Below are 246,202 nucleotides of genomic sequence, written 5' to 3'. Positions count from 1 at the left end.
CCCCCCAAACACACAGGCGGGAAAAACAGGAAAGTATAGGCAATTGTGTCCCCTCCATGTTTTCAGAGGTGGGGGATGGTCCCCTCCCCCCCCCATTCCAAGCTTTGTAAGATATTGGGTCCTGTCCTATATTATGTTGTCCAGCATGATGTCCGGTGGTTTTTAAATAAGTGGTACAGGCCTGCACTAGTTGACTCATTCTAATGGTAACCGCCCGTAGTAGAAGCATCCACGTTGTGGGGCTGGAAACTGGAAGAATCCTGAGCTAATTACCGTCCACAGGGCCCACGGCTGAAGCCTCTGAAGCTTCGCGCATGTGTGAGTGTGCGCACGCGACTGCCAAGAAATTGTGTCCCCCGGTCTCCCCATGTTTTGATAACGATTCCATGCCTGCAACAGAGGATGTACTTCCTGCGGCAGCTGAGGAATCTGCCACAGGTAATGATGGTCCAATTGCAATCTGCCACCGGCAATGATGGTCCAATTCTATACGGCCATCGTAGAGTCTGTCCTCACCTTCTCCATCATGGTCTGGTTTGGCTTAGCCACCAAGCACGACACCTGGAGGCTGCAGCGAATCGTCCGATCAGCTGAGAAGGTTATTGGCTGCAATCTGCCCTCCATTGACGAACTGTACACTGCAAGGGCCAGGAAGCGAGCGGGTAAGATCATCTCTGACTCCCTCTCACCCTGGCCACAAACTCTTTGAATCACTTCCCTCTGGAAGGTGACTCCGGACTGTCAAAGCTGCCACAGCCAGACATAAAAACAGCTTTTTTCCCACGAGTAGTAGCTCTACTCAATAACCAAATATCTGTAGCCTCATTTTGCTCTGGTATTTTATTTAATTCACATGTTTAATTGATAATGTTTTATTATTAATGTTTAATGTTTTATGTGTCATTCCTAACTGTCACTGTATGTCATGTTGTCACTTGTGGGTGGAGCACCAAGGCAAATTCCTTGTATGTGAATACTTGGCCAATAAACTTATTCATTCATTCATTTATTCATTCATTTATTCAACAGAGTTTTATGAAAGTTTCATGTTTCATAAACTCGCTGGAATTCTTTGAGGTTGTAACAAGCAGAGTCCATGAATGGAAACTTGTAAATGTAGTGTATTTGGGTTTCTGGAAGACTTTCAATAAGCTACCACATATATGAAGCATAAGAGCTCATGGTAATAAGGAAAGTGCATGAAGATAATTATCACATAGAAGGCTGATAGTTGGAATAAATGGAAGGTACACAAAATTGCTGGAGGAACTCAGCGGGTGCAGCAGCATCTATGGAGCGAAGGAAATAGGCGACGTTTCGGGCCGAAACCCTTCTTCAGACTGGAATAAATGGTTCTATTCAACAGGCTGGAAGGATATAACTAACAGTGCCACAAGGATCTGTTCTTGGCCTTTGATTATTTATTGTCTATACAGTAAACCCTGTTTTAACGGACATGTTTATAACGGATTTTGGTTGTAGCGGTCTTACCTGTTGACAGCTGCCCATGCCATCCCAAGCTTGTACCGCCTCCCCGGCCACTTGTAGCACCAGTAATATCCATGCCACCCTGGCAACCTGCCCACCCACAGCTTGTGCCACCTGCCTGGCTGCTTGTAGCGCCGAATGCCCCATACCACCCTGGCCCGCCCTCCCAGCTGGACCTACAGCCGGCCAACACTGCTTACCTGGGATGAGAGGGTTGCCCTATCATGAAGTTAAAAAATGTAGCTCTTTATTCTTTGGAGTTTAGAAGAATGAGGGTTGATTTTACTAAAACAGATCAGATGCTAAGGGGGGCGCAGCAGGATATATGTTGAGATGTTTCCGCTGGTGAGTGAGTCTCAAATGACAAGACACGGTTACAAAAAAGGGTGTGGTTATTTCAAACTTAGGCCTGTAGGAATTACTTCTGCAAAAGATGGTGAATCTCCTCCAGATGTTTGTGGAAGCTAGATCACTTGAGTTCAGTTTAGTTTATTGTCACGTGAACTCGGGGACAGTGAAAAGCTTTTGTTGTGTGCTATCGAGTCAGCAAAAGCCAATACATGATTACAATTGAGCCATACAGTGTACAGTGTATTACAGTACATTTACAGTACAGTACAAGGATATTTGAAGTCTTTACAGAAAAGAAAGATAAATTTTTGAAAGACGGGAGAATTGAGGGGTATTTGGAACTAACACAGAAGTGGAACTGTGACCTACAACAGATTTTATTAAATGGTGGGATACGCTTGAGAGGGCATGTGACCTATTCCTATTCCTATTGTTTTAATGATCTTTTCGTGCATTCCAGGGTTTTCGTCATCTGGTACAGTCCTGACAAAATTGGGAAGTGAATTGAGGCATTCTGGGAGCAATGGCCAATTTTAGCAACATGTAAATTGAAGTAAGTTTTTTTTACCTCATATGGTTCTCTCACTGCCTGGCAGAGAACCAGTCTGGTTCTCTGAATCCAAATCTATGCCATTTAGTACTCAGACAACTCCATGTGTGGCGGGTCTCTTGCTAGTGACCGTGGCAATTAGTCATACAGAATATAAACTGTGATCAAGCTGCCCTGAATGCTTCTTCCTGGTCGTGTTTGACATGAAGAATGATAAACTAAACTTGTGACAGTGCTGGTGTAACAAACTGTAAGTTTTCTTGTCTGTGTTTAACCTGGTAGCATGGGACCTGGAAATGGTGTTGAAGGCTTCCAGGCCTGTTCCTTAATGACTGCATGTGGCAATGCTGCCACCTCATGATGTACCCAGGTAGAGTTGCTAGTCAAGAACTTAAATACTTGTCTAAATGGTGGTGACCTCCCAATTTAGACAAGTATTTAAATTCCTGAACAGCGCTTTGCAAGGTTGTTTGGCCTCAAAGTCACTTTTTAGGTCCATGTCTATTGCTGAATAGTCCATCAGGTTTTTATTCTTAATTTATTTGAATGTAGATATTTTGATTGTGTTGTTTACAATGTCATTTCTGAGGAGAGTAAAGAGCTAACTACATTGTTTGGTTCGGAAGTGACATACAGTATATGTCAGCGAAATGTTATCTTTCCATATTTTAACAATGTGAATGTAATAAATGTGGCTATGTAAATCAGTTATACTTCTTTCCAGAGCTATGACTCAAATTAATGTTTTCTTTCCCACAGGCCAACCCCACCCGGAGCGCACTAGTTCTTTTTCTTTTTTTAATATATTTTTTTATTAAAGGTAATCAATTACAATGCTTCAAACAACTTTATATCAAATTAATTCAATTTGCATTAAGTAAAACACTAGTAATACTTATCTACTATTTTTTTAGAAATAATGATAGAGAAAGAATAGAACAGTTATAAATCATTAAGAGAGTGATTAAATAATAATTTGATTATATATAAGAAAGAAAAGAGAAACGAAAAAAAAATAAAAAAAAATTTGAGTAACCACAATATGTATTATTAATAACACTACTACAAGTGATAGTATCAATAAAGACATATATGTTAATTCCAATATAAAAATGAATTATTCTCACCAAATCCCGCAGGGTGCACGCCGAGCTGTGTTGCCAAGAACAGCTACTTCTCTAAATACTGTATATATGGAGACCATATCTGTTCAAAAGAATTATACTTGTCCAATAGGACAAATCTAATTCTTTCCAGATGTAACGTCTCCATCATCTCTGTTGCCCACATTTTGGTTGTGGGGGATAATGTACCCTTCCAAAATTTCAATATGATTTTTTTCCCAATTATCAAACAGTAATCAAAGAAATTTCTTTGATTTACTGTAAGTGATAGATGTAAATCCGGAATTCCCAATATTATTAGCTTTGGGTTAGGGTCCAATTTAACTTTGATGACTTCAGAAATAACTTTAAAAATTTCTGTCCAGTAATAATTCAATTTAGGACATGTAACGAAACTATGTATTAAATTTGCCTCTGCTTTCTTGCACTTATCACAAATAGCGGAGAGATTCGGAAAAATACTATTTAATTTAGTTTTCGAATAATGTAACCTATATAATACTTTAAATTGTATCAGTATATGTCTGGCGTTTAATGAACGCCAGACATATACTGTGTATTCGTTGTAGACTTTCTTCCCAGTTTTCTTTTGTTATAGCCAATCCCATTTCATTTTCCCATGCTTGACGATATATCTACTTTCTAACTCTAATGAGCATCTTGCGTTACTTTGCTGTAGTGCATCCACTCAATTGTTTGAAGTACAGGAGTACCAAGATGGTTCTGATTGTGTGCATTTTCATATGGGTATTTTTGGGCTTATTGGCCAGTCCTATACTAAAGGATGACAGTATCACCAAGGAAAATAATACAACATGTTATCCCGAGGATAACGATAATATTAAAATATACAACATGAATTTAATTTCACTGACAATGGGTTGTATTATACCCTTCTTTATTATCACCATCTGCTACATTTTTGTTGTTAAAACTTTGCTAACCTCAAAGACAGAGCATGAAAAGCAAAATAATTCCCGCAGAAAGGCTATTATAATGATTATCATCGTCATGGTCATATTTCTGGCTAATTTTTTACCCTATCATATTTTGCGGACTGTCCACATTCACATTAGGACCCCGCACAACAAAAACACAACCCATGATAATTGTTTAATTCAGAAAACTGTGGTGGTTACTCTATGTGGTGTAGCAATCAATACCTGTTTGGATCCCCTTTTATATTACTTTGGAGCAGAGTCCTTCAGGAATAAACTTAGAAACCCGAGTACACTGAATAGGCAAATCTGATTTTCTCCTATAATTAATTAATTGAAAGTCTGACATAGTGTGTGGGATTTCTCCTTATTCTACCATAGAAAGCCAAGGATCAATTTCATTGTACTCTGTTACTGACTTGAAACAATTTATTTTAATGTACAGTCATGGTAGTTCTGTAGTCAATGTACAGTCATGGTAACTTATCATTGAATCTCATTCCGGCAATATAATTCCAGACTAACAGGTTACTTAAGTTATTTTTAACTTTTGAAAATAGAAAGCTACAAAGTTTTTATGTAATAACACTTGTAGAATAAGTTGTTTTATATTTTTCCTTTGTAAAAAAAAAACGATCAGACCACGACTTGTGTTTAGGTGGCATTCGCTCCTCCCCATGGACCTCCTCTCCTGATCCAGAGCCATCTCAAGGCCTTCTCCGGGGGTATATCAAGAATGAAGAACTAACGGAAATACAGACTGGTTAAAAAAAAGTACGAGAACTTGGTGAGACTAAAAGCTGACAAAGGCCAAAGACCTAATGATCTACAACTCAGAGTTTTAAAGAGGTGTATTCACAGATTGTGAATGCCTTGGTTATCATCTTCCAAATTTATATAGATTTTGGAATTGTCCCAGTGGGTTGGAATGTAGCAAATTAGAGAGATTGCATAATGTTGGTGCTCAAAAAGACATATGTATCCTTGAGCACTAATCACTGTTAGGTGGAACGAGTGATTAAGAAAACAAATGGTATGTTTCCCTTTAGTTTGGGATGATTTGAACACAGGAGCAATGCAAGGTCTCACAGTCTCTCTGCAATTATAATTCTCTACCCTGGGGCTCTGTTGGCTCAGTTATTGAGTTCATTTGAAACAAAGTTCGATAGATTTCTAGATCGTAAAAGAATGCGGGGAAAGGACAGGAAAATGATGCTGAGGATGATCAACCTTGATCTTGATGAGTAGCAAAGCAGACTCAGAGGGCAAAATGTTCTATTCCTGTTTGTTATCAAACCTTATTTGAACGCACCCAATTTTAATTACCTCACCACTGATGGTCATGCTTCCAGTTGTCAAGATCCTAAACTCTAGAATTTCTTCCTAAAACTTATCTGCCTCTCTACTTTCTGCTTCCTCAGAGCTTACTTGTGAAACAAAGTTTTAGTCAAGCCTCTTAACATGAGTATATCTGGCTCAGTTTGTAACACTACTTTGAAATGTTCTAATTGTTATAAATAAAAGATGTTGCCACTGTTACTGACAATAAAATATTTGGAAAATTTACAATTCTAACATTAAATAATATCTCATCATTCCTTCAGGCTTAGTTATCTATTTTTGAAACTCAGATTTTTGATTTTAATCAGTTCATCTGGTCTTGTAGGTTACAAAAGTCCATATTGCTGACAGACCTAACTAACATATCAGCAGAACTAAAGTACATCCTGCCACCTCCAACGTGATCCCACCACTTGCCACATTTTCCCATCTCCTCCTTTGTCTGTTTTCCGCAGAGACCGCTCCCTCCATCTCCCTGGTCAATTCGTCCCTTCCCACTCAAACCACCCCCTCTCCGGGCACTTTCCCTTGCAACCACAGGAAATGCTAAGTGCTACACTTGTCGCTTAAGGCCCTGTCCCACTTACGTGTCCTTGGCACGCAGATTACGCGACCTAGTCGTCATGTTGAGGTGCAGGGGCATCGTGTGGCCGCGCGGGGCCGGTCCCACTGAGAAGCGCGGAGAGGCACGGAGTTGTGCGCGGTATCGCGCGGTGCTCCGGGATTTTGTACCGAACTAAATCTTCGCGCGCCACCGGCCTGTCGCGTAACTGACGGCCAAAGTGGGACAAGCCCAAGACCCTGGCGCGACGCAACGTCTCACCTCCAACAGCAGCAGAAGCAGGCAAACGATCGTCGAACTCAGCCTGGGGCTCACGGCCGTTGCGGATCCGGTTCCGCCCCCACTTCTACTCCCAGAGCGGGGCCAAGAAAATTAAAGATAGACACGAAATGCAGGAGTAACTCAGCGGGACTGGCAGCATCTCTGGAGAGAAGGAATGGATGACTTTTCGGGTCTAGACCCTTCTTTCAGACTGAAGAAGGGTCTCGACCCGAAACATCACCCATTCCAGAAATTACAGATAGTTGTGAATATAACCCAGCCAATCACACAAACGACCATTGATCACCCATTCATACTAGTTCTATGTCATCCCACTTTCTTGTCCACTCCCTACACGCTAGGAGCAATTTACAAATGCCAATTAACCCATAATCCCGTATGTCTTTGGGATACGGGAGGAACCAGAGCACCAAACCCCACGCAGTCATGGGTCGAATGTGCAAACTCCACACATATAGCACCCAAGGTAAGAATCAAACCTGGGTCTCTGGCACTGTAAAGGGCCTGTCCCATTGTACGAGGTAATTCAAGAGCTCTCCCGAGTTTAAAAAAAAGGGTTAAGCACGTAGAATGTACGTAGCGGGTACGTCGGAGCTCGGGATGTCTCTTAGCGGCTCGTTACGCTAACAGCAGGTACTCGGGAAACGCGGTAAACTTGTGAAGACTCGTGATGATTTTTCAACGTTGAAAAATGCCCACAAGAGCCCCGAGTGCCTACGAGCGGCTATTACCGTAAATCAGGGGAAACTCGGGAGAACTTGAATTAGCTCGTACAGTGGGACAGGCCCATGAGGCAGCAACTCTACCAGCTGTGTCACTATATCGCCCCAGGGTTGGTTAGTGGTGAAGCTAATGAAATCAATGAGTTCTGCATGGGTGCAGGAGGTAACCCCAATGCAATCATTGATGAAGCAGTGAGAGTTGGGGGATAGTACCAGTGTAGACCTAGAACAAGGATTGTTCGATGTCACTGAAAAAGACAGGCATGGATGGGACTATACGAGTGCTCATACTTACATCTTTAACTTGGAGAAAGTGAGAGGAGTCAAAAGAGGGTGAGGCTGCTGAGGCCAAGGATAAATTTGACTGGGCGGAGGAGAGTGTAAGTGGAGGGAAATTGTTTGAGGAAGAATTGAAGGACCTTGAGACCTTCCTGGTGGAGGATGGAGGCGTAAAGGGACTGGTCGTCCATGGTAAAGATGAGGCAATGAGGGCCTAGAATTTGAAAGTTATTGAAGAGTTACAGGCTTGTGAGATGTCGCAGATGTAAGTGGGAAGGGATTGGACAAAGGGGGATAAGATGGAAGATGGAGATGAGTTCTGTGGGGTAGGAGCAGGCAGAGACAACGGGTCTTCTAGTGCAGTCCAGTTTGTGGATTTTGGAAAGGAGATAGAAGTGTGGGAGCGATAAGGTTGGAGACTGTGGAGGGGAGATCACTAGAGGAGATGAGATAAGAAACAGTCTGGGAGATGATGACCAGGTCAAGGGATAGATGCAAGGATGTATCCAAAAGCTTGCTCCTGGTCTCAACACGGTAGTGGTCAGCCTGCAAGACTACAATGGCATCTCTCTTGTTGACGGGTTTAATGACAATGTTGCAGAGTGAGAGGATGGCTGTGCAAAGGGGGTGAGATTGGAATGGGTAAGGTAGAGAAGTCAAGATGTTTGATGTTGTACCAGCAGTTGGAAACAGTTGTAAAGGTCCAGAGAGTGTAGAAAGCTGGCCTGACGAGTCCATGAACAGGGAGTATGTTGGAGACAAGAGAAGGGGTTGTCACTGTATGGTGAGGACCCCTTCCCATAGAAATGGCCAAGTAAGGAGGCAACGGAAAAAGAGTTGTACACAATGCCAGGCCCAGAACTCCTTGAGTTGTGGGCACAGGGGCACAAAGGTAAGGCCTCTGATGAGGACTGACCATTCTGCATCCAAAACTGGGAGGTCAGGAGGGATGGGTGCGGGCTGGGGTCAGAGGGGAGCAGTGGGTTGGAGGGAGGCTCAGGTGAGGTACTGTGGGTATATGATTGGGGCCTGAGAGAGGAGGGGGTTTTGCAGGGTTGTGTAAGGGTGGTAGGAGGAGTAGCATGGTTGGAAAAGGGAGAAAGGCAGCATGATGCGGTGGTGTCATTATTGAGGATTCCTATTGGAAGATAAGAGCAGTAGGACCCAGCAGAGTCAGTAGGGAAGCCAGTCCACATGGTGCTTTTGGAGGTGGCAGTGTGGAGGCCCCCGGAACTGAGCCAAGATTGAATACCTCACAAACTCCAAGATTGATTACCTCACATTTGATCAATGTTCATGGAGAGGATGGTATGACAGTAGAGGAGACATATAGTGGAATCTAGGGAGCAGCTCCAGATGATCATCAGCACTCATTCTTCTCTAGTATCAGGTACAAAATTCTTGCTTTCCATTTGAACGTAGAGCTTGCAGGAAGAATGTGCAAACTGTCCATACTCCATTATACAAGGTGGGATTTGTGCATTCAAGTGGAACAAGGAAAGAGAAATATAGTGATTACTAGACTAAGTGGGTCCCGTTGGGTCCCAGCTTCACACAGGAGGGTTGGTCCCCCGCAATATTCCACCTCTCCATCAATTCCAATATTGCTGGCCAGTGGGGGGGGGGGGGGGGGGGGACTGGAGCACTAGCACGGTGTTGTGGGCCGAAGGGACTGGTTTCCTGAGGGCTAGTATGGACATTGTGGGCAGAATGGATTCTTGGGCTGGCAGCTCAGTCACTGAGACCACTCTTACACACTCACTCACTCACTCACTCACTCACTCACTCACTCACTCACTCACTCACTCACTCACTCACTCACACACACACTCACACTCACACACACATACACTCTCACATACACATACACTCACAAACACACACACACACACACCCATACACTCACAAACACATACACACGCATACACACACACACACACACACACACACACACACACACACACACACACACACACACACACACACACACACACACACACACACACACACACATGCACACGCACACGCACACGCACTCACACTCACACTCACACTCACACACACACACACACACACACTGAGCGCGGCCTCTCCACTTTGAGGCTTCCGCAGTCAGCGACACTTCCGCAATCAGCTCTGCAGTTACCAGAAATTATGCAATCAGCGCGACCTCTGCACACAGCGGAAATTATGCAATCAGTGCAACCTGTCCACTAAGCGGAAGTCATGAAATGAGCGGGACTTTTGAACCAACACAGTCGGACCTAATAAAACATTTATTCCTTCCAAACACAGTCAGACCTAACAAAGCATTGCAGTTTCAAGCACAGGCAGGGAAGCAGGCTAAACAACTCATGGCATTGTCATTAAGGGCTAACAAATCATTTATTGCAAGTACATTGCAGACTCACAGTTCAGTTGATTCACAGCTTAGAATGAGAGTCGTGGCCTCTCCCTCACAATCTTGCAGAGTGACTGAGTCACGTCCAGGCATCCTGGGTTTTATAGTGCTGTCTTAGGCTTTTCCCGGTGGGTCATTTCTGATCTTGAAGAAGGCACGGCTATCTCAGGCTTGCACCTGCAGTTCACTCTTGCCTCAAAAGGATATGATGGCGATCTCTGGCTTGTCCTGGCAGCTCATTCTTGACCGTGAAGGAGATACTGGCAGTCTCGGGCTTCCCCTGGTAGCTCAGCCTTGGCCACGAAAAGGAGGAGGCACAGTCCATACAGTTCACTCTTTGCACTCTGCGTACGGGCAGAGTCCCTCATCTTCAGGGGAGAGGTGAAGAGGCTCTGGCGTTCTGGGGTTTTCCCCAGCCGCTCAGTCTTGGCCTCAAAGGGGGATTCTTAGCTGTCTAAGGCTTGACCTGGCAGCTCAGTCCTGACCTCGAAGAAGAAGCACTGGTTGTCTCAAGTTTGTCCCGGCAGCTCAGTCTGCCTCCAAGCCTGCAAAAGGGGAACACAGCGAGGTGGAAGGTGACCCACTTTCTCTTCTTTCCTTTTTTTCCTCTTTTCTCTCTTTCTTCCTATTTCTTCCTTTCACTTGGTTCCCCTTTCTCCTGCTCCCCCTTTCTCTTCTGCTTTGCATTTCTCACCACTTTCCTTTTCCTCCTCTGGCTGGAACAGGCTTGGTTTTTTAGAAGGATTCTGACGAGGTGCAGGCAGATCAATCCAGTAGTAGCTAATTGGACACAGTTGTAGCTCCTTTGGCTCAGCTCAATCCAGAGCTCTGTCCAAGGTGCTGGTGTTTTCCGGCAGCCAGTCACTGATCGTGTGCTTATCCTGGATTGTCTGCTGCTGGAGATGGGGATCAGAGCAACAAACAAGGGAAAAGGCACTGTCAGAGGGCATAGATTTAAAGGCTGCAATTTGTTTTTACATAAGGGGGTAAATATGTAGAATGTGGTTCCATGGGAAGTGGTTGAAACAGATACCATAGCAGTGTCTAAACAGGCATTTGAGGGAAATAGATCATGTGCAAGCAGATGGGATTAGTTTCAAGGTTGGCACAGACATGGTGAGCTAAAGGCACTGTTCCTCCGCTATATGATTCTATGTTTGATTTTTTAACTTTTTACTTATTCTGAATTCACTTGCTGCCATCCAGTTTTGCTAATATTTTCTGCCGTTTCATATGATACTTTGATTTTTATTCTCCCCTGCATTATCCCATGCCACTGCCTCCTCATTTATTTTTAATTTATTGAACTTATTATCACGAGAACCATCCCGTCAATTCAGTTTAAAGGTCTATCTGTAATCCTACTTATGTGATTAATTAGGTCACTGTGCCAGCACAATTCAAAGGAAGCCCATCCATATCCTCATGGCCGAGTTGTGTGCCCAGTGCCAGGGTTATGAACATCTTATCTTGGCTACAGAAAAACCGTGAGTGGGAGGGATGGAAACAGTTGTGGTCCAAGTAGGCACTATTGACAAATCAGAGTACCGGGGGATTATGAGCTGTTTGAGAATAAATTGAACAGCAGAATTGATTGAAAGAAACAGCATGGAAACTGTCCCTTCAGCCCACAGAGTCCACGCTGACCATCGATCACCCGTTCACACTAGTTCTATGTTATTCCACTTTGTCATCTACTCCCTACACACTGGTGCCAATTTACATGTGGCCAATTAACCTACAAATCCGCATGTCTTTGGGAAGTGGGAGGAAATGTGGTCATAGTGAAAACACGCAAATTCCACACAGACAGCACCCGAGGTCAGGATTGAATTCAGGTCTCTGGCTGTATGAGACGGAAGCTCTACCATCTGATAATCTCCAAGTTATTATCTGAGCTATGTGGAAATTAACAGCGGGTAAATACAATTTAAAAAGTATACTTGTGGCTTAAAGGGAGAGGGGCAAATGAGTTCCTATTCATGCGGCACTGGTATTAGCAATAGGGAAGAATTCGCTTTCAATAAGCGAGTTCGGTATTCTGAAATACGCAAGGAATCATGGGATTTGTCAAAACTCACAAGCGATAAAAACTCTCGGCGGCCGTGCCGTGGCATGGACACAGAGCTGCGCCTCGTCTCTAGCCAGGACGAACCCAGGTCTCCGGCACTGCAATCGCTGCCGAACCGCCAATAAACCATCCCCGTCCCCTCCCGAATATCCACCCCCCCCCATTCGGGGGCGGCCAGAGATGTCAGGAGTCAGACGGGTGCAGCGCCCCTAGGCCCACAGCCAGCGCGGAGAAGCAGCGCTAAATCCAGCTCAACTCTGCCTGTCTCGCCGGGTTAACCTACAGCCCTGCCTGGACTGACGGGATACCAGCCCGGAGCCGTGGAGTTAGCGCTGCTTCTCCGTGCTGGCTGTAAGCCTGGGCCGTCATTCCCGTAAGCCCAGGCAGGGCTGGTTGGTAACCCGGCGAGACAGGCAGAGTTGAGCTGCATTTAACGCTGCATCTCCGCACTGGCTGTGGGCCTGGGGCCGCCTCTCGTGTCTGACTCCCGACGTCTCTGGCCATCCCCTGACGGGGCGGGGGGAGGACACTAGGGAGGGGACGGGGACGGGGACGGGGATGGTCAGGGCTGGTAAACCCCATCTGTATTGACTCCAAAGCCTTCAAAACGAGCACTGCACACGATAATCCAACATGGCCTAACAAATGTTTTAAAGTGAGAGGGGATAACTAGGAACGTATTGTAACAATTTTTCTACTCAGAAAATGAAGGCTAGCAGGACCCTTAGGAGCATTGAAGGCAAGCAAGCTGATCGCCTTCTTTATCACACTATCCATTGGTGTTGTGATTTTTGGGTGATAATGAAGGTGTATGGCAAGCTTGTCTTCATAGGTCGAGGCACTGGGTAATAATAATAATGCCACACCATTTGAATTCACAGATCATTTATAACATGCTAGATCATTTAATAGTACAAACAGAAATAAATATTTGTTTAACAAATGGGTGTTACAGAGACATGGTTGCATGGTGACGTGAACTAGGAACAATGTTACAGGGTATTGAGTGTTCTAAATAGGCAAAAAGGGAAAGGAGGTGAGGTCGTTAATCCAGATAGGTATTGAGGGTGGTGATGAGTAGAAATATAAATGCAGTGGATTGTGATGTGGAATTGATTAGCGTGGAAATATCGAATAATATCGAAATATCGAGGGGGGAGAGAGGGGGAGGGAGGGAGAGGGGGAGGGAGAGATTGAGGGAGAGATTGAGGGAGAGAGAGAGAAAGAGAGGAGAGAGAGAGAGAGAGAGAGAGAGAATATCGAGAGAGAAGAGAGGTAGATGATAGAGAGGGATCGAGGCGAGGCGATAGAGAGCATGATATTGAGATCGATAGCTCTCTTCGCTCTCTATCTCTCTTCTCCTTCTCTCTCTCTCTTCGTTTCCTCTTCTTCTCGCTCTCTCTCTCTTCTCTATCTCTCTTCTTCTTTCTCTCTCTTCTTTTGTTCTCTATTTTCCTTCTATTTCTCTCCTTGAGCATTGTCATTGTTGACATCACACGATGGAACGTTCATCAACGTTCTATGGGCGAGAAGCAGTTTGATTTTTTTGAAATGTTTAATGGTTTTTACCGAAAAAGCAGTGAAAGGATGAACCGAATGTTCTAATTTTACAAACATAAGAGGAGGAGGAAAAACCCTACCGGAATATGTAAAAATTGTTTCGTTTTTGCAAATTTCGGAGGAGGAGATTCACAAACGCCTAAAACGAATATTCGCGAAATAGACCCTGGACAAACCAACATGAGAGTTTTAAATATATACTAGACCAAGTCTGTTTCCCCAACGCACATTTGCGGGGGGGGGGGGGGGTCTGCGGCCTCACACACACACTAACCACCCCCCAAACACACAGGCGGGAAAAACAGGAAAGTATAGGCCAATTGTGTCCCCTCCATGTTTTCAGAGGTGGGGGATGGTCCCTCCCCCCCCCCATTCCACGCTTTGTAACATATTGTGTCCTGTCCTATATTATGTTGTCCAGCATGATGTCCGGTGGTTTTTAAATAAGTGGTACAGGCCTGCACTAGTTGACTCATTCTAATGGTAACCGCCCGGTAGTAGAAGCATCCACGTTGTGGGGCTGGAAACTGGAAGAATCCTGAGCTAATTACCGTCCACAGGGCCCACGGCTGAAGCCTCTGAAGCTTCGCGCATGTGTGAGTGTGCGCACGCGACTGCCAAGAAATTGTGTCCCCCGGTCTCCCCATGTTTTGATAACGATTTCCATGCCTGCAACAGAGGATGTACTTCCTGCGGCAGCTGAGGAATCTGCCACAGGTAATGATGGTCCAATTGCAATCTGCCACCGGCAATGATGGTCCAATTCTATACGGCCATCGTAGAGTCTGTCCTCACCTTCTCCATCATGGTCTGGTTTGGCTTAGCCACCAAGCACGACACCTGGAGGCTGCAGCGAATCGTCCGATCAGCTGAGAAGGTTATTGGCTGCAATCTGCCCTCCATTGACGAACTGTACACTGCAAGGGCCAGGAAGCGAGCGGGTAAGATCATCTCTGACTCCTCTCACCCTGGCCACAAACTCTTTGAATCACTTCCCTCTGGAAGGTGACTCCGGACTGTCAAAGCTGCCACAGCCAGACATAAAAACAGCTTTTTCCCACGAGTAGTAGCTCTACTCAATAACCAAATATCTGTAGCCTCCTTTTGCTCTGGTATTTTATTTAATTCACATGTTTAATTGATAATGTTTTATTATTAATGTTTAATGTTTTATGTGTCATTCCTAACTGTCACTGTATGTCATGTTGTCACTTACGGGTGTTGCACCAATGCAAATTCCTTGTATGTGAATACTTGGCCAATAAACTTATTCATTCATTCATTTATTCATTCATTTATTCAACAGAGTTTTATGAAAGTTTCATGTTTCATAAACTCGCTGGAATTCTTTGAGGTTGTAACAAGCAGAGTCAATGAATGGAAACTTGTAAATGTAGTGTATTTGGGTTTCTGGAAGACTTTTAATAAGCTACCACATATATGAAGCATAAGAGCTCATGGTAATAAGGAAAGTGCATGAAGATAATTATCACATAGAAGGCTGATAGTTGGAATAAATGGTTCTCTTCAACAGGCTGGAAGGATATAACTAACAGTGCCACAGGGATCTGTTCTTGGCCTTTGATTATTTATTGTCTATACAGTAAACCCTGTTTTAACGGACATGTTTATAACGGATTTTGGTTGTAGCGGACTTACCTGTTGACAGCTGCCCATGCCATCCCAAGCTTGTACCGCCTCCCCGGCCACTTGTAGCACCAGTAATATCCATGCCACCCTGGCAACCTGCCCACCACAGCTTGTGCCACCTGCCTGGCTGCTTGTAGCGCCGAATGCCCCATACCACCCTGGCCCGCCCTCCCCAGCTGGACCTACAGCCGGCCAACACTGCTTACTGGGATGAGAGGGTTGCCCTATCATGAAGAGTTAAAAAATGTAGCACTTTATTCTTTGGAGTTTAGAAGAATGAGGGTTGATTTTACTAAAACAGATCAGATGCTAAGGGGGGCGCAGCAGGATATATGTTGAGATGTTTCCGCTGGTGAGTGAGTCTCAAATGACAAGACACGGTTACAAAAAAGGGTGTGGTTATTTCAAACTTAGGCCTGTAGGAATTACTTCTGCAAAAGATGGTGAATCGCCTCCAGATGTTTGTGGAAGCTAGATCACTTGAGTTCAGTTTAGTTTATTGTCATGTGAACTCGGGGACAGTGAAAAGCTTTTGTTGTGTGCTATTGAGTCAGCAAAAGCCAATACATGATTACAATTGAGCCATACGGTGTACAGTGTATTACAGTACATTTACAGTACAGTACAAGGATATTTGAAGTCTTTACAGAAAAGAAAGATAAATTTTTGAAAGACGGGAGAATTGAGGGGTATTTGGAACTAACACAGAAGTGGAACTGTGACCTACGACAGATTTTATTAAATGGTGGGATACGCTTGAGAGGGCATGTGACCTATTTCTATTCCTATTTTTTTTATGATCTTTTCGTGCATTCCAGGGTTTTCGTCATCTGGTACAGTCCTGACAAAATTGGGAAGTGAATTGAGGCATTCTGGGAGCAATGGCCAATTTTAGCAACATGTAAATTGAAGTAAGTTTTTTTTACCTCATATGGTTCTCTCACTGCCTGGCAGAGAACCAGTCTGGTTCTCTGAATCCAAATCTATGCCATTCAGTACTCAGACAACTCCATGTGTGGCGGATTTCTTGCTAGTGACCGTGGCAATTAGTCATACAGAATATAAACTGTGTTCAAGCTGCCCTGAATGCTTCTTCCTGGTCGTGTTTGACATGAAGAATGATAAACTAAACTTGTGACAGTGCTGGTGTAACAAACCGTAAGTTTTCTTGTCTGTGTTTAACCTGGTAGCATGGGACCTGGAAATGGTGTTGAAGGCTTCCAGGCCTGTTCCTTAATGACTGCATGTGGCAATGCTGCCACCTCATGATGTACCCAGGTAGAGTTGCTAGTCAAGAACTTAAATACTTGTCTAAATGGTGGTGACCTCCCAATTTAGACAAGTATTTAAATTCCTGAACAGCACTTTGCAAGGTTGTTTGGCCTCAAAGTAACTTTTTAGGTCCATGTCTATTGCTGAATAGTCCATCAGGTTTTTATTCTTAATTTATTTTAATGTAGATATTTTGATTGTGTTGTTTACAATGTCATTTCTGAGGAGAGTAAAGAGCTAACTACATTGTTTGGTTCGGAAGTGACATACAGTATATGCCAGCGAAATGTTATCTTTCCATATTTTAACAATGTGAATGTAATAAATGTGGCTATGTAAATCAGTTATACTTCTTTCCAGAGCTATGACTCAAATTAATGTTTTCTTTCCCACAGGCCAACCCCACCACAGGCGCACTAGTTCTTTTTCAAAGAAGATAATGAATAATACTGTAATCTTTGAGAATGACACCTGTGAAAACATTGATGACTTCAAAAAATATACCTACCTACCAGTGTACATCATCACATTTGTTTTAGGATTTTGTGAAAATGTCTTCTGTTTGTATGTATTCCTGAAGTTGTACAAGAGGAAGACTGCATTCAGCATTGTCATGGCGAACCTTGCAATTGCAGATCTACTCTTTCTTTGCACGTTGCCTTTGCGTGCCCTATATTATTACCAAGGCGGCATCTGGAACTTTCCACATTCCTTATGCACATTCATGTCTTATGCAATGTACCTCAATATGTACTGTAGCATCTACTTTCTAACTCTAATGAGCATCTTGCGTTACTTTGCTGTAGTGCATCCACTCAATTGTTTGAAGTACAGGAGTACCAAGATGGTTCTGATTGTGTGCATTTTCATATGGGTATTTTTGGGCTTATTGGCCAGTCCTATACTAAAGGATGACAGTATCACCAAGGAAAATAATACAACATGTTTCGATCCCGAGGATAACGATAATATTAAAATATACAACATGAATTTAATTTCACTGACAATGGGTTGTATTATACCCTTCTTTATTATCACCATCTGCTACATTTTTGTTGTTAAAACTTTGCTAACCTCAAAGACAGAGCATGAAAAGCAAAAAAATTCCCGCAGAAAGGCTATTATAATGATTATCATCGTCATGGTCATATTTCTGGCCAATTTTCTACCCTATCATATTTTGCGGACTGTCCACCTTCACATTAAGACCCTGCACAACAAAAACACAACCCATGATAATTGTTTAATTCAGAAAACTGTGGTGGTTACTCTATGTGGTGTAGCAATCAATACCTGTTTGGATCCCCTTTTATATTACTTTGGAGCAGAGTCCTTCAGGAATAAACTTAGAAACCCGAGTACACTGAATAGGCAAATCAGATTTTCTCCTATAATTAATTAATTGAAAGTCTGACATAGTGTGTGGGATTTCTCCTTATTCTACCATAGAAATCCAAGGATCAATTTCATTGTACTCTGTTACTGACTTGAAACAATTTATTTTAATGTACAGTCATGGTAGTTCTGTAGTCAATGTACTGTCATGGTAACTTATCATTGAATCTCATTCCGGCAATATAATTCCAGACTAACAGGTTACTTAAGTTATTTTTAACTTTTGAAAATAGAAAGCTACAAAGCTTTTATGTAATAACACTTGTAGAATAAGTTGTTTTATATTTTTCCTTTGTAAAAAAAAAACGATCAGACCACGACTTGTGTTTAGGTGGCATTCGCTCCTCCCCATGGACCTCCTCTCCTGATCCAGAGCCATCTCAAGGCCTTCTCCGGGGGTATATCAAGAATGAAGAACTAACGGAAATACAGACTGGTTAAAAAAAAGTACGAGAACTTGGTGAGACTAAAAGCTGACAAAGGCCAAAGACCTAATGATCTACAACTCAGAGTTTTAAAGAGGTGTATGTAGAGATTGTGAATGCCTTGGTTATCATCTTCCAAATTTATATAGATTTTGGAATTGTCCCAGTGGGTTGGAATGTAGCAAATGAGAGAGATTGCATAATGTTGGTGCTCAAAAAGACATATGTATCCTTGAGCACTAATCACTGTTAGGTGGAACGAGTGATTAAGAAAACAAATGGTATGTTTCCCTTTAGTTTGGGATGATTTGAACACAGGAGCAATGCAAGGTCTCACAGTCTCTCTGCAATTAGAATTCTCTACCCTGGGGCTCTGTTGGCTCAGTTATTGAGTTCATTTGAAACAAAGTTCGATAGATTTCTAGATCGTAAAAGAATGTGGGGAAAGGACAGGAAAATGATGCTGAGGATGATCAACCTTGATCTTGATGAGCAGCAAAGCAGACTCAGAGGGCAAAATGTTCTATTCCTGTTTGTTATCAAACCTTATTTGTACGCACCCAATTTTAATTACCTCACCACTGATGGTCATGCTTCCAGTTGTCAAGATCCTAAACTCTAGAATTTCTTCCTAAAACTTATCTGCCTCTCTACTTTCTGCTTCCTCAGAGCTTACTTGTGAAACAAAGTTTTAGTCAAGCCTCTTAACATGAGTATATCTGGCTCAGTTTGTAACACTACTTTGAAATGTTCTAATTGTTATAAATAAAAGTTGTTGCCACTGTTACTGACAATAAAATATTTGGAAAATTTACAATTCTAACATTAAATAATATCTCATCATTCCTTCAGGCTTAGTTATCTATTTTTGAAACTCAGATTTTTGATTTTAATCAGTTCATCTGGTCTTGTAGCTTACAAAAGTCCATATTGCTGACAGACCTAACTAACATATCAGCAGAACTAAAGTACATCCTGCCACCTCCAACGTGATCCCACCACTTGCCACATTTTCTCATCTCCTCCTTTGTCTGTTTTCCGCAGAGACCGCTCCCTCCATCTCCCTGGTCAATTCGTCCCTTCCCACTCAAACCACCCGCTCTCCTGGCACTTTCCCTTGCAACCACAGGAAATGCTAAGTGCTACACTTGTCGCTTAAGGCCCTGTCCCACTTACGTGTCCTTGGCACGCAAATTACGCGACCTAGTCGTCCTGTTGAGGTGCAGGGGCATCGTGTGGTCGCGCGGGGCCGGTCCCACTGAGAAGCGCGGAGAGGCATGGAGTTGTGCGCGGTATCGCGCGGTGCTCCGGGATTTTGTACCGAACTAAATCTTCGCGCGCCACCGGCCTGTCGCGTAACTGACGGCCAAAGTGGGACAAGCCCAAGACCCTGGCGCGACGCAACGTCTCACCTCCAACAGCAGCAGAAGCAGGCAAACGATCGTCGAACTCAGCCTGGGGCTCACGGCCGTTGCGGATCCGGATCCGCCCCCACTTCTACTCCCAGAGCGGGGCCAAGAAAATTAAAGATAGACACGAAATGCAGGAGTAACTCAGCGGGACCGGCAGCATCTCTGGAGAGAAGGAATGGATGACTTTTCGGGTCTAGACCCTTCTTTCAGACTGAAGAAGGGTCTCGACCCGAAACATCACCCATTCCAGAAATTACAGATAGTTGTGAATATAACCCCGACCATTGATCACCCATTGATACTAGTTCTATGTCATCCCACTTTCTTGTCCACTCCCTACACGCTAGGAGCAATTTACAAATGACAATTAACCCATAATCCCGTATGTCTTTGGGATACGGGAGGAACCAGAGCACCAAACCCCACGCAGTCATGGGTCGAATGTGCAAACTCCACACATATAGCACCCAAGGTAAGAATCAAACCTGGGTCTCTGGCACTGTAAAGGGCCTGTCCCACTGTACGAGGTAATTCAAGAGCTCTCCCGAGTTTAAAAAAAAGGGTTAAGCACGTAGAATGTACGTAGCGGGTACGTCGGAGCTCGGGATGTCTCTTAGCGGCTCGTTACGCTAACAGCAGGTACTCGGGAAACGCGGTAAACTCGTGAAGACTCGTGATGATTTTTCAACGTTGAAAAATGCCCACAAGAGCCCCGAGTGCCTACGAGCGGCTATTACCGTAAATCAGGGGAAACTCGGGAGAACTCTTGAATTAGCTCGTACAGTGGGACAGGCCCATGAGGCAGCAACTCTACCAGCTGTGTCACTATATCGCCCCAGGGTTGGTTAGTGGTGAAGCTAATGAAATCAATGAGTTCTGCATGGGTGCAGGAGGTAACCCCAATGCAATCATTGATGAAGCAGTGAGAGTTGGGGGATAGTACCAGTGTAGACCTAGAACAAGGATTGTTCGATGTCACTGAAAAAGACAGGCATGGATGGGACTATACGAGTGCTCATACTTACATCTTTAACTTGGAGAAAGTGAGAGGAGTCAAAAGAGGGTGAGGCTGCTGAGGCCAAGGATAAATTTGACTGGGCGGAGGAGAGTGTAAGTGGAGGGAAATTGTTTGAGGAAGAATTGAAGGACCTTGAGACCTTCCTGGTGGAGGATGGAGGCGTAAAGGGACTGGTCGTCCATGGTAAAGATGAGGCAATGAGGGCCTAGAATTTGAAAGTTATTGAAGAGTTACAGGCTTGTGAGATGTCGCAGATGTAAGTGGGAAGGGATTGGACAAAGGGGGATAAGATGGAAGATGGAGATGAGTTCTGTGGGGTAGGAGCAGGCAGAGACAACGGGTCTTCTAGTGCAGTCCAGTTTGTGGATTTTGGAAAGGAGATAGAAGTGTGGGCTGGGGAGCGATAAGGTTGGAGACTGTGGAGGGGAGATCACTAGAGGAGATGAGATAAGAAACAGTCTGGGAGATGATGACCAGGTCAAGGGATAGATGCAAGGATGTATCCAAAAGCTTGCTCCTGGCCTCAACACGGTAGTGGTCAGCCTGGAAGACTACAATGGCATCTCTCTTGTTGACGGGTTTAATGACAATGTTGCAGAGTGAGAGGATGGCTGTGCAAAGGGGGTGAGATTGGAATGGGTAAGGGAGTAGAGAAGTCAAGATGTTTGATGTTGTGCCAGCAGTTGGAAACAGTTGTAAAGGTCCAGAGAGTGTAGAAAGCTGGCCTGACGAGTCCATGAACAGGGAGTATGTTGGAGACAAGAGAAGGGGTTGTCACTGTATGGTGAGGACCCCTTCCCATAGAAATGGCCAAGTAAGGAGGCAACGGAAAAAGAGTTGTACACAATGCCAGGCCCAGAACTCCTTGAGTTGTGGGCACAGGGGCACAAAGGTAAGGCCTCTGATGAGGACTGACCATACTGCATCCAAAACTGGGAGGTCAGGAGGGATGGGTGCGGGCTGGGGTCAGAGGGGGGCAGTGGGTTGGAGGGAGGCTCAGGTGAGGTACTGTGGGTATATGATTGGGGCCTGAGAGAGGAGGGGGTTTTGCAGGGTTGTGTAAGGGTGGTAGGAGGAGTAGCATGGTTGGAAAAGGGAGAAAGGCAGCATGATGCGGTGGTGTCATTATTGAGGATTCCTATTGGAAGATAAGAGAAGTAGGACCCAGCAGAGTCAGTAGGGAAGCCAGTCCACATGGTGCTTTTGGAGCTGGCAGTGTGGAGGCCCCCGGAACTGAGCCAAGATTGATTACCTCACAAACTCCAAGATTGATTACCTCACATTTGATCAATGGTCATGGAGAGGATGGTATGACAGTAGAGGAGACATATAGTGGAATCTAGGGAGCAGCTCCAGATGATCATCAGCACTCATTCTTCTCTAGTATCAGGTACAAAATTCTTGCTTTCCATTTGAACGTAGAGCTTGCAGGGAGAATGTGCAAACTGTCCCCATAACTCCATTATACAAGGGTGGGATTTGTGGCATTCAAGTGGAACAAGGAACGCGAAACTCTAGAATTTCTTCCTAAAACTTATCTGCCTCTCTACTTTCTGCTTCCTCAGAGCTTACTTGTGAAACAAAGTTTTAGTCAAGCCTCTTAACATGAGTATATCTGGCTCAGTTTGTAACACTACTTTGAAATGTTCTAATTGTTATAATAAAAGATTGTTGCCACTGTTACTGACAATAAAATATTTGGAAAATTTACAATTCTAACATTAAATAATATCTCATCATTCCTTCAGGCTTAGTTATCTATTTTTGAAACTCAGATTTTTGATTTTAATCAGTTCATCTGGTCTTGTAGCTTACAAAAGTCCATATTGCTGACAGACCTAACTAACATATCAGCAGAACTAAAGTACATCCTGCCACCTCCAACGTGATCCCACCACTTGCCACATTTTCTCATCTCCTCCTTTGTCTGTTTTCCGCAGAGACCGCTCCCTCCATCTCCCTGGTCAATTCGTCCCTTCCCACTCAAACCACCCGCTCTCCTGGCACTTTCCCTTGCAACCACAGGAAATGCTAAGTGCTACACTTGTCGCTTAAGGCCCTGTCCCACTTACGTGTCCTTGGCACGCAAATTACGCGACCTAGTCGTCCTGTTGAGGTGCAGGGGCATCGTGTGGTCGCGCGGGGCCGGTCCCACTGAGAAGCGCGGAGAGGCACGGAGTTGTGCGCGGTATCGCGTGGCGCTCCGGGATTTTGTACCGAACTAAATTTTCGCGCGCCACCGGCCTGTCGCGTAACTGACAGCCAAAGTGGGACAAGCCCAAGACCCTGGCGCGACGCAACGTCTCACCTCCAACAGCAGCAGAAGCAGGCAAACGATCGTCGAACTCAGCCTGGGGCTCACGGCCGTTGCGGATCCGGATCCGCCCCCACTTCTACTCCCAGAGCGGGGCCAAGAAAATTAAAGATAGACACGAAATGCAGGAGTAACTCAGCGGGACCGGCAGCATCTCTGGAGAGAAGGAATGGATGACTTTTCGGGTCTAGACCCTTCTTTCAGACTGAAGAAGGGTCTCGACCCGAAACATCACCCATTCCAGAAATTACAGATAGTTGTGAATATAACCCCGACCATTGATCACCCATTGATACTAGTTCTATGTCATCCCACTTTCTTGTCCACTCCCTACACGCTAGGAGCAATTTACAAATGACAATTAACCCATAATCCCGTATGTCTTTGGGATACGGGAGGAACCAGAGCACCAAACCCCACGCAGTCATGGGTCGAATGTGCAAACTCCACACATATAGCACCCAAGGTAAGAATCAAACCTGGGTCTCTGGCACTGTAAAGGGCCTGTCCCACTGTACGAGGTAATTCAAGAGCTCTCCCGAGTTTAAAAAAAAGGGTTAAGCACGTAGAATGTACGTAGCGGGTACGTCGGAGCTCGGGATGTCTCTTAGCGGCTCGTAACGCTAACGGCAGGTACTCGGGAAATGCGGTAAGCTCGTGAAGACTCGTGATGATTTTTCAACGTTGAAAAATGCCCACGAGAGCCCCGAGTGCCTACGAGCGGCTATTACCGTAAATTTTCTCAGAGTCCGAATCAGGGGAAACTCGGGAGAACTCTTGAATTAGCTCGTACAGTGGGACAGGCCCATGAGGCAGCAACTCTACCAGCTGTGTCACTATATCGCCCCAGGGTTGGTTATTGGTGAAGCTAATGAAATCAATGAGTTCTGCATGGGTGCAGGAGGTAACCCCAATGCAATCATTGATGAAGCAGTGAGAGTTGGGGGATAGTACCAGTGTAGACCTAGAACAAGGATTGTTCGATGTCACTGAAAAAGACAGGCATGGATGGGACTATACGAGTGCTCATACTTACATCTTTAACTTGGAGAAAGTGAGAGGAGTCAAAAGAGGGTGAGGCTGCTGAGGCCAAGGATAAATTTGACTGGGCGGAGGAGAGTGTAAGTGGAGGGAAATTGTTTGAGGAAGAATTGAAGGACCTTGAGACCTTCCTGGTGGAGGATGGAGGCGTAAAGGGACTGGTCGTCCATGGTAAAGATGAGGCAATGAGGGCCTAGAATTTGAAAGTTATTGAAGAGTTACAGGCTTGTGAGATGTCGCAGATGTAAGTGGGAAGGGATTGGACAAAGGGGGATAAGATGGAAGATGGAGATGAGTTCTGTGGGGTAGGAGCAGGCAGAGACAACGGGTCTTCTAGTGCAGTCCAGTTTGTGGATTTTGGAAAGGAGATAGAAGTGTGGGCTGGGGAGCGATAAGGTTGGAGACTGTGGAGGGGAGATCACTAGAGGAGATGAGATAAGAAACAGTTTGGGAGATGATGACCAGGTCAAGGGATAGATGCAAGGATGTATCCAAAAGCTTGCTCCTGGCCTCAACACGGTAGTGGTCAGCCTGGAAGACTACAATGGCATCTCTCTTGTTGACGGGTTTAATGACAATGTTGCAGAGTGAGAGGATGGCTGTGCAAAGGGGGTGAGATTGGAATGGGTAAGGGAGTAGAGAAGTCAAGATGTTTGATGTTGTGCCAGCAGTTGGAAACAGTTGTAAAGGTCCAGAGAGTGTAGAAAGCTGGCCTGACGAGTCCATGAACAGGGAGTATGTTGGAGACAAGAGAAGGGGTTGTCACTGTATGGTGAGGACCCCTTCCCATAGAAATGGCCAAGTAAGGAGGCAACGGAAAAAGAGTTGTACACAATGCCAGGCCCAGAACTCCTTGAGTTGTGGGCACAGGGGCACAAAGGTAAGGCCTCTGATGAGGACTGACCATTCTGCATCCAAAACTGGGAGGTCAGGAGGGATGGGTGCGGGCTGGGGTCAGAGGGAGGCAGTGGGTTGGAGGGAGGCTCAGGTGAGGTACTGTGGGTATATGATTGGGGCCTGAGAGAGGAGGGGGTTTTGCAGGGTTGTGTAAGGGTGGTAGGAGGAGTAGCATGGTTGGAAAAGGGAGAAAGGCAGCATGATGCGGTGGTGTCATTATTGAGGATTCCTATTGGAAGATAAGAGAAGTAGGACCCAGCAGAGTCAGTAGGGAAGCCAGTCCACATGGTGCTTTTGGAGCTGGCAGTGTGGAGGCCCCCGGAACTGAGCCAAGATTGATTACCTCACAAACTCCAAGATTGATTACCTCACATTTGATCAATGGTCATGGAGAGGATGGTATGACAGTAGAGGAGACATATAGTGGAATCTAGGGAGCAGCTCCAGATGATCATCAGCACTCATTCTTCTCTAGTATCAGGTACAAAATTCTTGCTTTCCATTTGAACGTAGAGCTTGCAGGGAGAATGTGCAAACTATCCATACTCCATTATACAAGGTGGGATTTGTGCATTCAAGTGGAACAAGGAAAGAGAAATATAGTGATTACTAGACTAAGTGGGACCCGTTGGGTCCCAGCTTCACACAGGAGGGTTGGTCCCCCGCAATATTCCACCTCTCCATCAATTCCAATATTGCTGGCCTGTGGGGGGGGGTCTGGAGCACTAGCACGGTGTTGTGGGCCGAAGGGACTGGTTTCCAGGGCTAGTATGGACATTGTGGGCAGAATGGATTCTTGGGCTGGCAGCTCAGTCACTGAGACCACTCTCACACACACACTCACTCACTCACTCACTCACACTCATTCACTCACTCACTCACTCACTCACTCACTCACTCACTCACTCACTCACTCACTCACTCACTCACTCACTCACTCACTCACTCACTCACACTCACACACACATACACTCTCACATACACATACACTCACAAACACACACACACACACACCCATACACTCACAAACACATACACACACATACACACACACACACACACACACACACACACACACACACACACACACACACACACACACACACACACACACACACACACACACGCACACACACACACACGCACACACACACACACACACACGCACACGCACACGCACACTCACACTTACACTCACACACACTCACACACACACACACACACACACACACACTGAGCGCGGCCTCTACACTTTGAGGCTTCCGCAGTCAGCGACACTTCCGCAATCAGCTCTGCAGTTACCAGAAATTATGCAATCAGCGCGATTACAAGTACATTGCAGACTCACAGTTCAGTTGATTCACAGCTTAGAATGAGAGTCGTGGCCTCTCCCTCACAATCTTGCAGAGTGACTGAGTCACGTCCAGGCATCCTGGGTTTTATAGTGCTGTCTTAGGCTTTTCCCGGTGGGTCATTTCTGATCTTGAAGAAGGCACGGCTATCTCAGGCTTGCACCTGCAGTTCACTCTTGCCTCAAAAGGATATGATGGCGATCTCTGGCTTGTCCTGGCAGCTTATTCTTGACCGTGAAGGAGATACTGGCAGTCTCGGGCTTCCCCTGGAAGCTCAGCCTTGGCTACGAAAAGGAGGAGGCACAGTCCATACAGTTCACTCTTTGCACTCTGCGTACGGGCAGAGTCCCTCATCTTCAGGGGAGAGGTGAAGAGGCTCTGGCGCTCTGGGGTTTTCCCCAGCCGCTCAGTCTTGGCCTCAAAGGGGGATCTTAGCTGTCTAAGGCTTGACCTGGCAGCTCAGTGCTGACCACAGTTGTAGCTCCTTTGGCTCAGCTCAATCCAGAGCTCTGTCCAAGGTGCTGGTGTTTCCCGGCAGCCAGTCACTGATCGTGTGCTTATCCTGGATTGTCTGCTGCTGGAGATGGGGATCAGAGCAACAAACAAGGGAAAAGGCACTGTCAGAGGGCATAGATTTAAAGGCTGCAATTTGTTTTTACATAAGGTGGTAAATATGTGGAATGTGGTTCCATGGGAAGTGGTTGAAACAGATACCATAGCAGTGTCTAAACAGGCATTTGAGGGAAATAGATCATGTGCAAGCAGATGGGATTAGTTTCAAGGTTGGCACAGACATGGTGAGCTAAAGGCACTGTTCCTCCGCTATATGATTCTATGTTTGATTTTTTAACTTTTTACTTATTCTGAATTCACTTGCTGCCATCCAGTTTTGCTAATATTTTCTGCCGTTTCATATGATACTTTGATTTTTATTCTCCCCTGCATTATCCCATGCCACTGCCTCCTCATTTATTTTTAATTTATTGAACTTATTATCACGAGAACCATCCCGTCAATTCAGTTTAAAGGTCTATCTGTAATCCTACTTATGTGATTAATTAGGTCACTGTGCCAGCACAATTCAAAGGAAGCCCATCCATATCCTCATGGCCGAGTTGTGTGCCCAGTGCCAGGGTTATGAACATCTTATCTTGGCTACAGAAAAACCGTGAGTGGGAGGGATGGAAACAGTTGTGGTCCAAGTAGGCACTATTGACAAATCAAAGTACCGGGGGATTATGAGCTGTTTGAGAATAAATTGAACAGCAGAATTGATTGAAAGAAACAGCATGGAAACTGTCCCTTCAGTCCACAGAGTCCACGCTGACCATCGATCACCCGTTCACACTAGTTCTATGTTATTCCACTTTGTCATCTACTCCCTACACACTGGCGCAAATTTACATGTGGCCAATTAACCTACAAATCCGCATGTCTTTGGGAAGTGGGAGGAAATGTGGTCATAGTGAAAACACGCAAATTCCACACAGACAGCACCCGAGGTCAGGATTGAATTCAGGTCTCTGGCTGTATGAGACGGAAGCTCTACCATCTGATAATCTCCAAGTTATTATCTGAGCTATGTGGAAATTAACAGCGGGTAAATACAATTAAAAAAGTATACTTGTGGCTTAAAGGGAGAGGGGCAAATGAGTTCCTATTCATGCGGCACTGGTATTAGCAATAGGGAAGAATTCGCTTTCAATAAGCGAGTTCGGTATTCTGAAAAACGCAAGGAATCATGGGATTTGTCAAAGCTCACAAGCGATAAAAACTCTCGGCGGCCGTGCCGCGGCATGGACACAGACCCGCGCCTCGTCTCTAGCCAGGACCGAACCCAGGTCTCCGGCACTGCAATCGCTGCCGAACCGCCAATAAACCATCCCCGTCCCCTCCCGAGTATCCACCCCCCCCATTCGGGGGCGGCCAGAGACGTCAGGAGTCAGACGGGTGCAGCGCCCCTAGGCCCACAGCCAGCGCGGAGAAGCAGCGCTAAATCCAGCTCAACTCTGCCTGTCTCGCCGGGTTAACCTACAGCCCTGCCTGGACTGACGGGATACCAGCCCGGAGCCATGGAGTTAGCGCTGCTTCTCCGTGCTGGCTGTAAGCCTGGGCCGTCATTCCCGTAAGTCCAGGCAGGGCTGGTTGGTAACCCGGCGAGACAGGCAGAGTTCAGCTGCATTTAACGCTGCATCTCCGCACTGGCTGTGGGCCTGGGGACGCCTCTCGTGTCTGACTCCCGACGTCTCTGGCCATCCCCTGACGGGGCGGGGGGAGGACACTCGGGAGGGGACGGGGATGGTCCAGTGGCGGTTTGACAGCGATTGCGGCGTGGGAGACCAGGGATCGATCCTGGCTGCAGATGAGACACAGGTCTGTGTGCATGCCGTGGCACGGCTGCCAAGAGTGTTTTTCGCTTGTGACCTGTGACCTGGGCATGCGCAGTCGGAATACCGAACTCGCTTATTGCAGGGGTTGATTTGAACCTAACTTTTGACAATTTCTCCCTGGGAAAAAAAACCCTATGCCTCTCATAATTTTTTATACTTCTCTTAGGTCACCCATCTGCCTCTGACATGCCAGAGAAAACCATGGCTATTTGTTCAACAACATCTTATTGTAGATGCACTCTAAATCAGGCAAGATCCTGGTAAACCCCATCTGTACTGACTCCAAAGCCTTCAAAACGAGCACTGCACACGATAATCCAACATGGCCTAACAAATGTTTTAAAGTGAGAGGGGATAACTAGGAACGTATTGTAACAATTTTTCTACTCAGAAAATGAAGGCTAGCAGGACCCTTAGGAGCATTGAAGGCAAGCAAGCTGATTGCCTTCTTTATCACACTATCCATTGGTGTTGTGATTTTTGGGTGATAATGAAGGCGTATGGCAAGCTTGTCTTCATAGGTCGAGGCACTGGGTAATAATAATAATGCCACACCATTTGAATTCACAGATCATTTATAACATGCTAGATCATTTAATAGTACAAACAGAAATAAATATTTGTTAAACAAATGGGTGTTACAGAGACATGGTTGCATGGTGACGTGAACTAGGAACAATGTTACAGGGTATTGAGTGTTCTAAATAGGCAAAAAGGGAAAGGAGGTGAGGTCGTTAATCCAGATAGGTATTGAGGGTGGTGATGAGTAGAAATATAAATGCAGTGGATTGTGATGTGGAATTGATTAGCGTGGAAATATCGAATAATATCGAAATATCGAGGGGGGAGAGAGAGAGGGAGAGAAAGAGAGAGGGGCAGAAAGAGAGAGGGGAGAGGACGAGAGAGAGGGGGGGAGAGGGAGAGAAAGGGGGAGAGAGGGGGGGAGAGAAGGGGGGAGAGAGATGGGGGAAAGAGGGGTGAGGGGGGAGAGGGGGAGAGGGAGGGGGAGAGGGAGGGAGAGAGATAGAGAGAGAGGAGGGAAGAGAGAGGGAGGGAGGGGAAGAGAGAGAGGGAGGGGGTGACGGGGTGGGCATATGTAAATGGGTTCCATTGCAATTGGCCATCCGTGAGCATTGGGCATTGTGACATCACACGATGGAACGTTCATCAACGTTCTATGGGCGAGAAGCAGTTTGATTTTTTTGAAATGTTTAATGGTTTTTACCGAAGAAGTAGTGAAAGGATGAACCGAATGTTCTAATTTTACAAACATAAGAGGAGGAGGAAAAACCCTACCGGAATATGTAAAAATTGTTTCGTTTTTGCAAATTTCGGAGGAGGAGATTCACAAACGCCTAAAACGAATATTCGCGAAATAGAACCTGGACAAACCAACATGAGAGTTTTAAATATATACTAGACCAAGTCTGTTTCCCCAACGCACATTTGCGGGGGGGGGTGGGGGGCCTGCGGCCTCACACACACACTAACCACCCCCCAAACACACAGGCGGGAAAAACAGGAAAGTATAGGCCAATTGTGTCCCCTCCATGTTTTCAGAGGTGGGGGATGGTCCCTCCCCCCCCCATTCCAAGCTTTGTAAGATATTGTGTCCTGTCCTATATTATGTTGTCCAGCATGATGTCCGGTGGTTTTTAAATAAGTGGTACAGGCCTGCACTAGTTGACTCATTCTAATGGTAACCGCCCGGTAGTAGAAGCATCCACGTTGTGGGGCTGGAAACTGGAAGAATCCTGAGCTAATTACCGTCCACAGGGCCCACGGCTGAAGCCTCTGAAGCTTCGCGCATGTGTGAGTGTGCGCACGCGACTGCCAAGAAATTGTGTCCCCCGGTCTCCCCATGTTTTGATAACGATTCCATGCCTGCAACAGAGGATGTACTTCCTGCGGCAGCTGAGGAATCTGCCACAGGTAATGATGGTCCAATTGCAATCTGCCACCGGCAATGATGGTCCAATTCTATACGGCCATCGTAGAGTCTGTCCTCACCTTCTCCATCATGGTCTGGTTTGGCTTAGCCACCAAGCACGACACCTGGAGGCTGCAGCGAATCGTCCGATCAGCTGAGAAGGTTATTGGCTGCAATCTGCCCTCCATTGACGAACTGTACACTGCAAGGGCCAGGAAGCGAGCGGGTAAGATCATCTCTGACTCCTCTCACCCTGGCCACAAACTCTTTGAATCACTTCCCTCTGGAAGGTGACTCCGGACTGTCAAAGCTGCCACAGCCAGACATAAAAACAGCTTTTTCCCACGAGTAGTAGCTCTACTCAATAACCAAATATCTGTAGCCTCCTTTTGCTCTGGTATTTTATTTAATTCACATGTTTAATTGATAATGTTTTATTATTAATGTTTAATGTTTTATGTGTCATTCCTAACTGTCACTGTATGTCATGTTGTCACTTGTGGGTGGAGCACCAATGCAAATTCCTTGTATGTGAATACTTGGCCAATAAACTTATTCATTCATTCATTTATTCATTCATTTATTCAACAGAGTTTTATGAAAGTTTCATGTTTCATAAACTCGCTGGAATTCTTTGAGGTTGTAACAAGCAGAGTCCATGAATGGAAACTTGTAAATGTAGTGTATTTGGGTTTCTGGAAGACTTTCAATAAGCTACCACATATATGAAGCATAAGAGCTCATGGTAATAAGGAAAGTGCATGAAGATAATTATCACATAGAAGGCTGATAGTTGGAATAAATGGAAGGTACACAAAATTGTTGGAGGAACTCAGCGGGTGCAGCAGCATCTATGGAGCGAAGGAAATAGGCGACGTTTCGGGCCGAAACCCTTCTTCAGACTGGAATAAATGGTTCTATTCAACAGGCTGGAAGGATATAACTAACAGTGCCACAAGGATCTGTACTTGGCCTTTGATTATTTATTGTCTATACAGTAAACCCTGTTTTAACGGACATGTTTATAACGGATTTTGGTTGTAGCGGACTTACCTGTTGACAGCTGCCCATGCCATCCCAAGCTTGTACCGCCTCCCCGGCCACTTGTAGCACCAGTAATATCCATGCCACCCTGGCAACCTGCCCACCCACAGCTTGTGCCACCTGCCTGGCTGCTTGTAGCGCCGAATGCCCCATACCACCCTGGCCCGCCCTCCCCAGCTGGACCTACAGCCGGCCAACACTGCTTACTGGGATGAGAGGGTTGCCCTATCATGAAGTTAAAAAATGTAGCTCTTTATTCTTTGGAGTTTAGAAGAATGAGGGTTGATTTTACTAAAACAGATCAGATGCTAAGGGGGGCGCAGCAGGATATATGTTGAGATGTTTCCGCTGGTGAGTGAGTCTCAAATGACAAGACACGGTTACAAAAAAGGGTGTGGTTATTTCAAACTTAGGCCTGTAGGAATTACTTCTGCAAAAGATGGTGAATCTCCTCCAGATGTTTGTGGAAGCTAGATCACTTGAGTTCAGTTTAGTTTATTGTCACGTGAACTCGGGGACAGTGAAAAGCTTTTGTTGTGTGCTATCGAGTCAGCAAAAGCCAATACATGATTACAATTGAGCCATACAGTGTACAGTGTATTACAGTACATTTACAGTACAGTACAAGGATATTTGAAGTCTTTACAGAAAAGAAAGATAAATTTTTGAAAGACGGGAGAATTGAGGGGTATTTGGAACTAACACAGAAGTGGAACTGTGACCTACAACAGATTTTATTAAATGGTGGGATACGCTTGAGAGGGCATGTGACCTATTCCTATTCCTATTGTTTTAATGATCTTTTCGTGCATTCCAGGGTTTTCGTCATCTGGTACAGTCCTGACAAAATTGGGAAGTGAATTGAGGCATTCTGGGAGCAATGGCCAATTTTAGCAACATGTAAATTGAAGTAAGTTTTTTTTACCTCATATGGTTCTCTCACTGCCTGGCAGAGAACCAGTCTGGTTCTCTGAATCCAAATCTATGCCATTTAGTACTCAGACAACTCCATGTGTGGCGGGTCTCTTGCTAGTGACCGTGGCAATTAGTCATACAGAATATAAACTGTGATCAAGCTGCCCTGAATGCTTCTTCCTGGTCGTGTTTGACATGAAGAATGATAAACTAAACTTGTGACAGTGCTGGTGTAACAAACTGTAAGTTTTCTTGTCTGTGTTTAACCTGGTAGCATGGGACCTGGAAATGGTGTTGAAGGCTTCCAGGCCTGTTCCTTAATGACTGCATGTGGCAATGCTGCCACCTCATGATGTACCCAGGTAGAGTTGCTAGTCAAGAACTTAAATACTTGTCTAAATGGTGGTGACCTCCCAATTTAGACAAGTATTTAAATTCCTGAACAGCGCTTTGCAAGGTTGTTTGGCCTCAAAGTAACTTTTTAGGTCCATGTCTATTGCTGAATAGTCCATCAGGTTTTTATTCTTAATTTATTTTAATGTAGATATTTTGATTGTGTTGTTTACAATGTCATTTCTGAGGAGAGTAAAGAGCTAACTACATTGTTTGGTTCGGAAGTGACATACAGTATATGTCAGCGAAATGTTATCTTTCCATATTTTAACAATGTGAATGTAATAAATGTGGCTATGTAAATCAGTTATACTTCTTTCCAGAGCTATGACTCAAATGAATGTTTTCTTTCCCACAGGCCAACCCCACCCGGAGCGCACTAGTTCTTTTTCTTTTTTTAATATATTTTTTTATTAAAGGTAATCAATTACAATGCTTCAAACAACTTTATATCAAATTAATTCAATTTGCATTAAGTAAAACACTAGTAATACTTATCTACTATTTTTTTAGAAATAATGATAGAGAAAGAATAGAACAGTTATAAATCATTAAGAGAGTGATTAAATAATAATTTGATTATATATAAGAAAGAAAAGAGAAACGAAAAAAAAAAAAAAAAAAAAAAAATGTACCACAATATGTATTATTAATAACACTACTACAAGTGATAGTATCAATAAAGACATATATGTTAATTCCAATATAAAAATGAATTATTCTCACCAAATCCCGCAGGGTGCACGCCGAGCTGTGTTGCCAAGAACAGCTACTTCTCTAAATACTGTATATATGGAGACCATATCTGTTCAAAAGAATTATACTTGTCCAATAGGACAAATCTAATTCTTTCCAGATGTAACGTCTCCATCATCTCTGTTGCCCACATTTTGGTTGTGGGGGATAATGTACCCTTCCAAAATTTCAATATGATTTTTTTCCCAATTATCAAACAGTAATCAAAGAAATTTCTTTGATTTACTGTAAGTGATAGATGTAAATCCGGAATTCCCAATATTATTAGCTTTGGGTTAGGGTCCAATTTAACTTTGATGACTTCAGAAATAACTTTAAAAATTTCTGTCCAGTAATAATTCAATTTAGGACATGTAACGAAACTATGTATTAAATTTGCCTCTGCTTTCTTGCACTTATCACAAATAGCGGAGAGATTCGGAAAAATACTATTTAATTTAGTTTTCGAATAATGTAACCTATATAATACTTTAAATTGTATCAGTATATGTCTGGCGTTTAATGAACACCGGTGTATTCGTTGTAGACTTTCTTCCCAGTTTTCTTTTGTTATAGCCAATCCCATTTCATTTTCCCATGCTTGACGATATATCTACTTTCTAACTCTAATGAGCATCTTGCGTTACTTTGCTGTAGTGCATCCACTCAATTGTTTGAAGTACAGGAGTACCAAGATGGTTCTGATTGTGTGCATTTTCATATGGGTATTTTTGGGCTTATTGGCCAGTCCTATACTAAAGGATGACAGTATCACCAAGGAAAATAATACAACATGTTATCCCGAGGATAACGATAATATTAAAATATACAACATGAATTTAATTTCACTGACAATGGGTTGTATTATACCCTTCTTTATTATCACCATCTGCTACATTTTTGTTGTTAAAACGTTGCTAACCTCAAAGACAGAGCATGAAAAGCAAAATAATTCCCGCAGAAAGGCTATTATAATGATTATCATCGTCATGGTCATATTTCTGGCTAATTTTCTACCCTATCATATTTTGCGGACTGTCCACCTTCACTTTAAGACCCCGCACAACAAAAACACAACCCATGATAATTGTTTAATTCAGAAAACTGTGGTGGTTACTCTATGTGGTGTAGCAATCAATACCTGTTTGGATCCCCTTTTATATTACTTTGGAGCAGAGTCCTTCAGGAATAAACTTAGAAACCCGAGTACACTGAATAGGCAAATCTGATTTTCTCCTATAATTAATTAATTGAAAGTCTGACATAGTGTGTGGGATTTCTCCTTATTCTACCATAGAAAGCCAAGGATCAATTTCATTGTACTCTGTTACTGACTTGAAACAATTTATTTTAATGTACAGTCATGGTAGTTCTGTAGTCAATGTACAGTCATGGTAACTTATCATTGAATCTCATTCCGGCAATATAATTCCAGACTAACAGGTTACTTAAGTTATTTTTAACTTTTGAAAATAGAAAGCTACAAAGCTTTTATGTAATAACACTTGTAGAATAAGTTGTTTTATATTTTTCCTTTGTAAAAAAAAAACGATCAGACCACGACTTGTGTTTAGGTGGCATTCGCTCCTCCCCATGGACCTCCTCTCCTGATCCAGAGCCATCTCAAGGCCTTCTCCGGGGGTATATCAAGAATGAAGAACTAACGGAAATACAGACTGGTTAAAAAAAGTACGAGAACTTGGTGAGACTAAAAGCTGACAAAGGCCAAAGACCTAATGATCTACAACTCAGAGTTTTAAAGAGGTGTATGTAGAGATTGTGAATGCCTTGGTTATCATCTTCCAAATTTATATAGATTTTGGAATTGTCCCAGTAGGTTGGAATGTAGCAAATGAGAGAGATTGCATAATGTTGGTGCTCAAAAAGACATATGTATCCTTGAGCACTAATCACTGTTAGGTGGAACGAGTGATTAAGAAAACAAATGGTATGTTTCCCTCTAGTTTGGGATGATTTGAACGCAGGAGCAATGCAAGGTCTCACAGTCTCTCTGCAATTAGAATTCTCTACCCTGGGGCTCTGTTGGCTCAGTTATTGAGTTCATTTGAAACAAAGTTCGATAGATTTCTAGATCGTAAAAGAATGCGGGGAAAGGACAGGAAAATGATGCTGAGGATGATCAACCTTGATCTTGATGAGTAGCAAAGCAGACTCAGAGGGCAAAATGTTCTATTCCTGTTTGTTATCAAACCTTATTTGAACGCACCCATTTTTAATTACCTCACCACTGATGGTCATGCTTCCAGTTGTCAAGATCCTAAACTCTAGAATTTCTTCCTAAAACTTATCTGCCTCTCTACTTTCTGCTTCCTCAGAGCTTACTTGTGAAACAAAGTTTTAGTCAAGCCTCTTAACATGAGTATATCTGGCTCAGTTTGTAACACTACTTTGAAATGTTCTAATTGTTATAAATAAAAGTTGTTGCCACTGTTACTGACAATAAAATATTTGGAAAATTTACAATTCTAACATTAAATAATATCTCATCATTCCTTCAGGCTTAGTTATCTATTTTTGAAACTCAGATTTTTGATTTTAATCAGTTCATCTGGTCTTGTAGGTTACAAAAGTCCATATTGCTGACAGACCTAACTAACATATCAGCAGAACTAAAGTACATCCTGCCACCTCCAACGTGATCCCACCATTTGCCACATTTTCCCATCTCCTCCTTTGTCTGTTTTCCGCAGGCATGGAGTTGTGCGCGGTATCGCGCGGTGCTCCGGGATTTTGTACCGAACTAAATCTTCGCGCGCCACCGGCCTGTCACGTAACTGACGGCCAAAGTGGGACAAGCCCAAGACCCTGGCGCGACGCAACGTCTCACCTCCAACAGCAGCAGAAGCAGGCAAACGATTGTCGAACTCAGCCTGGGGCTCACGGCCGTTGCGGATCCGGATCCGCCCCCACTTCTACTCCCAGAGCGGGGCCAAGAAAATTAAAGATAGACACGAAATGCAGGAGTAACTCAGCGGGACTGGCAGCATCTCTGGAGAGAAGGAATGGATGACTTTTCGGGTCTAGACCCTTCTTTCAGACTGAAGAAGGGTCTCGACCCGAAACATCACCCATTCCAGAAATTACAGATAGTTGTGAATATAACCCAGCCAATCACACAAACGACCATTGATCACCCATTCATACTAGTTCTATGTCATCCCACTTTCTTGTCCACTCCCTACACGCTAGGAGCAATTTACAAATGACAATTAACCCATAGTCCCGTATGTCTTTGGGATACGGGAGGAACCAGAGCACCAAACCCCACGCAGTCATGGGTCGAATGTGCAAACTCCACACATATAGCACCCAAGGTAAGAATCAAACCTGGGCCTCTGGCACTGTAAAGGGCCTGTCCCACTGTACGAGGTAATTCAAGAGCTCTCCCGAGTTTTAAAAAAAGGGTTAAGCACGTAGAATGTACGTAGCGGGTACGTCGGAGCTCGGGATGTCTCTTAGCGGCTCGTTACGCTAACAGCAGGTACTCGGGAAACGCGGTAAACTCGTGAAGACTCGTGATGATTTTTCAACGTTGAAAAATGCCCACAAGAGCCCCGAGTGCCTACGAGCGGCTATTACCGTAAATCAGGGGAAACTCGGGAGAACTCTTGAATTAGCTCGTACAGTGGGACAGGCCCATGAGGCAGCAACTCTACCAGCTGTGTCACTATATCGCCCCAGGGTTGGTTAGTGGTGAAGCTAATGAAATCAATGAGTTCTGCATGGGTGCAGGAGGTAACCCCAATGCAATCATTGATGAAGCAGTGAGAGTTGGGGGATAGTACCAGTGTAGACCTAGAACAAGGATTGTTCGATGTCACTGAAAAAGACAGGCATGGATGGGACTATACGAGTGCTCATACTTACATCTTTAACTTGGAGAAAGTGAGAGGAGTCAAAAGAGGGTGAGGCTGCTGAGGCCAAGGATAAATTTGACTGGGCGGAGGAGAGTGTAAGTGGAGGGAAATTGTTTGAGGAAGAATTGAAGGACCTTGAGACCTTCCTGGTGGAGGATGGAGGCGTAAAGGGACTGGTCGTCCATGGTAAAGATGAGGCAATGAGGGCCTAGAATTTGAAAGTTATTGAAGAGTTACAGGCTTGTGAGATGTCGCAGATGTAAGTGGGAAGGGATTGGACAAAGGGGGATAAGATGGAAGATGGAGATGAGTTCTGTGGGGTAGGAGCAGGCAGAGACAACGGGTCTTCTAGTGCAGTCCAGTTTGTGGATTTTGGAAAGGAGATAGAAGTGTGGGCTGGGGAGCGATAAGGTTGGAGACTGTGGAGGGGAGATCACTAGAGGAGATGAGATAAGAAACAGTCTGGGAGATGATGGCCAGGTCAAGGGATAGATGCAAGGATGTATCCAAAAGCTTGCTCCTGGCCTCAACACGGTAGTGGTCAGCCTGGAAGACTACAATGGCATCTCTCTTGTTGACGGGTTTAATGACAATGTTGCAGAGTGAGAGGATGGCTGTGCAAAGGGGGTGAGATTGGAATGGGTAAGGGAGTAGAGAAGTCAAGATGTTTGATGTTGTACCAGCAGTTTGAAACAGTTGTAAAGGTCCAGAGAGTGTAGAAAGCTGGCCTGACGAGTCCATGAACAGGGAGTATGTTGGAGACAAGAGAAGGGGTTGTCACTGTATGGTGAGGACCCCTTCCCATAGAAATGGCCAAGTAAGGAGGCAACGGAAAAAGAGTTGTACACAATGCCAGGCCCAGAACTCCTTGAGTTGTGGGCACAGGGGCACAAAGGTAAGGCCTCTGATGAGGACTGACCATTCTGCATCCAAAACTGGGAGGTCAGGAGGGATGGGTGCGGGCTGGGGTCAGAGGGGGGCAGTGGGTTGGAGGGAGGCTCAGGTGAGGTACTGTGGGTATATGATTGGGGCCTGAGAGAGGAGGGGGTTTTGCAGGGTTGTGTAAGGGTGGTAGGAGGAGTAGCATGGTTGGAAAAGGGAGAAAGGCAGCATGATGCGGTGGTGTCATTATTGAGGATTCCTATTGGAAGATAAGAGCAGTAGGACCCAGCAGAGTCAGTAGGGAAGCCAGTCCACATGGTGCTTTTGGAGGTGGCAGTGTGGAGGCCCCCGGAACTGAGCCAAGATTGAATACCTCACAAACTCCAAGATTGATTACCTCACATTTGATCAATGTTCATGGAGAGGATGGTATGACAGTAGAGGAGACATATAGTGGAATCTAGGGAGCAGCTCCAGATGATCATCAGCACTCATTCTTCTCTAGTATCAGGTACAAAATTCTTGCTTTCCATTTGAACGTAGAGCTTGCAGGGAGAATGTGCAAACTATCCATACTCCATTATACAAGGTGGGATTTGTGCATTCAAGTGGAACAAGGAAAGAGAAATATAGTGATTACTAGACTAAGTGGGTCCCGTTGGGTCCCAGCTTCACACAGGAGGGTTGGTCCCCCGCAATATTCCACCTCTCCATCAATTCCAATATTGCTGGCCTGTGGGGGGGGGGGGGGGTCTGGAGCACTAGCACGGTGTTGTGGGCCGAAGGGACTGGTTTCCAGAGGGCTAGTATGGACATTGTGGGCAGAATGGATTCTTGGGCTGGCAGCTCAGTCACTGAGACCACTCTTACACACTCACTCACTCACTCACTCACTCACTCACTCACTCACTCACTCACACACACACTCACACTCACACACACATACACTCTCACATACACATACACTCACAAACACACACACACACACCCATACACTCACAAACACATACACACGCATACACACACACACACACACACACACACACACACACACACACACACACGCACACGCACTCACACTCACACTCACACTCACACTCACACACACACACACACACACACTGAGCGCGGCCTCTCCACTTTGAGGCTTCCGCAGTCAGCGACACTTCCGCAATCAGCTCTGCAGTTACCAGAAATTATGCAATCAGCGCGACCTCTGCACACAGCGGAAATTATGCAATCAGTGCAACCTGTCCACTAAGCGGAAGTCATGAAATGAGCGGGACTTTTGAACCAACACAGTCGGACCTAATAAAACATTTATTCCTTCCAAACACAGTCAGACCTAACAAAGCATTGCAGTTTCAAGCACAGGCAGGGAAGCAGGCTAAACAACTCATGGCATTGTCATTAAGGGCTAACAAATCATTTATTGCAAGTACATTGCAGACTCACAGTTCAGTTGATTCACAGCTTAGAATGAGAGTCGTGGCCTCTCCCTCACAATCTTGCAGAGTGACTGAGTCACGTCCAGGCATCCTGGGTTTTATAGTGCTGTCTTAGGCTTTTCCCGGTGGGTCATTTCTGATCTTGAAGAAGGCACGGCTATCTCAGGCTTGCACCTGCAGTTCACTCTTGCCTCAAAAGGATATGATGGCGATCTCTGGCTTGTCCTGGCAGCTCATTCTTGACCGTGAAGGAGATACTGGCAGTCTCGGGCTTCCCCTGGTAGCTCAGCCTTGGCCACGAAAAGGAGGAGGCACAGTCCATACAGTTCACTCTTTGCACTCTGCGTACGGGCAGAGTCCCTCATCTTCAGGGGAGAGGTGAAGAGGCTCTGGCGTTCTGGGGTTTTCCCCAGCCGCTCAGTCTTGGCCTCAAAGGGGGATTCTTAGCTGTCTAAGGCTTGACCTGGCAGCTCAGTCCTGACCTCGAAGAAGAAGCGCTGGTTGTCTCAAGTTTGTCCCGGCAGCTCAGTCTGCCTCCAAGCCTGCAAAAGGGGAACACAGCGAGGTGGAAGGTGACCCACTTTCTCTTCTTTTCTTTCTTTCCTCTTTTCTCTCTTTCTTACTATTTCTTCCTTTCACTTGGTTCCCCTTTCTCCTGCTCCCCCTTTCTCTTCTGCTTTTCATTTCTCACCACTTTCCTTTTCCTCCTCTGGCTGGAACAGGCTTGGTTTTTTAGAAGGATTCTAACGAGGTGCAGGCAGATCAATCCAGTAGTAGCTAATTGGACACAGTTGTAGCTCCTTTGGCTCAGCTCAATCCAGAGCTCTGTCCAAGGTGCTGGTGTTTTCCGGCAGCCAGTCACTGATCGTGTGCTTATCCTGGATTGTCTGCTGCTGGAGATGGGGATCAGAGCAACAAACAAGGGAAAAGGCACTGTCAGAGGGCATAGCTTTAAAGGCTGCAATTTGTTTTTACATAAGGTGGTAAATATGTAGAATGTGGTTCCATGGGAAGTGGTTGAAACAGATACCATAGCAGTGTCTAAACAGGCATTTGAGGGAAATAGATCATGTGCAAGCAGATGGGATTAGTTTCAAGGTTGGCACAGACATGGTGAGCTAAAGGCACTGTTCCTCCGCTATATGATTCTATGTTTGATTTTTTAACTTTTAACTTATTCTGAATTCACTTGCTGCCATCCAGTTTTGCTAATATTTTCTGCCGTTTCATATGATACTTTGATTTTTATTCTCCCCTGCATTATCCCATGCCACTGCCTCCTCATTTATTTTTAATTTATTGAACTTATTATCACGAGAACCATCCCGTCAATTCAGTTTAAAGGTCTATCTGTAATCCTACTTATGTGATTAATTAGGTCACTGTGCCAGCACAATTCAAAGGAAGCCCATCCATATCCTCATGGCCGAGTTGTGTGCCCAGTGCCAGGGTTATGAACATCTTATCTTGGCTACAGAAAAACCGTGAGTGGGAGGGATGGAAACAGTTGTGGTCCAAATAGGCACTATTGACAAATCAGAGTACCGGGGGATTATGAGCTGTTTGAGAATAAATTGAACAGCAGAATTGATTGAAAGAAACAGCATGGAAACTGTCCCTTCAGCCCACAGAGTCCACGCTGACCATCGATCACCCGTTCACACTAGTTCTATGTTATTCCACTTTGTCATCTACTCCCTACACACTGGTGCCAATTTACATGTGGCCAATTAACCTACAAATCCGCATGTCTTTGGGAAGTGGGAGGAAATGTGGTCATAGTGAAAACACGCAAATTCCACACAGACAGCACCCGAGGTCAGGATTGAATTCAGGTCTCTGGCTGTATGAGACGGAAGCTCTACCATCTGATAATCTCCAAGTTATTATCTGAGCTATGTGGAAATTAACAGCGGGTAAATACAATTAAAAAAGTATACTTGTGGCTTAAAGGGAGAGGGGCAAATGAGTTCCTATTCATGCGGCACTGGTATTAGCAATAGGGAAGAATTCGCTTTCAATAAGCGAGTTCGGTATTCTGAAAAACGCAAGGAATCATGGGATTTGTCAAAGCTCACAAGCGATAAAAACTCTCGGCGGCCGTGCCGCGGCATGGACACAGACCTGCGCCTCGTCTCTAGCCAGGACCGAACCCAGGTCTCCGGCACTGCAATCGCTGCCGAACCGCCAATAAACCATCCCCGTCCCCTCCCGAATATCCACCCCCCCCCCCATTCGGGGGCGGCCAGAGACGTCAGGAGTCAGACGGGTGCAGCGCCCCTAGGCCCACAGCCAGCGCGGAGAAGCAGCGCTAAATCCAGCTCAACTCTGCCTGTCTCGCCGGGTTAACCTACAGCCCTGCCTGGACTGATGGGATACCAGCCCGGAGCCGTGGAGTTAGCGCTGCTTCTCCGTGCTGGCTGTAAGCCTGGGCCGTCATTCCCGTAAGCCCAGGCAGGGCTGGTTGGTAACCCGGCGAGACAGGCAGAGTTGAGCTGCATTTAACGCTGCATCTCCGCACTGGCTGTGGGCCTGGGGCCGCCTCTCGTGTCTGACTCCCGACGTCTCTGGCCATCCCCTGACGGGGCGGGGGGAGGACACTAGGGAGGGGACGGGGACGGGGACGGGGATGGTCAGGGCTGGTAAACCCCATCTGTATTGACTCCAAAGCCTTCAAAACGAGCACTGCACACGATAATCCAACATGGCCTAACAAATGTTTTAAAGTGAGAGGGGATAACTAGGAACGTATTGTAACAATTTTTCTACTCAGAAAATGAAGGCTAGCAGGACCCTTAGGAGCATTGAAGGCAAGCAAGCTGATTGCCTTCTTTATCACACTATCCATTGGTGTTGTGATTTTTGGGTGATAATGAAGGCGTATGGCAAGCTTGTCTTCATAGGTCGAGGCACTGGGTAATAATAATAATGCCACACCATTTGAATTCACAGATCATTTATAACATGCTAGATCATTTAATAGTACAAACAGAAATAAATATTTGTTTAACAAATGGGTGTTACAGAGACATGGTTGCATGGTGACCTGAACTAGGAACAATGTTACAGGGTATTGAGTGTTCTAAATAGGCAAAAAGGGAAGGGAGGTGAGGTCGTTAATCCAGATAGGTATTGAGGGTGGTGATGAGTAGAAATATAAATGCAGTGGATTGTGATGTGGAATTGATTAGCGTGGAAATATCGAATAATATCGAAATATCGAGGGGGGAGAGAGAGAGGGAGAGAAAGAGAGGGGGCAGAAAGAGAGAGGGGAGAGGACGAGAGAGAGGGGGGGGAGAGGGAGAGAGAGAGGAGAAGAGATGGAGAGAGGGTGGTAGAATTGGGAGATGGGGTCAATATTGGTTATGAAGGTTTTTATTTCTTGCTCTTTTTTCTATTCTTTTTCTCCCTTTTTTCGCTCTTTCTTTCTCTCTTTCTTTTTCTCTCGCTCTCTCTCTCCCTCTCTCCTCTCTCTCTCCTCTCTCTGCTCTCTCTCTCTCTATCTCTCTCTCTTCTCTCCTCTCTCTTCTCTCTCTCTCCTCTCTCTCTCTCATCTCTCTCTCTCTCTCTTCGGAACTCTCGCTCTCTCATCTCGTCTGCTCTCTCCTCTGCTCTCTCTCTCTCGCGCTCTCTCTCATCTCTCTCTTCTCTCTCTCTCTCTCTCTCTCTCTCTCTCTCTCTCTCATCTCTCTCTCTCTCTCTCTGGTCTCTCTCTCTCTGCTCTCTCTCTCTCTCTCTGCTCTCTCTCTCCTCTCTCTCTCTCTGCCTCTCGCTCTCTCTTCTCCTCTGAGAGGGGGGGGGAGCATTGGGCATTGTGACATCACACGATGGAACGTTCATCAACGTTCTATGGGCGAGAAGCAGTTTGATTTTTTTTAAATGTTTAATGGTTTTTACCGAAAAAGTAGTGAAAGGATGAACCGAATGTTCTAATTTTACAAACATAAGAGGAGGAGGAAAAACCCTACCGGAATATGTAAAAATTGTTTCGTTTTTGCAAATTTCGGAGGAGGAGATTCACAAAGGCCTAAAACGAATATTCGCGAAATAGAACCTGGACAAACCAACACGAGAGTTTTAAATATATACTAGCCCATGTTTTCAGAGTTGGGGGATGGCCCCTCCCCCCCCCATTCCAAGCTTTGTAAGATATTGTGTCCTGTCCTATATTATGTTGTCCAGCATGATGTCCGGTGGTTTTTAAATAAGTGGTACAGGCCTGCACTAGTTGACTCATTCTAATGGTAACCGCCCGGTAGTAGAAGCATCCACGTTGTGGGGCTGGAAACTGGAAGAATCCTGAGCTAATTACCGTCCACAGGGCCCACGGCTGAAGCCTCTGAAGCTTCGCGCATGTGTGAGTGTGCGCACGCGACTGCCAAGAAATTGTGTCCCCCGGTCCCCCGGTCTCCCCATGTTTTGATAACGATTTCCATGCCTGCAACAGAGGATGTACTTCCTGCGGCAGCTGAGGAATCTGCCACAGGTAATGATGGTCCAATTGCAATCTGCCACCGGCAATGATGGTCCAATTCTATACGGCCATCGTAGAGTCTGTCCTCACCTTCTCCATCATGGTCTGGTTTGGCTTAGCCACCAAGCACGACACCTGGAGGCTGCAGCGAATCGTCCGATCAGCTGAGAAGGTTATTGGCTGCAATCTGCCCTCCATTGACGAACTGTACACTGCAAGGGCCAGGAAGCGAGCGGGTAAGATCATCTCTGACTCCTCTCACCCTGGCCACAAACTCTTTGAATCACTTCCCTCTGGAAGGTGACTCCGGACTGTCAAAGCTGCCACAGCCAGACATAAAAACAGCTTTTTCCCACGAGTAGTAGCTCTACTCAATAACCAAATATCTGTAGCCTCCTTTTGCTCTGGTATTTTATTTAATTCACATGTTTAATTGATAATGTTTTATTATTAATGTTTAATGTTTTATGTGTCATTCCTAACTGTCACTGTATGTCATGATGTCACTTGTGGGTGAAGCACCAATGCAAATTCCTTGTATGTGAATACTTGGCCAATAAACTTATTCATTCATTCATTTATTCATTCATTTATTCAACAGAGTTTTATGAAAGTTTCATGTTTCATAAACTCGCTGGAATTCTTTGAGGTTGTAACAAGCAGAGTCAATGAATGGAAACTTGTAAATGTAGTGTATTTGGGTTTCTGGAAGACTTTTAATAAGCTACCACATATATGAAGCATAAGAGCTCATGGTAATAAGGAAAGTGCATGAAGATAATTATCACATAGAAGGCTGATAGTTGGAATAAATGGTTCTCTTCAACAGGCTGGAAGGATATAACTAACAGTGCCACAAGGATCTGTTCTTGGCCTTTGATTATTTATTGTCTATACAGTAAACCCTGTTTTAACGGACATGTTTATAACGGATTTTGGTTGTAGTGGACTTACCTGTTGACAGCTACCCATGCCATCCCAAGCTTGTACCGCCTCCCCGGCCACTTGTAGCACCAGTAATATCCATGCCACCCTGGCAACCTGCCCACCACAGCTTGTGCCACCTGCCTGGGTGCTTGTAGCGCCGAATGCCCCATACCACCCTGGCCCGCCCTCCCCAGCTGGACCTACAGCCGGCCAACACTGCTTACTGGGATGAGAGGGTTGCCCTATCATGAAGAGTTAAAAAATGTAGCTCTTTATTCTTTGGAGTTTAGAAGAATGAGGGTTGATTTTACTAAAACAGATCAGATGCTAAGGGGGGCGCAGCAGGATATATGTTGAGATGTTTCCGCTGGTGAGTGAGTCTCAAATGACAAGACACGGTTACAAAAAAGGGTGTGGTTATTTCAAACTTAGGCCTGTAGGAATTACTTCTGCAAAAGATGGTGAATCGCCTCCAGATGTTTGTGGAAGCTAGATCACTTGAGTTTAGTTTAGTTTATTGTCACGTGAACTCGGGGACAGTGAAAAGCTTTTGTTGTGTGCTATTGAGTCAGCAAAAGCCAATACATGATTACAATTGAGCCATACAGTGTACAGTGTATTACAGTACATTTACAGTACAGTACAAGGATATTTGAAGTCTTTACAGAAAAGAAAGATAAATTTTTGAAAGACGGGAGAATTGAGGGGTATTTGGAACTAACACAGAAGTGGAACTGTGACCTACGACAGATTTTATTAAATGGTGGGATACGCTTGAGAGGGCATGTGACCTATTTCTATTCCTAATTTTTTTATGATCTTTTCGTGCATTCCAGGGTTTTCGTCATCTGGTACAGTCCTGACAAAATTGGGAAGTGAATTGAGGCATTCTGGGAGCAATGGCCAATTTTAGCAACATGTAAATTGAAGTAAGTTTTATTTACCTCATATGGTTCTCTCACTGCCTGGCAGAGAACCAGTCTGGTTCTCTGAATCCAAATCTATGCCATTCAGTACTCAGACAACTCCATGTGTGGCAGATTTCTTGCTAGTGACCGTGGCAATTAGTCATACAGAATATAAACTGTGTTCAAGCTGCCCTGAATGCTTCTTCCTGGTCGTGTTTGACATGAAGAATGATAAACTAAACTTGTGACAGTGCTGGTGTAACAAACCGTAAGTTTTCTTGTCTGTGTTTAACCTGGTAGCATGGGACCTGGAAATGGTGTTGAAGGCTTCCAGGCCTGTTCCTTAATGACTGCATGTGGCAATGCTGCCACCTCATGATGTACCCAGGTAGAGTTGCTAGTCAAGAACTTAAATACTTGTCTAAATGGTGGTGACCTCCCAATTTAGACAAGTATTTAAATTCCTGAACAGCACTTTGCAAGGTTGTTTGGCCTCAAAGTAACTTTTTAGGTCCATGTCTATTGCTGAATAGTCCATCAGGTTTTTATTCTTAATTTATTTTAATGTAGATATTTTGATTGTGTTGTTTACAATGTCATTTCTGAGGAGAGTAAAGAGCTAACTACATTGTTTGGTTCGGAAGTGACATACAGTATATGTCAGCGAAATGTTATCTTTCCATATTTTAACAATGTGAATGTAATAAATGTGGCTATGTAAATCAGTTATACTTCTTTCCAGAGCTATGACTCAAATTAATGTTTTCTTTCCCACAGGCCAACCCCACCCGGAGCGCACTAGTTCTTTTTCAAAGAAGATAATGAATAATACTGTAATCTTTGAGAATGACACCTGTGAAAACATTGATGACTTCAAAAAATATACCTACCTACCAGTGTACATCATCACATTTGTTTTAGGATTTTGTGAAAATGTCTTCTGTTTGTATGTATTCCTGAAGTTGTACAAGAGGAAGACTGCATTCAGCATTGTCATGGCGAACCTTGCAATTGCAGATCTACTCTTTCTTTGCACGTTGCCTTTGCGTGCCCTATATTATTTGCAAGGCGGCATCTGGAACCTTCCACATTCCTTATGCACATTCATGTCTTATACAATGTACCTCAATATGTACTGTAGCATCTACTTTCTAACTCTAATGAGCATCTTGCGTTACTTTGCTGTAGTGCATCCACTCAATTGTTTGAAGTACAGGAGTACCAAGATGGTTCTGATTGTGTGCATTTTCATATGGGTATTTTTGGGCATATTGGCCAGTCCTTTACTAAAGGATGACAGTATCACCAAGGAAAATAATACAACATGTTATCCCGAGGATAACGATAATATTAAAATATACAACATGAATTTAATTTCACTGACAATGGGTTGTATTATACCCTTCTTTATTATCACCATCTGCTACATTTTTGTTGTTAAAACTTTGCTAACCTCAAAGACAGAGCATGAAAAGCAAAATAATTCCCGCAGAAAGGCTATTATAATGATTATCATCGTCATGGTCATATTTCTGGCTAATTTTCTACCCTATCATATTTTGCGGACTGTCCACATTCACATTAGGACCCCGCACAACAAAAACACAACCCATGATAATTGTTTAATTCAGAAAACTGTGGTGGTTACTCTATGTGGTATAGCAATCAATACCTGTTTGGATCCCCTTTTATATTACTTTGGAGCAGAGTCCTTCAGGAATAAACTTAGAAACCCGAGTACACTGAATAGGCAAATCTGATTTTCTCCTATAATTAATTAATTGAAAGTCTGACATAGTGTGTGGGATTTCTCCTTATTCTACCATAGAAAGCCAAGGATCAATTTCATTGTACTCTGTTACTGACTTGAAACAATTTATTTTAATGTACAGTCATGGTAGTTCTGTAGTCAATGTACAGTCATGGTAACTTATCATTGAATCTCATTCCGGCAATATAATTCCAGACTAACAGGTTACTTAAGTTATTTTTAACTTTTGAAAATCGAAAGCTACAAAGCTTTTATGTAATAACACTTGTAGAATAAGTTGTTTTATATTTTTCCTTTGTAAAAAAAAAACGATCAGACCACGACTTGTGTTTAGGTGGCATTCGCTCCTCCCCATGGACCTCCTCTCCTGATCCAGAGCCATCTCAAGGCCTTCTCCGGGGGTATATCAAGAATGAAGAACTAACGGAAATACAGACTGGTTAAAAAAAAGTACGAGAACTTGGTGAGACTAAAAGCTGACAAAGGCCAAAGACCTAATGATCTACAACTCAGAGTTTTAAAGAGGTGTATGTAGAGATTGTGAATGCCTTGGTTATCATCTTCCAAATTTATATAGATTTTGGAATTGTCCCAGTAGGTTGGAATGTAGCAAATGAGAGAGATTGCATAATGTTGGTGCTCAAAAAGACATATGTATCCTTGAGCACTAATCACTGTTAGGTGGAACGAGTGATTAAGAAAACAAATGGTATGTTTCCCTCTAGTTTGGGATGATTTGAACACAGGAGCAATGCAAGGTCTCACAGTCTCTCTGCAATTAGAATTCTCTACCCTGGGGCTCTGCTGGCTCAGTTATTGAGTTCATTTGAAACAAAGTTCGATAGATTTCTAGATCGTAAAAGAATGTGGGGAAAGGACAGGAAAATGATGCTGAGGATGATCAACCTTGATCTTGATGAGTAGCAAAGCAGACTCAGAGGGCAAAATGTTCTATTCCTGTTTGTTATCAAACCTTATTTGTACGCACCCAATTTTAATTACCTCACCACTGATGGTCATGCTTCCAGTTGTCAAGATCCTAAACTCTAGAATTTCTTCCTAAAACTTATCTGCCTCTCTACTTTCTGCTTCCTCAGAGCTTACTTGTGAAACAAAGTTTTAGTCAAGCCTCTTAACATGAGTATATCTGGCTCAGTTTGTAACACTACTTTGAAATGTTCTAATTGTTATAAATATTATATAAATAAAAGTTGTTGCCACTGTTACTGACAATAAAATATTTGGAAAATTTACAATTCTAACATTAAATAATATCTCATCATTCCTTCAGGCTTAGTTATCTATTTTTGAAACTCAGATTTTTGATTTTAATCAGTTCATCTGGTCTTGTAGCTTACAAAAGTCCATATTGCTGACAGACCTAACTAACATATCAGCAGAACTAAAGTACATCCTGCCACCTCCAACGTGATTCCACCATTTGCCACATTTTCCCATCTCCTCCTTTGTCTGTTTTCCGCAGAGACCGCTCCCTCCATCTCCCTGGTCAATTCATCACTTCCCACCCAAACCACCCCCTCTCCGGGCACTTTCCCTTGCAACCACAGGAAATGCTAAGTGCTACACTTGTCGCTTAAGGCCCTGTCCCACTTATGTGTCCTTGGCACGCAAATTACGCGACCTAGTCGTCATGTTGAGGTGCAGGGGCATCGTGTGGTCGCGCGGGGCCGGTCCCACTGAGAAGCGCGGAGAGGCATGGAGTTGTGCGCGGTATCGCGTGGCGCTCCGGGATTTTGTACCGAACTAAATCTTCGCGCGCCACCGGCCTGTCGCGTAACTGACGGCCAAAGTGGGACAAGCCCAAGACCCTGGCGCGACGCAACGTCTCACCTCCAACAGCAGCAGAAGCAGGCAAACGATCGTCGAACTCAGCCTGGGGCTCACGGCCGTTGCGGATCCAGATCCGCCCCCACTTCTACTCCCAGAGCGGGGCCAAGAAAATTAAAGATAGACGCGAAATGCAGGAGTAACTCAGCGGGACCGGCAGCATCTCTGGAGAGAAGGAATGGATGACTTTTCGGGTCTAGACCCTTCTTTCAGACTGAAGAAGGGTCTCGACCCGAAACATCACCCATTCCTTCTCTCCAGAGATGCTGCCGGTCCTGCTGAGTTACTCCAGCATTTTGTGTCCATCTTCAAATGACGTCATGCGCTCCAGACAGCTGTGCGGGTGCATGAAGATGCGCGTGACCTTCACGGGACCGCCGCGCCTCAACGCGACGACAAGGTCAAGTTATTAGCGTGCCAAGGACACGTAAGTGGGACAGGGGCTTTAACCGCCCTCCTTGACTTCATTCAAGGACCCAAGCAGTCTTTCCAGGTGCGGCAGAGGTTCATCTGCACCTCCTTCAACCTCATCTATTGCAACCACTGCTCTAGATGCCAGCTGCTCTACATCGGTGAGACCAAGCTTAGGCTTGGCGATCACTTCGCCCAACACCTCCGCTTGGTTCGCACTAACCAACCTGATCTCCCAGTGGCTCAGCACTTCAACTCCCCCTCCTATTCCGAATCCGACTTTCTGTCCTGGGCCTCCTCCATGGCCAGAGTGAGGACCACCGTAAATTGGAGGAGCAACACCTCATATTTCGCTTGGGCAGTTTGCACCCCAGCAGTATGAACATTGACTTCTTTAATTTCAGGTAGTCCCTACTTTCTCCTCCCCTTCTCAGCTCTCTCGGGGGTGGAAGATTGCAACCTTCAAGTGGTCTGCCCTGTTTCGACGAATGCAATCAACCAAATCAAATCAAATGTACAATCAAATAAGATCAAATAGAACAAGTTGTCCTACAACTTTAGGCTGTGCACGCCATACGCAAGGAGAAGAAGAAGCTCTCCCTAAGCCCACTGTCTCCACCTCTTCCTTTCTTCTACATCACCTATTCCTTTTCTCCAGTGATGTTGTCTGACCTGCTGAGTTACTTCAGCTTTTTGTGTCCATTACAGATATCCTGTGGGCTCATGCTACCTGTCACAGTCAAATAACCAGCCAACATTTGACATCTCAATTCACATCGAGGAATTCGTGTTTTGGCATGCTGTTGAAACTGGTGCTGAAGGACTAGTGGCAATTGAGGTGGCCACACCTAAGATGTAATCAGCAGCTAAGTTGGTGACTGCCAAGAGAGGCATAGTGGGTAGGTAGAGAGTGCTGATTCTCTTGTGGCCATTCCTCTCAGTAACAGTAAACAATTGTGGGATCTGTAGAAAGCATTCGGATGCATCACAGCTTGGTTTGACGACAGCCCTGTCAAAGACCGTAAGAAATTACAGATAGTTGTGAATATATGTGTGCAGCCATGTCAGTAGCGCGTCAGTTTTTCCAGCTTTTTTTTATTTTTTAGTATGTTTTAAAGTGTGTATTTTGTGTTTCTTCGTGTGTTTTGTGTGGGGGGTGGAGTGGGGGGGTGAGGGGGAAACCGCTTCGGTCGCCTCCTGCATGGAGAGGCGACTTTTTCCAGGTCGCCTCCCCCGTGGCCTAACATCAAGGATCGACGCGGCCTTTCCCGGAGACGCGCCCAGGGCTTCAGCGGCGGGCGCAGCTTAGACATTCGGCGTGGAGCGGGCGACCCTCGCTGGGGCTCGCTGGAGGGGAGCGCTCCGTTTCGCTGGCCCGGGGCAGCTGGCAGCCTGAAGTCGCAGCCTGAAGCCGCGGTCTGCAGAGCTCCAGCTGGTGCGGCGTCTACAGCCCGGGATCCCTCGTGGGGGACCCGGGGGAAGAAGAAGCCATCACTGCCGGCCGCGGCCAACTTCTACCGTGGGCCCGGCGTGGACTTACCATCACCCCTGGAGGGGAGCTTCGACCGCCGGCCCTGCAGTCTACGGTGCTTCTGGCTGCGGCAGGGACTTTAAATCTCGACCGCCGGCCTGCGGCCTACAACAATCTAAAGCCGCGGTCTCCGGTGGGGAAGAGCCGATCCTGGACTGACTGGACTCTGGTCCTGTACACGGGGGGGAAATGGAGGAGGACTGGCCAAATTTTTGTGCCTTCCACCACAGTGATGAATGCTGTGGTGGATGTTTGTGTTACAGTTTTATTGTGTGTTCTTTATTATTGTACTGCTGCTGACAACCCAAATTTCCACCAACCCTGGTTGTGTGGCAATAAATTATACCTACCTACCTACCTACCAATCACACAAACGACCATTGATCACCCATTGATACTAGTTCTATATCATCCCACTTTCTTGTCCACTCCCTACACGCTAGGAGCAATTTACAAATGACAATTAACCCATAATCCCGTATGTCTTTGGGATACGGGAGGAACCAGAGCACCAAACCCCACGCAGTCATGGGTCGAATGTGCAAACTCCACACATATAGTACCCAAGGTAAGAATCAAACCTGGGTCTCTGGCACTGTGAAGGGCCTGTCCCACTGTACGAGGTAATTCAAGAGCTCTCCCGAGTTAAATAAAAAAATCAAACTCGTGGTAAGCACGTAGAATGTACGTAGCGGGTACGTCGGAGCTCGGGATGTCTCTTAGTGGCTCGTAACGCTAACGGCAGGTACTCGGGAAACGCAGTAAGCTCGTGAAGACTCGTGATGATTTTTCAACGTTGAAAAATGCCCACGAGAGCCCCGAATGCCTACGAGCGGCTATTACCGTAATTCTCCGAGTCCGAATCAGGGGAAACTCGGGAGAACTCTTGAATTAGCTCGTACAGTGGGACAGGCCCATGAGGCAGCAACTCTACCAGCTGTGTCACTATATCGCCCCAGGGTTCGTTAGTGGTGAAGCTAATGAAATCAATGAGTTCTGCATGGGTGCAGGAGGTAACCCCAATGCAATCATTGATGAAGCAGTGAGAGTTGGGGGATAGTACCAGTGTAGACCTAGAACAAGGATTGTTCGATGTCACTGAAAAAGACAGGCATGGATGGGACTATACGAGTGCTCATACTTACATCTTTAACTTATAGAAAGTGAGAGGAGTCAAAAGAGGGTGAGGCTGCTGAGGCCAAGGATAAATTTGACTGGGCGGAGGAGAGTGTAAGTGGAGGGAAATTGTTTGAGGAAGAATTGAAGGACCTTGAGACCTTCCTGGTGGAGGATGGAGGCGTAAAGGGACTGGTCGTCCATGGTAAAGATGAGGCAATGAGGGCCTAGAATTTGAAAGTTATTGAAGAGTTACAGGCTTGTGAGATGTCGCAGATGTAAGTGGGAAGGGATTGGACAAAGGGGGATAAGATGGAAGATGGAGATGAGTTCTGTGAGGTAGGAGCAGGCAGAGACAACGGGTCTTCTAGTGCAGTCCAGTCCAGTTTGTGGATTTTGGAAAGGAGATAGAAGTGTGGGCTGGGGAGCGATAAGGTTGGAGACTGTGGAGGGGAGATCACTAGAGGAGATGAGATAAGAAACAGTCTGGGAGATGATGGCCAGGTCAAGGGATAGATGCAAGGATGTATCCAAAAGCTTGCTCCTGGCCTCAACACGGTAGTGATCAGCCTGGAAGACTACAATGGCATCTCTCTTGTTGACGGGTTTAATGACAATGTTGCAGAGTGAGAGGATGGCTGTGCAAAGGGGGTGAGATTGGAATGGGTAAGGGAGTAGAGAAGTCAAGATGTTTGATGTTGTACCAGCAGTTGGAAACAGTTGTAAAGGTCCAGAGAGTGTAGAACGCTGTCCTGACGAGTCCATGAACAGGGAGTATGTTGGAGACAAGAGAAGGGGTTGTCACTGTATGGTGAGGACCCCTTCCCATAGAAATGGCCAAGTAAGGAGGCAACGGAAAAAGAGTTGTACACAATGCCAGGCCCAGAACTCCTTGAGTTGTGGGCACAGGGGCACAAAGGTAAGGCCTCTGGTGAGGACTGACCATACTGCATCCAAAACTGGGAGGTCAGGAGGGATGGGTGCGGGCTGGGGTCAGAGGGGGGCAGTGGGTTGGAGGGAGGCTCAGGTGAGGTGCTGTGGGTATATGATTGGGGCCTGAGAGAGGAGGGGGTTTTGCAGGGTTGTGTAAGGGTGGTAGGAGGAGTAGCATGGTTGGAAAAGGGAGAAAGGCAGCATGATGCGGTGGTGTCATTATTGAGGATTCCTATTGGAAGATAAGAGCAGTAGGACCCAGCAGAGTCAGTAGGGAAGCCAGTCCACATGGTGCTTTTGGAGCTGGCAGTGTGGAGGCCCCGGAACTGAGCCAGGAACAGGTACAGAGCTTAGGACATCGTGTACATTGGAAAGGCTATATTTGGAGGACTTTGCAGTTTTTATTACTGCTTTTGGAAGAATGTCACTGAACTGGAAAGGGTGCAAAATTGATTTAAAAGGATATTACTGGGCCTGGAATGTTTGAGTATCATAGAGAGGTAGAAAGGACAAGGTCTTTTTTTGCTGGTGTGTAGGAGGCTGAGGGGAGATCTTATAGAGGTATATAGAATCATGGTGGGCATAGATAAGGTGAGTAGCAACAGTCTTCTTTCCAGGTCTAAAACAAGAGGGTATAGTTTAAGTTAAGAGCGGAATAATTCAAAGGGGATCTGAGGGTAAAATTTTCACCCAGAGGGTTGTGGGTATATCGAACAAGCTGACACAGACATGGTAGAGGTGGATGCAATTAAGCGTTTAAAATACTCTTGGACAGATATATGGAGAGGAAATATTTGGAAGGATATTGGCCGGGCACAAGTATGTGGGATTGGCTGGGTTGGGCAACTTAGTCAGCATGGACGAGTTGGGCCAAAGTGTCTATGTCTGTGTTTTATTAGTCCATGATTCTTTTCCATCTTCTGTAGTCTCTTATGTCTTCAACTCTGCAATGGTATTTTTTATAACTTACCTACAATAAGAGGTCATTTCCAATAGATGTTTAACCTTCCAGCACCTTTTTAGGATGTTTGTGGAAACCAGAGGACCAAACAGAAAATCACAGTCACAAAGAAAGTGCAAACTGCATGCAGACAACCTCCATGGTACATACTGTAAGAGTCAGGGGAGAGGGAATCTGGAGGTATGAGGAGGTACAAAGAACAAAAGAATGAAAGGTATGAAAAGAACAAATCAACGGCAGCAAGGAAGATCTAGGAAAGGTAGAGTCCACAATGGTCCATTGTTGGCTGTGGAAGAGGTGATGAGGGGGTACAAACATTGAAACTAAGCAGGACGGTCACGACTGTAAAACTAATATACTGAAACTAGTACACTAGTTGACTGGTACACTGACTTCAGTCTGAAGAAGGGTCTCGAGCTGAAACGTCCATTCCTTCTCTCCAGAGATGCTGCCAGTCCCGTTGAGTTACTCCAGCATTTTGTGCCTATTTATTTGTCTTTGTTAGCTATATCCCTGCCTATTCCAACACTCTCCCTCATTATACTCTCCATATACTTGAGGACATCAAAAACGTACCATCCATTCATCACCCAAGTACATTAGCTCCTGGTTGAACAACTACTCATTGTTAAAATTCTCATCCTTGTTCCTTCATTGTTGTTTTTCAGATTGGAGGCCTGTGACTCGTGGTGTGCAACCAGGATTGGTGCTAGATCTTCTGTTGTTTGTCATTTTTATTAATGATTTAGATGAAGACATGGGCAGCATAAGGTCATACAGCACAGAAACAGACCCTTCAGCCCACTTGCCCATGCCGACGAAGGTGCCCCCTCTACACTCGTCCTATCTGCCTGTGTTTGGCCCATATCCCTCTAAATCTTTCCTATCTGTACAAATGTCCAAATGTCTTTTAAATGTTGTTATAGTTTCTGCCTCAACCACCTTTTTTTACCCTTCCAGGCAGAAAGTTACCCCTCAGATTCCTATTAAATCTTTCCCCTCTCACCTGAAACCTATGTCCTCTGGCTCTTGATTTTTCCTACTCTGGGTAAAAGACTGTGCATCTAACCTATCTAGTCCCCTCATGATACACCTCTATAAGATCACCTTCCCCTATGCTCCAAGGTATACTGTCCTAGCCTGCTCAACCTCTCCCTATCGCTCAAGGCCCTCAAGTCCTGGCAACACCCTTGTAAATCTTCTCTGCACTTTTCCAGTTTAACACCATTTTTCCTATAACAGGGTGACCAAAACTGAACACAATATTCAAAATGTGGCCTCTCCATGCTTTGTACAACTGAAAAATAACATCTCAACTTCTATACTCAAAACTCTGACTGATGAAGGCCAATGTACTAAAAGCCTTCTTAATCACCTTATCTACCTGTGATGCCGCTTTCAAGGAATGATTAGTAAGTTTATGGATGACACCAACTTTGGTGACATAGTGAACAGTGAAGAAGGTTGTACAAGAGGATGTTGTGATAATAAGATCAACAGAGAAAGTGGATATAGGTGTTAGGGAATCGTGGAGGAGTAAGGGGGGCAGATAGTGGTGCAACACAACCAGATATGGAGGGTAACAGGGATGGGTGGGGGGGGTAGATCGTTACCGAATATTGGAGAATTCAATGCTCATATCGTGGGTTGTAAACTACCCAAGCGGAATTTGAGTTTCAGTTCTTATAGTTTGTGTGTGGCCTCACTCTGGCAATGAAGGAGGTCCAGACAGAAAGATTGGTATGAGAATGGTAAAGGAATATGGGATGGGAAGGGGAATGCAAAGGTGATATGGGAAGGGGAATGGTTAACAACTGGGAGAACCAGCAGGCCTTGGTGGACTGAGTGCAAGTGCTCGGGCTTTTACCCTCTCCTCCCTGTACCCCACCCTGTTGTAACACCTCTTTCTCCCACTATCCTGTCTCTTTCCCATTCCCTTTCACGTATTTCCCTCCCTTTGGTTTCACAATTTACTCCACTCCTCATTTTGGTTTTCTTTTCACCTTTGGCTTTTATCCACCTATCTGTCAATAATCACCTGCCTCACTAATATTCACCTATCACTTACCAGACTTTGTCCCATCCCCACCACTTTTCTCACCTTTCTCCCTTCCTCTACAATTAGTCTGAATTCCCGACCAGAAGCGTCGCCTATCCATGTCGCACAGAGATGCTGCCTGACCTGCTGAGTTACTCCAGCACAAGTGTCTTTTTTTGTAAACCTTCTTCAGTTCCTTGTATCTACATTTTTTTTTTGCCCTAAATTTCTCTGCCTCTCTGAATCCCTTTCCTTGTTTAAGATGTTCCTAAGATCTTTACTCTTTAACTAAACATTTGATCATCTGCTTCCATAAACATCAAATGTTGCTGTGTATTGAATTTTGGTTGAAACCTATTTGTTTCATTATCAAAACAAGATGGATTGAATTGTAAACAATAAAATTACTCTACAAAACTACCAAACACAAAGAATTGCTGGGCTCCTCTGCCATCATACACTCATTTCGTCTGAGAGCAATCGTTTGGTGAGGGGCGAAAACAGCAATGCTGGAAATACTCAGCAGATCAGATCACAACTTAATTCTGGTGAGAGACCTTTGATATGAAATCTTGGCTCTTTCTCTTTCCACAGATGCCAATTTTTCCCAATATTTTCTGATTTATTTTAGATTTCCAGCATCACAAATTTTTTAAATCTTCACTCAAGAGCAAGGTTGGGCGCTGCATGATGGGAGGGGAAATTAGGTAGATTTTGGCAGCATTGTGATGTCTCACCTGTGTGATTTGGTGTGACTGCTAGAAGGAGTTAAGAGGCTTCCTTACTCCCCACTGACCTTTAGATTAGTCTAGATGTGCTAATAACTTTGCAATTCAGGGCCCCACCTCATGTTTATCAGCCTTTGACCATATTGTGATCAACTGTCATTGAATTCCAAAGTATTTTACAGGGTGCTCTATTTAAAAGCATATTATAAAGCCAACGCCCAGTTCCATTTCACAGGATCAGGCCTTCCATCTCCTTCAACATCAAATGAAGGCTTCCTGTTCCCAATATTTTCAGATATTGAGACTATTCTACCTTGCTGCCACCTTGATATCATCAACATTTGCATTAAACCCAAACGTAAAAATTTGCAGATCAAATATTTTAGAAAACGCTGGAAAGGCACAATAGGTTAGGCGACATCTGGAAATATAAACTGAGGTAACGGTTCATCAGAATATGTGCTATGTGCTATGTGCTATTTGACTTTTTCCAGTTTTATTGCCACTCCGATTAACGAGTCTTTAATGGCGGGAAGTCAAACTAACACGTTTCACAGGAGTATAATGTCAGAAATTTATCCCAAAGCAAAAAAGTTCAAGGGTTGAAATGAAATACCTCATGTAGGGATCTCCTTCGAAGATGCAAATGTTCTTGCTGATTCCCCCATTGGTGGTATACAACTTTCTGATTTATTTCACTCTTTGCTGTAACACTGTTCCCTGTCAGCAGGAACAGGATTGAATGATGGCAGGGACGTCTATTGGTTGCAGTGAGTACTGTAATGTGAACATATAAATCCGTACTACGAGGAAATAGATCCTTACATTATAGTCTTTTGTAATTTTATACACCTCAATTAAGTCTCCCTATGCCTCCTTTATTCCAAAGGAAACAATCTCGGACTATTCAATCTCTCCTCATAATCAGATTTTCCATCCTGGTAAATATCCTCAATCCCCTTCTCCAGTGCCATTATATCTTTCTTGTAACAGCGACCAGAACTGTACACAGTGCTTAACTAGTGTAGAAACAAGGAACTGCAGATGCTGGTTTACAAAAAAAGGACACAAAAAGTTGGAGTAACTCAGCGGCTCAGGCAGCGGCTCTGGAGATCATGGATAGGTGATGTTTGGGTCAGGATCCTTCTTTGGACTCATTGGGTAGGGGAGGGGGTAGAAAGCTGGGACAGAGGAGAGAAGTATAATGTCAGAAATTGATCCCAAAGCAAAAAGGTTCAAGGGTTGAAATGAATATCTTATGTAAGGATCTCTTGGTTGTGCCGAACTAATGCTGTTTACAGTTCCAGCTAAAGGAATGCATCCTGCATTTCCACTTAATGCCTATTAATTTGTCTTGTCTCGATGAACAGTCTCGACCCAAAAGTTTGACTGTCTATTTCCTTCCACAGTTGCCGCCTGACCTGCTGAGTTCTTCCAGCTGCTCTCCTTTCTTTGCTATAAATTCCAGCCTCTGCAGTCCCTTGTTCCTCTTTTTAACCCATTTTGTTACCTTTACAGATCAAAACATGTACGCTCCAACATCCCTCTGTTTCTCAACATCACTCAATGTCCTCTTGTTCAACCTATATCTTGTTGTGTTCTTGCACCTCCCCAAATACATTACCGTCCATTTGTCTGGATTAAATTGCACTTGTACTTTTCTGCCCAACTGGACAAACTATCTATATTCTGCTCAAGGATTCTAAAGCTGGCTCCTTATTGTAAAACATGCATCATTATCATTAACACAAACACATATGAATTAGGAGCAGTAGGCTATTCAAGCCCTTGAGCCTGCTCTGCTACTTTGTAACATCATTGCAGATCAGAATATAGCTTCCACTCCATGTTGCTGTCTACCCATGGTAACCTTTCACCTACCTCCCAGTTGCTTCTTTAAAATAATTCAAAGAATTAGACACAATCTTCCATGAATAAATCCCTGTCTACTGTCTTTGATTAATACATTCCTTTCTAAAAGAAGGCTTAAGCTGTCACTTACAATAATTTGCCCGCCACTGAAGCTAAACTAGCTGCCTTGCAATTACTAGCTTTATCCCTTGCTCCTTTATTAAACCAAGCAATCCTCCAATTCCCTGGTACCACTCCTATTACCAAGAAGGATTTAAAATTGTAATCTGAGCTTCTGCAATTTTCTCCTTTGCTTTTTTAATGGCTGGGGATGTATTTCATCTGGCCTTGCTTTTATCCACTTCTAGGATGCTAAAACACTTTCTCTTTAGTCATGTTTTTCTAATGCATTCACGCACAATCCCCTCCTTCTCTTCTCTGCATGGAATGTCATGATTTACTAACTTTTTTGAAGGGGTGATAAAAGGTCAGGTTGTGGATATTCTTTACAGGGATTTTATAAAGGCAGTTGATAAAGTCCTTCATAGTAGGCTGATGCAGAAGATTAAGATGCATGGGATCCAAGGTGACGTGATAGTTTAGATTTAAAAGTGGCTTATCCATAGGGGATAGAGTGTAGCGGTAGAAAGGTGGCACTTTGGCTGGAGGTCCTTGACACATGATGTTCTGCAGCGGTCTGTGCTAGGACCTCTGTTTTGTGACCTATATAAATGCTTTGGGTGTTAATGTAGATAGGTTGGTTAGTAAGTTTGCAGATGGCAGTAACATTGGTGGAGTTGCAGACAGTGAGAAAGGCTGTCAAAGGATGCAGAAGGATATAAATCACTTACAGGTAAGGGCAGTGAAATGACAGATGGAGTTTAATCTGAGCAAGTATGAGGTATTTCCTTTTGGGCGGTCGAATGTGAAGAGAAAATATACGGTTAATGGCAAGGCAGCATTGATATACAGAGGGTTCTTGCAGTCCAAGCCCATATTTTCTAAACGTGAAAATACAAGTACATAGAATGTACAGCAGAGGAACAGGCCCATTGGGCCACAATGTCTGGGTCGATCTTGATGCTACGTGAAACTAATTTCCTCTGCCTTGTCAGTTTTGAAGCAACGATCACATCTAAACTTTTAACTATGGGTTCCTTTATAGTCATTTTCAGATTACTATATATATTCAACATTATTGTTTAGATTTCAAACACTAGCAGTTTTGCTCAATTGGTGTAGAGCTTTTATGGTAAAAAAAATCATTCTAACTGTTAGCTGAATGGTGTGAAGGGCTGCTTGTGGCTCAACCTGCACAATCAAAATGGAAACCCAGGTGTGTTGACTCGTAAGGCCACAAAATGCTGGAGTTACTCAGCAGGTCAGTTAGCATCTCTGGAGAAGAGGAATAGGCGACGGGTTCAGGTCGAGTCAGGGGAGAGGGAAACTGGAGGTATGAGGAGGTACAAAGGACAAAAAAATGAAAGGTATGAAAAGAACAAAACAATGCCAACAAGGATGATCTAGGAAAGGTGGAGCCCACAATGATTTATTGTTGGCTGTGGAAGAGGTGATAGCGAAGGTGTCGAACAGTGAGACTCAGTAGGATACCGTGGAGCGATTACACTGAAACTAGTACACTAGTTGACTAGTACATTGACTGTACAGTTCATTGCTGGAATCACTGTACTCAGTCTCTGTGCAATTTAACTCTGCTGCAGAAGGTGACATAGAAGAGCAAGAACAGGCACTTTATATGTGGCCCTCAGTTTTACATGAGGAAGAGCTGACGTGGCAATGGTTGAGTGGGGTCACAGGCCCTATGGAAGAAAGATATGTTTTCTGCTTTATTTTAATGATGATTTAATATTCTAATATAGTTCGATTAAATCCAATATATTTTTTAATTCATTTAAATCTATTTGAACATTTTTTTTTAAATGTGGGTTCCAAATGGCCTTTGGGCCTGGAGTGTCATGGGCCTCTCGCTATTCTGTATAAGATAATTCCAACCCTCCACATCTGGAAAAAGTAAGTGTGGGAAAACAGGGGCCACAGGCAGTAAGTCTGGGCAACTAGCCCAGTCCAGGGGAATCTGCTCTGTTGTTAGTGTTCATATGTCTGTCTGAAGGTAGTGGGTTCAAGACCACTTCAGAGCCGAGTCCACAAAGTTGGCACAATGCTGCCATCATGCTGGATTTTTAGTGGGTACAATATGCTCTCTTAGATGAACAGAACACATCACTGGTGCTAATTTCTCTCCTGTAACCTGGGCAATGATTATCCCCTTCACTAAATCATTATTGCACCTATTGCCATTTGAAAGTTGACACTGTATATTGCCATGCAAAAGCAACAACACTTCAAAAAGTAATCATTGGTTAAAAAGTGGAATGAACAATCTCAGTACCATGTAGTTATTCAGATCTCTGACAAACTCCGAGGTCTGCATGATCAAATAAATCTGCACTGCAGAGGTGATACAATCTATTGTGTTTGTTTTGTTTATTGAAAATCTATCCGATGAATCCTGCCCTCATTTTGTAACCAAGTAAAATAATATGTAACCAAGTCATTTACATGTAACCAAAACATTTTTGAAAGTTGTCACTTATAATAATTTGCATGCCACTGAAGCTAAACTAGCTGCCTTGCAATTACTGGCTTTATCCCTTGCTCCAATTCCCTGGTACCACTCCTATAACCAAGAAGGATTTAAAATTGTAATCTGAGCTTCTGCAATTTTCTCCTTTGCTTTTTTAATGGCTGGGGATGTATTTCATCTGGCCTTGCTTTTATCCACTTCTAGGATGCTAAAACACTTTCTCTTTAGTCATGTTTTTCCATCTAATGCATTCACGCACAATCCCCTCCTCCTCTTCTCCGCCCCCCCCTCCCCCTTCCAGCTATCTGAAGACAGTCACAAAGTATATCAAGTATTCATTAAGCTCACCACAGATTGGTTATCTTTTAACATGAGAAGTGCTATGCAAAGTAGTTATCTGTTTTATTTTCATAATATATTCTGTAGCATTTCATGGACAGGATTTATTTGCATTTGGAAAAAAATTGGAAATGACTTATGTACGAGACTGCCATGTGGATGAGGGAAGTCTGGGCGGGATTGTAATTGTGATGGCGGAGGTGAGGTCAGGGGAGCGGGTGACACACATGGCTTCTTGGCTTCCCTCATTCATGGAATAACCCGATAAAGTGCTGTGCTGCAATCCGGCTACTGTCACTGAGGGAAACTGAGACAACTGGGCCACAGATGGCAGGATCTTTCTCTGTGCTGTTTGGGTTCAAATGGGCCGCACATTAAGGCAAATATAGGAAGCTCAATCAACATTAAATTGATGTCCTAACAGGGACATTTAAAATTATATTGCTTCCAACTATGCCTTGTTTAACAGTGTGTGAACTATGAAGTTTGTAGATCTAACTAATGTGTCAGAAACACATGTTGATGATGTCATTATGTATACTGAATTTGATGGAGAAATGAAACCAGCTTGAACGTGAATCATGACACAAAACTTTAAATGTGATGTTTACACAGAAAAACCATGCCAATGATCTTCCTCTTGATCAATATCTCGGCTTTGGATTGTGGAGCTCTGAACCCCTCTTTCTGAACATTGATGGTTTTAATGAAACATTTATCTGGAAATTTAATGAAATTTGTTACATTTTCCATCAGTCCCCAAAGTCATTATCATATTTTGAATTGGGAATGCACTTTCTCTCAGCCAATTATTACTCGACCATGCCTTCATATTAACATCCCTTCTTCATCCCTCTCCCGTCGGTAGAAGATGCAAGAGCTTGAAGCACATACCACCAGATTCAGGAATAGGTTCTTACCCGCTGATATAACGCTACTGAACAGAATTCTCGTAAGCCAATGGTGTTGTCCTGATATCCCAACTTATCTCATTGCGGCCCTTGCACTTTTTTTATCTGCACTTTTTCTTCAGCTGTAACATTATATTCTGTACTCTGGTTATTATTCTCTGCGTGCCACCTGTTGTACTTGCGTATGGCTTGATTGTACCCATGCATGGTATGATTTGACTGGATGGGATGCAAAACAGTTTTTCACTGTATGTCGGTATACACGACAATGATAATAAACCAACACTCTTTGCCTTTATAACATTATCATCCCCCTCAAACTCATCACTGAGCCCCAAGACCCAGGCCTCTGTACCTCCCTTTGCACTGAGTCCTTGACTTCCTCTTTTTATTCATTGATAAGATTTGGGCATCAGTGGCAATGCTAGCATTATTTCCCTATCCCTAACTGACCCTGAAAAGGCAGTAGTGAGCAATCTTCAATCACTGCAGCTGTGGTGAAGAATTGTTGGGTAGGGAGTTTCAGGAATTATAGCCAGACATTACATATTTCCAAATATGGTAGAAGCTGAGTAAGTGCTAATATTCAAAAAGGATTAAAATAAGTTTTAAAGGATGTATTTGCAAGTCTAAAAGGAAAGAGCCAACACAGACATAACAGGCCATGAGAGGAGTCCAGATAAAAAACCTGCTTTGTTTTCTTTCCGAATGCACAGATTCTGAGTCTATCTGTAGTGTTCATATTTAGACAAACTAACTTTGTGCTTATCATAAACTACTACCTCAAAAGGACAACCTTGATGTTTAATAAAGTTGTTGTGGCTCAATCTCAAGGTCAACTTTTTTTGGCAGTCACTGCATCATGTGTAATGAGAGGATTATTCTCATTCATCCCCCAGCACTGAAGGCTCCAAAAAAGCTAAGGCCATGTGTTTTCTAGGAAGTTTAACTGTGAAGCAAGATTATTGTCGGAAATAGGAATAGAATGATAGCTGGCTGGACATGTAACAATTTACCCAAGAGATCAGCAAGACTATATAGTCTTCCACTCTCTGACATGTGAAATGAAATATGAATAACATTGTTTATTTGGAAATAATGTCTGCAATTCCTCAATTATGTATATCTTTTTAAGCTAAATTATCTTTTTTATTCATTTATGAGATATGGACATCACTGCCAAGGTCAGTGAGTTTGCCCACCCCGAACTAGCCCTGAGAATGCAGCCATAAGCACTGCTGTAGTCATGGTTTAGTTTAGTTTAGAATTACAGCGCGGAAACAGGCCCTTCGACCCACCAAGTCCGCGCTGACCAGCAATCCCTGCATATTAACACTATCCTACACAGACTAGGGACAATTTATATTTATACCAATCCAATGAACCTACATACCTGTACGTATTTGGAGTGTGGGAGGAAACCAAAGATCTCGGAGAAAACCCACGCGGTCAAGCTCCGTACAAACAGCACCCATAGTTGGGTGTTCTAGGCTTTAGAATCAGATATATTAACGTAACAATTATATATTTCCAAGGATGGTGTGCGAAAATGAGAATCTGTATCTGCTGCCCTTGTCCTTTGTGGCACAGGAAATCATAAATTTGTGAAGTGTTGGACAGGTACATGGATAGGAAAGGTTTAGTGGGATCTGGGCTAAATGCAGACAGGTGGGACTAGTGTAGATGGGATACCTTGGTTGGCATCAGCAAGTTGGGCTGAAAGGCCTGTTTCCGTGCTGTATGACTATAATTCTGTACTGCTACGGTAGCCTAGGCTGATAAATACAGTGCATTTTGTAGAAGGCACACACCACAGCCATGGTGTATTGGTGGTGGAGGAAATATCACTTTTCACTTATCACCCCATACCTGCAGGCTGTTCAGAACTTGCAAAATGCAAGCATAAACTGCTCCATATAATGAGGTGAATCGAATTAAATATTGTGCCAACATCCACAAACATTCCTGCTTTTGCCCTCATGATTGATGAAGCAGTTGAAGATGATTGGACCAAGGTCATAATCAGGTATATAATATTATAAGAGATATACTGGTTCACAAGAGTGGAAATGTGAAATAGTAGAGGGCATAGCTTTAAGCTGAGGGGAGGGGTATTAGTGTTTAAAGGAGATTTATGAAGCGATTTTTACACAGTGAGTGGCAGATGCCTGGAAAGGGCTGCCTGGGGAGGTGATGGAAAGATATGAAAGCAACATGTTAGAGGCAGTAGGATAGGCATATCAACTGGCATTCAATGGAGGGACATGGATCATATGCAGGCAAACAGGATTGGTTTACATTGGCATCATACTTAGCACATATGTTGTGGGCCAAAGTGCCTGTTCCTTTGTTTTATGTTCGATGTGTTTTATTTTCCATGTATTTTAACAATGCACCTTGACATCATATGTGGTCAACTGCTGCTTTGATGTCAAAGGCAGCTACTCACAACTCGCCCCTGGAATTTAGATCTTTGACCCATTTTTGGGCCATGGCTACAATGAGGGCTGGAGCAGAACATAAACTGCGCAGTGGTGAGCAGGTTATTGGCAAGAAAGCGATTCTTAGTAGCACTGATGATAATAATTTCCATAATTTCATTGATGATTCAGAGTATGATTTGCAATAATTAGCTAGATTAGATTCGGCCTGCTTATTGTAGACAGGATATTTCTGAATAATTTTCACATGGTCAGGTAGATGCCAATATTATAACTGTCGACCAGACACACTGCAAATTATGGAGCTTCAGTCTTTCAGTCAGGATATTATCTAGTCCTGTTGACTTTGCTGTATTCTCATCTCTTTCTTGATATCATGCAGAGTGAATGGAGTTTGCTGAAGACTGACTTCTGTGATGGTGGAAATCTCAGGAGGAAATTGAGACGAATCATTCACTCAGCACTAAATTTTTCTGTCTGAATGTTCAGTTTAGTTTAGTGGAGAAATACTACATAGAAACAGATCCTTCGACCCAGACTGTGTGACGTTCAAAGTATTGGCAACGTACCTGAATGAATACACCACGGTTATTACTGACTTCATAAGGAGCATGTCTCCAAAAGAACTGCCGATATATAAACAGATGCCTCTGCACTGATTTATCTTCCTTTGAATTTGCAGGATTAGAAGTAGCAATGCATTAGGCCATTTGGTTCTTAACCTTTGCTTAAGATCATGGCTCACCTTTTACTGCAGAGTCACTCCTTAGTACTCAACTCACCTATTAACACATGTCGTATATACTAAGTTACTGAATCCACACAACCCTCATGGATGGGAAATTCTAAACATTCACTACTCTCTGCGTGAAGAAAGTACATCTTGTTTCTATTTTGAATGGTGACGCCTTATTTTGTATTGTGACCTTAGTTCTGGATCACTAGCCAAGGGAAACATGATCCCTGCATTTACCTTGCCAATCCACAAATAATTCTATATGTTTTCATGAGATTATCTGTCATTCCACAAATTCCAGAGCATCTAAGCCAAATCTGATTCATTTTATTTATTTGTTTTTTTTCCTCATTACTTGTTTCAAACATTCACGATTTGGTTAGCTTGATACGAGTCCCTTATTGAGAATATTTTTTTATGAGCGACTAGCAAGTATATGTTCCTTGCAATAGCTACTCTCAGGGCTTCTTTCAAGTTTTGTTCAACATTGAGGAATACCGATTTGGCCACTGAGAGAAAATAGTGGGTGATATTTAGAAGAAGGTGTTATTGCCCATGAAACTTCATGGAATCTGCAGTTAATGTTGATGATTTCCAGGACAACCATATATCACTGTATCACTGTCTCTGGTGGTACTGCCCATTGATGGGACAGTAATTGTGATGGAAGAGTCTGTCAGTTTATCTGTAAGGTATGAGTCTGTAAGTATCACTTTGAGGAGAATTTTGCAAGAATATTATTATTTCCTTCAATATTTAATACATTCCCCAATCTTGCACCACTCATTAAACAGAATCATACCCGGTATACCTAATCTATATGATTAAAAGTCTCTTGACCACTTCCTGTCTGCGCTGTATATTGATTTTAGAATAAATGCTACCATATATCGCTATGATTTTTGGCCATCTTACTCACAGTCCTCCTCCACTGAGCAGGCCGCAAGGATTTTTCCCTTCGATGATAAATAAAAAAGTAATGCGTGTTTAAAAAACCTTGAGATCCTCTCGCCTGCTCCTTCTGGGGGGTGGGCAGGACTATAAAACCCTAGATGCCTGGATGTGACTGAGCCACTCTGCAAGATCGCGAGGGAGAGGTCACAACTCTCATTCTGAGCTGTGAATCAACTGAACTGTGAGTCTGCAATGTACTTACAATAAATGATTTGTTAGCCCTTAATGACAATGCCATGAGTTGTTTGGCCTGCTGCAATGCTTTATTAGGCTGTGTTTGGAAGGAATAAATGCTTGATTAGGTCCGACTGTGTTTGCTTCAAACGTCCCGCTCATTTCATGACTTCCGCTTGGTGGACAGGTTGCGCTGATTGCGTAATTTCCAGTGAGTGCAGAAGTCGCGCTGATTGTGTAATTTTCGGTAAGTGCAGAGGTCACGCTGATTGCGGAAGCCCCGCTGACTGCGGAAGCACCAAAGTGGCGAGGCCGCCCTCAGCCGTGTGAGTATTCAAGAAAGTTTACTGCCATATATATGGTGTGTGAGTCAGTGAGTGTGTGTGTATGTGTTTGTGAGTGTATGTGAGTGTGTGTGTGTGTGTGTGTGTGTGTGTGTGTGTGTGTGTGTGTGTGTGTGTGTGTGTGTGTGTGTGTGGCTGTGTGAGTGTGTGTGCGTATGTGTCTGTGTGTGTGTGTGTATGTATGTGTTTGTGAGTGTGTGTGAGTGTGTGTGTGTGTGTATATATATATATGTGTGTGAGAGTATGTGTGTGTGTGTATGTGTGTGTGAGTATGTGTGTGTGAGTGTGTGTGTGTGTGTGTATATATATATATGTGTGTGAGAGTATGTGTGTGTGTGTATGTGTGTGTGAGTATGTGTGTGTGTGAGAGAGTGTGTGTGTGTGTGTGAGAGTGTATGTGTGTGTGAGTGTGTGTTTGTAAGTGTATGTGAGTGTGTGAGTGTCTGTGTGTGTGCGTGTGTGTGTGTGAGTCTGTGTGTGTGTGTTTGTTTGTTTGTTAGTGTATGTGTGTGAGTATGTATGTGGGTGTGCCTATGTGCGTGTGTGCATGTGTTTGTGAGTGTATGTGTGTGTGAGTGTGTGCATATGTTTGTGTGAATGTATGTGTGTGTATGTGTGTGTGAGTATATGTGTGTGTGTGTGAGTGTGTGTGTATTTGTGAGTGTGTGTGTGTGTGTGTGTGGGTGTGTATGTGTGTATATGTATATGTGTGTGTGAGTGTATGTGAGTGTAAGTGTATGTGTGTGTGTGAGTATATGTGTTTGTGTGTGAGTGTATGTGTGTGTGAGTGTGTGTGTGAGTGTGTGTGTGTGTGAGTGTGTGTGTGAGTGAGTGAGTGAGTGAGTGAGTGAGTGAGTGAGTGAGTGAGTGTGTGTGTGAGTGTGTGAGTGTGTGTGAGTGGTCTCAGTGACTGAGCTGCCAGCCCAAGAATCCATTCGGCCCGCAATGTCCACACTAGCCCTCTGGAAACCAGTCCCTTCGGTGCACAACACCATGCTAGCTCAAGAAAGCCCCCCCACTGGCCAGCAATATTGGAATTGGTGGAGAGGTGGAATATTGCGTTGGGGGACTAGCCCCCCCATGTGAAGCTGGGTCCCACTTAGTCTAGTATATATTTAAAAACTGCAGTGCTCCCAACACTAACACTAGAAGACAATCACTGCACATTTACCTTTATACTGAGATACGTGCTCATATCTCTCTGGTTTTGATCCTTAGCTGATGCTGTATACAAATGGCCACTGCTCCTTAAAGCCCACGGGCTTCAATTTTATTGATAAGTTACTGGATGGTATTTTGAATGTTCACTTACACATCACTTTATTTATTAGCCCTGTCTACTTTTTTATTGAAGAAATCAGGCAAGAAAGTCAAATAAAAATTGCCTTTAAAGATCCTGTGTTGGCTATTAACCCAGCCAACAATTTATTTTGTCTCTGCCAATTGCCTTTAAACACCATTGACATTATACTAAAAGAAAGTACTGGAGGTACTCAGCAGGACAGGCAACATCTGGGTAGGGAAATTAACAGATCACGATTTGAGTCAGGACCCTTCTTCACACTGATCTTTAGACTGACATTAGCTCGACAGGCTTGTAATTATGGATTTATTCCCTTCACTTTTTTGAACAGTGCTTGTGCATTTATAATCTTCCAGTCTGCTGGAACTACTTCCAACTTCCATTTCTGAACCAGCTGACTTTTCAACCCTTTCCCCCTCCATTCCCTTGAGGCTCGTTTCTGAGCCTTGGTCATCTTCTTCCCATATTCTCTCTGCCCCCTCATAAATTCCCTTTTACGGATCAGGCTCTTTCCACCACTGATTAATTAAGTACATATTTATTTTCAGAGAAGAGTCCAAGTAGATACTTTCCAGTTAATATAGCATTTTGCAAGCAATTATACTTGGCTGTAAATTTGCCTAGATCCATGGCCATGACGCATTCTGTGACTCACCTGTGGTCTGGAATTGTTCTATTCACATCAATCATGCTGGTGAATCAGTGACATGGCAGTTCTCTCTACTACAGTATCTTTTAAACATGAACCCCCTTCGTATGGTTTTATTTCATTAGAGAAAGTGAGCACCTTGTGCTTATACTATTTGTAGAACACATTGTTAAAATTAATGAGACTAATCAAATAAAGGTATAATTATGAGTATCTTAACGTTATTTCTGCTGTTCATTAACTGACAAAGGCGTTGCAACAAACATAAATGATCTCATGGTTTAAAAAAATAAAATGCAAAGGAACACATTACAGTTTGGGCAGCAGTATAAAGATTGCAGTATCTAATCACCTGACTTTACATATTATTCCTGCTTTGACTTCAAAGAGACGGGTTGATAACAAGGCCACATTCAAAGTTGGGCATATGATGCCATATCCTAAAGGTGAAATTACTCTCATTTTGTGATGTGTTCTGATGGGTGTATTAGTATGTCAGGAACAGTTTTACAAGAGTTTTGTTCTGAAGAGGTACATTGGTCGCTGTGAGCACAAGTTGGAGATCTGACGCGATCTGTCAGCTGTCTCGCTGTACCCTTTGCCAAGAGGGTTGTGATTTGAAAAGTAATCTTTATGTACTTTTGTCCAAAATGCTCAGTGATTGGGATGGGAGTGTGGATTGGAATTCAAGAATGTGGGTCAGGATTTAGACATCAAGGATGTCATAGGAAATTATAAAAGTTGGACACCCATGAAATAGGGAGCAGAGGGAGTCTGGGGCAAAGAATTCTGGCTCAGGAACAATGGGAAGCTTTTGTCAGAGAAGCAGAGAAGCAGGTGTAAAGGTTGGTGATTGGAAATATATTAGCATTGGATTTGGTTTTTCTAATGCGAAGTTGAGAGAAACTCTCTTTTTCTTTATTTAATAGTTATGTAAGTTATGTAAAGGGATCAGGATGAATCCTGTAGCTTTTTATATGCTGATTACTTTGACCTGGAAACACAGGAAGATTTGTGGACATTTTTTGAACTGGCTGCTGAGAATACTGGGCATTTTCAACAAGATCAAGGCTAGGATGTGGGACTGGGTAAAGGTTCAAAAAGCTATGAGAATCATACCTCCTCCTCAAATTAAAAATAGTCTTCAGTTGAACTAATTTCTTAAACATCTTTGTAAGGAAGAGGAAGCAAATTCAATTATACCTTTGAAAAGGAATTGGATTTGAAGATAAGAAAAATGAAAATAGAGTTATACGGTAATGGAGAAGAAGGATCAGTGGGACAAACTGGTTGATTCCCATCGGCTCCATGAATTTTCATTGCTGACTTTTAACCATCTTGTTTTTTTAATTTGATTTTCCTTTGCTCCTCTATTTCTCTGTTCTACCTGGAAGGAAAGCATATAAAATTGAGAATGTTTGTTGCTAATGTGTTTATTAATGAGTTCAGGTAGCTATTTTCTATTTAATATACTGTAGATTTTTGCAAGGAGGCTGTAAATAATTTATAATGTGAATATCAAGTGATTGAGAGATATGATGTCAGTGCAGGTAACAGGTCAACCATGACCTTGGTGAATGGGAAAAGGCTCAAAGAGCCAGGTGGCCCTACTCCTTGTTGTTTTCATTTATTTTCACTTGCTTCAATGCGTTAGTGGCTCTTTTCGAGCATTAAATATATTGACATTTTAATTAATAGAGCTTCAGGGAAATATACATAAAGAGACTGTTAAAAATTTGCAAGATTTTGTGCAGTTTCATGACAGGAAGAGGAATGAGAATCATACCTCCTCCTCAAATTCAGTCTTCAGTAAAACTATTTTCTTAAATGCCTTGCCTTTGATTCACAGAGCAAAGAGCAAACATTGCTGCATTACTGCTTGAAGATAAACCTTAGGTAAGTATACGTGTCATATATTTTCATCATAAGTTATCTTACTAAATTAAGATCCTTAACAGTCTGGTGAAAATTCTTCTTGTTGTTTGTTTAATCTTGATTCTTTAGTGTGCTTTGATATCTCTTATAATAGAGCTGAATATACTTAAACTGCAAGTAAATGATGCAAACAGAACATTTACATTTTAACTAGACTAAGTGGGACCCGTTGGGTCCCAGCATCACACAGGAGGGCTGGTCACCCAACGCAATATTCCACCTTTCCACCAATTCCAATATTGCTGGCCAGTGGGGGGGGGGGGGTTCTGTTGCGCTAGTATGGGTGTTGTGGGCCGAAGGTACTGGTTTCCAGAGGGCTAGTATAGACATTGTGGGCCGAATGGATGCTTGGCCTGGCAGCTCAGTCACTGAGGCCAGGCTGCTCAGTCTCTGAGGCCTGGCAGCACAGTCACTGAGGCCTGGCAGTACAGTCATTCGGCCCTGGCAGGCTGGCAGCTGAGAAACTGCCAGAAATTCTGCCCAAAACGGGTAACAGACTGTGAGAGAGAAGGGGGAGAGGGTGGACTGAATGGATTATTGGGCTGGCAGTTCAGTCACTTACAGCTGGTGGGCTGGCAGTTCACTTACTCACGGCTCGTGGGCTGGCAGTGCAGTCACTCACGCCTGGTACACTGGCAGTTCACTCAGTCACCCCTCCTCCCTTCACCCCCCGCACTCTGCTCCTTGCCATTCCCCTCCCCCCCACGCTTTCAGTGTATCTCCCCACAACCTTCCCCCATGCACTCTTAGTGGCTCTCCCACAGAGCAGCCATTTCTGCCCATTAGGTTCCCATTGTGATGAAGAACACACAGGCATCAAAATTGCAAAAAGGATTTATTAAAGTTTAAAATGTGAATGACTCTTAAAATATAAGAACAATTTAAATGTTAAAGATGAGAATTATTAAGTTCTTTCTTGTTGTGTTCTGCTGCTCACTGCCTCTTGATGACTATTTCCTGTTGATAAAAAGAGACAATTTTAATATAGAGAGATTCAGCGGTCAAATTTTAAGAAAGAAAATCTGAGAATTTATCTCAGAAGTCATCATTCAACGAAGCACGCTTTTAATGACAACATTTTTGGTTGATGTTCCATTCTTCAGGAAAACTTTGACATTTCCCGTCATCTTTCCTCGGCTAAGAGCCACATATAGTTGTCCATATACAGTGTGTAAAACGAATGATTCAAATGTTTAAAGCCCCCTGGAGAGGCTGCTGGTACTGAAGCAAAAACGTGCTTTAAATAACGTCCAATAAACACACTCACCAGAGACAGAACAGTCAGCTCTCCTGAATTATTCAACGGCGTCTGCACTCGGCGCCATCTTGACGTCACCCTCTCGCTTCTTGCCACGAACCGGAAATAACGCACTCAGCGCCAGCATGCCGTCATCGGCGCCATCTTGCAACTAAGCGAAAATCACAGAATGAGCACCAATTTTGGAATTTAATTGAATTGAATTGAATTTCTTTTATTGTCATTCAGACCTTTCAATCTGAACGAAAATTCGTGCCTGCAGTCATACATACAATAATACAATAATAGACAACAGAACAGACAGTAAACACAAATTAACATCCACCACAGTGAGTCCACCAAGCACCTCCTCACTGTGATGGAGGCAAAAATCTTAGGGCTGCAGTCTCTTCCCTCCTCTTCGCTGAGGCGATACCCCACCGAGCGATGGTAAGTCAGTCCCGTGGCTCACCCAAGCTCCGCGAACGGGCCGGTTCAAACACCGCGGCCCGGGGTGGTCGAAGCTGCCGCCCTCCAGTCCAGCGGACGCAGCTGTTGACGACGTCGTCCACTGGCCCGCCGCCGCCAGAACGCCATCTCAGCCACCGGAGCACCGTTCCAGCCCCGAGCCGGGTCACCCTCACGTGAGTGTCTCAGCCCCGCGCCAGGCCGCCCTCACGGGAGCGCCATTACCCTCGAGCTGGGCCGCCCCGACGGGAGCGCCGTTACCCTCGGGCTGGGCCGCCCTCACGGGAGTGCCGTTTCCCTCGGGCTGGGCCACCCTCACGGGAGCGCCGTTCCACCCTCGAGCTGGGCCGCCCCGATGGGAGCGCCGTTCCACCCTCAAGCTGGGCCGCCCCGACGGGAGCGCCGTTCCACCTTCGAGCTGGGCCACCCACAAGGGAGCGCCGTTACCCTCGGGCTGGGCCGCCCACACGGGAGCGCCGTTACCCTCGGGCTGGGCCGCCCACACGGGAGCGTCTCAGCCCCTCGCCAGGCCGCCCTCACGGGAGCGTCACAGACCCTCACGGGAGCACCGTTCCAGCCCCGAGCTGGGCCGCCCTCACCGGAGCGAGCCCAGGGTGAGTCCTGACAGGCTGCCTCCGGAGCCTCGAGGTCGCCAGCTCCGCCATTAGGCCTCAGCGCAGACGGAGGCAGAGAAAGGGGATACGACAAGAAAGTCGCATTCCCCCGAAGGGAGAGACAGCAAGCCCTGTTTCAACCCCCCACCTCCCCCACACTTAAACACAACCTAAAAAAACAAAAAAGTTAGCTAGACAAAACGAAAAAACCAACACAAAAAAGTAAAAACAAACGGACTGCAGGCGAGCTGCAGCCGTTCACCAGCGCCTCCACTTCCGAATAAAACACAGTCATGATCTAATAAAATGTTATTCACGCTTTATCCATCCGAAAAATGTTGCAAGCAAGCCCTTTAAAAGCCAAGCCAATTGGGCAAACACTTTGCAAGCCAACAAAACACATGTTCTGAAAGCCCTTTAATAGTCAAGCGGGCAAACACTTTGCAAGCCAACAAAACACATTTTCTGAGAGCCCTTTAAAAAGCTGAAAAGCCAATTGGGCAAACACTTTGCAAGCCAACAAAACACATTTTCTGAAAGCCCTTTAAAAAGCCAAAAAGCCAATTGGGCAAACACTTTGCAAGCCAACAAAACACATTTTCTGAAAGCCCTTTAATAGCCAAGCGGGCAAACACTTTGCAAGCCAACAAAACACATTTTCTGAGAGCCCTTTAAAAAGCCAAAAAGCCAATTGGGCAAACACTTTGCAAGCCAACAAAACACATTTTCTGAAAGCCCTTTAATAGCCAAGCGGGCAAACACTTTGCAAGCCAACAAAACACATTTTCTGAGAGCCCTTTAAAAAGCCTAAAAGCCAATTGGGCAAACACTTTGCAAGCCAACAAAACACATTTTCTGAAAGCCCTTTAAAAAGCCAAAAAGCCAATTGGGCAAACACTTTGCAAGCCAACAAAACACATTTTCTGAAAGCCCTTTAAAAAGCCAAAAAGCCAATTTGGCAAACACTTTGCAAGCCAACAAAACATGTTTTCTGAGAGCCCTTTAAAAAGCCAAAAAGCCAATTGGGCAAACACTTTGCAAGCCAACAAAACACTTTTTCTGCGAGCCCTTTAATAGCCAAGCCAATTGGTCAAACACTTTGCAAGTCAACAAAACACATTTTCTGAAAGCCCTTTAAAAAGCCAAAAAGCCAATTGGGCAAACATTTTACAAGCCAACAAACCACATTTTCTGAAAGCCCTTTAAAAAGCCAAAAAGCCAAACACATTTTCTGAAAACCACTTCCCGGGGACTCACCGTGGAGTTAATGTGCGTTCAGTGTTATTCGCAGCTCAGAGATCCTCTCGCTTCCTCTGTCTGGCAGAGACTGAGTGAGCACGACACTTCCGGGTTTTATTGTCCCTCCCCCCTGCCGCCAGCGGGGGCAGCAGAGAGAATGGAGAAATATTTTAAAACATTAATATCTCTCTGATTTTTCATCAATGGGAAAAATCCTCTGGTCCAGTCCAGTGGAGGGGGGCTCTGAGCGAGGTGGCCAAATCTGACGGCCGTAAGTGGCGGCGTTCTCTTGGATATCACGAAACAGTAAGTCAAAAGCAGTCAAGATCTTAGTTTTAGTAATATAGATATCATCTTTGTTCATCTAGATATCTTTGATATTTGAAAATAGAAAATGTTAAGATTTAGAAAATGTGGGACAAATATTAGACCTGGTTTGAAACTGACATGAAACTGACATTGCATTATTTGCGCATAAAGTCTCATAACTGTTATACTCTATCCCGACCAAAAACCTTTTCTTGTTGCATCAACATTGGTTAATCCATTGGCCTGAATTTAATTCCAAGTAAATGAGTAGCAAGCCTTCCTGTTCAAAAATATGCATGTCAAACAGAAGACCAATGTTTATTGCCCATCCCTAACCTCCCTCAAAAAGGTTAGTGATGAATTATGTTCTTGAATCACAGTGGTTCTCATGGAGAAGGTAGGGAGATCCAGGATTTTGATGCAGTGACAATCAAGGAATGGTAATATATCACCAGGTCACGGTGGTGTATTTCGAATGGAATTTGAAATTAAGGCATTGTTCATCCAGAGGGTACAGACTACAGGGATACCTTCCAAGAACTGGGGTTGCACTAACTCCACAGGAGGAAGAAACACAACGATTTGGCATATAGGTACAGCAAGTTATGGAATATTGGCCTTTACTACAAGAGATATGACGCACAGCATTGGTGGAGGCTCTGATGCAACGTCACAGGTTTTTGCTGTGACTATACATGGAGTAAAGTGTAAAATATTGGTCTTCATATTTATGAATGCAGTGTAGGTTCACCAGGTTGATTCCTGGAATAAAGTATGACGTGAAGAGAGGTTGAGCATTTTAAGTTTTTATTTACTGGAGTTTCAGAATATGTGGATGCCTTTGTAGATAAAGTGAGACATTTATTCTCTTATGGAATAATTGATGAGAGTAGGACAATGATCCATGCACTTTAGTAAAACAATCATTAAGGTCCCTCATGGTAGGCTGATCCAAAAGATTAAGGCACATACGATCCATGGTGACTTGATAGATTGGATTCAAATTTGGCTTAGCTGTAAAGGCTGAGGGCAGTGATCGAGGGGTGTTTTTCTGACTGGAGTTCTGTGACATTGGTGTTTCAAAGGGATCAATGCCAGGCCTTTGTTATCTGCGATATATATAAATGATTAGGGCGAAAGTGGAAGTGAGTTGATTAATAAGTTTGCAGATGACACAAAAATGTGAGGAAAGTTGTCAAAAGATACAGCAGGATATAAACCAGTTGGAAATATGGGCAGAGAAATGACAAATGAAATTTAACCTGGAGCAATGTGAGGTGTTGCACTGTAAGAGGAAAATATAGAGTAAGTGGCAGGACCTTTAGGAGCATTCATGTACGAAGTAATTTTGTGGTATAGCTCCCTGAAAATGGCGACACAAATACATATGATGGTAAAGAAAGCACACAGCATACCTGCCTTCATCAGTAGGGGCAAATGAGTATAAAAGTCAGAAAGTTATGTTGCAGCTGTGTAAAACTTTGGTTCGGCCGCATTTGGAGTGTTATGTACCATTCTGGTCACCACTTTGAAGAGGGTGCAGAAGATATTCATCAGGAGGCTGCGTGGATTATGTCCAACTGGTTTAGAGAGTGCTTGGAATATGCCAAGGAAAGTGGGGGAAGCAGATATCATAGCAATTTTTAAGAAGCATTTAGACAGGCATATGAACAAGTAAGCAATGGAGGGATATAGATCATATGCAAGCAGATGTTCAGTTTAGTTTGGCATCCTAGTTGGCAAAGACATTGCAGGCCAAAGGGTCTATTCCCATGCTGCACTGTTCTGTGGTTTGTCTCTTTGGAATCATTACCCTAGAGAACTATGGAACTGGACTCTGGCAGAGATTGACAAATATTTGAGGGAGATAAGGGATTTGGTAAGAGAGTAGAGATGTGACGTGGAAGCCAAGGTTGGATTAGACGTGTTCTTATCAGGCCAATTGGCTCACTCTTGCTCCTGTTTTTTATGTTCATATTATCATGATTGTTGGGGCGCTCAGTAATCACAACAACCAAAGATACTTCCAGAAGCTTGTTTGTATTTTTACAAGGATTGCTGACAATTAATTCTTAAATTGTGCTGAGTTTGTAGTAGTTACTGGTGAACTTAAATTTTTATCATATAAAGTTTCTTGCTAAAAATGTCTCCTCCAATTGTTAATTTCTCTTCTTCCTTCCCTCTTATTCTCCTGCTGGTCAGCAGCTGTTGCGACAGATGTAAGGAGGAAGTAGCCCATTGTTTCCAAATAACTGTTAGCTTGCCGTGTTTCACGACACGTTCACTTGGCGTAGCTTATCCATCACATAATATTTATGATTTCAGAATATCAAGCAGTTCTCAATTTTTTTGTAGCCACAGCCTGGAGATCCATTTAATTTTGCATACGATGATGCAATCAACTTTTTTTTAACTTCCAAGGTTATATTTTAAAAGTCCACTGTAGTTTACGTATATTTATTAAAGAAATTGCTTTGGATTTCACTGCCATGTGGTTTATATCAATCTGTTAGCAATTGAAGGCAGATTCTGTATTTTATAAACTGTCACCTGTTTAAGCTCCTGAGTTATTGGCTATTTTCCCGAGTACATCTTACTACTCCTTCACTGGGAGCCACACTAACCACTGCTGATGTGCACAGTATCAACTAAAATAATCCATATGGAATAGTCAAATCAATTAGTTGAGATCAATGATTATTTGTGGCTCAGAAAGTAAACTGTGGTAGGGCAACTGCATTTGCAGCAGATGAAGAAGATAAGTTGTTAACTCTGGGCCCTCTTCACAGCTGACTGAGTTTCTGTCACCTTTCAGCTCTTCTGATGCCCTCCAGATAAGTCAGCCTCCAGATGCTATCTCCCTATGCTTTGTTTTGATGTCTGCCATATCTCATTTGCATTTGTCTTTATAGAGGAGGTATGAACACTGAGCCAGTCGTGGCTCAGTAACTGATTCACCTGGGAATCTTTTTAGAAAACATTGTTGATTTAGTAATGAGTCTTTGCTGATATATTTAGCATGCTTTATGAGCTGGCGATTGCCTCTCCAAGAGATGGTTAGGTGGAAAAAGTGGAAACTTTAACATTTTTTCTCATTTTTGCATTTGTTGTCCAGGTTTCATCTATTTATGGGACTGTACTAAGTATATGGTCGTGATAGATCAGCTGTTAGGGTTTTTATGTCTGGTTGCTACAGGCCTACGTGTCTACTCAGCTTGGATGGAGCAAATGGAGTGTTTGCATTACATGTTGATTTCAGTATTTTAATAGATTGCCTATGGATATGTGAAGATGTTAACAATCTCAGTAATACATTAGTAGTATTAATTGATGATGGACCTTAATGTTCATCTCTCTGATGCTGATGGCCAATCCAAACTCTTTACAGGCATGTGAAAGATAGTCTATTATATACTTGAAGTATTATTTTTTCACAGGACTATAAGACCGTATCAGCATACAGCAACTTACTATTGGCACTCATTTGAGTTGCTGTCAGGCAGGCTGGGCTGAGTAGTTTTCCATCAATTCAGATGTGTAAGTTTAACATCCTCGATGGATGAGCTGAAAGCATTTAACAGCAGCAGTGGAGGAATATGTTAAAGGGCATTGGGACCAGAACACAACCCCGTTTGGCCTCACTGGAGATTTTGTAATGTTCCAACATTGCCCTATCTTAGCTGAGCTCATGTTGTTATAAAAGGAACAGATCACATTGAGCGCATTTTGGAGGCAGCCAATTTTCTTCAGTAACTTGCATAAACTGTTCCTGATCTCATAATTGAATGCCTTGTTGAGAATGAGGGAGGCAGTTTACAATAGATTTCTTTGTTCACGGTATTTCTGTTGGAAACGCTGCACTAAAGGATCAACTCAATTGTGGACCCCTAAGTCCAAATGCCACTCTGGGATTTGGGATAAATATTTGAAGGTACATAATTCAAATAACTCTGAGGTGATATAGTATTTCAATGTGTAGTCTCTTGCAGCTGTCCTGTAAGGTACTATCAAGTCACCTTCAGCCATAATCTACACTCTGGTCATGCACAGACAATTTATTTCCCAAAAATGTTCATCAGGGAAGTACAGCGATAAGACAGAATTCCTCCTCATAGGCTCCAAAGCCACACTCAGCAAAATCAATAACCCCACTCTCACCATCGACGGCACCACTGTCTCCCCATCTCCCCAGGCCCGCAACCTTGGCGTGATCTTTGATTCCACCCTCTCCCTTGAGCCTCACATCCGCCATGTCATTAAAACCTCCTTCTTTCATCTCCGCAACATCGCCAAACTCAGACCCTCTCTCACACCTCCCGCTGCTGAAAGACTCATCCATGCCTTCATCTCCTCCCGACTGGACTATTGCAACTCACTTCTCCTTGGCATCAGCTCCACCTACATCAACCGACTCCAACTGGTCCAGAACGCAGCCGCCCGACTCATCACCCACACCAAATCCTGGCATCACATCACTCCAGTCCTCAAACAACTTCACTGGCTTCCCATCTCCCACCGGATCACCTACAAAATCCTTATCCTCACCTACAAAGCCCTCCACCATCTGCCCCCCCCCATATCTCACTGACCTCCTCTCCCCCTACCAACCCTCACGGTCCCTCAGATCCACATCAGCCGGTCTCCTCTCCATCCACAAGTCCAAGCTCTGCAGTTTTGGGGACAGAGCCTTCTCCAGGGCAGCTCCCAGGCTCTGGAACTCCCTCCCCCAACTGATCCGCAATTCCGTGTCCCTCACCATCTTCCAGTCCCGCCTCAAGACCCATCTCTTCACCTCTGCCTATCCTTAGCCCCACGTCTCCCACCCTTTTCATCTGTGCATTAATTGCCTCATATTGTGTTTTGAATTTAATTCTGTCTTTACTTTGTGTACTAGTCATGTCTCTACTATTTATTTCATTCCCCTTACATGTTTTTCCTCTACCTGCTAAATTTTTGTAAGGTGTCCTTGAGACTCTTGAAAGGCGCCCATAAATAAAATTTATTATTATTATTATTATTATTATTATTATTATTATTACCTCATTAGTTTTTATAATCCCTGCACTCACCTTTACTCAATTATGGTATAACAGGAAGAAACATTGCAATCCAGGGCTCTCTCTTCTGTCCAACACAAAGAGAGAGGTTCAAGCAGATGCCGAGGGATCAATGGTTTCAATGCTTGTTGAGGTCAGGGGAATGGCACAAATAGAGCACAGGAAAATAGCAACCCAGACCAAGGAGAGGCATAACAATAAATTGGACACTCCTGATAAAAGATGGAGTATTCATATATGAAGTTGACATCATCTGTATGTGATGTTTAGCAACTACAATGACCAAGCCAAGTGGGGGGCATGCCTTTCTTAATGGAGGCCTTTTAACAATCTTGATACGGATCTACTGTGGACCTTATGGTTCTTTTATTAATCAGTTCTTGGAACAGGAGGGTCATAATTTTAAAATCAACATAGTAAATATTGTTTCTCTTGTCAAGATAAGGGGTAAAGTGTGCTGGTGGGAAGCTAATCTTAATTCACAATAACACTTTTGAACCTATCTTTTGCTCGACCCGAACGTCACCCATTCCTTCTCTCCAGCGATGCTGCCTGTCCCACTGAGTTGCTCTAGCATTTTGTGTCTACCTTCTTCAGATTCAGATTCAAACTTGTCATTGTGCAGTGTACAAGTACAGAGATAACGAAATGCAGTTGGCATCCTAACCAAGAGTGTGAAAACAGAATAGTAGAACAGTAATATATATATATATGTATATACAGTACCCATAGTGCAATTTTCGGGGGGGGGGGAGTTTAGTCACTGGGAGAAGGAGTGTCCGGGGTGGGGGGGGGGGGGGGGGGGGGGGGGATGACTGGCAATCACCAAGGCGTAGAGTTAAGTAGGGTAACAACCAGAGGGAAGAAGCTGTTCCTGAACCTGCTGGTCCAGGAACGGAGAGACCTGTAGCGCCTCCCAGATGGGAGGAGGGTAAACAATCTGTGGTTGGGGTAAGAGCAGTCCTTGACGATGCTGCGCGCCCTTCGCAGACATCGCTTGTTCTGGACAGCCTCAATGGAGGGGAGTGAGGAACCGGTGATGCGTTGGGTGGTTTTTACCACCCTCTGCAGTGCTTTCCGGTCAGAGACAGAGCAGTTGCCATGCCATACTGTGATACAGTTAGTAAGGATGCTCTCGATGGTGCAGCGTTAGAAGTTCACCAGAATCTGAGGAGACAGATGGACCATCTTTAGTCTCCTCAGGAAGAAGATACACTGGTGAGCCTTCTTAATCAGTGTTGAGGTATTATGGGTCCAAGAGAGGTCATCAGAGATGTTGACCCCCAGAAACCTGAAGCTGGAAACACGTTCCACCACTGTCCCGTTAATATGGACGGGGGTGTGCGTGCCATCCCTAGACCTTCTGTAGTCCACAAGGAGCTCTTTGGTCTTCTTGGTGTTAAGGGCCAGGTTGTTGTCAGCGCACCATGCTGCTAGGAGCTGGACCTCCTCCCTATAGGCCGACTCATCGTTGTCGCTGATGAGGTCAATCACCATTGTATCATCTGCATACTTGATAATGGTGTTAGTATCATGTACAGGTGTGCAGTTGTAGGTGAAGAGGGAGTAGAGGAGAGGGCTCAGAGGGCTCAGGTTCTTTTGAACCTAGGTCAGCTTCTGCTGCTGTGCTATAAAATTGAGGTCAGGAAAGTATTTTGGGTCTGGATAGTGTATATCCATCACAGCTAATCTGAGTGTTGTCATTGGCTTATGTGTGGGCTTGCAAATGAATATACAGATACAACTCTTCAATACACAGGATTTCATCATTGACAGGGCATGTCAAATTGCTGCTTTCATGCAGATGTTATCATCAAAAGCTAAAGAATGTTGGATGGCACAGGATGTAACTCCAATTGCAGTATATGCACAAGGACACGAGAAGATAGGGTTAGGAGTTGGCCACCCAGCTCCTTACATTTCCTAATTCTTTGATCCTTCAAACTTTTCTCCATTTCCACCCAAAGACCAGTAAATGATCTGACCTCCACCATTCTCGGGACACAGAACCCCAGAGATCCAATCTCTTTGAGAGAAAAAACTTCCACTCGCATCATGAACCCCTTCCCAGATCCCATGCTTGAATAAGGTCATTCAAACTCCAAAACCACAAACCCAACTGCTCAGCCTTTCCTGACAGGAAAATCCTTCCTCCATGCACCAGAACACACAGGTCCCTCTGAACACCATCCCTCAGACTTCAACCTCTCTACCTGGACAACAAACCAACTGTTGATCCCTCTTACTGAACTGCATGACTTCACACTCCCCCCCCCACCCATTAAACTCTATTTGTCATGTTTTGCCCAGTCACTCAATCTATTGATACATGAATCATCACAACATGCCCTTCCATCTAGTTTTGTACTACTTGTAAATCTTTTCATTTCATTCCCTTATGCAGTAATTGTGGACTCACATGAAAACATAATGTTTCTTTGGGAATTTATTTTAATGTTTTCAGGGAGACTATTCAATTAAATTTTGCCCACTTAACATGATGTTGTTTTAACTGTCAGCATTCACCCACATGGCTCCAGTCTGCAGCACCAGATAAACCGGATAGCAACAATTCACAGATATCCCATCAGAGTATGTCTGCTGACATACTCTAAATACACCCAAGATGGATAAATCCACAAAGAAAGAATCTTAAATATTATGTTGGACATTGTCAAGAAGAATAATAGTAATGACATCAAGACAGCTATGATGGTGGACAGCAGCAGGTTTATGTAGGCATTCTGGTGAAAGTGTGGAGCACATCATGTGTATGGCACTTCGCAATAATCGAGAAGTTAAATTACCAGGCAAAGTGCACGTCCTATTGAGCAGAGTTTGGTTGACCTGTAGATGGCTACAGAAATGTATCACTGCAATTCATGACAATGTCTGTCCATGGAAATGCCAATAATTAAAAACATAATGGCCGAACATACTCAGCAAGTCAAGCAGCAAATGTGGAAAGAGAAAGAGTTTGGATAGATTACTTTTCATTAGTTAACTTTATTTCTATGTTAACTCTGCATCTATAGATCCTGTCTGACCTGCTGATCTTTTCCAATCTATTCAGTTTTTAATCTGGATTTCCAGCATGTGCAACTTTTTGCTCTTCGAATTGAGAAACCTAATGTAATAAATGAGCGTCTATTCTGATAGAAAACTGAGAAATTTGAACATTTTTGGAACTTGGTTCAATGAGCTCTTATTTCTCTGATTAGTTTCCTCAGTAGATGAAACTGTATCATCCAAGTTAAATTTAGAACTAAGTTAACAACAATTAAAAATTAAATATGGTTGATATAAACAGGATTGTGGGTCCTCATCCTTCCTCTTGCAAAGTCCACAATCAGTTCATTGGTTTTAATGATATTGAGAGCCAGCTTGTGGTGCTGTCTTCACTTGGTCAATCGGTCGATCTCACTTCTATACTCTGACTCATCACCATCTGTATTTCATCCAACAACGTTGGTGTCGTCGGCGAACGTGAAGATGGAGTTCGCACCGTGCCCGGCTACACAATCATGAGTATAGAAGGTAAGCCAATTATGTACCCCTTTTCGATATAGAAACATAGAAAAATAGGTGCGCGCCGACCAGCGATCTCCGCACATTCACACTATCCTACACACACGAGGGACAATTTTTACATTCACCAAGCCAATTAACCTACAAACCTTTACGTCTTTGGAGTGTGGGAGGAAACTGGAGATCTCGGAGAAAACTCATGCGGACACCGTACAAACTCCGTACAGACAGCACCCGTAGTCAAGATCGAACCCGGGTCTCCGGCGCCGCATTTGCTGTAAGGCAGAAACTCTACCGCTACGCCACCGTGACTCCCCAATATTGAGAACATTTTTCCTGCAGCTAGCCTGCATGTAGCCTGTCCAATCCTTTAAGAATTGTATATTTTTCTATAAGATCTCCTCTCATCCTTCTAAATTCCAGTGAATACAAGCCCAGTCGACCCATTCTTTCATCATATGTCAGTCCCGCCATCCCGGGGATTAACCTGGTGAACCTTTGCTGCACTCCCTCAATCACAATAATGTCCTTCCTCAATTTAGGAGACCAAAATTGCACACAATACTCCAGGCGTGGTCTCACCAGGGCCCTGTACAAGTGCAGTAGGAACTCCTTGCTCCTAAACTCAAATCCTCTCGCAATGAAAGCCAACATGCCATTAAGGGCCTGTCCCACTTTCACGACCTAATTCACAACCTCTGCCAGGTTTGCCCTTGAATCATACTCACAGCATGGTCATCACGAGGTCGTAGGTAGGTCGCAGCAGGCTGTGATGCTAGTCGTAGGTACTCGTGGCATCAAGTATTTCGGGGCGTTTTTTCTAGCCTGATAAAAAATGTCCACGGGTAAAAAAGGTTGTGAATTAGGTCGTGAAAGTGGGACAGGCCCTTAAGTTTTCTTCACTGCCCGCTATACCTGCATGCTTACCTTCAGTGACTGAAGTACAAGCACACCCAGGTCTCATTGCACCTCCTCATTTCCTATATGAACCATCTTTTTGGATGAGTATTCTTCAGATTCTAGAAGCACACAAATTTGAATGACACAAGTTGTTGGAAACGGTTTATTTTCCTTCCCCTATCCCAATGGGTCAAATCTCTCTAAACTTGAAAGGGAGAAGTTGGATCACTGGAGCCAAATATACTCACAATCCATCTGCTGTTGGGGGTTCAAATTTGCTATTGTGCCAGTTTCATATTATACCAGGGATGGTTCAGAAAGCCCAACTCTTGGGAAAGAAGTACATTGAATCGCACCTTATTCTTAATAATTCCACCATGCCCTGCAGGCTTGACACGTCACTGTAGTGCCGAGAAGGAACAGCTATCACATAGGTGTTGTTCAACTCCACGCATGGACATAGAAAATAATGTAGCGCAAGCTCACGGAGCAAGTGTCCGTCACGGAGCAGGCTCAAAAACCTGCCAACGTCTATCCACAACCAACTGAAATATGACGTTAAAAAGATACAAAGCGCTGGAGTAACAGCGGGTCAGGTAGCACCTCTGGATAATATGGATAGGCGACGTTACGGGTTGGGACCCTTCCTCGATCCTTTTTTTGTAATTCACTTTATGCCTTATATTTGTAAACCAGCCCCTTGCAGTTGCTTGTTTTTCTGAAATATAACATGGCATGCTCAGTTAATCAAATACGGGTTCTGGGAGCTTTCTGTCATCAAATTGGTAAACGCATGTTCCATTATCGCAGTGACTTGACAATAGATTCGTTAACTGTTCTGAAGAGGTGAAAGGCGCCACATAATAGCAATTTGCAGCAGTCGCTTCGACTCTTCCGTCCAGCCTCCAGCGGCTTCACAAAGCCAAGAAGCGGCGGGGCGGGGGGTCAGTGCCGGACGGCGCGTGCGCGTCGCAGACAATTGAAGATGGCGATGGTTGCGGTGACGGTTGGGGCCGCCCGGAGCTCGCGAGCGCTGCCGTCCCGGAGATGAGGCGGCGGCGGCATCACCGAAACCGCGAGTCCAAACACAACCCCGCCGGGCCCTTGGGGGGGAGGGGGGTGGTGGTGGTAAGTGGACAGACGGGGGAAGTACGGCCAGTCCGCGATCGGACCGGAGGGAGGGAGGGAGGAAGGAAGGAACGATAAACAAACAAACAAACAAGACACGGAGAAAAGTGAATAGGAAAGGGGAGAGATCGGGGCAGTGAGGAAGGAGGGAGGGGAAGGGGGAGCAGCAGTGAGGGGGCGTGCGCCGGGGGGGGGGGAGCTGGTAGAAGGAGAGAGTAGAGGGGGGGAGGAGGAGTGAGTGAAGGGGGAGAAGGTGTGGAGAAGGGGGATGTGGAGGTGAAAGGAGGAAAAGGGGGTGGCGGGGGAGAGAGCAGGCAGGAGAATGGGGTTGAGAAGAAAAGATAGATCACCCACGATTGAATGGCGTAGACGCGATGGGAGAATGCCCTGATTTTGCTCCCTATATCTTAAGAACCTTTGAGGGGGAAGAGGCAGAGACAGGCAGAAGGGGGAGGAGGGACAGATAGTGGCACAAGGGGGAGGGGGGGTGGAGGAGGAGGGAGCGAGAGGGCTCCTGCGGGGTAGGAAGGAGTGAGAGTATGAGGGAAGGAGGAGGGACTTTGGAGGAGGCAGAAGGAGGAACAATGAGGGGGGAGACGGTATTGGGAGGGAGAGGATTCGTGCAAGGAGTAGAGAGATACGAGGAAGGAGGGAGAGGGTACGGGTAAGGAGGAGGGGGAGAGAGGGTAGGGGGAATTGGAGGGAGGGAGAGGGTGCGTGCAAAGAGGAGGGAGGAAGAGGGTGCGTGCAAGGAAGAGGGAGTCGGGGTGCGTGCAAGGGGGGGGGGAGGGAGCGTGCGAGGAGGGGGATGCATAGGGTGCACGAGCAAGGGAGTGGGCGGGGGGGGGGGGGTATGTAGGTGGGAGGATGAAGAAGAAAGTTGGAGCTGAGGGGCACCTAAGAGAGGAGGAAGTGTCTTGTGGGGAGATGGGAAGAGAAGCATGTGTGGGGAGGAGGGAAGGTAAAGGCAATGGCTGGAGGGACGGAAGGGGACGAGCATGTGAAAGAGGGGTGTGAGGGACCACAGGGAAGCCAAAGCACGTGGGGAATGGTAGAGTGCGGGGATGAACGTCAGTAGGAGGGTGCGGGAGAGTTGGAGGTGGGGGAGGGAGCCGGGAGGAGGATGGCAGCAGAGGGCAAGTGCACAGCCTGGGGGCAGAGAGAAAGGGGATGGAGAACAGAGGTCAAGATTATCTATCTATATATATTCAATTCAGTATTTATTTTGCATTGGTGCTCCATTTCAAATCACAGTACTTGTGTTTCGTTCATGGGAATACACAACAAAAGATCCTGTCACTCTCCCAACTCTATTTTATCAACATACAATTTGTGAATTATCTATTGTCCACTTGTAGTCTCAGGTAAATTTAACTTCAAAGCATAACAGTGATGGGATATCATTTGCCTTAAATTATAAGGCTCAGAAATAGCCATTTGAAAGCAGGGTGAAAATAGTGTTGGATCTTTCGTTCTATAAAGTTCATGGTCTTCCATGGTCATGGTTTTAATGTAGTTTCACCTATAAAAGTCACCACCTTGTCATCCTGGAACCATTTTCTTTCTTTTATTTGTCACTGAGGAGTAGTGGTAATGTTTCTGGATTTCAGTTGTAAGGATATTTTATCCAAGTGGGAAATAGATTGGGGCTAAATGAAGGTTGGTGCCATAAGTCACTTAAAGACCAGAAATAACTGGGATAGACACAAAATGTCACAGTAACTCAGCAGGACTGGCAGCATCTCTGGAGAGAAGGAATGGGTGAAGTTTTGGGTCAAGACCCCTCTTCAGACTCGGGGGAGAGGGAGTCTAGAGATATGGAACGGTAAGGTATGAAAATGACAGATCAAAGCAGACGATGAATTGATAACAGGGAATTGTAGTGGTTACACAAGGATAGATGCCTTTGTGTTACATTTGTTTTTATTATCAAAAATCTATGATAATAGATTATCATTCGATTATGCAGTACCAATTTGTAATTAATGAAATATTACTACCTGAAACTCATTGTTCAATAGTTTTAATTTCCAACTAAATGCAAAATCACTCAATAAATCAGTTTTCTTTGCCTTTTTAAATATTTTTGTCAAACTTTGAAGTTGTGGTCTCATTGTTTCTTTCACGTTATATATTTAACTAGGTGTCAAAGCCCCAAAGCCCGCTATTGTTTTGCCAGTTTCCAAGTGGTAAATTGCTAAATCACAAGAAATTATGAAACCACTTCTATTAAAACAGAAGGTACACACAATTGCTGGGGAAACTCAGCGGGTGCAGCAGCATCTATGGAGCGAAGGAAATGAAGGAAATTAAGTCCTATTAAAACAGGACTGGTTCCCTTTTCAATACATTGCACATTTCCAGTATTGAGCTTAAAACAATTGAGCCAAGCTAACAATTTTAATGCTTGCCTCTAACCACAGAGCTGTGGATTTAAGTAGTGCTGCAGATTTGAGCACATAATTCAATCATGAATGCCAATGACTGGACAATATCTACTGTGCATTCTTTTGGATGAAATGTTAACCAAGATTATCTGTCGTTTTAAATACGGTTAAAGGCTTTATATGGGAGAGAGGAACTTTTTTCCTGAGCTACTAACACCAGGAGAAACTGAAACATGTGGTGGGCTGATCAAGAACCATGCTCTTAATAAGAGGTGATGGGTTGTATAAGCTTGTATGAAGGTATCATCAATTTGGTATCCCAAAGATTGTAGATAAACAGTAAGTAGAAGCATACTGCTATAGTTCTAAGATTGGATAAAGATGGCAGGCCAATAACTAGTTGTGCATCAGAAATGTATAAAGATGCTTATAATCCTAGCAAAATTCTTTTAAAAATATGTTGATCTATGTGCACAAGGTGTTGATAAAAAGTGAACTGGGAAGTAAATGTTTCAAGGCATGACATTTAGAAAAGAGTTGGGTGGGGGTTAAAGGGAAGAGCTTCAGATTATTTATTAGAAGTTACATAATGACAGAAATATAATAATATAGCTTTAGAAATGTGAAAACTGAATCATTGTGGATAGTTTGTTTTTAAACGCGCTTAGTGTTAACATACAGTTGATGGCAATTGGAGGTGGACATTAATAATGAACCAATAATCATTAGGAATTTCAACTACCCCAAATGTAACTGACCAAAAGAGATAGGTATTGTGAATAATGAGGTCTGACAGCATATGCTGGGTTATATTCTAAAAGCGCAGCAAGAGGTACTATTGCATTTAATATTGGGGAATGAACCAGAACAAACAGAAGACTGGAAACAGCTGGGGTACCGCAGGGCTCAGTGCTGGGACTCCAGCTAGTTACAATATATATTAATGATTTGGACGAGGGAATTGAATGCAACATCTCCAAGTTTGCGGATGACACGAAGCTGGGGGGCAGTGTTAGCTGTGAGGAGGATGCTAGGAGGCTGCAAGGTGACTTGGATAGGCTGGGTGAGTGGGCAAATGCATGGCAGATGCAGTATAATATGGATAAATGTGAGGTTATCCACTTTGGTGACAAAAACAGGTAGACTGTTATCTGAATGGTGGCCGATTAGGAAAAGGGGAGATGCAACGAGACCTAGGTGTCATGGTACACCAGTCATTAAAAGTAGGCATGCAGGTGCAGCAGGCAGTGAAGAAAGCGAATGGTATCTTAGCATTCATAGCAAAAGGATTTGAGTATAGGAGCAGGGAGCTTCTACTGCAGTTGTACAGGGTCTTGGTGAGACCACACCTGGAGTATTGCATACAGTTTTGGTCTCCTAATCTGAGGAAAGACATTCTTGCCATAGAGGGAGTAACAGAGAAGGTTCACCAGACTGATTCCTGGGATGTCAGGACTTTCATATGAAGAAAGACGATAGACTCGGCTTGTACTCGCTAGAATTTAGAAGATTGAGGGGGGATCTTATAGAAACGTACAAAATTCTTAAGGGGTTGGACAGGCTAGATGCAGGAAGTTTGTTCCCGATGTTGGGGAAGTCCAGAACAAGGGGTCACAGTTTAAGGATAAGGGGGAAATCTTTTAGGACCGAGATGAGGAAAACATTTTTCACACAGTGGTGAATCTCTGGAATTCTCTGCCACAGAAGGTAGTTGAGGCCAGTTCATTGGCAATATTTAAGAGGGAATTAGATGTGGCCCTTGTGGCTAAAGGGATCAGGGGGTATGGAAAGAAGGCAGGTACAGGATACTGAGTTGGATGATCAGCCATGATCATATTGAATGGCGGTGCAGGCTCGAAGAGCCGAATGGCCTACTCCTGCACCTATTTTCTATGTTTCTATAATGATCCTAGATTCTCCAACTAGTGGAAGTAGTTTCTCTGGACATCAGATTCATTTGAAATGTTGAAATCTTTGACAATATGGCCCCATAATCTTATAAAGAAGTAAGGATTACAGCATTGTTTTGGATAATATGGGTATTTAATATTAACCTTTGGAGCCCTTGTATCATCCCAGTAAACTGCATTGTTTTCAAGGTAAGTATAAGGAATGATGCTCTGAACTGAACAGGAGGGGCATTCCCTGGCATTAATTCAGGATACATTTTTGAAATGGATTTCTGGCAAACAGAAAACTGCAAAGAGGTGATGGCTGTCATAGTCATACAGCATGAAAACAGCCCTTGGTCCAACTTGACCAAGATGCCTATCTAAACTAGTCCTGTTTGCTTGAGTTAGGCCCATATCCCTGTAAACCTTTCCTAACTATGTATCTGACCAAATTTATTTAAAATGGTCTTATTATACCTGCCTCAACCACTTTCTCTGGCAGCTCATTCTATATATGCACTACCCTTTGTGTGAAGAAGTTGCCGCTCGGGTCCTTTTTTAAATCTTTCCCCTCTCACCTTAAATGTCTGCACTCTAGTTTTTGAGTCTGCTTCCCTGGGACATAATCTGTGTATTCACATAATCTACGCTCCTCCTGATTTCATATACATCTATAAGGTCACTTCTCAGCCTTGTACTCTCCAAGGATTAAAATCCTATCCTGCCCAACCTCTCTCTTTAACTCAGGCCATTAAGCTCTGAAAAAAAACGTTCTTGTAAATTGTCTTGCACACTTTCCAGCTTAATGATGTATTTCCTCTAGCAAGCCTATTTGCAATATTCCAAGCGTGACCTCACTAACATCTTGTACGACTGTAACATAACGTACCCACTCCTGTACTCAGTGTCCTGACTGCTGAAGGCCAGTGTGCCAAAAGCCTTTTTCACGATGTTTTTTAGATGGGTGGACAAAATTTAGAGATGAAAAAATACACCTGCCAATCAATCCCCACTCGCCTGTATCGACCTGCCACTTGCTAGGCTTTGTTCCATCCCCACCTCTGGTCCATCTTTCCTCCTCCCCCCCCCCACTGCAATCTGAAGAAAGATCCCATCCCAAAACGTTGCTCTATGTCTACACGAGATACTGCCTGGCTCGGTGAGTTACTCCAGCACTTTGTGTTTATTTTATCGTGACCAATCTAGTATCTAAGGTGGGGTGGAACCTTTTCACAGGCTAAAGCTACTCGGGAAGACCAGAACTCATCAACTGGTGATGAGGAAGTTGCAGGGTTGCGGTGGGGGAAATGGTGGTTAGGAAAGTCAGTGTATGACCCAAGTTGTGTTTTGCAAGTGCCTGTTATGTTGAAAACAAGATATCTGTTATCTTGATGAGGAAACAAGTTTTCTTATACGTATGAGTTGATACGAAAAGTCACCAGGAGGTACGTACACATAGTTGTGCTTTACTGTGTGTTTTGCTGCATGTCCCACAGCTTGTGAGTAGCTGATTGAGAGTTGCATTCCATGCTTGTCAAATGATTATTTCATGGCAAGGTTTGAAAATGTGATGTTGTGGTCTACTTTGGAGCTGTTATAATTCCTGTGAGCTGTTGAAATTTTACCACAAAATCAGTCATTTGTAAATTTATGCACTTTATGCAATCTTGATTTAATAATTCTAAAATTCTCCTTTGCTCAAAGATTGAAACCCATTAAGTGGTGGTACAGGATAAATTTCAATCGCTAAATTTGATCATCTCAAATGTTTCAGTAAATGGTCTCACTATTACAACATTGCTAGCGTGGTTACTCAGTTGCATAAGTTTAACTACTTTAAGCTACTTCATTAATAATCTTTCCTCTATGATAATATCAGAAATGGTCCAATTTGCTAAATATTTTTGTGTTATCCTCATTTGCAAGTCTTTGGATATTGAAACAGTCGTTGCCCATTTGAAACAAGATCTGTACAGTATCTTCAATTGATCAGTGGTAAATGCATTCGCACATTATCAACGGGGCAGTGAGAGTCTTCAACATGTGAATGCTTTACCATCGCCCCAAACAATAAAAGTGATTACAATTGAGCACCCCAACATAATCATGGAAAAGTATTTTTTAAATGATTAAATCAAAATTAAACAAAGTGTGTACATTTATAAGTGACTGATTTCATTGTATGTTTCACCAACTCACCTTTGAACGACCAACTCCAAAGCGAGCCACATTGTCACATCTACAAACGTCTCGTAACATAATTATTTGATGAGCATGAATGCGGTCTTATAGGGTTTCCACGCTTCTCATGAACTGCATGGGATATAGTAAACCCCTCTGCAAAAGAAAAACCAAACTGCTGGAAGAAATCATTTGGCCAAGCAACATCTGTGGAGGAGCGAGGAAATGTCAGTGTTTAGGGTCGAAACCCTGAATCAGGACTGAGTGAAGGATAATCGGTTTTAAAATAGAGAGAGGGATGAGAAGAGGAGCTGTTAGGTGATGGGTAGATTGAGCAGGGGTGAAGGATGACAGGCAAAGGAGCCAGATATGGGGTGAAGTTGGGAGGCAGAGGCAGGTGGATATGTGGAAACAGCCAAGGCAAAAAATAAACAACTAATTTTCCAATTCCAGGTAACCCTTACTTTCAGTGTTTCCTTCTCACACTCTCAATCTACCTCCAGTCCTCCCATTTTTTCTCCCTTCCCCATTCCCCCCATCACTCATTTTCATACCTGCCCCACCTGCCCCAACCCCGAGTTCCATCCACCTACTTCCCTTACTATCCAAACACAAGGCGTAGCTATGGGCACACGCATGGGCCCCAGCTACGCCTGCCTCTTTGTCGGGTACGTTGAACAATCCTTGTTCAATACGTACCAGGGCCCCATCCCCGACCTCTACCTCCATTACATTGACGACTGCTTTGGGGCCACCTCCTGCACCCACACACAACTGACTGACTTCATCCACTTCACCACCAACTTCCATCCGGCACTCCAATACACCTGGACCATTTCCGACACTTCCCTACCATTCCGTGACCTCACCATCTCCATCGCAGGGGACAGACTTCTGACCGACATACACTACAAACCAACTGACTCACATGGCTATCTGGACTACACGTCTTCCCACCCTGCCCCCTGTAAAGACTCCATCCCCTACTCCCAATTCCTCCGCCTACGCCGCATCTGTTCCCAGGATGAGATGTTCCACACCAGGGCATCGGAAATGTCCTCGTTCTTCAGGGAACGGGGATTCCCCTCCGCCACCATAGATGAGGCTCGCACCAGGGTCTCATCCATACCCCGCAACACTGCTATCTCTCCCCATCCCCGCACTCGCAACAAGGGCAGAGTCCCCCTAGTCCTCACCTTTCACCCCACCAGCCGGCAAATACAACAAATAATCCTCCGCCATTTCCGCCACCTCCAACGTGACCCCACCACTCGCCACATCTTCCCATCTCCCCCTATGTCTGCCTTCCGCAAAGACCGCTCCCTCCGCAACTCCCTTGTCAATTCTTCCCTCCCGTACCACCCCCTCCCCGGGCACTTTCCGTTGCAACCGCAAGAAATGCAACACCTGTCCCTTCACCTCCCCCCTCGACTCCATTCAAGGACCCAAGCAGTCGTTCCAGGTGCGACAAAGGTTCACCTGTATCTCCTCCAACCTCATCTACTGCATCCGCTGCTCTAGATGTCAGCTGATTTACATCGGGGAGACTAAGCGGAGGTTGGGCGATCGTTTCGCCGAACACATCCGCTCAGTCCGCAATAACCTACCTGAACTCCCGGTGGCTCAGCACTTCAACTCCCCCTCCCATTCCCAATCCGACCTCTCTGTCCTGGGTCTCCTCCATTGCCAGAGTGAGCAACACCGGAAATTGGAGGAACAGCACCTCATATTCCGCCTGGGTTGCTTGCGTCCGGATGGCATGAACATTGAATTATCCCAATTTTGCTAGCCCTTGCTGTCTCCTCCCCTTCCTTAACCCTCGAGCTGTCTCCTCCCATCCCCCCGCCCTCGGGCTCCTCCTCCTCCCTTTTTCCTTCCTTCTCCCCCCCACTCCCCATCAGTCTGAAGAAGGGTTTCGGCCCGAAACGTCGCCTATTTCCTTCGCTCCATAGATGCTGCTGAACCCGCTGAGTTTCTCCAGCATTTTTGTGTACCCTTTACTTCCCTTACTCTGTGTCCAACATATTCACATCCCAAACCGGTTCCATCTGCCCTTCATATCTCCACTAATGGGTCCCATTATCATATTCCTTGCTTTTCAGATGTCAACTTTTGTGTTCCTCCAGCCTCTGTCTCCACTTTCGCCATCCCACCCCCACCTGGGTCCACCTGCCTATTTGCCATGTCTCCTTCCATATTGCACCCACCTGGCTGTCTTCCAATTTCACCCTCCACTTCACTTCTGCTCGATTTTCATATCAACTATTGTCCCATCTTTTCTCTCCTCTATATATTTGTTATCTTGATGCAAACAATTCTTTTTCAAACCACTTTAATGGTAATAGAATAAAAAACGATATCAATGCCATATCTTAATAATGAGTAATGTTTTCATTGGTTCAGTGCTTAACCTTTTAATTCCAATGGAAAATGATTTAGACAACCTCTCCTTTTTTTCTCTCCTGTGTTTATTGTATGATATGTTGTACCCCAATAAAGAATGAGCAAGAATCTTAATAAACTATGCAATTGAATTTCAAAAGTGATTCTGATGTGTGGGAGATATTGTGGTATTTATGATTTGTAGTGCATATGTAATTTTAATATTTTTTGAAGATAAATGCCTTGCTTTTTGAGCACATAGTGCAATTGAGCCCAAAACACACAAAATAAGAAAATAAGGCCTCATTAACAAATTGTAGTTCTCAGGTAGCCAAATGGACAAACTGGACAAACTGGATGTCAAGTAAGATGGAATATCAGAAACAGTAAGTTCCAGCAATCTTTCCCATCTCACCTTACATTTGTGCTTCTGGTTCTTGATTTCTCTACTATGGATAAAAGACTCCCTGCATTTACCTTATATATTCCCCTCATGATCTCGTACACCTCTATAAGATCACCACTCATCCTCCTGCGAGCCAAGAAATAAAGTCCCAGCCTACCCAACGTCTCCCTATAGCTCATGCCTTCAAGTACTGGCAGCATCCTCGTTAAAATCTGTCAAAGCAGACTACCAACAGAAAACAATGGGAGAAAATAGTAAGATTAAACGAGAACGTACCAGTTTGAAGTTTGATCTTTATTTTATGAGGAGTAACGTTGAGGGAATACGTGAAGAACCCCGCTAGGACGCATGCGTGTCATTCTTCAAAGCAGCGGTGTGAAATCACAGATAACTGTAATGACTAAACATAGTAAGATTAGAGAAGAGATACCAGTTGAGTATATGATCAAGGGTGGGAGCGGAGGGCACGTATTCCCTCAACGTTACTCCTCATAAAATAAAGATCAAACTTCAAACTGGTAAGTTCTCGTTTAATCTGACTATTTTACTTCGGAGTCACGTGAGTGACTACGTGAAGATTTTAAAGCTCTGTGATTTCATGCCGTGGAAACAAGTCCATGCATCACATCTGCCTTGATTATGGGGAGAATAGTGTTAACATCATTAGATATCAATATGATATTAAAATAACAAAATTTTATTAACACCAAATCATAGCCCCTATTTATGGGGTAAAATCATATTACAGAACTTAAAAGTGTTTCTGCAAATGTTCCAGGTTCAATAACTGGTTTATTATAAAATCGTTGGAACGTTCTTTCCGTTAACCATCCTGCAGTCTTGAGGATTTGGTCCATAGGAACATCCAACTGTATTGCTGCTGATGTAGCTGCAGCCCTGGTGGAGTGAGATTTAAAAATGTTAGTATCTACTCCCGCCTTTTTTAGGACCTGTTTTAGCCATCTTGAGATGGTCTGGACTGTCACTTTTTGTGTGGCTGTTTGTGGCTGATTAACAGTGCCATTTCTTTGCCTCTGATGATTCTTGTATGTTCCATATATAATAGTAAGTGAGTTAACTATGCAGAGACGATCATCCGTCGGGTAGGCCCGGAACTCTATTTTTTGCCCTGCTGATCCCTGTCTGTTCTGTTTAATTAATTCATGGATATGAAAAGTCAAATTCCCAGATGAAATAGTCAAGTTGTCCAGCCTTAGTTTTTGTAGTGACTGGACCCTTTGTGGCGTGACCAAAGCCATCAGCATGACCGTTTTCATCGTTAGTGTCTGTAGGGACAGAGCTGTAGGTGGAGACCAGTTCCTCAACATGGTCAATACAATGCTCACATCCCAAATTTGGGTGTACCTGATTCTTGGGGGGATTAGTATTGAAAATGCCCCTCATGAGTTTGGTTACCAGGGGGTGTGTCCCTACAGAATGCCTCTCTGTTCCTTGCCACAGGTAGCTTGACAGAGCACTTCTGGCGCAGTTGATGGCACTGTAGCTGAGGCCCTCATCATAGTGGAGGCTTGCCAGAAATTCCAGAACAGACGGAATGTTGTTTGATCTGTGGTTGAGGTTGTTGTCGTGACAGTACTTCCCCCATTTCTTGATGTGCACCAAGTACTGTTTTTTGGTGGACTGTCTGTGGGCCGATGCAATCATATCCATTGTTCGGTCCGTCAGTCCCAGGTGTTGTAGTGGCGCTTTCAAATTCTACAAATTAATAGGTTTGTATGTTTATGACAGGGGTGACTTTCCTGTGTTACCGGATGGACCAGTAAACTTGGTCTGTGATGGATGGTGATGCATGGTTCTAATACCATGTCTAGTATCACCGGGAACCATTAATGCATAAATAAACAATTTCCCCCAATGCAGCGAAAATGCATCAGTTGCTGCTGCCCCAGGGTCTGGTTCCCATGAAACATAATTTGATAACTGGTGATTGAGCCTGGATACGAAAAGATCGATATCTGGTGTTCCATACCGTGCTGTAATTTCAGCAAATACATTTTTATCCAACATCCATTCCGTGTTTTCATTGAATTTGCGTGACCTGGTGTCTGCCACTAAATTTAGTTTACCTGGTAAGTAGGTAGCTGATATCCAAATATTTCTCTGGATACACCATTGCCAAATTGTGTTGGCCAGATTGTCACATGATGTCGATTTATTTCCACCCATATGGTTGATATATGCTACCACGGTGGTGTTGTCAATTTGTAGTCTAACATGCTGGTGATTTAACCCAGAACAATATGACTTAACATGGAATGCACTTAACATTTCCAGGTAGTTTATGCCCAGTGTTTTTAATAATGATGCCTCCTGTGCATTCCATCTCCCTCCACAGCTGGAGATGGAATTGGTAGTTCCCCAACCAAGTGCACTGGCATCAGTTTGTAGTACCATAGACGGGTTGCTGATAATTAGTGGATTGGAACAATACTTGATGTTGTGTTCCCACCATTTTAGTTCCATTATGGCCTCTGTTGGTAGCTTCATTGGTCTGTCAAAATGGCCACCATTAATTTTGAGTGCTCTTATTTTTGCTCTCTGTAAATTTCGATAGTGTAATGGTCCAAATTGTGTGGCTGGAAATGCAGCCACTATTTTCCCAATTATTCTAGCTACCAGTCTAATGGATGGTTTGGTGATGTCAATGATTTCGCTGCAAGCCTCTTTTAAGGCTGTTACCTTTTCTTTCGGCAAAGTCACTAACATGAGAACTAAGTTAATGGTGAACCCCAGATAATCCATTTTTGTTGAAGGCGTTAATTTAGACTTAACTGGATGGATGATAAAGCCCAGTTCTTCAAACAATTGTTTTGTGGCTGTTACTGCTTGTTCAGTCAATTCCAAAGTTTTGCCAACAATAAATATGTCATCTAGATATGCCATTACCAAGTGTTTTTGTTTTCGCAGTAACGCTAGGGCTGGTTTCAACATTTTTGTGAATAACCTGGGGGCTGATGTCAGTCCATTAGGTAGTGCCCTGTATTGCCAGTTCTGACCCATCCAGTTGAATTTTAAATAACATCTGTGGTCACCTCTTATGGGTACGGTATAGTAAGCATCTTTTAGATCGATGCTTGCCATGTAGTAGCCTTCGGAAATCAATTGCTTAGCAGTAACAAAGGTTTCCATCTTGAAATGAATATATTGTACAAAGGTATTTAAAGTAGTCAAATCGATGATGATGCGGCAACCACCATCTTTCTTGTTTTTTATAAAGATATTGGACACGAATTCCTGTGATTCGTGTTGGGTGTGTTCAATTACTCCTTTTTTATATAGCCGCTGTAGTTCAGCATGTGCTTTAGATTTTTCTATACCTGTGAGCACGAACATTCGGTTCGGTACATGCTGTACTGGAGGGTTATGTTTTTGTATAAATTCTATGGTATAACCCTGGATACTGCTTAGAATGCAAGTGTCGGTAGTTATCTTATTCCATGCATCCAAATAATATCGTAATCTCCCACCAACTTTCATGCTCCCTTTAATTCTTAAGGAACCAGACCCACCTACCTCCATGGTTACCAGTGGTAGGTGTGTTATTTCTTCGGCATCCACCGTGGACGTTGAGGCGCCGTTGTCTGGGTCTGTTGTTGGGTTTGTATTGAAGGTATGCGCATTTTCCAGGACGGTCGGTCTGGGCCATGGCCTAAAAAATGCCGATGTTGGGTGTTCCTGGTTTTGCGCTAGCTCCGGTTTGTATTGGCCAACTGGGGGGTCCGTAGGGGTGATATTTTTGGCCGTAGTGGCTTTTGGTTGCTGGTTTTATGAGCCCCAGTGTTTTTGCCTCTTCATCAAGTTCTTTGACTTGTTTTGGTAAATCCCCTCCAAATAGTAGTATTGGCGGTTTGGAGGTTCCAGGTTTACAGAGGCCGGCAAATTTGGGGTCTAAAGCTGGTTGGATAGCACTTTTCCTGATGTTATTCAACTCATATTGTGAGTTGCAGAGTAAAGCCAGTGCATCTTGGTGGTCTTGGGTCATGTTTTGCTCCTTCAATGTGCGGGCAAAAGCTGTAATTCCTGCCGTTAGGACTTTTAGGACTTTCTGAATTTTTAAGTCCCTGGTTCTAATTGATGTCCCCACATGTTTCCAGATGCACTGGTTTACACTGGGAACATTTAGCGACTTGCAGTTCCCTGGAGGTAAATGTCGTGCCATGGTGTCTGATAGTGCCTGTGCCTGCAGTTGGTTAAATGACATATAGTCAATGCTTGCCGCTATTTTCGGCTCCAGGTCTTGGCCAGTTTGGTCTGGTTGGATAAACTGGGACACCATGTCCAGCATGTTTTCTGTCACCCCAGGCATACTGGGGGTATGTGCACTGCCCTCTTCAGGGTCAGCCCAGAATGGATCCTCCGTGCTCTCCTCTGATAAGGGAGAGACACTGTGCTGCCCCACAAGGGGTACTGCTGTGGGGCTTACTAATTGCCCACTATAGCTAGCCTCCATCTCCCGGAGCCTGCCACTTTGGAGTATTTCCTCCAGCAGCCGCTCCAACTGGCTCTTATGCTCTCGGGCATGGGCCATTCGCGGCTGCTCCTCATCCTGCAGCCGCTCCAACCGGCTCCAATGCTCACGGGCACTGGCCGCTCGCGGCTGCTCCCCATCCTGCAGCCGCTCCAACCGGCCCCGGTGCTCACGGGCACTGGCCGCTCGCGGCTGCTCGTCATCCTGCAGCTGCTCCAACCGGCTCCAATGCTCACGGGCACTGGCCGCTTGCGGCTGCTCATCATCCTGCAGCCGCTCCAACCGGCCCCGGTGCTCACGGGCACTGGCCGCTCGCGGCTGCTCGTCATCCTGCAGCTGCTCCAACCGGCTCCAATGCTCACGGGCACTGGCCGCTTGCGGCTGCTCATCATCCTGCAGCCGCTCCAACCGGCCCCGGTGCTCATGGGCACTGGCCGCTCGCGGCTGCTCAAAGTCAGACTCATTGGAGTCTGGCATTCGGTCTGTTTTTTGCTTCGCTTTCCCGCCCGGCTTCGCCGGTGCGGGAGCGAAGTCTGACACAGCTGTTCCCATTTCGGGAGATTGGCGTGCCATCGGCTGCTGCTGTTGCTGCTGGCTGTCTGCAACTCCGCGGTTCTCCCCCGCCAGCTTTTTCGCAGCCTTCTGTCTCGTGGATCTGTTCATCTTTCCACCTGCAAGGTAAGTGAGAAAACGCAGAGTCTCCTTACCTGCTGTTCCCGGCTTTTAAATTCTGCCACTAAAGGGGAACGTCCTTCCCCCTGCTGTGACTCGTTGCAATGCGTGTAGCGATATGACACGCATGCGTCCTAGCGGGGTTCTTCACGTAGTCACTCACGTGACTCCGAAGTAAAATGCAGTATGGTGAAGAACTTAAGGATTTCAGGAAACACTGAGGTATAAAACCTATAATTTAATTTCCTGTCTCAGTCAACATGGCATTTGGGTTTCCTTTAATGAGAAAAGACAATGTTACATTTTCCAGCCCAACAAATGGTAAATTAATGGATTTGCCAATTGTTGGGTTGTACTTTCATCGCTGTCACCAGAATTTCCCTCCATTTTTCAAAATTGTATGCTAAAGGGCCTGTCCCACTTGGACGAACTAATCCACGAGTTTAGAAGACCCTAGATGAGTTGAAAGAAATATCAAGGTTGTGTTGACTCGCCGAAGTAAAAGACCTCCTACGACTATGCCTACGACCTCCTACGACTATGTCTACGACCTCCTACGACTATGTCTACGACCTCCTAGGACCCCCCTCGACCTCGGTCTTCTACACCTAAGATCAATTACGACTAGCTACGAGTGGAAAATGATCACATGATAAAATGACGTAATGTTTGCATTCTATTTCTCGGGCCAGTTACCGACCTACGACTATCTACGACTACCATTACGACCTACCTACGAGTAAAAAGTATCAATTTTTTCCATGCCGACCTTTCTTTTAACTCATGGACATTTTTTATCAGGCTGGAAAAAACACCACAACCTATTTGAGGCCACGAGTACACGGAGACCACTCACGAGCATGAGGAAGAGTTACGAAGACCTACGACCTCGTGGTGACCATACTGTGTGTATGAGTCTAGGGCAAACTCGGCAGAGGTCGCCAATTCGGTTGTGAAAGTGGGACAGGGGCTTCACATGGCTTGATTGAAGTCCCTTGTAATGAAGTTTTATTCCTATCTACTGTTCTTGGGCCAGCAATTATTGCATGGTTTTAACAGTTGAAAACCCTTGTTTACTACGTGTTTAAGACCCCAGTAATTACCGGCTTGGAGATGCTGAACTAATTTGTACAACATTCGATTGCTGCCACGGCTACCTTGGCACAGAATTCACAAACCTATAATTCAGTTGTCTACGTGAATAAGTAGTGATAGCTAATGCATTAGGAATGGTTGGGTGCAAACGAAAATATATTCATTTTTATGTTAAAATAATTAGGAAATATTTTGTGTAATATTGCTAATTATGAATTTAAGAGTCCGGAACAACATTTCATGGCTGACTGAAGATAGACAGTAACTTAGCAGGACAAGCAGCATCTCTGAATAGAAGGAATGGGTGATGTTTCGGGTCGAGTCCATTCTTGGCTGACTGGGTACTTGCATTATCTGGCGTAGTGGTAGAGCTACAGCCTTACAGTGCCAGAGACCCGGGTTCGATCCTGAGTATAGGTGCTTGTCTGTATGGAGATTGCATGTTCTCCCCGTGAACTGCGTGCATTTTCTCAGAGGTCTTAGGTTTCCTCCTACACTCCAAAGACGTACAGGTTTGTAGGTTAATTTGCTTGGTATAAATGTAAATTGTCCATAGTGTTGTAGGATGGTGTTAGTGTCCTTTTCTCTATCTTCAGAGGAAAAACTTGGAATTTCCTATATACAAATATGCTTCTGTGAAGCGCCCATAAACAAGATCATATGCTACAGAGAAAACTATGCAGCTTGCCAATATTTGGAAAAGGGCAAGAAGCGGCTTTAGACAATGTAATCTGGTGATTTAAAAAAATATTTTGATCAGTCTTCATATAATTGATATGTTCTCTGCAGAGTGTAATTTTATATATGATAAGTCTACCATTTTACAAGGATTAGTTTAATAAAGGTTAATTAATCACCCTGCAGACTGTTATCCCACAATTATTTAGTGCAGATGTTTACATTTCAGTTTCTGGAAAGTTTGGACTTGCCCATCAAAGTGGATTTGTTGTGAAGAGTTGTAGGGAAAAAAAAAATCTGAAGGACATGACAGTTTCAATAGGGTAAGAAATGACATTACCCTAAACAAGTTGAATAGGGTAAAATATTTTGTTATTTTGCTGTATTATTACATCGACTATTAGCCTGACCAGAATTCCCACCAATTTCAAACAACTGAATGAATTTGTTGAATAACTTCAACAAATTCATTCAGTTGTTTGAAATTGGTGGGAATTCTTTAAAGCTTTCTGCAATATTGGTTGAATTCTTCATTTTAGAATCCTTGAAAATCAGAAAATATTTACAAAATTCTTGGGTCAATTTGTGTAGGAAGGAAGTGCAGCTGCTGGTTTAAACCGAAGATAGACACAAAAAGTTGGAGTAACTCAGCGGGTCAGACAACATCTCTGGAGAAAAGGAATATGTGACGTTTCGGGTCGAGAACCTTCTTCAGACTGAGAGTCGGGTAAGGGAAACGTGAGAGATAGTTGATGATGCAGAGAGATGGATATAACACCTGTCCCTATACCTCCTCCCTCGACTCTGTCCAAGGACCCCGACAGTTTTTTCAGGTTAGGCAGAGGTTCACTTGCACCTCCTCCAACCTTATCTACTGTATCCGTTGGTTAGGGTGTGGACTCTTATACATCGGCGAGACCAAACGTAGACTGAGTGATGGTTTCGCTGAACATCTTCGCTCAGTCCGTCTGGACCTACTTGATCTACCGGTTGACAAACACGTTCGTTCCTCTTACCATTCCCGCAGTGACCTTTCTGTGCTAGGCCTCCTCTATTGTTAGAGTGAGGCCAAAAGCAAATTGGAGGAACAGCATCTCATATATCGCTTGGGAAGCTTTCAACCCAGTGGGATGAAATAATTTCTCTAACTTCGTAACCCTTGCATTCCCCCTCTCCCCCGCCTAAGTTGTAAATAAAATTCTTATTACAAATCTGAAAATATTAACAATTATTACAACAAATTAATTGTGATTACAGTATGTTTGGGTAATGCTAGTACTAAACGTGTTTAACATTTATACCTCAAAATAGCTTGTTATAAAGGGAACTAATAATGCAATGGCAGTCAGAACTGACCAATAGAGTGCATTTTAATTCATTTTTGATCTATGAAAACGTTGGGCTAAAAATAAACAAATAAACAAAAGCAAACTAATATTTTTTCCTAATTCAATGTTAAAAATACGGTGTAGGAAGGAACTACAGATGCTGGTTTATACCAAAGATAGACACAAAATGCTGGAGTAACTCAGCAGGTCAGGCTGAATCTGGAGAAAAAGAATAGGTGATGTTTCGGGTCGGAACCTTCTTCCGACTGAGTTTGACCCACGGCTTGCCTGACCCGCTGAGTTACTCCAGCATTTGTGTCCATCTTTGTTAAAAATATTGTGCTCTCAAGATTTTTTTTTTCCCCTCAAATAGTTTATAAAATCAGCCTTGATTTTTAAGTTCAAACCTTCCAGCATCTGAACTATAAACTTCATTTCAGGCATCAGATATCTTGAGAGCAACCTCTCGGCAAATGCAGGCATCCATGGATGTTATAGAAAAGGCATTTAAATATTAATATTGTGCTGTATTTGGGATGCAGCTTTTCTTTACGCTTACAAATTATTATTGAAAGAATTGAGAGTTATATACTGGTGACCCCTGCATGTTGGAAGGGGGTGTTCATGATTTTTCATAATGTGAAGCTGCATCGTCTGCACAAGAAACATGAGTTAAAAAATTTACTTTTTTTAAAGTTATTCTGTGAGAACAAATTTATTCCTCATCCAAATTTTTTGATAGAGATATGAATTTTGTACAGGCAAATTTCTGTTACCTGAATGGCAGTAACTCTAGGATCATCTGACTTGAAGTTCGGTGCGCAGTAAATAATGGCCATATCTTGGGAAAGGTTGAAAGCTGAGAAAAATGTGTTAAGAATCTGAGGGGAAAAGTTGTTAAGAATCTGAGAGTTGAAGAGATCTGAGGATTTTTCTATTTTGAAGCCAGAAAATAAAAAAGTATTTTCTAAATAGCTATAAGCTAGAAACTGCATTTAATTGTAGGCATGGTATCTTCTAAAAAACATGTGAATCTGCTTTGGGGCAGGAATACAGTACCATTGATTCACTATGTATAGAAAGGAACTGTAGATGCTGGTTTATACCGAAGATGGACATAAAGTGCTGGAGTAACTCAGCACATCAGACTTTGGAGAAAAAGTATGTGATGTTTCAGGTCGGGACCCTTCTTCAGAATAGTAACTTTTAGGACAATAATGGATTTAATAGTTAATCTGTCCTCTTGCACTTGGATTTTGTGTGAGGAGCACCTCCAGCTGAGATTAATATTTAATTAATGGTTTCAGTATCTACAAAGAATTACTTAATTATTTTGCGAGGTTACCCCTTGGTTACTACCTGGGATTATATGGGAGGGCATATGCTTTCCTTGCATCTATGCTGTAGAAGTCAACTAAGTAGAATTATTTGTGCATATTAAAGATCCTGGATTCGAGTGGAATCTCCTAATGTTCCATCTTAAGCAATGTTGTAATTTTATAATTTTTCTTATTAAAATAAGTTATTGTGCATGACACTGAACATTTGTTTGCCTGGCCATTTTTTTTTAAGAACAGCCAAGATGTACCATTATCACCTTGTAACTAATAGGTGAAGTTCAATAAACAAAATCTAAAATATTGTATAAGGACCATTTAAATCAATTAGTTTAATCCCAGTAAAAGCAAATGATATTTTAGGGAGATGAATCAAGGATATGTGCATTCCAGTATCTGATTTATCAAGATTTTAATTGGCTAAGGTACAAAACCATGGTTTAATTTTGCCTGCTTTCATCTAAGGAAGTGAATGATTCCTATGAATTAAATTGTTAATTTTTCTACTTTCAAAAGTGCAGTTGTCAACTTTTGGCACATTTTGATATGGGTAAGAGCTCTCTAACTTCAAACAGGCTTCATTTGTGACAAAATGTAATCAATTTAAGAATTTACTTCTATTAAGTAGGGAGGTAATTTCATTTTTCCACTTCGTGCTTTTTACGTTGGAATTGTACTCGAGTTTCAGAAATTGAAGAAGAACTTTGCTCATTAAAGTATTGATTTATTGCCAATACTTTGGATAGTTTGTAGTTTGTTTCATAGAATTGTGCACATACAGCACATAAGCGGACCATTCAAAACAGTTTTATGCTGACCAAGAAGCACCCTTTTATTCCAATCCTCTATTAAACCCATTTCTATTCTCCGATGTTCTCATCAAATGACCCCAGATTTTCCCATTCATTTGAGCACTAGGGGTAAATTACAGTCACCAGTTAGCCTACCAGTAAACATGTCCTAGGGATGTAGGATGTAAACGGAGAATCCAGCAGAAACCCATAAGATCACAGGGAAAGATTCAATGCATCAGGTCGGTGGATCTGTTAGGTAGCAACTCTACTATTTGTACCAACTGCTCCATTCTGTATTTAAAATGACATGAGTGAATGCAGCTTGAAGCACTGGCTATATCCTGAATGAATGGAAGGGCAATATTTGTCATTAAATTCTTCCTCTAATGTTTTAAGGTATTTTCACATGTCATCTGTAAAACGCATCTTGGAGGTAATCACTGTAAAGATCTGTTCCAGCTTTAAATGTAACTGTCTTCTAATCCTTTAGGAATTATATTTGTGTTTTGATAGCCCTCTTGGAATTGTACTGGAAATAATTCATTTTATTTGTGTACTACAATTGCTTACATTTTGCCAGGATGTTTATTTTCATCACATCCTTTTCCTTTTTTTTTTTTTAAGTGCTTGGGAAGGCAGAGTAAAGTGAGTCACAGGTGGCTTGGGTGCATTGCTGTTTCACTCAAATATGCTTTAGTGATGTATGTGAGGTTGCCTGTGTTTGCATGGAAAAGTGCTCAGGGGAAGGCAGTTACACAGAATGGTGGGAGAACATTCAGTGTTGGGATGGAAAGATTGTAATGAAGCCATGAGATGGGAGATTATCTGACAAATCTGATGAGATGAAGAACAAGGCATTTCTCGAAATTGTTAAGTATAAAAGAAGAGTGCGGAAGTGGAAATATGACAAATATAGTGCACCTGATGAAATTCATATTGATAAATGCTGAAGGAATTTCCATTGTTATGGTATGGAAAATTGTATGTAGTCATAAAGTGGAAACGGGCCCAGTTTGCCCACACCGACCAACATGTCCCATCTTCACTAGTCCTACCTGCCTTAGTTTGACCAATATCCCTCTAAATCTGTCCTATCCATGTACCTGTCTAATTGTTTCTTAAATGTTGCAATAGTCCCTGCCTCAACTACATCCTCTGACAGCTCGTTCCATACTCCCAACCACCCTTTGTGTGAAAATCTTACCTTTCGGGTTCCTATTATATCTTTTCCCCTCCACCTTATACCTATATCTTCTGGTTCTCGATTCCCCGACTCTGGGCAAGAGACCCGATCTATTGCTCTCACGATTTTATACACTTCTATAAAATCATCCCTCATCCTCCTGTGCTCCAAGGAATAGAGTCCCAGCCTACTCAACCTCTCCCTATAGCTCAGATATTGGCAACATCTTCGTCATCCTTCTCTGTTCCCTTTCCAACTTGATAATATCTTTCCGATAACATGATGCCCAGAACTGAACATAATCCTCTAAATGCGACCTCACCAATGACATATATAACTGCAACAGACTTCCCAACTTCTATATTCAATGTTCTGACGTGCCAAAAGTCTTTTTGACCATCCTATCTACCTGTGAAACCACCTTCAAGTAACAATGTACCTGCACTCCTAGATCCATCTGCTCTACAACATTCCCCAGAGCCCTACCATTCACTGTATAGGTCCTGCCCAGGTTGGACTTTTCAAAATGCAACACCTCACATTGCTCTGCATTGAATTCCATTAACCACTCCTCAGCCCACCTGGCCAACCGATCAATATCCTGCTGAAATTTTTGACAGCCATCTTCATTATCTGCAATACCACCCACATTTGTATCATTTACAAACTTGCTAATCTTGCCATGTACGTTCTCATTCAAATCATTGATATAGATGACAAACAGTAATAGGCCCAGCACTGAACCCTGAAGCACACCACTAGTCCTAAGCCTCCAGTCTGAGAAGCAACCTTCTACCATTACCCTCTGCTTCCTTTCATGAAGCCAATTTTCTATCCATGTAGAATCCATTGTAGTGAAATCAAATGGAATGGATGGAATCTCTTCAGGATGCTGGGTGGGAAGAAGTCCACTGGAATGGCAGCAGAGAGCTTGTATTTGATATCTTTGGAATGAATGTTTATAGGGAAGCCTACCTACCACAATATAGCAGACTGAGAAAAGGAATAGCTGAAATGAAAATAGATAAATTCTATTAGATTAGATTAGATTAGATTCAACTTTATTGTCATTGCACATAGTACAAGTACAGGTACAATGAAATGCAGCTTTGCTTCAAACCAGAGTGCAAAGTAGTAGTGCTGATTAAGACAATATATACAAATGAGGATATATTGGTGTATGTACATAGGCAGTCATGGGGAGAATGTATAAACTTCATATAGACACCACCTGTAGTCAGGATCAAACCCAGGTATCTGACGCTGTAAGGCAGCAACTCAATGGCGCCTATGCATTCTATTTATCGGCGCCATTGTGCCGCCTATGAATAGAATGCACAATAGGAAAAGAGCATAAGTTGAGATATTTCTTCAATGGAGCAGGAAAGTAGACGGGTGCAATAGCACATTCTATATGTGTATTTTGGAGAGGACACATGGGTTTAGAAGTAGTTTATGGGAAATAATGGCTCAATCTTTTGTATTACCTTCAATTAACCTTTGTGCTTTCATTTTATGTGGTAACCCTGGAATTATAACTTGGGTTACAAAGTACTGCATGTCGAGAGGGAGATGAGATTATTGAGTTGAAAAACTGGATTTCCAGAAGTTCAATGAAATTTGGAGACAAAAAGATAAATATACAGGACTGGACTGTTTCCTTCCAAAGCACAAGGAATAAAATGGAAATGAAGGCAACAGTAACAGAAACGCTCAGCATCATATCTACCTTATAGTTTGTTGAAGTGAGAGGTTTTGGTGAAATATCAGCCATTTTGTATCGCTGATTGAAGGCAGGTTATTTCTGATCAAAGGGAGGCCAGAGGAAAGCATTATAATCTGTGGAAAAATAAAGTTAGAAAAAGAGAGAGCGTCCAAAGGGAAGAAAGTGCAAGATGTAATCCAAAAGTGGAATATTGCAACTGCTAGAAATGCTTAGCTAGTTAGATAGCATTGTTAGAGAAAAGTTTAAGGGCAGTAACCTTTCAATAAGAGCTGGATTAGCATCCAGAAACTAAGATTCAAAATATTGTACCTAAAATTAGGGAAAATTGTTTTTGTCTGATGAGATAAGAATTTACATGGAGTCAGAACAATCATGTTATAAATTGAGCTAATGTTGCTGAAGAGGTTGACAGCATGCACGCAATGGCATATGGAGAGTAAATATTTCCTGGTTTATTTAATTTTTGTCTTTTACGTTATGTAAAGGTCTTTTTAAGTGTTGTTACATGGAGGACTGCAAGATTGGCATCTATCATTTAGCTGTATGTGATTTTGGTGATCTCTCAACAGCTTTGCTGCACCCAGAAAATTTCTGAGGTGGTTCAACAGCATTGCCACACTTTAAGGTGGAATTCTAGCTGTAACGGGAGAAAAGCAATGTATAGGGTTTCCAAAATCTAGGAGATATTGTGACAAGGTATAGATCTCCAGTAAAGTTGTTTGGCTTCAAGGAAGATTGGATCTGAAACTTTGAAAGGGACTGGTATGGGAGGGAGATCCCAATTGTTTAACTTACTATGGCTGGCATAAACTATTTTTGATACTTGAAAATAATGTTTAGATGCAGTTATTTTTTTATTCATTAATATACTGTTTTTTAAATTAGGAGTGGGAAGAAGAAACTAGTCTGCGGCTACACTTCTCATAATGGCAGAAAATCCACCACCACTTGACGCAACCTCGCGTCTCAATGTTGATTTGTCTCTTCTACCTCCTCTGGTGAATGGAGATGGGACGCAGGTGAGCCAAGCTAGAAAACATCTTCTAAATTATGTTAAATATTTCTAGGCTATTATCTTTTAATATATTTTGTACTAAATATTGGGTTTCATCAGTTTGGAAATTTTTATAAACCATGAACAAATACCATGAAACTAGATTTACCCATTTTTAGGGTACACTAAACCTGCGCTGCATGGAGCAATAACACCCAATAGAATTTCTTACAAAAGATTGTGAATTGATCAAAAAATTGTTGTAAGCAGCATTACATTGGCGTACACCCAACTATTTGCTAAAAGTAACATGCCATTGCCAATTGAACGTAGCTTTGGACAAGTTGCTGCACACTTAACGAGGAGGGCTTCAGATTTTAAAGATGACCTCTCTACAGCAGCTAGAATGTATGTGTGGCAATCATACATACCATGCCTGCCCTGTAAGGTGGGGGGGGGGTAATGTATATCCCAGTTTTGGTCAAAGGACATGAAATTCGTTGAAGGGAAAATGCAGGAGGGTCACTGAACATAGTCGGTGCAAGCTGTTTCAGTGAAATGAAAAGAAATATGAGGGATTATCACATTATATCGGAGTGTTCTCAGGTAATTATTGTTGTAAGTACTGAGGCACCCGTTGAATCTCGGCTGGTAAATGTTATAAATGCATTCCTTATTTGAAGTTGTTTGTGACGATGATGTGGAGAGATAAAGAACAATATATGCAAAAAAAGTAAAGATGATAAAGGAACCAGGCCATTGTTAGCTGTAGGGTGAAAACGAATAGGCTACTCAGCCTATCCTTCCACTTAGTACAAAAGCTGATCTGTCCTGGGATTTGCGTCCTTCAATGCCAGTTCCCTATAACCCTCAATTGTTTAATCTTTCAAAACATTTTCCTCTTTAGATACCTTGAATGTTTCAATAAAATCACACCTCATTCTTCTAATCAAAAAATATAGTCTAATTTAATTTGCTGCTGTTGAAATTAGGACAACTCTGTGATCCCAGCAGTTTGCCTAGTGAATCTCTTTAAACCTGTCTCAAATGCCAGTATAGCTTTAAAGGGACCAAAACTGTGCACAGTACTCCATGTGTGGCTTCACTAGAAGCCTATACAATTGTACAAAAACAATCAATAATCTTTATGGGGGAGGGATAATGTAAAACTTAACCATACTGAGAATTCCAGAGTAGAACACAACACAGTACCAGAGAACAGGAAACAAACATAGGGTAGAGTTGTTTGATTTTCTGTGAATGTCGATTAAGCCCAAAAGAGCAGTGACCACACACCTGATTAAACAATAATGAAGTTAGGTACCTGCCCAGAAACACGAAAAGAAAGAATGGAAAAGTCAAATATGACCCATGAGAAATGCTCGTGTTACGAGTGAGGGTTCCTTCAAAAAGAATCATTGTGGAATTGTGAAAAAAAAACATATGAGTAGGTGGGAAAGTAGGGTGGTTCAAAATGGAGAGGCAAAAGAAAAATTAATGGCTGCAAAGAATTGAAGACAAAAACAGAGGAGAAAACAACATGGGGAGGTCAGACAGGGAGAAAAACGTATTTAAACTTTAGAGATACAACACGGAAACGGGCGCTGTGGTCCACTGAGTCTGTACCAGGCACGTGCCGTCAGGGTAGGCAAGGTAGGCACGCCGACCCTTACTAAAATTATAAAATGATCATTATTAAATATAAATAGTAAAGGCGCGGGAGAATTATACCTACCTCAGAGATCGATCTCTTAGGTAGGCATAATTCTCCGTGCCTTTCATGCGCAGTACATGTAATACGGGAAAGTGTGTGCAGCCCACGTGCCGTGGATGCTGCTTCAAGCCGTCAATTTCAAGCAGAGCTGAAGGCAGCTGAAATTCTGCCTTTGCAGCATGGACTGTGTACTGCGCATGCGCAGCGCCAGTGGCTGTAAAAGGACAGCGCCGCTGGGGGGGGAAGAGAGTTCCTTTCACAGCGTGTGGGGAGTCTGGCCAGCGGTAAAGTTGCGGGACGGCAGGAGCGTTGAGACGGAGAGGATCGGGGATCATGCCAGAGCAACCAGCTCAAGAGTGGGTCAGCGGGCGATGGATAATAGGACAGCGAGCGGTGGAGCTTACTCCATGTGTCAGTGCGAGTAACCTCAATTGGTCCCTTGTTCGCACTGACACAGGAGTGTCCACTGCCCTCTGTCCTGTTATCCATCGCCTGCTGACCAGCCACGCTCTATGATTTTTGCTCTTGAGTTGGTCCCCTCACTGTTCAGACGGAGAGCACTGTCAGGTGAGTGGGCCGGCAGAAAGCGCCGAAGTCCGGCGGTCGCTCGCAGCCACCCGAGCTGCTTCCCTCTCCGGCCACAATGCTGTGGCTCTGCGCCCGGAGCGCTGCGGCAGCGGTAAGCGAGTGAGTTGCTGGCATGATCCCCGACCCCCTCCTTATCCTGCCCTCCCTGCAAATCTTACCCCTAGCCAGACATCACACGCTGTGAAACGAACTCTCCCCCCCAATTTGTCCCTTGAACTAGTATTGTCATTCAATAAGATCACAACTGATGTCCCGGTGCGCTCCCGTTTTTCCCACCATCTCGCCACCTGCCGTCACCCTCCACCCCCCCCACCCATTCAGTAATTCAGAATGAAGGAGATTTGGAAGCCTTGGGCAAATTGAATTGTTACTTTCTTTTTATTCTTTATTTTTACGGAGTGGAGAACAATCTGCGCATGCGCGGATTAAGATTTTTTAAAAAGCCGACTGACTGCCTACCCTGAGTAATTACTTACGGCACGTGCCTGGTCTGTACTGACCAGCGATCACTCCGTACACTAACTCTATCCTATACACTAGGAACAATTTTACCGAAGCCAATTAACCTACAAACCTGTTCATCTTTGGAATGTGGGAGGAAACCAGAGCACCCGGAGAAAACCCACGCGGTCACATGGAGTATATATAAACGTTGTGCAGACAACACCAGTAGTCAGGAACGAACCCGGGTGTCTGGTGCTGTAAAGCAGCAGCTCTACCGCTACGCTTTGTACTGCCACAAAGTTATTCTCAACCCACAGTAGCATTTTTATTTAAAAGAAGGTTTTAATTGATCTTGAGCATACAATATTAAATTGTGGAAAGGTGCCCATATTGGCATATGTTTGGAAAAATAGGACTAAATGTTTTTGTTATATGGTGCCAAGAACAGGAATTTGGCAGAAGTTAAAAAGTAGTAGGGGATCAATAAAATTACAGGAGTTGGTGCAGAATTGCATTAAGCTGTAATGGTCTGGCCATGCCTCAGCAACAGGGAAAGGTTCATATTCTGCGCTTGCATGGGAAGAATTGGCCCAGGTCAGAAAGTCTGGTGGGTTGTAGCCGACTGCAAAACTGTAATGTGTCCCGGAAGCAAGAGAGAAGAAGCCGCAGTGCACAAGGTCATTGTTATATTTAGTAACAGAATAAAGCCTTGCTTTATTTACAGGTTCAATCGAAAATCACAGGGCAGTCTTAGGTTTGGAAAGATAGAAACATAGAAAGTAAGACAGGAGCCTTATAAAAATGCCATATTACTGCTCTCTCCCTGATGCTCTTTAATGCGTTTGCTTGTAGAATTTATTTATGTCCATAAGAATATTGAGTAATATAGCCTCTGCAACCTTCTGTTGTCCCAAATTCTACAAGTTCACTACCTTTTGCAAACTTAGAAATATTGCATGTGGATCTTTCTTCCAAATTTATTGATATAATGAATAGTTGAGGCCTAAGCACTTGAACTCAATAATACTCCATTGTTACTGTGACCCTGAGAAAGGTGCATTTACTTTGACCAACTTTGGAGCCCTTCTGAATAACGTTTTACATGTTGGCACAGTGTAGGTTAATAATCAATTTATATATATATATTACTAAAACTCTCATCTTGTTTGTGTGTATGCGTGCATGCCTGTGCGTGATATTTCAAAATCCCATCAAAACGGTAAACGATAGTGCTACAATTTTGGCCCACCTTACTCACCATTGTCCTGGGATGTAAATGACACAAGTTTTGTTCGGATTTATGGTATATTTAACATGTTATTGACATTTTAAACGTTACAAATCACTTTTCAAACCACTTTTCCACTTGGCTTGCCCGTCAGCTGCGTTACAATGACATCGCTATGGTCTCCCGAATCTCACCTCTATACTTATAAAACTCTGACCTTGGATGTGTATTTATTTGTGTGATTGTTTGTGTGCAATCACATCTTCGCAAAAAAACGATGCAGTAACCATAAAATGTTTACATATTCCGGTAGACATTTTCCCCCTGGAGTCCAAAATCGCCTTATCTGAAAATCACAGGCTTTATTTCTCGAGTTATTCATGAAAATGTTCAAAGATCTGACAAAACTTTGAATTTAAAAACGACTGTCTTTTGCTGATGACATCACAATGGGTGTGCATGTCTTCTTCCTCGCACTGCGAGTGATGTCACCCCCATAAACCTCCCGCCTCCCCCCCCCCCCCGTTATTCAAAAGACGCAGCCGGAGATGAAGTCGGGCCCTGGACTGAAGACCAAAGATCATAGCTGAAGATTGCGGTGGCCTAACTTGCGGTCCTTTGGTCGATACTCGCCTTTCGCCGCCTCGCACGGGGTCCTCGTGTCGGCGCATGGTGGGGAGGTTGCTGCCGCTTTCTGCCTCTGTTGCTGCCCTCGTTCTGCCTCTGCCGCTGCCCTCGTTCTGCCTCTGCCCTCGTTCTGCCTCTGCCGCTGCCCTAGTTCTGCCTCTGCCGCTGCCCTCTCTCTGCCTCTGCCGCTGCCCTCTCTCTGCCTCTGCCCTCTCTCTGCCTCTGCCCTCTCTCTGCCTCTGCCCTCTCTCTGCCTCTGCCCTCTCTCTGCCCCTGCCCTCCCTCTGCCCCTACCCACTGCCTCTGCCCTCTGTCTTTGCCCCTGCCCTCTCTACCCCCCTTCCTCTCCCTCTCTAGCCGCGCCTGCGAGTTGGGGGCGATGCGTGAGTGGATAGGGTGGGGGATGAGGTAAAAGGAGCGAATGAATAATATTAATATAATATCAAGGTGGGTGGTTAGTGTGTGTCTGAGGGGGGGGGGGGGGTTAGTGTGTGTGTGTGACGACGCAGGCCGCCCTCCCCCGCAACCGCACGTTGAGGGGATGGGACCCAACTGGTCTTACTTGGTCTAGTTTACATTAAAACATTTTAATAAAAGCTCTGTTTTACTCAAATTCTTCCGTTTTCATTCACAATGACGTCATAATGGGATCCCGAATCTTATTTACATAAAAAATCAACGATTTAAAAAAAATAAATCAGTTTAAATTAAATTCTTCTGTTTTCATTATCAGCTAACATTGTGTTTAGGTTATTTTAAAGAACAAACACGATTTTCATTGAGAATTTATTTTTAAAATTGAGATTTTCTTTGTGGGGGGGGGGGGGGTTTCATTTAAAAAAATAATCGCAATTTTCATTGTGGGGGGGGATAGGGGGGAGGTGAGGATTGGGGAGCAGAGGGATAGAGGGAGAGGAGGGAGGTAGGGAGGGGAGAGGATGGGGGGAGTGGGCGATAGAGAGAGGAGGGCAGTGGGGGAGGTGAGGAGGGAGAGGGGGAGTGGGATAGAGGGGAGGTGAGGAGTGGGGAGCAGGGGGATAGAGGGAGAGGAGGGGGAAGGGAGGGCAGAGGGGTTAGGGAGGGAGGGAGTGACTGAGGGTAGGTGAAAGGAGAGGGAGGGAGTGGGGGATGGAAGGAGGAGAGGAAGAAGAGGGAGGGTGAAGAGGAGGGGAGGAAGTGCTGGGGATGAGGGGGAATGGAGGAGGATAGGGTAGGAAGAGTTGATGGCGAGGTAATGGAGGATCGGAGGGGGAATAGGGAGGTGAGGAGGGAGGGGGTGAGGGGAGGAAGCAGAGGAGGTGGGGAGGGGAGGATATGGAGGAGGGGAATAGGGGACAGACGATGGTGAGTGAGATGCGTTCACATTGATCTTATTTTTTCTGCTATTGCCATTTTGAACTTTAAAAATGTTGCAGTCATGCTCCCGCTTGACGGCCACGCCTGCGCAGTTGGGGGAGTGTTGCCGTGACTCGCGTCACAACGGGAATCTCTGGCGTCACAACGGGAACCCGCCTGCACAGTTGGGGGCTATGGGTCAGTGGTGGAATATTACCTGGGGGGCGGGTCCAAGATAATTGAGCTAGTACCGTCAGCAGCTATACATGCACAGGCCATAACACCCCCACCACTGTGTTTCACAGATGAGTTAGTATGCTTTGGATCTTGGGTAGTTCCTTCTCTCCTCCATACTTTGCTCCTGCAGAGTGTTTCTGATTTGTCTTTATTAGAGAGATAATTTTTCTTTATTAGAAAGAGAATTCTTCTGTCATCAGCTGTGGAGGTCTTTTTTGGCCTGCCAGTCCCTTTGCGATTAGTAAGCTCACCAGTGCTCTCTTTCTTCTTAATGATGTTCCAAACAGTTGATTTTGGTGAGCCTAAGGGCTGGCTGATGTCTCTAACAGTATTATTCCTGTTTCTCAGTCTCATAGTGGCTTCTTTAACTTTCATTGGCACAACTTTGGTCCTCATATTGATAAACAGCAATAAAAGTTTCCAAAGGTGATTGAATAATAATAATAAACTTTATTTATAAAGCGCTTTAAACAACCGCAGTTGCCACAAAGTGCTGTACATGAGAACTCATGGACAAAAAGTTATTACAAACCATTAAAAACCGTAAAACGAAGGACTAAAAACAGTAAAAATTAAAAGACATTAAAAGCACTAAGAACAGGAGCAATGTCTCAGCCAGTGTCGAAAGCCAGAGAATAAAAATGAGTTTTTAGGGAGGATTTGAAGATGGACAGTGAGGTGGCCTGTCTGATGTGCAACGGCAAGGTGTTCCAAAGTGCCAGAGCAGCAACAGAAAAGGCTCTATCCCCTCTGAGCTTCCGCTTAGACCGTGGTACCTCTTGAAAGACTGGAGGAAAGACTTGGTGCTGAGAGCTCTCTTATACCTGCATGAAAGAGGAAATTAAACACACCTGAGCAATTGCAAACACCCGTAAAGCCATGTGTCCCAAACATAATGGTGCCCTAAGATGGGGGAGACTATAAACACAGCTGTAATTTCTACATGGAAAAACCCAAATTGATAAAATGGCCTTTAAAAGTTTTTTCTATGCAAATCTCAAGTTGTGGTGTACAGAGGCAAACAAATAAATGACGGGTCTTTGTCCCAACATTATGGAGGGCACTGTATGTAAAGGTTCTGGGTTTTCAATAGCTCAGTAGACTCAGGATATAACTAGCAGTCAAAGCTTCTCTTTGTGTAGTCAGCCATTCACAAATATAGCACATTACTGATTTTTTCCATGAGGGTAGACAAAAATGCTGGAGGAACTCAGCAGGTGAGGCAGCATCTATGAAGAGAAGGAATAGGCGACGTTCCGGGTCGAGACCCTTCTTCAGTCTTTTCCATGAGATGTTCTTATTTGAAACATACATTTGAGAACCAAGTTACTAATTGTGCCACAGAGCTGCCCAAAACAGGCCCTTACCACCCCCATCTGTGGGACAACTGGGTAGGGGGAAGCCAAGCAGGGCTATAGACATAGCAGGAGATTCTTTAGTTAGGAGGACAGATAGGAAGGTCTATGGCAGCAAATAAGACTCCAGAATTGTGTGTTCCTCCCTGATGCCAGGATCTGGGATGCCTTGGAGCCGATAAAAAAAATTCTTAAAGAGGAGGTTTCCATAAGTAGTTGTGCACATTGGCACAAATGATATATTTAGGAAAAAGTGATGTTATCTTGCAGAGTAATTATAGAGAGTTAGACAAATGGTGAAAAAACAGGTAGCAATCTCCAGATTATCCCGATACAACGTGCTAGTGAGGGTAGGAATAGGACGATAGGACGGGTGAATGCATGGCTGAACAGTTCGACTAGGCCTTCCATACAGTTTTGCATGGTGGACTGTTCTGGAAGGTTAAATCATATGAGTTCAGGGAGAGCCAGCTAACTGGATACAGAAATGGCTTCATAATAGAAGAGAGGGTTTTGTGGAAGGTTATTTTTCATACAGGAGGCCTGTGACTGATGGTGTGCCAAAGAGATTGGTGCCGGGTCCATTGCTGTTTGTCATCTAGCTGTCCATATTTCAGTATAGTACCTTGTCCGTACTGACCAAGTTAGCATATTGGGCTAGTTCCATTTGCCTGTATTTTGCCCTAGTCCTATTTTTCTACATTTGGCCCAGAGCCTTCGAAACCTCCTATTCATATCTGTCCTATTCATATCTGTCCAAGTGTCTGCTTCTATAGCTTCCTCAGATGATCCATTCCAGATTCAAACTACCCTCTGGGTCAAAAAGACTTGATTCTCTCCCCTCTCACTTTAGCATATGCCCTCATGTTTACAAATCCTCTACCTATGAGACTGTGAGTGTTCACTTTATCCGTGACCCTCATGATCTTTTACAACTTAATAAGGATTTTGTAAACCAGCATCTGCAGTTACTTGTGACACACTTCAACATGCTATTGTCAACGTTTGTTTCTTAAAAAGCAGATAGCAACAAAAACTGTTAAAGGTAAACCAGGGCAATCTTTAATTGATTTGTCAGACGGGAGTGGCAAAGATCTACAATGAGCACAAACGTTGCTCAGTGCTTCTCGGGCTCCCACTCACAGAACAAAGGGAAGTTAGCACAATTATACAATTTTCTTATCAGTAAAACACTCCTACCAAGTCTGAGTATGGCATGACTAAAAGATTCTGCAGCCTTTCACAATATAGGAAAGCTGGGTCCAAATCAAGCTCATCCAATAACAAGTTACTATTTATCTCTGGAGCGTCAGCTATTTTTTTTCGATCTTGGCTAATTTATGGCCTTGAATGAATCATGAAGCACTGCAGGCAGCCATCTTAATGTCTTTATTGAAAAGACAACCTGTCCTCCATATTGTGTTCCATATAATTTACAAAGTCATTCAGACTTGGCACTGAGCCATTCTTTTGTTTTACTAGATCATGCTTTTGTAGAAGAACGACTCCATTTTAGATTTGACTATTAGCTCTTTCACTATGTTCAAAAGAAAGTCCCAGCCTATCCATCCTCATGCTTGCGATCCCAGGTAACATCCTGGTGAATCTCTTTTGCACCCTTTCCAGCTTAATGCCATACTTCCTGCAGCTGGCTGACCAAAACTGCACATGGTGCTCCAAGTGTGGTCTCATCTACGACTTGTACAGCTGCATCATCTTGTGGCAGCATAACAGGCCTGAAACCCAATATACATAGATAATATATAATAAACAAAAAGGCAGTAAATTAATAACCACAATAATAGTGTTAAAAAAAATAAATCGAAATCCTCCGGGCAACCACGGATAGTCCATAGAAGTTCATAGATGAGGTTAGTGTTGTGTGGTGTTCAAGACATGGAATGCTGTTCGGAATAAACTATTCTTGAACTTGATGGTCATGGTATTCAGGCTTCTGTACCACCTTCCTGATTCTATGAGTGAAATGAGAACGTGGCCAGGATGCTTTGGATCTTTTATGTTGGTTACCCTTTTGAGGCAGCTCCTCCTGCATCCCTTCAATGGTGGGAAGGTCACTACGTGATGGACCAGGCATTGTCTACCATTCTCTGTAATTTACTTCATTGCTGAGCATTTGAGTTGCTGAACCAGGTCATGATGCAACTTGTCAATCTCTACTGTACACCTGCAGAAGTCAAGAGAGTATTAGTTTACATACATGATTTCCTCAATCTTATCAGAAAGTAAAGGCGATGGGCTTCCTTTATGATTGCATCAATGTGCTGGGCCCAGGACAGAATTTCAAAGATATGCATCCCAGGAACTTGAAGTTGTTGACGCCCTCCACCGCATTCAGGTTTGTGAATCCTTGGCTTTCCCGTTCAAAAGTTAACAATCAGTTCCTTGGTCTTTGACTGAAGTCCTGGCACCATATGATCAGATTTTCAATCACCCTCCTACACTTTGACTCATCATTATTCATTATTCATTCAGCAACGGCAATAATGTTGGCAAATGAGCACAGACCTTGTTCCCTGTGTTTGATAACAAATTCGGAGGGGATGATGGTGTTGAAACACTGAGCTGCAGTCGATGCAGCCTGTGTGCGTGTTGTTATTGTCGATGCAGCCTGTGTACATGTTGTTATTGTCCTTGTAGTGTAGTGCAGATGAAAGAGCCAGCAAAATCGTGCCCCACGTTGAACCATTGTGGCAGTAGGCAAATTATAGTGGGTCGAGGTCCTTGCTCAGGTAAGAGTTGATATGTAGCAATACCAACCTCTCAAAGCACTTAATCACTATGGGCTGTTAGAGCCACCCGTTTGTAGTCATCGAGGTATGTCACCTTACGCTTCTTGGGTAGGCGTATTATTGACACTCTTTTAAAGAAGGTGGCAACCTCATACTTTACTAATCAGAAGTTGAAGCTGTTTGAAAACAAACTCCAGCTACTTGTTCCGCATAGGTTATAAGAAGATGACCAGGTACACCATCAGGACTATTTAGGAAGGAACTGCAGATGCTGGAAAATTGAAGGTAGACAAAAATGCTGGAGAAGCTCAGCAGGTGCGGCAGCATCTATGGAGCAAAAGGAATAGGCAACGCTTCGGGCCGAATCCCTTCTTCAGACTGATGTAGGGTGGGGGGGGAAAGAAGAAAGGAAGAGGAGGAGCCAGAGGGCTGAGGGAGAGCTGAGAAGGGGAGGAGACAGTGAGGGCTACCTGAAATTGGAGAAGTCAATGTTCATGCCGCTGGGGTATAAACTGTCCAAGTGAAATATGAGGTGCTGCTCCTCCAATTTCCGGTGGTCCTCACTCTGGCCATGGAGGAGCCCCAGGACAGAAAGGTCGGATTCGGAATGGGAGGGGGAGTTGAAGTGCTGTGCCACCGAGAGATCAGGATGGTTATTGCGATCGCCAAACCTACGCTTGCTCTCACCGATGTAGATCAGCTGACATCTAGAGCAGTGGATGCAAGAGATGAGGTTGGAGGTGGTGCAGGTGAACTTCTGTCGCACCTGGAATGACTGCTTGGGTCCTTGAAAGGAGTCAAGGGGGGAGGTGAAGCGACAAGTGTAGCATTTCTTGCGGTTGTAATGGAAAGTGCCCGGGGAGGGGGTGGTACGGGTGGGAAGGGATGAATTGACCAGGGAGTTACGAAGGGAGCTGTCTTTGCGGAAAGCAGACAGAGGAGAAGATGGGAAGATGTGGCAAGTGGTGGGGTCACATTGGAGGTGGCGAAAATGACGGAGGATTATTTGTTGTATGTGACGGCTAGTAGGGTGGAAGGTGAGGACTAGCGGGACTCTGCTGAGACGCTCCCGTGTGGGCGGCCCGGCTGGAAGGCGCTCCCGTGTGGGCGGCCTGGTGCAGGGCGGAGACGGTGCTCCGGTGGCTGACGCGGCAGCGACCTGAATCCGGGGCTCGGCCGCGGGCCAGTGGATGACATCGTCGGGAGCTCGCGGGTCACAGGTTGATGCCTGTTTTCCGGAGCTCCCGTGGCAACAACTGCGTCCGCTGGACTGGAGGGTGGCAGCTTCGACCACCCCCGGGCCGCGGAGCTTGAACCGCGGGACTGACTTACCATCGCCCGGTGGGGTATCGCCTCAGCGCAGAGGGAGAAGAGGAGGGAAGAGACAGCAACCCTAAGACTTTTGCCTCCATCACAGTGAGGAGGTGTTTGGTGAACTCACTGTGGTGGATGTTAATTTGTGTTTATTGTGTGTTGTTTATTATTACATGTATGGCTGCAGGCAACGACATTTCGTTCAGACCAAAAGGTCTGAATGACAAATAAAGGATTCAATTCAATTCAATTATGAATGGGGGATGGGGAGAGAGAGCAGTGTTACGGGGTATGGAAGAAACCCTGGTGAGAGCCTCATCTATAGTAGGGGAGGGGAACCCCCGTTCCCTGAAGAATGAGGACATCTCCGATGCCCTGGTATGGAACACCTCATCCTGGGAGCAGATGCTGTGTAGGGATTGGGAGTAGGGGATGGAGTCCTTACTTGAAGCAGGGTGGGAAGAAGTGTAGTCTAGATAGCCATGGGAGTCAGTGGGTTGATAATGGATGTCGGTCAGAAGTCTTATCACCTGCGATGGAGATAGTGAGGTCAAGAAATGGTAGGGAAGTGTCGGAAATAGTCCAGGGGTATTTGAGTGCCGGATGGAAGTTAGTGGTGAAATGGATGAAGTCAGTGAATTGCGTGTGGCTGCAGGAGGTAGCACCAATGCAGTCGTCGATGTAGCGGAGGTAGAGGTCGGGGATGGGGCCCTGGTATGTCTCGAACAAGGATTTCCGAGGGTTTAGCCTCCTGGACCTTCTGATGTCTGCCTCTTATTTGAAGCAATCGTAGAACACATTGAGCGTGAGTGAGAGTGATACTTTGATGTTCTTTGAACTGCCACTTGATTTGGCCTTGTAGGAAATTATGGTGTGCAAGCCCTACCACAGCTGCCGAACATCTGTCTCATTCTTCAGTTAAGAACAAAAAGTCTCTTTGCCTTTCTGATGGCCTTACCAAGGTCATAGCTGGACTTCCCATATGAATCTGCATCACCTCTGGTCCTCAGTAGATTGCTGACCACCTGGTTCATCCAAGGCTTCTGGCTAGGAAACACTCGGATGGTTTTGGTGGGAACTTCGCCACACATTTCTTATGAAGTCAGTAACAACTGGGGCATATTTGTTCGGGTCCATTGCTGAGCCCTTGAACCAGTCTCCTGACTCCACACAGTTGCAGAGTCATTCCACTACCTCTCGTGACCAGCTCTGTGCAGTCTTCACTGCTGGAACTTCGCTCTTAAGTCATTGCCTAAACGCAGGACGACGGAGCACAGCCAGCACATCTGATTTCCCAAAGTGAGGGCAAGGAATGGAGCGATAAGCATCTTTGATGGTGAAATAATAATTATCGAGGATGTTTGATCCTCTGGTGCTGCAGGACCTGTGTTGGTGTCAGTTAGCACATATGAATCTATGACTCTAAGTTTGTTTTGTGAAAGCCGAGGGTGCTTGGTTTGTATTCTGAAGTTTAAAAGAAAGAGCAATTGACTAGGTAAATGCTAGAAGACTTAACAAGCAATTCATAAGATGCTGCAATCTGCACCAATAACTAAACACTACAGCTGACATTAGTGCATCCTATCTTTATTCCATCATCAGAAAATCCCAATCTTTTACTTCCTCTTCGTAGAAAATCCAGAACTGTTGGGGGAGAGGAGGGAGGGGATAATCTCTGGGCAAAGGATAAACCTTTAGATTGGAATCAATAGACATTGCTTTACTCAGGAGAAGAAAGAAAGTAAGTAAGTAAGTTTATTGGCCAAGTATTCACAGATAAGGAATTTGCCTTGGTGCCCCGCCCACAAGTAACAACATGACATACAGTGACAGTTACGAATGACTCAGAAAACACTAAACATTAATAATAATAAGACATTAATGATAAAACACCATTGATCAAGCATGTGAACCAACAAAATACCAGATCAAAGGAGGGCTACAGATTTTTGGCTGGAGTAGAGCAACTACTCTTGGATTAAAAACTGTATTTATGTCTGGCTGTGGCAGCTTTGACAATCCGGAGTCGCCTTCCAGAGGGAAGTGATTCAAAGAGTTTGTGGCCAGGGTGAGGGGTCAGAGATGATCTTGCGCGCTCGCTTCCTGGCGCTTGCAGTGTGCAGTTCATCAATGGAGGGAAGGTTGCAGCCAATAATCTTCTCTGCTGATCGGACGATTCGCTGCAGCCTCCAGGTATCGTGCTTGGTGTTTGAGCCAAACCAGACCATGATGGAGAAGGTGAGAACAGACTCTACGATGGCCGTGTAGAATTGGACCATCATTGCCTGTGGCAGATTGTGCTTCCTCAGCTGCCGCAGTAAGTACACCCTCTGTTGTGCCTTGTTGACTGTGGAGTCGATGGTAGCCCCCACTTAAGGTCCTTGGAGATGATGGTTCCCAGGAACTTAAAAGGTTCCACAGATGTGACTGTGGTGTTGTTGATGGTGAGTGGGGTGAGGGGAGGGGGAGCTCTCCTAAAGTCTACAATCAATTCCACTGTCTTAAGAGCATAGAGCTCTATGTTGTTGCTACGGCACCAGGACGCCAGCTGTGACACTTCCTGTCGAGGCAGATTCCTCCCCATCCTGGATCAGTCCAATCAGGGTTGTGTCGTCCGCAAACTTGAGAAGCTTGACAGAGGCGTTTGTGGAGGTGCAGTCATTGGTGTAGAGAGAGTAGAGGAGAGGAGAGAGTTTGCAGCCTTGCGGTGCTCCTATGCTGAGCGTTTGCGGGTCCAAGATGTGCTTTCCCAGCCTCACATGCTGCTTCCTGTCTGTCAGGAAGTTGGTGATCCACAGGAGGGGTTCAGGCACAGTCAACTCGGAAAGTTTGGAGTGTAGTAGCTCTGGCACGATGGTGTTGAATGCAGAGCTAAAATCAACAAACAGGATACTCGCATAGGTCCCCTTGCGGTCTAGGTGCTGGAGGATGAGTGCAGGCCCAGGTTGACTGCATCATCCACAGATCTATTGGCCCAATATGCAAACTGCAGAGGGTCCAGCAGGGAGTTTGTGATATTTTTCAGCTTGGCCAGCACAAGCCTTTCGAGTGTCTTCATGACAACAGAGGTCAGTGCGACAGGCCTGTCGTCATTAAGACCAGTAAAAAGATTGAATTATCAATATGCTGAAGTTCCTGTTGGCTTTGAACACATAGAGACCACTATTTTCATCTGATATCCGTTTAATTGTTATGGTAAAATCAGATGTACATAGTAGCATCCGGACCATCCAAGGAATTTGCAGAATCTTTTTTTTTTAAATGTGGAAAAGTCAAATAATACAGTGGAGACAGCAAAGTACAAATATAGTTAATTCACTTTAGGTATTGTACTTACAGATTTAATCACCAATAGAGATATGTTTGACTGCCACTCTATTGTTCAATGTGCCTGACATTGTGCAATCTGGCAGCAGATGCTCCTGGCATTTGTTGATTTGGTTGTTATGGTGACGTAATATATTCATATGCAGCAGGAAGCTGTTTATACATGAACAAATTTGATCGGAAGCGACGCTTGAGGTAGGTATTGATGAATGCAGTGATAATTGCTTTTACCTTTAGCATCCTAACTTAGCGTATCATATAATGTAAAGAAATAACTGGCAACAATGAAGGAAATTAGATGGAATTACGTAAATGATTTTAGATTGAGATTTTCCGATTGTGGAATACAGGCAAGATGCCTCCAGGTCAGCTGTAGTGTTTAATGAATGGAGCAGATTGGAGCATCTTGTTAACTGCTTGTTGAATCTTCTACCAACCTGAGGGACTTTAATAACGCTAGTTGAATGAGAAAGATGCAGGCAACAGTAAGTGAGGTTTATTAAAATTTATCACAGTGGAAATTTAATCCCTAATTGAAGATGCAGGGCTGTGTTCTGCCACTAATACATTGACTTAACCATATGTTGGTGTCTGCCGATATTTAACGCACAGTGCTGTTGGTGAACTTTGCGTTATGAATAAGTGTGGATGCGTTTGTTTTTTTAAATTCTGCTTGGGTTGTAATTGACACTTCCAAAGCAACTTCATTTGTGATATGCTCTTACGTTTTATGTAAAATCCTAACATTTCTAAATAGTTCTCATGAATTCTTAAATTAGATATAGCATTGTTAATCACTTTAAAAATAAATTAACCTTTTCAAAACCTGTACTTTTAATGTTAAGTAAACTGGACTTTTTATTTTTTATAATTGTTCTTTCAGATTTTGGTTATGTTTATAATTGCAGTATTGGACAGTAAATTGATATGAATTATATTAGAATGATTATCTTTAATATTTTGACCTTAATTCAACCTGCAAATCATTATGGTTCAAAAATTCCTTGAATCATACAATTTTATAGACAGATTAATTTACTCCAAATGGAATACCTACATTTTTGTTCATGAGACAGTGGTGCTGTTTGTACGTTTCTATCAACCTCTGCATTTGTACATTGGATGTATCTGTACTTTATTTTACAAATATTAAAGTAAGCCATGTACTATTTATATTTACATATTTTAAAAACGTTTTGGATGGGTGTCAGAGGTTATGGGGAGAAGGCAGGATAATGGGGTTAGGAGGGATAAATCAGCCATGATTGAATGGCGTAGTAGACATGATGGGCCGAATGGCCTAATTCTATCACTTACATCTTATGAAAATTTGTATTTGAGATATTGTCCCTTTTCAAACAAATATAAAGTTACTGGTCAAGACATTTATTGGAACCCACACTATTAATAATCCTATAGTTGTGTGCCTTCCACTTAAAAATTCAGTGGGTCACTGAAAAATTAATTGTTTACTGAACTGATCCTAATTAAGGATCTATTTTTTCCTTGGTAGAGTGAAGATCAGTGGTGGTGGGGCATATGAGTTGCTGAGCTGCGGATCAATTGTCGATTTTTATGAAGGTGACGTAGGCTGAGTCAGCAGCTGATTGATAGTTGGAAAATGTTGTCTCTGAGCTAGTTGACAATTGTTGAGTTTGGACCAATTTCCAGTCTGGAGAGAGAAAGGAAGTCAGAGAATCAAGAAGGTTTGAATTGTGCTATGGGTCATTGGGTATTGAGTTGAGAGGGAGGTGATCATTGGTTGGGGGAATGGAGTGAGTAAGTTATTTGAGGTAGGTGTTAATAAATGAGTCAATTGGAAGTTGGTGAATTAGGTTGAGAAATTAGGACTTGCTGGTTATAAGCAGTGAGGTAGAAGGGTGATATACCCAAAGCAGAACAAGCTTGGCCTGGTCACAGAGGCCCTCAGTTACACATCTTCACAGATACTAGGTTATTAAAATTAAATTGAACTGAGTCCTGGATGATTGGTGAATTGCCAAGTCAGGAAATGAATGGAGAGTCAAATGGAAGTTGGTGATTTGAGGGTTGGGCTGAGAGCTTAGGCCTAGTTCATGAGTAGGTATTTGGTGTAGACAATGTTGGGACAAATAGCGTGTTTCCTGTTGTATCAGCTGGTGACTGAGATTATGCCATGAGGATAGAGTTTATTAGGTGTGGGGATTCAGGGAAAGTGTTGGGTGCTGTATATTCGGACCATAGATGATGTGTAGCTGATGAGATTTTGAGGGGACTGAAGGAAAGCAAATTGGAATCAGCTTGGAGACGCCCCTATTTGATTTCTGTAGAAACAACATTGTTATAAAAATCAAACTAGGCTGATTATGGGAGGGCATGGTGTTGCTGAGTAAAGAGTTGATTGAAGAAACAGATGGAGATTAATGATTTTGAGACATCAGATCAGAACTTGCTGGTTGGAAAAGGAATAGGTTAGGGTAGTGGGACACTGGTTGTGAGATCAAGGAGGGAACTGAGTGGGGGTGAAGAGCTTGGGGATATAGCAGGTGGTGGTTGGGCAATTTTGGCCCAGGTGGTGTTGATAGAAGACAATGGGCCTGAAGGAGAGTAAATCTGGACCAGTACATAGAAACATGAAAAATAGGTGCAGGAGTAGGCCATTCGGCCCTTCGAGCCAGCACCGTCATTCAATATGATCATGGCTGATCATCAAAAATCAATACCCCATTCCTGCTTTTCCCCCCATATCCCTTGATTGCTTTTGCCCTAAGATCTAAATCTACCTCTCTCTTGAAAACATCCAGTGAATTGGCCTCCACTGTCTTCTGTGGCAGAGAATTCCACAGATTCACAACTCTCTGGGTGAAGAAGTTTTCCCTCATCTCAATCCTAAATGGCCTACCCCTTATTCTTACGTTGAAGCCCCATTTAAATTTCTCTGCTGGAGCTATACCAGTTGGGCTACATGCCCAAGGACAAATGTATTTTCAATCTAATTTCTGGCAAACCTCTAAACAATTATCATATAAGGAGCGATGGCATTGCGTGCAGTCTGACATTAAAAAACCCCATTATTAGCACCAGTTTGCTTTGAGACCAGAAGTTGAATTTGCAGAGTTCCACCATATGACCTGTAAGCAGGGAAGAAATATTCTGGGATGAAAAAAAACACAATTATGTTTCACTGGAGAATAAGATATATCTTTGGATTTTGAGGAAGTTTTAATTTCCTAATCCAAAAAAATGCAAATGTTTTGCATTCTAAACTATTTTAAAATGGGTAAAATGAAAAGTTAGTGACATTTTCATGAGCATGTACAAATGCTCTTTGTGCTGAATAGTATCTGAAACTTGGGATTGGTTGTCCACATAATTGTTTCTCAAAGGGCATGCATTAATTGTAGTTGGTACCAAAACAATTTATATTTGATCAGTAACCTGAGAATACATATAAATAATATATGAGTACAAAGATAAAAGGTGAGCTATTAAACTAAAACCCATCTTCCTTAGAGGTTGCCTCATTATAGATTTGGCCTGCTTATTAAGAAGATAACATGATGACAATGAGATGGCTTAAATATTAAATTGTTATTTTGGGGGGGGTTTTACCAAAAGGTAGAACAGATGGACATTGTGTTGGGTGTGGCGATGAATATTGTATGCTAAAAATGGGAAAAGGAAATAAAATAAGTTAATCAAATAAGGACCTGATTGCATCCACGTATTAAAAGAATAACAGGAAGAGTAATCAAAGTATTACTGCACATAATTAATAAATTATCAGAAAAATGTGTCACGCCAAAGGTCAGCACATTGGTGTCACAAGTTAAATTTAAGATGGGAACAAATTACGGACCAGAAATTATAGAGTGGTCAGCTTAACACTGGTAAAAAAATAAAATGGAATCCCTCCAAATTTCTCTGTGAATGCTGTACTTCACCCTGATGCAGAATCTTTGCTGCAGACATGGTGACTCATTGAATGATGTTGAACGGATCTGATTTACATTTTCAACATTTTACTTTTAAAGACACTATAAATATAAAGCTATGTTTAATGGTTTCTGAATAATCCAGAGCAATAATCATTCCAGTTAACATGATTTTATATTTATAGAATTATAAAAACTTCACTTCCAATTATTCTTCTATCCTGCTTTGATAACTTGAGATTTGAAATTTCAAACGTTTCCTCTCTCCCCTGTTTTAATCTTTGTGGGCCTATAATACATTTTATTTTTATTTAATATCAATTTTTATTCTCTTATTTTCAATAAAAAAGATGAACTATATACAATTACATTATTGTACATTGCAATATAAGGCAAAAATCTAATCAAAGTGGATTTTTAATGTAAGAATTATTTTCTCCTCTTACTGAAATGTTTCTGCGATGTTCAGTGCCACAGTACACTAACAGAGAAGTGTCACGTGGTTGGAGTCTCACGTAAGGGGAAAATGTGAACAACATAATGAGAGACTTGTATTGAGAGAAATAGGGAGAATGTTAAGGTTAAAGAGATAGAATGGACCATATTTATCCTAAGAGGAGAGGCAAGAGGTTTAATGAAACAAGCAAAAGTCAGAGGCAGCAAACAGATAACTGTAGGTGAGTTGGAATGAAAGTGTAACGTGGACAAAGTGAAAGACTATAAAAAATAGAGACAGTTGAATTGTGGGTTACGAGCCGAGGGCGTTTTAAATCATGTTGTAAAATGTAATTAGATTATTTATTTTATTTAATTGCAGAGGTATTTGAACTTTAATAACTCAGCATCTGTCAGATAGGCAGAATTTATCAGCAAGATCAATAAACAGGCTGAAGATAGACACAAAAAGCTGGAGTAGCTCAGCGGGACAGGCAGCATCTCTGGAGAGAAGGAATGGGTGACGTTTCGAGTTGAGACCCGGCTTCAAACAGGCTGCTTTGTCTTGAATTGCGTTAAGTCTCTTCATTGCTCTTATGTAGAGGCAAGTGAAGAGTACTCAATTACATTCCAGACTTGGAGATGGTGAGAAGGCTTTGGAATGTCAGGAAATTAGTCACTTGCCACAGGATTCCTGGCATCTGACCTTCTATCATAGTATTTATGTGGTTGGTCCAGTTGAGTTTCTGGTTGGTGGTAAACACCTGGAAATGATAGGGCAGTTGACAATGTTAAAGTAATTAAATACCAAGGGTAGGGTATTGGAAATAGGCATTGCTCTGACCTGCTCCCTCTCGGTCCCTCTATCCTTCCAATCCAACCCTTCTTTCCCACAAGTCCTGCCACCTCTCATCCGGCTCTTTTTTAACCAACTCCAATTGCTCTTTGGGTATTCTCCCTCAACTGTTCCCACCTCCCTTATTTGGCCCCATACTCTACCTTTCTTTCCCAACAGATTCCATCATCTGCAGCTCTTGCTTGTCTCCACCAATCATGTCCCAGTCTCTTTTCTCATCTCAATTTCTCTCTTTCCCCCATCTAACTCCATCAACCAGTACAACCCTCCTCACTTCAATACACTTATCGTGAGCCAGCTCTTGCCTCACCACCTTGCCTCTTTGTACTAGCTACCTACCCACCACTCTTTCAGTCCAGAGGAAGGGTCTCAACTTGAAATGTTTTGTCTACAGATGCTGCCTGACATGCTGAGTTATTCCAGCAGCTTGTTTTTTTGTTTTTTTCCTTTAATAGGTACATTTTGTTACCCACTATCAATCTCATTTTTTAATTGTGTCACAAGATTTCCTCCATTTCAATGTACTTGGCTTTTAAAAAATTATTGTGTGGAATTGTATCCATTTTATTTAATCTAGACAACACCTCAATACTATCCTTTTTACCATATTAGATGAGTCTCAACCTGATACATTGCCTATCCATTCCCTGCACAGATGTTGCCTGACTCGCTAAATTCCTCCAGCACTTTGTTTCATCATATTAGAAACTTCCTTTTCAATGTTCATTTAGGTTATTCAGATGTCAGATGAAACCTACCCATTGCGAAACTACACTGATTTTGTAAGGTCAGATCATGTTTAAAATTCTCTGTTGAGCAGGGTAAATTTTAACACTCAAAAACAGACTAAGTCATCATCTATGTTTTGCATGTCTCAAACTCACTTCCAATCATTCCTAAAACGGCCAATTTTGAGATAGGAGGCAGGTAGCCTACTTGCTCCCAGGAGATGGAACCAGGCTTCCCTGATTTTTTGGTAAACAGGCAACTAAAGGAGGCAAGGAAAAGCCCAATACTGTTGCACAACTGGCTGTGGATCAGGATTGCTTCCCCCTTGTCATTCCCTACCTGGTCCTACCCACATCCAAATATAAAAGTAAGAGAGTACTCTGAATTGGACAATCCCTCTGAGGTTTGAGATCTGATCTCTTGTGCGCTCTCCCTGCCAATGATCCCAGTATCAGTGAAATATGATATTCATGCAGTCAATCCAGAATTATCTGTGTCTGGAACCTAAGATAGGCTACATTCTGGTGTGGGTTAACCTGCAAGAGAGGATAATATATTTTTTTCAGCTAAAGTTAAGGTCTTCTAATGCTAATAAGCAGCATGAAAAGATTTAATTGCAGAAGAAATTTAATCAACAATCTTGTCCCAATAAATTTGGAATCTGTCATTAATTCACTATTGTACTTTAAAAAGTCTACCGCAACATTACCATTTGCTGGAATGGAGTGGGCTGAGTTAAAAGGTGAAATTGGATAGCCTGGGGTTATTATTGGAATGTAGGAGGTTGGGCAGTAACCTTTTGTTGAGATTCATAAAATTGAGTGACAGAGATAGGATAGATGGTTGGATTCTTTCTCCCAGGGTAGGCTACGACAACGGAGCACAGGTTTAAGGTGAGAGAGAAAGATTTATAGATGATGTGAGGGGCACTTTTCTTCCCCACACACAACGGTGGTTACCTGGAACATCCTGCCAGAGAAGGAAATGGGTGCTGACACGAGAACCTGTAGATGCTGCAAACTTGTGCAAAAGTGCTGCATGAATTCATTGGGTCAAGCAGTTCCTGTGAAGTGAAGAGATAGACAACGTTTTGGTTTGGGATCCTTTTTTGTCTGTCCATTCCTTCCAAAGATGACCGGCTTAGCTCCAATTTTCATAGGAGCTATTGCAGTTTTGTTTCTGTGCTGTATAATTCTGTGATTTACTACATTTCTCTGCAGTTTGTTTAACACGCAAACCTTGAGAAGTCTTGTCATGAAGGGTGCAACAGAGCAGAATCAATCTTGTAAGCATAAAAACATGGGTACATAAAATTGTGATATCTGTATTGGTCATAAACTTTTTTGTCTTGGTTGAAGTGGAATAATAGGTTAGGTTGAATTAAATGTCAAGTTTATTTATGCTACTAAGCAGATTTTGCATTGTTCTTGCTTTGGTGGCTTGGCAAAATACAATGTGTACTTCAACAGGCAGTGAAGAAAGCAAATGGCATGTTGGCTTTCATAGCGAGAGGATTTGAGTATAGGAGCAAAGAGGTCCTACCGCCGTTGTACAGGGCCCTGGTGAGACCACACCTGGAGTATTGTGTGCAGTTTTGGTCTCGTAATTTGTGGAAAGACATTCTTGCTATTGAGGGAGTGCAGCGTTGGTTCACCTGGTTAATTCCTATGATAAGGGACTGACAAATTTGATGAAATAATGGATTTACTGGTCTTATTTTCTCTGGAATTTAGGATGAGAGGGTATTTTATAGAAACATATAGAATTCTTAAGGGATTGGATAGGCTAGATGTAGGAAAAATGTTCCCAATGTTGGGGGACTCCAGAACCGGCAGTCACAGTTTAAGAATAAAGGTTAGGCCATTTTGGACTGAGATGAGGAAAAACGTTTTCACCCGGAGACTTGTTAATCTGTGGAATTCTCTGCAACAGACAATAGACGATAGGTGCAGGAGTAGGCCATTCGGCCCTTCGAGCCAACATCGCCATTCAATGTGATCATGGCTGATCATCCCCAATCAGTACCCGTTCCTGCCTTCTCCCCATATCCCCTGACTCCGCTATTTTTAAGAGCCCTATCTAGCTCTCTCTTGAAAGCATTCAGAGAACCTGCCTCCACCGCCCTCTGAGGCGGAGAATTCCACAGACTCTACACTCTGTGAGAAAAAGTGTTTCCTCGTCTCCGTTCTAAATAGCTTACTCCTTATTCTTAAACTGTGGCCCCTGGTTCTGGACTCCCCCAACATCGGGAACATGTTTCCTGCCTCTAGCGTGTCCAACCCCTTAACAATCTTATATGTTTCAATGAGATACCCTCTCATCCTTCTAAACTCCAGAGTGTACAAGCCCAGCTGCTCCATTCTCTGAGCATATGACAGTCCCGCCATCCCGGAAATTAACCTTGTAAACCTACGCTGCACTCCCTCATTAGCAAGAATGTCCTTCTTCAAATTAGGGGACCAAAACTGCACACAATACTCCAGGTGTGGTCTCACTAGGGCTCTGTAAACTGCAGATTGAACTCTGTGCTCCTATATTCGATTCCTCGTGTTATAAAGGCCAACATGCCATTCGCTTTCTTCACTGCCTGCTGTACCTGCATGCTTACTTTCATAAACTGATGTACAAGGACCCCCAGATCCCGTTGTACTTCCCCTTTTCCCAACTTGATGCCATTTAGATAGTAATCTGCCTTCCTGTGTCTGCTACCTAAGTGGATACCCTCACATTTATCTGCATTAAACTTCATCTGCCATGCACTTGCCCACTCCCCCAATCTGTCCAAGTCACCCTGCATTCTCATAGCATCCTCCTCACAGTTCACACTGCCACCCAGCTTTGTGACATCTGCAAATTTGCTAATGTTACTTTGAATCCCTTCATCCAAATCATTGATGTATATTGTAAATAGCTGCGGTCCCAGCACCGACCGAGCCTTGCGGTACCCCACTAGTCACTGCATGCCATTCTGAAAGGGACCCGTTAATCCCTACTCTTTGTTTCCTGTCTGCCAACCACTTCTCTATCCATGTCAGCACTCTACCCCCAGTACTATGTGCCCTAATTTTGCCCACTAATCTCCTATGTGGGACCTTATCAAATGCTTTCTGAAAGTCCAGGTACACTACATCCACTGACCCTCCCTTGTCCATTTTCCTAGTTTCATCTTCAAAAAATTCCAGAAGATTAGTCAAGCATGATTTGCCCTTCGTAAATCCATGCTGAATCGGACTGATCCTGTTACTGCTATCCAAATGTTCGACTGTCTCATCTTTTATAATTTACTCCAGCATCTTCCCCACCACCGATGTCAGGCTAACTGGTCTATAATTCCCTGTTTTCTCTCTCCCGCCTTTCTTAAAAAGTGGGATAACATTAGCTACCCTCCAATCCACAGGAACTGATCCTGAGTCTATAGAACATTGGAAAATTATCACCAATGCATCCACGATTTCTAGAGCCACTTCCTTAAGTACCCTGAGATGCAGACCATCAGGCCCATGGGATTTATCAGTCTTCAGTCTCACCAGTCTATCCAACACCATTTCCTGCCTAATGTGGATATCCTTCAGTTCCTCCGTCACCCCAGATCCTCTGGCCACTACTATATCAGGAAGATTGTTTGTGTCCTCCTTAGTGAAGACAGATCCAAAGTACCTGTTCAACTCATCTGCCATTTCCTTGTTCCCCATGGAACAGTAGGCAGTGGAGGCCAATTCACTGGATATATTTAAGAGACTTAGATATAGCTCCTAGGGCTAACAAAATCAAGGGATATGGGGAGAAAGCAGGAACAGGGTACTGATTCTGGATGATCAGCCATGATCATATTGAATGGCGGTGCTGGCTTGAAGGGCCGAATGACCTACTCCTGCACCGATTTTGTATGTTTCAACATTAAAATCAGGAACGTACTCTTAAGCCTCTTCCTGAATTAAATAGAACATGACAGATCAGTGGTAGACACAAAATTCTGGATTAACTCAGCGGGACAGGCAGCATCTGTGGAGAGAAGGAATGGGTGAAGTATAGGGTCGAGACTCTTTAGACAAATCAGTATCTTGATTTTATTTATTTGTCTTTTCTAGTTACACTCTTACTTAATTAATAACCTGCGAATCTTGAAAATTTCATTTGGCTCCTCAGTCTTTTGATGGGATTGAGGAATAGTTAAGGGGTGTGGGGCAGGAGAGAGGGAGATGTGGATGGGATGTCTTAATTGATATTTGCATCCAACTGGTAAAGCTCTAATTTTAAGACTGATGATTAATGATTCTCAGAGGAAATAGTTTCTCTATACGCTGTTGAATCCTGTCATCATTTTTAAAAGCTTTACTAGGTCACACATTAAACATCTAAACTTAATGAAAACCCAGACAAAAATTATAAAACTGATGTTTCATGACCTTAGTCTGTAAGCATTGCTGTAACCCTTTGGGACCTATATATTTTTGATGTATTGGCGGAGTGCCTTGTTATGCCTCCGGCAGCAAGGAAATACCTGACACATTCTACCAACAACACTCTAGAGTCTGCCTAGAATTTGACTGCTGAATGGCTTAAATCTGTGGATGGAACCAGCTCACTCTGGAAATTGGGTTGGAGGTGGAAGGCAGTGTGTGGAAATGCTATTTTTAATTTAAATATTACTACAAGTTTTAAAGTTTTTGAGCACAGTGAATATAATGTGTTCAGTATTCATCTTGTTGTAATTACAGATGGTTATAAACATAAGATTAATGCAAAATGAACCACCCTTTTCCCAGAATGCAGCAAAAACAAACCTTGCCAAATAGCAGTGGTTCATTGTATGTTCCAGCTATTAAAACTTAAATTTAGATATGCTTCTTTACTACCATAATATTGGTAATAAAATTTAAAAGGCAATTGAGAGGTTTTAGTCCTGTGTATTTCACCATTCTGTTAACCATTTGTTCAGACGGCTTTCTGTCACTGGAATTTGAAACGCAGAGCCATTCTATTAATTATCATCAATATTTCATCTAAATTTAGCACATTTCATATCTCAACTATTGCTGGAATACTTCGCTGGTTTTCAAAAAGCTACGATTAGTATTATAATAATGCATACTACTTTATACAGTGCCAATCTCCACATTTGAGATCCTAATATCTTAAATGTATATTTAATGTGTTTTAGTGCCTGCGGCATCACATTTAATGACATTTGCTCTGCAATTTAGCATAATACTAATAAGCTCATGAACACTTCTTGTACTATTTCACACATTTGTAAAATGCCATTGACTTTGTGGAAGTATTTGGATTTGGCATGGAACCATGTGGCTGTTAATTTGTTCAAAGTGTCGTGTAATTGGTACATGTGACAATAAACTGATCTTGAAACCTTGTATTAGCAGTTGAGGGCAGTTAGATCATGCATAGTTAGAAGATACTGAAAAATTGTGTATAAAAATTAAAATAGGTTTAATTCAAACTGAAATGAAGATCCTGAATCAAAATAAAGCAAGTTGAAAGGCCTATGGCTTGTTTATGGAGATTTGGAATACTACATTTCATGATATGAACAAATCCAACTAAATATATCATGAGAGATTGAATATTAAATCAAAAGAAAAAAACATAATGTTGCCAGACAAAATCTAGGAAGCACAAGGCTTTGGGAAAATGAAGCAAAGAAAGATGTAAGCTTTGAACTGGAAAAGGAAAGAAAAATATGAGAGAGCAAGTTAGCCAAAAACAGATTGTAAAAATGTCCATGGATATGCAAAAAGGAATCAATAATTTAAGGTTAAATTGGGTCTCTTATAGACTGAGAAATTATGTAGGAGAATTAATAAAATCCACATAGGAAATAATAGGATTGAGCAAAGCCAATATTATTTCCCGTTAGGACAGCATAGGAACAAGCTCATTGGCCCATGTGGAAGATTAATTAATTTAGATGGAAACTATGGATATGGTCACAAACCCAACATTCAAATCAGATAAGGAAGCTTGTTTTTCTTACAGCAGTGAGTTCACTGTGTTCTGTGTGGATGTTATTTGTTGAATTTCATAGTCCAACTTCTACCTTCCTCCTGTTTCTTGTATTAATCTACCACCCCCCGCATAACCTCTCTGATCCCACATAATGTTAGTATATTCATGTATTTAATACTGCAAAGATAGTTAATAAGGAATATGTCTACATTTGGACACTTTTTTATCACTACAAAATATTACAGTTCTTGTGCTTCCTTATCTTCGAGGGTTTTGTCTGAGTAATGCAGTTTACATCTGGCAGCATGTACCCAATCGGGTTTTTCTTTTACTTTTACTACTGTTTGTGTTGTTAGCAGCACCAAATATGGTCCTTTCCACCGAGGAGGGAAATAATCTTTATTCATTGCTCGTACATAAACCTGATCTCCTGGTTTAAACTGGTTCATATTTTCTTGTGCCGGTGGGTCCTGTGCCTGCTTAACTCTTTCATAGATCTTACAAACTGTTTCACAAATGGCTTGAGCATATCTTAAGGATTTTTCATCATTTCAAATTAGAGCTACCTTCTCAGGAGTCATCGGGGGTCAGGGTTCCTGTTATCATAGTTCGCCCCATCAAATATCTCGTGATATTGCCCGTGTTTCTATTTTTCTGATTTCATACATCACTATAGGCATGGCGTCTGGCCATAACAATCTATTTTACTGGCATACTTTAACCAAAGTAGCTTTTATCTCAGCATTTACTTTTTCTACCGTCCCTGAGAACTGTGGTTGATATGGTATGTGTAATTTCCACTGGAACCCAAGAACCTTTGACAGGTTCTGAACTAATTTACTGGTGAAATTAGTTCCTCTGTCACTGTTTATTCCCATGGGTATCCCGAATCTAGGTATTATTTCTTTCATTAAAATATCGACTACTGCCCTTACATCATCCCTCCTTGTGGGGTGTGCTTCCACTCATCTGGAGAACATATCAACTATGACCAGAATGTATTTAAAATGCTTTGCTGCTGGCGGCATATGTACAAAATCAATTTGCAAATTCTCAAAAGGCATTTCAGGTTGTGATAGGTGATCAAATTTTGCAGGCGTCTTCCCTCTATTATTTTGTTGACACACCAGACATGTTCTTGCAACCTTATTAATTATGACTGATATACCTGGTGCATACCGTTGTTGGGACAATGTATGTGCCGTCCCCCCTTTTCCCATGTGAGCCTGTCCTTGGGCTAGACAAGACAGGGACAAAAATAGGCTCCTGGGGCAAATTACCCGACCATCAGGGGTAACCCAGACAATGGGGTCTTGATAACACCCTGCTGTGCCCCAGTAATTCTTTTCTTGGAGCGATGCTAGGCTCTGGGCATCCTGTAACTGGGCTACTTCAATGCCAACCGGGAGTTTTCTTTGTGCTGCAGACTTGATTTTAGCCGCTTGTAATTGTGGGGTTTGCCACAGAGCAATCTGTTTGGCTACATAATCAGCTGACCTGTTTCCCCTTGATACATCATCATCCGATGATTTATGAGCTTTGCAATTTGCCGTGGCAATTGAATGGCATCCAATAAATTAAGACCAGTTTATCATGCTTAATAGTCTTTCCTGCTGATGTGTGACTCTATTTTTCCATAACTGCCCAAAGTTCTGTACAACCCCAAACGCATAGTGAGAATCGGTGTAAATATTAGCACTTTTATCTTTTGCCAATATGCAGGCACGAGTTAACGCATACAGCTCAGGTGCCTGATCCATCGTTCCGGATGGTAAAGTGTACGCCTCCAGCACTTGGCGTGGTGTGACCACTGCATATCCTGCTAATAATCTGTCATCGCTAGGTCGGTGTGAAGCGCCATCAGTAAATAGGACAAGGTCAGGATTATCAATCGGATGACTCTGTAAGTCCAGTCGGGGAGTGGCAGTTGCTTCTACAAGCAATAGACAATCATGGTCACATCCTTCTTCTGGCAGTGGTACAAAGGTAACTGGATTTTTAGCAGGTCATCGCTGATAAGTATAGTTCGGATGTAATAAAAGGATAACTTCATATCCTGTTCTTCTAGTGGCTGCGAAATGCTGTGTAGCTGCTGAGTTCTATAATAACACCTCAGCATGAGGAACAATCACTACACACGAGTGATCAAGAACGATGGGGATTGCTTTTTCTATCAATGTAGCCGTCGCCGCTACAGCTCGCAAGCAGGCTGGCATGCCATTTACTTCAGCTGGTAAAGACACAAAATAATAGGGTACCGGTCTTTTTTCCCCTCCATGTTCTTGAGCCAGGACCAAGACGCAAACCGCTTTGATTCATTTAGGGTTGAAAGTTTTTTTTTTATAATTTGGCAATCCCAGCGCCGGAGCAGTAACCATAGCATTCTTTAGATTGCTAAATGCTTGGTCTCTTTCTGCAGTCCATACTACTCTGGAGGGCTCAGTCTGCAAGGCGGCTGAACGCAATGCTGCATCTAGTTCTCTGTAGTCATGAATTCATTGTCTGCAGTAACCCACCATGCCTAAGAAGAAGAGAATGTCCTTCTTTGCCCTCGGGACCGGGACGTTCTTTGTTGCCTTTATTCTATATTTTCCAAGACTCCTTCTGCCTTCCTGCAGCGTTCGCTTATGTTCTTGGCTGGTTTCAACAAGATACTGTAAATAATGACCTTATGAATCCTGCACTCTTTGCAGAGCACAATGGATTTGATTAACCAATTGACTATGGATTGCTACTTAATTGCCAACAATATTGGCCTTCTTTTGCCCTTGTTCTTCCTCCTTAATTAAATTTAGCAATTGATGTGTCTGCATTTGAGGGAGTTCCACAAACCTACCGTCTACCAATTCCCATGAACTGCGTCTGCACCTGGTCAAGCGAGAGCTGCCAATTGTCACATCCAAAACATCATTTCGTTACCTTGTTCAATTCCAATAAAAATTAAATAAGGAAGGATATTAATTTTTCTTGAGTTTATGGAAATTTGGAAAACTACATTTCATGATATAAACGAAACATACTAAATATATCATGAGAGATTGAATATTAGATCAAAAGAAAAAACATAATGTTGCCAGACAAAATCCAGGAAGCCCAAGGCTTTGGGAAGATTTCAGAATTAAGCAAAGAAAGATGAAAGCTTTGATCTGGAAAAGGAAATGAGAGAGCAAGTTAGCCAGAAACAGATTGTAAAAATGTCCATGGATATGCAAAAAGGAAACAATGATTTTAGGTTAAAGTGCGTCTCTTACAGACTGAGAAATTGCGTAGGTGAATTAAGAAAATCCACATAGAAAATAATAGGATTGAGCGGAGCCAATATTATTTTCCGTTAGGACAGCATAGGAACAAGCTCCTTGGCCCACAATGTCTGTACTGAATATGATGTCAAGTTCAACTCTTACCTACCTGCACACAATCCATATCCTTCCATTCCCTACATGTCCATGTGCCTATCCAAAATACTCTTAATTGCCACTATAGTATCTGCTTCCACCACCAATTCTGGCAGCACATCCAGGCACTCACCATCCTCTATCTGTTAAAAAAAAAATACTTACAGTACAATACAATACAATACAATACCTTGTATTTGTCATTTGAACCTCACATGAAGTTCAAACGAAATTTGGTTTCTGCAGCCATACAAAAAAATAACCAAGACACACACCAACACAATTCAATTCACATAAACATCCATCACAGTGAGTAGCAATGTTACAACATTTTGAGATTTAAAAAATCAAGTCTGTAATTTATCCCATCAGATAAAGCATAAAAATAAGTTTAATTTGACACCTAATTCACTTTCATATCTCATGTATTTAAAAAGTTATGGCCATTTTCATACTCGGAAATTAGCATCTTGTTCCCTATTGATTTTCTATGGACGTAACAAAAAAGCTGTGATCGTGGACAGTCAAAAGCCCATAACTTTCTTAAAAATTAAGAGAACTGAATGAAATTTTCAGTTATCATAGATTGAACCATTCTGAAACAAATATAAAATAATCTTACTTGGATGACCTGAAATTAAAGCATATAATTAGTTAGTTACCCAAGTGTAGTTAATTTCAAACTTCAATTACTAGATCTAAACATCTATCCATTTCTTAATAAATGATTAACATTTTTAAATAGCCTAAGTGTGCAAATAATATTCATAAATAATTCACAATAAAACATGATTTTAAAATCTCATTTACATTAATTTATAGGCCAAATGGAAGGAATTTAGTGTTCAATTGCTGTAAATTAAAGTCCATTTTAAATCAGCTTTCTAGTGGGATCCTGTGAACGCGCTGGTTTAGAACGTTCACATTGCGGTAGATTTGTGCCCTCAAATGCCCAGAAAAACACTGCGGGATATAATGGGCCCAAAATGAGCTACTCGCAATATTAAACTTTGTATAAAGGGATCTTAAGAAGCCCTTTTTAATGTAAAAATAAGCTACATACCTTCTGTGGTTTGCTCTATGCGACCCTGACAGTTGTCGGTGGTCGCGGGTTTAGAGATTGATTTTTAAACTACTATAACTATTATCCAAGGCCTTTAAAACTAATAATAGCTTTTGCGACGGGGTCTTCCAGCGATTTTTCGTTAATAATTAACAAGGCTGAACATCTTCGATTTGAACAGCCTAGAGAAAATCGCGTTTTAAACCCGCCCCCCTCTAAACGGCGCCAAAATCGCGCACACCCGCAGCGACAGATTTTCAGCGACGCTTCAGGTAGGCTTTGCAACATACCTACAGTGAGTCCTCCTCACTGTGATGGAAGGCAAAACTTGTCTCTCCCCTGCTCTCCATTCCTCTCCCGAAGTCGAGGTCAAAGCCCCCGGCGGGCGCTAGCAAGTCCGCGGCCACTCAAAGCCACGCCGGGCGATGTAGGGCCCTGCCCCGGGTCTTGATGTTGGAGCTCCCGGCGGGCGCTAGCAAGTCCGCGGCAATTTACAGCCGTGCCGGGCGTTGTAAGGCCCCGCTCCAGGTCACTCTCAACCCCGCAATTCGGGCGGGAGAATTCGCCGATGCCGGTGCCCCGCAAAGCAGTTTCCCACCGGGGACCCGCAGGCTCCCACTGTCACCATCCACCTGAGTCGGGTCGCAGCAGCTCGCCGCCGCAGCTCTCCACGCTCCGAAGCTGGCTAGCTCCACGGAGGTAGGTCCGTAGGTCCACAGCTGCACAGGCTCCGTGACTTCAGCCCCCAGGTCACACCGGTTCAAGGCCGCTCCACGGCGCTAGGCCCCAACCGCTCAAGGAGACCCGACAGGGAAAAGGTCGGGTCTCCATGCAGGGAAGAGATTTAAAAGTTTCCCCACCCCCCACACATACACATTTAAAAACCCACTACAAACTAAACCCTCTACAGGACAAAAAAATAAAAAATACACAGACAGACTGCAGAGGCCGCTGCGACGTCGATCGCGCCGCCCACCAAACACCAAACATCCTTTGATCCAGCTCCTCAAAAGCTCAAAGGGAGAACATTTCCTTCTGGTATAATTGTTTTATCACCACCACTACCAACTGCCCCTACTCACCTTATTTAAATTGTGACCTACACCACTGTGCCACAATCAAATTGGCCATTGTACATCTGGAGGAACAGTTCATATTCTGCTTGGGTAGCTTATGAACATATGATTTGGGTAACTGTATGAACATAGAATTCTCCAATTGTAGGTAACTAACCTACAAAGAACCCCCCACTCCCCTGCTTTTCCCAGCACTCCGTCTCGATGCGTACCCATTTCTCCCTTTCCCTCTAACCCCAGTCCCCTTCCACCTATATTTCTTCCTCTGGCTTCACATTTTACACCTCTTTTCTCTTAATCTCACTATCTTTTGTCTTTTCATCTTTAGCTGTTTGCCAATGAAAAATCCTCTCACCTGTATCCACCTATAACTTGCTAAACTTTGTCCTGACTCCACCTTTCTTCCAGCTTTCATCCCCTACTGCAATTAATCTGAGGAAGGGTCTCAACTCGAAACATTGCCTATCCAGATTCTCCAGAGATGCTGACCCACCCGCTGAGTTACTCCACCATTTTGTCTTTTATCACTACAGAAAGTTTTCTGACTGGATGCATCTCAGCAATTGCTCTGCTCTTGACTGCTGAACCTGTAGAGAGTGATGAATACAGCCCAGCTCATCGTAGGCTTGTCACTTCATTCCATCCAGTCTATCGTTGCTGTGTGTTGCATCAGGAAGACTGGAAGTATTGTCGAGGATGCCCGGCCTTTTCTTTTTCTCTCGTTTATCTTCTGGGAGAAAAATTGAGAGCTTGAAAGCTCAGATGTCCCGACTTGAGAACAGCTTGTTCCCCACTACTATCTGACTCCAGAATCAAACATCCAGAATCTTTGAAAACTAATTCCCATGTCAATACTCTTACCGATAATGCTACCTAATTTGGTGATTCAGTTATTGTACTTCAATATTCTTTAGCACTACTCTGGTTTTGCACTGCAGTCTTGCATCATTCTGTTGTTTTATTCTCATTGTTGAAATCTATTATTTTTTGTATATACTATTTATTTTGTGTGCTTCATGTGAACAGGAATTTAATTGTGTCCTGGAGTATATGATTAAAAACTAAACATCCCACACCTATGTACTCTGCCACTCACCCACATCAGGGGATTATCCTTTGTAATTTCTACCGATTTCAATGTGTTCCCACCATCAGACATTTTTTCTCCCTCCCTTCTCGGGTATTGGGAATGAACTCAATCCCTCATGACTCCATGATTTGTCAGGGAAAATTGGCCAATTTTGATGTAATGTCATTCTCGGATGATTTCTAATTTACTGAGTGTTTCCAAAATTCTCTTTTTGTTTTAGCTTTTCACCAATAGTAGTGTTCTTAATCACACAATTCCAACATATTATTTTGCCCTTTTTCTCTTTAACTGGTGAACTGAAAGCAATTTAATAAACTGGATTACCTTGGTCTCCATTCTTTTACAGTTATTTCCACTACATCTCTTTGAAACTTTAAACAAGTTTATTTTCTTGCTTTTCCAGTTTTTTTACTTGAAATATTGAAATATTCCAGTGCTAGAATTATTCTTCAGCTTTTGTGCTTTAATTTGATCCAGCTCCTCAAAAGCTCAAAGGGAGAACATTTCCTTCTGGTATAATTGTTTTAACACCACCACTACCAACTGCCCCTACTCACTTTATTTAAATTGTGACCTACACCACTGTGCCACAATCAAATTGGCCATTGTCACAATGCCCTTTATTCTCTTTCATTCACAAAAGACCTCTTATTTGTTTTGCAAGGTCAGCTGTTGAGGATGTTTGATCATATTCAGTTTCTTGCAGCCTTTGATGGCTGACCAAATTTATACGACAACCCAAGCTAAGTAATGTGAATGCCTCCTGGATTGAGCTGTCCAGTAACCCTGCTGGGCAGCTTACTCCAGGATGCATTCACATTACTTAGCTTGGGTTTATCCTCCACGATCTGATGCTGAAATATTATGCCAGGAACCCTCACATTTACTGCTACTAGGATTGCTTTGGTATCTGATTTGGCACCCACATGTTGCCTCTGTAACATCCCATTGAAAAAGTTTCATTCATTTAAATTGTTTTTATTAATTGTATACATTAAAAAGGAAATAAGCACTGAAAAATTATCATTTGGCTAAAAATGTCCTAACTGATACATATGTGCCATTAATCTCCTACACCTATCTGCGTCTAAATCTAACTCACCATTACCTTGTGTAGTCTCCTCTTAAATGCACTTGCAATGGTCACTTTAAACAGGGTGATGGCAAGTTCTATGTTTTTATCACTGTCAATAAAGTTTTTAAATTATTTCCTTACTGGATACATTGGCGATTAACTTACAACAAAGGCTTCTAGCTTCTTCTTATCGAGTCCATACACAAGATTAGAAGTTTTTCAGCCAGAGCTGAACATACTTCTCGGCATCTGCATACAATGGTGTCTGTCTTGTCGCTACTTGGTGGAAACGGGGACACGACGTGAATGCTCTTTCCTTAACCCCGGCTTCTAGCTGTGCTCTTCATATTCTCTGCATTCACTCTATCAAAATTCTCAATGACTTTAAAGATATTTAAGAGATCTCTTCTTTGAAGAGAAAATAGACCTCATCTCTCCATCTATTCTTGAAATAAACAGCCTTGCTTTTCTCGGGTAATCCTTGTAAATCCTTTTTGTCCTTTCCAGTCCCCGATATCATTTTTTAAACTGCAGCCACCACACAATGGTGAAGTATTATGCTAAATATGGTTCAAACAAGGTTCAATGCAAGTTGCTTACTTGCTTACTTTTTAAATTCTGAACTTCTTTAAATTTACTTTTTCATTCTTGGTTTAATTTATAGCTGAGGTATCTATAATTAACTTTCCGTATACTTAAATATCTTCTACCTATCTATTGTCTTCCAGGTAATGTCACCTTGCATTTATTTATGTGTTCAAGAAGGAACTGCAGATGTTGGAAAATCGAAGGTACACAAAAATGCTGGAGAAACTCAGCGGGTGCAGCAGCATCTATGGAGCGAAGAAAATAGGTAACGTTTCGAGCCGAAACATTACCTATTTCCTTCGCTCCATAGATGCTGCTGCACCCGCTGAGTTTCTCCAGCATTTTTGTGTACCTTGCATTTATTTATGTTGTGTTTAATTTACAAATCGTTGCCATTTGACCTCCTGTAATGTGTTTTAGTCTCCCACCTAACTAGCCACAAATTAGTAAATTTGAAAATTATGCCTTGAATCCAGAACCCAAATTATTGATGCAAAGTGTGAACAGCAATAGTCCCTGTATTCGTCACTCTTATCCACTATCAGTATTATTGATGCAAAGTGTGAACAGCAATAGTCCCTGTGGAACAATCACTCTTATCCACTATCAGTATTCAATCCTCAGACCTGTTATCAATCCGTTCTGCTACTTGCCTCTGACTCTGTGAACATTCATTAGTATGTAATGTTGTGCTGTATTGACAGTTTTTTGGAAACTGACGGCTCCATTAATAATATTTGGTAGCTATTTTACCTATTTTTGCTCATATTTAAAACTGGAGTTTCTCCCTCGACCGCAGAACCATCCAATTTTTCTCTACCAACACTCTACTCCGCCTAGCCGAGCTGGTCCTCACCCTTAACAACTTCTCCTTCGACTCCTCCCACTTCCTCCAAGTCCAAGGCATAGCTATGAGAACCCACATGGGCCCTAGCTACGCCTGCCTCTTTGTAAGGTACGTTGAACAATCCCTGTTCCAGGCATACACTGGCCCTATCCCCGAACTCTACCTCCATTACATTGACGACTGCATTGGTGCTACCTCCTGCACCCATGCAGAACTCATGAACTTCATCAACTTCACCACCAATTTCCATCCTACACTCAAATTTACTGAGACCATCTCCGACACCTCCCTCCCCTTTCATGATCTCACAATCTCCATCACAGGAAATAGACTATCAATTGACGTCTATTACAAACCCACTGACCCCCACAACTATCTCAACTACACTTCTTCACACCCTGCTTCCTGCAAAGACTATCCCCTACTCCTAATTCCTCGTCTATGCCCGAGATGAGGTGTTCCATACTAGGGAATGGGGGTGCTCCCATCCCATCATATATGAGGCCATCACTTATGTCTCCTCTGTACCCCGCAGCATTGCCCTTTCTCCCCCTGCCCCTAGTCGCGACAGAGACAGTCCCCCTAGTCCTTACATTTCACCCCACCAGCCGTCGCATACAACACACAATCCTCTAAAATGTTCGCCACCTCCAACGGGATCCTAACACTAGTCACATCTTCCCATCTCCACCCCTTTCCGCCATCTGCAGAGACCGTTCCCTCCGCACCACCCTCCGAACAACGGCCCAGGCTTACAGCCAGTGTGGAGAAGCATGGCTAAATCCAGCTCAACTCTGCCTGTCTCGCCGGGTTAACCTACAGCCCTGCCTGGACTGATGGGACACCAGCCTAGAGCCGTGGAGTTAGCCCTGCTTCTCCGCGCTGGCTGTAAGCCTGGGCCATTGTTTGCGAAAGTCCAGGCAGGACTGGTAGGGTAACAGGCAGAGTTGAGCTGAATTTACTGCTGCCTCTCTGCGTTGCCTGTGGGCCTGGGGCACCGCTCCTGTCTGACTCCCGACGTCTCTGGCCCCCGGCTGGCTACAGATGAGGCGCAGGTCTATGTCCATGCAGTGGTACAGCTGCCTAGAGTGTTTTTCGCTTGTGACCTATGACCTGGGCATGCGCAGTCGGAAGACCAAACTCGCTTATTGGAAAGGCATTTACAGGGCAATGGTGCAAGTGCAAATGTGTAAAGTTAATGGGATAGCTGTATCAAACGACCACAGTAGGCAGAAAGGTCCAAATGGCACCACCACCTTTGCTGTCATTATTATGCAATAGAATTTTAAACTTCATCTTAATATTATCTGTAAATGATGCAATATCAAGTAATGTTTAACAAGGAACTGCAGATGCTGGAAAATCGAAGGTAGACCAAAATGCTGGAGAAACTCAGCGGGTGAGGCAGCATCTATGGAGCGAAGGAAATAGAAACGTTTCGTACCGAAACCCTTCTGTCTGGATTAGGGCATTAGCTCCAGGGAGAGGTTGGGCAGACTTGGATTGTTTTCTCTGGAACACCGGAGGTTGCAGGGAAGCCTGATGGAAGTATATCTAATCATGACACGATCAGAATGTATTTCCCAGGATAGTCAAATCAAATTAAGGTGGGAGGGGCAGGTTTTTTTTACACAGAGTGCAGAGTGTGTTGAATGCGCTGTCTGTATGAAGCCGGTTAGTGGCATTTAAAAGACTTTTAGATAGGCATTTGTAAATGCAGGGAATGGAGAGATATGGGTTATGTGCAGCTACATAAGTGATGGTCTTGGCATTATGTCGACACCAACATCTTGGGCAGAAGGGCCTGTTCTTGTGCTGAACTGTTCTATGATCTATGAATGGAACTCTTTCAAATGCTTTGAAATTCTGCTGTCCGGCATACACAATGTTGGATTGTATTACATTGTAAGTAGTAACCTCCTAACGAGAATCTACCTGAATCCTAAAGATTAAACTGAACAAATTTAATCATGGTAAATAAGTAATTCCAGATGTTCTGAAACACATCTGTATTTTTATATTATTTGCTATATGCTCGTTTTCACTCCATTTAATAATGCAAAGAAAGTTTTCTCTTACTCATAATGTCCTCAGAGTACATAAAAGATGAAAAGCTGTATAAAATGTAACAAATTCCCTTTTATAATATTTCAGTTGAAATTTACGTTGCCAGCTATTGTCCCCCAAATGAATATAACTATGCAAGCAATGTGAAAGGTGGATTTACAATTTTTTAAATGTTGCATGGGTTGCAGTAATCACTTGACCCTTCCCCTTACTTGAGTGGTCTTGATTAATGCCAGGGATCTGAGGCCTTATTTATTTTCTTTCTGTGACTGCCCCCAGACCCTACTACATTGCTCATTTACACAGTGGTGTGGGTAGGTTGGTCCAAACAGTTGTCCTCCTCTTTACCATTTGCAGGCATGATGCTCTTCCTTTCCACCATTTGCTCAAAAATAGTTTAACACTTTGAAAGTGTGTTTGTGAATCTTAAAACTTAATAAAATCACCTTGGCCCAATGGGGTTAAATGGCTTTGCATAGTTTTGCTTGGCTTGGGTCTCACTGCCACCTGACCTCTAATTTGAAAGCCCTTGTAAGTCTCCAAATTTCAACATGGATGTGCTCTCTTCCACATCTGCAAATGTTTTAGCTCCTTTTCCCTGCAACTTTCATTCCTCTACTCTCCCGGTACTTGATTTTTATTTGCCATTTTCTCGATATAGTGGAATTTCACCCTGTAATCCAATCTCAGCCAATCTTTGAACGTCTCCTTAAAATGCACCTCTTCAATCTCACCCTCCCACTCCTGTGAACTGTGGCACTTGGATGTATTAAGGAGCTAAATGAATGTATTCCGACAAATAAATTAGTTTTTTTACAAATTAAAGTTAAAACATTTTGCTTGCCTGAAAATTGTATTTAAGTAAATTAATATTTATAATTGCAGGTTATTTTGGTTCAAGTCAATCCAGGTGAGACATTTACCATTAGAAGAGAGGATGGACAACTTCAGTGCATTACAGGTAACTTATACTGATTAAAAATAATAACTCTTATCATGATGCATTTCATAAACACATGCTCTTTGTGTGAGATTGTCAAAAAAATGTGATGATTCAGTTCGTTTTTTGATAATACAGGTGCACAACCTTTTATCCGAAGATCCAAATAAAGAAAACCTCCGAATAGCGGACATTTTTTCGGTCCTTGAAGAAAGGTCCTTGAAAACGTTCACCGAGGGCGGCCCGCAGAGGTGACAGCGGAACCTCCGGTCGGTCCTCGAAGAAAGGGGAACTAAATCCCCATTCATAAAAGAGAAGGTGAGGGTATATTGCGCGGGAGGGTTAATAATTGACAATATGCTGCTGCCTGCCCGCTGAGTTAAAAAGTTCCCACGGTAGGCTCACGATACACAGTGTATCGTGAGTCTTGCGTGGGAACTTTTTAACTCAGCGGGCAGGCAGCAGCAGATTGTCGCTCCCTTCAGTTTCACCCCACCTACACCCCTCTGCTTCCCGCCCATGTGTGTGACCCCTTCCCTCCCCTCTCCAGCTCCCCGCCCATTGCACCGGTGCGGGGGCTTTGCACTGTCTTCACGTCGGCGATGCCAGCAGGTCAGTGCCAGTCACCGGAGACGTCAGGACCAACGGCACACCGACCCCCAGGCCCACTGCAAGCACGGAGATCCCAGAGACCCACAGCCAGCAGCAGCCCAGCCCCGTTCCAACTCCAGAGGAAAACTGCAAACTGGCCGGAGACGTCAGGACCACCAGAAGCCGCTCCCCGATGGGCCGCTACGGCGACAAGTGGCAGTTCGCCCACAGCCCGAGCTGTGCCCCCTCATCGGGACACCGACCCCCAGGCCCACTGCAAGCACGGAGATCCCAGATCAGCAACTCCAGCCCAGCCCCGTTCCAACTCCAGAGGAACACGCTCCCCGTATGGGCAGAAGCTGATGGTGTGCAAGGTACGTCTTGTTCTTGGGGTCGCGCAGCTCGGGCTGTGGGCGAACTGCCACTTGTCGCCGTAGCGGCCCATCGGGGAGCGGATTCCTCTGGAGTTGGATGGGGAGGGGGGTATTGTGCCATTTGATTGCCCCCTACTATCCCAGGGACAGGGAGACAGGACGTTCACCGAGGGCGGCCCGCAGAGGTGACAGCGGAACCTCCGGTCGGTCCTCGAAGAAAGGGGAACTAAATCCCCATTCATAAAAGAGAAGGTGAGGGTACATTGCGCAGGAGAGTAGGAATCCCAAGACAAAGTTGAGTGAGCGTTCACCGAGGGTGGCCCGCAGAGGTGACAGCGGAACCTCCGGTCGGTCCTGGAAGAAAGGGGAACTAAATCCCCTTCATAAAAGAGAAGTGGAGGGTATATTGCCCGGGAGGGTATATCGCCTACCTGGAAGAAACCGGACATTTTTTGCAGGATGTCGTCTGCACACCAAAGCTCACCAAAGCTCACGTTTGGCGCTAAACATGGCACGCCAAAGCTCACGTTTGGCGCCAAACGCACGTCGCCTCTGCTGCACACGGATATAAGAGTGTGAAAATGTCGCCTTAGGCCGCCTAAGGGCATGTAGCCCCGCTAGGGTGACATGAGTGCGAGAGGTGATTCAATGCTGCGGTCACATTTACAAATTCAGGAATTCATTAAACACACTGCATTTCATACAGACATTTATTCTGCAAGAAAAAACTACATTGAAGACTCAAACTCGCGACCGAGGAACTGCCGGGATCAAGGCGCAAACTCGCGACCTTGCGGATATGAGCCGAGCACTTTACCACTCTACCATTAAAATCTACGCTAAAAAATTTCCATTCCGAAGGCCGACAAATTCCGAATTACGAAAAGTGTCTGGTCCCAAGGCTTTCGGATAAAAGGTTGTGCACCTGTATTTGCATTGAGTTCTATTTGATAAATTAACTTGACTGCACTCTTTCATTGGAATAAATGAACTTAGCTTCAACAGGAATGTACATCAGAGTTTGTAATCAGCAATGTCGTATTGCAGTTTATCTTTTAAGATTGTTAGTTATGGATGTGCACAGAATGGAAACAGCTTTCAGACCATATTTTAGATATGTTGAGATCACAAGACCTTTTGCATTTCTAAGTAAACGTTGGTGTTGATTCAGATGTGCGTGTGAAATGCTTGCAGCATAAAGCAACTTTTCCAGCAGTGAGGCACTCTTAACATTCTCCCTCCTTTAAACAGAATTTCAAAAATGATGTTAGCCAAGTAGTATTGTGGCTGAAAAAGTGGGTAAGAACAGTCTGGAGTGTGAGCGAAAAATAACTAGAAAGTACACCTTTTTTAAGTAGAAAAGGCTGATTGAAAATCAGCTAAATGGAAGCTTAGAGGTGTACAGCTGTCCACACTCTAAGCAGGGAAAAGATGAAGACTTTGCAATTCGACGAGTTCATAGGTAGTGATTGTATTGCTGTCCAAGTAATGCACTTCTTTTCTATTGTAATGTGCTGGATAGGTAATGTTCAATTTTAATGATGGAACTAAGACATTTTTGCAAATGTTTCAAATCCATTTGACTATGCAATAGCTACATATTTTTTTTATCATAATCTTCTAGTTAGTCCCAGTTTACAGTTGAAAAGACTATCTTAATTTATTGTGCTATTGTCCCCTAAAAGTAATGCTTTTTGAAAGAAATTCCAGTTATAGCAAAACTAACTAGGGAAAGAGTAGGTCATCCTGTGGATCAAAGGAATAGCACTAGAATATGTGGACATGATCCTAAGTGAATACTTCTCATCTGCTTTTACAAATGAGAAAGATGTGGAAGATAATGCTTAGCGAAGGGCACATTGATAATCTGGAGCATGTCACTGTTATTTAGGTATTTTGGAAGACATAGGTAAATAAATCTCATGGGGCATATGAGATCTATTCCAAGATTCCATGAGATGCAAGGGTGGCAATTGTTTGGGTTGTGACAGATTTCTGCATCTTTGTTAGCCACAGGTGAGATACCAGAATACTCGAAGGTAGCCACTATTGTGATTTTTTTAAAGAAAGGAAGCAGGGATACAGGCCAATAAGCCATACATCAGTGGCAGGGAAATTATTGAAAATTTTAAGGAATAAGATTAATGTACAGTTGAAACACAGGAGCTAATAGGGGTGGTTGATGTTGCCTTCAGATGCTTTTCTGATTGCAAGTCTGTGACCAGTGGTGTTATGAAGGATTCAGTGCTGGGATTTGAGATTTAATCTGTGTTTGAGATTATATATTAACAATTTGGATGTGAGTACCAGAAGTAAGATTAGTATGTTTGTGGATGGCACGAAAATTGGTGGTGTTGCGGATAACGATGAAGATTGTATAAGGCTACTCCAGGAAATAAATCAGATGGAATGTCGGGTGGAGCACTGGGAGATGGAATTTAATATGTAATGCAAGTTGATTTGTTTTGGGAAATAAAGTCAAGAGTCGAGTGTTTAATTGTAATATGCATCGGTTAGTATTAAATTCCATCTCCCAGTGCTCCACCCGACATTCCATCTGATCTATTCCCTGCAGTAGCCTTACACAATCTTCATCGCTATCCGCAACGCCACCAATTTTTGTGCTATCCATTGGGTTGAAGGCCAATCTTCCAGCTGAGAAGATGGTCAACATCTTTTTTTTGGCTTGCATTTACACATTATAATTTAATTTACAAATTTTCATGCATAACTAAACATTTGAACTTGTATGTATGGATGTTTTTAATAGTGATGCAGGCTAATGAAACCTAGTCACAAGTTTATTAAAATCAAGCCTTATATGTGGGTGTGATTGGGAATCTTCTAATGAATTATCCTTTTGCTCCAAGAATATCTATTTATGTCATAGTGTGCTTTAAATACTGGCACGGATGAGTCACTAAAGGCACTGTTGCTGATTGTTCAGCATAAGAGCTTCTGGCTTTGTTTGATTCCAGAAAGATGGATAGTTCCTGCGTTTAAATTAGGTAAATGAGTGCAAATGCCAGTTTCACAATGTTTCAGAGGTTTTTCTGAATGGAAATTATTAACTTTGGACCAGTTCTTATTCAAGATTAGTGTCAATGTTTAATGGGAGAATTGATGAGGAAATGATGATTTGCTCATCGCATTATCTAAGCATTTCTTCTTTTATAAAATATTGTTGAATTACGAATGTTCATTATTAAATAACTGCATCTTAATCTAGACGTACCCATCATGCCCTTTGAGATCCTTTCCTGAGTAATATTTATGTGGTTTGAGATCCTTCATTATTTGTTGTAATAAATATAGCATTTTGTATGACAATGCAAAAGTTTATTTTTCATTCTGATATTTGCACAAATTTTGAGTAATGAGAACAATTCAAATGTGTTGTCTTATCTATATATTACAAAAACATTTCATAGCTTGACAGAAATTGAATATCAGGTCATAAGGAATAGGAGTAGAATTGGGCCATTCGGTCCACCAAGTCTACTCCGCCATTCAATCATGGCTGATCTATCTCTCCCTCCTAATAACATTCTCCTGCCATCTCCCCATATCCTCTGATACCTGTATTAATCAAGAATCTATCCATCTCTGCCTTAAAAATATCCACTGACAGCCTCCACAGTCTTCTGTGGCAAATAATTCCTCAGATTCATCACCCTCTGAATAAAGAAATCTCTCCTTATCTCCTTCCTAAAATAACATCCTTTAATTCTGAGGCTATAACCTCTAGTCCCAAACTCTCCCACTAGTGGAAACATCCTCTCCATATCCACTCTATCCAAGCCTTTCACTATTCTGTATGTTTCAATGAGGTCCCCCCTCATTCTTCTAAACTCCAGCTAATACAGGCCCAGTGCTGACAAACGCTCATCATAGGTTAACCTACTCATATAATTGATCAATGATAACAAAATTTTGTTAATCCACGTGTAAGATCACAGCCTAGAGTTAACTGAGATTACAACACAATGAAAAACTGTTGTGCCTCTTGGAAATTGGGGTTTGTCATTCTTGAATGCTTAGTGGGCACATGTACAAATGCATGAAATATGAGGAAGAGTAGGGCACTTGGTCCTTCAGGCCTGCGCCACCATTCAGTTAGATCATGGCTAATGTGTTTGTAAGCTCCACATTCTCATCTGTCCCCAGTAACACACATGCCTTCCTCATTAAGAACTTTAAAAAAAAATCAAAGACCTTGCTTCCATTATCTATCAAGGAAGGAAGTTCCAAAGGTTCACAACTGTGAGGGGGGAGAAATTCAGTTCATCTCTCAGGTGGATGATCAGTTATATTTAAGCTGTGAGGCCTCATTCTAGGTTCTCAACAAGAAGAAACATCTTAAAATTGTCAATAAATCTAATCTATCATTAACAATTATTCTCACTTAATCGATTTCAGAACAATAAGTAGTTTGATCTGTCTTAAAACAGTGAGGTAAAATTTACTCGTATACTTTTTTGTACATTTAAGGATGAGGCGTGAAAATCCTGTAACCTTCAGTGTTGATCATGAACTTACTCAATTTCACTTGGTTCAGTAATGACCAAATGCTAGTTTTGAGTGATTAACTCATCTTCAATGGCCTTTCTCAATATTTTGGTGTTATTTTTGTAATAAATTCATGCAGGTTTCAAATAGTTTAAGACACTCTTTAATCCATTTGTAGTGAGTGTTCTATAAACTAAATTCCAATGCTTCTAGTCAAACAAAATATACTATGCTTTTGCGTATTACTGAAACTTTCTAAAGAACTCTTATACTGCTGAATCATCAGATAAAATGTTCCTGAGCAAATAGCTATCATGGAATCCACTCTGCAGCTTGTAATATTGGTCTGGAATCTATAGTGACTGAAACCACAGGTGTGTCAACGTTTTCAATTACAGTTACTATGGTAGCATTGACTCATTCATCCAGGCTACTAGAATTTATCTTCAGCTGCAAGTGAAAAACCTGATCCTCTGTGATGATCAATATATATTATTGACAAAGCAAAGGATCTGCCGCAAATTCAATATACAAGCCTTAGAGTATGCAGCAATATAAAGTTTAACAAATGTATTTATCGGTTCGTTAGAGATATGCTAGATTGGTACCAGGGATGGCGACTTGCCATATGAGGAGAGATGGAAAAGATGGAATTTATAATACGATTTCATGGAAGCATACTATTATTTTGTCATACTTGATAGGCTAGTCACATCCAGGATATTTATTTTGACTGAACAGTCTAGGAGTACAATCACAGGGCGTTATTTAGGACTGAGATGAACATTTTTTTCTTGGTTGTCATTTGGAATTCCTTACCTCGGAGGGCTGCTGAGGCTTGGCCAATGAGATGATTGAAAACAGAGATCAAAAGATTTCTGGATTTTAAGGGAATTGAGAGCTATGGGGATAGTGCAGGAAAATGGTGTTGAGATAGAAGCCCAGCCATGATCTTGAGAAATGGCAGAGTAGGCTTGAACGATTTTTTTGTTCTGATGTATATTCCAACCAATGGACGAGGCAAACAAACCTCAAACTAATAAATTAAATAAAGGATAGTACCCACGGCAATATAGCACCCCCACCCCTTGGTTACAATTCTAAGCATGTGTTATCTTTTAAATTATGTACTGCCTCTGAGGTGAAATTGATAGCAACTGTGGTACATTACTTCAAATGATCACCATTTGTTTCAAAGGCTGAAGTGTTATTTTGTCTGTGGGCAGAAATATTATATTGTGAATTACTACTTCTGGAAATCAGGTAATCAATTTCTGGTAATCACGACTATTGTTAAGAATTCTGTTAATTTCTGATTTTGGCCAAATATATTGTGATTGGTTCACTTGTATGTATTTCTTTGTTGCTACATTTTAACAAAAGTTATAATATTTGAAAGATTTTTTTGTTGTGGAAGCAGAGACTTCATGGTACATATATATAAATTTATATATTTCCTGTCTGCTGCGATTTACAAGATACTACATTGATATTTTTGACAGCTAAATAAAACAATAGACAATAGGTGCAGGATTAGGCCATTCGGCCCTTCGAGCCAGCACCGCCATTCAATGTGATCATGGCTGATCATCCACAATCGGTATCCCGTTCTTGCCTTCTCACCATATCCCCCGACTCCGCTATCTTTAAGAGCTCTATCTAACTCTCTCTTGAAAGCATGCAGAGAATTGGCCTCCACTGCCTTCTGAGGCAGAGAATTCCACAGATTCACAACTCTGGTTGAAAACGTTTTTCCTCATCTCTGTTCTAAATGGCCTATTCCTTAATCTTAAACTGTGGCCTCTGGTTCTGGACTCCCTCAACATCGGGAACATGTTTCCTTCCTCTAGCATGTCCAATTAATAATCTTATATGTTTCAATAAGATCCCCTCTGATCCTAAATTCCAGAGTATACAAGCCCAGCCGCTCCATTCTCTCAGCATATGACAGTCCCGCCATCCCGGGAATTAACCTCGTGAACCTACATTGCACTCCTTCAATAGCAAGAATGTCCTTCCTCAAATTTGGAGACCAAAACTGCACACAATATTCCAGGTGTGGTCTCACTAGGGCCCTGTGCAACTGCAGAAGGGCCTCTTTGCTCGTATACTCAACTCCTCTTGTTATGATGGCCAACATGCCATTCGCTTTCTTCACTACCTGCTGTACCTGCATGCTTACTTTCAGTGACTGATGAACAAGGACCCTCAGATTTTGTTGTACTTCCCCTTTTCCCAACTTGACACCATTATGATAATAGTCTGCCATCCTGTTTATGCCACCAAAGTAGATAACCTCACATTTATCCACATTAAACTGCATCTGCCTTGCATCTGCCCACTCACCCAACCTGTCCAAGTCACCCTGCACCCTCATAGCATCCTCCTCACAGTTCACACTGCCACCCAGCTTTGTGTCATCTGCAAAATTACTGATGTTACTTTGAATCCCTTCATCTAGATCATTAATGTATATTGTAAATAGCTGCGGTCCCAGCACCGAGCCTTGCGGTACCCCACTATTCACTGCCTGCCATTCTGAAAGGGACCTGTTAATCCCTACTCTTTGTTTCCAGTCTGCCAACCAATTTTCTATCCATGTCAGTACCCTACCCCCAGTACCATGTGCCCACTAATCTCCTATGTGGCACCTTATAAAATGCTTTCTGAAAGTCCAGGTACACTACATCCACTGGCTCTCCCCTGTCCATTTTCCTAGTTACATCCTAAAAAAAATTCAGAAGATTAGTCAAGCATGATTTCCCTATCGTAAATCCATGCTGACTCGGACTGATCCTGTTACTGCTATCCAAATGTGCCGTTATATCATCTTTTATAATTAACTCCAGCATCTTCCCCACTCCCAATGTCAGGCTATACTGATTCTACATCTCCTGATTCTATGTCACCCCTCGCAAGGTACTTAATTTCATTCCTCTCCAACATAGCTACACCACCCCCTCTGTCCACTGGTCTGTCTTCAATAGAATGTATACCGTTGAATATTCAGTTCCCAGCCCTAATCCTCTTGCAGCCATGTTTCTGTAATTCGCACAACATCATACTTGCCAATTTCTGATTGAGCCTCAAGCTCATCCACTTTTTTTCTTATACTTTGTGCATTCATATATAATACTTTTAATCCATTACTCCCCTCACCTTTCACCCCCCCCCCCCCCTCCCCACACACTATTTAGTTTAAACCCACCCATGTAGCAGTGGCAAACTATGGTTATCAACTTTCTTTTGCTCTTGCTCTTTTACCATTTAAACATTGACTTTTCAATAAAATCATAAGATATCACTACCTCAAATGTGGAAATCCAAAGTTGCGCAGATCCAAATGGGATCAGTGTGGAACTGTAGATGGACAGGGGCCATAGGCCTGTTTCTGTGCTGTACAACTCAATGCAGAAAATAATTTGAAAGATGCTCGGTGAATAGTATGGTTATTTCAATGGAGGTGCTAATATTATAAGAAGAATAAAGCCATTCAGAAGTGAAACATATGTAAATAAAGGGTGGTGAACATTTAGGTCACTCCCCCCTAAAAGGCTTTGGATACAGATCAGTTGAAATTTTCACAGTTGATTGTGATAATTTTGGAATGGAGTTCATTTCCATATTTCTTGCAACTTAAACGACGGCCACACAGCCCATCTATGGAGCTCTTAGAGTATTTCATTCCCACACTTTTTTTGTAACCTATAACATATGTATGTAAGGATCACAATGAGCAGAAGAACATGCTTGGAATTGAATTGTCTTCTCGCCCACATGGGGTTTATTCCCAGATCAATAAGCACACCAGGTGTGGATAATCATGTAATTTCTATACATTTTGTATATTTTCTTTCTCTCTGTTAAAAGTTAAAATGTTATTAAAAATGATGTGTGAAACGATTTGCAGGCAAATTTAAACCAAATTGATTTGAAGTCCAGAATATTTAGAGCACAACTTGCAAAAATGAATCCAGATTTTAAAGCATATCGAAAAGAGAACAACATTTGGAACGTCGCCTATTTCCTTCGCTCCATAGATGCTGCTGCACCCGCTGAGTTTCCCCAGCAATTTTGTGTACCTTTGGAATACATTGGTACCTTAAAATTGTTTCCATAAATACAATAGTTTTGACAGTATTTAGTGAAAATCAATTACTATGTAGGGCATCTGAATCTAGATTTATTTTAGAACCCTTTTTGCATGGCTGTGCTGTGCATGTCAATGGTGTATATGCTCCAATCCTTTGATGTACGTGGCCTTTGTTTACGGACTTTTCAGTGTTTATGTCAGCATGCATCATTCACGGTATGATGTCAGAAATGGATGTTCTTTTACAAATACACGGTTAACCTAATGCGTTGCAGTAAATTCTGATCAACATTTTCTTCTGCAAGTAACAAGGAAAGCATGAATCATAAATTTCCACATTAAGCTAATGTTAAGAACAATGTGTTAAGCTTGACCTGTTCTATCTACTAGCTTTTATCTAAATCATCCCAGCCAATAAATTGAAACATTAAAACAAATATTTTTCAATAATGCAATTTTTAAGGTTTGTTTGTTTGAGATTAAATTTAGAAATGTAATTAATTATTTTACAAAATAAAATCCTACCAGCAATTGTTTTGTATATATTTTATGAACAAGATGAAACATGTGATTTTGCCAATAAGTAATTCTCCAATCTGAAAATTTGATATTACTCTATTATTCAAAGAGAGTTATTTAACTTTTATAACAAAGTCCTTAAAAACAGCAAAATACCTGATGCATGTTCTAAGATAGTAATTCATTTCAAAAATATTTCACAGTGCAGAAACAAAATATTAAAATGCCGGGAGGTGTTTTGGAGCTTTTGGTGATTAGATGACTTTAACAATTGAAATCCCTATCAGTTTTGCAGCAATATTTTAAGAAAGAAAAATGTCTTCTAATGCTGAGAGAATGGAGCGACTTGGCTTGTATACTCTGGAATTTAGAAGGATGAGAGGGTATCTTATTGAAACATATAAGATTATTAAGAGTTTGGATACGCTAGAGCCAGGAAACATGTTCCCGATGTTGGGGGAGTCCAGAACCAGGGGCCACAGTTTAAGAATAAGGAATAGGACATTTAGAACGGAGATGAGGAAACACTTTTTCATCCAGAGATTTGTGAATCTGTGGAATTCTCTGCCTCAAAGGGTGGTGGAGGCCAGTTCTCTGGATACTTTCAAGAGAGAGCTAGGTAGGGCTCTTAAAGATAGCAGAGTCAGGGGATATGGGGAGAAGGCAGGAACGGGGTACTGATTGTGGATGATCAGCCATGCTCACATTGAATGGCGTTGCTAGCTCGAGGGGCCGAATGGCCTACTCCTGCACCTATTGTCTATTGTCTACTTGCTGATGTTCAGGGTTTCTTTACAACTAATCTGAAAATTGACATTTGTGACTTGTTTCATCAATGTGGATATACATATAAAAATTTTATTATTGGTATTGTTTTATTATTGTCGCATGTACCGAGATACAGTGGAAAAACTTTGTTTGCATGCAATTCAAGCAAATCATACTTTACATGAACACAATCTAGCCATACACGAGTTCAACCGGTAGTGGAAAGGGGAAATTACCTGTGTATCGTGATACAGCTTTATGGCATTAGATTTGCAGGGAAAGTGCAGATACAAATTGCATTTAGATAGGTTGGGAGATTGGGACTACACCATTACCTTATGGATGACTGTTCAATAGTCTGATAACAGTGGGTAAGAAGCTGTTTGTGAATCTGATGATAGATGTTTTCAAACTTTTGTACCGTCTGCCTAATGGCAGATGGGAGAAATGGAAAGGTGTGGTGTAAATTATCTTTGTTTTGGTTGGCTGCTTTCCTGAAGCAGTTTAGTTGGAGGATGGTTTGTGCAATGGACTGTGCACCATCCACAACTCACTCCAATTTCTTACGAGCTTGGGCAAAGCAATGGCCAAACCAATGTGTGATGCATCTGTAGAAATTGGTAGGAATCGCTGGAGGCATACTGAACATAGACCTCTGAGGTAAGAAAGATGCTGGGGTGCTTTCTTGGCTGTATCTTCAATGTGTTTGGTCCTGGACAAATTGTGGATGATATTTACACCTATGAATCAAATGCTCTCGACCATCGGCAAATTCAGTACAATTGATGTTAACTGGAGTGTACACTACCTCATTTCCTGAAATCAATAACTAGCTCCTTCGTCTTGCTAACATTGGGGAGGGAGGGATTGTTGTCTTGACACAATGTTACTAAGCTCTCTTATCTCCTCCTGTACTTGTCATTGTTTGAGATCTGGCTTGCCACAATGGTTTATCTGCGAGATTACCTCGTAAAATTAAGTCAGAGCAGAATTTTGCCGAATCCATGAGTATAGAGTGAGTAAACTAAGGGGCTGAGAACGGATCTTTGCAAGCATCAATGTTGAGAATTATCGTGGAGAATGTTTTGTGGCTGATTGCGGTCTGTGGGTCAGGAAGATGAGGATCCAGTCAGGGTGGGGAGGAGTGGGTAGGTTCTGACTCTGAGGTCCAGGAGACTACAGAGGTTTAAAAACGTATACCTCCAGATTCAGTCTGAAATGTACTGAGATTTACATTGCAAAAGTCAGTGCTTCGAAATGGACCCAGAATAATTTCTCCAGATTCAGAGACAGTTTCTTCCCAGCTGTTATCAGGCAACTCAATTGTCCTCTCACAAGCTAGAGAGCAGTCCTGATATCTCATCAACCTCATTGGAGACCTTTGGACCATCTTTAATCGGACTTTATTATACTTTATCTTGCACTAAATGTTACACCCATTATCCTGTATCTGTCAATCGTGGACGGCTTGTGATGTACAGTCTTTTTGCTGACTGAATAGCAGGCAACAAAAAGCTCGTCACTGTACTATGACTAAACTGAATGCAGTATTCCAAGTATTTGTACTTTTAAATGGCCTATTTACATTCCGTTGCACATTATTTGCGCCCTCCTTGCAATTTGCATACCCACCTATCTCTGTATTGTCATTCAATCTGACACTTGGTATCTTCATCCAAGCCTTCGGAATGCCCAGGATTTGTTTTGATGTTTTATAGCAGAGTCAGCATCTCTACTTCTGCAATGTGGTAGAAATTAAGTTTCTGCCTACAGATCATCTAATGGCACTCCAATACACCTGGACGATTTCCGACACTTCCCTACCATTCCTTGACCTCACCATCTCCATCGCAGGGGACAGACTCCTGACCGACATACATTACAAACCCACTGACTCACATGGCTATCTGGACTACACGTCTTCCCACCCTGCCCCCTGTAAAGACTCCATCCCCTACTCCCAATTCCTCCGCCTACGCCGCATCTGTTCCCAGGATGAGACATTTCATACCAGGGCATCGGAAATGTCCTCGTTCTTCAGGGAACGGGGATTCCCCTCCGCCACCATAGATGAGGCTCACACCAGGGTCTCATCCATACCCCGTAACACTGCTCTCTCTCCCCATCCCCGCACACGCAACAAGGGCAGAGTCCCTCTGGTCCTCACCTTTCACCCCAGCAGCCGGCAAATACAACACATAATCCTCCGCCATTTCCGCCACCTCCAACGTGACCCCACCACTCGCCACATCTTCCCATCTCCCCCCATGTCTGCCTTCCGCAAAGACCGCTCCCTCCGCAACTCCCTCGTCAATTCTTCCCTTCCCTCCCGCACCACCCCCTCCCCGGGCACTTTCCGTTGCAACCGCAAGAAATGCAACACCTGTCCCTTCACCTCCCCCCTCGACTCCATTCAAGGTCCCAAGCAGTCGTTCCAGGTGCGACAAAGGTTCACCTGTATCTCCTCCAACCTCATCTACTGCATCCGCTGCTCTAGATGTCAGCTAATTTACATCGGTGAGACCAAGCGTAGGTTGGGCGACCGTTTCGCCGAACACCTCCGCTCAGTCCGCCTTAACCTACCTGACCTCCCGGTGGCTCAGCACTTCAACTCCCCCTCCCATTCCCAATCCGACCTCTCTGTCCTGGGTCTCCTCCATTGCCAGAGTGAGCAACAGCGGAAATTGGAGGAACAGCACCTCATATTCCGTCTGGGGTCCTTGCGCCCTTATGGCATCAACATTGAATTCCCCCAATTTGGCTAGCCTGTGCTGTCCCCTCCCCTTCCTTCACCCTCTAGCTGTCTCCTCCCACCCTCCCATCCGCCCGCCCTCGGGCTCCTCCTCCTCCCTTTTTCCTTCTTTCTTTCCCCACCCCCCATCAGTCTGAAGAAGGGTTTCGGCCCGAAACGTCGCCTATTTCCTTCGCTCCATAGATGCTGCTGCACCCGCTGAGTTCCTCCAGCAATTTTGTGTACCATCTAATGGTTTCTGCTGCTCGAGGGGTTTTCCTACTGCTTATAGGCATATCATGGAGACAAAAGTCTTTGATTGGATTTAGAAACAGTTGTTGTTAAAAAGTTGATGGACTGACAACAAAAAAAACCACCATTAAAAATCTACTTTTAATTTTAAATATTTAATTAATTAAAAAATGTAAAGAAACAAAACAGTTATCTGCTTTGAACATTTTAGTGAAGATTAGTATCCCTGTTCAAATTCAGGGGCCAATGCAGGATATGCCAATTTTATTTGGCATAAAGATGAGAAGCAAGGCGCTGTTTATACAGCCACCCATTAAGTCCCGAGTTGGAGTGGAACAACAGTGTCTAGCAATCCGATTAGCAGTACATTATGTACCTCCACGTTGCAGTGCATATCAGTGTGAAATGTACTGAGATTTTCATTGCAGATAGTCAGTGCTTTGAAATGGACCTGCCAGAATAACACTTAGCATGATCCAGCCCAATATTCTGCTTGGGACTTTAAGGTTCAATGGTACTGTATTGTGAAGTACAATGATTTTTTTTTTTTTGCATACATTTCTGTGACAATCCAACTTTACATTAAGCACAATCATACTAACTACAAGAGTGTGAGACAGTAGACCACACAGAATCAGTACACAAGAGTCACCACGAGTTAGGCAGCATCTTGTACACTTGTGTCCTTGTTGAACTGGCAAACTTTCCAGATTATTGGATGTTATTTCCTTTACCACCACAACAATCTTTAATTTGCCTTTTCCGCATGTTACATGTGATAATGGATTTTCTACTGAACCAGTAAGTTGAAAGGAATCACAAGAACAGGCCCCATGTAATGGAAAGGCATGGGAACCAGTGAGTGAAAAGGGAATCTGGAAATGGAAACACAATGTGATTGGCAAAGGAAAGCAGGAACAGGGCCCAGATGACTGGAAAGGGGGCATGGCAAACATTACCTGGTGAGCCAGATGCCAAATTATCACAATTGTTGAAGAGCTGGAGAGCACATTATTGGAATATTATTGTATTATAATTTTAAATTTTATTTTCATTTGTTTGAACTTTATATGTTGTCCAGCGCAATTCAAAGTAGTCTGTTTCCTTTGACACCAATAGTTGCTATCAATGCAGCCTGTTTCAGTGTACAGAATAGATTCAAAACCCTTTTTTAAACAAATTTGTTTAAAATGTATGTTGAATGGTTCTGCTTCTTCTTCTTCCTTTTGAGGCAGCAGAGGTTATGTACGCTCTCCAGGTGCTGTAGCCAGTTCAATGTGCTGTTGTCGAGGGCCGTAAGGTCTACCCTTCCACCAGGGGGGGGCGGAGGACAGCACAGTCGAAAATGACGTGCTGCGCTGTTTGCTGGTCTGCTCCACACATGCAGGCTGCTGATGAACGCAGCCCCCAGTGATGCATGTTGGCCTTGAACCAGCCGACCCCTGTACGGAGCCGGTTCAAGGCGACGCACTCTTTGCGGGCAGGTCCGAGTCGGGCGGGGCTGTGGTGTTCGGTGCAACAGTGAATTGAGGAGGTCGCGAAGTCTGTTCCCAGCTGGTTCTCCATGCTCCTCGTGTGTTGAAACCGGAGCAATGACGATGGCTTTCCACCAGATTTTCAGAATGGACTGACCAATGAGGCAAGAGGAGTAGAACGCACGGAGCCAGACCTGGCATTTAAGACTGCAGTGTTTCAGGAATTCTGGGGGGATGTTATCAGGACCTGCTGCCAGCATGATGGTTCTGCTGTCAGCATTTTTCAGAGCCACCACTTGATGCTGTTATTCTGTACACTTATAGAAAGCTTAGGAGAATATATTCAGGCAGCTTGTTTCTTCTAGATTGCAATTGTTGAAATACTGCAGCAGTCAGTTACAAGCTCGCATTGATCTTAAGCTGTTAAATTTGCTAATAATACTCGGCTGTGGTATAATAGCCTTCCAAGTATTATGGGATAATTAAATTAATACCTTGTAATATGTAAAATGATTGCTTGGAAAATAGATAAGTTCAGCAAACATATATCCATTGGTTTAAGTAAATTAATAAAGTTGATGGAAAAGTAGCAGAGTAATATTCAAGCATATTGTGAATCAGGCAAATTGAGTTCTGGAATGTATAGGCGAGGCTTTGATTTCATGTTAAGATAGTTTTATTTTCCATCTTTGTTATTTTATTCTCTGTATATACATGTATTGATGTTAATGCAGTAAACTGGAGACTGCAAGACAAAGTCCCTTTTAAGGTTTCATAAATAAGTTACTAGTGTGTCATTAGTGTGACTCTTATGATGTTTGTAATTCCCTTTTGTGAATGTTCATCAGACTGTTGTATTGTTTAACTGTGGTTCTGTATTAAAAAGGAAATGTTACACTTTCTGTTTTTTGTTCTCTTTAATGTCACAACTGAATTCTACATCCATATGCACTTATATTGTTCTGCTGTTGATCTTTGAGTGCTGTAAGATAAGATTATCAAGTACAAAGGGATAAAGGACAAAGGACATTTATTGTCACATACACCAATTGGTGCAGTAAAATTTGAGTTACCATGCAGCACACAAATAAGATAAACTCAACACTTTAGAGTTTAACATTAAACGTAAAAAACATCCCCTCACAGCTGAATCAACGTTTCCCACTGTGAGGAAAGGCACCAAAGTTCAGTCCTCTTCCTCTGTTCCCCCGTGATCGGGGCCTATTGAAGCCTCCGCAGTCGCTGCACGGTGGCCCGATGTTTTAGGCCCTCGAATGGAAGAACACTCTCAGCGGCCCGGAGCCTCTGAATCAGCCGCTTCCTACCGGAGACCGCGGCTTCCGAAGTCCACAGGCTGAGCTGGACGGAGATTCAATGCTGGCGACCTCGGCGAGAGATCACAGGCTCCGTGATGTCAAAGTCAGCGCCGCCAGTGGCTGGAAGCTCCCGCCGCCCGTGGCTGGAAACTCTGCAGACCATAGCTCCACGGTGTTCAAAGTCGCCAGTCCCAGCACTCCGGAGCTCCAACATGGCGATTTCCGGTAAGGCACAGCTCGCTCCGCGATGGAATCCAGTGCTGTGCTTGTGCTGCTGCTGCTGCTGCTGCTGAAACCGAAGCTCTGGCCGGTCTCCGGCAGGAAAAGCCACGCCAATCCAGATGGTAGGCCGCGAGGCGGGGGCGAAGATGCGGCTCGGAGAATAGTGGCATCCTCGACCAGGAAGTGACCAAAAAACAGTTTTCCCCCTCCCCACACATAAAAAAGACTACAAGACCTCCAAAAACAAACTTTAAAACAGACTAAAAATAACAAAAAGAATGAAAGGAGAGACAACTGCAGGCGAGGCAGCCACACTCGATGGCGCCACAACTCTGGATGTAATATAGTTAGTAACAAGTAATAAGTAACTCTTTGTGTACCTTATGTATTGAATTTACACATGCATGTATAAACTATATAGTATAATTCAACAATATTCAATGCTTTGGCTTTCCCCAAATGTTATTCAATGACATATTCAGTGAAATAGTCTGGTATTAAAGGAAACAGATATAGGTGCAATAGAAACATAGAAATTAGGTGCAGGAGTAGGCCATTCGTCCCTTCGAGCCTGCACCGCCATTAAATATGATCATGGCTGATCATCCAACTCAGTATCCCGTACCTGCCTTCTCACCATACCCTCTGATCCCCTTAGCCACAAGGGCCACATCTAACTCCCTCTTAAATATAGCCAATGAACTGGCCTCGACTACCCTCTGTGGCAGAGAGTTCCAGAGATTCACCACTCTCTGTGTGAAAAATGTTCTTCTCATCTCGGTTTTAAAGGATTTCCCCCTTATCCTTAAGCTGTGACCCCTTGTCCTGGACTTCCCCAACATCGGGAGCAATCTTCCTGCATCTAGCCTGTCCAACCCCTTAAGAATTTTATAAGTTTCTATAAGATCCCCTCTCAATCTCCTAAATTCTAGAGAGTATAAACCAAGTCTATCCAGTCTTTCTTCATAAGATAGTCCTGACATCCCAGGAATCAGTCTGGTGAACCTTCTCTGCACTCCCTCTAGGGCAATAATGTCCAATGGTGTCTGGGTGTGTGCATCTTGCATTAGTGCAGTCCCATCATGCTGAAAGCTGTTTATATGTGAACGTTACAATATTATACATTCCTAATTCTGATCCAGATCCACACCACATCCATACCAAATTCTCCCTAATTTGGTACGTGGTCCTTATTACCCATAACTTGTACCGTTGACCTTTATGAGGTTGTTATTATTAGTTAATTGACCAGAAATTCCCAAGTCTGTCTTATTCTGCATTAATCTTTCCAGCACTGGCAGGTGGCCAGTATTTACTGGAAAGAAAGCGGAATCAATTATTAAAGCCAGATGTCAGAGGCCTGTCACTGTTAGGTTCCTTTGAATATCTAATTAAAATGTGTTTTATATGGCTTAGAAATTTAACTTGAGGGAAGTTTCTGTCTTTTAATAAAATTTAGTAATAACTAAGGTAGTTTTGTCTGTATTATGGCCTGAGACTCATGGCCTCACAGTTGTTTGTAACAAAATACTAAACATGACTACTTTCATTTACATGACATTGCTGTGTCCCAAACATTATGGTGCCCTGAAATGAGGGGACTATGTATAAACACTGCTGTAATTTCTACATGATGAAACCAAATGTATAAAAATGGCCTTTATTAAAATCTGACAATGTACACTTTAACCACATGTGATTTTTTTTTTCTATTACAAATCTCAAATTGTGGAGTACAGAGGCAAATAAATAAATGTGGGTCTTTGTCCCAAACATTATGGAGGGTACTGTGAGTGCAGTACTAAGCATGTGACGTGGGGAGGTTTGATAGCTGGCAGTAGACAAACAAGTTTATAGTCCAATAAACTGCTGCCAAGTCATCACAACGGAGAACTGCATACGTATGTAAGCATGACTCGTTAATGCTGCACTTCCTGGGTTTTATTTACTGTGGAATTACAAACATGGATGGTAAGACCTTTATAAAAAACCTATTATGATCATTTATAGGGTGGAGCATTTAAAAGAAAATAACCAATAACAGCATGTACAGCACATAAATCTATTTATTCTGATTTACCAAGTTGTACACAGGAACTGGTTTAAAGTTTTTCCAGATCAAATATCATGTGCAACCCCACTTAAGCTGGTGTTTCAGAACAGTATCTGATTTTATAACGTAGGCTAGTCTGACAGAAAAATAAAAAGATTGTGCAGCATAGAGGCACTCGAGACTGCAGTTACTGGAATTTGGTGCAAAATATAATCTACTGGGAGAATTCAGCGAGTCAAGCAGTATCTGTAGAAGCAAAAGGATGGTTGACTTTTAGAGTTGTGACCCTGTATCAGGACAGTATAGCATAGGAAGCTACAGACAGTTTTAGGACATTCGTCAGAAAGTTTCATTGATGGACTAACATTTAAAGGCAGAGGCATGTTAATGTATTTTGCGAAAGCAAAAGAGAACACAGCTAAGTTATTTGATTAAATGAGAGCAGTTTCAACTCACTTCTTTGTAGTACATTTTGATCTTATAAGTAAAACTGATAATCTGGCCTGTGGTTAACCCATTAATACAGAATGTGGACTAATGATCCAGAGTGTAAGTGACATGCAAGGCCGGTGCTGGGGGCCAGACTGTGGACGAAGTATGTAGCTGGTGCCAGGGTTGGGGTCTGAAACACATGGGGTTGGAACATGGTTTCTGGCTTAAGCTGTGATCTGGACTGCTTGTATATTTCTCACTTCCTTTAATCACACCGAGTTCATTGTAAAATGTATTATATTACCATGTAACATATTTTAAAAATACTGAAAGAAATATGAGGGAGGGTAAGGAGTATATTAAAAAAAACTTCCCAATAGTCTGGAAAATCTACTAATTCACCACCACCAAAGTCCTAACAGTGCTGGATTAATGTATTAAAGCCCTGTCCCACGGTACGAGTTCATTCCAAGAGCTCTCCCGAGTGTGCCCTGATATGAACTTGGGGATTTACGGTAATGGCTACTCGTCGGTACTCGGGGCTCTCGTGGACATTTTTCAACATGTTGAAAATCCTTCACGAGCCTTCCAGTGCTTATCTGCTGTTAGCGAGTCTTCTGGAGTACCTGCCGTTAGCGTAACGATCCGTTAAGAGACGTCCCCGAGCTCCGACGTACCCGCTACGTTCATTTTCCGTGCTTACCACGAGTTTGATTTTTTTAAATCTCGGAAGAGCTCTTGGAATGAACTCGTATCGTGGGACAGGGCTATTACGATTTGCATCCAGTTCTCATATATTTCACTCTAGAAAAGAAAGGTAATTAAATAGTATCTTTTCTCTTCTTGAACTTAAATCTTAAGACAACAGACAATAGGTGCAGGAGTAGGCCATTCGGCCCTTCGAGCCTGCACCACCATTCAATGTGATCATGGCTGATCATCCACAATCAGTACCCCGTTTGTGCCTTCTCCCCATATCCCCTGACTCCGCTATCTTTAAGAGCTCTATCTAACTCTCTCTTGAACGCATCCAGAGAACCGGCCTCTGCCGCCTTCTGAGGCAAAGAATTCCACAGACTCACAACTCTCCGTGTGAAATTTTTTTTTCTCATCTCCGTTCTAAATGGCTTACCCCTTATTCTTGAACTGTGGCCCCTGGTTCTGGATTCCCCCAACATTGGGAACATGTTTCCTGCCTCTAGCGTGTCCAAACCGTGAATAATCTTGTATGTTTCAATAAGATCCCCTCCTATCCTTCTAAATTCCAGAGTATACAAGCCCAGCCGATCCATTCTATCAAAATATGACAGTCCCGCCATCCCTGGAATTAACCTCGTGAACCTACGCTGCACTCCCTCAATAGCAAGAATGTCCTTCCTCAAATTTGGAGACCAAAACTGCACACGATACTCCAAGTGTGGTCTCAGTAGTGCCCTGTACATCTGCAGAAATCCAGCACTATTTGCTCGTATACTCAACTCCTCTTGTTATGAAGGCCAACATGCCATTCGCTTTCTTCACTGCCTGCTGTACCTGCATGCTTACTTTCAGTGACTGGTGAACAAGGACCCCCCCCCCCCCAGATCTTGTTGTACTTCCTCATTTCCCAACTTGACTCCATTTAGATAATAATCTGCCTTCCTGTTTTTGCCACCAAAGTGGATAACCACACATTTTCCACATTAAATTGCATCTGCCATGCATCTGCCCACTCACCCAACCTGTCCAAGTCCCCCTGCATTCTCATAGCATCCTCCTCACAGTTCACACTGCCACTCAGCTTTGTGTCATCTGCAAATTTACTAATGTTACTTTTAATCCCTTCATCTAGATCATTAATGTATATTGTAAATAGTTGTGGTCCCAGCACTGAGCCTTGCGGTACTAGTCACTGCCTGCCATTCTGAAAGGGACCCGTTAAACCCTTACTCTTTGTTTCCTGTCTGCCAACCGATTTTCTATCTTGATCCTTGGGATTGAATCCTGATCCTTGGGATTGAGGTCAAACTTGAACATGGGAAAAAAAGTGACAGTTAGTTGCTGCCTTTTAGATAAGATGTCGAAGCAAACTTCAACAGGCAGTTCAGGTAGAACTTGTCAGAAAATAATCAAATTCCATCTTCAATTCCACCAAACAGATTAACTGGGTACTGTCTAATTTTCTCTTATCAAATGTTGCTTGGTGTGGTTTGGTTAATCAAACTGTCAACAACTATTGAAAAGTAATTAGTTGATTGTGAAACCATTTTCTTATTCCCTCATGGAATGGGATAATTGCCGGTAAGGTTAGTTCATCCTGTAAAAGGGTGATGTTGCTGAACTACTGCTTAGCATCCAGAGATGCTGCGTGACCCGCTGAGTTACTCTGGCATTTTGTGCCTACCTTCGGTATAAAGCGTCTGCAGTTCCTTCTTACCATTTTATACTGCCTAGAACTGTTGCATTCTTGTCATGAAAATAATCCCTCTTCTGTGCTACATATTTCCCCATTCTGTACTACATATTGTACTTAGTGCTTATTAGTAAATATCTGATTGCTTTTTTAGTCTTGCTAGATGTGAGATGGAGTTGCAAACAGAACTGAAAATTCTGGGATACATTCAGAGTGGGATAAAGCCACCTATTTGTTAATACACTTTCTAACACAAACAAAACTTGGCTACTTAACTGTTCCGATTATGTGTGACAGTTAATTTAGGACCTGCCACTTAGATCCATTTTCTAATAATAGAAATACTGACAATTTTTTTTGATAAGGCTGTTTCAGTTGTGTGGCAGAGTCAGCGATCTGTTTGCAAAAATTCAAACATGGAATTGTAAAAATTAGATTTTGTGGGTCACCAATTATTATTTTATTTTTTTTGCTGCCATGAGTGACTTGACAAATGACCATAATCCTTAGCAGTTATGTACAACAGATTTTGTATATTCCTGCTATATTTTGCCTGAATTCCAAAGCTACCTTTCTGGTTAAAATTTGTTGACAGTATTTGTGGAAATATTTGAAGTGAGTTCTAAATTTAATTTCTTCCCCTGCAGGTCCTGCTCAGGTTCCAATGGTGTCCCCAAATGGTTCAGTGCCTCCTATTTATGTGCCTCCAGGATATGTATCACAGGTGAGCAGATGTGACTTTTTATTTAGTTGGGAAAATACATGTAATGATATAGCCTCATTTAATTATGGTTGTACTGCATCTTAACACTTTTAACTAGCAAAATGTATTGCTTTTCCCAGGAATTGTCAGTGATGCATTTATTCTGTCAAGCAGTATGCAAGTATACCAAGTGATTCATAATTGGATACGGTTGTATGTTAGGAAAACTTGCATTAAATTGAAAAGTTGTCAAGTTTCAATTGCTCTTGGATTGGGAAAAGTGAAGTTTATTTTAGTTTATCTCATTAATTGTCACAGACTTTTATTAATATCTTTGAAAATCTCATTAATGGGATAAATGTTGCATGTTATGGATAGTATTTTTTCAGAATTTTTTATGGATTACTGGATTATGTGTACAGTTATGTGACGTATGTGCTCTATTGTCAGAATCAATGTTAGTTCTGATGAGAAATAAATGGATGACTTTTACGGTAAAGTGTATTGTCTTAGCCATAATGATCTTGTGAGTGGGAAAATTAGTCCCACGTTTTATAATAGATGCCCTTAATATAGTAATTAATACATTTTTTAGATTTGTAATCTTGAATCTGCCTGGACTACGGAAAACATCGTGAATTGAGGAAAGTTGAGTTGAATTGAATTGAATAAATTTTATTAGCCAAGTATGTATACATACAAGGAAATAAAATACCAGAGCAAAGCAGGCTACATTCTTTTGGTTGTTGAGTAGAGCTACTGCTCATGGGGAAAAAAGCTGTTTTTAATCTGGTTGCGGCGGCTTTTACAGTCCGGAGTCGCCTTCCAGAGGGAAATGCTTCAAAGAGTTTGTGGCCAGGATGAGAGGGGTCAGAGATGATCTTACCCGCTCGCTTCCTGGCCCTTGCAATGTACAGTTCGTCGATGGGGGGAAGGTTGCAGCCAACATCCTTTTCGGCTGATCGAACGATGCGTTGCAGCCTCTGGATGTCATGCTTGGTGGCAGAGCCAAACAAGACCATGATGGAGAAGGTGAGGACAGATTCTATGATGGCAGTGTAAAACTGGACCATCATTGCCTGTGGCAGGTTGTGTTTTCTCAGCTGCCGCAGGAAGTACATTCTCTGTTGGGCCTTTTTGACTGTGGAGTTGATGTGGCCTCCCATTTAAGGTCCCTGGAGATGATGGTTCCAAGGAACTTAAATGACTTCACAGATGTGACTGTGGTGTTGTTGATGGTGAGTGGGGGGAGGGGGAGCTCTCCTAAAGTTCACAATCAATTCCACTGATTTAAGAGCATTGAGCTCCAGGTTGTTGCAATGGCACAGGGATGCCAGCTGTCACTTCCTGTCTAGGCAGTTTTCTCCCCATCCTGGATCAGTCCAATAAGTGTGTGTCGTCCACAACTTGAGAAGCTTGACAGAGTGTGGTGCAGTCGTTGGTGTAGAAAGAGTAAAGGAGAGGGGAGAGTACGCAGCCTTGCGGTGCTCCTATGCTGAGGGTCAGCTTATCTGAGATGTGCTTTCCCAGCCTCACATGCTACTTCCAGTCTGTCAGGAAGTTGGTGACCACTGACAGAGGGGTTCAGGCACAGTCAACTGGAAGAGTTAGGCATAAACAAATCTCGGCTTGCCCTGAACCTACAAGTTTTAAACAGGGCTAATCAATTTGTAATTCTGTTTTGAGTTGTGCAGGTTATTGAAGAAAATGGTGTTCGAAGGGTGCTGGTGTTACCTCAACAGCCAGAATTTCACCCTGGCAGTCATCCACCAATACATCCACATCCATATATGCCTACATTTCTTCATCCACCTGTCCTACAACATCATCAGATGTACTCTACAGGACCAGGTGATGTTGCTACACAATATGTTCCACAACATCATCCTCCACATTCGTATGCAGATCAAGGTAAGCATTGTTAAATTTTGTAAATCGTTGTATCATTTGGAAAATCTGCACATATTCAACCAATGCACTTCTCAAATTGCTACATTTTAACAAAAACAATCTTGGCTGGTTTGGTATCTGATGTTAATTTGCCTTCACTCTGTTAATTTGACTTAAAATAACAATTTTTTCTTAGGGAAAAAATTATAGCTAGCTCATTTTTAAAAGACGTGCATTTTTCTATGCGTAAAGGTGGCCAGCTTTCACAGAGTGCGTGGAGGGTTTTTGATTTGTATTACAGGTGCACAACCTTTTATCCGAAGATCCAAATAACGAAAACCTCCGAATAGCGGCCATTTTTTCGGTCCTTGAAGAAAGGTCCTTGAAAACGTTCACCGAGGGCGGCCCGCAGAGGTGACAGCGGAACCTCCGGTCGGTCCTCGAAGAAAGGGGAACTAAATCCCCATTCATAAAAGAGAAGATGAGGGTATATTGCGCGGGAGGGTTAATAATTGACAATATGCTGCTGCCTGCCCGCTGAATTAAAAAGTTCCCACGGTAGACTCACGATACACAGTGTTTCGTGAGTCTTGCGTGGGAACTTTTTAACTCAGCGGGGCAGGCAGCAGCAGATTGTCGCTCCCTTCAGTTTCACCCCACCTACACCCCTCTGCTTCCCGGCCATGTGTGTGACCCCTTCCCTCCCCTCTCCAGCTCCCCGCCCATTGCACCGGCGCGGGGGCTTTGCACTGTCTTCACGTCGGCGATTTCGCAGGACCGTGTCAGGACCAATTGGACACCGACCACCAGGCCCACCGCAAGCACGGAGATCCCAGAGACCCACAGCCAACAGCAGCCCAGCCCAGCCCCACTCCAACTACAGAGGAACCTGGGTTGCGGATGACGGGGCGCAGCTCGGGGCGTCGTAGGGGCCCATCGGGGAGCGGCCACTCAAAGCCAGGCCGGGAGATGTAGGGCCCTGCCCCGGTCTTGATGTTGGAGCCCCCGGCGGGCGCTAGCAAGTCCGCGGCAATTTACAGCCGCGCCGGGCGTTGTAAGGCCCCCCTCCAGGTCACTCTCAACCTCTATGATGTTTGCTCTCAACCCCGTAATTCGGGCAGGAGAAGTCGCCGCTGCCGGTGCCCCGCAAAGCAGTCTCCCACCGGAGACCCGCGAGCTCCCGGTGTCACCATCCACCGGAGTCGGGTCGCAGCAGCTCGCCCCCGCAGCTCTCCACGCTCCGAAGCTGGCTAGCTCCACGGAGGTAGGTCCGTAGGTCCACAGCTCCCACCGCCGCCCACCGACCCCCAGGCCCACTGCAAGCACGGAGATCCCAGAGACCCACAGCCAGCAGCAACTCCAGCCCAGCCCCGCTCCAACTCCAGAGGAACACGTAGGGGCAGAAGCTGATGGTGTGCAAGGTACGTCTTGTTCTTGGGGTGGCGGATGAGGGGGCGTAGCTCGGGCTGTGGGCGAACTGCCACTTGTCGCTGTAGCGGCCAAAGATCATAGAGGAGCTCCCCTATGATCTTTGGTAACGGCCCATCGGGGAGCGGATTCCTCTGGAGTTGGAGGGGGAGGGGGGTATTGTGCTGTTTGATCGCCCCCTGCTATCCCAGGGACAGGGGGACACAGCGGCTTTTTAGACTGGTGGGCAATCACTTCCAAAGTTCTGCCCACACAGTCAGTACACTTCTCCTACACTGTATTTCATACAAACATTTATTCTGCAAGAAAAAACGACATTGAAGACTCAAACTCGCGATCGAGTAACTGCCAGGATCAAGGCGCAAACTCGCGACCTTGCGGATATGAGCCGAGCACTCTACCACTGAGCCAGCCATTAAAATCTACGCTAAAAAATTTCCATTCCGAAGACCGACAAATTCTGAATTACGAAAAGTGTCTGGTCCCAAGGCTTTCGGATAAAAGGTTGTGCACCTGTATCAGGATACCCTGCTCAACATATGTTTAAGCTATTTGGTGCCAGTCAGAACTCTGCTAGATAGACCACTGAAGCATTAGTATTTGTCAATGACAATTCCAGTTGTGTGGAAAACAAAAATAGAAAAAAGAGTTGAACACTGCTGAAATTATTGCCTCAAAGGGAATTGTTTACTAAATATATGTATTCCATACCTGTTACATCATAGGAGATCACAGGAGATACAGGTCACAGGAGATCACAGGAGATATACTAGACCAAGTGCAGACCCGTTGGGTCTGTTCCCTCAACGCGTGTTTGTGGGCGGGCAGGGCGGCATGCACCGTCACACACACTAACCACCCCCACACACACACTAACTACCCCCCTTGGTATTATATTAATATTATTAATTTGATCCTTTTACCCCATAACCGCCCTATACACTGACACGTAGCCCCCAACTCGCAGGCGCGTCTAGAGAGGGAAGGGGATGGGGGGGGGGGGGGTAGAGAGTGAGGGCAGAGAGAGAATGGGGAGAGACAGAGAGAGAGGCAGAGACAGAAGGGCAGGAGACAGAGGGGGTGGGTGGAGGGGAGGAGGAGACGGAGGGTGGGAGGAGGGGAGAGAGAAATGGGAGGAGGGGAAGAGAGGGTGGGGGGAAGGGGGAGAGGGGGTGGGAAGGGAGGGGGAGAGGTGGGGGGAAGGGAGGGTGGAGGTGGAAGGAAGGGGGTGGAGGGGGGGATGGAGTTTAGGGGAGGGGGGGTTGGGGGAGAGGAAGGGGGGAGAGAGAGAGGGAGGGGAGGGGGAGAAAGAAAGGGGGGAGAGAGAGAGGGGGAGAGGGGGGAGGGAGAGATAGAGGGGGATAGAGAGAGAGAGGGGGGGAGATAGAGAGAGAGGAGAGGTGCGGGGCGGCAGCCCGAGCACGAGGCACGGAGTGATTTGAGGGCGGTGAAAAGCAGCGGGGGGACCAGCCGACCGTGGTTTCCGCCAGCGTGACAGAGCCAGGACGGGGGGACGATCGTGTAGAGGATCTTTGGTAGAGAGAGGGAGGAAGGAGAGGGGATGAGGTGAGGGGGGGGGGGGGTGGAGGGGAGCCGGGCTGCCAAATGACAAGAGAGAGAGAGTAGCGGCTTCTGACTCTGGAAACCCACAGCTGGAATGAGCGCGCGGGGCTTCACGAGCTGTGCCAACAGTGATGAGAAAATTCAGCGCGTGTCCTTTCGCGGAACGGAGCTGTATGAGGAGAACTTATGCGGAGAAGATTCAGCGCGTGAGGAGTCGCTGCCCCGAGATCTGTAGAACAAAGAAGCTATAGCGGAACCGAGCTGTAGAATGTTTGTTCTGCAGAACTTTCTCGATCTTTCTGCGCAATTTAATCCACAGCGGCGAGGGGGCGGGGCCTGGAGGCAGGTGGGCCTGGATTGGTCGGCATGTGGGCATTGTGACGTCAGCAGCTGGTGAGCAGCGTTTATATTTAAAAAATTGAGTTCTTCGTCTGGTTTTCGAGGAGATACGTTTCACATGCAAAATAACACACCCCGTTCCGGAAATAGCTCCGTTCCGCCAAAGGCTCACGCGCTGAATTTTCTCATCACTGTTGGCACAGCTCGTGAAGCCCCGCGTGCTCATACCAGTCAGAAACCGCTTCTCTCTCTCTCCTGTCCCCTGTCCCATTGTGATATCTGTGAGATGGCACTGTGACTCATGCAGCAGTTTGATTTTAGTGGGGCCACGTGAAGGTTCCAATCTCCCACACCTGTCCCATTGTGATGTCATATATGTAAATGAGATCCATTGTGATTGGACATCTGTGAGGTGGCAGTAACTCATGCAGCAGTTTGATTTTAAATTTTTGTTGTTGTTTTGTGAACAATTTTATTCAAAATCTGGGGAAATAATTGATGAAATCTAGAGGAGTGGATTTCTGAACATGTTAAATCCCTACCAAAATTGTAAAAATCTCCGCGTTTTTGTGTCTGGTTTTCGAGGAGACGTAGCAAAGGCAAAATTCTGTACACACACACACACACACTACATTATGTATTGGATAAATGCGTGGATGAGGGACTGGTGCAGTGGGTATGGATTCAAGTTTCTGGATCATTGGGACCTCTTTTGGGGAAGGTGCGACCTGTACAGAAAGGACGGGTTGCACTTGAACTCAAGGGGGACCAATATCCTGGCGGGGAGATTTGCAAAGGCTACTGGGGAGACTTTAAACTAGTATGGTTGGGGGGAGGGACTCAAATTGGGAAAGCTAGCAGTCAGTGTGTGAAGCAGGGGGCAGAGAATGGTAGCACTCTGACCCAAAATGTAGGGGAGAGAGAAGAAAAAGAAAATAATCAGAGAATAAGAGAGGGTGGGTTTCTTAAATGTGTATATTTTAATGCTAGGAGCATTGTAAGAAAAGTGGATGAACTTAGAGCCTGGATTGACACCTGGAAGTATGATGTTGTGGCGATCAGTGAAACATGGTTGCAGGAGGGCTGTGATTGGAAACTAAATATTCCAGGATTTCGTTGCTTCAGGTGTGATAGAATTGGAGGGGCAAGAGGTGGAGGTGTTGCATTGCTTATCAGGGAAGATATTACAGCAGTGCTTTGGCAGGATAGATTAGAGGGCTCGTCTAGGGAGGCTATTTGGGTGGAACTGAGAAATGGGAAAGGGGTAGCAACACTTATAGGGGTGTATTATAGACCGCCAAATGGGGAGCGAGAATTGGAAGAGCAAATATGTAAGGAGATTGCAGATATTAGTAGTAAGCACAAGGTAGTGATTGTGGGAGATTTCAATTTTCCACACATAGACTGGGAAACACATTCTGTAAATGGGCTGGATGGGTTGGAGTTTGTAAAATGTGTGCAGGATAGTTTTTTGCAACAATATATAGAAGTACCTACTAGAGAAGGGGCGGTACTGGACCTCCTGTTAGGAAATGAGATGGGTCAGGTGGCAGAGGTATGCTTTGGGGAACAGTTCGGGTCCAGTGATCACAATACCATTAGTTTCAATATAATTATGGAGAGGGACAAAACTGGACCTAGGGTTGAGATTTTTGATTGGAGAAAGGCTAACTTTGAGGAGATGCGAAAGGATTTAAAAGGAGTAAATTGGGACAGTTTGTTTTATGGGAAAGATGTGGAAGAGAAATGGAGTACATTTAAAGGTGAAATTTTAAGAGTACAGAATCTTTATGTCCCTGTTCGGTTGAAAGGAAATCGTAAAAATTGTAAAGAGCCATGGTTTTCAAGGGAAATTGGACACTTGGTTCGGAAAAAGAGGGATATCTACAATAGTTATAGGCAGCATGGAGTAAATGAGGTGCTTGAGGAGTATAAAGAATGTAAAAAGAATCTTAAGAAAGAAATTAGAAAAGCTAAAAGAAGATATGAGGTTGCTTTGGCAAGTAAGGTAAAAGTAAATCCGAAGGGTTTCTACCGCTATATTAATAGCAAAAGGATAACAAGGGATAAAATTGGTCCATTAGAGTCAGAGTGGCCAACTATCTGCAGAGCCAAAAGAGATGGGGGAGATATTGAACAGTTTCTTTTCTTCGGTATTCACCAAGGAGAAGGATATTGAATTATGTGAGGTAAGGGAAACAAGTAGAGTAGCTATGGAAACTATGAGGATCAAAGAAGAGGAAGTACTGACACTTTTGAAAAATATAAAAGTGGATAAGTCTCCAGGTCCGGACAGGATATTCCCTAGGACATTGAGGGAAGTTAGTATAGAAATAGCAGGGGCTATGGCAGAAATATTTCAAATGTCATTAGAAACGGGAATAGTGCCGGAGGATTGGCGTACTGCGCATGTTGTTCCATTGTTTAAAAAGGGGTCTAAGAGTAAACCTAGCAATTATAGACCTATTAGTTTGACGTCAGTGGTGGGCAAATTAATGGAAAGAATACTAAGAGATAATATATATAAGCATCTGGATAAACAGGGTCTGATTAGGAACAGTCAACATGGATTTGTGCCTGGAAGGTCATGTTTAACTAATCTTCTTGAATTTTTTGAAGATGTTACTCGGGAAATTGATGAGGGTAAAGCAGTGGATGTTGTGTATATGGACTTCAGTAAGGCCTTTGACAAGGTTCCTCATGGAAGGTTGGTTAAGAAGGTTCAATGGTTGGGTATTAATGGTGGAATAGCAAGATGGATTCAACAGTGGCTGAATGGGAGATGCCAGAGAGTAATGGTGGATGGTTGTTTGTCAGGTTGGAGGCCAGTGACGAGTGGGGTGCCACAGGGATCTGTGTTGGGTCCACTGTTGTTTGTCATGTACATCAATGATCTGGACGATGGTGTGGTAAATTGGATTAGTAAGTATGCAGATGATACTAAGATAGGTGGGGTTGCGGGTAATGAAGAAGAGTTTCAAAGTCTACAGAGAGATTTATGCCAGTTGGAAGAGTGGGCTGAAAGATGGCAGATGGAGTTTAATGCTGATAAGTGTGAGGTGCTACATCTTGGCAGGACAAATCAAAATAGGACGTACATGGTAAATGGTAGGGAATTGAAGAATGTAGGTGAACAGAGGGATCTGGGAATAACTGTGCACAGCTCCATGAAAGTGGAATCTCATGTAGATAGGGTGGTAAAGAAAGCTTTTGGTGTGCTGGCCTTTATAAATCAGAGCATTGAGTATAGAAGTTGGGATGTAATGTTAAAATTGTACAAGGCATTGGTGAGGCCAATTCTGGAGTATGGTGTACAATTTTGGTCGCCTAATTATAGGAAGGATGTCAACAAAATAGAGAGAGTACAGAGGAGATTTACTAGAATGTTGCCTGGGTTTCAGCAACTAAGTTACAGAGAAAGGTTGAACAAGTTAGGGCTTTATTCTTTGGAGCGCAGAAGGTTAAGGGGGGACTTGATAGAGGTTTTTAAAATGATGAGAGGGATAGACAGAGTTGACGTGGAAAAGCTTTTCCCACTGAGAGTAGGGAAGATTCAAACAAGGGGACATGACTTGAGAATTAAGGGACTGAAGTTTAGGGGTAACATGAGGGGGAACTTCTTTACTCAGAGAGTGGTAGCTGTGTGGAATGAGCTTCCAGTGAAGGTGGTGGAGGCAGGTTCGTTTTTATCATTTAAAAATAAATTGGATAGTTATATGGATGGGAAAGGAATGGAGGGTTATGGTCTGAGCGCAGGTATATGGGACTAGGGGAGATTATGTGTTCGGCACGGACTAGAGGGGTCGAGATGGCCTGTTTCCGTGCTGTAATTGTTATATGGTTATATTATATGGTTATTATGCACTTTGTCCTTCTAATCACTTTGAAAAATTCTCCTAAAATATTGATGACTTTTTATATTGCCTTACAGAATCTCATCCCGCTCATGGAAGGTCCAACTATATCCACAGAGATGAAAGGACTAGCAAAGCATATGATCGCTTACAAAAGAAACTGAAAGAAAGACAAGCTAATGGGTCAAAAGACAAAATTAGCAGCCCATCATCTTCTCCCCATAAGTGCCATTTTGTGTCTCTTACCAGTGAACAGAATGAACAAGGTATCCTTGAAAAATGTATAGGAATAGAGAAGAATAAACAGGATGATGAAAAAGAAGGTACACCTGAAAAAGATGCAAAAATGTCTGGTATGTTTTTGTATGTTTGTTTACAGTCTATTTCAAATTATATTCTGTACTTAATGAATTGGTAAGCCAACTCATGTTCTTAAGTACCACGAATCAAATTTCCCATTAGCAATTAGATGATTCACGTGAGAATTCCCTTAGAACATTAAAGCATGCCTATGGATAATTTTGGTAGTAGAAATGTATTTCTGGAAATGCTAAAGGAATGTTATAATGCAAATACGAGATGCTTGGAATTTAATAGTTTGTATTTCCAATATTCTCTGATACCTTTTGTAAGGAATCTTTAATCTTGGGCCATTTTCCTGTATTCATGTTATATAGAGTTTTGATGAAAATCTGCTCTTGCGTTTAATTGTGAGCAGTTTCTTAATATTCTCAAATATGGACTGATGGTGCCCAGAGCATGAGTTGTATTACACTTTCCTAATTCTTTGGATGTCATTATCATTGAAATGTTATGAGCTACCAAGCAGATGACCTGGTCATTGTCTCCTTGCCATTCTGTCCAATCAGTCCCATTCCTTTGGCCTAGCCCTCAGCCCAGCAAATTATTTTTTTGAAACCCTGGTTGATTCTTTTGCCACCACCCTTAAAGACAGTGTTCCAGATGAAAAAAGATTTGATTGAGTGTTTCAGTGGATACAGCGTATTCCAACTCATTGCCACACTCTGCAATTTAAATTTAAATCTCCTCACATTTCCCATTCCCATATCTTTGATTTACACTTCAATTATGTGTACCATTTGGTTCTTGAATCATTTGTTAATGTAACAGGTTTATCTATTTACCATTTGTCAATCCTCTTGGAAATCCTCATTCCTGAAACATTACTAGCAAAGCCTCCACGCCTCAGGGCCTCACAACTTCACTGACTTGGATTCACTCCTAACCATGGACTGTCTGACATCTGCTGGTGCTAACCCGCGAGTCCATTCTAACAATACTCTCAAATTATCTTATTTGCTTTCAGAGATTTATGCACACATTCACATTTCCTTGTCTGTTCCTTCAGAAGTTTCTATTGTCTTTCTTCCTGATAAAATTTATCACGTATTCCTGCATAATGTTGCATTTGATCTCATGTTCTGCTAGCCGGTTTGTGTCTCATGCAGTCTATTACTACCCTAATTGCTGTTCACAATATTACCATGTTTTGCCTCATTGTGGTTTTCACCTGAACTTGGTGAAAGCTTTTTTTTTCAGTGAATTAATGCCTATGAAGATTGACCATTATTCCATTTCTACCTCTGAGCATACTTAGGTGTTTTTGTTTATATTGTTACATTTCTATTGTACCTCACCATATTTGAAAATATGAGGGACTACGTTTAATTCTTGTATAGCAATCATACAAGCCTATTTTCAACATATTTTTAAAAGTAATCAGCAGTGCCCTTGAGTGGTGGCTAGGCATGTTTCACCCGAGATTTGTGGAAAATAATGAAGACTTGGATCTCATGGCTCTCAATTATGAATGCAAATTTGGAAGAAAATGTATTTATGTCGAAACCAATAATTATGTGCTAATTTATTGGAATCTTTTATCTATCCCCTTCAATTAGAGTGTATCTAAACCTTTAAACCTCACAGAAATGCAATACACCCCTGTAATTTAACCTTTCAAAACCAGATATGGCTCCACTGAAAGTTTTCCACTATATTCTCTCCATGTAAAACATACCTACTTGGTTGACATACGAGATGAAGTATAGTAGCTTGATCTACTTAAGGTCAGGCAAGAAAGAACAAAATGTATTTTATTCAAAAACATGATTAATTTACTTGCCATTTAAATAGAAGACCAAAGACCAGGTTGGTACTGCTATTAGGAAATCATCATAAAATCATTGCCATTCTTTATTTTACCGTGTAATGGTTAATTTGAGCTACTGCATTGCTATTGTTTCCACAGTGCCAAAATAATATGAAACTTACCATGCTAATGTACGTTTTTTGTTCAGCAGATGAAGATGCAGACAAAAAAGTTATTGAAGCAGTGCTGTCCAGTGTTAGCAAACCAATGGTATGTGATCTTTTAGAGAGCACTATGTTGGATGGAGAAATCAACATTTAAGATTTTTGTGTTTCTTTGATTTCATGTGCAGTTCTAGTTCTTGGAACAAACTTTGCAAGCCATCAGTCATTGAAACTCTTTTTTGCAGGCTATCATGAAATGGATGCATAATTAAAGATATATTTATGAATAGAAAGCCACTAAAAACATTCTGCTTAATTTTGCTCCAGTTGCAATAACTGAATATAAATAATTTAATAAATATGATTTAAGCATGAGTGCTAGCTAATATCACAAGAAATCAAAAGTGAATTTTAAAAAGTGTCTGCCCATCTCCCACACTCTACTTATGATGGATTGTTGCCACACACTTTTTGCTGAGTAAAAATCAAACTGTTGGAGGAACACACTGGGTCAGGCAGCATCTGTGAAGGAAAATGGATAGACAGCTCCCTGTACTTGCAGGCATTCCACCTGCAGGGATCCGAAGGCAAGCAGCAACTCTGGCACTATCTCGTCGTGTCATGGACCCAGATCACCTCCTCCATCAGGCTATCAGCAGAGAGCAGAGGTCATCCCGACTGAAGTCCCGTCACCCCTTTGCTCCACATAGAAAACAACTCCTGGCATCAATCCAGCCAACTGAGACAAAACCACACTGGATAGCCACCAAGTGGTCACAGGAGTGGAAGGCAACCTCATCTCAATTGCACAGCTACATCTCTTCACCAGATAAAAGCTGTCCCGGGTCTGACCTCCCCAGAGGAGCATGGGTGAAGCTCAACAGACTTTGTACTGGAGTTGGGCATTTCAATGCCAGCACGTGGAGATGGGGACTCCGCCAGAGCCCAGCCTGTGAATGCGGAGCAGAACAACAGACAGCCAACCATATCATCTCTGGGTGCCCGCTCTACCACCCACCAAATGGAGCTCAGGGCCTGGCAGACATTGACGTAGAGACAACAACCTCGCCGCTCAACTCCCGGCTTGAGATCTAACTATTCCTTTGGTTTATGTTTCATTCGTAAGAAGAAGAAGCGTTTCAGGTTGAAACCCCTCAGTCTTCTGTCCATTTCCATCTATACTTGCGGCAGGACACGCTGAGTTCCTCCAGCAGTTTTTTTTAAATTCAAGATTACAGCACCTGCAGTCTCCTGTGTACACACTTTTTCATCTTATCTTCCTAATTTTCTATTTGTCTATGACACTCATTGTATATCTTTCCTCAGTCTTTTTGTATTTTTCAGAATATTAACATAAATAAAAGCAAAGAAATGGCATTAATATTTATTAATATAAAAATTACATATAAAAATGTTCAGATTCTTTTGACCTCTCAATATTCCTCTGCTAGATAACTGAACCATTTGGTATAAATAAAGTATTTTATATGACGAAACATAGATACATTAAAACTTTAAAAATAATAGGTTACATGAACCAAAATGTCTTCTCGAACCCGATCTGCCCTTCGGTATTATGGTACATCTACTTTCCCACATAATCCTTATAAGCCTTGATCCACTTTATGTCCAAAACTATAGCAATTTTAACTTGGAATATATTCAACAACTGAACATCCATAGTTTTGATTATCAAATTCCAGACGCTCAGCACACTGACCAAATAATTTTCTTCTTGCTTTTAGTCTCCATAGCCCTGAGACAATGACATTTGCAAGTTCTTAGTAACGAGTCTGTCAAAACTACTTAGAATCTTGCCAATTTCATTAAAGGCGTCCTGCATAAAACCACCCTACTCAATCTCTTCCTAACTATACAAATAATGAATGTAGCTACTCTGACTTAAAAGCACGTACAACCCTAAGTACAGAAACAATACTGTTCGAAATGCTTCAGGTGTGGAGCATCAAAGCCATATATAGTTGTTGAAATACTTATTTACCCTTCTACTCCTTGTAATAAAGGTCATCATTCCATTGTCTCTGTAATGGTTTGCGTGGTAGCATACAACATTTGTGTTTCTAGTCCTCCTGGATCCCCTTGTACACCAATATGAATTAGTTTCTCACTATGTTCTTCCTATCAAAATAAATAACTACATTAGGCTCAATTCTCTCCTCTCACCTATTTGCTTAACAAACTTTGCATTCACCTCTTAGTTAATTTGTCCAACCAGCTTTGTATGATTAGCAATAGTACTAAAAATATTTAATAATTCAGTATTACAGATTGTAAATAACTGAAGTACAGTATTAATCATGCTGGTGCCAGCCAACTGTAAATTCCTTCTTTCTCTTATCCAGTCCCTATTCATGCTACTAAACTACCTTGAAATCTGAGAGTGGTCATTATACGCAACAATCTTTTATGTGGCAGCTCGTTAAATGCGCTTTGAATATCTAAATTTATAACAACCAGTGGATTTTCTTTTACCACAACGGCTGAACTGATTCAAAACTACCATTTTCTCAAATGTCATACTTAGTCTCCATAATATGTATTTTGTCGCCTGTCATTGTCTTGGAAGAGAATCTATACTTTTTTATTCTCTTCCTTTGTGGTGTACTTACTAAAGCTCTTACAATTTAAAAAAATGTATTTCATGGGATATTTTTGTTCTCCCTCTAAATATTTTGATCAAATCACTCCCAGTGCTTGATACTGGTACGACCAAAATAAACAATATCCCCTTGTACTTCATAAATTAAATTATGAAGTAATTTTGTAAATTCAAATGATATGAATTGTTGCGTTTAAAGATGCTTACATCCTGTAAATAAATATTCTGTCAAAAAAAAATGCTTAAAAATATATCAACACAAATGTCTGATATACAATTTAAATTTTTTACCGATTACCGATTGAATCTTAAATTAAAAGAAAACAATATATGAATCACTCTGAGACATAAGGAATTGCAGATGCTGGAATCTTGAGCAAACGCCAGAGTGATGGAGGAACTCAGTGGGTCAAGCAGTATATGTGGAGGGAATGGATTGGATGGGTCGGGACTCTTCAGACTGATGGAGTAGGAGGGAGAGAGTTCAAAATGAGGGTGGACAAAGGAGAGGAGAATCTCGAGAACATGGATAGGTGACATTTTGAGTTGGGACCCTTCTTCAGACAGTAGAAGTTAAGGGTGAGGACTGCTTCTTCCTTGAACTGAAACACGATCAGTAACCCTCAACTACACTCTTCTCCGCCTGGCAGAGGTCAAAGGTGTAACCATGGGCTGTAGCCATGTCTGTCTTTTTATTGGTTATTTCGAACATTCCTTATACCAAACGTGCCCTGGCACCATTCCCCAACTCCTTTTCTGCTGCATCAATTACGGCAATGGAGATGCCTCTTGCACCCATGTGGAATTAATTAATTGTATCAATTTTACTAAAAACCTCCACCCTGCCTTCAATTAACTTGGACTATCTCATACACTCCTACCCTTTTCTTCATCTCTGTCTCCATCACAAAGAATACACTATGTTCTGATGTCCACTACAAACCCCTAATGTCACTGCATCTTCTCCCACCCTGCCTGTGGCAAAGACACCATTCCTTACTCTCAATTTCTCTATCTCTGCCACATCTACTCCCAAGATGAGGCTTTCCTTTCTGGGGCATCCATGGCTTACCACCCCCCCTGCTGTTTTGGATGGAGCACTCACCCATGTCTCATCTGTGTCCTGTAGTTTTGCTCTTGCTCTCTCTCCCCCTCCCCCACACAGAACAAGATAATGTTCCCCTGGACCTCGCCTTTCACCCCACTTGCCTCCGCATCCAACACATCATTCGCGTACATTTCAGCCTTGTGCAACATGATCCTACCATCAGTCACATCTTCCCGTCTCTTCTGCTGTCCGTAGAGACCACTTATGCTACTCCTTGGTTTGCTGATCCATCACCACCCAACCTGCCCCCTCCCCAGTTTCTTTCCCCTGCAACCGACTCCAGCAGCCCTTCCAGACAAGTTAATGTGCACCACTTCAAACCTTGTCTACTGCATTGGGTGCTCCCAATGTGGCATTGTTTACTTTGTTGAGACCAAGCGTAGACTTGTTGTCCATTTCGCCAAAGCTTTCTGGATCTCTTAGTTGCTAACCACTTTAACTCTCCTTCCCTTATTCACACTGACCTTTCTTTCCTTGACCTCCTCGATTGGCAGAGTGATGCCAATCACAAACTTGAGGAAAAGCACTAAACATTTCACTTGGGTAGCTTACAACCCAATAGTATGAACATTAAAATCTCCAATTTTAAGTAATGATCCCTCCCCCTCTCTTTACCTTGCCCCCCCCCCCCCCCCCCTTCTCACACATATCCACTTATCACTTGCCAGACTTAGACCCACCTCCACCTCTCCAACTTTCTCCCTGCTACTCTATCAGTATGAAGAAAGCTCCTGAGGCAAAATGTCAGTCCATTCCCTTCACAGATTCTCGCTTGATATTTGATGAAGGTGGAGAAAAAACCCAACGTGATGTAATTTTGAAAGCGCAGTGCCATTACAAGACATTTTTGTTATATCACCATTCAACAGGTAGATTTTCTTTTCAGTATCATTTTAGAGCCATCAGGTTCTCTAGTAGCTTATGCCTAGAGTCAACCTTTGCATTGTCCCCAAGACTGGCTTCCTTGACATGAAATTGCATAAAAGCATTCTCTTCCAAAACAGCCCTTGTTTGGAAAGTAGCCACATTTCCCAGTTAATTATTTCAGCATCTTTGCAAAGTTATCTGTTGATCTGTTGTCTTGAATGTGTCAAAGTTTATTACACCCCTCATCCTTGCCATAATCATTTCACTTTTTTCCTGGATCGAGCTCGTGGGCCAGGCTGTTTATTCTGATCTTCTGGCCCCATTCTTAATCCTTTTTCATTTTTTCCATTGTAAGATCTTTGCCCTTCGGAACACATGACGCAACTCAAGGGTTAACATTCTCCTATAACTAATAAGGATCTATTTCCCCTAGGCAATAGTGTCAATAGTCAGTTATCTCAAAAGATTGCAGATTGTTCCAGCAGCTAATTAAGCCATTAGGAGGTATATTCCAGAGCTGCTGTCAGTCCAGTGAATAGTGATCCTTTTGACTAAGCTGTGCAGCCAAAGATTTCAGTAACTGTATATGATTTCAATTTCTGCATATGGTTAATATTGATATAATCTCTCCCTTTTTGCCCTCAAATATTAAGGATACGTCAGTATGACAAAAAAAGTTTCATAAGTAAAAGTTAAAAGTTAAAAAATAAGTATATGTCTAAAATTCAATTGTCATAGCATGCATGTAAATCACAAAATACCTGTACTTGTTTCTAACAGCAGTGATTATAGATTAGCAGTCAATGCTGTGTGATCATATCCCTAAATATTTTTTAACATTATGAGGATCAATATAATAAATTAATCATTGATAATCTTATTTTCCTTTTCATACTTCATTTTAGATTATTACTGTGACCTTTTATCTCACTTTTTTTACATCAGCTATGAGGAGGTTCTGAGGAACTTTATGCTTTTTATTTACAATCTTTCAATGCTTAGTTATTTTTAACCATTTGATAGTTGTTCACAAAATATGCCTAACCTTATAACTTTGTTTTCAAGTTTTTAATCTCTTTTTAATCCTTTTACAATCTGATGTTTGTTTTCCTACTTTCCATATTACTCCAACTATTTATTTTCTCCCTATTCCTACCTAAATCCACTGAAAGATGTTTTTTATATCATTTGTACTAAAAATGATGTTTTTTTGCCGAGTATGCAATGAAGATGTACCTCTGTGGCAACAAGAAACTTCCATTATATTTTAAAAGCACGAAAATGCCGCAAGTCCTAAGGGCATGCCACTTCTGCAAGGGTAGCTGTATGAATGTTTATACCCCTCTCAATATATTACTATATATAACTCTGGCAACTCAGTTTAACAGAGCAGGTTTATAACATTTGTTCCAGCACCTGAATGTTCTAGTTGATGTCATGGGGATACTATTTAAACACCAAATAACCATAAGGAATGCATATGAACTGAAGTGGGGACCATTAGAGACTCTGGTTATGCAACTTTTTGAATATAACATATCATAGAATGTACAAAAAAGACAGTGTTGGAGTAACTCAGCACGTCAGGCGACATCTCTGAAGAACTTTGATAGGCACGGGACACTATTTCGCATTTACTTTTAGTTTTTTACTTTAGAGACACAGTGTGGAAATAGGCCCTTCTGCCCACCAAATCCATGCTGACTGGCGAACATCTGGTAACAGTATCCTACTTATTACGGACATATTACAATGTTTATTAAAGTTAATTAAAATACAAACCTGTATGTCTTTGGAGTGTGGGAGGAAACCAGAGAAATTCCATGCGGACACAGGGAGAACATACAAACTCTGCACAGACAGCATCCATTGATAGGATCGAATCCGGCGTTGGTGCTGTAAGGCAACAACTCTGCCGCTTTTCCACCATGCCGTCCCGCATAATAGACAATAGGTGCAGGAGTAGATCATTCGGCCCTTCGAGCCAGCCATTCAATGTGATTATGGCTGATCATCCCCAATCAGTACCCCGTTCCTGCCTTCTCCCCGTATCCCCTGACTCCGCTATTTTTAAGAGCCCTATCTAGCTCTCTCTTGAAAGCATCCAGAGAACCTGCCTCTGAGGCAGAGAATTCCACAGACTCACCACTCTCTGTGGGGGAAAAAGTGTTTCCTCGTCTCCGTTCTAAATGGCTTACTCCTTATTCTTAAACTGTGGCCCCTGGTTCTGGCCTCCCCCAACATCGGGAACATGTTTCCTGCCTCTAAAACCCTTAACAATCTTATATGTTTCAATGAGATCCCTTCTCCTTCTAAACTCCAGAGTGTACAAGCCCAGCTGCTCCATTCTCTCAGCATATGACAGTCCCGCCATCCCGAGAATTAACCTTGTAAACCTACGCTGCGCTCCCTCAATGAACTCCCTCACTAGCAAGAATGTCCTTCCTCAAATTAGGGGACCAAAACTGCACACAATACTCCAGGTGTGGTCTCACTAGGGCTCTGTACAACTGCAGAAGGACCTCTTTGCTCCTATATTCAATTCCTCTTGTTCTAAAGGCCAACATGCCATTCGCTTTCTTCACTGCCTGCTGTACCTGCATGCTTACTTTCATTGATTGTAGAGGGGGATAAAGATTTCACCCCCTACTATAATGAGTCTGAAGAAGGATCCCCACCTGAAATGTCGCCGATCCATGTTCTCCAAAGATGTTGCTTGACCTGCTGAGTTACTCCAACACTTTGGCTTTTTTGTATATCAGCATCTGCAGTTCCTTCTGTCTATTCATAAAATATAGCTGGCTGACTTCTCGGTGGAACCTTTCAGTTAATATTAACCGACATATACAAATAGGTCTTGATTTTTTATTGGAGTGAGTCCAAGATATTAATTGGAGAGCAAATGGCACATTTGTAAATTTAAGAAACATGGTCCAGTGTTGTTCTTCGTAGGATGTGGATTTCTCAGGTACTGAGTAAAGTATGGAAACGTAAGTATTAATGTAAGTAGGAGGTATGTACTGAATGTTCATTTAATGCTTTGAAGTCACTTCAAGGTTTAAGATTTTTTATTGTAAAATAGAGTAGTATGTCTGCAGATTTAGGCCTAGCACTGGGATAGAAATGAAGCTGGAGAGGGTACTCCCTTATCTCAATCCAATTCTTCTATCCCAGTGGCTTTGTGTTAGTATCTTTCAAGCCTGAAAGGGCTTGACAATTAAGTGAAGAATATACAAAAGTTGTATGTGAACAACTTTTTTTGGGAAACACGTCTTTTGGAGCTGATCAGTAACAATGGGGATATGATGCTCAATCTATAAACAAGGCACCTTGTGTTCATGCTTGAAACCATGCCATGTTCCCATCTCTGATTTACAGCATGGAAGTCCATCCAAGAGCACAAGTCAGTTTGGCTGCAGCAGTTCCCTGGTCCATCAACTGTGGATGCATGCTGTTCTGACTAGATGGGATGTTCATCCAATACACTCCACCCACTTTACCTTGGGAGAAACATTTAGTTCATTTTAAATACAATTTTGGAATATGTATTGTTGGCAAGCTGTTGCATTTATTGTCCATCTCCATATCATCATAGTGAATACTAAAATGAAATATTTTTTGCAATATCGTACACTTCTTAATCGTTTTCAACAGATTTACTAACTGAAGTAAGAATTTCAATGTTTAATTTCGCGAACATTCTTGACTCTTCCCATGATCATCAGTTGGTCACTTTATCGAGTTTTGGCTTGCTAAGGCTGACATTTCTTAAAGGGGTTGACTTTGTAATCAAATTTATTTTGTGCATCTGCCCTAATTATTTCATTTGAGTGATTAATTGTTTTTGTAGGTATCTGACATCCAGGCACGAACAGTTGTTCTCACTTGGGCTACTCCTTCAGCCACAATAAAAGATGATGCTGCTAGTGATTTTTTATCTGAACCCTACAGCTATGAAGTTGCTATTTCAAATGGTGGGAAAGATGAGAAGTTCAAAGTTGTCAATGTGTATGTAAATTTTCACTATAATTCTAACTTTATTTCAAATGTGGACAGTATACAGTAGTTGTAATAATAATAATAATAAATTTTATTTATGGGCGCCTTTCAAGAGTCTCAAGGACACCTTACAAAAATTTAGCAGTTAGAGGAAAAACATGTAAGGGGAATGAAATAAATAGTAGAGACATGACTAGTACACAAAGTAAAGACAGAATTCAATACAAAACACAATATGAGGCAATTAATGCACAGATGAAAAGGGAGGGGGACGTGGGGCTAAGGATAGGCAGAGGTGAAGAGATGGGTCTTGAGGCGGGACTGGAAGATGGTGAGGGACATGGAATTGCGGATCAGTTGGGGGAGGGAGTTCCAGAGCCTGGGAGCTGCCCTGGAGAAGGCTCTGTCCCCAAAACTGCGGAGGTTGGACTTGTGGATGGAGAGGAGACCGGCTGATGTGGATCTGAGGGACCGTGAGGGTTGGTAGGGGGAGAGGAGGTCAGTGAGATATGGGGGGGCCAGATGGTGGAGGGCTTTGTAGGTGAGGATCAGGATTTTGTCGTTGATCCGGTGGGAGATGGGAAGCCAGTGAAGTTGTTTGAGGACTGGAGTGATGTGATGCCAGGATTTGGTGTGGGTGATGAGTCGGGCGGCTGCGTTCTGGACCAGTTGGAGTCGGTTGATGTAGGTGGAGCTGATGCCAAGGTGAAGTGAGTTGCAGTAGTCCAGTCGGGAGGAGATGAAGGCATGGATGAGTCTTTCAGCAGCGGGAGGTGTGAGAGAGGGTCTGAGTTTGGCGATGTTGCGGAGATGAAAGAAGGAGGTTTTAATGACATGGCGGATGTGAGGCTCAAGGGAGAGGGTGGAATCAAAGATCACACCAAGGTTGCGGGCCTGGGGAGATGGGGAGACAGTGGTGCCGTCGGTGGTGAGAGTGGGGTTATTGATTTTGCTGAGTGTGGCTTTGGAGCCTATGAGGAGGAATTCTGTCTTATCGCTGTTGAGTTAGTTGTAAACTATCTCCATGTTAATATTTTTACCAGGATTGGATAATTTTCTAAGTTTTAAAATGTCCTTCGCCTGTTGATTAAATAACAACTTTCTAATGCTATTTCTAAAGTCTTTGCCAAAACAGGTAAAAGTTACCAATTCAAGAGAAACAACAATTCCTTTCTTCCATTAACTAATGATGTAGAAAATCTAGCCAGTACCACCTGGTAGCTTTATTGAATCTTAATGCAACAATAAAATCACACGTTGCCTTTGAATGTAAATTAAGGATATGAATTTGGATACATGGTGGCAATGGTATCAGCTAAAAATAATCATTGGTGTTTTAATGATTTTATATGCTAGTCAACATTCCACGGTACATCAAGACATTAACCAGTAGGATTAGAGGATAGATTTACCTTGAGGCGATTGAAATCCATAAGAAAGATACTGTGCCATCTCTACAAGCCAAGTTTCTCTGTAAAAAATGTACCTGGGAAAGAATTGTACTCAGACATGCAAGTTTTATTATGTTACTCAACAATCGTTTATGGGGTTGTACAAAGCAATTAATGGTTCACAATCACTTTATCGGTTAGCTACAGTATGCTATCCTTGTATCTGTGAAACTGCCTTCCTCCTTATTTCTTTCTTTCTTGATTTAGTCTATCACAACTTTCCTTGTAGTAGCAATTGCTAGTACAGGTGCACAACCTTTTATCCGAAGATCCAAATAACGAAAACCTCCGAATAGCGGACATTTTTTCGGTCCTTGAAGAAAGGTCCTTGAAAACGTTCACCGAGGGCGGCCCGCAGAGGTGACAGCGGAGAGAGTAGGAATCCCAAGACAAAGTTGAGTGAGCGTTCACCGAGGGCGGCCCGCAGAGGTGACAGCGGAACCTCCGGTCGGTCCTCGAAGAAAGGGGAACTAAATCCCTATTCATAAAAGAGAAGGTGAGGGTATATTGCGCGGGAGGGTTAATAATTGACAATATGCTGCTGCCTGCCCGCTGAGTTAAAAAGTTCCCACGGTAGACCCACGATACACAGTGTATCGTGAGTCTTGCGTGGGAACTTTTTAACTCAGCGGGCAGGCAGCAGCAGATTGTCGCTCCCTTCAGTTTCACCCCACCTACACCCCGCTGCTTCCCGGCCATGTGTGTGACCCCTTCCCTCCCCTCTCCAGCTCCCCGCCCATTGCACCGGCGCGGGGGCTTTGCACTGTCTTCACGTCGGCGATGCCAGCAGGTCAGTGCCAGTCACCGGAGACGTCAGGACCAACGGGACACCGACCCCCAGGCCCACTGCAAGCACGGAGATCCCAGAGACCCACAGCCAGCAGCAGCCCAGCCACGTTCCAACTCCAGAGGAAAACTGCAAACTGGCCGGAGATGTCAGGACCACCAGAAGCCGTTCCCCGATGGGCCGCTACGGCGACAAGTGGCAGTTCGCCCACAACCCGAGCTGCGCCCCCTCATCGGGACACCGACCCCCAGGCCCACTGCAAGCACGGAGATCCCAGATCAGCAACTCCAGCCCAGCCCCGTTCCAACTCCAGAGGAACACGCTCCCCGTATGGGCAGAAGCTGATGGTGTGCAAGGTACGTCTTGTTCTTGGGGTCGCGCAGCTCGGGCTGTGGGCGAACTGCCACTTGTCGCCGTAGCGGCCCATCGGGGAGCGCATTCCTCTGGAGTTGGAGGGGGGTATTGTGCTGTTTGATCGCCCGCTACTATCCCAGGGACAGGGAGACAGGACGTTCACCGAGGGCGGCCCGCAGAGGTGACAGCGGAACCTCCGGTCGGTCCTCGAAGAAAGGGGAACTAAATCCCCATTCATAAAAGAGAAGGTAAGGGTACATTGCGCGGGAGAGTAGGAATCCCAAGACAAAGTTGAGTGAGCGTTCACCGAGGGCGGCCCGCAGAGGTGACAGCGGAACCTCCGGTCGGTCCTGGAAGAAAGGGGAACTAAATCCCCTTCATAAAAGAGAAGTGGAGGGTATATTGCCCGGGAGGGTATATCGCCTACCTGGAAGAAACCGGACATTTTTTCCAGGATGTCGTCTGCACACCAAAGCTCACCAAAGCTCACGTTTGGCGCTAAACATGGCACGCCAAAGCTCACGTTTGGCGCCAAACGCACGTCGCCTCTGCTGCACACGGATATAAGAGTGTGAAAATGTCGCCTTAGGCCGCCTAAGGGCATGTAGCCCCGCTAGGGTGACATGAGTGCGAGAGGTGATTCAATGCTGCGGTCACATTTACAAATTCAGGAATTCATTCAACACACTGCATTTCATACAGACATTTATTCTGCAAGAAAAAACTACATTGAAGACTCAAACTCGCGACCGAGGAACTGCCGGGATCAAGGCGCAAACTCGCGACCTTGCGGATATGAGCCGAGCACTCTACCACTGAGCCAGCCATTAAAATCTATGCTAAAAAATTTCCATTCCGAAGGCTGACAAATTCCGAATTACGAAAAGTGTCTGGTCCCAAGGCTTTCGGATAAAAGGTTGTGCACCTGTACTATGACAAGAGAAAGAAACTCCAGTAACTAAAATTATAGTGGAACTGCAAAAAGCAGATTTAAATACGATCCAAAACTTGATATTTCCTTGTCACTTTCAATGTTTTGTTTCCCTGTGCCATCTCATTCCATCGTTTCTTCACCATTTAACATCCCAATCCACAGATAATTACATGTTTGTGCTCATCACTAGTTCAATCTCTTCCATTTTTAGTTATTCAATTAATCTTTATATTCACTTCTACCCTTTTCATTCTTTGTACAATTGGTTTGGATCTTCTATTTACCTTCCTCTCATGCCCTTTTTGCTCAATTTTTTAATTACTTCTCTTACTCCAAAATATCAGTTTGGAGTAAGAGAAGAAATTACTGTTTTCCTTTTCTTCCAAAGTTGTTTGTGATTAGTTGTAACCATTACCGCCAATTAAGCGACCTTGCTACATTCCCAGACTCCAAGAACTCCAAGACCTCTGTTATCCTTGAGCAGTCTAACCTTCTCCCTGATTATCCTCATGTTTTTTTAAATAGGGGGAAAGCTTAAATCCGACTCACCAAAGCCATTTGTGGCCCCATTTGGTCTTTCTAAAAAGTTTTTTCCTCCTTTTTTAAAATATTCTTCAAAAGCCGTTTATTCCAACCTCTTAAAAAACAAATTCCTTTTGACCAAATGTACATACTCTTTGGTCATCCAAGGTTCCCTTAATTAGCCATACCCCCTCCTCACTGAAACATGCCCGTTCTAAACATCGATCAACTAGCTTGCGGACTTGCCCAATAACAATTACTTCCAGTCTATCCTCCCAAGCTCCTGCTTAATAGATTTGTGATTCCCAAAATACTCTTCTACTGAACCTGACCAGGCTAATTTCCCAACACTAGATCCGGTATGTTCCCGTCTGGGGTGGTACTATCAAGAACCCCTCATGGATACACCTTGCAAATTTTGCCCCGTCTAAACCTTTGGCACTGAGCATGTACCAGTCAATATTGGGTAAGTTAAAATCACCCACAAAGACAACTTTGGCATATTTCGATAACCTGTCTACATTTCTATTCCTCTATCTTCAACTTGCTAATAGGGAGCCTATAGTACAATCCAATTAGAGTGTTTGCACGTTTCTTATTTCTAAGCTCCTCTCAGTGAACCATCAGTGTATGTTCTCTCTGAATGCCGCGTTGACAGCCTCCCTGATTAGTAGTGTAGCTCCTCCACCTCTTTTGCCTCCCTCTCGATCACATCTGAAACATCAAAACTTCAGAACATTGAGCTGTCAATCATGTCCGTCCCGCAACCAAGTTTCCACAATGGCTACAACACCATAGTCCCAGGCATCAATCCAGGCTCTATGTTCATCTGCTTTCTCCATAATAGTCCTTGCATTCAAATAAACACAATTTAGCCCATAAGCATCACCGTATTCCTTCTATCCTTGCCTGTCCTACCTTTTAGACTTAATGGTCCTGACCTCTACCTTCCCATCACTCTTTCCAATTTCTGACCTATTACCCTGGTTCCCAACTCCCTCTCTAGTTTAAACTCACCTGAGTAGAACCTCCCGCTACTATTGTCTGTCTGCACTTGCATGTCATTTCCATTCATCTAGCCAACCTTGTTGGCTTCCTCTCAATCCACAAGGTAGCCAATCTCCCCCTTTTAAGGAAATGATGATACAGGGGAACATTTTAGATATAGTAAATGCATATACCTCAAAAGATTCTGCTTAATTTCATTACGATTGAGGCAGTTTCAAAGTCAGACCAGCCCTCAGGCTTATGTTTTGGCACTTAACAATCAGCTATTTGCTGGTATTTTTTTCATTTTCAAAACAGTGCAAAGTTGCCTCGTGAAAGTTGTTTCATTGCACTTTGTTACTCACCCCCACACTATGCACTAAATTGGACTGCATGTTAATGATTCAAAGCATTGAACGCAAACCTTCCCACCGTGTTCCTTATTGTTAAACCACAGGTTTTTGTAAAAAAAAACCATAGATAGAAATAGGCTAGCTGGCCTTTTTATTCTGCTGTGCCATTTTGATAAGATCATGGTTGATCATTTACCTCAAATTTACTTTTTCACCCACATCAATATCCCGAATCTGTAACGTAAACAGATGTATTATCTATCAGCAATTATCTCCTATTCCTCATCATCTGTTAGCGGCAGGTGGTTCTTAGATGGTTAACCATTGTTTTCCATCAGGTGCCCATGAATGATTGATGTGACAGATGTCACCAGTTTAGAACCATTTTATCCTTCTTTCTAGAAGAAAATAGAATGAATTTTATGAATTACAGTATGGGTATCAGAAGCTCTTTCCTGCTGTTGGTGGTATCTGCGTAAGGAACAGCACATGCCCTCTTCTGTTCCCCTTTGTTATGAGGAAAGGGATGTGTGGAAGAAAGAAGATTGCCAAGAATATTGTAACATGTTTTACTCGGTGTTGGCAAATTTTAGATATAGTTAACAATGTTGCAAATAGAAGCATTTCTTCACGATAGGAATTATGAATAGATATAACTCTCCTTGTAAATTAAGTTGACTTGTTAGTCAAAATTAATAAATATGTTGCTGGAGTTCACACTGCCAGCCTCCTCATGCATTGGGTTTTCCCTTTTTTGGTCTGCCTTTCTCGGGTTCAAAATTCTGAATACTGCTATTTTAATCCAAAATTATGCATATAATATTCAAATGTAAATTTTCTGAGTAATTTTCTAATTAAACAATATTAATTTGTTCTAAACTAGTTCTTTGGTCTTTCTAGATAATATTGATTTTGTTTTCTATTGCATTATATGAAGGTCCCTGAAATTTCATTGGTACCTGTGGGCATTTTTTTTTTTCAGAGGCAAGGACGAGGGTGTAACATTACAGGATCTAAAGCCGGCCACAGACTACCATGCTAGGTTGGTAATTAATGAGAATATATTTTCAATCATTAACTAGTTAAATATGCAGTCATAAATGTGAATTTGCCAGGCTGTCCAATGTCATCTTCCAATACTGTGTGCCTTCAGGAGAAAAGGTAAGCATTAACTCATTGTTGGGATACTATTGCATATACACCAAATCCCCCCCCCCCCCCCCCCCACTGTGCTCTCACAACTGCCATGCTTTATGTGGGCATATTGGCAACGAATAAGGAGGTATCAGAATCTGTCCTAAATTTGCTCGCTCTTATTCAAGGATAGGAATGCATATGGTGATCTTATTGCTAATCTAGCTATGAGCAGCTGGGACAGATAATCAAATCCAATGTGAATGACACCAATGTGCACTGAATAAATCTGCTGGTCACTCCAAATGGAAGATGGTGCTTCAGCTTCAAACTTGGTTTTTAAGTGTACCTATAATATCACTGCTCGCATTTTATTGCATATAAACTCCGTTATTTATCTTCAAACTGGCCTACAGTTCTATCTTTCCTCTTTGTTATCTACAATTTCTTACGTAGTCATATACCTTACTTCTGGAACCTTATCAAACTTGGCACTTTAATTTACTGTTCAGTCTTCTGAACTTGACCTTTCTATGTTTGGTTTGTCCATATGCTTCCACATCACTACTTCGCTCTTTCTCAAATCCACTCGGCTTTGCTTCACCTTTCAACAAGACCTCTTCTCTTAACCTTGCCTTTCCTAACTTTTCTATTGCCTGCTTGGTATCTAAGTTTCCATGACCCTCATGGAACATTTTTGAAATATTTCACTGTTAGGAACTTTACATTTGTTGCATGTTTATGAAAAATGGAAGACCTCCTTTTTGGTCATGCACTACAACTGGTGGCTTTTAAATTAGTCAAACCACGAGCTTGTATTAGGTATTGTTAATTTACTGTAGCTTTTTGATACCATGTTGATACCATGTTGTCCCCTAAAGGGTGCAAGCAGTGTGTAACCTTATAAGAGGGGCCCCATCGGAATCGGAGAGTTTTAGAACATTGTGCAGTGAACCAGATACACCAATGGCACCTAGAGTAATAAACAGGACCAAACATTCTCTCAGTCTACAGTGGAAGGTGAGACAAATATTACTATTTGTTTTCCAAAAAGAAGCTTGTTGTAAATTGGTATCTATTTTAAAAAGTTCCATTGATTTGTGTTTGACAACTTATTACTTCCAAACACGAGTGGGGCTGCTGGCTTCCTTTTCTTACATTTGTTTATCTTGCACATTCACAATGTTCTCTGCAGCTTCAAATTAGTCCATTTATCAACCAAATAATATGTATCAAACGTAGCTACTAAATCTTTACATTCTACATTCGTAACATTTTCATTCACTGTGAACGAGCATTAATGCTGAGCTAATATATGGAATGATTTTCAACAGTTCATCAATCTTCCTTGTAATTTGTTTTAGTAATTCATTTGATCTGGGTTTTTCCTCAGCTCCAGTCTTAACTCTTGCTCTGTATTTGTTGTTAATCTGTCTATTGACTCAAATCTTATGGAATATTCTTGTAAAAAATGAATCTGTGATCCAGTTCCATTTTGTCCTGCAATTTCTAATTCACACAGTAGCACTTTCTTCATAAAAATGTATCTTGTTACTAGAATAAATTAAAGTCATTGTTTCTGTATCGGATGTCTTTACCAATAAGAATACATTGGAGTTAGAAACATAGAAACATAGAAAATAGGTGCAGGAGGAGGCCATTTGATCATGGTTGATCGTCCCCAATCAATAACCCGTGCCTGCCTTCTCCCCATAGCTCTTGATTCCACTAGCCCCAAGAGCTCTATCTAACTCTCTCTTAAATCCATCCAGTGACTTGGCCTCCACTGCCCTTTGTGGCAGGGAATTCCACAAATTCACAACTCTCTGGGTGAAAAAGATTTTTCTCACCTCAGTCTTAAATGGCTTCCCCTTTATTTTAAGACTGTGGCCCCTGGTTCTGGACTCACCCAACATTGAGAACATTTTTCCTGCATCTAGCTATCCAGACCTCTTATAATTTTATATGTTTCTATAAGATCCCCCTCATCCTTCTAAACTCCAGTGAATACAAGCCTAGTCTTTTCAATCTTTTTTTATATGACTGTCCCGCCATCCCAGGGATCAATCTCGTGAACCTACCAATCACAAGGATGTCCTTCCTCAAATTAGGAGACCAAAACTGTACACAAAACTCCAGATGCGGTCTCACCAGAGCCCTATACAACTGCAGAAGAACCTCTTTACTCCTATACTGAAATCCTCTTGTTATGAAGGCCAACATTCCATTAGCTTTCTTCACTGCCTGCTGTACCTGCACGCCAACTTTCAGGTCTCGCTGCACCTCCCCCTTACCTAATCTAACCCCATTGAGATAATAATGTGCCCCCTTGTTTTTGCCGCCAAAGTGGATAACCTCACATTTATTTATATTATACTGCATCTGCCACGCATCTGCCCACTCACTCAACCTGTCCAGGTCATCCTGCAACCTCCAAACATCCTCACAGTTCACACTGGCACCCAGCTTTGTGTCATCCACAAACTTGCTAGTGTTGCTCCTAATTCCCTCTTCCAAATCATTAATATATATGGTAAACAGTTGCGGCCCCAACACCGAGCCTTGCGGCACTCCACTCGCCACTGCGTGCCATTCTGAAAAGTACCCGTTCACTCCTACTCTTTACTTCCTGTCTGCCAACCAATTTTTTATCCATGTCAACACCCTACCCCCAATACCATGTGCTCTCATTTTAGTCACCAGTCTCCTGTGCGGGACCTTATCAAAGGTTTTCTGAAAGTCTAGATACATTACATCAACTGGCACCCCTTCATCCATTTTACTTGTCACATCCTCAAAAAATTCCAGAAGATTAGTCAAGCATGATCTCCCTTTCATAAATCCATGTTGACTTGGACTAATCCTTTTACTGCTATCCAAATGCCCCATCATTACCTCTTTAATAATTGACTCCAGCATCTTTCCCACCACCAAAGTCAGGCTAACTGGTCTGTAATTCCCTGTTTTCTCTCTCGTTCCTTTCTTGAAAAGTGGGATAACATTAACTATCCTCCAATCCACAGGAACTGATCCTGAATCTATTGAACATTGGAAAATGATCACCCTGGGATGCAGACCATCAGGCCCAGGGGATTTATCATACTTCAGTCCCATTAGCCTACCCAATACTATTTCTTGCCAAATTAAAAATTATTTCAGTTCCTCTACCCCCTAAGATCCTCTGTCCTCCAGTACATCTGGGAGATTGCTTGTGTCTTCCTTGGTGAAGACAGATCCGAAGTACCTGTTCAACTCTTCTGCCATTTCCTTGTTCCCCATAATAATTTCACCCGTGTCTATCTTCAAGGGTCCCACATTTGACTGCTACTCTTTTTCCCTTAATATATCTAAAGAAGCTTTTACTGTCCTTCCTTATATTCCTGGCCAGCTTCCCCTCGTACTTCATCTTTACTGCCCGTTTTGTTTCCTTCTGTTGTCCTATGAAAGCTTTCCAATCCTCTGGCTTTCAGCTACTCTTTGCTCTGTTATACATCTTTTCTTTTAGTTTTATTCTATCCCTCTTGTCAGCCACGGTTGCATCCTACTCCCCTTAAAATCTTTCTTCCTTTTTGGAATGAAATGATCCTGTGTCTTCCGGATTATGCCCAGAAATTCCTGCCATTGCTGTTCCACCGTCATTCCTGCTAGGATCCCTTTCCAGTCTACCTTGGCCAGCTCCTCTCTCATGCCTTCATAGTCCCCTTTGTTCAACTGCATCACTGACACTTCCGATTTAACCTTCTCCTTCTCAAATTGCAGATTAAAACTAATCATATTATGATCACTTCCTCCAAGCGGTTCCTTTACCTCGAGTTCTCTTATCAAATCTGGTTCATTGGACAACACTAAATCCACAATTGCCTTTTCTCTGGTTGGCTCCATTACAAGCTGCTCAAAGAATCCATCTCGGAGTTATGCTACTTTGTACTCTAACCTATATGCAGACCATGGAATTGTTACAGTTGTGGTTTTCCAGTTAGAATTGTTTTATGAATGCCACATTCTCCTGAGATGGGCTTTAATATCTATGATGTTACTTTAACTTTTTAAGGTCACATGTGATAATGGTTCCAAAATCTCCAATTATATTCTGGAATGGGATGAGGTAAATTAACTTTTCTCTAAAAATTCTGTTATATTATTGATTACATATTTTGATATATTGTACAGCTCACCTTCATTGTAATGTGAACCACCAGACTGTTTATGAACTTTTTTCGCCTTTCTTACCCTTTCATTCCTGATTTTAAAAAATGGTTCATGTCAGTGTGGTGATTCTCCATTGTATTAAGTAAATGTTGTATGACCCTGACCCAACACCCACTCTTTCAGTAGTTGCCATACGGTTCTCAAAAAAGAAACTCAGGTCAATTTGGCCTCCATCATGCTACTTTACAAAAGTTGATTTACACTTATTTTGTTCCTTTAAAGAGGTATATTCACTTGGCTCATTATCCGAGCAAATTCAGTGTTCCAGCAAATCTCATTTTATCACAACAGATAATATATTTACTTTAACAATTTTGGTTTGGGAAAATCATAGGCTTAATCTTTGCATATAGCTGATGGACATTGAGGTCCCTCTAAAATTTTGCCCCTCTCACATTAAACCTATGCCCTCTAGTTTTAGAACCCTCCAACCTGGGGTATTAAGACTGTAAGCATTCACTTTATCCTTGCCCCTCATGATCTTTACACCTCAATAAGGTCACCCTTCAACCTGTTACATTCAAAGGAAAAATGTCCCAACCACTCAGGACTCGTGAGCCCGAGGAGTAGGGAGAGGTTGAGCAAGCAAGGACTTTATTCCTTGGAGTGCAGGAGGATGAGGGATTATTTTATGGAGGTGTACAAAATCATGAGATAAATTAATGTACAGAGGGTAAATGTACAGAGTTTTTTGCCCAAAGTAGGGGAATTGAGAACCAGAGGACATAGGTTTAAGGTGAGGTGGTGAAAGATTTACCGTATTTCCCGGCAATGAAGACGCTATCTTTTACCCAAAAATAAGGCACAAAAATTTACCTGCGTCTTGGAGGCCGAAGGTTAGGTTGTTAACCAAGAAAGATAGACTTGGCTATCCCTCAGTACAGCAACATCAAGAACGATGTTGTTGTACTGAGGAATAGCCAAGTCTATCCATCATTGCTGGCAGCTGATGGGAAGTGACTGTAAAGTGGGACAGCGCCGCTGGGGGGGGGGGGGGGAAGAGTTCCTTTCACAGCGTGTGGGGAGTCTGGCCCGGGTCAGCACGGCCTGGGCTTTTCAAATTGGCTGGGCCGCCAGGGGAAAAGTTGCGGGGAGGGCAGGAGCGTTGAGAAGGAGGGGGTCGGGGATCATGTCAGCAACTCACTCATTCACCGCTGCCGCAGCGCTCCGGGCATGGAGCCACCGAATTGTGGCTGGGGAGGAAAGTAGCTCGGGTGGCTGCGAGTGGCCGCCGGGACCAGACAGCGGAACTGGCCGGCACCTCTGCGCCTTCTGCCGGCCCGCCAGCCACGGCGTCCTTCTCTCTCTGCCTCTCTGTCTCCCGCGACCTGAGCACTACAGCCAGTCCCGGGGCTCGCAGGCGACCCGGGAAGCTAGTTCCGGGGACTCGAGGGATCTGGGAACTGCAGCCAGTCCCGGGGCATGCAGGCGATGTTGCCAACCCCTGGAATAAGCCAAACCCTTGAACCCTGCCATCCTTTTTTCAAAATTTAGCAACTTAAATTGGGGGTGCGTCTTCGAAGCAGGTGCGTCTTCATTGCCGGGAAATACGGTAATAAGAACCTGAGGAGTAATTATTCTTACACAAATGGTGGTGGGTGTATGGAAGAAATTGCCAGAGGAGGTATGCGAAGGAAAGAACTCCAGATGCAGGTTTAAATCAAAGATAGACACAAAATGCTGGAGTAACTCAGGGGGTCAGGCAGCATCTCTGGAGAAAAGGAATGGGTAATGTTTTTAGGTTCATTTCTTAAAACCGACAACTCACAATAAGTTATGGAAACCAACACAAGCTTTACTGATCATTTAGCCGGCGATTGTGCCAGGGGATACAAAGTCAAGTATGCAATAGATACTTAACCCTCCTGGGCCACCACTCTAATGAACAAAGACATACAGCATATTTTTTATAGTATTTTGGAAACGTAGTCACATGTTTATTCAGCAATGACATCTGACACAAAGATCACAGAGTATACCCATTTAAAGTATGCTTTTCACTGAGACAATACTCTTGTCATCCTGTGGTTCTATCAATCACAAACTGTTGATCACAAACATTGAAAAAGGAACTGAGTCAAAAAGCACAACATTTACAATGTTTCATCCTTTTCTCCAGAGATGCTGCCTGACCCACTGAGTTACTCCAGCATTTTGTGTCTGCCAGAGGAGGTAGTTGAGGCAGGTACTATTGCAACGTTTAAGAAACATTTAGACAGGTACATAGATAGGACAGGTTTAGAGGGATATGGGCCAAGCGTAGGCAGGTGGGATAGTGTGGATGGGGCATGTTGGTCGGCGAAAGCAAGTTAGGCCGAGGGGCCTGTTTCTACACTGTATGACTCCATAACTCATGTTCGGGTAACATCCTGGTGAATCTCTTTTGTGCCTTTTCCAACTTAATGACAATCTTCCTATAACCAAGCAAGCAGAAGTGCACACAACACTCCATATAGTTTCACCAACGACTTATACAGCTGCATCATGATATCCCAACTTTTGATTTCAATACCTTCCCAATGAAGGCAAGCGTGCCAAACACTTTTTGCGCACACTGTCTACCTGAGTCACCACTTTTAGGGAACCATGCACCTGTACTCCCAGATCTCTCTGTTCTGCAACACTCTCCGGTGGTCTACCGTGTACCGTAAGAGTCCTGTCCTGGTTTGACATACCAAAGTGCAACACCTCACACTTGTTAAAGTTAAATTCTGTTTGCAATTCCTTAGCCCACCTTTCTATCTGATCAAGATCTTGCTGTAAACTTAGATAACCTTCCTTACTACCTAATTTGGGGTCACCTGTAAATTTACTAACAATATTAACTATATTGTCATCCAAATAATGAATGTATATAATAAATAGCAATGGAATGAGTACTGACTGGTGTGGCACTCCACTGGTCACAGCTCTCAAATAAAAAAAATGACCTTCCACAATTACCCATTGAGTCCTTCCTCCAAGCCAATTTTGAATCCAAATTGCTGGCTCACCAAGGATTCCATGCAGTGTAACCTTCCAGACTAGTATACCATGTGAGACCTTGGCAAAGGCCTTGCGAAAGTCTATATGGACAACGTCCATTGTCCTGCCTTCATCAATCCCCTTGGTGACCTTTATAACAAAACTCTAACTGAGACATAATTTCCCACGCACAAAACCATACTGACAATACCTTATCAGTACAGGTCCATCCAAATGCTGATGGAACCTGTCCCTAGGAATCCCCTCCAAGAAATGTTCCATTCCTGACGTCAGGCTAACCAGCCTTCCATGGGTTAACCTTCTGCTCTTCTTCAGAAATGGTACATTAGCTACCGTCTGGACTTTGGGAACATTACCTGTAGCTGAAGATGATGCAAATATCTTAACAATATCCTCCCGAGCTTCCCGCCAGGTCCGAGCATGTACTTGGTCAGGCATTGGAGATTTATTCACCTAAATGCACTTTAAAACTACCAATACCTCCTCTTCGGTAATTCGTATATGATCTAAGACATCACAACTCCTTAGCTTCTATGATCTCAATAAAAATGGATGGTAAATATTCATTTAATATCACCTCCTTCGAGATGCCCATACTGTCCTTTAAGGGGACCTATTATTTCCCGAGTCACCTTTTACTCTTAATTTACCTTTCGAGAGATACAGCAATGAAACAGGTTCTGTGACCTACCGAGTCCACACCAACCATCGATCACCTGCACTCTAGTTGTATGTTATCGCACTTTCCCATCCTACACACAAGAGGCAATTTTCAATTTGACTCTGCCTGTTCCCCTTATCTGCAAACTGACCTTCCCAGTCGACCTCTGCAAGTTATTTGTCCTAATTTAGGACCATAAATTGTGGGCCAGTCCTTTCCAAGATTCAATAGTATTTAAGTGTCATATGTACCGACAATAGAACAATTAAATTCTTACAAATAGCAGCTTGCAGGCCTGTAAATGCCTGTAAACACAGATGCCTGTAAACACAGATAAAATATAATAATCAAAAATATCCAATAAATTAATAACCGTAATAATAGGTAGCCATAATAGTGCAAAAGCCGAAGTCCATGGTGCAACCAACGACACAGTCCATAGGGCGGCACAGTGGCACAACGGTATAGTTGCTGCCTTATAGCACCAGATACCCGGTTTCGATTCTAAAGGTGCTTTTGTGTACAGAGTTTGTATGTTCCCCCGTAACCTGCGTGGGTTTTCTCTGGAAAGCTCTGGTTTTCTCCCACATTATAATTGGCTTTGTATAAATGTAAATTGCCCCTAGTGTGTGTAGGACAGTATTAGTGTGCGGGGATTGCTAGTCAGTGTGGACTTGGTGAGCTGAAGGGCCTGTTTCCGCGCTGTATCTCTAAACTAAAAACTAAACTAAAACTAAACAAACTAAAGAAGTTCATAATTGCTGAGGTCATGTTGAGTGGTGTTCAAGAGCCAAATGGTTGCTGGGAAGAAATTATTCTTTAATCCGGTGGTCACAATTTTCAAACTCCTGTGCCACCTTCCGAATGGTAGGAACAAAATGAGGGCGACCATAGAGGTGTTAGTCTTTGATAACGTTGGCTGCTTTTTAGAGGCAGCGCTGCCTATAGATTCATTCAATGGTGTGGAGGTCATCCCTTGTGATGAACCGGTTAGTGTCTGCCACTAACTGTAATCTCTTTTATTGCTGGATGTTCAAGTTGCCGAACCAGGCTGTGTTGCAACCAGTCTATGTGTTCCCTACTGTACACAGGTAGAAGTTTAATGGAGTATTTGCGAGCATACCGAATCTCGTTAATCTTCTAAGGAAGTAGAGGCATTGATTAGCTTTTTTTGTGATTATATCAATGTGCTGGGTCTGAGTCAATAGAAGGGAGGTTGGTTTGTGTGATGGTCTTGGCTGTGTCCACAATTCACAATGCTATATGTTTCCTATCAAGTAACATAACATTCAGACTTAAGGATGAACACAAAAGTGTGATAGAGAAAATTAATCTCAGATTAATTACCAGACTTAAATATATTCCATCTGAGGTATTAAAAGAAATGGGTGAAGAAATTGGGAATATTTTTGTTACATGTAGACATTACCATTAGTTTAGGTGATAACAATTGTTATGCCATTAAGTAGAACAATTTGGTCATGGATGGGTGACACAGTAAATGAGCGTAAGAGAAAGTACAAGCTACTTAGTGAAAGAGACATTTACATCAAGCTAATTTCCTGTGAAAGATTAGTTTTGCTAGAGAAAATGTTTTTTTTGTTCCATGTTTTCTTCTGCTTCTAATTAAATGTGATTCATTTGGCAGGGTAAAGGAAGCAATGAATTTTCACACTGTTATTCGGGGCCACAAAAACAATTCAAAGTTACCAAATTATCACCAGCTGTCGCTTACAGGTTTAAGTTAGCAGCAAAAAATGAACTTGGAATGAGGTAAATGCACTTCAAAAGAATTATAGAATCATTATAACATAAAAGGAGGCCACTTGGTCTGTCATGTCCATGCTGACACACTATTAGAGCTACTGGCTAGTCTTACACCACTGGTCATCTCTGCTTGACACAGCAAATTTATGCAGTTCTCCCATGAAGGCCACAATGAAACTAGCCTTCACATCTGCAGCAATGATTCCACCCATGCTGGGTAAAACAAACCTTTTCTTGTATCACTCAATTCTCTTCCCTTTATTTAAGAGACCACCAATGGTTGAAAACTTTTGAATAAACAGGCCTACCTTGTATCTTCACATCTCAACAATATTTTAAGCAAATGTCACACTATGATATGCTTAAGATAATGCTCAGTCCTAGTTACCCATTCAATTGCTATCTACAGATCCATGTGCTCATGTTGAATTATTCTGAGTAAATACATTGTTGTATATGTCTAAAATACCATGATCAGTTTCCAAAGCACTTGTGTCGAGTGGCACCCATGCTGTTTGTGCTCTGATAAACGGTTGTCCTCCTTTACACTGCTACGACTTGTATTTCAAAACTGATCATGGTTGTAAGCTTCCGTAAATTAATAGAAATTGTTTGCAAATTTCATTTCTTTTTAGATACTTAATATTTTAATGTGTTTATAAACATGTAATAATGTGTTTAGGGCTTTTAGAACATTATGGGTACATGATTATTTGACGGATGTATTTGATACCAGGAAAGATCCTTGGTGCCATTTGCATTTTCTTAACCTCCAGGAAATTCATGTCTCTTTCCTTTGTGAATAACAAGGACTTCATGTACACAAGTATTTTAAGCATGATTGTAATTTAGAGTATGTTGCCAAAAGCTAAATATATTTAATTAATATCAATAATCAATATATAATGAATTGTCTTAAAATTGAAATCTCTCCCCAACAGTGGCTTCAGTGAAGAAGTGGTATTCTACACATCTGGGAGTGTCCCTCCTACACCAGCAGCTCCGCAGCTCATTAAAGCTGGAGTCACATGGTTGTCATTACATTGGAGTAAGCCATCAGGAACTCTGTCCGATGAGGGCATTTGTTATATTTTAGAAATGGAAGATGAAACCTCAGTAAGTATTATATATTTAACATACGTGAATGATCTTTGAAACTAAGTGAGTGTCACAGTAAGTTGTCAATAGTTAGATTTATTCGTCACATACACAATGAAGTGCAGTGAAATGAACTTGCCAGCAGCGGTACAATAAAAAAGAATACACAATAAAAATATAACACAAAAGCATCCACCACAGCATTCATCACTGTGGTGAAAGGCACAAAGTTCAGTCAGTCCTCCTCCGTTTTTCCCCGTGGTCGGGACCACAAAACTCCGCAGTCACCTCTGCGGGTGGCCAGATGTACAGGCCCTCTCGTCTGGAAGGTAAATCCCGAATCGGTGCTTCCCTACCGGAGAGTGCTGCTTCAAGATGATGTAGTCCGCAGGCTGGCGGTCGAAGATCTAAGTCCCCGCCGCGGCGAGAAGCACCGCAGACCGCGGCTTCAAGATGTTGTAGGCCACGGACCTGCGGTCGGAGCTCTTCTCCTCCAGGTTCCCCAACGAGGGATCCCAGGCTCCGCAGACCACGGCTTCAGGATGTAACAGTCGGCGGGCCAGTGACCGGAGCACTCCCTTCTGGCGACCCCCGGCGAGGGCTCGCCCACTCCGCGATGAAAAGTTCACGTTGCGCTTGCTGCTGAAGCTCCGGGCCCGACTCTGGCAAAGGCCGCACCAATCCTTGTTGTTTGACCGCGATGGAGGCGAAATGGAAAAAGTTGCATCTCCATGGAGGAGGCGACCGAAAGCAGTTCCCCCCCTTACCCCCCCCCCCCCTCACCACCTGCCACACAAGCCACACCTAGAGACATTAAAACAAACATTTGGACATACTAAAAAAACAAAAAAGTGGAAATGACTGACACGCTGATGGCAGGGCAGCCGTCTCGCAGCGCCCCCACTGACCATATGCTTCCATATGTTGATGCTCTGCTATGTCACCAAAAAGGCTAGATTAAAAATTAGCCAAGTATGAAAGGATGGAAGTTTTCCTTCCTAGGCTGTAAGATCCCCTACTTGATAATACACATGATAATGATAGTAACACTCTCTGATGAAAAGTAGAAAAGTAAATCCCACTGGTCCAGAAGTGAATGTACTTCTGAGATTTAATTGAATACATCACCTGCATTATAAAATTTCCTGAGCTAAAGCACTGGTTGTGTCAAAATAAATTATACATACACTGTAATTTGATGGGATGCTTTGGGAAATATATTTGGCTATGATAGCTCTCAAATAGCTCTCTAGCTAAAACAAATATAGACTCATTCTCATTGTAACGAATCTTAAAGATTTCTTCTAACATAAAACTATTTGTACAAAAAATGTGGTTGGTATAAAGTAGATGGAAGCTGTGTAATATTTACCATGGAAATACATATGCTGCTATTGGAGACAAACTCCTTGGCTGTGCTTTATCTGCATAGTAAAACATGCATCCCTTCCATCGTAATAATCTCACATAACAGGTATTTCATCTGCAATAATTAAATTGTCCTTTTTACCTGAACAATAAACACAATTAAAAGATCCCTTCTGACTGTTTGTTTGTTTGTTTGTTTACAAATACACAGGACTAGATGTTAAAAGTCCAAAGTGCCAAATATCAATTTACTCCCGATGGCGAGTTTGTGTAAAAACATTAGACTATTAGACTATATGAATTTAAAAGTTTAAAGAAAGCTTTTTATGATGTGAAAACTATTGTAACTATTTACAATTTTTTGCCTTTAGGGATATGGGTTTAAACCAAAATATGATGGAGAGGATCTTGCAAGTACATTAAAAAATCTTAGAAGAAGCAGTACGTATAAATTTAAGGTAAGTGCTGGGGAAATTTGTGGCGTGAACTGGTTTGAATAGAAAGAATAATTATACTAATTGATTGGGGAAGTGAGAAAACCATTACATTAAAGGCTATATATTTCAAAAAAACGCCAAATGATACCTTTGAAAATTAAGTATTAATTAAGAAAATTAAGTGGTTTAAGACATTTAATGTAGAACATCTGAAAGCAATTTGTTGTTAATCAATTCAATAAGGTGAATATTAAGGATAGATATGTCTGCTGTTGCATCTTCTGCCGTGTGAGAACTCATTTTGTTGCTGGATTTCTGATACGATCTATTCGGAATACAGTTTTTTAGGAAAGGAACAGCAAATTAACAGAAAATAATTGTGCACTGAATCTGTGTTTAACTGTGGAATGAAAATTGAATTAGTCAACACAATAATTTCTGTAAAACATCATTGTTGCACAATCTAATTTTTCAGCTGCGAATGTATCTTTGAATTGGATAAATTTTAATAGCGAAGTATGTATACATACAAGAAATTTGCCTTGGTACTTTGCTTGCAAATAACAACACGATATACAGTGCGCTCCATAACGTTTGGGCCAAAGACCCATCATTTATTTATTTGCCTCTGTACTCCACAATTTGAAATTTGTAATAGAAAAAATCACATATGGCTTCACAGGTGTTTGTAATTGCTACTTTTATTTATTAGCCCTGGATTATATCATTGCCATTTATTTTTCTGAAATGGTCTGCTTTGCTTATGGCAGACAGTTTTATCTTAGTTTGCCCATTTTCCTTTCTTGGAGCAGCTGTAAAATATGGACTTTTTCAGAATTCTAGCATCATCCTTATCTAAAGAAAATTAGAAGATTGTACCTTGAGCATTTTTAATTTATACTTTTGCTGCTTTCAATGATCCAATGTGCATCCAATTTCTAATATCTAGATTTTCCACAGACAACAATTTATATAAAATAAGAAGAAATTTGTGGGAAATATTCAGTGTTGATATTTCAAATTAAACATCTGCCTCCCATCCACCTGTTTGTGCACTCACTGGCATGTAACATGTTCCACTGGAGAGTACAGCCAGAGCCAATGCTTATAGCACCATGGATGTTAGGGCTGGAAGGAGCAGGAGAGCAAATGTTATGAGGGAATCTATAATTAGGGGACCTGACATGTGTTTCTGTGACACTCGTGACATGATAGCAGGAAGGTATGGTGACTTCCTTATGCCAGGGTCAAGGAGATGACTGAATGGCTTTAGAACAGTGTGAACAGCTAAATGTTGTAGACCTCATTGGCACCAACAATAAAGGTAGAATAAAGGACAAAGTCCTACATGTTTAATTTAAGCAGTCAAGAAAGTGATTAAGAAATCACATCTGAAAGATTGTAATCAGAATCTCACAGGGTGACACATGTTTATAAGTATAGAAATATGAGGATAAAGCATGGCTGGAGAGATGGTGCTGAAAGGAGGACTTTGGTGGGGCATTAGGAGTAGTTCTGGGGAAGATGAGATCTGCAGAGATGAACCAAGTTACACCTTAAAGGGCTGCACCAATATCCTCTGGGATATGTTTGCTTAGTGTTGATTGGCAATTAAGTGGGTATAGGAATACGTCAGGACTAAAATTACAAGGCAGTAAATTAGTAGGATGGTTTAAAAGACGAGACAAAATTTTTAAAAAGAGCCTTGCCGTGTTCCCCAGTATATATCTATGCACAGAAGAAATTGATTGATAGGCAGAATTATGCTATAATAGCTATTATGGAAATATACCTTAATGAGTGTCTGATCTGGAAGATTACGGTTCCTGATTCAAACTGCATACAATGAAGGAAGAGCGAGTTACTTGAGGAAACAATCACAGCTCTGAGAGGGAATAATGTATTAAGATTATCAAAAGAGCCTATATACAAAAGGGAGAAAATATTTCATGGGTTAAACATAGTAACACAGAAGCTATTTAGTATAGCAATATGGATAAAACACCAACCCCGTGTGAAATTTATCCCAGTCTATTAAAACAAAGTAAGAGGGGAATTTAAAGAAGCTCTGGTTGTTTTTCATTCTTCCCTAGTTATGGGAAATTGTCAAAGATTTGGAGGACTTTTAAACTTGAACCATCATTTAAAACGGAAGGAAAGGCTAAACCAAGTCATTTCAGGCTAGTTAGTTTAACTATCTATTCTAAAATATAATATAAATCTTCATTTTGAATGAAGATTCATAGTATATTTTAGAGTGGATAGTTATACTAACTAGCCTCTAATTGGTTTATCCTTTTATTAATACATTAATCTAGTACTAGCATCATGGATTTGATATGGTACGGTCACATCTGACTCAGTTAAAAAAATTTGAAGTAACAAACAGGAATGAGAGAAGCAGTTGTTTGATTTAGTTTATGCATATTTTAGTAATAGACAATAGGTGCAGGAGTAGGCCATTCGGCCCTTCGAGCCAGCTCCACCATTCAATGTGATCATGGCTGATCATCCCCAATCAGTGACCCGTTCCTGCCTTCTCCCCATATCCCCTGACTCCGCTATTTTTAAGAGCCCTATCTAGCTCTCTCTTGAAAGCATCCAGAGAACCTGGCCAGCAAGGCTTTCCATACATTGCATGACACACTTCTCAATAAAGTACTGTAGTCAATTTATTGCTGTTGATCTAGAGATAGGTAATTAAGAAGGACAAATAGAATCTGCGAATTAATATAGTTATGTAAGCAACCAAAAGTTTGGCAAATGGAATGTAACGTGGGGAAGAATGCAAGGGTGTCCATTTTAAGGGGAAGAAATGCAGAGTAAATGGAAGCAGAGTACAGAAATCTGCTACATTCTTATCTATGAAGTTAAAATGCAGTTAATCTAAAGTTGAACCGAATCTAAAGTGATCCTGAAACATTCAAATTTTGTGGTGGGGTTGATGCTGAGCTCATGTTTGCCCTCGTGGGAAAATCTATAACTGCAGTATACCCTTCGAATAAAAGTTGACTATTTTTGAAATAAAGTTGACCATTTAAGACAGACGAGGGAAATAGTTATCTGTACATGAAGAATCCTTGTTCTCTGTGCCATTAGATATAAAGCTAAAATTGGCATTTATTGGACTTTGTTGAACCAATACAATGGACAAGAAAATTGAATTTAGCAGTTATTTTACAAAATGATGGAGCAATATAGAGGGCCATTTTGGACTGCTGTTCCGATTTGCCATGTTCATATGTTATTAAATAACAGAATAAATACATTTTGAATGTCAACCTTTTTTTCCGTACTTAATAATATGTTGTATATTCCAGGTTATTGCGTACAATTCAGAAGGGAAGAGCAACCCTAGTGAAGTCGCAGAGTTTACCACTCATCCAGACAATCCCGGATTGCCAAGTAAACCTTTGGTGAAGGGGAAAATACATGCTCACAATTTTAAAATAACATGGGGTACGACACATGCTTAAGTTAAGCTAATGTCATGCTCAATAATAATCTGTTCATTAGTACAGTGCTTTGGTGTTGGCTCATGGGTGTTTCCCACGCTCCCCTGAAACCTGGTTGTGCCTCTATTCCACACATTTTTTTTAACTTACCAAATTCACGGGAAAATGTTATTATAATGCTGTGTAACATTTAAAAATTGTTAATTTAAAATGTGTTGGGATATTGACAGAAATAATATCCGGTAGACCAGAAAATCTGCCAGTCTGGCACCTCCAAAATCCCAGGTGTACCAAATGATCAGTGTTCTTCTGCATATTCTTTTGGTACGACAGAAGCAGATGGATTTACTGGAGTTATGGCCATGTTCGCTCCAATGTCACACTCCAGTGTCTTTGACAATACCTTATGGGTCTGAGAGAAGTGTGGAGGGGATTTTCAATATAACTGAGCAATTCCAGCAACCGTTGGCCTTTCTGCTGAGACCAGTATTATGGAAGTGGATGAAGAACAGAGATGCTTTCAGTACCAATGTTTGGACATCCTTTTTAAATCAATAGCCAGTTACAATAGTGGAGCCACGTTATCCTATTTTTCATTTCTCATAAATAATCCAAAACACAAGTGCAATAATAGATTTTTGTGTGAGAAATGGGTGCTAAAATGTTGTTGTATACATTCAATGATGTAAACGTTCTTTCAACAGATGCATGTTGTACGTTTATAACACACATTATGTTTGCTAGATTAAGTACCTGACATTGCAATCATTCATCATTTGTCTTCCAGAACCACCCAAGGATAATGGAGGATCAGCAATTACAAAGTATGTTGTTGAAATGTCAGAAGGTGTAAATGGTGAGCCATTATTAAATTTAAGCTTTGTTTTGTTTTTAAATTAGTCCTTGGAATATATATTTATTTCAGAAATGTTTATGAAACTATAAATGTGGTATAAATATTTGTGTTCCTGTAACAGACAAAATAGGAAAATTATTAAGATATTTTAATAAGAACATGGAAAACTAAATTCTGTCTGTATAGGTGAATTTTTTACTTATATTCAATACTTCCACTGAAGATACCTGTTCAACTCATCTGCCATTTCCTTGTTCCCCATAATAAATTCCCTTTTCAGTCTTCAAGGGTCCAACTTTGGTCTTAACTATTTTTTTACTCTTCACATACCTAAAGAAGCTTTTATTATCCTCCTTTATATTCTTGGCTAGTTTACCTTTGTACCTCATCTTTTCTCCCCGTATTGTCTTTTTAGTTATCTTCTGTTGCTCTTTAAACATTACCCAATCCTCTTGCTTCCCACTCATCTTTGCTACGTTGTACTTCTTCTACATTGTACTTTTTTATACTGCCCCTGACGTCCCTTGTCAGCCACGGTCGCCCCTTACTCCCCTTGGAATCTTTTTTCCTCTTTGGAATGAACTGATCCTGCACCTTCTGTATTATTCCCAGAAATACCTGCCATTGTTGTTCCACTGTCATCCCTGCTAGGGTATCTTTCCAGTCAACTTTGGCCAGCTCCTCCCTCATGGCTCCAAAGTCCCCTTTGTTCAACGGTAACATGGACACTTCCGATTTACCCTTCACCCTCTCAAATTATTGATTAAAACGTACCTTCTCCTTGCTAGGCTCCAGTACAAGCTGCTCTAAGAATCCATCACGGAGGCACTCCATAAACTCCCTTTCTTGGGGTCCAGTACCAACCTGATTTTTCCAGTTTACCTGCATGTTGATATCTCCCATAACAACCGTAGCATTACCTTTACGACATACCAATTTTAACTCTTGATTCAACTTGCACCCTATATCCAGGCTATTGTTTGGGGGCCTGAAGATAACTCCCATTAGGGTATTTTTACCCTTACAATTCCTTAGTTCTATCCATACTGACTCCACATCTCCTGTTTCAATGTTACTCCTTGCAAGGGAGGGGGGGGGGGGGGGGGGGGGGGAGGGAGGGGTAGGGTGTTGTTACCGAACTGAACTCACTGTGGAATGAAAAGTCAGTGAAAGCGGCGCGATTAGAGACTGTGAGGCGCATCTGAGACGCCGGCTCTGTCGCGCTGGCTGTTCCCCCCCTGCGCACGCACACACACACACACACACACACTTAATATATAGATAGAACAAATGTGGGTATAGGGAGCTGTTGAAAATCTCATGATGTTCTTCTGAAAATGTTTGATGATTATATTTGCCTTTTTTTGGTGTTTAGCATTAGCATTATTCATTTAATTAACAGGATTATTCATATACAAAATTGTGGAAATCAACATTATTATATACAATATAAATATTTCATTGAACTGCTGAATTATAATATTCATTCTTGGGATGTATGCATTCCTGTTACGGCTAAAATTTGTTAATATCCCAAGATATTTGAGAAGATAATGAACCGTCTTCTCCAACAATAGTAATATGTATCATGAAGGAATTTCTTCATGATGTTAGGTTGATTGGCCTAAAATTTTGACTCAACAACTGACAATGGCGTTATGCGTCTTCATGTGAATGTTGTGTTGCAAAATAAAGTACCCGATTTATTTGATGCGGGTAATTGTATACAAATAAATCCACTCAATGTTATTAAGGTTGAGCAGTTTTCAAGGAATTCTAAAAGCCCTGTCCCACGGTACGAGTTCATTCCAAGAGCTCTCCCCAGTTTGCCCTGATTCGAACTCGGAGATTTACGGTAATGGTTACTCGTCGGTACTCGGGGCTCTCGTGGACATTTTTCAACATGTTGAAAAATCTTCATGAGTTTTCCCGTGCTTACCTGCCATTAGGCGAGTCTTCCCTAGTACCTGCCGTTAGCACTAAGAAACACCCCGAGCTCCGACGTACCCGTAACGTTCATTCTCCGTGCTTACCACGAGTTTGATTTTTTCAAACTCGGGAGAGCTCTTGGAATGAACTCGTACCGTGGGACAGGGCTTTTAATGTATCATCAAATAAATTATGGCAAAATATGCAGCGGATGGCTTAAGATACATGGCTGCAAATTGGTATCCTAGCTGCTTGAAACCCTAAGTTGCTTTAAGGATTATTTTAAATCCTTAAAAGTAATTTGTTACTTTTTAGGAAACGAGTGGGACATCGTTTACAGTGGATCTGCCAGAGAACATGTTTGCGACCACCTAAATCCTGGCTCCACATATCAGTTGCGTGTTTACTGCATCAGTAAAGGAGGGCAGAGTCTGGTAATGTTAATTTTTGTTAGCATTATATATGCGTTCTTTGGAATAAAACCAGAATGAATTTGTTAAACTTGGAAACAGATCTGGCTTAATGTGTTCCTCAAGTTTATATAACCTCTACAAAAATTAGACTTCTGTTATAGTTCCATTTGTTTTCCTTTTAAATAATAACCTGTAATTTGTAATGATAGAAAGGATGAATTCAATAGATGTTATACTGGACTCGCTGAATGTCCCTATCCAGCTATCTAGCAAGTTAAACAATTAATCCAATAAAGACCCGTAGACACGGGATGTCGTTGATGCTTTACTGTATTCAACTGTGAAACTGTAACATACAAGCAGCAAACAGCATATTTAGTTACGTTATACACTTGGTATAGGAACATAAACTATGATGCCACCACCAAATACAGTGCTGTTATGTGAGAAACCAGCCAGGCTACATGAAACATTCTTAACTTTGTTAATAATAACAATCCTGCTCAATAACGTTTATAACATATAAAGATGCTGTTAACAAACATAATTACTCTAACACATTGCGTCTAACAAATTCTGTGGGGTAGGATGGCGATAGATTACACACTGGATTACACTGTCTAAAACCATGAGGTACCCTCTCCGAGCTGGACTTCCTAGTTTATGATAACTTCCTGTATAACAGGAAACGTAACTCAAAGCTGCTGTACCGGAATTTCCAGCAGGTGGCATTAATGCATGTAAACAGAATGTGGTCCAGCACAGATGTTATTACTAAAAAATTGAAATTACTTGAACTCTGCACATACATCTTCTCAGAAATCCATGTTAGTGACTGTTATATTTTGCACCTTCATAGGGCGCACTGTTGCTATCTTCACTGAGGCAATCAACATCAATATAGAATCATACCTTTCTACTCTACCTTTCAGTAAATCATGGCTGATCTTTTACTTGAAAGGCTTTTTGCTGCTCTGATCACATATATCTAAACTTTCTTTTGAATGTATGCAGCAACTGAGCCTCCAGACATTAGAATTCCAAAGACACTCTAACCTCCAGATAAATAAATATATCCTCATCCCAGTCCTGAATGAACCACTTCTTAATTTGGAGTTGTGACCCCAGCTTTTAACAACCCTGACAAAGGAAATATATCCCTTTATTTACTTGATCAAACCCTGGAAAATTATGTATATTTCAATTAGTGCAGCCGACATTCTTCGAAACTCCAACATATATACCACAGTCTTCTTGATTTCGTCAAGGACTTTCAATATTCCAGAAATCAATGCAGTATAATGTAGTAAATCTTTAGTGTATTTTCTGCTTGGGTAGGGAGACAAACCCATACATAATATTCCGGATGGGGCCTTACTGGCACCCACAGGGAGAGTAAATAAGGAAATATGTGCTTTTGCTGTCTCCAGTCATGATGTGGGAATTTCAAATTTGTATACATTCTCATGTAAGCACAATGGAAATGTTTATTCCCTATTAAATGAAATGTAACTGAATTATTCTAGGCAAAATAAGCTAGAATTATTGTGAATAACTTGTCTAGCTCTGAAAAGACATTTTGTGTGAAGATTCATTCTCTCAAATAATGATTTTAACATTCCAATGCTGTGTGTGTGTTATGTATAATTTCAACTGATACTTTCCAGGAATGTTTAAATAGTGTTCAAAATATTATTAAAAAATATAGCGAACTTTACTTTCTATCTTCCATCATTCTGTTCAGCTAACCTGACGACGCAGCATTTCTGCATGTTTTAAGATTCCCTACAAAAAGATCTGAAAGTAGCTTGCTTCAGGAAATGTGAAATTCACAGCACCCAGAGAATGAATTTTGAGATCAGAGTTGAATACCTTTGTCTCTGCCTGCCTATAATGTTTCTTTCAGGAAGCATTATACCAGTTAAGCATGCATGTTATATACCTGCAATAATAACTGACTAATGCGAAATACTTTATTGTGGCTGTGCTGATTAGAAAAGTGCATTTAAAATGTCTTTAGGTGGAACAAGATGATTTAAAGATTTCTTGAGCTGCTATTAAATCCAGGAAATTCACTTAATTCAAAATATTTAAATATCATTGACATGTTTGAAAAGTCATATCAATTTATTTTCATATTAGCACTGTCATTTTGTTTGTAACGTGTATCTTTTAAAGGTTTCTGAAACATTACAAGTACAGACGCCAGCAGTTCCTCCGGGACCATGCCAACCACCTAGACTTGTGGGTAAACCTCGAGCAAGAGAATTACAGTTACGTTGGGGTAAGACATAATTACCTTCAAAATATTTGTAAATTATTTTGTTCCATTATGGTGTATGAAGTTGATAATGGTGTTAGAAAGTATAGATGACTATTTATTTAAAGACTGTTCTTCAAAAGTTGGGACCTTTAGACTTTTCTTACACCTTTTCAGCTACATAATAGATGATAGAAAATTGTGTCGTTTTTTTTTAACAGCTCATTAGCTGTATCATAAAACTGAACGATCCTCTCATCAGCCAGAGTTGGGTCCTGACCTCCCATATACCTCATTGGAGGCTTTAAACTATCTTTAATTAGACTTCGATATTGTAGTTTGCACTAAATGTTGTGTCTTTTATCCTTTATCTGTGCACTGTAGACGACTTGATTGTATTCATTTATAGCCTTCTTTGACGACAGCACGCAAACAAAAGTTTTTCACTGTACTTTTGTACACGTGACAATGATAAACTAAACTAAAACAATGTACTTGACTATTCCTTTAAGTAACTTAAAAACGACTTCAGTTTTTAAACTTTGATAACGGGTCTTTGATGAGCCTCTGTGAGGTTTACTACATTAAAAGCTCTATATAAATGTAAGCTTTTTTAACCAGAATTAACAGTTTTCTTATGTGTTATATGTCTCACCAGGCCAACCTCCTGTGATCGGTGGATCCCAAGTAATATGTTTTAAGCTAGAAATGCCTGCATCGGACCTGAATGATCCCAAGGAAGTATACCAAGGATCTGACACAGAATGTACAATCAGCAACCTGCTTCCAGGAAGGATGTACAGTTTTCGACTTCGGGCTGCAAACAAAGCTGGCGTAAGAAAATTCATTGTCACCACCAAATTGCCTACCTTGAAGTTGCATTGCTTTTCCCTCCAAGAATTCTGTTGATTTCTGTCACCTTCATTACCCTCTCTTTTCCTTCTTCTTTGTGATCAAGTATCTAACGAAACTCAATTCCCAACACAATTTTTCCTCAATTAATTACAACTGAAATTCCACCATTTGCATTTTGAATGTACCCATGATTACAGGTGAGATTTGGAGTCAAATCTTACTTGTTGCTGCCTGAGATCCAGGCAGGACCCGCATGCTTCTGTCCTCTTTTCAACAATACTGACTTGCTCCTTTCCAAGGCTGTCCGGATAAATGGATCCACTTCATCCTATGTCACATTGAACTCTTTAACAAACCATTCTTTTACTTCCTTGCAGATGTCAAGTTTTAACAAAAGGTTATTGACCTGAAAAGTTAATTCTGTTTCTCCTTTTACAGCTGCTACTTGAATGTTGAGTGTTTCTAGCATCTTCTGCTTTAAAAATTAAAATATTTATCCAAAAGACTGTTTAACATGTTGTCCTACACAAAAATCTTAATTTGTCTCCCTTTGAATTTTGATTAACCCCATTCAAATGTCTACAGTCCACTCCCTTATTACAGTATATTTTGAAGATCTCCTGAGAAATTTACCTCCAGAAGAGTCATATTCATATTTTGACTAATTGTTGATGGTGTTAGTTGTTCCACCAGCTATTAAGAAGCATTTAGAGTAGTGTTATGACACGAACTGATTTTTTTTTTAAATTGATACCAGCTACTTTAATTTGTTCTTGAGATCAAGGAAGTTAGTAATGCAAGTGAGTTAGTATTGTGAAAGAAAGTATATTCATTAGTTTTGAAATAGACAAAATAGGTATGTGTGCAAAAAGTAATTTTATAACCCTGAACCCATCTGAAAGTTAATGTATCACCAACCTGTTTTGTTGCCTTTTGGAGTTATTTAAAGGGAAAAGAGTTTGGTGTCACTGAAACCATTCTATTAGATTTACTGATCTTTCAATTTCAGATTGACATTTCATTTCCAAAAATATTTCGTATTTTAATACTTTGTTTTATTAATGCAGTATTTTGTTTTCAGTATGGACCTTTCTCAGAAAAATGTGAGATATGTACAGCAGCAGGATGTCCTGATCAATGCAAAGCTCCACATGTTACGTGTAAAACAGCCACGTGTGTGCATGTTAGCTGGACTGTAAGCATTGTCTTCTTTTTTAATACTAACATAAAAAAATCCAATTAATAATTAAATTATCTCACTTATTCACACGTGAGGAAAGTACCTTTACCACCCTAGCACCTTCAGGGAACTATGTTCCTGTACCCCTAAGTCTCTCTGTTCTACAACATTATCCAGGGCTCTATCATTTACTATATGTTCTGCCCTGGTTTAACTTGCCAAAATGCAGCCCCTCGCACGTGTCCAAGTTAAATTCCACCAACCGTTTCATGGCCCACTTTCCCATTTCATCTAGATCTTGTTGCAATCTGAGATAGCCTTATTCATTGTCCACTATACAACTGATTTTGGTGTCACCTGCAAACTTACTAAGCGTGACAACTATATTTTCATCTAAATTGTTAATAAAAATGACAAGCAACAATGCACTGTTCACTGATCCCTGCAGCACACCACTGCTCACATGCCTCCAATATGAATAATAACTCTCCACTACTACCCTCTGACTACTATCACCGTATATTTTGTATATAACTGGTGAGCTCACCCTGGATACCGTGAGATCCAACCTTCTGAACTAATCTACCATGCGGGACCTTGTCAAAGGCCTTGCAAATGACTGTGGAGACAATGTCCACTGCCCTCCCTCATCAATCCTCTTTGTTATTATTTCAAAACAACACAATCAAATTTGTCAGACAGGTTTCCCATGCACAAATCCTTACTATCCCTAATCAATAGACAATAGGTGCAGGAGTAGGCCATTTGGCCCTTCAAGCCAGCACCGCCATTCAATGTGATCATGGCTGATCATCCCCAATCAGTACCCCGTTCCTGCCTTCTCCCCGTATCCCCTGACTCCGCTATTTTTAAGAGCCCTATCTAGCTCTCTCTTGAAAACATCCAGAGAACCTGCCTCCACCGCCCTCAGAGGCAGAGAATTCCACAGACTCACTACTCTGTGAGAAAAAGTGTTTCCTCATCTCCGTTCTAAATGGTTTACTCCTTATTCTTAAACTGTGGCCCGTGGTTCTGGACTCCTCGAACATCGGGAACATGTTTCCTGCCTGTAGCGTGTACAAACCCTTAACAATTTTATATGTTTCAATGAGATACCCTCTCAACCTTCTAAACTCCAGAGTGTACAGCCCAGCTGCTCCATTCTCTCAGCATATGACAGTCCCGCCATCCCGGCAATTAACCTTGTAAACCTACGCTGCACTCCCTCAATAGCTAGAATGTCCTTCCTCAAATTAGGGTACCAAAACTGCACACAATACTCCAGGTGTGGTCTCACTAGGGATCTGTATAACTACAGAAGGATCTCTTTGCTCCTATTTTCGATTCCTCTTGTTATAACATGCCATTCGCTTTCTTCACTGCCTGCTGTACCTGCATGCTGACTTTCATAGACTGATGAACAAGGACCCCAAGATCCCGTTGTACTTCCCCTTTTCCCAACAATGCCATTTAGATAGTAATCTTCCTTCCTGTTTTTGCTAATCAGTCTATGCCTTTCCTAATACAGTTACAACAGTAACCCTCGGGTAATTCCATGAAGGAAGGGAAATAATACCAGTGATAGTCTCAGGGGTATTGTTGAGCAAGGGAGGTGGCTTAGGCTCTTTTGCCTCTCCTATCTTCAGACTTTCTTAAAAATCAAATGGTTATATCTCAGCATCTGGGTGACAGCTAAAGTATGTATAATGTCCATGCCCATGTCCAGAAAACCCATATGAACAAAGCTGATGCTTGCTGTGCTCTATTTGCAAGATTTTTATGTACTGGTGGACTTCATTTTAATTCTACAGGTACCAGCTGATAATGGTGCTGAAGTGACAGAGTATCGACTGGAATGGGGAGTAGTGGAAGGTGTCATGCAAATATGTTACTGTGGACCTGGTCTCGGTTACGAAGTAAAAGGACTTTCGCCAGCCACTACCTATTTCTGTAGAGTTCAGGTAATTTGCAAACTTCAATTATTTCAATGGTACAATAATAGCGCTTGTGAAAATGGAAACAAGAATGTTTCTGAGGAATATTAACCAATATTGGGTTGTCATTACAATTCAATGAGTTTATTGGTAAATAAGTAATTAAGGGCCATTTGTGTGCACTAATAAGCCAATTTCTGCTATTGATAAATCAATTTGTTCATTTTAAAAGATGATTCTGAGAAGAATTGGAATTAATTAACTATTTATACTATTTATATTCTGTAATTAATTGAAGTAATGAATGCTGATGATATTAGGAAGTTATAACATAATAAAAAATTGCAGATAAGGACATTATGTCTGCTATAGCCTATTCCTTCAGTTGTTTATCAAGGTTTTTCAATTCCTATTTTGGGGTATCCATTTCTGTATATGTATCACTGTGTTAAGTATAACTTCCTGTAATAGATGAGTTCAAATAAAGGGTCTTTGACCTGAAAAGCTAACTCTATTTCCATCTCCATAAATAGGTGCAGGAGTAGGCCATTCGGCCCTTCGATAAATAATGCCTGACATGCTAGGTGTTTCCAGTATTTTCTGTTGTCCTATTCAATTGTATTGATTTCAATTCTTTTCAGAGTTGTCTTTTAAAATAAAAAGATAAATTTGTCAATGGTTGATATTGAATTGAAAGTACACAAGTAGCCCTTAATTCCTCCTAGACACAAAATGCTGGAGTAACTCAGTGGGACAGGCAGCATCTCTGGAGAGTAGGAATGGGTGACATTTTGCATCTGATGAATCAGTCTGAAGAAGGATCTCGACCTGAAACGTCACCCATTCTTTCTCTCCAGAGATGCTGCCTGTCCCGCTGAGTTACTCCAGCATTTTACTCTTATTCTATATAGTTACCTTAGTTGGAAGTAATCGACAAAGTGCTCTTTTGAGTTTGAAAAAAGCTATTTCTATGGTATTTGCTCATAAGAGCTAGACATATTACTCAAAATCTGCTTTATTAGTGTGCAAAGTAATTTTTTGGGCCTTTAAGATTTCTTTCAATTTTACCCTTTGTTAAATCAACACCCTGCATGAGGTGCATCATTCAGTTTTCCTTTATCTCTACAATACCTATCCCTTTGATTATATTCTTATATTTTTCCATTTTATCCAGCTCATTGTGTAAGTTTTAGCTGCCTTCTCCAACTAGACAATCCATTTGATTCTGGTATAATCTGAAAATATAACCTTTTTGAATTAATCTTTTGAACCAAAAATTATATATTAGAATTAGTAGATCACAGTAATTTCTACGTCCTCTTGCCCGAACTTTACTCTGCAAATAAATTGATGCAATTTTCTTATCAATTCTGTTTCTCTAACTGTAGTAGAGAAGCTATTTTTGAGTCTAGGGTTTGTTCTCATCTAAAATATAATTTTAACCATCAATTTAAGACTTTTCTCACACTATTTGTTTGAACAACATGATCTCATCTGGATTATGCAGTTCTAAATTTTCACTTAGCTTTAATACTTCTGTCAATAACAGCAAGATCCAGAAAAAATATTCTACAAGTTAGTTTCCTGCAACCATTCTTGCAATATTTTTTTTTAAATTTTCATTCAGTTATCTAAAAGATCTCTGATTCTTTCTCGAAGCTAGAAAGGCCAAATTTGTCAGAGCATGGCTTGAACAGTGGGCTGCACAGTTTAATCACATTTCTCCAACCCTGGTTTTCGAACTGAATTATATAGCCCATGTGGAAAATAATTCTGCTAAATTGGATATATTTATAATTAAATCCAATAATAGCCCTAAATCTCTTACTGCATTTTGCTTAACTATTTATGTTTGTCATCTACCGGTATTTTCTATGTGCTGTTGTCTTCACCAAATTTTGTGCTGTTGTTACGCCTATTTAAGTATTTCATTCAGATCCGCTGTAATTCCAATTCACTATATCATCTGCTAATTTGACCACATGAATTTCTGAATCAAGGTCAGTGGTGTAAATTGGAAACTATTGTGTTTCCAGCATGAAGCACTGATGCATACTATTCGGTGTTTAAACTCCATCCTGACTTTTTATTTGTGAGCACTTGGTGTATTCCATTTTTCAACCAGATCCATTCCCAGAGTTGAGTACTGAATCCCTACAGCCATGAATGTAAATAATTGCTTTTTGGAACTGATAAGTAAATAAGAATGGTTTCTGATGAAACTAATTGAGTGTATGATTGTAAACAGTCAAAATTCTTCAAACTGCTGTTAATAAATTATTAATAACTCATTGTACAATAGTATTGTATGATGATAAATGGCAAAGATAAATGGAATTCATATGGTCTGTATATGGTTTAAAGATCAAAAAGCCTGTAGCGTATTAGGCATCACACATTATTAAACCTTTTATCTGTTTCCAGGCATTGAATATTGCCGGTGCAGGTCCTTTCAGCGATGTGGTTTTGTATATGACTCCAGCATCTGTTCCGGCTGCTGTGGGTTTCCTTCAAGTTATGGATGACGATCAGCTGGATGTGCCACTTGAATCCCAGTCAACTTGTCTTGCCATTGAGTGGGAAGAACCTTGTGATCATGGTTCTGAAATAACAAGCTACAGTATTGACTTTGGTGAAAGGCAACCAATCATTGTGGACAGATCCACTAGCTATGTCATACAAAATCTGCAACCAGATACCACTTACAGGTATGATAGATTATATAACGATTCAAGTTACACTCTTTTAACATTATCAAGACAGTATTACACCTCACAGTTTAGATTGATTGGTCACCAACAACGAAACCATATCTTTGGCGACCAGGAAGTATTTTATTATAGCCAGGTATGAGCCCCTTCTGTGCTCACTTCTAAAATGTGTGAAAATATCATTTGTTTAGAATAATTTTTAGTTACGCAATCAATTTTATACTTTGAAACAAAATTGCAATGTGTACTCTTTTTATCTATCTGGAATTGACCAGCCTTTTAACTTCACTTTTATGGTGTACTTAGAGTAGTTTTGTATTTGGTGCGGATTCTGTGGTGCCAGAAAAAACTGAAAAATTATGACAATCAGGAAGAATAATTCTTGCATGCCTGCTGACTGTAACAGCACGTAGTAATTCCAGAACAAGAAAAGAAGGATCGAAGAACACTTAAATAATAACAGACGAAGTGGTAAAGGTGTACGGCATGCTACCTTCATCGGAATGGGTATTGAGTATACTCTGGCGTCGGGCTGGATTGTTCAATAAAGAGAGATAAAACACACTAGATTTATATTACATTGCATGTTACAACTATACATTGGTGAGAGCACGACTGGAATATAGTGTACAGTTCAGGTCGACATACTATAAGAAGGATGTGATTAAGCTCGACGTGGTGCAGAAAAGATTCACAAGCATGGTGCCAAGACTGTCGGGCTTGAGTTATCAGAAAAACTGGAAAGACTGGGACTGTTTTCACTAGAGCAAAGGAGGTTGAGTGAGTCACCTTAAAGTATATACATAACTAAAACTCTATTATTGTGCTCTTCCAGTTTGCAGAGTTTTTCTATTTGCACAAAAACGGTACGTGATAGTGCTGCGATATTTTGCCAGGTTACATAGAAACATAGAAATTAGGTGCAGGAGTAGGCCATTCAGCCCTTCGAGCCTGCACCGCCATTCAATATGATCATGGCTGATCATCCAACTCAGTATCCCATACCTGCTTTCTCTCCATACCCTCTGATCCCCTTAGCCACAAGGGCCACATCTAACTCCCTCTTAAATATAGCCAATGAACTGGCCTCAACTACCCTCTGTGGCAGAGAGTTCCAGAGATTCACCACTCTCTGTGTGAAAAAGGTTTTTCTCATCTCGGTTTTAAAGGATTTCCCCCTTATCCTTCCCCCTTACTCACCATTCTCCTGTGCTGCAAGTGCAACACGTTTTGTTCCGGTCGGTGATATATTGTAAATGTTATTGAGGTTTAAAAATCTTAAAAACCGCGCGTGCGCAGATTCCTTCAGCCAATGCCACGGCCGGGGTGGTGACACCCCTTCCTGCCCCACCGGCGGCGGCCTGTCTCGCCTCACTCACAAACTCCTCTCTCCTCCTCCTCTCCACTGGTCCCGTCTCTCTCTCCCTCATCACTCACCCCTCTTCCCCGCCCGCCCTCTGCGGCAATGGTGGTCCTGTTTACCCGTCCCCTTGGTACCTTCTCCGCTGCCGCCGTTGCGATAACTCACCCTCACGGCCTTCTCGGAGAATATCTTCTCCACCAGCTCATCGAAACTCGTGGTGCCCACCGTGACGAACACCGTAGAGAAGGAATAGGCGACGTTTCGGGTCTCGACCCTTCTTCAGATCCTTTGTGAACTTTGGATGTATTGGTGGATGGGAAAGATTTAAACGGGTATCGGAGGGTCATTAAGGGATCCGGCGGTCGAGCTGGTGTGAAGGTATAGCCCCTCATTCACCCACGTTATTTAGTAATTTTGACCCATCATTTAGGGATGTTATATGAATTTTTTTTAATTAAGTATGTTTATGTTTATTTTTGTTAGTTTATAAAAAGTATATTTATGTATGTTTTTGTTAGTTTGTGAAAAGTTTATGTGTGTTGTTTTCTCTCTCTCTCTCCTCCAAGATTCTTCTGGTTGCCTTTAGTTTTATTTAGTGTTATTAGATTAGATTCAACTTTATTGTCATTGCACTTTTCAGTACAACGAAATGGTTTAACCTTGCAGTCATACCATAGAATAAATAACAAAACACACATTCAACACAGTTTAACATCCACCACAGTGAGTTCACCAGGCACCTCCTCACTGTGATGGAAGGTAAAAGTCCCAAAGTCCTTGTCTCTTCCCTCCTTGCACTCCCTCTGCGCTGAGGCGAACCAGGCCTCCGATGTTGTGACCCTGCCGGGTGATGGTAAGCAAGTCCCGCGGCTGAATCCGAGCTCCGCGAACGGGCCAGTTCAAACACCGCGGCTCGGGGCGGTCGAAGCTGCTGCCCTCAAGCTGTTGTTGCGAGCTCCCGACGCTATCGTCCACTGGGCCCACGGCCGAGGCTCCGAAGTTGGGTCGCCGCCGCCGGAAGGCCGCCACAGCCCCGAAGTCGGGTCGCCGCCGCCGGAACGCCGCCACAGCCTCAAAGTCGGGTCGCCGCCGCCACAGCCCCGAAGCCGGAATGCCGCAATAACCCCGAAGTCGGACCGCCACTGCCCCGAAGTCAGGCCGCCGGAACGCCGCCACAGCCCCGAAATCGGGTCGCCGCCGCCGCAACGCCACCACATTCCCGAAGTCGGGCCGCCGGAACGCCGCCACAGCCCCGAAATCGGCCCGCTTCTCCATGGTAAGTAAGTCCTGGCTCTGCCTCCGGAGCCTCAAGGTCGGTCCCCATTGGAGGCTGTCAGCTCCGCCATTAGGCCTCAGCGCAGACGGAGACGGTGACGGGCGATACGACAAGAAAAGGACACACACACACACACACACACACAAACACAAACACAAACACACACACACACCGTAGTGACCGAGGGTGAGAGGGGGGGAGTTCTTGCATGTTGCACCTTGTGATTGTAAAATCTGGTGCATACTCTAGCGACTCTTTTAACTTACACTTTAATGCAACATTTATGCTTCAAATGGGATTAGGTTGGAATAAGGTTAGGCTATATGGGGGGTGGGGTGTCGAATGGGATAGTGGAGGATGGAGTTGAAGGGAAAGGGTTTCTTAAATGTGTGAGCGTAGAGACAGAGGGGTGTAAAATGAGGGTAGAAGCAATAGGTAGCAAGGTGAAAAGTAAAAGTGGCAGGCCGGCAAATCCAGGGCAAAAATCAAAAAGGGCCAATTTTCAGCATAATAGTATAAGGGGTAAGAGTGTTGTAAAAACAAGCCTGAAGGCTTTGTGTCTCAATGCAAGGAGCATTCGTAATAAGGTGGATGAGTTGAATGTGCAGATAGCTATTAACGACTATGATATAGTTGGGATCACGGAGACATGGCTCCAGGGTGACCAAGGCTGGGAGCTCAACATCCAGGGATATTCAATATTCAGGAGGGATAGACAGAAAGGGAAAGGAGGTGGGGTAGCGTTGCTGGTTAGAGAGCAGATTAACGCAATAGAAAGGAAGGACATTAGCTTTGAGGATGTGGAATCGATATGGGTAGAGCTGCGAAACACTAAGGGGCAGAAAACGCTAGTGGGAGTTGTGTACAGGCCACCTAACAGTAGTAGTGGAGTTGGGGATGGCATCAAACAGGAAATTAGAAATGCGTGCAACAAAGGTAAAACAGTTATAATGGGTGACTTCAATCTACATATAGATTGGGTGAATCAAATTGGCAAGGGTGCTGAGGAAGAGGATTTCTTGGAATGTATGCGGGATAGTTTTCTAAACCAACATGTAGAGGAACCAACGAGAGAGCAGGCTATTCTAGACTGGGTATTGAGTAATGAGGAAGGGTTAGTTAGCAGTCTTGTTGTGCGTGGCCCCTTGGGCAAGAGTGACCATAACATGGTTGAGTTCTTCATTAGGATGGAGAGTGACATCGTTAATTCAGAAACAAGGGTCCTGAACTTAAAGAAAGGTAACTTTGTGGGTATGAGACGTGAATTGGCCAAGATAGACTGGCGATTGATTCTTAATGGGTTGACGGTGGATATGCAATGGAAGGCATTTAAAGACTGCATGGATGAACTACAATAATTGTTCATCCCAGTTTGGCAAAAAAATAAATCAGGGAAGGTAGTGCATCCGTGGATAACAAGGGAAATCAGGGATAGTATCAAAACAAAAGATGAAGCGTACAAATTAGCCAGAAAAAGCAGCCTACCAGAGGACTGGGAGAAATTCAGAGACCAGCAGAGGAGGACAAAGGGCTTAATTAGGAAAGGGAAAATAGATTATGAAAGAAAACTGGCAGGGAACATTAAAAACTGACTGCAAAAGCTTTTATAGATATGTGAAGAGAAAAAGTTTAGTTAAAACAAATGTAGGTCCCTTGCAGTCAGAAACGGGTGAATTGATCATGGGGAACAAGGACATGGCAGACCAATTGAATAACTACTTTGGTTCTGTCTTCACTAAGGAAGACTTAAATAATCTGCCGGAAATAGCAGGGGACCGGGGGTCAAATGAGATGGAGGAACTGAGTGAAATCCAGGTTAGCCGGGAAGTGGTGTTAGGTAAATTGAATGGATTAAAGGCCGATAAATCCCCAGGGCCAGATAGGCTGCATCCTAGAGTACTTAAGGAAGTAGCCCCAGAAATAGTGGATGCATTAGTGATAATTTTTCAAAACTCTTTAGATTCTGGAGTAGTTCCTGAGGATTGGAGGGTAGCTAATGTAACACCACTTTTTAAAAAGGGAGGGAGAGAGAAAACGGGGAATTACAGACCAGTTAGTCTAACGTCGGTAGTGGGGAAACTGCTAGAATCAGTTATTAAAGATGGGATAGCAGCACATTTGGAAAGTGGTGAAATCATTGGACAAAGTCAGCATGGATTTATGAAGGGTAAATCATGTCTGACGAATCTTATAGAATTTTTCGAGGATGTAACTAGTAGAGTGGATAAGGGAGAACCAGTGGATGTGTTATATCTGGACTTTCAGAAGGCTTTCGACAAGGTCCCACATAAGAGATTAGTATACAAATTTAAAGCACACGGTATTGGGGGTTCAGTATTGATGTGGATAGAGAACTGGCTGGCAGACAGGAAGCAAAGAGTAGGAGTAAACGGGTCCTTTTCACAATGGCAGGCAGTGACTAGTGGGGTACCACAAGGCTCAGTTCTGGGACCCCAGCTATTTACGATATATATTAATGATTTGGACGAGGGAATTGAATGCAACATCTCCAAGTTTGCGGATGACACGAAGCTGGGGGGCAGTGTTAGCTGTGAGGAGGATGCTAGGAGGCTGCAAGGTGACTTGGATAGGCTGGGTGAGTGGGCAAATGCATGGCAGATGCAGTATAATGTGGATAAATGTGAGGTTATCCACTTTGGTGGCAAAAACAGGAAAGTAGATTATTATCTGAATGGTGGCCGATTAGGAAAGGGGGTGATGCAATGAGACCTGGGTGTCATGGTACACCAGTCATTAAAAGTAGGCATGCAGGTGCAGCAGGCAGTGAAGAACGCGAATGGTATGTTAGCATTCATAGCAAAAGGATTTGAGTATAGGAGCAGGGAGGTTCTACTGCAGTTGTACAGGGTCTTGGTGAGACCACACCTGGAGTATTGCGTACAGTTTTGGTCTCCTAATCTGAGGAAAGACATTCTTGCCATAGAGAGTACAGAGAAGGTTCACCAGACTGATTCCTGGGATGTCAGGACATTCATATGAAGAAAGACTGGATAGACTCGGCTTGTACTTGCTAGAATTTAGAAGATTGAGGGGGGATCTTATAGAAACGTACAAAATTCTTAAGGGGTTGGGCAGGCTAGATGCAGGAAGATTGTTCCCGATGTTGGGGAAGTCCAGAACAAGGGGTCACAGTTTAAGGATAAAGGGGAAATCTTTTAGGACCGAGATGAGGATAACTTTTTTCACACAGAGAGTGGTGAATCTGTGGAATTCTCTCCCGCAGAAGGTAGTTGAGGTCAGTTCATTGGCTATATTTAAGAGGGAGTTAGATGTGGCCCTTGTGGCTAAAGGGATCAGGGGGTATGGAGAGAAGGCAGGTACAGGATACTGAGTTGGATGATCAGCCATGATCATATTGAATGGTGGTGCAGGCTCGAAGGGCCGAATGGCCTACTCCTGCACCTATTTTCTATGTTTCTATATTACATTCCTAATAACATTCCACAGTAGAGCCAGGCTCTGATCAACATGTGCAGCACATGAATGACCTTAGTATATTCATGTATGCAAATCAGATCATGCTGTTATGCATATATATAGAGAAACATAAAAATAGAAACAAGGCAAGAGGAGTCAGACTTCCATCACTTTTCTGCACAAATAAATCAATCAACCTTACCCTTTGACTATAGAAACGAAACGAAAATAATGCCACATATTCAACCGTATATAGTTCAATGAAATTATGATATATATGTAAAACATATATATTTTGGGGGTATGTTTTTTATGTTAAATTTCCTTATTATTATGTTGTTTTCATTTTTATGTGCTACAATGGCAATACACATTCCACTACAACAATTGGTGTATGTGACTAATAAAGAACCTTTGAACCTTTGAAAGTTGCCTTGGCCGTTGTTGTCTCCATCTGACCTGGTCATGACATACGATCTGTCTCATTGGAGCCACTCGGATGATCTTTAATCGGACTTTTCTGGACTTTATCTTGCACTAAACATTATTCCCTTTATCCGGTATCTATACACTGTGGATGGCTTTATTGTTATCATGTATAGTCTTTCTGCTGACTGGATAGCACGCAACAAAAAAGCTTTTCACTCTATTTCGTACATATGACAATAAACTAAACTAGCTAAATGTTGTTACTGCATTTTATCGTCAAAATAATTTGTATTGTATACTTTCAGGCTGCGAGTACAAGCTATAAACAGCATTGGAACTGGTCCTTTCAGCCACACTATTAAAGCAAAAACAAAACCACTGCCCCCAGAACCACCTCGGATAGAATGTGTGGCCTCCACTCATCAGATTCTGAAACTCAAATGGGGAGAGGGTACTGCAAAAACCTTGGCATCAGATGCCATACAGTATGTCTTGCAAATGGAAGATAAGAACGGAAGGTAAATTAGACACACCTTTGTGTTATGGTTGGAATCCTTAGCGTAAATAAAAATGAATTGTCTAGGCAAATAGAGGGAAGGCACCCAATGTGTTTTTTAATTTTCCACCTGAAAAACCAAAGATGTTGCATAAGTTGCTAAACACTAACTTTGTCCCTTTCTATATGGTTACTTGTTGTAAAGAATAATTATCGATTCAGTAAGAATTGTGTTTAAACCTGGTTAGAAATCACTATTGTTAAAAAGTGCAATCATTTGATTTTACTCTTGCTACCAGTAATTGGCAAAAAACTCCAAGCTCCTATACTAGGAATGTTTAATGCTGGAAAACTTAGGTTAAACATAGGCAGATGGAGTCAAGTGGAGTACAAAGGATTGCAGAATGAAGAAGTGCATGTGCCATCTTATTCTTGCCTTCCCTGTTGGAATACGAGAAACTTTCAGGATTATAAGCGAGTTCGGTATTCCGACTGCACATGCGCAGGTCAAAGATCACTGCATAAACACTGCCAGAAAGCAATGGAACTGTGTACATATACACCATTTCTTCTATTTTTTCCAGCTTTGATTCTTCTAGGTAAGAAAATACTGCTTTCAAACTATGAATTAGCTGTATTTATTGTTCCTTTGTTAAAAACTATGACTATTTTGTCATTTTTATTGCTTTATGCTTTGGTGAGTGAGCGAGATCGTGCTCTTCCATGGTCGGGGTCGGGCCCGGGTCTCCAGCGCTGCGGGCGCTGTTGAGTTGCTGCTGGGCCGTCCCCGTCCCCTCCCGATTGTCCCGTCCCAGTCCGGGGGTCGGCGAGAAGTGTCGGGCGGGGCTGAGTTGCTGCAGCGCTTTATGTGTATCCCCGTTGATGGCTAGTGCTCGGCTTTCGCCGGCGCCAAGAGGGTTGGTCGGCGGCCGCTGGCGCTCGCATTGGCTGTGAGCCTGAGGCCGCTGGTGTCGTCGGTCCGGGGCTGTCGGTTGGCCTGGCGAGACAGGCGGAGTTGAGCTGGGGCTTCTTCTCCGCATCTGCCCCCTCTCTCTTGCTGTTACATCCCGCTCTCCCGCTAACTGTTCCTTTGGGGGGATGAGGAGTTGACCATTCATGGGAGTCTCTCTGGAATCAAGAATTTTATTCTTCATTCGTATTCATAGATGAGGCTGAAGAATTCCTTTCCCTTGAAATTAGCAGAATAGTGAAATTCGACTCAGAAACTATCATAGTTGTGTTCCAGTCTGGAATACATTAATTCTCCTATAATGTGACCACACGGCACCCCCTTCTTCAGATTATATATATATTTACACACAAATTATGAATATAGATAAGAATTTATACACATTTTCAGCAGCCAGCGCTTCGTTCACATTTTCTTTATGGTGAATGACCTTTAACAAATCCCATGATTCTTTGCGTTTTTCGGAATACCGAACTAGCTTATTGCCAGTTAATGGGCTGGAACTTGAAGAGTTTATTGTCAAAGGAAAGAAAAGTAAATAAAGTAAACTCTGGAAGATTGACATAGCAAGGCAGATGCAAGATATGGGCAAACTCCTCAAATCAAGATCAAGGACATGAAGGCTACATCCTGTAAATTGAAGTATAGATGTGGGTAATTAATTTCTGTTGCATTATTTTATGAGCAAATAAAATAAAGTTGTATTGAATTCTCAATATTTGTAGGAATTTTCTCAAACATGTGAAGAATGCGGGATATAATTATTACAGTTTTCCCTTTGGAGGAAGAAAATGTTCCTTAAAATTGTATGGGGAAATATAACCCAGCAATACTAATAGACCATAAAAGAAGAATAAAAGTAATAATTAACAACAAATTGCAAGCCGCAATAAGCCTTTCGGCACCATCTCATTTTAAAAAAAGTAAACTGCCATGAAATACATATAATACAGCTATAACTAATAACTAATTGTACTATAAAATACTTCTTCATAGGTTAAAGTATAGCTTAAAGTTTGTAACTTTGTAAAATGTTGCCATTAATAAGATAGGTTATCTTTCAGATATTCAACGCTATACAAGGGACCATGTCACACATATAAAGTTCAGAGGCTCAGTGAGTCCACATACTACAGATTTAAAATCCAGGCATGTAATGAAGCAGGTGAAGGACCATTTTCTGAAGTTTACACTTTCATGACCACCATATCTCCCCCATCTCCTCTTAAAGGTAAGTGTTTATCGATATCAACTTGCAGGCATTTTAATTTGTTAACCAGATCTGCACAGCTATGCAACTATCAAATGCTTAGTATTAGATTTTGAAGCTAATAATGTTAACCTTATCAATTGCCATGTTGTCGGAAGCCATTTTAAAGGCACTAGAAGTACACCTTTTAAACAGGTGATTCATTTTAAATAATCCTTTGAAGTAGAAATATCAACATTTAAGCAACCATCCAGCTTTTCCACTCCCAACCCAAATTCTGGTCCTTTTGTCCAAATGATTCTCCTTCACATCAAATTCCATGCATATCTAATTTGGAGTATTTTCTCTGATAACCAATAATATTAATGTAAACTAGTTTATGATAAGGTTTAGCTGGCAGTCATCTCTAATATGTTGACATATACAGTGCCCTCCATAATGTTTTGGACAAAGAGCCATCATTTATTTATTTGCCTCTGTACTCCACAATTTGAGATTTGTAATAGAAAAAAATCACATGTGGTTAAAGTGCACATTGACAGATTTAAAAAAAGGCGATTTTTATAAATTTTGGTTTCACCATGTAGAAATTACAGCTGTGTTTATACATAGTCTTCCCATTTCAGGGCACCATAATGTTTGGGACACGTAGCTTCACAGGCATTTGTAATTGCTTAGGCGTGTTTAATTGCCTCCGTAATGCAGTTATAAGAGAGCTCTCAGCACCTAGTCTTTCCTCCAGTCTTTCCATCACCTTTGGAAACTTTTATTGCTGTTTATCAACATGAGGACCAAAGTTGTGCCAATGAAAGTCAAAGAAGCCATTATGAAACAAGAATAAAACTGTTAGAGACATTAGCCAAGCCTTAGGCTTACCAAATTCAACTGTTTGGAACATCATGAAGAAGAAAGAGGGCACTGGTGAGCTTACTAGTCGCAAAGGGACTGGAAGGCCAAGGAAGACCTCCACAGCTAATAACAGAAGAATTCTCCCTATAATAAAGAAAAATCCCCAAACACATGTCTGACAGATCAGTAACACTCTTCAGGAGTTAGGTGTGGATTTATCAATGACCACTGTCCGCAGAAGACTTCATGAACAGAAATACAGAGGCTACACTGCAAGATGCAAACCACTGGTTAGCTGCAAAAATAGGATGGGCAGGTTACAGTTTGCCAAGAAGTACTTAAAAGAGCAATCACAGTTCTGGAAAAAGGTCTTGTGGACAGATGAGACGAAGATTAACTTATATCAGAGTGTGATGGCAAGAGCTAAGTATGAAGGCGAGAAGGAACTGCCCAAAATCCAAAGTATATGGACAAATCCCCAGGGCCAGATAGGCTGCATCCCAGAGTACTTAAGGAAGTAGCTCCAGAAATAGTGGATGCATTAGTAATAATCTTTCAAAACTCTTTAGATTCTGGAGTAGTTCCTGAGGATTGGCAGGTAGCAAACGTAACCCCACTTTTTAAGAAGGGAGGGAGAGAGAAAACGGGGAATTACAGACCAGTTAGTCTAACATCGGTAGTGGGGAAACTGCTAGAGTCAGTTATTAAAGATGGGATAGCAGCACATTTGGAAAGTGGTGAAATCATTGGACAAAGTCAGCATGGATTTACAAAAGGTAAATCATGTCTGACGAATCTTATAGAATTTTTCGAGGATGTAACTAGTAGCGTGGATAGGGGAGAACCAGTGGATGTGGTGTATCTGGGCTTCCAGAAGGCTTTCGACAAGGTCCCACATAAGAGATTAGTATACAAACTTAAAGCACACGGCATTGGGGGTTCAGTATTGATGTGGATAGAGAACTGGCTGGCAAACAGGAAGCAAAGAGTAGGAGTAAACGGGTCCTTTTCACAATGGCAGGCAGTGACTAGTGGGGTACCGCAAGCTCAGTGCTGGGACCCCAGCTATTTACAATATATATTAATGATCTGGATGAGGGAATTGAAGGCAATATCTCCAAGTTTGCGGATGACACTAAGCTGGGGGGCAGTGTTAGCTGTGAGGAGGATGCTAGGAGACTGCAAGGTGACTTGGATAGGCTGGGTGAGTGGGCAAATGTTTGGCAGATGCAGTATAATGTGGATAAATGTGAGGTTATCCATTTTGGTGGCAAAAACAGGAAAGCAGACTATTATCTAAATAGTGGCCGACTAGGAAAAGGGGAGATGCAGCGAGACCTGGGTGTCATGGTACACCAGTCATTGAAAGTAGGCATGCAGGTGCAGCAGGCAGTGAAGAAAGCGAATGGTATGTTAGCTTTCATAGCAAAAGGATTTGAGTATAGGAGCAGGGAGGTTCTACTGCAGTTGTACAGGGTCTTGGTGAGACCACACCTGGAGTATTGCGTACAGTTTTGGTCTCCAAATCTGAGGAAGGACATTATTGCCATAGAGGGAGTGCAGAGAAGGTTCACCAGACTGATTCCTGGGATGTCAGGACTGTCTTATGAAGAAAGACTGGATAGACTTGGTTTATACTCTCTAGAATTTAGGAGATTGAGAGGGGATCTTATAGAAACTTACAAAATTCTTAAGGGGTTGGACAGGCTAGATGCAGGAAGATTGCTCCCGATGTTGGGGAAGTCCAGGACAAGGGGTCACAGCTTAAGGATAAGGGGGAAATCCTTTAAAACCGAGATGAGAAGAACTTTTTTCACACAGAGAGTGGTGAATCTCTGGAACTCTCTTCCACAGAGGGTAGTCGAGGCCAGTTCATTGGCTATATTTAAGAGGGAGTTAGATGTGGCCCTTGTGGCTTAGGGGATCAGAGGGTATGGAGAGAAGGCAGGTACGGGATACTGAGTTGGATGATCAGCCATGATCATATTGAATGGCGGTGCAGGCTCGAAGGGCCGAATGGCCTACTCCTGCACCTAATTTCTATGTTTCTATATCACCTCATCTGTGAAACATGGTGGTGGGGTGTTATGGCCTGGGCATGTATGGCTGTTGAAGGTACTGGCTCACTTATCTTCATCGGTGATACAACTGCTGATGATAGTACCATAATGAATTCTGAAGTATATAGACACATCCTATCTGCTCAATTTCAAACAAATGCCTCAAAACTCATTGGCTGGCAGTGCATTCTACAGCATGACAATGATCCCAAACATACTGCTAAAGCAACAAAGGAGTTTTTCAAAGCTAAAAAATAGTCAATTCTTGAGTGGCCAAGTCAATCACCCGACCTGAACCCAATTGAGCATGCCTTTTATATGCTGAAGAGAAAACTGAAGGGGACTAGCCCCCAAAACAAGCATAAGCTAAAGATGGCTGCAATACAGGCCTGGCAGAGCATCACCACAGAAGACACCCAGCAACTGGTAATGTCCATGAATCGCAGACTTCAAGCAGTCTTCTTCTTGCATATGGCATGCACAGCCTATACTTGTTCTATTTGATCTTATTTGATTGTGCATGCCAGGTTGATTGCATTCGTCGAAACAGGGCAGACCACGTGAAGGTTGCAATCTCCTACCCCACTTCAAGCAGTCATTGCATGCAAAGGATATGCAACAAAATACTAAACATGACTACTTTAATGTACATGACATTGCCATGTCCCAAACATTATGATGCCCTGAAATGGGGAGACTATGTATAAACACTGCTGTAATTTCTACATGGTGAAACCAAAATGTATAAAAATGGCCTTTATTAAAATCTGACAATGTGAACTTTAACCACATGTGATTTTATTCTATTACAAATCTCAAATTGTGGAGTACAGAGGCAAATAAATAAATGATGGGTCTTTGTCCAAAACATTATGGAGGGCACTGTGTTTCTGTTGGCTGCTGGAAAGCTAGACTGTTTATTCGATTACGGTGCATGGACTAAAGGGAAAATAGATGGATTTTCATTAGGTGTGAAACTTGCAATAACTGTAATGGGGAATAGCATACTATTAAGATAAATCCACTTTTAGATGTGTAATCTTTATACAGATATTCATTCATTTACATGTTAATTTATAGTATGCTCTATTATGTGCATCCAGTAAATTAATTCACATAATTCCCTCTGACTAGCTCCAAGATTAGAGCAACTAAAGGAAAATGTTTGTGATCTCAACTGGGAACCCTTGCCAGCAATGAAGGGGGATCCAATTGTTTACAGCGTTCAAGCCATGGTTGGCAAAGACTCTGAATTCAAGCAGGTAATGATCATAACTTTGAAAAATTTAGCATTGCGAATGTTGGTCTTGCTACAAAATTAATCTCAATCATTCCAAAAGTGCTTCTTGCTCCTGTTAACTTGTTAAATCTTAACAAGATGTTAGATATCAGTTTTACTGATTTTACTTTAACACAATTTCTATCTGTTGATGTACTTTCGCAAAGCGGGTGTGCCATTCCACTTTACTAAGGAAATGGCAGGGAGGTGTAGTTTGCCTTTTTTTCCCCAAAGTGATATATAAAAGAGAGCGCATTCACCGCACTGTTAAGTTCCAGAGAATTGGTAACAGTTACTTTGAATTAAACACAGAGGTTCTGAGTGAGTTTATTGTATTACTTCTATAGTTATTAACCTGTGCAGATTTGAGAAGTCTTTGGAACTATAGTTTTCTTAGCTGAATGGATGGACTGTTCCGGTTATCTGGAATTAAATGTTAACTATGGTGACTTAATTTAGGAAAACAAACAAATATACCCCGTATCATAACATTGTGATGTCAATTTGAATTTGAACCACAATGTGAATAGCAAAGCCTGAAAGCAGCACAAATATAGAGAAATTGCACTATGGTGTTGTGGTTATTGGAAAAGTGAGATTGGTAAATTTATCCAAACAAGTTTTAAAAATCTGTTCTTTTGACTTCTCCACTGCAATATCACCCCTTTACAGATAGATGCAAGTACCATCTTGAGTAATTAATTTATAAATTAAATTATTGAAACTTTAGATTATTTTTATTACCATGTAACAGTAATTTAATTCAGTGATTTTATAATAGTTTAGTTTATTGTCGCGTGTACTGAAAGAACCTTTATTTTTGGTCTTTATAACTGGACAAACATGATCAAGCAAGAGTGTTTTCCCCAGAATGATTAAGAGCTAACCAATATTTCACACAATTACATTTGTCCTTCCTGCAGGTAATAACTTTAGTATCAATAGTGATGTAATAAGTATTATTGGTAATTAACCATAATCACATTACTACCTTAGTAATGAATTGTTGACATTTATATTTTAGCATTCATCACAATCATTTCAAATTTGTGACCATTCTGAGCAATTCGATTTTAATGACAATGGTTTCTGTCAGGAAAATGTTATATCACCCAAGAGCACAGTCATCCTCTGTTCATTGTAGGCAACCATTATAAAGAGGGTGGGAAGCAAGTCACTTGTTTTTCAGCGGGCTTATTCTGGAATCCAATAGTAAACGAAGAGTGGTTGATGCCTAGTTTGTGCTGATAGGAGATTGTGGCATCAGATACAACTATTATGTTTAAGAAGCATTTTGACAGATAGGTGTGTCATTGGTATGTCATTGAAGGAAACGGTCCTAATGTGGAGAGCATCACTGGTCAAAGGCAGTTAATCAGAAAAACAACCATACATTACCATTCTCTGCCTTCTTCCATCGTCAATTTTGTATATAGTTAGCAGCTCACCTTGGATCCCATGTGATCTCACCTCTGAGCTGGTCCAGAAAGTGGGATCACATGGGTTCTGAGGCTAACTAAATAATTAGGTGCAAAATTGGCTTAGTGGAAGGAGACAGAGTGGTAACGGAGAGTAGGAGAGAGAGTGGTAACAGAGGGTAGGAGACATGTGGTCAGTGGTTGGTGCTGGGTCCCCTGTTGATTGATATATTAAAACACAATTTGGCTTGAGTCATGAGGACAGACTAGATAGGCTGGTGGCATTGGGAGCGGAGGGATCATAAGGTCATAAATGATAGCAGAATTAGGCCATTAGGACCATCGTCTACTCCGCCATTTAATCATGGCTAATCGATCTCTCCCTCCTAACCCCTTTCTCCTACCTTCTCCCCGTAATCCCTGATAGGATGTCCTTATCATGCTTTATAAAATCATGTGGGACATAGATAAGAAAGATTCACAGTCTTGTCCCAGGATAGGGAACTCTAAAACTAGATGGCATTGGTTTAAGGTGAGATGAGAAAGATTTAAAGCAGAAACAAAAGACAAGTTCTTCACACAGAAGATGGTGGGAAGATAGAATGTGCGCCCAAAGGAAGTAATAGCGGCGGATACAATTATAATATTTAAAAGACATTTGGTCAAGCACGTGGAAAGGAAATACTTAGAGGGTTATGGTTCATATGCAGTCAAATGGAACCAGCTCACTACCTTGGTCAGCATTAATACGGAGGGCTGACTAACTCTATGATTCCAAATGTGATTGGTGCAGATAGATGGATATAACGGCTACCATGATTATGGTGGGTTGAAGCTCAACTGTAAGACGCTGGAAATGTGGAAAAACTTCAATTCTGAAAAGACTCAGCATTTCAGACAACGTTTGAAAGTTAATGTTTCAGGCTGATGTCCTTTAATCAGAGAGAGAAAAGAGATGGTAACATGTTTTAATTTACAGAGAGGCAGAGAGAACAACATGGAGCTCTGTCATAGGATGGAGGGCACGAGTGATTGAAAATAGTGATGGGGCTAGCCTTTCAAGTATAACTCGTGGGAAAATGGTCAATATGAGATAAATAAAATCTGTAAATAAGATTATAGGTGAATCCTGGAAATCTTAGAGACTGGAAAGGTTAATTGTTGAAGCTGAAATTGTTGGATTCAATGTTGAGTCCCATGAAGCTCAATTTAAGTGCTCTTCGCAGATGCCTGCTGATCTGTTGAATATTTTCAGCATTCTCTCATTCTAGAGTGCTTTACAATATTGCCACTTCTGTTGCGGCAAGTAATTATCTTGAGTAAAAGTGATTAGTAATCCAGAGTTGGAGCAAAAAAAACATTTAAATCCATTCAGATTCCACCAGAGGAGTATGAGAATTTGAATTACATATCAAGCTTGTGGTTAGATGTTCCTTATTTTGATGAAATATACAAGAAAGGCACAAGTGCAGAACTCTCGTTTTAAAATGGCCTGGGAGCAAGTATCACTGGCCACAAACAATTTTGGTGATGTAAATGAATGCTAACCTCCTGTATTATTGTAGAGAATCTGTTATCTGTTACTATCCCTTTCTCCATCCACAGCTAAAGACACTTGGTTTTCCATATGAGATAGAAGTTATGTATATTGCTCCTTAAGGTCAAGGACATGCACTGGTGCTCCTTTCTAAATTTGCAACTATAAATTTCTTTCCCTATTTCAAATTAGGGATGTTCTGATTCCTTACATAGAATATCTTAGAAAAGCAGCAAAGGAAAAGACCACTTAGCCCACATTTCTCTTGCTGCAATCCTTTCCCCAGCAACATTATACTTGATTGGCTATATTCATAACCTTTTATCTCCCCACCAATTCCTCAGTGACCTGTTTGAACGATTCTGATTCTGTCTAAAGTTGACACAGTTTCTGCTTCAAATACTATTTTCAATGGCAGAGCCTAATAACTCTCTAACAAGTATGTTTTTACTGTTCACTTTCTGAAACCACATGCACTGGGTGTCACTCACAATTAAGACTCTCCAATATCCGGAGGTATATTTGCCTTTTATCCACTTGACAAAGGTGAATTACACAATGAAAAACATAATTGTGTTCCTCTCCCTCTCACACAAGCTTGTATGGCTTCAGATGGGAAAGAAGTGTTTAAATCATAACACAACTAAATGTAAAATATTAGTCATTTATGTATGATTTTGTGCTTTAAAATTCCACAATTCTTCTGTTACTTCTGCAGTTATTAATTTTTTTTTCCAGGTATATAAGGGTCCAGAAACAACCTTCCAAATTTCAAACCTCCAGTTAAACTGTGAATATCGTTTTCGAGTGTGTGCCATTCGCCAGTGCCAAGGCACTCAAGGGTTTCATGATCTGGTGGGCCCTTACAGTGCTACTGTAACATTATATTCTCAGAGAAATGAAACACCAACCAGCAACAGCAAAGACACTACAGAAGCCACAAAGACAGCACAGACATTAAGTGATGAGCAGTGTGCTGCCCTTATCCTTGCATTGTTTGCCGTAGTCTCTGTTTTGATTGCTTTCATTGTTCAATACTTTGTCATCAAGTGAAAAGTTCTTAGTATTTCAGTGTCTCTCTGCCATGTATTACTTGTGTTGTAATATCGAATTATTGATGTTAATTATGCTTTTAAACTGATGATGGTATCCAATCTTGCATAGAGACTCTTTGCCAGTATCGCGACCATTGTCGCTCCCTTAAATCTTGCTTGTTAACAAAAATCTGGCAGTGTAGAAATAGTGTTCCATCAGAGATGTGTTGGAAGTAGCAACAGTCTTATACAAGAAGTGACAACTGGTTAAATCCAGTACCATTTTGCATAGGACCGCTTTAAGCTGCTTCTGAATGTTGACGTGGCATGTTTGGAGTTAGCGTTTTTAAACTTTCGATAAGGGATCATGTGAAAATGCTCAGATGAATGGAAGAGAAATTTGATGTTCTTTAGTGCAGTCTGCTAAATATGTTACAGGAACAAAAATTGGGTGTGTTAAATTTTGTGAAGTTAGATAAAGTTTATAACAGTTGCAAGAAAAACAGTGAGCCCAAACTGTGAAACTTTGAATCTTTGGCAGTTGTGCAATTCCTGCCTTTTTGCAAATGTAGCTGAAAAAAATGAAGGGGGACCTTCTGGACTAAATTGCCAGTAATACAAGAAACTTGTGATTGTGTGGATAAAAGCTACTCCATGTGTGATACGGTTAAATATTTCAGTATTAAGGTCTTTGTATCACCAAGACAAACTAAAAGTATCATGTTTTACAAAGGTGGGTAATTCCTGCTCTACTGTCCTACACACACATACACACACAAGTTATAATGGATCTTTATATTTACTGTTTCACATATTACATCTTTGGCATTTTTTAATTTTAGCATTTTTTAGCAAAGAAATGCTTTGCAATTGAAAATTATTTAAAAATTCATCTTAAATCCATATTAAAATTAACAATTCCATACAGGGATTGCCTATTCGAGACAAAAATCCAAACCATAAATGAGAGTTCCTGCCAAACTAAAAATAAACACTAATAGCACCAAGTATCACTAAAACAACACTACAACAAAACAACACAGAAAATATTGGCTGCATTGCAGAGATAATATATTTCAGAAGGTTGCATATCAGCCATGTTGTAGTTTGCAACTATTGTATCCAGTGGCGGACTTGGTCTAAAAATATTGGTTGCCAGGAGACAAAGGGGGGCCACCCACAACTACAATGCTATCATTTAACAGGGGCCCACTTGCCATCACTTGCTATCACTTCATCAGGGGCCCACTTGCCATCGGGCAAGCTGACACCCTGGCCAGTCCGCCACTGATTGTATCATATATATCATCTGGAACTATGCCCTATGCCCGAATGGAAGGCCAGTTGTTATTGGTCTGATAGTTCAATTAAACTTCCTAGCACCTTAAATGCTGTCTCCATAATTGCACATAATCGGAATAGATTCTGTTGATAAAGAAATTGATTTGTTAGAGTATTACATGTCCTTCAATTAATATTATTTTATTCATATACCGTGCAATTAATTCTAATTTTTTTGGTTAGTCTCTTATTTATTCTAAAAATAGATATAAAGTCCTAGGTTATTAACATTCAGTAGTGTGCGCTACCAGTTATGTTGTGCTGCAAATCACTTTGTTTTATGTGTCACTTTATTTGAAGGAGGGAAGGGGTATATGAAAGTTTGATATATACGCGCAAATCCTGTACAAAGTGAACTTTCTGCATTGTCAGGTACGTTTACATTTCCCTTTTACTTTTTAAGTTGAGTTGTGTTGCACTTCAATGTTAGCAAGTGTTACCCAAAGAAAGTATACTGTGCATCTCAAATGCTGAGTTTCATGTCTGATCCTTTCCTTTGATCACCAACTGCTGAAATCTTTATGCATTTTTTTTAAAGCCGCTAGCAAATCAGAAGCATCATTTATCTTTCCAGGTTTTCCTTAGCTTTATTTTAACCCAATCAGAAATCAAACACACTTAATATGTCCCTCTAAAACTGCAGCTTTAATTACATTTCATATACATTGGTTAAATCATCTGGCTCGGTGGGATTTTTTTCCCTATTTCCACAATGGTAGCTTTTTCTATTGTGACACTGGCATCTTCGGTAAAAAAAAACACACAAGTTTTGGCCAGAATCTGTAAGATTCCGTTGTTTAGTGGATTTCTGATGGCTCTCTTTCATGACAATGTGGGCTCAATTTTCAAACATTCTGCTAAATTTCTTGTTGAAATTTCTTGTTGAAAAGCTGGAAGAGTTTATTTTGACAGTCAAATTTAAATCCATTCCTATTTTTGATAGTTGCATATGATCAGTCATTTATAAATGTAATTGTATTTTCCATACTCTCATTGCCATTTCCTGTATTGGGGGGCAGTGTTTTTAGATGTAACTAAGCTTCACAGTTACCTCATTGATTGTACATTCCAAAAACTATGGAAACTTTTGGAACCGTTCCAAATATACAGCATATCACTTGTATTATGTCCGATTTAGTACTGATGATGTAAAGCTGCCATAACATGTATAAACTCTGAAATATGTATCTAAATCCAAATTGTAAAACAGCAGGTAATACATAAAACAAAATTCATGCACAATAAATAATGTATGATTCTTTGCATTGTCTACTGCCTTTATTCATTTGAGTTAAGGTTATGTTTTTGATGCAGAGAAATATTAGGTGAGACTGACTCAAATTGCTTATCAATTTCATCAATAATGAAGATGAAAAAAATATTGATGTAAATATGGTTTTGTTATTAGTACAGGTGTAAAACCTGAGCTGTTAAATTCAACTTTACTTCATTAAACTTATCTTGCTTAATTTAAAGCTACATTTGCTGGAATTGAGTTGGATATCCATCATTAATCTGGAGCTGACTCTTATTATAGAAAGAGGCCCCTCCAGATCAAGC

At 42.4% G+C, this 246,202-nt stretch overlaps 3 protein-coding genes and 2 long non-coding RNA genes across 12 annotated transcripts in view; all 5 read left to right on the top strand.

The window, feature by feature from the left end:
- The window catches only part of LOC116980526, a 27,852-nt gene extending 24,670 nt beyond the window's left edge, over positions 1 to 3,182 (top strand). Inside the window, exons 2-3 of the long non-coding RNA XR_004414001.1 lie at positions 2,300 to 2,392; positions 3,149 to 3,182. This is a non-coding gene — a long non-coding RNA (uncharacterized LOC116980526). The remainder of the gene's footprint in view (positions 1 to 2,299; positions 2,393 to 3,148) is intronic.
- Positions 3,183 to 17,009: 13,827 nt separating this feature from the next.
- Positions 17,010 to 17,993, top strand: LOC116980892 (cysteinyl leukotriene receptor 1-like). The gene has a single exon (XM_033033508.1). It carries the CDS (start codon positions 17,031 to 17,033, stop codon positions 17,991 to 17,993), a length of 963 nt encoding a protein of 320 aa, XP_032889399.1. The 5' UTR covers positions 17,010 to 17,030.
- Positions 17,994 to 32,583: 14,590 nt separating this feature from the next.
- On the top strand, positions 32,584 to 33,509 carry LOC116980525. Its single transcript, XR_004414000.1, has 2 exons — positions 32,584 to 32,719; positions 33,476 to 33,509. It is a non-coding gene; the product is annotated as an uncharacterized LOC116980525 (long non-coding RNA).
- Positions 33,510 to 46,260: 12,751 nt separating this feature from the next.
- On the top strand, positions 46,261 to 48,368 carry LOC116980524 (cysteinyl leukotriene receptor 1-like). 2 transcript variants are annotated; one of them, XM_033032831.1, is made up of 2 exons: positions 46,261 to 46,390; positions 47,147 to 48,368. In XM_033032831.1, the coding sequence occupies exon 2, from the start codon at positions 47,191 to 47,193 to the stop codon at positions 48,127 to 48,129; it is 939 nt and encodes a 312-aa protein (XP_032888722.1). In that variant the 5' UTR covers positions 46,261 to 46,390; positions 47,147 to 47,190; the 3' UTR covers positions 48,130 to 48,368. The 2 variants fall into 2 exon arrangements, with proteins under 2 accessions (XP_032888722.1, XP_032888723.1); XM_033032832.1 differs by lacking the exon at positions 46,261 to 46,390 and adding an exon at positions 46,512 to 46,637.
- A 37,510-nt stretch (positions 48,369 to 85,878) lies between these two features.
- fndc3a (fibronectin type III domain containing 3A) lies at positions 85,879 to 245,905 on the top strand. Of its 7 annotated transcripts, none has more exons than XM_033032826.1 (26): positions 85,879 to 85,896; positions 109,864 to 109,997; positions 148,876 to 148,951; positions 171,305 to 171,381; positions 173,055 to 173,271; positions 180,512 to 180,787; positions 182,753 to 182,814; positions 191,154 to 191,311; positions 197,673 to 197,732; positions 198,706 to 198,844; positions 201,876 to 201,929; positions 207,328 to 207,452; positions 208,388 to 208,562; positions 210,284 to 210,370; positions 213,670 to 213,808; positions 214,592 to 214,660; positions 216,905 to 217,023; positions 219,181 to 219,286; positions 219,921 to 220,096; positions 221,199 to 221,312; positions 223,109 to 223,258; positions 225,656 to 225,939; positions 232,754 to 232,966; positions 234,979 to 235,145; positions 239,168 to 239,295; positions 243,006 to 245,905. In XM_033032826.1, exons 2-26 carry the CDS (start codon positions 109,905 to 109,907, stop codon positions 243,318 to 243,320), a joined length of 3,579 nt encoding a protein of 1,192 aa, XP_032888717.1. In that variant the 5' UTR covers positions 85,879 to 85,896; positions 109,864 to 109,904; the 3' UTR covers positions 243,321 to 245,905. The 7 variants fall into 7 exon arrangements, with proteins under 7 accessions (XP_032888717.1, XP_032888718.1, XP_032888720.1 ...); XM_033032827.1 differs by lacking the exon at positions 85,879 to 85,896 and adding an exon at positions 86,250 to 86,428 and having other exon boundaries at positions 182,756 to 182,814; positions 243,006 to 245,900; XM_033032829.1 differs by lacking the exon at positions 85,879 to 85,896 and adding an exon at positions 86,266 to 86,428 and having other exon boundaries at positions 180,512 to 180,757; positions 182,756 to 182,814.
- The last annotated feature ends 297 nt before the right edge of the window (positions 245,906 to 246,202 follow it).

Source organism: Amblyraja radiata, chromosome 14 (assembly GCF_010909765.2).
Source record: "Amblyraja radiata isolate CabotCenter1 chromosome 14, sAmbRad1.1.pri, whole genome shotgun sequence".
Classification (NCBI taxonomy): domain Eukaryota; kingdom Metazoa; phylum Chordata; class Chondrichthyes; order Rajiformes; family Rajidae; genus Amblyraja; species Amblyraja radiata.
Note: the sequence above shows the minus strand (reverse complement) of the source record. Positions and strands in the feature narration are given on the sequence as shown.

Bases quoted from the DNA above. Each gene is read 5' to 3' on its own strand.
- LOC116980892 (XM_033033508.1), top strand. From the start codon at position 17,031: ATGAATAATACTGTAATCTTTGAGAATGACACCTGTGAAAACATTGAT.
- LOC116980524 (XM_033032831.1), top strand. From the start codon at position 47,191: ATGAATAATACTGTAATCTTTGAGAATGACACCTGTGAAAACATTGAT.
- fndc3a (XM_033032826.1), top strand. From the start codon at position 109,905: ATGGCAGAAAATCCACCACCACTTGACGCAACCTCGCGTCTCAATGTT. The intron at 173,272-180,511 runs GTAAGCATTGTT...ATTGCCTTACAG, and splicing joins ACATTCGTATGCAGATCAAG to AATCTCATCCCGCTCATGGA. The intron at 191,312-197,672 runs GTATGTAAATTT...TTTTTTTTTCAG, and splicing joins AAGTTCAAAGTTGTCAATGT to AGGCAAGGACGAGGGTGTAA.